We start from the raw sequence: 260,475 nt of genomic DNA on the forward strand, positions 1-260,475 counted from the left end.
CATAGTTGTTTTGTGTTGGTTGTGATTTTAAATTTCATTTTATTTTTATGTGTAAGGACGATATATAACTCTTGCATTCGTCTTTCTAATTTTTTTTTTCTTTTCTATGCATGTCGTTAGGTATCGCTTAAGTACGATACGGTTTTAGGCAAAATCAACTAAGGATGAGATGACAAAGTGGATCTCAATTGCATAATGATTCACTTTGTAAAGATCGCACCGTAGTGAGGACAAGCTTCGTAGCTACATGTAAAACCTCATCGATGAAGTGCTGAGAAGATGATCGTTGTAGAGCCATACTCGAAGACTTCAATTCAGCTCCATGGACCGGCCTTACTCTCTCTAATGGATCACTTGCCATTCCTCAACGATGGGCTTTGACACCAGCCAACAACCAATTACTTTTCAATTTTGATACAATTGAACAATGTTGAATTCTAGTTGGAGGAATACACTTGTAATATCCCGACATGGATGAGATTAAAATTAACTTATAAAAATCTGATAAATATGATATTATTAATTTAAATTGATGGATTAATTAGTCTATTAGGTTAGAGTCGTGACAACACTAGCATAGGATGAGAGGGAAACTATCCTATTGATCTCGAATCCTAAATTTTCCTTAAAATTAAAGATTCAAAATTAAAAACAGGCCTACGTTATGCAATTTTGCTTTGTTAAAAGAAATGTGTCAACTATAACGCATAATCTTGCTAACATAGGTTGAACAAAAAGATTAACTCTTTAGCGAAGAGTCCAAAATGCTAACTTTTTTTTTTTTTAGTAAGCAAACACACTTTAAGCTTAATACAGGTTAAGTTTGAATAATTAATTTTTTTTAAATAATAAACCCATGATATTCTTTTCTAAAATAATATATATATTTTTTGTTTCAAGGCTTTTGATAAAAAGACTGTTTCTTGATAAAATCCCAAAACTTAAGGATTTTTTAGGATAAATCATCATAATATAAAATAAAGTCGGTTGAATGTGGTATTGCAATGCCCTAAGATTAGATTGATCCCCTCCGAAGATTAACTATCTGTCAAAGATTTAACATCTCAATCTTGTTTCTATGGAATTGCAAGGAATCGAAAGAGAGGACTTGTATTTCTCGCTTTTCATAAGAGGGTAGAATTCGGATTTATAAAAACCTTAAATAAATTCTTAATACATAGACGTTATTTAGTAAAAATTTTTATGGGTAAATTATCCTGCATATATTAGCGATTAAATTTAACTTTTTATATTTATTGATGTGTTGTTAACTTTTTATTTATACATATAGGGGTGTTCAAATCTAATAAAAAAATTAAGTCGACTTGATTTGATTTTGAAGACTATAAGTGATTTTGATTTGGGATACTTTTTCTTGATTTGATTAATTAACTTGAACCATATCAAATTAATGTTAATTTAAAAAATCTCAATCTAGTTAAGTTCATTGTCCTAAGGCTTATCTGGTTTAAATCGATTAATTAAATTAATCCAAAAATATAATTTTATGGTTTTAATTATAAATTTTATCATATCGATCCATTCAATTATACAAAAGTGATTTATTTTAAAAATATAAAAAATTAATTTATTTTTAAATTATAAATTGATTAATAAATACTAATTTTAAATTAATTTGATTAAGTAAATTCAAATAAGTTTTAATTCGAGCAAGAGACCTTTGGTTGGTCGATCATTAGTGTGACCCGTTGGCTCGTTTCGAGGGCGTATGATTTTATCCTTTTTAAATATATAAATTTAAAAAAGTATATTTTAAGAGTAAGAGAGATCCGAAGGAGTTATGAATCCTTGGTTTTCATATTTCTCAATCAATATGAGACTAAATGATATCTTATATTTAATTAAAAAAAATCGATTGATCGAAAAATTCTTTAAAAATTATATAATTAGATATTATAAAATAATAAATGCAACGGAAGCACCGACTATAACGGGATCCGAACCGTAGCTAAGTCAGTCGGAACAACACGAGAAAAACCAACAAGAACGAGAAACAAGAAGACATATAGGAAATTGCAGCGCCGTCCGAACCCAATGCCTCTCTCCGGCTTCGCATTAAAAAAGCGTCGACCTTTCGCGCGTGTCATCCCCCCATGGCTTCCTCCCTTCTACGCCGCGACGTGTCACTCCTCCTCCTCCTCTCCACCTTCATTCCCACGACTTCGTCCTCATCCCCATCGTCCATCCTTCCATCCGCCGCGGACTCGGTTGGAAAAGAGAGGAGGAAACGGGACGTTCCTCGTCGTCGGCCTCGCAGGTAGCTGCTCCCGCTTTATCTCTTCTTCTATTCCCATATGACACCGTTGTGGTTTTCTTGCACACGAAATCCGTTGTTTTTTTGTTGGTATATTGTTTCAAGCTTTCCCTGTTCCCAGGTTTTCTTTTGCAACTTCTTCTCTATCTCCTCCGCCTCAGGTGCAGCATTCCTTCGATTGCGACGCAGATCGTGAATGGTGTTCTTCCCATGGTGCGGTCGGTAGGTTTTTTCTTCCCCTACAAATGTGTTGTTTGTGTTCTCAGATATTTAATTCACTCGCGCAATCGTACCAGTGCAGACAAGTATGTGTCGTCCAGATGTGCCGATAATGTGTTCGTGTAAATGACGAATATGGTATACTTGATTGTGAAACCCTTCGGTTTGGTCCAAATCTTCTTCCTGCTGGGAGTGAGGACGGTTGCTCTTCCCACGCTGGTATTCTGGCAACTATTGAAATTGATCATCAACTTTCACGTGGACCTCTGTTGGCACTTTCTCATTTTGGGGATTACTTTCATGACTCTACCAATGCGAATGCTGACTGCCTTGAAGAACGAAGTAAAGGTCAGTCTCTCCTGCAGAAACCTATACAAGCCTTTTTATTTTCTTTTCTTTGGAGGCTATACATTTTGCATTATGCTACTCAATAACTAGCCATTTCTATCTTGCTGTATTGTTTTAACTTATGTCGACGCTTATAAAGCTGTAGGCCTTAAGAATTCACTTTATGTCGCTTGGTTTTACTATATTCACTATTGAAGGTTGTCATTTTCCCAAAGATTGTTGAGCTTGTCTGCTTGATTATGTGTTTGCAGTTAGTTGTATAACTAAGTGAGCTGGTACCATCTCATTTTGAAGTTCTAGCTTGGCTGCTTGCATAGTGTAACATAAAATTGTTGAGAAGCATACTAAGCATATTGTGTGCCACCAAATTTCTTTGGTAAAACTTCCTCAATGACCGAATCATACACCAAGGACAGAAACAAACTGCAGTTTTGAAGACTTTGTATGTCAAGAAAATGTGAAAGATATTAAACCATGTATGTTATGCTAACTAATAATTTTGACATTTGCATTTCTCAAGAAAAAAGAGAAGGGAATATATATATGGGGTTACTGGAAAGCTGGAAATTTAAAAAAGCGAAATCAAGTGTATTTCACTCTATGTAGATCTATCAGGTATTATAAAAGTGAAATATTACGTTGTCATTAGAGCATCTAACTTGCTACCAAGCAAAAAGTACCATAGGAGTTTTTGAAATAAAATAGATTATATATAATTAACTGGAAGATACAAACTTCTTTGCTGAATGATTATCAGCAAGCCAAGAAAAAAATGGAGAACATACTGTTTTCCCAAAACCCGCAAGCATATGTGCCATGGTATTTGAGTATCTAGGAATATGTTCTAATTTTACAACATCCAATCAGTTAGCTAATGCCATATGATTTAATTGGACAATTTCTAATATGATTTAATTGCTGACAATAAGAGTAAATTTTGTGTCGACAATTGATACAAAAAAAGACAACAGCAAGATGCATTTCTCTCAACTATTCAAGGTCGGCCATGTTATGGGCACAGTAAATAATCCGAATGCTATCATTATATAATTTTGAGCTTTATCGCTTAAACTATTTTCCTTAAGACTAAATGAAACTGGGGTCACTTATATGTTCGTTTTGCATTTTGTTAAAATAGACCTTGCTTGAAGAGAAAAGAACTTGCTAGGAGCAAGGGGATTGATACCTTTCAGATTACAATGGAGCAGAAAAGAGGTGTGTGTGAGAGAGCTAGCAGGAAATAAGCTAAATTGTAGGGACTGAGGAGTTCTAGTTGTCAAAGGGTTGTTCTAAGAAAGAGAGCATAAACGATATGGGGACAGCACATGGCCAGGATTGGCCCGAGCCTGACCCACAAATTTAAAATGATATTTGACGTAACCTGGCCCACCAAATAGACTAGGTCTAGCATACGATGGAAACTGAGTATCTTGGGCCAGATAGAACTGATCTGCCATTTTTTTACTTGCATAACAGGAATGTCCCTGAGTCTCATTCTTATATGAAGTTTTTTTTTCCTGGAAGCTTGTCACTTTAAAAGGAATATTAATCCATAAAATGCAAACTTTAAGATGGTTTATGAAGAGTCACACTGTTGAGGTTAGTTTGCGAGGGAGTAGTCCCATGTCAGAATGTCATGAGAAGGTGGATCAAACTGATATTTTAGATCTTGATGAGAACCTTGAATATTACAGTAGAAGCTTTTGGATTGTGATCTTTTTGAAAGCGAGCAGTCTCCCCAGTGGGTTGTGCTTGGGCAGCAATTACTGTATATCTACTGAGTGGGAGCTTTGATGGGTTCGTAGAATATCATTATTGAGAGGAAAGATTATGTGGGTGGGACTTCAACACATGCATGCATGATTTGTTGGTCCCATGTCAAAAATGTATTAGGAAGATTGATTTGTATATGCATACTGGATCTTCGGATTCACTATGTGCTTCTCATGCTTCTTAAGGCTTGGTATTCTCTGTAGCAATGATTATTTTTTGTCACATATAATCGAACAACTGAAATGAAAATAAAATATTCTAATAACACACTCTTATGTTTGCACATATTAGACAGAGAGAAGTGCAAGGTCCTTACCTTTCTTTTATTATCATTGTTTGATTTTGATATGGTTAGCAATTCGACATAATAGGATAGTATATATTCTTTGATACAATTGAGATAAAATTAAAAAAAAAAAAACTATCTAATAGTATTTTTACTCAATAGCTTATGTCTGTGCCAAACAAATGCTGAAATGAACTAAAAGAAAATTTATTGAATCTGAAACTTTCTCCTAAATTTTCTCAGTGCTTATATTTTCTTTAGGTTAGCTTGCTCTTCAATTCATTGGCTTCCTTCTTTGCTTTCTTGTTTGTCCTGTTTGTGTCTCTAGGTTCTCGAGAAATTAAATTCTGAGCCAACTACCATTGGTTGCTGGTGTTGTGTAAACGGTAGGGTGCACGGCCAATGCTGTATAAATTGGGAAGTATGGTGTAATACCCCCAATTAGTCCCACATCGGAAGTGGGCAAAGACTAAGATTGACTTATAAGGGTCTGATGAGTGTACTACATTAACTCTAGCTTAAGCATTTTGGTCAGTGGTTTGGATCAAAATAAAATTATAGGCCAATTAGCCCATCAGACTCGGGTCATGACATTTGGTATCAGAGCCAACCTAGTATTTGAGCATGGTGAGAGAGCTCGAGTAAGACCCAATATTTGAGCATGGTGAGAGGGCTCGAGTAGGAAGGGTTACCCATGGTTGGAGTCAAAGTACTCAACACGGCGTGGAGCCACCATTGGGCTACGCTTGACATACATCGTGTTATTGTTCGATCATATCAGGAGAAGAAAGAAGTAAGATGGAGAAAAGAAAAGGTTGGAGAGGAAGAGTTGATAATATGGTTTGTATAATTCCTTTCTCCAGCTTAAGCATTTTGGTCAATGGTTTGGATCAAAATAAAGTTATAGGCCAATTAGCCTATCAGACTCCGGTCACGGCGTGGAGCCACCGGGCTACGCTTGACATACACCGTGCTATGGTTCGATCATGTCAGGAGAAGAAAGGAGAAAGATGGAGAAAAGGAAAGGTTGGAGAGGAAGAGTTGATAATATGGTTTGTATAATTCCTTTCTCCTAGCGATTTGGATTAAAAATCTACGGCTCTGAAGTTCTAATTTTTTAGCTGGTTTTGACTATGACTAGACTAGCAGTTATTTGGACTTGGCTTGCTCCTGCAAATTGTGGTTAATTTGGAGACCACAGAAATTGATGTATGTGTATCATCTATAATGTTTACCAACTACTTTTACTTCTCTATTGCACATCTTTACCAATTGCATAGTGCTGAATTATACAATTCTCTAAGAGGATATATTAATTCATTGATTATTCACTGTTTGTTGCTAGTGGTTTATGACCTGTCAATTGCATCTCATTAACTAGTGATCATGTCAGTCATTATTATATATGTCTATTTCCTGTAAAAAAGTTCAATTAACAAATGACTGACGCTGTTGATGTATAGCTAGAGAGGCTTCTCAATGAGATGCAAATTCAGTTAGAGAATCTCGTATGGGAAAATAAGGAACTTGAAGAACGGCTGCTGATAGCAACGGACGATCGAAAGGTCATAGAAATGATACTTAAGGAGATTGAAGAGGAACACGAGAAAGCTGTAACTAGGATTGACCTACTTGAGAATGAGGTGACTTTCTTTCCTTAAACAAACTTTTGAGATATAATTCAGAGCTACTTTAAAATTTAGCTTCGTCTATGTTGTAGCTAGTCAAATAGAGTGAAAGCTCAATAGTATGACTTGTGTGCCACATTGTGAAAGGTGGATCATAAAGGAGTTATGAACAGGCTTGTGATCAGTACGTAATCATAGCAAGTTTCATAGGAGCTGGTAATTCTCATAGATGATCATGTGTTGACATGTCCTAATTCATCTTTTAGTTCATTTAGAATTTACTCCTGATTATCATCCTTATTTCATGTGATTGACAACTGACTTTTTCTTTTCTGGGTAAGGTTTAGCTCAGATAAAAATCTTAGTATCATGAATTAACACGTGCTGGAATTTTCCACTGGTAAGTGACATTTTATGGAATTTTCAACAGGAAACATAAGTAGAGATACATGCTTATTATGGTTTGGTTCATGGAAATATGGCTAAGATCTTATACTTGAAGCAACATATGATAGCTATGACAAACAAGTTGTTCGTGTGGGCTTGGTGAATGAGCTGGTCTAGATTTGGGATTTTTTATGCATAATTATCAGAGTGGTCAATTAACATGATCTCTTTTTCCTTTTACCAGTTGTGGAGGAATGGATATGTTAATTGATAAAAATAAGATGTCCTTGCTTGAATTTAGTTATCAGTGAGTTACGCTAGAAAATTCTTGGTATCGTTTCCCATGGTAATGGTCTTGTCATTGTGATGAAAGAAATGAATAATTTGTTCTTCAATTAAGATATGGAGCATGGGAGAAGAGGAGGGGATGCATCATAATAAAGATATAGAAGCTGAAAAAGGAAAACTTGTGTGTTTTCCACTATGCTTGTACATGTATGGTTATGAAGTTTGATAACTAAAAGTGAATTTGAACATGTGGTATTTAAGACTTTTGTATAGGATCAGACATGTTATTTAATATGAGAAAATATTGGTTGTCATGGCATAAGAATAACTTTGCTTTTATGTATCTCTATCAACTAGGGTATGCAGGAAACTGGATGTGACTTTAATAGTCTGCAATACCGGACTGTACCGCCCGGTACGGGCGGTACGTACCGGTTCGAGAGGTTATCAGTACGCGGACCGCCCGTTACCGGGCGGATCGAATAATAATAATAAAATTATATATATATATATATATATATATATATACATACATATATATATATATACATACATATATATATACATATATATACATACATATATATACATATATATACATACATATATATATATATACATATATACATATATACATATATACATATACATATACATATATACATATATACATATACATATATACATATATACATATACATATATACATATATACATATATACATATATACATATATATATATATTAAATAATCGAGGCGACGTCGCGTCGCCTCGGCGATGTCACCGAGGCGACACGACGTCGGCTTTCTCGACGACGCAGCGCCTTTTACGGCGACGTTGCCGAGGCGACACGACGTCGCCGAGGTAGGTATATATATATATATATATATATATAATTATATATATACATATATTATTTAAATAAACGTCGCCCCGTGTGGGGAAGGAAAAGGCGACATCGCCGAGGCGATGCGACATCAGCCAATAAATAAATAAAAATAAAAATTTTGTACCGTACTGAGCGATCGTCGAAACTCCGGTACGGTACAAAATTTCAGACCTTGTAATATTGCCATTTAATTTGTTGGATGGTCATGTTAATCTTTAAACACTGGCTAGCATAATAGATGTTTTCTGATCTCTTAGCCTACATTTTCTGATCATAGTTCTTTTAAAAGAACTTGATATTTGTTATTGAACTCATTTATCCATTTTGTAGTGGTTAGATGAGATTTTCTCCAACCTTGACATTGAAATTTAATAGCACAGCTCCATGGGCAAAAATTCTGTCATGGTTATTGTCATATTTGATGTTGTTATTATTGGGGGAAAATATATGAAATATAAGTGCTCTCTAGGGGTTGGGATGGTAAAATTTTCAGTATGCAGTATTCAGCCTTAAGGTTCAGTGTAGGAAGATTAAATATAAATACTTCAATATTGATGTCTCACTTTCCTTCATGAGTTTGTGTATTGGGATCTAGAGAGGGGTGAACTCCTTTTTGATGTAATAAATTGAATACTTAAATATGGCTTTCTCAATCTCTAGCCAAGGAATTGAATGTCACATTCTGGACCCATACCAGTCCATAACCGGACTGCTACCGATTCATTTTTTACTGCAATACACATGGTTTGCCAATACATACTGCAGTACTGAGAAAAGCCTTGAAAATATCTAAAAAAGTTAAAACCCTCATTTAGGATTCCTTAAAACCTATTTTTGGTAACACAATTAGCATCGACAACAATAAAGTGATTTTGTCCAGAAAACAAAAAAATATCAAATTGAAACCCAGATAAGGATAAAAAACAGTACATGTTCATAGAAAGGAGTTTTAGCTTACATGTAAGTCGAATAAATAATATGTAAAGCCAAGATACATACTCCTATCACCATGATGATCATCATGAGTGGATCGGATCTCTAGATCCATGAGCATCAAGCCTTGATCCTCATGGGTCATTACTGAACTTGCTGATTTTAGATCCTCCCATATGTACTAAGTAGGTCATTGTTTGTCAACCTCTTGCGAATCAAAGTGATGGTTTGCAGAACATGTGTTATGCCATACGAATTTTGATACAATTGTTTAATCTCTATTAACATTCAGCAGTAATAACCATCTTCCAATCATTTGCTGCTGATATTTTCATATCATGGCAGTTGCAGGAACTTAAAGAAGAAAACATGCGATCGAATGAAGTTCAGGGAAAAACCCTCTGGAACAGCAAATCTCATTATGAAAAAGATGTGAGATCCCGAGAGAGTATCTTAATTGGCACTGATTATGGTAGCACTTCAATGCATCCAAGTTACAACCGGAGGGGCTTAAGCCTTTCGGACCCAGAGGAACCTCATGAAAAAGGTAATGCCTTGGCAACATAACCTTTTTAAGCTGCTTGTGAGCTCATCTCTGTTCGTAGTGTTCTCAAGAAATTTTACCATAGGTGAGGCTTTGAGGCAACAGAGAGTTGTGGTACTTTCTCGGAGTTTGTTCAGTTCATTCCTGTCTCTTCTGGTAGGCATGATCATCTGGGAAGCTGAAGACCCATGTGTTCCTCTGGTAGTAGCCCTATTTACTGTTGTAGGCATATCTCTTGGCAGCGTGCTCGAGTTTTTCTCAACCATCAGGAACAGGCCGGCTTCCGATGCTGTTGCTCTACTTAGTATCAACTGGTTCATTCTGGGTACTCTCTCTTCTCGGACACTGCCTGTCATTGCTCATATGCTTGCACCGTCAGCCATCAGGATTGCTGTTCAGCTGGTTGGCTGGCTTGGTTTCTCTGTGTAGCCTAACGGCCATTAAGCGAAGCAGCTCTTGTAGTCAGTTGTGGGTGTTTGCTTTTTGATGTAATGGTTCACATCAGTTTGTTCTTTGTTGCAATGTCGGTCTTGTAGCTTATGTGATACTGTATCTTCACTTGTACTGTCATTGTGGCTTACGTGGTGCTTGGTTTGCTTTCTTTCAGTTAACCTGTTTGAAATCTTTTACCACTTCATTCATCCAGGAGTTGTCCATATATCATAAATTGCATGGTAGCGAACAGCTCTGTTCTCCGCTGGATGATGACACCGATGCTGGACTCTTATACTTCGTATAACCATATGGACTAATAAGTGGGAATGATGTTGTTCTACGTGTTGACAGAATGTGCGTCCATATTGTTAATAAAAATTACTTCATGTAGTTAGTTATCTCAAATTTTATATTTTAAAAAATTATATAAATATTTTTATAATTATAAAATTAAATATATAATTTTATTATTCTAAAAGGATAATTTTAATGTTTTAATCGGTAGTGGTGAATAACGACATTGTTGAGAGCTGCGAATGACTGTTATGGATGAGAAGAACGATAGTGAGAGGTGAGGGTTATTTTGCATCTACGTAATTGATGTTGATGTAGATATAGAGCAACACAACTCGACAATTACATCAGCATCGATGTAGATACAAAGTAGTGTTACTTGACAATTATATCGGTGTCGACGCGATGTAGATACAAAGTAGTGTTACTTGACAACTATATCGGTGTCGACGCAGATGTACAGCAATTCTCATCTTTTATCGTCGTTTTCTTTATCCACAATAATCATTCGTGGCCTCTAACGATATCATCGTTTGTTACTATCAATATCGTATAACATCACAAACTGAAATATTAAAATTATTTTTTTAATTTTTTTTTAATTTTAATATTTTTATTGATAAAATCAATAACATTATGGTAAAATAATGTTGTTTTACTATGGAGGCCTGAAACAATAACAACGTACGCTACTTGATCTTTACAACGGACACTAGTGCAAGTAGTGTACGTTGCAAGGAGCACCTTCCCACGGATCTTTTTTATTTATTTATTTTTCTGCCAAATGAAACACGCGGCTGTTTCCCCTGATTTGAACGGGGAGCACAACCCTGGTTCGGGATCCTCGCAGTCGTTGGATCTGTAGCCACCCCGAATTCCCAGCATCCGACGGTTGTGCGTGGGCCGGAGAGCCATAAAGTTACAAGATCACCAGAACGACATTACAACTTCCTCCGATCGACGCTACCATCCAACCGGGCGCCGTCCTCAGGTATTTTCTCCCTCTTTTCCTATCCCACTGTCGACGCTCGCCGCTGTCGTCTGTTCCGCCTGTCCGCTCCCTGTACCCATCCCTCTTTCTCTCTTCCTCTCTCGATGCGTCTTTGTTGGTGTATCTGTGGTCGTTGGCTTTAAGCTGTATTGAATTGCAGGAATATATCGTCAAACTTGTTTCTTGATCTCTTTTCTTTAATTTTTTGCGTAATGGTGACTTTTATGCTTCTATTTGATGGGGTTCCCGGAGTTAGCCTCAATTTTATTGGAAACTTGTATGCTTATTCAAGTTCGTCATCTGATTATTATATTTGTTCTCCCGAATGACGTTTCTCTATTTTGCTACCCTATTTGAATCTTTTGAAGTTCTTGTATGTAAAGATGAATTGAAATCGTTGGATATCGGATGCCCTAAAATAAGACTGCCTAAGCTTATATTATAAATATAATCACGAGGTATTAGTTAGCATTGTGGAAAATATAAACAATACTGGTAGTTTTGGATGGCTTAATTCCTATGTTAAACCAAGTTAGCATTTTCAAGGAAGCCAAGTAGAAAAGTACGAGAAAAATGAAAGTCACAGGCACGAGAGTTCTACATGGACTGATAAAATTAAGTAGAAGCAAAGGTACTATTGTAAAATAAAAAATTTGTGGGAGTTTCTAAAAGAACCAGGGTTCCACCTGGATTGATGATCTCCTCTCTCTCTCTCTCTCTCTCTCTCTCTCTCTCTTCCCCGATTTCTATTACGAAGCTCTTTAATTTTTATTACGTATTAGTATTTTATATCCATAGTGCAAATGCTGAACGAGCACTAAAAAGGTCCAATCTTATATTTTGTGTCTATCTTTATATTTTAATTATTTTTTTAGTAATTTAATCTATCACTTGTTACTAAATTTCTTTTAATTGTTTTTCTCATCTCAGCATTAGTTCCTGCTTATGATCGCAAAATTTTAAAATTACTATGTCTATGCATTTGTAAACAAAAAAAGAAGAATCTTCATCTTTCGAATAAGTGTTAGGGGAATTGTGCACGATCAAGATAATATGATAATTAATAATCTTGCTAATTATTCTTAGTTGTCTGCTAAAACTTCAAAGTCAAGACAAGCTTTATCTATAACATCTACAGGAGCTTCTTAGCCAACTAGGGGTCTTGTTGTGCCCAAATTTGCAAAACAATGAAGGAAGAGACTGTGCTTCCATGGGGATATGAAGTGGACTTTACTAGGATACAAATGTGATGAACCTTCCAATTTATTGTATATATGTAAGGAAGAAGAGGAGATTTGATTATTGGGAAAAAATGTTTGGGAAGTTACTGAGCCTCAAGAAAACGAACTGCATATTGCTAATTTAATTTAATTTATTTTTTTTGAAAAACTGTAATTTTCTCTAGTTCTCAAGGTGACTTGAATCGAGACATTGAAGCATGGTAGTTCCAAAAGGTTCTATATTTATGGTACTTAATATGATTGTCAATTGTTTTTAAGTTTGAACTCTTGTATATGATTCTATTGAATGTTATGGGCTTAATTTTCTTAATTTATTTCTTCTTTTTGGAATAAAAGAAATAGCTGAGTTATCTCTTGATCTTTTTGCTTATGCTTCCTAGGGCGAGAAAGTGCCGGTTGTTTATGCTTAACAATGAACATGATGAACTCAAGATTCACCAGATTTAAAGGATTAGAGAATGAGCCAACTCCTAACTTGTTTGTTGCCAATTGTGGACCAGCTGTGGGCATGTCTTTTGATAATATTGAATCTGCTTTTGGCATTTTTGGCAAGGTTGTTGGAGTCCATGCTGCTGATGAAACTGGTACACGTGTAATTGTTTGCTTTTCTGAAGTCAATGCTGCTCAAGCAGCCTTTAAAGCACTAAATGACCTCCCTTGTGCTGAACTTGGAGGGAGAATAATGCATATAAGCTACTCAGTAGTACGGCCACTTCAGAAGGTTTTAGTTGTAGACTGAATTTTAGCAGAAAGTTTATTTACTAGGTTAAAGTATTCTCATGACATGTATTCCTTCCTTTAAACATGCCTAAGTTTATGTTCATCTTTTTTTATAATGACTAGGAGGCATCACATTTATCCTAAACAATGTGGAATATGCTGTTGACATGTCGCTTTCTGGCCTGCAGATCACATCTTCCATCTAATTTCTGGTGGACGTGCTTAAAGTATTGAATTTGTTCTAATTAACTGACTGTGATGCTCTATCTACTCTTTTTTTAAAAATCATGAAGTTATCACAATGTGTTTAATCCTCTAAATCAAGTGCTAAGGAAACTCATTTTAAGCTATTTTTCTCTTGCCGTTTTGTTCACAATTCCATCAGTACATTTATGTAGTTACTGTCAGTGATTTCCTAGCACAATGTGCACTGCACTTTCCTTCCAGGAATGATGACCATTAAAGTATTAATAACTATAGATTATCTACATTTCTATTTCTCCATTTATAACATTGTACATATGGTGTTGAACTCTATTATGTGCACTTCATTGGCTATTTTACTTACAGCATGCTGCAGTAACATAAGCTTCATTCTATAATCTGATCATCAGATTTTGATATCTGCAAGATGTTTGGTTTGTCATCAGACACCAGGTTGAAATTCATTGCAATAAGAAATTGAATTGGCAAATTGCTTGACACATTTGATTTATGAACTTGTATTTAAAAATGAAATTTGAGTAGAAGCATCGATAGTTACATTTACTTTAGTTAATAAATATATTTTTTAATTTTTAATTATAATTTTTAAAATATATTATTGGATATTGTTTATTTATTATAATGACATTAATAATAAATTATATTAGATACTTATATAATGTATCTATATGGACATGAAAGGAATATACATTATAAAACTCTATTATATGAAGAAGGAAAATTTTTTAATTCAAAAAGTTTTTGTGGTCTTTGGAAATGGAATCGAAAGCCCATTTTACTAATAGAAACTTCAAATTCTCTCAAAGAGGAATGGATTGCCTCCAAGAATGATAAGTGGAATTTGAATTGCCTCCACCATACATTTGGAATAAGAATTGTTCATTCTATTTTCACTCTGATTAAATTCATAGAACCAATTACAACCTAAATGTTATTTCCATTTCTTGTAAATTTCTTCCATATTAAAGTAATTTGCTCAAAGCAGAACTCAGTTTGAAGGATGTAAACTTGGAAACTTGGTCTTATCTTGAAGTTATCATATTCCATTGTGGTTCAAGTTTTTTCACTCCAAAATATACTTGGTAGGATTTGGTCAACATGGACAAAACTTATCAAGATAATCATGTTCTACCACCATAGTTGACCGAAGGATGATATTGATTTTGATTCTATTTTTATTAGTTCATGTCCTGCTTTAAGTCTTGGAAACCCCTTGTTATTACCTTCTTGCAAGAATAAGGTCTATTGTAGTAGTGTTTTTTCTTTTTTGATCAAATTCAATGTCTTCTATTTGGTTCAGCATGCAGTGAATTATCTCATCAAAGCCTTATGTTGTGAGTGCACAATTGATCTGGTTATGAGGACAAGCCTTGGTACAATATTAAGGTTGTTCCTTTGTTAGTTTCGAGTTTCAGTAAGGTTGTTCCTTGGTACAATAGTAAGGTTGTTCCTTTGTTATGATGCCACCTGAAGCCTTTGTTAGTTTCAAGTTTCAGTTTTCTTGGTTTCATTTTCAAATCTAGAATGAAAGACTACAAAATTAGGCAGTTAAGCATCAAATTTTAGCAGAATATTGAATCTGCAAAATTTGATAATGGTGTTCAGGAATTAAAGTGCTTATATGCATAGATGCAATTTTGAAGATTCTGTTGTTTTTTCTTCCCTTAAAGCACTGGAAAAAGATGTGTGTTATCAGCTGTATTTATATTGTAGCCTGATCTATATCTGATAGTATAAATGGTTAATGGAAACAAGGATATCATTATCTGTCATAAAATTTATGCATGAAATTTTACTGAGAAATATATGTTGTGGGCAGTATCATGGAGATTAAATGATGACAATAGTGTTTTTCTAACAACTTATTAAGGTATTTCTTAGGTTTATGTTTCTGAAGGCTATTATATGAATTCAAATTGCTGCCCACTGAATATGTATGTTTTAGTATGTAAATAAGGAACCCTTGAACTTATTTGTAACATATACTACTTTCTTTTCATAGGATTTGTAAATGTCTAAAAGATTCTATGTCGCTGCAGTAACACAGATTTTGTGTTGGCCTAAGCATTCAAGGATTCGAGATTTTGTCTCATGCCTAGGGCTTGTGTGACTGACATGTATCTCATGTATTCTGTAGAATTCATCATTGTAATCCATTTAGATTATGCATGTCCATGACTAAAATTTATATCTCTTTCTAGGTACATAAAGAAATATTTTTTCCAGTATATTTTTCGGCATCAGACTTGGGGATTCCAGGAATTTATCTCGTGCATGATTTTATCACTGTGGAGGAAGAAAAGGTTAGAACTCAAGTAAATTTATACATGTTCTTTCTGTATTTATAGAATATGTTCCTGGAATATGTTTAGAAAGTCCATCTCTCTGTTTTATTTTCAGAGACTCCTTGCAGAAGTTGACAATAGGCAGTGGAGAAGTCTGTCGAAAAGAAGAGTTCAGCATTATGGTTATGAATTTTTGTATGAGGTAAGCTGCTTTTTGTACCTACCTACTACGACCGAATATATGACATTCTGCAAACTTCTGCGCGATTATGAAATTTGGATTCACAATAAAATTTGCCGGTTGAGATTGCTACAATTTTACATAACTATTGTTATCATGGTTCATTATTTTGCCGGGACTGGTACATGCTGTGCGGTACATACCAATCCGATGGAGAACTGAGTAGCGGACGACCTGGAATCAGGAAATGGGTATATAACAATTTGTTGTATCCAAGAGTTTGCTTGTTTATCAGACTGGCTTCTCTCAGAATCATTTATAGGCTCCAAATTTCCTCTAGCTTTCTTTTTGGTCTGACTGGTTGTTTGACTGAAGTTTTGCCTGATACTGCCTATCATTGATGACTCTTGTGCCCTGACATCCTTTTGTGCAGACAAGAAACATTGATTCTAAGCATTTTTTGGGTGAGCTTCCATCCTTTGTTTCGAACATACTGCAGAAAATCTTATCATTTCCTGGTCTTGGTCGTGATCAAAACAAAGAAATGGATCAGTTGACGGTATGTACCAGACATTTGTTTCTCACTGTTCTCGATGTGTTCATTAAATTCTTTCTACACGAGTAAGCTAGAAATAGTTGGCTGCAACTTTATCTATAAAGAGAATATATTATAACACTTAAATTTCTTGTTGTGCCATCTCAGTCTCTTTAATTTGTTTTAAGATTTTTGGAGTCATTTTGACAATTAAGTCACAATGTGATTGATGGAATTGTGTTACATAAGCTGTCCGTTTTATGCCTTTAGTTTGATTATTATTCCTTATGGCAGAACTTGTTATTTCCCTCTTTTCAGTACTACATGAGCTTTGTAGTTGCTTTACTTTTTTTATTGCTAAGTGAACTTTGTTGTTGCATGAGCCTACTAGGCTACCAGCGAACTGGACTTGTTGGTTTCCGAGGCAATAATTCTCCTTTCTTAAGGGGGAAATCTGTACCAACCTGAAAGGTTGATGTCCAATCAGTTCCTTAGTTTAGGGTATTTGCACTATAGCCATCCATATACCACTACGAAAATGCCTCAATAAATAGATTTAGTGTTGGTGTCGTCGTGTCGATAGAGCCTGGTTATATCATTTTACTATAGTGGCCCAACATTTATTCCACGGATGATAATTTTTGTTACTTTGGGGTTTTTATCGTGGGCTATGATTAACTATGTATTTAGATGAATATGAAATCACTAATGTTGTAAAAGTCTATCAACCAAGAGATTTTTGTCAAACAAAAGTTTATATAAACAAATTGTGATTTAGTCAATATCAGTGTCAAAAAGTCCGGTGCTTAATTTACCTATTCAAGAAAATATCCAGGAAGATTCTAATTATTCTATAATTATTCACATTTTAACTACTAAAACTCATTACCATCCAAGGAGATAGATATGAAGGATACAAAAGAAACATGCATCTTCTTTAATATGGCAGTACCAATACTATTTTTTTTGCTCCATGTTTAAGAATGTTAGCAAAAACTAGAGAGTAGTGTTTGGCAAAGTTCTAGATTTGGTCCAGTATCAATACCAATCTATTGATGGATTTGTTTGGTATTGTATGCAAGGTTGTTTAGGGATGTCAACAGGGTAGAGTGGGGGTGGGGGCGGGGGCGAGGGCGAGGAATGCTTCCCCCATCACCATCCCCGTTTCATCCCCCATTCCCTATCCACACCTCATTTCCCATTTAGACAAGGAATCCCTACCGGGGGCAAGGAACTTGCACGTTCTTTATATTCTCCTAATCAATCCATTTCATTTTAGAAAAAAATAAAATTATTATCAAAACTAATTAACAATATCAAAATTTTTAAATAATAACAATAATATTTGTAAAGTTTGCATGTCATAACTCGTAATTTTATTGATGTTTTGATATTGTTTCATTTGGTTCAATTGAACTAAATGACTCGCAATTATCTCACAATTGACTCAACGAAGGCTCAACTTAGCTTAATTTGAATCAGGTCAGTGCCTAGTCTACCCAGCATTTGGGCTCACTTATTGATAGGGTGGGGATGGGTATGTGGACGTGTGGGAGTGCTCTACCCATCTGGCCCCATAACCGCATAGGTAATAGAAAATACCCTTCATCCCTAACCTCATCCCCACTTATTCCCCCCATCCCTGCCCTTAGGGGATGGGTCCCTGTGGGTACCTGTATTCGTGGGTATAATTGATGCCTCTAAGGTTGTACATATGTTGCTATAACCCTTTAAAATTGACATGGATTGGCCAAACCCAATAGAAAAAAGTATTTGATTTAGTTTTTGACTCATTAGGGTTAATAGCAAGTAAGAAACAAAATTTTGGGTAAATAATGACTGAATATTAATTCAAAACACGTGTGTTGCTATGCCCTTGTGCAAATTGACATGGATTGGCCAAACCCAATATAAATAAGTATTTGAATTAGTTTTCAACTAATTAGGGTTAATAGCAAGTATAAAAACAAAATTTTGGCTAAATAATGACTGAATAGCAATTCAAAATATGTTTTAAACATAGATTACAAACAGTATATGAAGAAAACATTTATGGAAGTATTTAAATGTCCTAAACATGACATATGTTGTATGTACTGGAAACACATAATTGAAAATTTGATGTTATACCTTAATATATGCTTATCACCAACAAAATGATTGCCTTGAGTCAATGGGAGATGATTCCATGCTTTCAATGTAACTTGGTTATAAATCAAGATCATAATTTTGAATGACCCATTCATAAAACTGCTTCCATGGTACTAGATATTGGTATATGGTGTGCCACTAATAATTTTCTTATGAAATGATTAGTTCAAATGTTTTTCTCTTTAAATTTCTTATCATATGGATTCTTATTATATGTTTTGGGAAGTCTAAACTACCTTTGATTTTGATTACAGGTTAATGAATATCCATGTGGGGTAGGCTTATCCCCACACATAGACACTCATTCGGCATTTGATGAACTCATCTTCAGCCTTTCAACAGCTGGTCCATGCATTATGGAATTTAGGAGATATCCTGAAGGGACTTGGTGCCATCCAACTGCATCTGTTAATGAAATACATGAAGACACCCCTCTTTTACCCTCGTATATTGCTAGAAAAGCTATTTTTCTTCCTCCTCGTTCTATGCTCTTGATGTCTGGGGAAGGGCGTTATGCTTGGCATCATTATATTCCACATCGCAAGGTATGCCTTTTATAGTAGCTCTTGACAAATCCAAACATGCTAGCATATTATTGACTTTGTCGAAGAAGGTACTCTATTTGAATCATGATAGAGATCTCATTTTGAGACATTTTCTCATCATATTCGAAGTATTTAGTGTAATTAAAAAAGGAACCTCGTTTTAAGAATCTCATATTTCATTCATTGAATGTTTGTTGTCCCTTTTTCATTGACATTATTTGCCCTACAACAAGAAGATAATAATAAAATATTAGGTCTCAACTACTTGGGCATTTCTGTTGTTTTTCAAAAAAAAATCTTTGGTCTTCAACTATGTTTCCTTGCACCAAATGCTTTAATTTGGATCTATGGATCACTACAGTCTGATAGTGATAGAGCATTATGTTGGCCAGACACCGATATGGTTCAAGATAGAAATTACCACTCATTAAGCTCACTATGTCAGGCTTACCGGGCGATAAGTGATTGGTACCAGTTTTACCATTTGGTATGCCTATTGCCTGTTACTGGTATTGTATCTTTCTCTATTTTTAAATTTTATTTCAAGTTGACAGTTGTCAGTAGTTGCTTTTTCTTATATTTCTTTCTATTTCTCCTCCATTGCCTCCGTTTCCTCCACCTCATCTTCTCCTCCTCTTACTTTGCCTCCTGTTCTCCTCCTCCTCATCCACATTGCCATCACTGCCTCTTCTCCATATCACCGTTATTGCCTTCTCATACCGGTATGTGTCGCCTCCTCTTTTCTTCTCTGTCTAATTTGGTTGTATGCCAATTTATGCTAGTATTGTATTGATCCGGCCACAGATTGGCATCAGTTTGGAACCTATATTCTAAACCATGTGTTGCATCATTTGTTATAATTGATTCACCTTATTTAATCGGTACATGTAGATCTAGAATAACCGTGAATATTGTGCCTAAATCTGTTATAAGTTAGGCTTGTTAAATCATTTTTTGCAGGTAAATAATTTTTTGCAGGTTGATAGAGTAGGGGAAAAGGCAATCGGAAGAAGTTCACGTAGGGTTTCTTTCACTTTCCGCAAGGTTTGCTTATACTTACAATTTTTTGTTCATCTTCAGTATCTATTTATTGAGCTGGATAGAAAGAAGTATCGGGGGTGAACTATTCTTAAGCATTTACAATGTTGCTTTGTTGGAAAACACATTTCCCATACAATAGATAAAGTATAAGGTTGCTTTGTGTAGTTTTTGTTTTCCTTAATACCTCTATTTATGATTGTAATATTCTGGTGAATAGCACCAATTCTTATTAAATAATCTGTGTAATTTTTTTTAGTAGATCTTTTATTTGTTCTAAGTAAAATATTTTTTTTAAGGGTAACCAGTGATTCAAAGAATTTGTAAGACAAATTTTGGATCCTCAACAAGTCGGGTACACCATCACCATACCAATACTTTGAGTATAGAATATTTAGATGAGATTTCGAACCCTTAATCCAAGTTTAATAAATTGAGTACCCCTCAGTGGACTAGCTTATTGGGGGTAGAATTTAGAGAATGAGGAATCAAACCATCAACCTAAGATAAGTACCATTACCCAACTAATATTCAGGTTTAGAATAAACTTCTTAATCATGTATGATGTTTTATTTTAATATTATAGTACAATCGAGGTTCGTAATTTCATACCGTGTCGGTGTATCGAGCTTTGCTCGGTATGGTACGTTATGGGCGTATCGAGCAGTATGCTAAGGCGTATCGCTCGGTACGTATATATATAATATAAAAATATAATAATTATAAAAAATAATATATAAAAATAAAAATAATAAAAAAAGGAGACATACGCTGCCTTTGTGGTGTTGCCTCCTTTTCTTCTCCTCGTCGCGTCAGATGAGGAGAAGAACGTGGTCTTCTCCTCATTTGCGACGTTCGACGAAGACGTCGAAGGTCGCAAATGTGTCCTACTTTTGGCGAAGAACGCGGTGAAGGCCGTAGGCATCTCTGGCCTTCAGTGAAGAACGCGATGAAGAAGTCGAGCCGCCACCTCTCTGTTACCTCCTGGGTCGGGATTGTCGAGGGAGGGCGACGTCGGATTGGGAAGCATCGAGGTTCTCCCGATTCTCCCTTTTCTTCGAGTGCCTTCTCCCTTTTCTTTGAGCGCCTTCTCCCTCTTCTCCCTTGATGCTTCTTCTTCCCTCGTTGCAGCTAGGCTGATACCGCATGGTAGCGGGCGACAATGGTCAATTACCGACTTGTTTCGAGCGGTAACGGTTGAAATATCGATCGTTACCACTCGATACAACCCTGTATCGTCCGATACAAGGCTAGATCAACGGTACCACTTGGTACAGGCGGAATCATTTAGTGTTGTAATCCTGAGTACAACTATAATTTAGTACAAGATTTATCATACCACAATATACTGCTCAGTACGGGCGATATGTACCAATCTGACAAGGGACTGGTATGGGTGGTATATTGGTATGTTCCATGTATCGTGTGTTGGTACACTTGGTATGGCTTAGTACAGCTCGGTATGCATCGTACCAATAGTTTGTCGGTACATCGGCATGGACCGGTAAGACGAACTATGATTTATTATAGTGTAGTTTCAGTGTGTGGTATGAAGTTTATAAATAGTATGCTTCTTGTAGCATATAGTAAATATCTGCTATTACATTTCGTAGCCTTCTGAATATAATGAACCACATTAACAATACCATGAGCAATCACCTGTATTGCCATTCTAGTTGTGGCACTGTAACTTTTTTGTCCTCTATATAAATCTTATAAACTTCTAGTTTCTGCACGCTCTATTAACTAATGTGCTATATGGTATGGGTTGACATGAACGCTTGTTCCAACTTGTTGGTATTGCCTATGCACCTTGTTGGTATTTCATATGCACCTTGCACTTTTTCTACAAACTTCTCTGGTCAGGTAGTAGTTGGAATTCGATCGTGATCATTATGCCTCATTTCTCTATTGCAAGCTTTTCAAATAGTGTTAGTTAGATCTAGTTTATTAATTCAAAAAAAGATACACGTCATTGTAGGTTAGGAAAGGATCATGCTGCTGTCCATACAAGCAGTATTGTGACTCTCAACTGGAATGTAGAAATCAACAGGTAAAACAAGACATAGTCCAATCATCTCTACCATTGAAACGAGAAGCATTTTGTCCAACAGACACTGACCGAATATAAAGGTAAATTTCAGTTTTTCACTTAGTCATTTGTTAAATTAAATTAAGATGCAAAGAATAATGAGGAAAAAGTTAACCTTTTGAATGTTGTGCAGGTTTCTAACCACGATTATCCTGTGACAACCTGTGTTGATTGGACTCTAAATCAGGTGCACTATGATGAAAGCCGACTTTTATAATCACCTCTCATAACAATCATTCAGTTGTAACATCTTCATGTTGATTCTTTTTTCTGGAGCTGAGATGGCTGATAATGAATATTCGGAGATTTTGTTTTCAATTTTTCCTTTAGCTGCTTTTGTGATTCCCGGAGAAACTCTTGCAGACTTATTTTGGCACAATATGATTGTTGTGTCATGTGTTTTGGTTTCTTTCTTCTCCTATCTTTGAAACATTTTAGTTCAAGGAGAGACACATTTTACTGGATTTTCTTGATTTTGTTGTATTAAGTGTTGTGCTTATAGCTTTGGATCCAATGCCCATACTAAATAGGGAAAAGGGGGCACCAGTAAATTCTGCATGAGATGTTCGAATATCTTACTGGGCATTGGATGATGTACTTATGGGCTAATTATCTTGTGGCCAACTTAAAGCTGCAACCATTTCGAGGAAGTGATCAATTTGATGATGTACTTATGGGCTAATTATCTTGAGGACTTTATTACAAGACCATCTTATGGGCATGATCATCTTGAGGACATGAATGATCTTGAGGACTTGATTACAAGACCATCTTATGGGTATGATCATCTTGAGGATTTGATTACAAGACCATCTTATGGGCATGATCGATCTTGAGGACTTGATTACAAGACCATCTTATGGGCATGATCGATCTTGAGGACACGACAGACTTCATGATGCAATCGGACTCGATGGCATTCTCAATATTTTGTGGGCATGACCATCTTGAAGGCGTGACTAAGTAATTGTTTTAATAATATAATAGACTTCAATGTATGATCATCTCGAGGGTGCAATCGTGTGACCATCTTGACGATATGATCAGCTTGAAGGTGTGCTCATCTTGATGACGCTTCTGAATTGAGGGTGCAATTGTCTAAAGCTTGTGATCGTTGTAATGACGTGTTTACCGTGAGAAAGCAATCAATCCAAAGAGGTGAGGTCAGGTGGAGGGGCAATTGTTGTTGGCTCGAAGGTGCGTCTATCTTGACTTGACAATGCATTTGATTTGAGCACTGCCTAGAGGTTGCGATCGTTTTCACGACATAGCTGTCTTGAGAAAGGAATCAATTCGGAGAAGTCAATCAAGGGGGTGCAATTGTCTTCGAGGTGTAGTTGACTTGACGATATGATCGGCTTCAAGGTGTGACCATCTCGACAATGCGTCCGACTTGAGGGTTCATAACAATGTGGCTCATCTTGAGAAAGCAATTGATACGAAGAGGTCAAGTTGAGGGGTGCAATTGTGTCGAAGGTGTAGTCGACTTGACGTTATGATCGTGTTGTTGAAGGTGCAGACTATCTTGACAATTCATCCATTTTGAGGGTGCAATTATCCGGATGCATCCATGACTATTTTAACAATGTGGCTCTTTTGAGCAAGCAATTAATTCGGATAAGTTGGGTCGAGGGGCAATCATCTCGAATGTGCAGTCGATTTGAAGGTGCGACCATCTTGACGATATATCCGACTTCAGGATGTCCGTCCGGAGGCTGCAACATAGCTGTCTTGACAAAGCAATCAATCCACAAAGGTCCAGTCGTGGGATGCAATCATATTGAACTTGACAATATATATATATATATATATATATATATATATATAATCGACTTTAAGTTGTGACCATCTTGACAATGTGTTTGACTTGTGGGTGCAACCGTCGTAGACATCATAATTGTACCTTATTTTTTTAATATAAAATTAGATTTAATTGTTCGATGGATTATAAAAATTAGATTTTGATAATAAAATTAATTAATAAATTAATTTATTATTGAGATAAATAATACTTTGACTAAAGATTAAGACTACCGATGGATCAAATGTTGAGTGGAATAGTCGAATATTGTGTTTAAAGATTATCGTGCTAAAACATTAAAAGGATCGAACTTATTGCTAGAAGTTCTGTAGTCAGAGGATCGAATATCGTAATGCGGTTAATATGCTAGAGGATAAAGTGATGTGTCAAAGATACGAACGAATTATCGAAAGATCAGATTATAGAAAAGTAAACAATGGGCCAAAAGCCTTAAGAATGTGTCGGATGAGTCGTTTACGAATCAAGGTTTTGATCCATGTCATTTCGAACTAATTCGAGTTCGATAATGAGCTAAAATAGAACTCACTTATTATATCTAACGCATCGAGAAACATTTATGTGATTAAGAAATATGACAAGAAAGCTAATCTTCCATGGAACCGGCGGCAACTTTACGACACGAAGAATTGCATGGATACGGGCAGTCGATCTTCCTTACAGCAGAACTCCGACCGAAGTACCAGTCTCCCACAGCCTTCCCAATTGGCTGCAAGAAAGAACAGATATGATCATCACCATGGAATTCCCATTTCTGACACGAGTGATGAAGTTTTCACAGAGCTGCTAGAGCTTACAGTGTTATCGATCTTTGGAGAATCATCTGAATACCAGATATCCGCATCTCCAGATAGGCAATGAGTGTGGCATGAGAGGATGAACAATCCCGTAGACGAGCTGCCTGCTCCCGGCAGTGCGTTCAGGAACGTTGTCCTGAAACCTGATATCGACGTATTAGCTCACTCTTTACACACGAAGAATAAATTGGCAGTTGACATAAATCTAGAATTACTCGCCAGCTGATCTACAAGTTCTTCAAAGATCAGTATTTGAATCGCCTAACGTAGACAGCCACTACTGACACATCACACCCATTCGGTCGACAAGTGAAGCCTGGTCTCACGGGTCGATGGCATGGCACAAGATGACCCCATGAGTTCAGTCACACAACATTGACGGAAAGGTTGACCCGATAAAATTAGTACTTTATAATCCATTATCATCGACATTTACCTCTACCAAACAGTTGACTATCACGTTATAAAACGGTTCTCTTTAACTTAGGTATTTAACTGAATCCTCCGAACTCTTACTAGCCTAAGTATGAAAAGAACATTTAGCTCTTTGTAGGGTCTATGCCTAAGTTCCCGGCACCTTAGGTTAAGACAAACTCGAAAATAGATATCGATTAATTTCGAACCCGAACTCACACTTGTTGGACAAGGAAAACAAATATGGTAACACCAACCTTGCAGTTTCTGAAGTTGATCCGAGGAACATTTCTTGATATCGAGCTTGCAGTCTCCCCAAGTGTTCTTCGGATCAGCAGAGGATGGCACTAAAATGTGATCGATCTGCGATTAGGTAACATACGTCACATCGTAGAAACCTTCACGAGAGTAGTTTATAAGATAATATAGCTCATTAAAGTTACAACCTGCCATTGATCATATGCTGCATTGAGGATAAAAAGGGGTGTCTTCATTGTGGCCACCACGTTCTGTGGGAAAAAGCACTGCATGTATTCACGTAACCAAAGAGTAAGTTAGATGACTTGATGACTTCTGTATTCGTTCCAGAGTGAAAGTACACTTCCCACCTTGTTTGCTGGTAACCTCGACGTGCATGAAGATGGCAAATTATTTGCTGATCCCTTCAAAACCAGAAAGTACCACAGAATTATCATCACAAAAAGTTAGAGGGAGTCATCAATCAGGAGCATGGAAGGTCAGAGCATACATGAAGTTTAACAACATCACCATAAAAGGATTGGATCGAGTCTGCTCCAGAAATATCCTTCCTGTTCATAGAAACCTAGTACTGGTTAACGTCAGAGCCAGAAGGAGATTCAGAGATCACAATCAAATTAACATATATTAGGTTAGACATCGATTCGATCCAAAAGTTTAAGCCAATTGAGTACAGACAAAACCTAGTATATGTAAACTTAGCGATAAACGACTATCCACTCAATCCATCTTTATTATCTTACACACATGAATATTTTTGGTTTAACTCTCTTTATCTCGTATGTATATATGTGAATATTTGCAACAGTAGCCCGATGATGAGATTCGTGACGCGGACTAAAGATGTAGAACTTACGCATCAATGAAATAACCAGCATCGGAGAAGCATTTCACTGTTGCACTAGCTGGGAGAAGACTGCGGAAGTTGTCACAATGTAGTATGGTTGTCAATCCACCTGCCGAGCAGCCACCGAGAAGTGCCTGCGAGCATTCACCAATGCTAGAACAGAAACTTTGAGAGTGATAAGACTTGACCACTTGACATCTACATACCTTTTGTGCTTTGTTCATCCCCTTCGCCAATAGATCTTTCATTATAGCTCTCCAAACTCTGGCTCCTCTGAAGTGGAGACCTGTAGCCTAATCAAACGAAGATGTGAAAGACATGTTATCGATACAACGTTGCTTAGCAAGGAAATGAAACATATATCAGAAGAAGCATCGGATTAGGAGCTCACAGGATCTACTTTTTCTGTGTCCCCTGTAAATGAGGCACCATCACAGTACCGAATCTTGACCCGGTTCCAGTTATAGAAGTCTGCAAGCATTGCAAGAATCAAAGCAAAGAATAAGACAGCAAAAGCTCCATATTATTATTGTTGTTGTTGTATTCGATGGCATCATTAGAATGATACAATGAAAGTTAAATCTGACATGCATCAAGAAATTGTGTTAATAGTACATTGGTAGAGAAGGAAGATTAATCATACCAGGATTGCTTTGCTGAACGCCTCCTAACATGCCAGAGAAGGATTGAGGCGGCATATGATCAGAGGAACCTCTAAAAGTGTTTTTACGTGCTAAGCATTCTTCAACAGTGCTGCACCAACCTCCTCCCTGCAAAATGAGGAGGGAGGGATTTATTCGGACCAAGGATAGATTATTTCGAAACATGGATGTTCCAATGGATTTATAATATCCTTCGATATAGTATGGTATTGTAATACTCCCGTTACTCACACATGAAAGATGAACAAAATTAAGATTAATTTATAAGAGTCTGATGAGTATATTATTATTAACTTTTATTTAAATATTTTAATTAATAATTTAAGATAAAAAAATTGATAAACCAATTAACACACTAAGTCAACCGTTTATCGGTTCAACAGTTTGTCTTCACTGATTAGGGTAAATTGACTTTGCTCATCAATGTAAGGCCTGTATTGTCTTGTACTAATTTTTTTTTATTTTTTACATATATTTTTAAAATTTAATATATTCCGATAATATCTATCAATATACTGATACAAACCGATATGATACATTAAGGATATATGAAATTGTGAATCTTGGTGTGCATTTCTCTTTTTTAGCAAATAGAAACATAATTAAAAAAGAATACAAATCTTGTTACTTCATTTTCAGCAGTGAATGTGCAAAATCTACTTTCACTTTACATTTTTTTGTCTATCAAAGAAAAATTTTGCATCTACCGTGTAGTAAAACAATCTATCTATCTGTTGTTGCATGTAATATAGAAGACTAAGACTGGGAAACCTACAAGGAATTGAAGTTCTACAAGTTCTAAAGATAAATCATGATCTAAAAGGCATTCCAATCACCATTTCTACTGCCAAAGCTCACGCTTCAGTTCTAGATGTTGAAATCAGGTTTGACAGGCATCCTATGTTGACACAAATCATATATGCATACAACATATAACCAACAATTAATCGAAAACGTACCAATCATAATGTTTACGTACTACATCAAGAAAATAAACTGACCTCGACGAAAACCAACCAGTTATTTGCACCAGAGCCAGAACCAGGGGCGAGATTATATGCTGGAGCACTTCCATCCAAGCAAACTGGAAAATAAGAAGATGAGTTCACTTGGAAGCTGCCGTGGGTAGATGTCCAAGAATGAACTTGTTCGGATAACTATCATAGCAATGAAGAAGATAAGATCCAAAAGAGAGTCCATGGGTACACAGACCTGCTCCTTCAGCTACTGCACCTTTCAACACAGTCATGGGCACATTGTCACCTTCAACTTGTAGAAAGGCCAGTAGATAGAGTAAGCAGATGAGAGGGCACACCCATGTTCCTGATTTAACACCAACCATTCTGCAACATCGATTCGAATCTGTTAGCACAGAGGACAGAAAAGCCTACAGGAGGAGTCGAAAGGCCATTCTGTACTTCATTAGAAATAGAAATCTATAAGAATCCACGGGATAATGCAAGACAGGGCCTCAGTGAAACATGCAAGCTGAGAACGAGGAACTTAGAAGAACTAAAAAGACCTGAAATTTAGCGGCGAAGCACTGCGCACAAACCGCTTCGCGATGAGCTGAGAACACTTGTAAGATGGAGAGGAACTCGAGATCTCGGCCGTGCTCATTATTAGCTGTGCAGGAAGGGAGACTCTTTAAAAGATTTTGCTGTGCACTGAGCTTTTGGCATAATGATTCCTGGAATCGTAGGTGTTAAAAGACGGAGGGCAGAATTTGGAAGGTACCGATCAAAGAAAGAAAAACATTCAAATATTCATTCATTAAATAGCAAAGATGGAGGAAAGAATGAATAAGATGGAAAGATGACGCAAGAAGAATATTTCGTGAGCAATTATATTATCATTTTGAAGGTTCATGTATCGGTAATGCACGAACTCTCAGGACTAATTATAGATTATTCTCTATAATTAATTATTTTTATAAAAAAATAAGGATTAAAATAATAGCAAGAAAAGGAGATTTTACGATGAGGTTACTCCTTTATCATAATTATAGTCTCTATATTTAGATATACATTTAACTCCTGGGAGTCTTGCACAGATTAATTACATATTTTTCTATATAATTAGTTATCTTTAGTATTCTAATCATTATACTTTCAAAAATTACACTAGGATCGTTATATTAATGAAAGTGAAATATTTAACTTTGTTTCTCCTTACACCGTCGATTTTGTTGATGGAAATATCACATACATTCAGTGGTAAATTGAAGTCAGGCAGAATTAATACATGCTTAGTGATAAATCATATATTATTTTCATGAGTAAATCGATGATGTGAGAAAAAAATAAAATTAAATGTTTCAATTTTATAAGTATAAGAATCGTAATATAACTTTTAAAATTATAAAGATCGGGATGCTAAATATAATTAATTATAAGAGATAATATATAATTAATCCGTAAGACTCTCCGGGAGGTAATGTGTTTCTAAATTTAGAGGTTATAATTATGGTAAAGGAATAACCTGATCGTAAGACTTACCTTTTTTGTTATTATTTTAATCATCGCACCTTTGTTATTATAATTATAATTAAAACTCACGATGAATATGAGTTGTATGAAAGTTATTACGTGAGGAACAAATGGTGATATGGATTCAGAAATTTTAATATTTGTAAAGTGATACTATCATTCAGATTCTTTTTGGATTTTGATATGAGATTAATGTACCCCAAATAAAACAATTCATTGCACACATTCCGACGATTCATTATGGATTGAAATCTAAATAGAAAACCTAAATAGATGATTTCTTGAAAAAGTTTCTCATTTTAAACTTTGAACTCTAATTTTTACCTTATCCATTTGGTATCTTTATTTTCTATGATATATGAAATGTCTCTTACCATCGTTTTTATCATGTTATCTTCCGTCATATTGATCATGGAGCCTTTCCTATGCATCATCCTTTTACGAACTTATTTGTATTTGTTTAAGTTGTACGATACTCTTGCATGTCTATCCATCATTAAGGATAAGTCTCACTGTAATTTCTCAAAAAGAGAAGATGAGTTAGAAGAAACATTATACTCGAAATCTCACATGTAGATATTTTAGTAAACACTTGATAGACAACATAAATATAGATAAACTTTGTAAGCTCTGAATGATTATACAACAAAAGGTCTAACGCAATCTACCATGACCAGAAGTCACCATAAGTGCCCACAAAATACTACTGCAATATAATACCCAGCCTAAGATAATATCCTAAGACCTATCCATCAGTGTGCTATTTAGATAGCTCTAAGGTCCTGAAATAATTGACATTCTGCAGTGTACTACACAACCAAAAACTCCAAAAATGACTACCTAGGTAACTTGTTTTTGAGTAGTATTAGCATTGTGCACCACACACAACCTACGTATATAGATCTAAAATAACAACAAAAGTCAATCAAGATAGTAGTGTCAACTCAACTATAAGCTCTTTATGCAAAGCACGAATAAAACTAAAAGATACATGCATATAGAAATATTATATCAAACACCTTATATACAAATTTATCTATGATATTATACTCTACTTATTCTTTCAACATCTTCGTTAAAGACTTTGTGGATGCTACATGCCCTTAACTTCATTAAATCTTTAATATTTTGCTTCGGTTATAATGCACCTCTCAGCTTTCAATTATTATCCATTGCTGTTATTGAATAGTTAAACTTTGATTCACTAATGTTATTTCAAATTATTATTAACTGTGACTCTAGTATGAGGCCAATCAAGTTGTGTTGATCTTCGCTAGTCCTCGCGGATCCTTTGGATGAAAGAAAGAACCTATTAGTCTTCTAACATCTAATGTCACTTAAACTATATGAATGCCTATTTGAGTTTTAATTAGTATTGCCTCATAGACTTTGAAGTTTTTGAGGTATTTTCTTCATAAAATTTGCTCATTGATTTCTCTATTACTTAGTCGTTACCTCCAAGTAAGTATACTCTTAACACAACCAATCACTATTAGTGACGATTTGATAATTATTTTTTATCGTTAGGTCTCTTCAGATGGTCTTTGAACAAGTGCAAAGCTTGCTAATTAAGCAAACTATGATATTTGATTTTGCTCATTCTCTCAATAGTTGAGAAGGCTAAGGGTGATTGACTTCGCTCGCCTTTTCAAGGGTTATATTTCATGCATCAAAATGATTACTAGTCTTCACTTACTCTTTGCTCAGACTTTGAAGCATTTGAAGTATTTACAATCTTTATGTTGAGTTAAATGTTGTGATTGACCTCCTCATTACCATCGAACTTTCAAAATGCAAGAAGGTTTGTTTGAAAAAAATACAATTCTACCTTGGAGCAAGTTACTATTGGTTTTGGTTACCTTCGGGATTGTACTATCATCTCCATCGTTCTTCCCCTACCCTTATAAGCAGAACGGGTATAGCATCTCATACTACCTATTTTATTCTTTGCACTTCTACATCAACCAAATATCCTCACTTTCAAACTACCTTGATGAGAAGCCATTCGACACCAATATTATGAATTTTCTTAGCTTTTTCCCTATTTTGTCTTGGTGCAAAGTGTTTGCCTCTTCATTCCCCATATCCTCGGCCCCTTTTATGATTATACACTCTCCTCCATGAGAGTAAAGAATCAATGACTTCATAGAAGCCTTACCTTTGTAGTAGCTGTTAGGAAATCTATGATAACATCACATGTGTAGTGGAAGAATAGAAAAAAAAATCACAGATTTCTTACATAAAATGTTTCATTGTCAAACAAAGATTGGTGCACAAAGATCGTAAAACTAAAATACTATGCGTATTTAAAAGATGTGTTACCCAGAAAGATCGTATGTCCTTGAAATCCTACAGATATATGAGTGATGATGAATGCGATCAATTGTCCTCATCTCTAATGATGATCCACATAACATAAGATACAAAGATATTCCTCAAATTGCTGCACAATCCTCCTTCTATGCGCACCACACAATCAAGAAGGGGTCGACGCTTCTTACTGTCCACATGCCCCAAATAGGAGCTATCGGCAGAGAAGGAAAGAGAGAGAGAGAGAGAGAGAGAGGAGTATAGGAGGTGGCAATAAAAAAAAGGGTCTAACCTATGACCATTTGGTTCTATCTTATTTATAGAGGCCCTATATCAACTTAACTCTAATAGATCATGCCCTATTGGATACTAGATCTTCATCCAACTTCTAAAGCCTCTTGGCTTAGTGGATCTCTACTCAATAATCTCTCGTTGTCTCTTATTGGATCTTATCCATAAGATTTAATAATTCAATGACTTATTAGATATCCAATAAAACAATGGCCTCTAGCCGATATTTCATATTCGAACATCTACTTGTCGCAATGCCTATCATATGTGTGTGACCCTCTAGGCCACTACGTTATAGTCTCTAAATGATACAGGAGAATCCAATTCACTAGATATATTTGTCATCAGTTACCATATATTTATAGTCTATCATCCATCTAATATCTTAGAGGCCATATACCGGATATGGTGTTGTTAGACCTATATGAAATCTACTTGAGTCTTGCTTTAATCGGATTCTCCCGGAGAACTTTTTCTCCCTCAATCCGAATGACCATAGCTAGAGATTTGCTTAAGTAATAATACATAGGATATTCCTCTCATGATACCAAGAGCAGATTATCCTCTATCGATACTCAATAGCCCTTGTAAGGTTGATTGTTACCCTCGATGACTGGTTGTACTAAATCTTGAACTTTCAGACCTATAAGTATAGTATCAAAGAGAAGAGTACTCATATAGTATATCCTTAATATCTCAAATATAAGAATCAGATGCATCATTGAGATGACAGAATCGCTATCTGATAATGAGGTATCATCAATCATCCAACATTAGATAAGCGTATCAATCAGTGAACTCATTCTCTAATGAGCACCTACATTATATCCCCATTATTCTCACACGAGCAATATAAGACCAGCCACCTCCATTATATGGACGAATGTATATCGCACCAATATATACAGTTATCTTGATGTCCTTTTTCGAGTAATCTTTGATCGAGATTATTTAGTGTGTTTGTTTAAAGACGAATCGATCTCATTATCGTGATCTCATCATGATCCGATTCTCATTACACAGATCCATGAACATCATACTATATGTAATAGATAATATAAATTTTAAAATATTAAATGAATAATAAACAAAACGAGTGTCTCAACGGAAAAGAGTATTATATATCTGACACATACTTGTAACCAAAGATATTTCCCATACATCGAAAAACATTTATGTGATTAAGAAATATGACAAGAATGCTAATCTTCCATGGAATTGCTGTCAACTTTACGACACGAAGAATTGCATGGATATGGGCAGTCGATCTTCCTTACAGCAGAACTCCGACCGAAGTACCAGTCTCCCACAGCCTTCCCAATTGGCTGCAAGAAAGAACAAATATGATCATCACTATGGAATTCCCATCTTCTGATATGAGCGATGAAGTTTTCACAGAGCTGCTAGAGCTTACAGTGTTATCGATCCTTGGAGAATCAGCTGCAAACCACGTATCCGCATCACCAGATTGGCAATGAGTGTGGCAGGAGAGGATGAACATTCCCGTAGACGAGCTGCCTGCCCCCGGCAGTGCGTTCAGGAACGTTGTCCTGAAACCTGATATCGACGTATTAGCTCACTCTTTGCACACGAAGAATAAATTAGCAGTTGACGTAAATCCAGAATTACAACTATTAATAGTCGCCAGCTGATCTACAAGTTCTTCAAAGATCAGTATTTGAATCGCCTAACGTAGACAGCCATTGACACATCACACCCGACAAGTGAGACCTCGTACCACGTGTCGCTGACATGGCATAAGACGATCCCATGAGTTCGGTCACACAACATCGACTTAAAGGTTGAACCGATAAAATTATTACTTTATAATTGTGTACGATCTCATGACTCATTGATGGTCAAACGATGTGCGTAACCATTATGATCTCATGACTCATTGATGGTCGATTATCACGTCATATAAAGGCTCTCTAGACGTGTTCTCTTGAACTTAGGTAATTAACCGAATCTTCCTAACTCTTACTAGCTCAAGTATCAAAAGAACATTTTCGGATATACCTCCGATGTAGCTCTTTGTAGGGTCTATGCCTAAGTTCCCGGTACCTCAGCTTAAGATAAACTCGAAAATGGATATCGATTGATTTCGAACCCGAACACACACATGTTGGACAACGAAAACATATATGGTAACACCAACCTTGCAGTGTCTGAAGTTGATCCGAGGAACATTTCTTGATATCGAGCTTGCAGTCTCCCCAAGTCTTATTAGTATCAGCAGAGTTTGGCACTAAAATATTTCTGATCTGCGAATAGATAACACACGTCACACAGTAGAAACCTTCACGAGAGTGGTTAATAAAATAATATAGCTCATTAAAGTTATAACCTGCCATTGATCGTATGCTGCATTGAGTATAAAAAGGGGTGTCTTCATTGTGGCCACCACGTTCTGCGGGAAAAAGCACTGCATGTATTCACGTAACCAAAGAGTAAGTCAGATGACTTGAGGTCTTCTGTATTCGTTCCAGAATGAAAGTATACTTCCCACCTTGTTTGCTGGTAAGCTCGACGTGCATGAAGATGGCAAATTATTTGCTGATGCCTTCAAAACCAAAAAGCACCACAGAATTATCATCACAAAAAAGTTGGAGGGAGTCATCAATCAAGAGCATGGAAGGTCAGAGCGTACATGAAGATTAATAACATCACTATAAAAGGATTGGATCGAGTCTGCTCCAGAAATATCCTTCCTGTTCATAAAAACCATAGTGCTGGTTAACGTCAGAGCCAGAAAGAGATTCAGAGATCACAATCAAATTAACATATATTAGGTTAGACATCGATTCAATCCAAATGTTTAAGCCATTTGAGTACAGACAAAACCTAGTATATGTAAACTTAGCGATAAACGACTATCCTCTCAATCCAGCTTTTTTATCTTATAATATTTTTGGTTTAGCTCTCTTTATCTCGTATGTATATATGTGAATATTTGCAACAGTAGCCCGACGATGAGATTCGTGACGCGGAATAAAGATGTAGAACTTACGCATCAATGAAATAACCAGCATCGGAGAAGCATTTCACTGTTGCATTCGCTGGGAGAAGACTACGGAAGCTGTCACAATGTAGTATGGTTGTCAATCCACCTGCTGAGCAACCACCGAGAATTGCCTGCGAGCATTCGCCAATGTTAGAACAGAAACTTTGAGAGTGATAAGACTTGACCACTTGACATCCACATACGTTTTGTGCTTTGTTCATCCCCCTCGCCAATAGATCTTTCATAATAGCTCGCCAAACTCTGGCTCCTCTGAAGTAGAGACCTGTAGCCTAGTCAAACGAAGATGTGAAAGACATGTTATCGATACAGCGTTGCTTAGCAAGGAAATGAAACATATATCAGAAGAAGCATCGGATTAGGAGCTCACAGGATCTACTTTTTCTATGTCCCCTGTAAATGAGGCACCATCACAGTACCGAATCTTGACCCGGTTCCAGTTATAGAAGTCTGCAAGCATTGCAAGAATCAAAGCAAAGAATAAGACCGCAAAAGCTCCGTATTATTGTTGTTGTTGTTCTTGTATTCGATGGCATCATTCGAATGATACAATGAAAGTTAAATCTGACATGCATTAAGAAATTGTGTTAATAGTACATTGGTAGAGAAGGAAGACTAATCATACCAGGATTGCTTTCCTGAACGCCTCCTAACATGCCAGAGAAGGAGACAGGCGGCATATGATTGGAGGAACCTCTAAAATTGCCTTTACGTTCTACGCAATCATTAACAGTGCTGCACCAACCACCTCCCTGCAAAATGAGGAGGGAGGGATTTATTCCGTGACCAAGAAGAGATTCTTTCGAAACTTGGATGTTCCTCAATTTGAGATTTATAATATCGTTCGATATAATATGATATTGTAATACTCTCATTAATCACACATCAAAGATGGAAAAAATTAAGATTAATTTATAAAAATCTCATGAGTAAATTATTATTAATTTTTTTATTTAAGTATTTTAATTAATGATTTAAGTTAAATAAAATTGATAAACCAATTAGCTCACCAAGTCAACAGTTTGTCATCACTGATTAGGGTAAATTAACTTTGCTCAATATAATGCCTGTATTGTCTTGTACTGATTTTTTTTACATATATTTTCAAAATTTAGTATATTCCGATAATACCGTAAGTACACTGATACAAACCGGTATGATATATAACAATACATTAGGGATATAAGAAATTATGAATCTTGGTGTACATTTCTCTTTTGTAGCAAATAGAAATATAATTAAAAAAGAATACAAATCTTGTTACTTCATTTTCAGCAGTGAATGTGCAAAATCTACTTTCACTTTACATTTTTTGTCTATCAAAGAAAATTTTTGCATCTACCGTGTAGTAAAACAATCTATCTATCTGTTGTTGCATGTAATATAGAAGACTAAGACTGGGAAACCTACAAGGAATTGAAGTTCTACAAGTTCTAAAGATAAATCATGATCTAAGAGGAATTCCAATCACCATTTCTACTGCCAAAGCTCACGCTTCAGTTCTAGATGTTGAAATCAGGTTTGACGGGCATCCTATGTTGACACAAATCATATATGCATACAACATATAACCAACAATTAATCGAAAACGTACCGATCATAATGTTTGCGAACTACATCAAGAAAATAAACTGACCTCGACGAAAAGCAACCAGTTATTTGCACCAGAGCCAGAACCAGGGGCGAGATTATATGCTGCAGGACTTCCATCCAAGCAAACTGGAAAATAAGAAGATGAGCTCATTTGGAAGCTGCCGTGGGTAGATGTCCAAGAATGAACTTGTTCGGATAACTATCATAGCAATGAAGAAGATAAGATCCAAAAGAGAATCCATGGGTACACAGACCTGCTCCTTCAGCTACTGCACTTTTCAACAGAGTCATGGGCACATTGTCACCTTCAACTTGTAGAAAGGCCAGTAGATAGAGTAAGCAGATGAGAGGGCACACCCATGTTCCTGATTTAACACCAACCATTCTGCAACAACGATTCGAATCTGTTAACACAGAAGACAGAAAAGCCTACAGGAGGAGTCGAAAGGCCATTCTGTACTTCATTAGAAATAGAAATCTACGAGAATCCACGGGATAATCCAAGACAAGGCCTCAGAGAAACATGCAAGCTGAGAACGAGGAACTTAGAAGAACTAAAAAGACCTGAAATTTAATGGCGAAGCACTGCGCACAAACCGCTTCGCGATGAGCTGAGAACACTTGTACGATGGAGAGGAACTCGAGCTCTCGGCCGTGCTCATTGTTGGCTGTGGAGGAAGGGACTCTTTAAAAGATTTTGCTGTGCACGGAGTTTTTGGCATAATGATTCCTGGAATCGTAGGTGTTAAAAGACGGACAGCAGAATTTGGAAGGTACCGATCAAAGAAAGAAAAACATTCAAACGTTCCTTCGTTAAATACCAAACATGGAGGAAAGAATGAATATGATCGAAAGATGACGCAAGAAGAATATTTCGTGAGCAATTATATTATCATTTTGAAGGTTGATGTATCGGTAATGCACGAGACTCTCGGGACTAATTATAGATTATGCTCTATAATTAACTATCGTTACAATGAAAGAATAAGGATTAAAATAATAAAAAGAAAAAGAGGTTTTACGGTGAGGTTATTCTTTTACCATAATTACAGTCTCTATATTTAGATATAGATATAACTCCCGAGAGTCTTATATAGATTAATTAGATACGTAATTAGTTATCTTTAGCATTCTAATCCTTATACGTTCAAAAATTATATTAAGATCCCTATATTAATAAAAGTGAAATATTTAAATCCGTTTCTCCTTACGCCATCGATTTTGCTGATAGAAATACCACATACTCTCAGTGATAAACCGAAGTGAAATAGAATCAATACGTTCTTAGTGATAAATCATACAATATTTTCATCAGTAAAATTGATGATGTTAAAAAAAAATAGAATTAAATGTTTCAATCTTATAAGTATAGGAATCATAATGTAACTTTTAAAATTATAATGATTGGGATACTAAATATAATTAATTATAGAAGATAATATGTAATTAATCTGTAAGACTCCTCGGGAGTTAATGTGTTTCTAAATTTAGAGACTATCATTATGGTAAAGAAATAACCTCACCATAAGACTTACCTTTTTTTGTTATTATTTTAATCATCGTTCCTTTGTTGTTATAATTCTAATTAAAACTCATGAGTTGGATGAAAGTTATTACGTGAAGAACAAATGGTGATATGGAATCAGAAATTTTAATATTTGTAAAGTGATACTATCATTCTGGTTCTTTCCGATTTTGATACAAATATAATAATTCATTGCACACACTATCATGATTAATAATGGATTGAAACCTAAATAAAAAAACCTAAATGGATGATTTCCTGAAAAAGTTTCTCATTTTAAACTTTTCTTAGAAATATGCCTCTAATTTTTACCATTTCCATTTGGTACCTTTATTTTCTATGATATATGAAATGGCTCTCATCATCATTTTTATCCTGTTATCTTCCATCATGTTAATCGTCTAGCCTTTCCTACACATTATCTTTTTATGGACTTAATTGTATTTGTTTAAGTTGTATGATACTCTTATATGTCTATCCATTGTTAAGGATGAGTCTCACCGTAATCTTTCAAAAAGAGCTATTTAGTGTTGTAGGCATATCTCTTGGCAGCGTGCTGGAGTTTTTCTCAACCATGAGGAACAGGCCGGCTTCCGATGCTGTTGCTCTACTTAGTATCAACTGGTTCATTCTGGGTACTCTCTCTTCTCGGACACTGCCTGTCATTGCTCATATGCTTGCACCGTCAGCCATCAGGATTGCTGTTCAGCTGGTTAATTTTAATGTTTCAGTTGGTAACGAAGAATGATGTCATCGTTACTGAGAGCTACAAATGATTGTTGTGAATGAGAACAGCTATGCTGAGAGGTGAGGATCACTCTCACCTTTTGTTATCGTTTTTTTTATCCAGAATAACTATCCATGGCCTCTAGTGGTATCATCATTTTTCTTATAACAATAACCATCCTTGGCCCCTAATGGCAACACCATTTGTTACTATCGACATTGTCTCTCATCTAAAATTGAAATGTTAAAATTATTTTTTTATTTTTTTATTTTTATATTTTCGTCAGTAAAAACAAAACCAATAATATTATTGTAAATGGATCCAGATGTTTAATGGTAAGAATGTCAATATAATTTTTTAAAATGTAGAGACTAGGATACCAAAATAATTAACTAGGTAATATACAATTAGCCCTCAAACTTTATATCAACAATATCAAATTTAGGTGATCTCATGTTAACACAATTGTTAGGAGGGCAATGAGTAGAGCAGAGATATGGACCCTTCCCTTCTCCCTAACCCTAAAGAATCATCAAAGTTTTGTAGGCAACGGACAAGGGAAATGAATATGGATCAGAGATATTATTACGTAGGCCTGAAACAATAAGAAAAAACCCTAGTGCAGGTAGTGTACGTTGTAAGGAGCACCTTCCAACGGAGCTTTTTGATCTTGTAGGCCTTTGGATTAGCAATATATAATTGCTTTTAAAGGTGAAAAAGGACTTTTTCATTTTTATTTATTTATTTTTCTGCCAAATGAAAGAAACCCGCGGCTGTTTCCCCTGATTTGAACGGGGAGCACAACCCTGGTTCGGGTTCCTCGCAGTCGTTGGATCTGTAGCCACCCCGAATTCCCAGCATCCGACGGTTGTGCGTGGGCCGGAGGGCCATAAAGTTACAAGATCACCAGAACGACATTACAACTTCCTCCGATCGACGCCACCATCCAACCGGGCGCCGTCCGCAGGTATTTTCTCCCTCTTTTCCTATCCCACTGTCGCCGCTCGCCGCTCGCCGCTGTCGTCTGTTCCGCCTGTCCGCTCCTGTAGTAGTGTTTTTTCTTTTTTGATCAAATTCAATGTCTTCTATTAGGTTCAGCATGCAGTGAATTATCTCATCAAAGCCTTATTTTGTGAGTGCACCAGTGATCTGGTTATGAGGACAGGCCTTGGTACAGTAGTAAGGTTGTTCCTTTGCGACCTAGGAAATCAAGGTTCGAGTCACGGAAAAGGCTTTGTACATTGACCCTCCCCAGACCCCGCATTGGCGGGAGCCTCGGGCACTGGGTACACCCTTTATAGTTGATTTTGTTATGATGCCACCTGGAGCCTTTGTTAGTTTCGAGTTTCAGTTTTCTTGGTTTCATTTTCAAATCTAGAATGAAGGACTACAAAATTAGGCAGTTAAGCATCAAATTTTAGCAGAATATTGAATCTGCAAAATTTGATAATGGTGTTCAGGAATTAAAGTGCTTATGCATAGATGCAATTTCGAAGATTCTGTTGCTTTTTCTTCCCTTAAAACACTGAAAAAAGATGTGTGTTATCAGCTGTATTTATATTGTGGCCTGATCTATATCTGATAGTATAAATGGTTAATGGAAACATGGGTATCATTATCTGTCGTAAAATTTATGCATGAAATTTTACTGAGAAATATATGTTGTGGGCAGTATCATAGAGATTAAATGATGACAATAGTGTTTTTCTAACAACTTATTAAGATATTTCTTAGGTTTATGTTTCTGTAGGTTTATGTTTCTGAAGGCTATTATTTGAATTCAAGTTGCTGCCCACTGAATATGTATGTTTTAGTGTGTAAATAAGGAACCCTTGAACTTATTTGAAACATATACTACTTTCTTTTCATAGGATTTGTAAATGTCTAAAAGATTCTATGTCGCTGCAGTAACAGATTTTCTGTTGGCCTAAGCATTCAAGGATTCGAGATTTTGTCTCATGCCTAGGGCTTGTGTGAATGACATGTATCTCATGTATTCTGTAGAATTCATCATTGTAATCCATTTAGATTATGCATGTCCATGACTAAAAGTTATATCTCTTTCTAGGTATTTAAAGATATATTTTTTCCAGTATCTTTGTTGGCATCAGACTTGGGGATTCCAGGAATTTATCTTGTGCATGATTTTATCACTGTGGAGGAAGAAAAGGTTAGAACTCAAGTAAATTTATACATGTTCTTTCTGTATTTATAGAATATGTTCCTGGAATATGTTTAGAAAGTCCATCTCTCTGTTTTATTTTCAGAGACTCCTTGCAGAAGTTGACAATAGGCAGTGGAGAAGTCTGTCGAAAAGAAGAGTTCAGCATTACGGTTATGAATTTTTGTATGAGGTAAGCTGCTTTTTGTACCTACCTACTACGACCGAATATATGACACTCTGCAAACTTCCGCGCGATTATGAAATTTGGATTTACAATGAAATTTGCTGGTTGAGATTGCTACAATTTTACATACCTATTGTTATCATGGTTCATTATTTTGCCGGGACTGGTACATGCTGTGCGGTACATACCAATCCGATGGAGAACTGAGTAGTGGACCACCTGGAATCAGGAAATCGGAATATAACAATTTGTTGTATCCAAGAGTTTGCTTGTTTATCAGACTGGCTTCTCTCAGAATCATTTATAGGCTCCAAATTTTCTCTCGCTTTCTTTTTTGGTCTGACTGGTTGTTTGACTGAAGTTTTGCCTGATACTGCCTATCATTGATGACTCTTGTGCCCTTACATCTTTTTGTGCAGACAAGAAATGTTGATTCTAAGCATTTTTTGGGCGAGCTTCCATCCTTTGTTTCTAACATACTTCAGAAAATCTTATCATTTCCTGGTCTTGGTCGTGATCAAAACAAAGAAATGGATCAGTTGACGGTATGTACCAGACATTTGTTTCTCACTGTTCTCAATGTGTTCATTAAACTCTTTCTACACGAGTAAGCTAGAAATAGTTGGCTGCAACTTTATCTATAAAGAGAATATATTATAACACTTAAATTTCTTGTTGTGCCATCTCAGTCTCTTTAATTTGTTTTAAGATTTTTGGAGTCATTTTGACAATTTAGTCACAATGTGATCGATGGAGTTGTGTTACATAAGCTGTCCGTTTTATACCTTTAGTTTGATTATTATTCCTTATGGCAGAACTTGTTATTTCCCTCTTTTCAGTACTACGTGAGCTTTGTAGTTGCTTAACTTTTTTTATTGCTAAGTGAACTCTGTTGTTGCATGAGCCTACCAGGCTACCAGCGAACTGGACTTGTTGGTTTCCAAGGCAATAATTCTCCTTTCTTCCTTAAGGGGGAAATCTGTACCAACCTGAAAGGTTGATGTCCGATCAGTTCCTTAGTTTAGGGTATTTGCACTATAGCCATCCATATACCACTACGAAAATGCGTCAATAAATAGATTTAGTGTTGCTGTCAATAGAGACTGATTATATCATATTACTATAGTGGCCCAACATTTATTCCATGGATGATAATTTTTGTTACTTTGGGGTTTTTACTGTGGGCTATTATTAGCTATGTATTTAGATGAAATATGAAATAACTAATATTGTAAAAGTCTATCAACCAAGAGATTTTTGTCAAACTAAAGTCTATATAAACAAATTGTGATTTAGTCAATATCAGTGTCAAAAAGTCCAGTGCTTAATTTACCTATTCAAGAAAATATCCAGGGAGATTCTAATTATTCTACAATTATGCACATTTTAACTACTAAAACTCATTACCATCCAAGGAGATAGATATGAAGGATACAGAAGAAACATGCATCTTCTTTAATATGGCAGTACCAATACTAGTTTTTTGCTCTATGTTTAAGAATGTTGGCAAAAACTAGAGAGTAGTGTTTGGCAAAGTTCTAGATTTGGTCCAGTATCAATACCAATCTATTGGTGGATTGGTTTGGTATTGTATGCATGGTTGTGTAGGGATGTCAACAGGGTAGGATGGGGGAGGGGTGGGGGTGGTGGGGGCGAGGAATGCTTCCCCGATCACCATCCCCGTTTCATCCCCCATTCCCTATCCACACCTCATTTCCCATTTTGATATTGTTTTATTTGGTTTAATTGAACTAAATGGCTCACAATTATCTCACAATTGACTCAATGAATGCTCAACCTAGCTTGATTTGAATTAGGTCGGTGCCTAGTCCACCCAGCATTTCGGCTCACATATTGATCGGGTGGGGATGGGTACGTGGATGTGTGGGAGTGCTTTACCCATCCCACGCCATAACCGCATAGGTAATAGAAAATACCCTTCATCCCTAACCCCATCCCCATTTATTCTTCCCATCCCTGCCCCAGTAGGGGATGGGTCCCTACGGGTACCTATATTTGTGGGTATAATTGATGCCTCTAAGGTTGTACATATATTGCTATACCCCTTTACAAATTGACATGGATGCCAAACCCAATAGAAAAAAGTATTTGAATTAGTTTTTGACTTATTAGGGTTAATAACAAGTAAGAAACAAATTTTTGGCTAAATAATGACTGAATATTAATTTAAAATACGTGTGTTGCTATGCCCTTGTACAAATTGACATGGATTGGCCAAACCTAATATAAATAAGTATTTGAATTAGTTTTCAACTAATTTGGGTTAATAGCAAGTATAAAAACAAAATTTTGGCTAAATAATGACTGAATAGTAATTCAAAATATGTTTTAAACATAGATTACAAACGGTATATGAAGAAAACATTTATGGAAGTATTTAAATGTCCTAAACATGACATATTGTGTATGTACTGGAAACACATAATTGAAAATTTGATGTTATACCTTAATATATGCTTATCACCAACAAATGGTTGCCTTGAGTCAATGGGAGATGATTCCATGCTTTCAATGTAACTTGGTTATAAATCAAGATCATAATTTTGAATGACCCATTCATAAAACTGCTTCTATGGTACTAGATATTGGTATATGGTATCCCACTAATAATTTTCTTATCAAATGATTAGTTCAAATGTTTTTCTCTTTAAATTTCTTATCATATAGGTTCTTATTATATGTTTCGGGAAGTCTAAACTACCTTTGATTTTGATTACAGGTTAATGAATATCCATGTGGGGTAGGCTTATCCCCACACATAGACACTCATTCGGCATTTGATGAACTCATCTTCAGCCTTTCAACAGCTGGCCGGAACTCTATTTGAATCATGATAGAGATCTCATAGTCCAATCATCTCTACCATTGAAACGAGAAGCATTTTGTCCAACAGACACTGACCAGATATAAAGGTAAATTTCAGTTTTTCACTTAGTCATTTGTTAAATTAAATTAAGATGCAAAGAATAATGAGGAAAAAGTTAACCTTTTGAATGTTGTGCAGGTTTCTAACCATGAAGCATTTAGCTGCTTTTGTGTATCCATGAGAAACTCTTGCAGAGTTATTTTGGCACAATATGATTGTTGTGTCATGTGTTTTGGTTTCTTTCTTCTCTTATCTTTGAAACATTTTAGTTCAAGGAGACACATTTTACTGGATTTTCTTGATTTTGTTGTATTAAGTGTTGCAGTAGGTGGAATTTTGGTTGCTCTGTGGACTTCTTGGAGCTTTTTATAGGATCGGATAGATTTTATATGCCACTGTGATCATTTTATCAAGCCTTGTTCTTATAGCTTTGGATCCAATGCCCATACTAAATAGGGAAAAGGGAGCACCAGTAAATTCTGCATGAGATGTTCGAATATCTTAGTTTGCAGTCTCAAGATTTGGCCAACTTGAAAACGAGATTCTCATGGGCATGATCATTCATGACCATCTTTGTGGACTTGATTACTAGACCATCTTATGGGCATGATCATCTTGAGGATTTGATTACAAGACCATCTTATGGGCATGAATGATCTTGAGGACTTGATTACAAGACCATCTTATGGGCACGATCTATCTCGAGGACACGACAGATTTCATGATGCAGTCGGACTCGATGACATTCTCAATATTTTGTGGGCATGACCATCTCGAAGGCGTGACTAAGTAATTGTTTTAATAATATAATAGACTTCAATGTATGATCATCTCGAGGGTGCAATCGTGTGACCATCTTGACGATATGATCAGCTTGAAGGTGTGCTCATCTTGATGACGCTTCTGAATTGAGGGTCCAATTGTCTAAAGGTTGTGATCGTTGTAATGACGTGTCTACCGTGAGAAAGCAATTAATCCAAAGAGGTGCAATTGTTGTTGGCTCGAAGGTGCGTCTATCTTGACTTGACAATGCATTTGATTTGAGCACTGCCTAGAGGTTGCGATCGTTTTCACGACATAGCTGTCTTGAGAAAGGAATCAATTCGGAGAAGTCAATCAAGGGGGTGCAATTGTCTTCGAGGTGTAGTTGACTTGACGATATGATCGTGTTGTTGAAGGTGCAGACTATCTTGACAATTCATCCAATTTGAGGGTGCAATTATCCGGATGCATCCATGACTATTTTAACAATGTGGCTCTTTTGAGCAAGCAATTAATTCGGATAAGTTGGGTCGAGGGGCAATCATCTTGAATGTGTAGTCGATTTGAAGGTGCGACCATCTTGACGATATATCCGACTTCAGGATGTCCGTCCGGAGGTTGCAACATAGCTGTCTTGACAAAGCAATCAATCCACAAAGGTCAGTCGTAGGATGCAATCATATTGAACTTGACAATATAATCGACACCATCTTGATAATGTGTTTGACTTGAGGGTGCAACCGTCTAGAGGTCATAATTGTATTTTATTTTTTAATATAAAATTAGATTTAGTTGTTCAATGGGTTATCTACTATTCAATCCTAGATTTTGATAATAAAATTAATTAATAATTTTGATAAACTAATGTATTTTTAAGATTAATATTAAAAAAAATATACTTTCACTAAAGATTTGGACTATCAAATGATCAAATGTTAGGTGGAAGAGTTGAATGTTGTGTTTGAAGATTGTTGTGCTAAAAAATTGGACGTATAGTCGGAAGATCGGATATCGTAATGAAGTTAACATGCCGGAAGATAAAACGATGTGTTAAAGGCTGGAACGAAATACCGAAAGATCAGACGATATGTTAGAAAAGTAAACAATGTACCAAAAGCCTTAAGAATGTATCGGATGAGTCGTTTACGAGTCAAGGTTGTGATCAATTTCATTTTAAACTAATTCGAGTTTGATATTGATTTAAAAAAGAGCTCACTTATTATAAAAATCTACAATAACTATGGGGCCTGAATTATAATACTATTTCATGCCCTCTGAGCGCGATTAAAATCCTAACATGTATCACTATATCTTTAATGTATTTCATGTCCCATGCATGTGAGAACGTAAAAATCAATCAATAAAAATAGCTACCAATTTTTGTTTAAAATGTTAATAAAGCGGATCTCCAGACAAGGAAAATAGAAAAAAAAGGAAAAATTTCAACCTTCTCTCTTCAAATCCCACCACAAACATATATCCATGTGCATTAGAATAACCAAAGACGCATATAATATATGCTAATTCATCACCGTGATGTCTCCACATAAAAGAGTATCATATATCTGACACATACATTTAACCATAGATATAACAGACGCTTCGAGAAATATTTTTGTGATTACTAATCTTCCATGGAATTCTTGGCAACTTTACGACACGAAGAATTGCATGGATATGGGCAGTCGATCTTCCTCACAGCAGAACTCCGACCGAAGTACCAGTCTCCCACAGCCTTCCCAATTGGCTGCAAGAAAGAACAGATATGATCATCACTATGGAATTCCCATCTTCTGATATGAGTGATGAAGTTTTCACAGAGCTGCTACAGCTTACAGTGTTATCGATCCTTGGAGAATCAGCTGCAAACCACGTATTCGCATCACCAGATTGGCAATGAGTGTGGCATGAGAGGATGAACAGTCCCGTAGACGAGCTGCCTGCCGCCGGCAGTGCGTTCAGGAACGTTGTCCTGAAACCTGATATCGACGTATTAGCTCTCACTCTTTGCACACGAAGAATAAATTGGCAGTTGACATAAATCTAGAATTACAACTACTAATAATCGCCAGCTGATCTACAACAAGTTCTTCAAAGATCAGTCTTTCAATCGCCTAACGTAGACAGCCACTGACACATCACACCCAATCGATGACATGAAACAAGACGACCACATGAGTTCGGTCACACAACATTGACGGAAAGGTTGAACCGATAAAATTATCACTTTATAATTGTGTACGATCTCATGACTCATTGATGGTTTAACGATGTGCGTAACCATTATCATCGACATTAACCTCTACCAAAACAATCGACTATCGCATTATAAAAGGGTCCTATATGCATTCTCTTTTTAACTTCGGTATTTAACTGAATCCTCCCAACTCTTACTAGCTTAAGTATCAAAAGAACATTTTTGGATACACCTCCAATGTAGCTCTTTGTAGGGTCTATGCCTAAGTTCCCGGTACCTCAGCTTAAGATAAACTCGAAAATGGATATCGATTAATTTCGAACCCGAACTCAGACATGTTGGACAACGAAAACATATATGGTAACACCAACCTTGCAGTGTCTGAAGTTGATCCGAGGAACATTTCTTGATATCGAGCTTGCAGTCTCCCCAAGTATTATTGGGATCAGCAGAGGGTGGCACTAAAATATTTTTGATCTGCGATTACGTAACATACGTCACACAGTAGAAACCTTCACGAGAGTAGTTTATAAGATAATATAGCTCAATAAAGTTATAACCTGCCATTGATCGTACGCTGCATTGAGTATAAAAAGGGGTGTCTTCATTGTGGCCACCACGTTCTGTGGGAAAAAGCACTGCATGTATTCACGTAACCAAAGAGTTAAGTCAGATGAATTGATGTCTTCTGTAATCGTTCCAGAAAGAAAGTATACTTCCCACCTTGTTTGCTGGTAACCTCGACGTGCATGAAGATGGCAAATTATTTGCTGATCCCTTCAAAACCAGAAAGCACCACAGAATTATCATCACAAAAAGTTAGAGGGAGTCATCAATCAGGAGCATGGAAGGTCAGAGCATACATGAAGTTTAACAACATCACCATAAAAGGATTGGATCGAGTCTGCTCCAGAAATATCCTTCCTGTTCATAGAAACCTAGTACTGGTTAACGTCAGAGCCAGAAGGAGATTCAGAGATCACAATCAAATTAACATATATTAGGTTAGACATCGATTCGATCCAAAAGTTTAAGCCAATTGAGTACAGACAAAACCTAGTATAAACGACTATCCTCTCAATCCATCTTTTTTATCTTATACACATGAATATTTTTGGTTTAACTCTCTTTATCTCGTATGTATATAATGTGAATATTTGCAACAGTAGCCCGACGATGAGATTCGTGACGCGGACTAAAGATGTAGAACTTACGCATCAATGAAATAACCAGCATCGGAGAAGCATTTCACTGTTGCACTAGCTGGGAGAAGACTGCGGAAGCTGTCACAGTGTAGTATGGTTGTCAATCCACCTGCTGAGCAACCACCGAGAAGTGCCTGCGAGCATTCGCCAAAGTTAGAACAGAAACTTTGAGAGTGATAAGACTTGACCACTTTACATCCACATACGTTTTGTGCTTTGTTCATCCCCCTCGCCAATAGATCTTTCATAATAGCTCGCCAAACTCTGGCTCCTCTGAAGTGGAGACCTGTAGCCTAATCAAACGAAGATGTGAAAGACATGTTATCGATACAACGTTGCTTAGCAAGGAAATGAAACATATATCAGAAGAAGCATCGGATTAGGAGCTCACAGGATCTACTTTTTCTATGTCCCCTGTAAATGAGGCACCATCACAGTACCGAATCTTGACCCGGTTCCAGTTATAGAAGTCTGCAAGCATTGCAAGAATCAAAGCAAAGAATAAGACAGCAAAAGCTCCGTATTATTATTATTGTTGTTGTTGTTGTATTTGATGGCATCATTCGAATGATACAATCAAAGTTAAATCTGACATGCATCAAAAAATTGTGTTAATAGTACATTGGTAGAGAAGGAAGATTAATCATACCAGGATTCCTTTGCTGAACGCCTCCTAACATGCCAGAGAAGGAGACAGGCGGCATATGATTGGAGGAACCTCTAAAATTGCCTTTACGTTCTACGCAATCATTAACAGTGCTGCACCAACCTCCTCCCTGCAAAATGACGAGTGAGGGATTTACTCCGCGACCAACAATAGATTCTTTCGAAACTTGGATATTCAAATGGATAAAGACATGTTATACATTTCGAGATTTATAATATAGTTCGATATGATATGATGATATTGTAACACCACGATAAGTTCCACATCAAAGATGGACAAAATTAAGAATAACTTATAATGATCTAATGAGTATATTATTATTAACTTTAACTTAAATACTTTAATTACTAATTTAGATTAAATAAAATTAATAAATAAAATTGATAATCATGTGACTGGTATGGTATGAAAGAATTTATCAGTTAACATAGGGTAAATTGACTATGCTCAAAATAAGGCATGTATTGCCTTGTACTATGATACATAACAAAATTTGACCAATACATTAAGGATATAAGAAATTGTGAATCTTGGTGTACATTTATCCTTTTTAGCAAATAGAAACATAATTAAAAAAGAATACAAATCTGGTTACTTCATTTTCAGCAGTGAATGTGCAAGATCTACTTTCACTTTACATTTTTTGTCTATCAAAGAAAATTTTTGCATCTACAGTATGGTAAAACAGTCTATCTGTTGTTGCATGTAATATAGAAGTCTCAGACTGGGAAACCTACAAGGAATTGAAGTTCTACAAGTTCTAAAGATAAATCATGATCTAAGAGGCAATCCAATCACCATTTCTATTGTCAAAGCTCATGCTTCAGTTCTAGATGTTGAAATCAGGCTTGACAGGCATCCTATGTTGACACAAATCATACATGCATACAACATATAACCAACAATTAATCAAAAACGTACCAATCATAATATTTGAGGACTACGTCAAGAAAATAAACTGACCTCGACGAAAACCAACCAGTTATTTGCACCAGAGCCAGAACCAGGGGCGAGATTATATGCTGCAGGACTTCCATCCAAGCAAACTGGAAAATAAGAAGATGAGTTCATTTGGAAGTTGCCGTGGGTAGATGTCCGAGAATGAACTTGTTCGGATAACTATCATTGCAATGAAGAAGATAAGATCCAAAAGAGAATCCATGGGTACACAGACCTGCTCCTTCAGCTACTGCACTTTTCAACAGAGTCATGGGCACATTGTCACCTTCAACTTGCAGAAAGGCCAGCAGATAGAGTAAGCAGACGAGAGGGCACACCCATGTTCCTGATTTAACACCAACCATTCTGCAACATCGATTCGAATCTGTTAGCACAGAAGACAGAAAAGCCTACAGGAGGAGTCGAAAGATCATTCTGCGCTTCATTATAAATAGCAATCTACGAGAATCCACGGGATATTCCAAGACAAGGCCTCAGAGAAGCATGCAAGCTGAGAACGAGGAACTTAGAAGAACTAAAAAGACCTGAAATTTAACGGCAAAGCACTGCGCACAAACCGCTTCGCGATGAGCTGAGAACACTTGTAAGATGGAGAGGAACTCGAGACCTCGGCCGTTCTCATTATTGGCTGTGGAGGAAGGGAGGCTCTTTAAAAGATTTTGCTGTGCACGGAATTTTTGGCGTAATGATTCCTGGAATCGTAGGTGTTAAAGAATTTGGAAGGTAACGATGAAAGAAAGAAAAAAATTCAAACAATCGTTCATTAAATAGCAAAGATGGAGGAAAGAATGAATATGATGGAAAGATGACGCAAAAAGAATATTTCGTGAGCAATTATATTACCATTTTGAAGGTTGTATCGGTAATGCACGAGACTCTCGGGACTAATTATAGATTATTCTCTATAATTAACTATTCTTATAACAAAAGAATAAGGATTAAAATAATAGTAAGAAAAAGAGGTTTTCGGTAAGGTTATTCCTTTACCATAATTACAGTCTCTATATTTAGATATATACTTAACTCTCAGGATTTTTATACAGATTAATTATATATTTTTTTATATAATTAATTATTTTAGTATTCTAATCCTTATACTTTTAAAAGTTATATTGGGATCCCTATATTAACGAAAGTGAAATATTTAACTATGTTTCGCCTTACGTCATCTATTCTATTGATGAAAATACCACATGTACTTAGTGGTAAACCAAAGTGAGAGAATCAGCACGTGCTGTGAGAAAATTATAAGAATCGATGATGTGAGAAAATTATATTGATGAAAATATAATATTTTTATTTTTATCAGTAAAACCGATGATGTGAGAAAAAATGGAGTTAAAATTTTCACTTTTATAAGTATAAGATTCATAATGTAACTTTTAAAATTATAAGAATCGAGGTGCTAAATATAATTAATTATAGGAGATAATATGTAATTAATCCATAAGGCTCCTTGGGAGTTAATGTGTTTTTAAATATAGAGACTATAATTATGATAAAGAAATAATCTAATCGTAACAATTGTCTCTTTTGCTATTATTTTAATCATCGCTCCTTTGTTGTTATAATTTCAATTAAAACTCCTTTTCTTGCCCGTTTCAATAACTTGCTTCGATACCTTTATATTTTCTAAGTTGTTCACATTGGTCGATGAAAACACAAATTGTAACTCTCATACATGGCCTCTATTATTATGTTGTAAGGCTTGAATTTATAGTCTTTGTCATCATGTTGCTCACTGAAGCATAGCTCTCAATAGCTCCTAATTATACCTTTGTATGATTAAGTCACTCGTAAGACTTTTCGTATGTGCATCGCATTGCCTCGAATTATTTTAGGATAATCTATTACTCTGCATCACCTCTTGGTGATGTCTTCATTATACTTTGATCTTTGTGTAATGAACTCGGACTATAATATCACATTGTACTACCTCTATTGACACATCCCATGACCTTTGCCACCTCTTATTATACTCACTCATTATCAACTTTTATCCACTGGACTCGGGTCACACACAGATGATGTACAACTCTAGAATAGCATATCATCCAACAACTCTCGAAGTTCATTGATTTCGTTGAAAATTGGTGTGCTATTGTCTGGATCCTTAACCTTTGCTTCTAGCATAATCTCTATTGTGCATAGATTCATTTGCAACAACTTGAATGATAGCACTATGATATATTCTTCAAAAGTCTCCACCTCCATGTTCTCTTGTCTCGTTCTAAGGCATTCTATCTCCCACTTCGCCTCTGTAAGTGGAGTTGTCTTAGTCCCTTCGTCAATTATTTCACTGAGATAAGGTGTATATACCTTAAAACTCCCTTCGATTTTAGCACAATACAAGATGAGTCAACTCTATCACAATGAGAAAACTATGGAACTATAGGGTCTCGCTCTTGCCTTTTAAAGAGTTTATATTCTTGACCTCCATTTAAGAAAAGCTTAGCGCCTTCGCTCCATGTTTTGTCTTATATATCGACTTAGTGCATGTGTCTTAATTATTTCACTAAGTTCCACCCAAGTTGCTCCACTCGGTTTGTATTGATATGATGGTTTGCTAATTTGGTACTTATATAAGGACTTGTATACAAATGATAGACTATTCATCATCGTCCCAAGGCGATCAAAATTTAGCATTATGGAGCATGAAAACTTTCTTTTCGGTATAGAAAGGGTATATTTGTAAGAGGGTGAATTGTGTAATAGGTTTAACATATTACCAGGGCTTATGAGGCATAACGGGGGCTATATTAATGAAGGATCACAATTTAGCAAGTGCATTAATGATGGCAAAGTACTTTAAGAAGATGATGACCTCCAAAACTTATCAAGGGAAAGATCAATGTACATTAATGAAGGACAAGTCTTGATTCTCCAATATAAGATCCATGTACAAAGAACTACACGTGTCGAGGGAGGTACCTCAAGTTGAAAGTTTTTCAAAATGAAAATAGTTACGAGCCAAAAGACGTTGTGACATAAAAAAATAATCATTAAAATCTACTAGCAAGTGTCGATAATAACATCAACTTAAATAGAGGAGAATATGATCATGGCATGCACACAACACCTTTGTCAATAAACCGTTCATTAATTTTATTTACTTGTACATTTATTTGACGATATATATTTTTATTTTTATATATTTTTGTTTGAAAATGGTAATCAAGAAAGAGATAGGCAAAACTATCCTCAAATAACTCAATTTTCTACGTATTATAATTTATTTTCTACTGATTACGATGTGAAATAAAACATTCACCATCTCAATACCAATTTACACGTAAAACCTATAAAAACTTATCAACATACCCAACACTCAGTAAAGCTATAACCTTTTGCAAGACATTAAAACTTATCTGCGACATATTTTCTGAATTAGTTGATTCTCTGTTACAAGTTCTTTTAAGGCCTAAGCAAAATTACATCTAATATAACCTTTTACGAATGGAAAATATAAAAATGTCTCACGACTCTACAAGTCTGGTTAAGTCCATGCAACCCTTCCCTCCTCTCTGCCTAACCCTCGACTTCTTCGTCGCCACTCACCATGAGGAGGCTGGGAGGACGATGGTAAGCAGGCAGGCAGGAGGGCTTTGGTGCATGGCCGGCAGGAGGCACGTGGTATTTCACTCGTTGTGGCATTTATAACTCGAGCACAAACTTCTCTGTCACGAGAAGATGGTCGTAGTGGACAAACAGGATTCCCTTTTCTTACAATATAAAGCAGCATTGTTTCCAAGGCATCATAATAAAAGAGATTTAAGATGCACAATTCCCTTCGTCGGTGATGGAAGATCCCACACATAGTAGCTGTAAACCATATGTCGCTGCAGGAAACTCGGCGAGTAAGTGATGATGGATCCGCTAGCAAATAACATTCCTCATTGATGATTTAGCTGAGATGATAGAACTGATCAAAGTAGTAACATTTGTTGGTTCACCAAAAAACGTCTTGACAAAAACCTCTTGCACCAAGAAAGTTGTAAGCTTCAATTCACATCAACACACGTTCACGTTCACAGAATTGAGAGTTTTCCAGCCTTGAGACAGGTCAGGGAATCATAGCACGAGGGCCTCAAGCACAAAATAAGATGAGCTTCCAGCATTGGCCTCTAGCTTGCATCCGCTGTTCTATGATGTAAATATACTTCCACGGAAGGACATCCCAAAAGAATATTAAGGAATGCATTAAATGTTTACACAGCCTACTCTTCTTTCTTGACAGGCCTGCTGCCATCTGGGATCCACGATGCCCAACAGAGAGGCAGCACTGTGCAAGCTGCCTGTATCAAGATGCCTACTGAAAACCCCGAGAAGTCAGCACCAGATACACCTACAGATATGGCAAGTGCCACTCCAAGATAACCACTGATAATAGTTGCAAGCGCCACCGCTGACATTGAAAATGCCATGACTGACCCCTCACACCCAGATGGACAGATCTGTGCCATGAGAACACTAAAAGGGAGAATCTTGAACTGGAACAGAGATTCTTGCAGTCCTGAGATGATTACCACGTACATGGAGTCCGCAATCCTGATATCTCGGTAAATTCCTTTTACAAACAAGACATCAGATACCATAAACAGGGCGATTGCAACCTGCAATGCCCATAAAATTCTTTTTGCAGGAAACTTCCTGAACTGCTTGTTGTAGGCTACACTCCAAACAAGTAATGCTGCTTGGCCAAAGACTTTGGAGAAGCCGATGATTGAAGAGTCAAGATTTAGGTGCTGGGTTTGGTAGAAGAACATGGTGCCATTCAGCAGTGGAATCATAGCATAAGATGTTGAGAACCACGCAATCAAACGGCTGATCTCAGAATTGCAAAGAGCAACATGTAACTCAGATATCTGTTTTGAGATGCTAGAGAATCTTGATGAATGGTTCATCTTTTTGGGAAGGTTAAGGGAGCTCTCAGAAACAGTGATGGTCATGAAGAATTGGAGAACCAGGAGGACTACAAAGATCAGGAACATAGTTTTGGGAGAGAGCTCCTTGATGGCTATGCCACCAAGGATGTTTCCAAGGATGCCCCCAAGAGAAGCCAACATCCATGCAAAGGACTGAAGTTGGCCTGATTGTGATGGAGAATGTAATTGCTTCCCAGCCTCCACAACAATGGCATCATTGGCAACCTCTGCTATAGAGGCACCAAGGTTTCCAAGGAGGAGAAAGAGAGTGAGCATGGCAATAGAAAGCGATGTCCCAGGTAATGTAGCAATTGCCAGCCATGAGATTGCTTGCAAAATAGCTGCAGACGAAAGTGTAACTTCAAAATTCATCATCAGAACAGACAGAAAAATATTCAAGAATATATATATATATATATGTATACACACACACACACACAGCAGAATCTTAACCATAACTTAGCTGAAATAAACACAAATGATGACAACAAAACTTTAGCATGGCACAAATAGCTGTTATGTTCCTAAAAGAATTCTGGCACTTTGAACCATTCATGCGATATTAAGAATCCCTCTTTGGAAAAGTATCATAAATTAGTTGGAAAAAACTGACTTTATCACCTTGAAACAAGTAATAGTAATTGACAATGCAACACATCTTCGAAATCTGGAATAAAACAGAAAAAATAAATAAATTAAATTCAAGGTATACATCAGGAAGAAACATGGCATCTGATGAAAATTCTCTTCTCCTAGTGAAAAGAAGGTGGCTTAGTCTTGAATTAAGAAAGTTCAATTAATAGGACTTTACAATTATTTGTAATGCTAGCTTATTTCTTGTTCACCAGTATTCTAAGTTCCTAAAAAGTTTTAAAGGCTGAAGTTGAATGAAAGATTAGAAATGATTCCCAAGGAAACAAAAAGAACCAGGTATTTAGTTAATTTTTCTCATCTAATAAAGTCAATAAGCTGGCCTAATGGCAAATAGGAAAAAAAAAAATCAACTAATTACCATCATGTGATACATTTTAACCTATTGATGACAATCACTAATTACCAACTAATGAATGTGTTCTAATGCTGTTGTTTGATTAAACCACAGGAGAGGTTGATATACGACAACATCATTGATGACTAGTTCTTTCTAGTTTCTACTACTATGTCACTTAAGTCAAGCATGGAGGAAGAACTAAAATACATACATCTAGTCCTAAGGATATGGTACATTTCCAGATCTTAAACATATAACACATGCATATTATTAAGGATGACTGTCTTTTCCATACAAAGAATGAAAATGATTATGCTCTGTTTGATCGAACACTACTTGGTTCTTTTACTCTGACAAAAAAAAAAAAAAAAAGAGATGCTAGAGATGGGATTAACGGGGACCTCCTTTGATGCATTAGTCCCGCTAAGCATGTAATGAATGAGTAGAAGGTTCATGATTAGTATTAATAAAAAGTAAATACAGTACTTAGAAGGCCCTTTCTGTATATATGATCGAACAAGAAATTCCAATGAAGACTCTTAATTTCTATGTGGTTGGCTTAAAATGATTAGTGGAGTACCATTAATGGATGATCCTGCTAGTGATGTCTGCTAGGTAGGTGGAGGGACGTCAATAGGAAACAATTACATAATTAAAAATATCAAAACTCTTAAAATGATGAAACATCAGTTAAATAATATTGATCTTGAATTAAGTTTTTATGCTTGATGTGCACAACTAAACTACAAAAAAAAATTACATTTATGAAACATTAAAATCGTTTACAAATGTTGTGCTAAATCAAGTTGCCATGAGCCCTGCTGGCTAGCAGAATTCACTCCCAACCCCTCCACAAATTCCTTGCACCTCCTGTTGTTACTTTAAATAAGATTATCAAAGATAATAATAGTTCAAACAATTCTATCCCTTTTTGGGTTTACACATATCCTAACACTGAACCATGTTAAATTTCCCTAAGATGTCTACTAAAATGGCAACTATCAGGTGAGGAGTAATGATGTAGGACAAGTAACAGAGAACTTCTTTTTGATGAAAGAGAGATAGAAAGAGAAAACAGATATAATAATTGAAAGATAATAGAAAAAACTTGGATAATTACCAGACTTGCTCTGGCTCAAGGTCTCAGGATGAAGATCTCACATCTCCGCACATCTCGCATGTGGATGATGGAATCATTCCATCGAAAAAGCAACTTGTGGTATCGCACCACTCACACACAACGTGGGAAAAGAACTTAATTCATTGATTCATTTCTGATTGATGCATTGCAATTTTCTAACCCCTTTTTACAGGCTGAAGTACAAAAATAAAAAACAAATAAAACATTTTCAATTGTATTAAATCAAATATGTGATATCCTCTTTTTCTTTAAAGAAGATAATATTTTTGATTTTATTTGAGACATAATCTTCATCTCATGATGATATTCTTGATCATTAGGTTTTCATTTTTTTAACGACAAATCTTCGTTCAAGATTGATAATCTTCAATCAAAAACAAATATGATTTCTTTCATCTTTTATGAATTTGTTTTCTTTTTCTCCTTAATGAATAGATTTTGGCATATGACCTAAACTAATTAATTTTATTTAACAAAAATATCTGCTAGGTAGGAACTCACCCTAAGTTCATATAATTGAGATATGGATTAGCCTTGATGAAGGAAAATCTTAGTTAGACCAAAAGCTCTAAAACCAATATGATATAGGACGAGTAACAATGAATTTCTTTCGATGATAGAGAGATAAAAAGAGAAAAAAAAAGATAATAATTATAGAAACTTGGATAATCCGGACTCAATCTGGCTCAAGGAGAAAGTTCTCACGATAAAAGCTTTGCCCCTCTGCATGTCTCGCATGTGGATAATGGAATCATTCCACATGAAAAACAATTGTGGCATCACACCACTCACTTATAATGTGGTAAAAGAACTCAATTCGTTGATTAATTTCTAATTGATGCATTAAAATGCTCTAACCCCTTTTTATAGTCTCAAATACAAGAATAAACAAGAAATTAGAGAAATTTAAAAATTACATTCGCATCAAATCAAACTTTTTTTTTTTTTGAAGAAGAAGAAGGTAATATTTGATTTGAGAAGTAATCTTATCTATTGATGATAGTCTCCATTAATAGATTTTCATCTTTTTAAATATGAATCTTCAGTCAAAATTGGTAATCTTCAATTAAAAATAAATCTCATTTCTTGCATATTTTTTACATTTACTTCCTTTTTCACTTTGATAGGTATATATTAACATAGACAACTTATTATATATAAAAAATATTCCTAAACTAATTAACTTAAGATACAGAAGGCGCACAGTCTAGCTTCGACACAACTCACCCAGCAAGATCTAGAAACAACTGAAAGCGTCGTGAGAGGGCACCAACTCTATTGGAGCGGATGTGTTCTACAGAAACAACAGAATTCGATGGGTTCTCCGTCCCAATTGTGATAAGAATCCAACAGGGAGCAAGAATCGCCGTTTCACAGAGAAAGGGTAAAAGGAAAAAAGGAAAAATAAAAGGCAGAGAGAGAGAGAGAGAGAGAGAGAGAGCACCTCCGATAGCGACGTAGGGGATGCGGTGCTGGCCGGCGAGGTAGAGGGCGTCGGAGAGGATGCCGTAGAGGGGCTTGGCGACCATGGGAAGATTGGAGGAGTTTTGGAGGATCTGCAACGAAGAGGGGGCGACGCCGAGGCCGTCCTTGAGGAAAAAGTTGACGCCCATCCATGGGAAGCACCGGAACCCCTGCACCCAGAACCCCAAACCCACCACCCTCCGCAACGCCTTGTGCCGCCCATCTTTCACCATCTCCGACTTCCTTTCGTGCGTGCTCTGAGCAAAAGTATTTATGGAAGTCGATGGAAGAACCGAAAGTGAGGAGAGCGTAAGTCGATGTGAGGAAACGTGGAATCAAAAAGCACAATGACGGTTTAGACAGATGACACGTGGAATAAAAAAATAACATCAATTTCAATGCTCAATCACGCTTCTGAAATTAAAAAGTATAACACGCGACTTGATTGTAATCTCAAAAAAAATTATTTATGGTGTTGTGGTGTGAATCAACAAAATTAAATTTGAAAGTTTGTAAACCTTCCATCAAATTTATAATACTATATATAAATATAGTATTATAAATAATATTATATATAAATATAATATTATATATAAATTATTTCTGAGAGTGATATTTTAGATATTTGAAAACGGATATATGAGAAAAAGCCCAAACTGGAAAAATTATTGTAGAATAAAATGTATTATTTGGCAGAATTTATTATTACGTAAAAAAATAGTCTATTTTAATGGAAATGCATTCACTCTTCATTCCCTCCAACGAGGGTCTTTCGATAACCTTTACAGATGATGGACAACCTCAAAACTTCAATGACAGGAACAGTGCAAGCAGAAACAAGACATGGGACCAACATAACCAGATCTGAGAAATCAACAAAGTGAAGACAACAAAAAGTATGTTACAATTTTAATTTACTTAACTCGATCTTCTTCACAGGGTAAGTGTATGCTTCATAATCAATTTTCTGGCCAAGAGAACTCAGTTTTGTGAGCGTTGTTATCAGATCAACCTGCAGTCAACAGTACAAAATCAGAGATGACAAGAAGCATTTGAACATTGGACACAGATCCATAACTGTGACAAGTAGACAGACTATCGAAGTGTTTCTTTCTTTTTTCAGGTTTAATGAACATATGAAGTTCCAAGATAAAATAGTGTGCAACCAGCTTAGCAAATTACAGCGTCAACGCATTTGGATGCTGAAAACCAGCATAAAGAATTAAGAATAGTTTCTAACATGCAATTTTTCCAATTATATTTTTGATATTTTCTTTGAATTTTTATGTTCAAGACATTTGGATACTGAAAACCAGCATAAAGACTTCAGAATAGTTTCTAACATGCAATTTTTCTAATTATATTTTCAATGTTACAAGTCCCCACCATCTATTGTATATATCTATAAAAACAGAATGATGTCAAGTAATTTTATAGCATATAAAAAAATAAAACAGATTTTTAAAAAGTGGAAAATATAATACACTAATTTTTAAAATATGCCAATTAAACATAAAGCTTTTGATTTTTATTGCATGAGAAGTTCGAAGCTTAACTTGATTTCTTATAGAGGCATGAAATATTTAATTGGTGAATGCTAAGAAAAGAAGCAGTCCAGATATTATTTTCTGAATGATCATCACCTCATAATCTGTCTGGGATATAGTTTCTCGGCTACGTTGATACTTCTCAACCCAAGGACGGACTTCAGGATCAGATGACAAAAGGTTCTCTGTTGCCAACTGATCAGGACCAAGAAACGCAGACATCACTGCCAGCTGAAAAAAGTAACCAATCCATAAGAACATGACAGCGTACTAGATCCAACTAAATCATAATTTATATAATAGTAGTTGGATTAAAGTAATAATGTAAACATTATGTGAAATAAGAGCTTCATAATTTATGCATTTCAAAGCTTTGATTGAAGCATTGTAAAGCTAGTTTCTGGATGAAAGAAAACATTAAAGGAACCCCAGAAGAGTTTTGCATAATTTGACTTCAGTATATTCAATTTTCAAAAGAATTCTCCTATTAAAAGAAAGAAAAATGTTGTAGCCATTTGAACAGTATATATTATGAATCAAAGATGAATTTATATGTTTGTTGTCTTAGTAGATTGGAGCACTAAAATACTGCTCGTTGGATAATTAAATAAATAATACGCAGACAAAAGTAAGTTCTAACTTGACAAAGCTTCCTGGTTCTGAAGGACATGGCATAAACACAAACTATATGAAAAAATCTGGCACACGTTACTACACTGTAGCAGTAATAAGACATCAATTACTTGTATATTATAAAAAAAGGTTTCCACAGGTGCACTCAGTTTTGAAATATTTCTGACATGCATGTGATGCTAGTAAATACTAAATACCATCTCAATTTACTTATTTTTGAGATTTGACAATTATCTGAGAGAAAACCATGATCCATAGTTAATAATAGCAATCGGAAAGATGAAATGGTTGGGAGGTACCTGGCGAGGACCGAGGCCAATAGCAGTGAACTTTGCTTTCATTTCCTGGACAGAAGCCTTGTTCCACTGAGGGATCCTTCCTTCTGGATCAGGAGCTTCAGCATCCTGACGCCCAAATTGTTTGTCAAACAAGCCCCACTGTTTCCATGGGAGAGAACAAGAAAAGAAAAAGTTAATAACATTACTAGTCCAGGAAGGTTACCAAGAGAGATACCTAGAAACTCAATATAAGAGAAGAAAATAATCATAAAAAGTTATACTAGTTGATGATGAAAACAAAATTATAACCAAGATTCAAATATTAGCAGTGCCCACATGCCCACTGCATGTTGGAACGGCAGATGCTGGTAAGTCATTTGTGGAAATCTTCATCATGAATGATGTGTCACCAGAACAAAAAAAAGATTAAAAGAAAAATTTTATCAGTTCTCATGCTTATCGCCTCTAGAATTATGTTACTATAATTGTGCTACCATATAGATGGTCAAGCAAGGAAAATATCTCTAGGAGTTCCACACGTGGACCCTAGCCCCCATTCCCAATAAAGAAGAATGCATTGTTCCTGAATTAAAAACTTGAGATATGGTTTAATGTATGAGCCGGTTCTATAAATCATACCTTCTAAGATAATGGAAATATATCCAAAACGGAATGTTAAAATCCCTAAATAAGTGACATCTAGAACATGCAACCTGTGCTATCTAAATCAGCTAGCACTCAACCAATTGCCAGATGTTACTCTATATGAGAAAGAGAAATTGATATTTGTTACAATGATTATGAAAATTCATATTCAATTGTCTCAGACTAATGTCTAGAAATATATTTTGATCCAAATGATCTGCTCACTGAAGATTTTACTATAATCCTAGAACTAGTATAGAGTACAAGACAGTGGTCCCTAACATTAGTCCTTGACGACAAACAAGTTTTCAGATTTCTACAGGAGCATCAACTCTACAAGTTACATATATGTTGTAAACCAATAACAGGCAAAAAAACATAGTAGACTTACACCTACAACATATCAAGATTGTGCATCACAATGTGATACCGTAGGTAAGGGAGGAAAAAAATTATAGCAGAAATATTAGGATATTTTATTCTGAGAAAGTTAATTTATTTAAGAAATGAGGTTTGCAAATTGTTTGGATATCAGATTGGAAATGAAAATTAGTTTCATTTTTTTCATGACCATTGGATTGAATTTGGCCCACTCATTAACAGGATTAGCAGGGAGGTTGTGTATCAAACTAGAATGAGTTTGAAGGCGATAGTATTGGACCTGATAGTTAATGTAAGGCAGTTCTTACCAACATTTAAAACAAGTCAAATCCATAAGACCGATGGCAAAAGTGCAGTTACTATTGTTATGATTTAGCATCAATAAGACATGGAACCATTATTGAAAGAAAAACCTTGTAAATTGGCTTAATATGATTTGGATTTAAGCACAGAGTGCTCAGGCATGCATCTATGTTGTGGTCAGCAGTGTTGGACAAGTTATTGTTTCAAGATAAGCCATTTTAGTATCGTATTCTGCAATCTTTAGAGAATTTATTTATCAGATGATCTGTTACTCCAAAAATTTGGAAATGAATTTTGTAGCTTGGTAAGATGGGACAACAATTTATGGACATGAACAACAAACCGAGTGGTTTGCAGATCACAGTAAAGATAAAGCATTGCAGGTTCAACTGAAGAAAGATGTCGATCATTTGTGGATTGAAAGGAACAGGATATTCCAGAAGTAGATTTCTGATGTCAAGAAGATTGTAGAAATGTCACAGAGAATATCGGAATAGCATTCTTTTATAAAGAGGATAATCAGAAGATCTTTCATGCAGACAGTAATGGGGTAGGTCTATAAAATTTGCCTATGGAATATGGATATAACTTCCAATAAATGACTGTATAGGAGTTAAGAGATAGAAAGTAGCTAATTTCTTGTTGTTTTGGTCAGAATGGATTGACTGTTTGTTAATTGTCTACAACTCTGGTATACTGTCCTATTGACATTGAATAGAATGGCTTACACTTTGCAAAAGAAACATTAGAATTTTTTTTCAATAGATGACAAAAGATAAGTCAACAATATCTTAATCAACTTTGGACACTAGGGGCATTGATCACAGCTTTAGGATTTGAACTTTTTGTTATTAGCTTCACTTCAGGTAAGAATAATCAAATACGCTTAAGAATTCAAATACAAGTTGCATTGGCATGTACCAACAATTTTTAGTTCGACCAAGGACCAGCACTAAACCATATAGGTCAATAATTATCAATAATTTACACTTTATTATTATTTTCTGGTGATACCTGATGGTAAGTTGGTACATAGTTCAGTGTCTTGGCATAGCAGTATTTTACAAGACTGATCGATTAGCAAAACCAGTATTGGATCAGAATTTAAATCCTTGCTCATCCACAAAATTGAACTTTGATTAATGAATTAACCTGACCATTTGAACCATATACTGTACATAGCAGTATCACCTAGACGGCCTGATCTAAATCACAAAATTAAACTTTAGTTGTGGAACCAACCTGACCGTTTGAGCCATATGCTGTGTATAGTAGTTTTCCTTTGTCTTCCTTTCCACCACATTTCTGGATTGCAGAATCAAGGAATGTTTTCTTGATTGATGCTTGGGCTATATTCATAAAGTTGAACAGAGTTAAATTAATGTCCATTCTAAATAAATAGCAAACTAAATGCCAACTCTTAAACTATGAAATATGAAGAAAAGTCAACAAAAATAACAGTTCATTTCATTTTTCACCAATCCAAATTGAAAGCTAAAAGACAAGCTTATGTAACACCATCAGCGCTGGATGCTAGAACAATCTATAACTCCACATATGAGACTAGGTAATATATCAGAAGCATGTATCACTGTTCCAATTTTTACTAAGAGAAATTACTACCAAGAGAGTATACATTGACCAGAAACTTAATTTGTTTTAAGACCTACTAAGACAATCACTGTTCCATTTTGATAATATTAGATGAAATGATGTAATGTCTAGAAATACCACCAAGAGAGTATACATTGACCAGAAACTTAATTTGTTTTAAGACCTAGTAATATTTATTGCTTGGAAAACTTAAAAATTGCATTCAAAATTTCATATTGAGTTGTCATTTAAAAATTGATTTCATTTAGGTCCCAATGATATTAGGACCAGGAGTTGGTGATTCTTAATTTGGTTAGCAGTTTGGATGGTTGTGTCCCATTCTACATCAGAGAAGGGTTTGAAGTTGTACGCAAATCAAATTACAACATGCAGACAATTCCTATTATTAGATAGATTTAAGATCAAGAAGCCAACATTGGACAGTTTAACTTACCGGCATACTGGATGAGGTCAGCAAATGAAATTGGCCCTCCTTTGGAATATGTGTCAATCCCCTTTTTTGCTTCCATTATGAGATCCAAAGCAGCAGAAAGTCCACTATTTTCAGGTCTTCCTAGTTCCGCACTTCAAGAGATTTAAAAAAAAGAGCAAAGAGATAGAGATGGTTAGGATATCTGATGTAAGAATAACATATGGCTACTAAATAGATATATAATTGAGATAATTTCAACATCACCAAAAGAGATCTACCTCAAACGGATTGATCCATTTGGGCCCCCAGATTTTGTAGCCTATATACATTTACTTTCAAAAGTCAGTTGCCTCCACAGCCAAATTGATGTGTAAAGTAAGCAAAAACATTCTGATGCAGTTGACCAGTAACACAAAGTCAGCTAACCTTGTCATATGTCATTGCATCATTTAGTGCTAGCGTAAGTATGGATGGAACAAGATCTGGTTGTCCCTTTAGAAAATGTGAGAGATATTAAACATTTCAGAATATAAAGAATCAGAATTGGTATTTGTCCAGCAATTTTAGACCGTCAATGGCAAGAATCATAACAAAACCTATGCTATGGTTACCTTTATCATTGTTGAGAGAGTTCCTTTGATACTTGCTGATATATATAAAAAATGGGAATTTGGTTACTGAAACAATTTCAATACTTCAACCAAGAAGTCAACAATGTAATTGCCTTTTGGTACTTACACTGAAACTCAGAACGTTGTCTACGCTGTATCAGATCAGCAGCATTGGACACTCCTGTTAGTGATCCTGAGCTTGAAATCAGTTCCTAATGACCACAACTAGCAGAAATCAACATTATATAATTAATCAATCAATTCAAACCGCAGAGGACTATTTCAAAGTTAAATTAGGGGATATACAAGCTTAAGTTTGCCCAAGTATAGCTCATATTCTGGACATTCTGTCATTTTGTAAAAAGCTTGAACATTTTTGCACTCCTAAACATCACAACAGATGTTCCATTTTGCTTTATTACATCACAACAGATGTTCCATTTTGCTTTATTATCTGCATCATCTTCACATTTTTAATTTTGTACACTAAGAGATGTTGGCTTTGTTATAATCTCTTTAATTTTTAGCTACGCATAGAGATAAATTGCATGTGGATTTTTTCTTGTCATGGATTCTATATTGTTTTTGGTGTTTGTTCATCTTCGCCCTGATCTTAGACCCTCTTAAATTTCGTATGTTGAGAGATGGAAAATCAACCAGTTAGAAATATATTCCTATCAAGGATTAAAAACAAACAATCAAATCAATGATTTAACAAACACGGTTTTAACAAATTCCTATAATAGCATTACATGCTCAAACTTCTTTTCTGCCCATTTCTACCAATAAAAACGTAGGCGGGCAACAGAGAACTCCACATTACGAACCAAACGTTAAAAACTTAAGGTGATGAAAGAGAAGTAAAATAGATCGATGAATAGCGAAAACATTGTCATCAGACATCGTTGAAACTGGTAATACCATGCCAACGACAGCGCCGACGCATCTAAGAACATCCCTCCTATGATACACGCATCTTTCATCGGCTTCACCAGCGTCTTCGGCTCTGCGGTAGCAGCAGACGACGCCCTGCTTATGCACAAATAAACATCTGCATAATTATCTACCATTAAGCGGTAAACCGAAAAAATGCAAACAGATCGAATGCAGTCGACGAACTAACTTCAAATGATGATTATAACAGAAAGCAAAATAACAGGTCAAGATGTGGTAACAGGGAATCGAAGTGAGGCGTACACTGGAGATCTCGGGGGCGGCAAAGGCCAGAGAGGGCCGAGGCGAGTGAGGACGGAGACGGAGCGATGTAAGCGTGGAGAGGAACGAAACTCCCGCCATCGTTCTTACTGATGTGATCTCGGGAACCGATGGATCGGTGCGAGCGCGAGCGCGAGGTATTGTATTATGTGGACAGGTTGCAAAGCGTTATCTCTAAGTCGGCAATATCTGCTATCTTCTCTCCTTCGGACAAAATAGGTAACTGTTTCCATCTCGGGCTTCATAATTGGGCCTTAAAAAAAATCAAAAACTTAAGCTACTAAATTGGTGGGTCAATCAAGATTAATATAAATCAAATCAAATATCAATTCAAACTCAATATATCACTAAGATCTTTCAATATTTACCAATATCGATCTATAAAATAATTTAGTTTTAATCTTATCACACATGAACTGAGTATTTCCTAACATTTTATTCATGTACAGTTCAATCATTATCAGTTCAATCGCAAACTCAAAATATATCATCGACTCTCTCAATATTTACTAATGTAGAATTATTCTTTTAGTTCTTTTTTTAATCTCTCGTCACCTATAAATATTTTCTAATAAATAAGTTTGGTGACCGAAAAAGAAGCAATAGTTCTGTTGATGTATATTTTGCATTTCAAGCATGGCAGAAAAACTTTTAGGAACCAAACATTGATGAAAGTTGTGTGTTAATGTATATAAACTCAGACTCATTCTCAAATGATTTGAAGAACTACAGGACTAAAGGTCTTCTTGTTCCCTTTTCTTGCATAGAAGCTATCTGGATAGATAACATCATTTCCCCTCGTAAATAACCACCTTCAATGTTTTTTTGGGCTAATTACATAATATTATCTTATATAGTTAGTTATTTTTAGTATCTTGATTCATATATTTTAAAAAATTATATTATTATTTTTATAATTATAAAAGTAAAATATCTAAGCTTATTTATTCTAATATCGCTAGTCTTATCAACGAAAATATGAAAACAAATGATAAAAAAATAATTTTAATATTTCAATTAATAATGATGAACGATGTCAATGGTGACGGACAACGGTGTTATTGGGGGGTCACGAGTAACTATTGTGGATGAAAAAAACGATAACAAAAGATGAAAGTCACTTTGCATATACGATAACAACAGCACAATTGTCAATTAGCTTTTTTGTCGCTTTGTATCTATGTCGACATTGATACAGTTGCTGAGTGGCATCACTCTGCATTTGTGTTACGTATATGCAGAACAACCTTTATCTCTCATTGTCGTTTTCCTCATTCACAACAGCCACCCACAGCCCTCAACAATGTCGTCATTCATCACCACCAAAACTATCTGCAATCTGGAATGTTAAAATTATCTTTTTACATTTTGTTTTCATGTTTTATTAGTAAAACCGATGATGATAAGATAAATGAATCTATTTATTTTACTTTTATAATTAGAGGGATATCAATATAACTTTTAAAAATGTAAAGATCAAGATACTAAACATAACTATAATTTATTCAACTTCTTTACTTCGAAACACTTTCACAAAGATCCAAGATGAACCCAGCACAACTAGATTCGCTCAACACACCAAGTCCCACCTCAACCACTCAAGTAGATCACAAACCCCAAAGTTTTGGAAATGGAGAACTAGTAAACCATTTCTTCAAATATAACACAACATTTTAGTGGAGCAACTTTGATCAGCCTCGATCATATAATTCTCTCCCTAATCATACATATATAGAGAGAGAGCCAAGCAAAATATAAGGTGAATCTGTTGGAGTGAGACAAAGAAGGACCAAAGCATTAATTTATCATACATATAAATCTTCTAAAAGACAAGATAAATTCACCCCAACCCTACTCCTGGCTAAAAAAAGATACCAGTCCTCTGAGGTGCAAATCCCAGAAAAACTCGAGTAGATTTCCCCCATCAGGTTAAAATACACACCAAATCACACTACTGATAGCTTATGTCGCTGACCATGACTATAATGAGCTATAAATTTCTACGTGCATGTTCTTGATCTTGTGCTAAATGGAGCTGTGTTCGACTGCACTAAGCAAGCTTGTCGTCCGCTGCCGTTTTGTTCCACCGGATGAGGATAGATCGTGCTCTGCTGTCTGCTCCACGACTGCCTTTAAGGCATCCTCGATGGCTGCTACCAATTCCTGCTGGTCGTCGTAACCATTGGCGTTGTGCTCCTCGGTGATGACGAGGACGTTCTTCACGCGGCCACCGACGGTGGTGATCTCCGCCTTGAGGATGCGAAGCTTTAGTCTTTTCAGGGCGCTGGTGAGATCCGGAAGTAGGTCAGGGCGGTCGTCGCAACACAAAGACGCCCTGACGATGAACTTGCCGTCATCGTCGCATATGGAGTCGACGGTGAGCTCGTCGTCTTCAGAAGGCAGCGGGCTCTCTTCTGCGATCTCTGACGTCTGCCGTTTCAGTTCCTTCACGTGCTGGATGACCTCGGCTAGCAATGATGCTTTATCCGTCTGAAAATATGAGAGGAGTTAGAAGTAGACCACAAGCGATTGAAGTCGGAAGAGGAAAAATATCGATGAGATGGAGCACGAGTTAATAGCTTGACTACGAAGCAACAAATGGAAGAAGAAAGAGATCATAAGGGAACATCAAAAACCCTAAGTGCGATTGCAGCAAAAGTGCAGCAATTGCTGTTTCTGGTCTACTGGTTCTTCTTGTATTACTTGTGTGAGTGCTAAGTTTTGACCTAGGACGCTCGCGTGCATGTTTGTTTCCACTTTCCATTTGAAAGTATGAAAGGAAAACTGTAGGCAAGAAGATAAAGCTGCTGCTGCTGCATGTTAGGGCTGCTTTTACTTAAACTTTCTACTGGCTTCTGACAGGAGTGCGCATGTTTGTCTTTCTTAGTAGTATACTGTGCATTCTCTGCAACATCATTCCCACAGAAGCTTTTTATACAACTTTGTCCCTTTGTTTTTCTCGCTTACCCTAGTGTTTACTTGACTCTCACCTCCTTCCTTCCACAACTAACCAGTAGTAGCTTTGTAAATGAGAAAAATAAGGTGTTGATTGCACTCCTTGTCTCATTATACTACCAATGATCTTTTGCGCTATGGTTTATGGATGGTATGTGGATATGAGACATTGAATGTGCTTGACTTGTTACCTTGGTGGTGTTTGGGAGCATGCTGCGCAGCTTAGCAAGATGACCATTGATGCGCTCCCGACGCCTGCGCTCGGCCTCGCTATGGCTCTTGGATGCAGCAAAAGCCTTGGCTTCCATGATTTCCTGGGCAGTCAGCTTCTCCAATTCTTCATGAATGGTCCCAAAGAGAGACGAAGAAGCCGACCCTTCTGCTCGTAGAAATCTATGTAAGCCCACAGTAGCACCAGCCATTAATCCGGGCGAATCCGAAGGGAATTGCAAGCCACTCAAGGTCCTCCTGCTATTGTACATATCCGCATACAAAGGAGGGGCAAAGGGAGGCAGATCGGGGCATATGAGTTGTTGATCCAGTCCAGGATTGCTATGTGAGAACTGATGATGGGTTTCGCCGAAAGAGTGAATCGAAGGAAGACACCATGGCAAGGTAGGATTAATAGCAGCAGAAACAACGCTTCCATCTCCTCCTGGAAAGAAGTGTTCTTCACCTCCTCCGCAGCCATGAACCATATGGTAAGGGATTTCTATTTGATTCTCCATTCCTGGATCTTCAGCAAATCGAGTGCCGGCACTTCTTCCTTCCCTCTCTCTATTCTTTGACCTCTTGCGTCCACAAAGATAGCTTTCTGGATCGATCGATCACGGCCACGACCTTGCCATCTCCTCCCCTCCCCTTAAAATCTTTCTCCTCCACGCTTTACCTTGGACGACTCCTCCCTGTGGGAAGATAGTGCGGAAGCCTCAGCCAGGAGCATACAGTTCATTTACGGCACTATCTCCTACACTACTTTTCTCACCTATATAATAAGAGCTTTCATCTTTCTAGAGCAAACCTGCAACCTTCCTGTTGGATAAATAATTACGCTGCCCGGCAACTGTGCTACGGAGACAAGAGAGAAAAGCGGAGGTGCGGCGATGGAATTAGAACCGACCAGGCCTGAGGAGTTCAAAAAGATGGTAGCTATAAAGAATTGGAACAGCCATTGAAGGTAGTATAATGACAGTCCTTCTGACTCAGTCAAGGCCCACGTTCTGTCTGCCTGCGCCTGCTTTACTTTCCCAGTTCCACGCCCTCCCCTCCCACAAAACAACGCAATGATTGTGTTTTGGAGCGCACTTCCTCTCTCTCTCTCTCTCTCTCCCTCTCCCTCTCTGACTTAGCTGATCACGCCGTGGTTGCGTCCATCATCTGTTTACAGTACCGAGTAGAGGAACTACGCCGTTGGAAGCATCAAGACGGCAAGCCATGAACTGTTGGACTGCAAGCACGGTGTTCATACGCCGCTGTAGACTGGGGAGGTATTCACCTCTTAGAAGATCGAGCACATGCCCTCGATTTGGTCCCCCGTCCTTTAGCTTTTATTCTTGTATACCTTTTGCTGCTTCTCTTGCTTCCATCTTTTCTTAGAGAAGGAGAATGATGCGTCCACCGCGGCACGGGCAACACCACCACCACCCACCGATGCGAAGAAGGAAAAGGACAAATGATGATGTCAGTGCCACGCGCATGTGACATCAATTGCGCTCCCAACTTGGTCGAGTCTGGCCAAGTTCATGTTTCGCATGTGAGGTTCAATTCGTACTCACGCGATACAATATACTTATTAATATGTCCTTTTTTTTCGCAAATATTACAGAGAAAACTCAAAGCATGTCTTCATGGAAAACCCAATCATAAAATTTTTAATGAAATTAAATTCAAGAATTGTCCAAAGTGAATTTCCTTCACCTTAATTTTTAATAATCTAACAAAACATAATAAGTCAACAAAACTAATAATATCAATTTAATGAATACTCCATCTTATTCGAAATATTTAATATATTATCTTATCATTTGAATTTTGCAAAGCCAGGTCGATTGACCCCCTCATTGATCTCACATCAGCCATCAATAGTCAAGTAATCTTCTGACGCACTATAAACATCTTTATTTATCCTTTATATTTACCCTTTATATCAAATCTGTTGTGCTGACTTAATGTAAAATATAAAGATGCAAAGGGCCTTAATGTAAAAAGAACACATTCTGCGTCTTCCGACTCACGACCTAACCCTCGCCGAGTAGTCGAGGGAAGAATGGCCGGGAAGGAGAAGACGAAGGAGAGTAAGAGGAAGAGGTATGTCCTTCTTATTTTCTGTTTTCATCCATTTTTTGGTCATGATACATGACACATTACCTGTTTTGGATTCCCATTTTAATTCTTGGTGAGGAGACCCATACCTGCATGTACCTATGTGCAATCTTGACAGATGACAATGAAGTTGACTTTGTTTTGCTTTAGTGGAGACTAAGTGCCATCGAAGAAGTCGTGAAAGAAATTCCTGTTCTAGATGTACTTATTGGAGAAAGATCAAGCACATGTTCATAGAGGGTTCGATAGGTTATTTGTTATTTGTCTTCTTGCCTGTCGAGGTTAAATGCACCCTTTTCAAGCTAATTACGATGGTATGACTTTGATCGTAACAAAGTTGCCAGCAAACAGCATGACACTAAGACACTTTACTTCTCATAGAATAGATACTACAGGAGGACCAGCATGTTGAAAGTTAAGCCTCTAATGGAACTTTTAGTAGTGTCGTTGTTGGATGAGGAAGTGGTTAGATTAATCTATTATGATGTGAGAAGACATGGTGTATGTGTTTTGCTTGCAGGTTGTTGCTTTTTGATGTAGGATACACTCTAGTGGTAAAAGCAGACAACTTTTGGAGGACTCACTTGCGTTTGCTAAAAGTCCTGCTATTCTCAGTGTCTCAATTTTGGACACATTGCAGGTGTAAACTAAGAGAGAGTGAAAGAAGAGAAGCTTGTACCATGAGGCCTTTGTATAGGCTCTAGGGTGGTACAAAAAGGGCAACTATATTACAATTGATGGAGAAAAATCAGCCATGACTGAGCGAAAAATCATCTCTTGACTCTCTGGATTGAGAGAATTATTCACATTAATATCCCCCCTCAAACTTGAGCTGGTATTGTAAAGCAACCATCGGAGCCAAAAGTTGTGGTATCAGCTATGGCACAATATGCAGCCTCAGTGCTAAATTGAGTACCAGATTTGCCTTTTGCGACACCAACAAATGAGATTCTCCAAGAAAAAAAGAAATCAATACCTATTAGTAGACATATTATGTGTTTGATCACCTATTCAACCAGCAATAGGATATGCTTGCAGCTCTGAATGAGAATTGAATGAACAATGTTAGTCACAAAAGAAAGTGCCTTTGATATATCTCAAAATATGGAGGACTGCAGCAATATGTATAGAACGATATATAACATATATTGGCTGACAAGATGAACTGCATATCAGATCTCTGGAAGATAAACATGATTGCCAACTAACTAACAATGAAGTGTATGTAGGAACATGAAGCGGCTGTCCACCAGTAGCATGAAGTTTGGAATAACATTAAGAAGAAAATCAACAGTCTATCAACCAGTCAATCCAACCTTGGATAAGAGATTTGATGCATAATTTGTTTGAGAAAGATAACATTCAGCAGAACCTATTGAACTACGTAGGGAGAAGATATAGAGCTATCACACGAAGGAAGAGTAGGACAAGGCAAAACAATCTATGTTTCACTCAAAAACTTTTATATGTTTTATGACTCGGTTTATATAGTCCCCATAGATATATGACATTCATTACATTTAATATGAATCACTCTTTTCCAAGAGACTCTTTCAGGAACCAATAATCAATTTGGTTTATCCTTTTATAGGTCTTTAATGTATTTCACTTCTTGATACAATGAACATCTTTATGATACATTGACAAGTTTAATTCTAATATTCTCCCCTCCTTAAACTTGTTTCATCTCCAAGTTTAAAGGGAGAGAATGTTGAAACTAAACTTATCAAGGTATGTTCATTGTATCAAGAGATGAAATACATTAAAGACCTATAGAAAGATAAATCAAATTGACTATTGGTTCTTGAAAGAATTTTTGAAAAATAGTGATTCATATTAAATATAATGAATGTAATATATCTTTGGGCACTGTATAAACCTCATGTGTTGGGTCATGAAACAAATAAGAGAGTTTTGGCCAGCATAACATTGTATTTCATATTAGAATTTCTTCCACGGCTTCGGCCACATCCTCAACCATAACCTCGGTCTCTTTGGCTAGAATTTTTTCCGTCACCTTTATTGTTTTGAGATTCTTGATTGGTTTAATTTCTGCCACCTTTTCCTTCTTGTCCATGACCTCTTCCTCTTTGAGATTTTGATTCACTTTTATTTTCAAGAGGAAGCTTGGTTTGTAATGCATGCTTTATAGATTTTCTTCTCCTCTTTTTGTAAGCCTTTGTCATAAACTTGAAAAGAACCCTTGTTTTAATGATATTTGTTCTAAATTTTTTGAATCTTCAATCGCTATAACAATAAAATCAAACTTTGGATCTAGATATCTTAGTATTTTTTCTACTACTCTTTGATCACTTATTTGTTTATCATTTTATCTCATTTAATAAACAATAGAAGTGATTTTTGAGAAGTAATCAAAAATAGATTCAGAAGTACCTTACTGTAATTTTTTTAACTTAGCTCATAAAAATTGTAGATGAAGCTTTTACCTTATTCACACCACTGAATGTTTTCTTAAACATTTCCTAAGCCTCTTTTGAATTATTTGTTGGAGAGATGATCTCAAACATTATAGCATCAAGCCTTTGGTAAATTGTGAACAAAGCTTTTTTTCCCTTCTTCCTTGGGTTATTTTCTTGTTTTTGCATTCGTTGGTCCTTCTTTTACTGCACTTGGTTCAACAAATTCATCTTGTACAAACTCTTATACATCTTGGGAGCCTAGAGGAACCTTCATTTGGATGCATCATATATCATAATTTTCTTTTGTCACTCTAGGGATTTGGAGTTGGATGGTGCTTGAGAAAGAGGCTATAGCTTAACCTGAGCTCTAATACTAAATGTTGAACTATGTAGGGAGAAGAGATAGAATTATCATACAAAGAAAGAGTAGAACAAGACAAAATAATCTATGTTTCACTCAAAAACTCTCTATATGTTTCATGACCTAACACATTGAGTTTATATAGTTCATATAGATACATTACATTCATTATATTTAACATGAATTACTTTTTTCCAAGAGACTCTTTCAAAAATCAATGGTAAATTTGGTTTATCCTTCTATAAGCCTTTAATGTATTCCACTTCTTGATACAATGAACATCTTTATGATACCTTGACAAGTTTAATTCCAACAGAATCAGATAAAACTTCAAACTGAAGAAAGTGACCAAAGGGACCAAGGGTCTTTGGATTAGTGCCTTCTGAAAGATCACTCTGGATGAAGATCTTATCATGAACATAAAGTAACAAAAGAATGGTGCATGTGGAAGTTTGGTCAATGAACAATGCAGGGTCATTTGCATTAGAGAGGAAGCCAACTAATTTATAGTGGAGCTAAAGTTTGAAAACTAAGCATTAGAAGCTTGTCTGAGTCCACAAAGAGCACAACAAATTCTTCAAAATTTATATGGTGTACGGGTGGATGCAAGAGGAGAATGCTTATAGACTTCTTCAAAAAGATCACCATGCACAAAGGCATTTCTAAAATCAATATGGAGTGGTGGTCAGTGGCACAATATAGCGACAGTTGTGAAAGCTCTTAACTAGGTTTATCATGCTACTAGGAAAATCTTTCCTCATAGTCAATTCCATAACCATGTGTAAATTCTTTAGCAACCATAGTGGACTTATGTCGCTCAATTGACCCTAGTCTTCATTTTGTAGACCCACTTACACATTATTAGGAGAATTATCTTCAGTAAATCAACTGGTTCCCTAGTCTGAGTTTTGATAAGAGCCTCTAGTTCTTTTATCGTAGTTAACTGCCAAAGAGAGCTTAAAAAAAGAATCACAGAAAATGTGAGGTTCATGAAAGGATGCAATGGTGGAATAGCAGCGATAGTCACATAGGTAAACAAGAAGATGTGTTACTTGAGTGGGACACTAGGTCAAGATGTCTGGATTGTAGTTTAGTTTGAGTGTATGCTTCTAAAGAGATCATGGTGGAGAAGAAACCATCAATGGACAAGAGTGATGGGGAGACTATTGTAATCACCAGTTCTTGATTTATAGGACAATTCATTAGAAGAATACTAAAGGATGACAAGGCATTGTTAAAGACTAGTGAAGATTGGTTTGTGCCCCGAAAATGTGGTATCCTAGAGATGCATAGTCTTTTACAAATGGGGTCATAGCATCCTTAACCGTTATGCTCAAGTTCGCGAAACAAGAAACAACAAAGTCAAATTTTAGGTTCATGTTTGATATGCTCATTGGATTGATGATGAAGAAAAGGGCACAACCAAACATACGAAAAAGATTATAATTGGGAGGATTATCATAAACATATGAGAATTTAGTTGTGATAGATGTGACTTCATAGTGGTGAGATGAATGAGTTGCAAGTACAACATCCGAGATACTGAAATTCATTGTCAGTTTGCGAGTTTCTTTAGATATAAGTTCAACTATAGCAGAATCCATAGTAGGAGTATGACCCAAGAAACCAATCCAGATTGATGCAAAGTCGTCGTTAGCATAAACCCATTAAGAATTGCTAAGCCACATGCTATGACGATGTTTCAGATATAATAGAGCATCATCAGCATAAATCCATTTGGTTTCAGGCATGACCAATTGATTCCAAAATACAAGAATTTTTTGGTAATTCATGTTTTTTTAAAAATAAATCATGTTTTTTTTTTCAAAATAAATCATGTATCTTACTTACTCAAAATTGATGGCAATAGATATGATCATTGAAGTTTTCTTTTGAGAAAAAGAAAACTTTCATTAGATATTCAGACATTCAGAAAACATAGAAAAAGGCAGGACATGCCAATCAAAAGTGTCCCTCCAGAAACCTGTTCCTGCCAATTCTAGTTTGATTCCAAATCGGCTAAAAAGGAAAAAAATATAAACACAAATGAGTTCTAGCACTTCAAACTTGAAGTATAATGCCCTGGGTTTGAATCTTGGTGTAACCTTTTTTTTTTTTTGTATTAATAAGAATTGGTGGTTCGGAACCAGAACAAAAACCAAAACTGCTTGGAACCCGGTCCAGTCTGGTTCCGGTTTCAGTTTTATTTTCCACAGAATCGGAACTGATAGGGGTAAAAATGGCAATCAGTCTCAGGACAATGTCAGTTGCTCCAGATGACATCACGCACCTCGGAATTGATCAGAACACTGACCGAGGCACATTAATATCCTGCAAAAGCCCAGCCCCTCATGCCATGCCAACACTAGTGTCAAACGCTACCAGGAGTGCGATCCTGCTCCCTGCTAGTAGTCCTACACGCCACCTTCACTATAAAAACCCTTGCATGCCAAGGGAGAAAGGGGACGCTTCTACACAGAAAAAACTCCCTTCCACATCATCTAACTTGATCGTCGGAGGGGTCGGGTCGAGCACCCCGACCCGACCTTTGTGCAGGTGCGAAGCCTTCGGAGATCCCCGTCTTCGGAGATTCAGCGGGCTCGAGGAGCGCCCCCACGGAGATCCCCGCCTTCCGGACCCGAACCGAGCCGCGACGGCCCCGAGGCCACGGCTTAAACAGGTGCAGACCGCATCAGGAACCGCCAATTCTGGAACCATGATCAGGTCTAGCTCTAAGAAGACAATGATGGAGGTGATGGATATTGGAGATTCATTAGATATTTTTGTAATAATAACTGGTATCCCATACATTAAGATGGTAACATTAAAATCCTGAAGGTGTTTGTTGTCCTTTATGTTTAGTTTTACCTTTTCCCCAGTGACAATGCCATGTTTTTCGCTCCTTGAGAAAATTTTTCATAGATTGAGGCCAACAATGATGGTTGTTTCTTTGAAGGTTGATAGGAACAGGATGAGAAGCATCTGCCTGGGCCATTGGTTGGAATGACATCAAGTCATAGGATGTCAACTGGCAGTGGTGAAGAAAAGAAGATTTCACTGGAAAACTTCACCATGGACATTGCTGAGAAAAATAGAAATTCTAGGCCTTAGAAGGTGGCTTTGATACCAAGTAAGAGAAAGAGGAAAAAGAGGAGGATCTGTATGTTCATTTTCTCCCACACTTTACTGTACAATGCAAGATATTTATATAGGCTTTAGGGAGGCAAAATCTGTAATCATTTATACATATGATGGAGAAAAATCAGCTCTTTATTGAGGAAAAATCATCTTGATTCTCTGGATTGAGAATCTGCACATCAGTATCAGATACTATTTGATCACTATAACTTTGTTGGCTTTACAGGAAAATATAAAGATGGCATTAAGTCCAATTAAAGATCAATTCCTTGGATCCTTCGAACTTTTGGGTGCAATCAAAATAGAAGAATCGAAGAGATGAGAATTTAAAAATGGATGTTTGATTATTATTCTAGACTTGTTAGAGAATTTGTAATACCTAACTGTTACATATTTTATCATTTTCTTATTTTTTACTTGATTTTATATTTTTAAATATTCATTGTTAGTCAAAACACCTTACTGTTAAATGGTTGATCTTGATTATCTCAATTTGTTGTTGAACAATTGACCCTATCAATCTCCATCCTGACTCTCTATATCTTATGCCACAGTGTTTACACGTTCTAAATTCTGTTCCATTTTAAGTATCTTTTGTGCCTTAACGTAGTGAAATAATTTGATGATGCATCATATTATTACAGATGACTCAGCTTCTTATATTGCAAAGATAAAGGGGAGAATACCAAAATTTTGGAGTTTCTGCTCAAATTTAATTTTCATGCAAATATATGTAAATAATTCACAAAATTTTACAAAATGCAGGTACACTGCTTAAGTTATTGGCGGAAATCTGATGACCATAAAAACATGTTTTGACCTGATTTCCATGTTTATTTATTTATTTTTTAATATACAGGTGATATGCCCACCAGTTTGCATGTTATATCAGGTTTCTTTTACACTTGAATTTCCATGCAAATTTTTGAGAATATTTCATTCTATTATTTTCATGCTTAGCTTTGGTTATTTTATGGTCAACCATTTATCTTTCTAAAGGATTATAAATGGTCTGTGTAGCTTATTGTGGAAGGCTGTTAATTTATGCCATGTTTGTATGACATACTTATCCTAGACGAATCTTCTGATACCTTCGTGATAACTTGCCATACTGTCTCAATTCTCCATTTAACCACTATCAATTTTGGGAGTTGCATGTCACAACCAATTTTCTCAACCAATTCATTCATTAAGATAGTATTTGATTCTGAAGGACACCATTGCTGGATGGCAAGCAAAATAATGAACGTTTAAACTATTGGCATCACTTGTACAGGAAATCCAACATTTCATGCTATCAATATATAATGCAGAATATTGAGTAAATTTTGATAGGTGAAGAAGACTTCTATCTCCTTTTCTATGTTTAATGTAATCACTTTGCAAGGTGAGCCAAAGATAAAAAATCTTGTCCTCAATCTCTTATTAATTTGGTTTTATTCTTCGAGTTGCAGAGAGCAAAGGCTCTGGCACAGAAATTATTGCAAACCATTGTTCAGCAAAAATATCTTTGCCGAATTGCTGTCACTTTTTTCTCTAGGTATGAACATTGTCAAGCCTTATTATCATTTCTTCTGACCGTGGCATTTGGATCAGCTCTGTATCCAGTAAGTAGTTCAACCAATAATTAGATGGTTGGACAGTCACCTTCATCTCTTATATACTTTTGGTCCATATTTATGTGGCCTTCTTTATGCACTTATGTTAAGTCATATCTAGCTAGCAGTGGATTGGGTGTAAGGAGAACTTTGATACTTTATTCCACATCTTGAAAGGCAAACTACAGCTGCAGAGATCAATTGACAAGTCCATGGAACAATGATAAAGACATTTGATCAAGGAAAGTCGTGGCACATAGAAAAGTTTTATATTTGTTTTAGACTTATTTTTCCCTTCAATTCATGAAGTTTATTTATTTTGTAATTTGTAAACAAAAGGTTAGCAACCATCAGTTTGCTTTAAAATGATGGCATGCCTAAATTGCAGCCAATGAATTTTTTATATTTGTTGAGGCAACTTTATTTGTAACTACTGTGACATCTTTTCTGCTGAAAGTGACCTTTAAGCAAGAAAAACATTTTCATATTTTATAAAACGATTATTCATAGAAAATAAATGCTTCAAGACAGGTGTTTCATTGAGCTTGTCTAGTTATGGGATGATCCAGTCAACTCTCCCGGTAAGCAGGAAGACTGTGTATGGCATGATCTATGTAAACTTAATAAGTGATGCTTCTTGGTACTGCTAAAAATTGTATTCCTGTGATTCAGATGCTCATTGCTGAAAATTTAACCTCTCTGTTGTGTGCACATGAACACAGGTGGTTGAGAAGCACCATTAGGAGTTTGAATCTTTATATGGTAATGGCATCTCTTTATCTGAACAATTGTTGAAAATTACTTGGGGAAAATAGGTCATCATCCTAATATTTCTGGAGATTATAAATGCAACTGTGTGCTCTTTGAAGTGGTATGTACAGTAATTGTTGATGACTGACAGCTTTGTATTCTAAGAATTCTGCAGCAACAAAAATTCTATCCAGATTACTGCCAACCAGTCTTGTACAGCTTATTATTGACAGGAGCACTGGTGGATCTGACATGGGCCCATGACCTCTATCCAATCGGCAAACAGGTAGGTGAGGAGAGGTGAGGTGAGGTAAGGAAACTAATAAAGTACTGTTTGATGTGCTATAGGCATTGGGGTAGGTGCTATTCTTCCGTAATGTACCCAGTGACCAAGTTTGGTGGGGAGTCCATCCGGATATTGGAGGATTATGCTCTCTCAGAATCCCTCATTTCATGGATGCACATTGGTTATAAAATTATCATCAGGCATTGGAAAGACCACATCCTTAAAATAATTATGAATATATGGTACAGTAGCATGTAATTGTAAACCTCGTAAACAATGTCACTATCCATTGTAGCAGTTTTTATTCCTATTGACTTGATCTTGACTAAGCTAGCAGGAGGGTTCACAAAAAAGAAGTGTAATTGTTCTTTGCTAGTTGGGAGCCCAATATGTTGTGACTGGAGATTCATTATGACATAACAGCCGGTATTCTTTATCTTTTGTAGTCCTCTCACATCCTTAGTTTAGCTGTAAATGCTTCTCAACAGCAAGGAGCAGCAGCTTTTGGAGACAGAAAATTAAGGGGGGAGGAGGAAGAAAAAGGCAAAAGGGGGAAGGAGCAGCTTGTGACGCCTTTTCTTTTAGGAAGGATAAATACTTATTAGGAACCTTATCAAAAGGCTAAAAGGCTGCTTGTCGATGCCCACAAGCATGACTACATGCTTATTGGGAAGTGTTAAACTCATGATGGTCATTGTCTTTATTACCCCACCCACAAGCATTCAACTAGGGTTACCAGAAAAATTGTAGCTAAGATTTTCCTATGATGGCTCTCACAAAATTGTAATGATCCATAACCCACACCAATCATTTATTTGTTGGTATGCGGTGCTTAAATCCTTTATGATGCTGCGTAAATAAAAAAGCATAGACAGCAATTTCAATGTGTAAAAAGTCATAGGAGGCGATGCATATTAGTTAAAAGGAGGGGGCAACGCTCTTAAAAGAATGGAATGTATGTAATAGGGAGGTTTTAGCAGATGTTGATGATGGCGGTAGCGCACGCGCCGGGAACATTGATTCCCTTTCGGTGAAGCTACGTACTGCCCCGAGAAAGAAATCTATCATCCCACATCGTGACACCTTTCTTTCCCCCTGTCTGCTACCACATTTTCCTTTTACTGCCCTCCCTAATCTATTAGTCCACTACTAATCTCCAGTGGACGAGAGAGCTACGGATTTGCCAACACTTGCCGTGTCCTCTTCCTCGTAAATGTTTGTGCGGGGAGAGAGAGGTCGCAAACGCCAGCAGCAAATCAGATGAACGCCCCCATCAATTGTTAGATTCTAGTGTGTGTCCATTTACAATAATAAAAAGCAAGAATGGGGACTACATAAGCCCACCCCCCCTCCCCCCACGAGCTTTGTGATCGCCCTCAATCTTCCTGTATCATTCCTGCTCTTTTCCTTGCTCTCTCCTTTAAAAGCTAAGCTTGGAGTGAGTATAAAGCAAGAAGGCGGAAGAAGCTAATAGACGACGAGTGCTACTATTACTTGTCGACGTAGTTGTAAGGAGGAAGAGGACGAAGAAGTAGAAGAAGATGATCACGTTGGGAGACTTCTACAATGTGATGACGGCGGTGGTGCCGCTGTACGTGGCGATGATCCTGGCTTACGGGTCGGTGAAGTGGTGGAAGATCTTCACGCCGTTGCAGTGCTCCGGCATCAACCGCTTCGTGGCGCTGTTCGCGGTGCCGCTGCTCTCCTTCCACTTCATCTCCGGGAACAACCCCTACACCATGAACCTCCGATTCATCGCCGCCGACACGCTGCAGAAGCTGATGGTGCTGGCGGCGCTCACCGCCTGGGGCTGCCTCAGCCGCCGTGGCCGCCTCGACTGGACCATCACTACCTTCTCCCTCTCCACCCTCCCCAACACCCTGGTGATGGGCATCCCCCTCCTCCGGGGCATGTACGGCGAAGTCTCCCACAGCCTCATGGTCCAGATCGTCGTCCTCCAGTGTATCATCTGGTACACCCTCATGCTCTTCCTCTTCGAGTACCGCGCCGCCAAGCTTCTCATCGCCGAGCAGTTCCCCGACACCGCCGGGGCCATCGCCTCCATCAGCGTCGACTCCGACGTCGTCTCGCTCGACGGGCGCGAGATGCTGGAGACGGAGACGCAGATCAAGGAGGACGGCAAGCTGCATGTGACCGTCCGGCGATCGAACGCTTCGCGGTCGGACATCCACTCCAGGCGGTCGCTCGGCTTCTCGGCCACCACCCCTCGCCCCTCCAACCTCACCAACGCCGAGATCTATTCGCTGCAGTCGTCGCGGAACCCCACGCCGAGAGGCTCCAGCTTCAACCACAACGACTTCTACAACATGGTGGGCAGGAGCTCCAATTTCGGCGCTGCCGACGTCTACGGCATCCGAGGGGCGGCGGCGACGACGCCCAGACCATCCAACTTCGAGGAGGAGCACGGCGCCGGCAATACTGCGTCCGCCAAGCCCCGGTTCCAGTACCAATTGCCAGTGACCACGACCGCAGCAGCTCCGCACTACCCGGCTCCAAACCCAGCCGTGTTCGCTCCGACAGCGACGGCGGCTCCGAAGACGATGGGACCTAAAAGGGCCAACGGACAAGCTCATCTGCTGAAATCGGAGGACGGTGGGGCGAAGGATCTGCACATGTTCGTGTGGAGCTCCAGCGCGTCTCCGGTCTCCGAAGCGTTCGGTAACAGCAAGGAGTACGGTTTGCCGGCGACCGAAGCTTCCGGCTTAAAAGAAGTCAGAATGGAAGTTTCTCCGGGCAAAGGTAGGCACTCTCTGTTCTGTGCTATTTGCTGTTTGGCGTCGAGCTTCGTTCGATGAATTTGATTTGGTTCACAGTGGACGGATGGAAGGACGGCAGGGACGACTATTTAGAGCGGGAGGAGTTCAGCTTTGCGAACAAGGCAACCATGGACAAAGAGGGTGCTCAGCAGGAGGGAGACGAGAAAGCCAACAATGAGGCCAACAAGGGAGGGCTCAGAGAAGTGAAAGCCATGCCGCCGACGAGCGTGATGACCAGGCTGATCCTGATCATGGTGTGGAGGAAGCTGATCCGCAACCCCAACACCTACTCCAGCTTGATCGGCCTCATCTGGTCCCTCGTCTGCTTCAGGTAAAAAAAACCTTCGTCGATCGACAGGAAGGACTCGGCATCCAATCTTATCATCGTCTTTTGCTTGTGGACGTGCTACTGCAGATGGAACTTTCAGATGCCCGCGATCGTACTGCGTTCCATCTCCATACTGTCGGACGCCGGCCTAGGCATGGCCATGTTCAGCCTCGGTAAGAAGACATGCGTCTTTTGCTTGTGCGTATATGCGCTTCACATTTACTGATGTGTTTTGACTTGTCGGGGTGGGGGGGATGGATCAGGTCTGTTCATGGCCTTGCAGCCAAGGATCATAGCATGTGGGAACAAGGCAGCAGCTTTTGCTATGGCGGTGAGGTTCCTAACAGGCCCCGCTGTCATGGCTGCCGCTTCTCTTGTCGTCGGTCTTCGTGGTGTCCTCTTGCACATCGCCATTGTACAGGTACGTGCAAGAATCTTCTCCATCCCATCCAATCCTTTCCTTTTGCCTTGCACTCTCTGTATCTATTTCTTACCTCGGTGATGGTGTCATGGACATGGGCAGGCAGCACTGCCCCAAGGCATCGTTCCCTTCGTATTCGCAAAGGAGTACAATGTACATCCGGACATTCTCAGCACAGCGTGAGTACAGCTGCTGATCTGCGTTGGTTCCTTTTTCTTCTGCCGCTGACTCGATGCACGTACGTTTCCAGGGTGATATTTGGGATGCTAATCGCCTTGCCTATAACCCTGGTGTACTACATCCTAATGGGCATCTGAAGCAGACAGGAGTGGCCTAAGCTTGACCTCACCCCGCAGCAGTGGAAGAAGGCAGTGCGACGGGCAAACCGGCGAGGATCAAAAGGAGGGGGGAGAAGCAACCAAAACCTGCAAAAAGGGAACTCCACTAAACGCATCAACTTTTGCTGTAAAATGGTGTGCCAGAAGCCTTTTTCTTTTTACCCTTCTCCTTCCTTCCTTCCTTCCTTCTTCTCTTCTTTTCAGTAAGCCCTTCTTTGTTTCTTGGTAAGTACATCCCTGTAAACAGTATGGGAAGAATTGGAACACAATGGATGTCCTAATCACTCTTCTATCTCAGCTCAGTGTGTGTGGTGTGGGGCTTTTGATGCGATGTGTGGGAAGATGGTGGCGTAAAGCTGAATTGTTTACCATCCATTAGTCCCCCATTGCCGGTGTTGACGTCGACCTCTTTGGCATATGCGATGACAGCCTTCCGCTGGAACGCAAGCGTATCATGAGCCTGTTGGCACATCCTACTTGTTTTTGCCCGCTTTTGCGGGCACTAAAAGCTTCAGTAGTAGCATCTGCACCATACGTGGGATATTATTCAGGTGGAATCCCTAAGTTGCTGGTTTGATATGGGAAACACCACTATTTCCTATACTTGTATTCTTCTTTGAACAGATTGGATGATATATATATATATATATATATATATATATCCCACTAAAGGAAACCCTATTTGCATTCTTAATTGATTCAGAATACTATTAATAGTGTCATGGAAGGAAGGCCAAATCAAGGAAAGATTAATTTCTATGAACTAGTTTTTTAGAAATTGTATATATAAAAAAAAAAATATATATATATATATAAACAAAGAAAATTAGATTCTCCAATAAATGTAATCGTGAAACAGTTTGCTAAATCAGAAGAAAATTCAGTCAAAAAAACAATTATGCAATGGCTCAAGAAAAAGGGATAAGCAAATGTTCTAATAATATTCTATAAAGCATAGAGAAGTGTTTTAAAGGTTGGGGAGGACAAGAAAATTCAATTTTTTTATTTAATTTAGATTAAATTAAGTAAAGGCATCATTAGTTTAATTACTCAAATAAATTGATCAAACATGTTATAGAATCATTATTTGTTTGGATTTAATGTTGTTATTATCATAGTGATTCTACAATTTCACTTGGATTATTTATCAAATGTTATGGATTCTTAATAAAATTTAGAGCAGAAAATGTTTAAATGCTTTTATCTGAGAATTTTGTTGCAGTTTTGAAGGAAACACTTGTAAAGGTTTAATTTGTAATACAAAACTCTATATATATAATAATCACCTCCCATAGAATGTTCTTTTTAAGGGAAAAAAATGTATCATTTAATAGAAATAATATATCATAGAGAACCCTTAATCTATATTGTAAGCTAACCTACTTTTGAGATTCTAATCAACCAAAAGAAAGGAGAGGTGTAAGTTAGGCTTTTATTATTATTATTATTATTATTATTATTATTATTATTATTATTATTATTGAAAATGTACATCATAAATTGATGCTGGTTTTAAGATTTAAAATATGTTGATCTTCATATCCTCCTGAATTGCTATGATAATGCACAATGAATGTTTACAGGTCACAATAATAGACCATCATAAATAATATGTCAATATTTATATGATAAACTTGTAGCATGTGTATCATGTGACATGGAAAGATGTCATCTTACCTACCTTAGGATGACATGGCGTCACATACTTAGTTCCAATTTAGATTCCGGTGGCATGGAAAAGTTGTGCTTTGATTGACCTCTTGCCGGTGAGTGTTCTTTGGGTGCCACAGCAACTCTAATTAAATCGAGAGGTGAAGACTGAGAATTAAAGTCAGCATTTGAAGCATGTAAATCTCATGATAAAATGACCAAAGTCGTAATCAAAATTAAGGTGATGGATTGTGGAGTGATGTTTGGGCATAAGAAATGAGCTCCTGCCGGCACTGAGACCAGCAGACGAAAACATGGAATGGCAAATGGAGCTGGAGACGCATTTCCAAGATCCTCAAGTGGCTGCTAAAGATCTATCTCACACTTTTCACCGTTTACTTTTCTGAGCGACGATTCTTCCTTTGATTGGAAAGTAGCCAAGTCAAGCAACCATTGAAGCAGAGAAAGCTCGCCGCCACCAGCCTAAATCATCTCGACAGGAAACTAACACTAGGGATCCATTTGGATTAGTATATGACCGTCACCTGTTCCTCGCTTTACATATTTCATTTGGTTAATGGGAAACGTCCAAACCCCCGTGACGATCTTTCCTAGGTCAGATCGATCATGGATCGACAACTGATGATGGCGCCAAAAGTAAGATGGATGTCAGATGGGTCTGAACTGTTGTTTTCGATCTGCAATGGATTAGCATTATGTAAATATATGTAGTTCGTGTTGATCTTTGGTAGAATTTGTAGGCGGGAGACCAAAGAGAAGGACTAAAGAACGGGTGTCGAGCAAGCCGGCAAGTCGGACTCTGTACTGGGTGTCCGTGCAAGCTGGAGTTGATTAGCAGACGACCACTCGCACTTGCTGCAGCGCCAACCTTAGACAAGGCCGGTGATGACCTAACTTTACAGAAGGATGATGTGCTGCAGCTACCGGGATGTGTATCTCCATCCTCCGCCCGCCCACTGCTGCTTTGATGATGGCATCGTGGAACCGCCACTGGAAAAGGAAGGGCCAAGGGGAATAAGAACAACGAGGAGAGGCGCTTTTGTCCCCGCCCCGGCGGACCGGACAACCGCTGGTGGCGGACATGGCTCGCACCTTGGCGGAGCAGATCAGGCGCCTTATACAATAATACATCAAATCGTCTGGCAGTCCAGTCCGTGGCAGCCCCCACCACCACCACCGTCGCTCGCTGCCCGCCACCGCCGTCGCAGGGTGGTTGTCGTTTCGATGCCCACCGAGCCCGCTCAGTACCTCTGTCTGGGACAACATTTTCCATCAAATCGTCTCAGATCTCAATGCATAAATCCAGAGAAGAAGAAGAAGAAGAAGAACACAAGTCCCACTACTACTCATCTTCAGACGTAAGATTCAAGCAGGTTCCCATCAGTCTAAACTGTATCAGTCTCATTTACACGTCCCTCATGCTTCCTTCTACTTTAGATAGTGTCACAAAGTCCAACTCACAAGAAATCATCTCTTTCTTCTGCGTCACACTACGTATCAAAATCCCATTTTTGATCACCTACAATGTGTATATACGTGGACAAGACCTGATTCTAAGTTGGAGAGAGAGAGAGAGAGAGAGAGCCCATCTTTTCCTTTGCCTTTAACGAGTTGTAAATATATACGATAGTATTATCATATTAGGAATAAAGTGAGAGTCGATGGTCGTCCCGACTGCTTTCATGACCCCACGCATGGCCTTACACTGTTGCCTGCACATGTAAGACTGCCCATCCATGGCCTTACGTCGTTACAAACATGCGCACGCAACGTAGTCATTAGATTCCGCAGTTAAGATGGATTTGTTTGGTCGGTTGCGTGACATCGATGTCAGTCTCGCATACCACCAACATCGATGTCGGATATACTTCGGTGTCCAACAACGGATCGAGGGAGGGATCATTGTACCTGTCCAAGATAAGGAATCTTCCAAGTGTCTTGCTCCATCGTAGAGAAGACGATCTATGTTTTCGGAAGGCATTCTCTCGTGCATGCACCGCATCACATCGTGTCAAAGATGCTTCTTTTATTACTTGCAAAGGATATAGAATTAGATCAGCATCTCATCAAAATCTTCAACTCTGATGCTTCTTGTTGATGGTTTCTGCATTCTTGTATGTGATGATACGGCGAGGGACCCGATCTCGGCCAAGTTTAGCCTCTCGTTTCTTCCCTGGGATTCATGATGCGGTGGCAGACTACGGCCACCAGGAGATAGCTCTTCAACTGTACCAGGAGATAGCTCGGTGGACTCGGGAAGTGATGCTCATCATGCGTTGCCGAGCTGTTCTCTACATGTTGGAGACTGAGTGGGCTGAGCTGTTGAGCAATACTTCTCCCCCCGCCCTTCTCTGGTTGGCTTGGGAGACGCTGCATGGTTCTCGTCGCAATTGTCTTGTCACGTCGTGGTCGATTGCGGTCTGAGGATTTAGTTGAAGATGATTTCAAGTTTCTTTACGGACTCAAATTTCAGAAGATAAAGAAGGATGGTCGAGCTCAAGTCGTCGTTTGTTGTGTAGAAAATGATGCTGGAAATCATAATTTCAAACTAAGGGATCAAACCGACATAGATTTGATGCAGGAGAGGGGGCTATACAAGAACGCATCGAAGATGAATAATATAGATTCATTGCATCCTATCGAAGTATTTTGTTTTTTTGTTTTTTGTTTTTTGAAAGAGATAAGAGACAAGAGAAAGAGGTAAAAGTAACATTAAATCCATGGAAAATTACTTTTGGTAAATGTGGGCGGCATAAAATAAACACATCACTTGCAATCCTTCATGAAAAGAAAGTATGAAAAGGATCTATGGCGACAATACATGTTATCCCCCTCCTCTGTTTCTTAGAAATATACGCATCTTGCTCATGTCAACCGAGTTGCAGAAAAACAATCACACGGCTTCAATCACACTAATCCATCGAGAACAAACATTTTACTCCGATACATTGTATTCATCCAACTCACTTCTTGGAATTCTTGATTTGGACACGAGCATGTAATCTTCTCATGCACCAAAAAGACAAAACGGAGGAGGTTCTCCCAAACACAACATGTGCACCCACCAGACGTATTCGCATTTATCCAATCTAAGAAGTCAGAATTATATTCTCTTGACAGCAAGACATCTCTGACAGCATTAAGGAACCTTGGGACCAATTTAGGGAGGGCAATAAGAACATGCGGCTTAGCATGTGCGGATGCCATGCCGCTGATGTGTGCATGCTAATAATTCCTTCGTGTTTCGTGCCATGAATTCCATTCCTCTGGATAGGTTATAGGCAGGCAGCACAATAGAAAACAGTTGATATATTACATTTCTCAAACTTACTCGAGGAAACCAAGTGATCAAACAGGTGGTAATGAGTTCTAATCCAGGCAACATAAATGACAAGTAAAACTCGACTGCAATAGAAAATGAAACAAGAATGAACATGCTTTTCGTATCTGTTCATTGCCCAACAATAATATGCCTTCGCCATGTTGATTTAAACAAAATCCATTAAGCAAACAACATATATAAAGATGCTGCATAAGCAATGAAGGCAGTCACATCCATGATAATACACTTGTGACATCACATCAATTGAAAGGAAAACATCGGTAGTTACAAGGACGAGCAATCTCAGCACAATGGAGTCATGATTTTAAAAGAATAATCAGCATGAGAATACACTGAACTTGACCCAAGGGGTTATGTTTGGGACAGGAATAGAACACCCAAGAAACAAGGCCTCCTATTGGGTAAAAGAGGCATTTGCTATCGTTTATGTTGAGGAGACGAACCAATTTAAGATTACAAATAGATACTCCGAATAAAGAAATGCTGCTATCCTAAAATTAGTATGATTGAACCAAAAAGGAACTAGCATGCCTATAAAAGATGCGTAGTATACTTTGATGGTCGATTACATGGATTTGAAAATGTGAAGAGAGGTGTCTCATTTAGAAATACAAGATACTTCATCGTTGGTGACTAGCATTCCCAAATCCGAATGTTGATCTTGTTCGGCTCCCACCCTCCCCATATTGATCATTCCATTGTCTTAGTTCATTCATGCTGGTGGCATCATAAGCTACGGAAGCACCCACCTAATTGTAGAAGGAAATTTAGATATTGGAAAATATGCTACCAAACTGAATAAAGAACTAAAGTTATTAAACCATCATATTCGGTTATTTGCTGTGTTTTAATACCTTGGATTTTGCTTGAATAAAATCATCCAACTTCAGTGGTCTTAGCGAAGGCATTGTGTCACTTCTACCTCTCTGATCACAGAAAAGGTTATAAGCGTCAGGATGTACTGGATCGCCAAGGAACAAATACAGAAAAACACAAACAGAAGGAATATAAAAAGATGAATGGAATGCCTGAGCAAGTAGTTTAGAGTGGACTCAGAAATGGTTCATTGTTTTCAAAAGGGAGGTCAAAAAACAAATTGAATCAGAAAACAAAAGATATGTGAAGAAAAAACTGGGGAGAAGATCACCACCTCCCTTTCTTCGTCTAGAAATTCTTCAACCGGCCTATAAGCAGCTGCAATGCACAAATTCTGCATTTGAAGAGTGTGAGAAATGCAATCATAGTTCCACAAAGGTGAAACAATATCAAATAACTTACCTTCAAATCACTTCCTGAATATCCTTCAGTTGCAATGGCAAGATCATTGAATCTAAAGTCAGGTTCAAGATTCTCTTGAGAAAGAAGTACTCTCAGAATCTTCATTCGATTCTCTGCATCAGGAAGGCCCACATAGATCCTGCAAGTAACCATCCACCAACCTGTTCTTAACATGAAATAAAAAAAAAACAATTATAAACAGAATTTGCATATGTTGAGAGTCTCTCTCTCATAACCTTCTTGGCAACCGCCGTATTACAGCATCATCCAAGTCAAATGGACGATTTGTAGCAGCAAGGACAAGGATCCTCTGGCTATCCTTCGTCTTCATTCCATCCCAAGCTGCCATAAACTCATTGCGTATTCTCCTTGTTGCTTCATGTTCAAAAGCACCACCTCGAGCTCCAAGCAGACTATCAACCTATTTAGTGACAACATAAATGAAAAACCTTCCAAGTAGAGTGAACATGCAGGAAAAGAAACAGGCACCATAAAGAATTTGGGAAGGAATATGAACAAATTAAGCAGATAAACAGGTCTGTAGTCAAAAAATGCCTACCTCATCAATAAATATAATCACAGGGGCAAGCCGGCTGGCAAATGAGAAAAGAGCCTTAGTGAGCTTCTCAGCATCTCCAAACCACTGTATTCAAGGAAGAGGAATATCAAATAAAGTGACTTAAGGAAGAAAACAACTGACAATTATGTAATTTTATAACTTCCCCGACAATTCATAAAGATAAAATTGATAAAGAGAGCAAGACACCTCCTGACAAAGTAAACTTTATGCTTAATGAATTATAAGATAGTCAGACAAGCAGAATACAAAAGTACACCATAATAACCCTAAAGCTCATCTCATCAGAGGCTACATGTGATGGCAAAAATCTTCAGTTCTGGTTGGCCTGATAGTGATTTGGTTACTAAAGAGAAGTATGATAGCAGATAGAACAGGAATATATATAGAAAAGGTTGAAGCAAATGTTAGAAGACAAGAAACTCCACAAAAGCCAATGGTCAGTTTAAATTTCATTCCCAAAACGGTAAAACCATCATAAAATACTCTCTCCAGCTAAAGAACTGTAATATACTGGCACCTAAAACACAATTTTTAAAACCCACACATGCACACATATATAAAGGATTCTTTCTACAATAGATGTTTCGTGCAGCCAAACAGAACAATAAATTGATACATGCAGCCAAGTCAAACCAAACTACACAACTCCTTGTTTGGATAGACATTAAACTGCATAACTTCTTAAGGTGCATTTGACAACACATTTGAAATGTGCATTGAGAGCCCAATGCACATTTCAAATGTGAATTGTTTGATGTGAATTGTCAAACACCAATTTTTCTTCAAATCACATTTGGCCTAGATATTACATTGCAAATGTTCAAATGCTAATATTACCTCAGGGTAAGGCTTACCATTTCAGCATTTGCGGGATGCTAATCTAACTTTTCAAATTCTCAAAATACCATATAGGACTATAACATTATCTAAAATCACAATATTATCAACATTATTTAGTGAGAAACCAACACAATTTATGTTTTCTATAAGATGAAATTTTATTTATTTGTTTTCAAATATTATTTTGCATTCATTTATATGATTATTTTTTATTTATTATAAATCAGGGCCATACATGATTTTGTAAGATTACATGTATTCATTTATTTTATTTATTTACTTATTAATTTAAATAAAAAATCTGTATTCACTTTTGAATAAATATTAAAATATTAAAATGATAAATTTGTCATATAATATTCTATGAACTTTTGAAAAACAATTTTACCAAATAACACTTACATTAATGCATTTTTAAAAGGCATCTTTTATCATCGTTTACCAAACACTCAAAACATTCCACAACTACACATTCTATTAAGGCTCTTTCTGCAAATGCACAGTAAAAATATAAAATGTGTTCCCAAACGTAGTCTTTTTAGCCCCAAAATCAATCTACCACTAAACAACTGAAGTCAACCCCACTAAACCTTAGCTACACACAACCCACTATAAATTCATCTCAAAAGACTAGGATAAAAACCTAAAATCTTGGCCTTCATAGACTGTCAAATAAATTTTCTGGCATTGCAGGTGAAAATATATTTAATTATACATATAATCATGGACACCCCAGGAAGAGCTGATCAGAAAACAAAGGCACACATTGCATTGTCCCTGATCTTGGTTATCTTTCCCCAAGCAAAACTGAACAAGACTGCATACAGAGTTTCCTCAATTGTTCTTGCAACAGCAATCTGAACATTTTAATTTCCTAAAGATCGATGCCAACTAATAACCCAGTATACTTCAAGATTTATTAATCATGGAAATCCTGCTCTTCTAATTTAAGTTTAGGAATGCAGTTTCCCAAAGTTTTCTTCTGATTGCTATCATATATGAGCAAATCTCATATTACAAAATCCTCTCAGGTTCTAATTAAAATTTGACTATTGTCTTGATCAAGGACAGCAAGTTGCCTCCAAATCACTTGTTATGCTGAATAAGATATGATCACCTCACAAATGTCCTGATTGATTCCTGAGATCATTTTATGCATACAAACAGGAGTTTCTTGAGCTGTAAAAAAGAAGATGCCAAAGTTCCTTCGGTGACGTATGGTGTGGAAACTTTTGACTCATCAAATCATTGATCCAGATCAGAGGATCAAGATCAATCAAATAATCCAGATTTTACAACTGCTTTGTTGCAGTAGGAAATAATCCTATTCTGGCAATTGGGTGACATCTGAGGCCACACAATCCTTTTGGCTCATCATTTTTGGTATCGTCTTGCCAGCTCCATGAGTTGTATTTGCTTCATGGATCTATCAAGGTTTAGATCTCTTTTTCCAATTTCTTTGGAGTTGTCAGATTAGTAAAATTTGTTGCTCGCAAATGCCTGCTTAAATACTTTATTAGCTCAATTACAGCAAAATCAAGAGAAGCTTCGTTGAACAAAGGCTTTCACAGGAGACTTTTGTAGCCCCTAGTATTCAGAGATCAATATGAGGAAACAGATGAATCTAGCTGATATCAGTACGATTTCAACAAGCAAATAGTAACTATTTCTATAGTTCTTAGACACAGATTACAAGAGGAAAAAAGATTACAGTAGGAAAAGAAAGAACAAGAAGAGACTAACTGTGACAAGAAAGATAAGAGAAGAACAGATGAACAAGGATTAGTAGAAAAGGCTACAGGTTTTATTAAGTTCAATTTTCTGAAAAACTTTCCATACAGTGCCTGTCTCCTCAAAGCCAGATAGTTTCTCTGATATGACCCTGAAACTATTCTACAATTTTAGTCAATCTAGGACTGCAAGGAGAGGGAGAGAGGGAGAGAGAGAGAGAGAGAGAGATCAACTTATCTCTCTCTTAACATGTGCCAGTTAACTGAGGGAATTTGGGTCTTTCAAGGACTCTATCAGACATTTGGTGTAAAAAATACAGGATTGGCACTTGACCAAACAGCAGAACATAATACTTCAGACAGAGCCACAACTCAGTGACCACTAATATGTTGAACAAGAACAGGGGATAGGGTAAGAGGGGGAGAGGGAATTTAGCCACAAGGTAAGAAAGAACAACTTAAGATAACCAGTAACTAGAACTCAATAGCATTTGTAGATTCACGTGAGTTAATACCATATCATCTTTACTAGTTCTTTCTCTTCTTCTATAGATGTTTGACACAATCAAGACCTAATCTGCCAACAATCTCATTAGTTAATTCAAGTTACTATACACAAGTTACAAAGAATATAATAATTACTCAAAGTGGTTTAGAACTTGATCTTTTCTTCTTTAACATTGGCATTGAACTATTCATGCAAATTCAGCTTCTTTGAGAGGCAACATAAGTGTCAAGTTCCAACACATCAACAGTATGCACTCTGGGCTCTTCTAAGCGAAGTTATGACCCAATCATCCAAGATACATCAACGAAGTCTACCCTTGCACTGCACCAATCAAGGACCCAAAACTACTATTTGTAATTAAAATAACACTGGCCTGATATAACTAGCTATAACTAGTAAAAGTGTAAAACTAACTTCGACAAACACAAATAGAAGCAAATCAGGTATTTTTAAATGAAGATACTGCTATTTGCTCTTAAAATCACAATTGAATGGAAGCTCAAAACCAATAATGAATTTGCAACACTTAATTGCAAGCCCATAAAATTCTATGCATGCATTGAACTAGAACGTAACTTTCAAAATGATATCTAAAGTCTAAACAACATATAGACATTTCTCAGATGATGATCATAATGAGATTAAACTTGGGAAAACTATGGATGAGAGAAATCATGCCTATTTGTAGATTCTCAATGCATATTCAAGTCCAATACATCCTGATCAGTTCACACACCTTTAATTTGTGAGAAATCATGCCTATTTGTATATTCTTAATGCAGATTCAAGTCCAATACATCCTGATCAGTTTGCACACCTTTAATTTGAAACATTGGTTACCCAATCCATAGGCAACAATTGAATCTGTTTAATCGATTAACTTATCCTTAAAAGGACTTGGTAATTGAAACTTAGTAAAATGACAATACCTTAGATGTAAGTGAGGAACTTGTAATGTTGATAAAATTTGTTCCAGCTTCTGTTGCAAGTGCTTTTGCAAGAAGTGTCTTTCCTGTACCTGGAGGACCAAACAGCAACACCCCTTTGCAAGGCTGACAATAAGTTTGCAAACCATTGTAAGTCAGCTAAATGTGATATTCCAATACAATGCACATCCGTCAGAAATGTTAAACAAACAAACAAACATCAAGATGATGTCCAGACTACTTGGAAAAATGAAGAGAGGCATGATTACTATGGGAAAATGAAAAATACAAAAGCAAAGGAGATCTGCAGAATGATAAAGGTCCATATTTTGCTAATGAGAGGATTTACCCGCAATAGATTGCCACGTGAAAAGAGTTCTGGCCTCCTCATAGGAAGTGACACGAGCTCATTCAATGTCCTCTTCACATCTTCAAGAGCACCAATATCATCAAATTTGACACCTATTTCATCTGGAGGAATTAACGCTGAGACAAAGTTTTTCTCAAATTCGTCCTTGGTAATAGTCTGCAGGCAGATATATTCATTGTGAAATCAAATGTCACCACCATCTAATGTTACTAAAAATAACATATTACATATATATTCACTGAGAAAAAGAACCAAGGCCACAAAGAATGGATGGGCAACATGAATACCGCTAGAATTTGTGAGGATTTTTTGAAGATTGCTTCCTCATCCTTTAATCTTGCAATTGCAATATCCAAACTGCAACTCAAAAAAAAAAGAAGTCAAATCTCCAAAACTTATAAAAAAAATTATGATAATCAACATATGTTAGTAGCTACCTTTCAGAGGGTATCATCAACCTATCACCCTTAATGGAGGGAAGAATACTAGAGGATAGGTAGTGATTTTTAGCCCAGCCCACAACTTTCTCGGCTTCTGTGAACATCAGAGAAAAGCAAAAAATGTATCTGTTCATACCAATTAGTACAGGAAACATAAAGTGTCTAATGCAACTGAAGTTTACGATAACTATGAGCCAACACTTCTATATGAACCTGAACAAATACAAGTTCCAGATACTTAAACTAAGCAAAACTAAGTAAGCAGCAAGATGTTATAATCCCAATGTAAAGAATGTATACTTCGCCAAAAAATTAATTCGGGGGGAAGGGCTAAAGAAAGAAGAACAAGAAAACATAACCAAATATTGAAGCATTGATACACTGTCAAATCTATAAGATCAAAAAGGGAATTAACCATCAAGCACAAAAAAAACATTCAATGAATAAGCCTCCCACTTGCATGGGTTTAGAGAGGATCAATGTACACAATCTTACTCATGGAAGTAGATATGTTATTTTCATGAACCTTGTAACCTATAAATAGACTTTCATAAACTGAAGTTCATCTTAAGATTGTAGTGGAGATTGCAGATTAAAGGTGCTTCATCAATAACAAAAGCATTTTACTTTCATGATAAACTTCAAATCCCCTCCAACCATCCAGCAAGAAATTCTTCAGTGTCAGATGAAAGTACTCATATGAGTTGGGCTAGAACTATATCCTTGCTTTCTAAATTGCCTCAATCAACTTATGCAAAGTAAGGAGCACTTATCCATACAACATATGCAACCCTTATAGTCAATTTCTTCTAGAGGAAGATATAGTCCCATCACTTCAGTACCCATAAACATCATAATATTGACCTTAACATCTTTACTCATCCATTAGCGATTTCAGTTTTTGTATAAGAAAATATGCAGTAACCTAAGCAGTCACTATTCCTCATAGTTAAGGTTGCAACTGAGTCAAATTGTTCACAAGTATGTCAGCATTCAACTCATTAATGGCTTACTCCAGCCCATTCAATAAGGTTAATGAATCAAAATTTAATCCTACATCCAAAGACTGAATTTTAAATGAGCCAAGGTTGAATGTGGAAAAGCTCAACTCTTTTAGACTCATGACCTAACCTATTAATAAGAAAGTGAACAAGCTTTTTTATAGACACATGAATAAGCTCATTTATAAACTCATTAACAAGATCACTTATAGGCTCATGACTAGAAACTTGTTTACAAGTCACAAATAGTTGTTCATGGTGTGGCCTTAAATTATTATTAAATCAATAAGCATATAATGTGTTTTGACATATCTGGTTAATGATAATTAAAATATTACAAAAGCAAAAAAACTTCTTATTTTTTTCTTATATGATCATATTGTTGCCTCAATCTTCAAATACTGAGAAATCAGCTAACATTGTGCATTTTACATTCGAATTGAGAAGAAATTATCAATAGTTGATGGCGTTGAGAAGAAATGATCATCGAGAATGCATGGTAGATCATGGCTTCATATTATGATGGATTATGAAACATATACATGAAGTTTTAATGTTGCTGTTTTTGTTGTAGTTATTCTTTGTTGGTGTAGTTATTCTTTTTCATTTTGTTGGTTTTTGTCATTGTGTTTATCTGACCTTATCTACTGTATTAGTCATATTTTCAAGTTTACTAAAGAATAGCTTGCTTTTAGAACAGTTTGAGATCAGGCTCAAGCTTGGCTCATCACATTTACAAGTCCAAGCTCATTTGACAAGTCAAACAAACTTCTAATGAGTCGAGCTTGAGTTGGCTCAAGCTCTCCTAAAATACTAAAGCTCGAGCTCAAGCCAAGCACTCAGTTTCACCACAGCTATCAAAATGAAACATCAATGATTAACCAGATATGAACTATAAGGCAACACAACCCTCATCTAGAAAAGAGCAACAGATGGATTGCATGGATACAAAAGTTAAATGACTTCAAACGCAATTGAAGATATGTCAAGAACTCATCAAAATGAATTGATCTAATGTCATTCTCCCATACAAGATACTTTAAAATCCTTAAAATGTCAAACCTGTTGATACAGGGATCACGAGATGATTGTGGTTGCTTGTTAATGCAATAAAATTCAGCGTATCACGCTAAAAGAAACTCTGTTTACATGCTTCTAACTTTAAGTTGTCTTATTGGTGTTCTTATTCAAAAATAGTACACATTCACACACAAGAGAACACAAATAAACATAGCCCGGATATTCTGACACCACAGAAAATGAGAGGCTGAAATTTTAATTTTAGTACATGATAAGAAAAATGAGTTATAATATTTCAGTAACTTTCTTACTCTGCTTCGTCAAGATTACACCATCAGTTTTCACATGCAAAAGATCCATACACAACATCTCATTCTCCCCAAGAACCTGCAAAACGATAAGTTAGATATCTGAACAAGATTCAAATCAGAAACGTCAATGTTGACAAATTTTTTTTAGAATTTAAGAAATTCCAACTGTTTAGCTAATAGATTAACTCAAAATTATGCACACCTTATGGAGTTCAATGAGATTGTTCCTTGATATGATAATTCTTCGGTCCTCTTCAATCTGTTTATTAAATATTCTGATTTGTTCCTCTTCCTGCAAGTAAAAATGCCAATATACAAAGACAATAAAGAAGTTGAGACTTGTCCTTTATCTCTATGGTTAGACTAATGCAAATCTTCTCTCAATTTTGGTGACCACTGTTAAATCGTATCTGATGTTCTATAAAAAAAAGAATGAATAAGCAACATCCTTTACTTTTAGACCATTGCCCAACAAAAGTAATTCAATTAAATGAAGAAAATAGCATTAACTTCTATTGAATTTCTCCCTATATTGTCAAACTTTTAAGCACTGAGGTGCAAATGACCAACTAATTGAACTTCAAGGACATCCTCCACTATAAGGCATCAAATGTTAAGTACCAAACTACAAGACCTGATGGTTCAAGTCCAATGACTAACATGGTCAGCTGGACTTTCTTTTGACTTCTTTTGATTTTATCATAGTGTTACTTGTCTAACTATTTTCTAGAAACTAAAAGCTCAGAAAATTGTGGTAGTTACTTTTTTAAAATGTGATTTGATTCTCAAGTGTTGGTACGTGAGACAAACTAACAAAAAAAGAATATATTGCTACATACCTCAGGTGGGTGAATAAATATAACATTACTGAAAAGTTTGCATATATCTTTTTCTTTTGATGATTTACTTGCTCCCAAACCCTCAGTTATTCGCTTCAATGGCAGGGGCTGGAAAAAATAAAATAAAATCCATGATCATCGTTAGCATAACCAAACCAATTACGATTATCAGATGCAACAACCATCATTTAATCAACTCAAACAATGAACTAAACTAACTGGTTACATCATAAGTTGCTAGATTATAGAAGTTTTGTCCACTGCAACAAGTGAAAACAAAGAATGATATCATGAATTTTTACCCGAAAACTAAACAATGAAAACAAGGGAGCATTGATGTCAAGCTACATTCATTTGAAAATTTGACTTGAGCTGGTGAATACAGATTTTGCATGTCTCATGCAAGTTGGCCAGATCAAGTCACAACACAGCCACAGTGTAGCCATAACCTCGACGCACCCCACACCGTTTCCAATTGACAATGGCATGACTCGTATCAAAATTTTCAGGCTACTCTAAAAGTCTAAATTGCTTTTGGCTTATGATAATCAAAAGTTCTTTGAAAATTTAACTAAAACTTCTCAATCAAGCCATGTCTCCCTTACATTTCCACAGGAATTAATCATGTCGTTATAGGTGTAGCCAAATCAACGATCTGTTATGTCTTTTCTCCTAGTTTTCTTTTCGATTCTGACTGACTTTCCTATTCAATAGAGTGATTCTGTTAATTTCTCAAGTAAAAATGTAATATGAGGTTAACCAATCAAATTTTATATGTTGGTATGATCGAATAGATATTTCAGGTACATAGTCCAAAATTTTACAGGTGTACTCTAGAAAACAAAAGCAGAATTGGTTTACTATATTATTCTGAAAACAACATTCCGATGCGCCATGAAAGTAGAAAGGTTATTTTGGGATTTGTTTCACAATATGTATTTCAGGAGCCAAGACATACTTTGGCAGTTCACTTTAGCATAAGGGATAATAAACAGAAAGAACAGAAAATTTTTAAAAAATGGCACACAGGCAAAATATTAGAAATAAAGCAACCCAATTCACCAGGCTCCTTAGAAACCCAGGGGTTGGGTGTCTGTGTCATGAAACAGCCTCTTCATTCACAGGTAAGGTTGCATTACAAAAATGAAATATTTCTGCTTTCAATATAGTTGATTTAACTGCCATAAATTTACGAAATATTCAGTTATGAGGCCTCATAACAGTAATATATATCACACATAGTAAAATAAGGTCATAGTCTCGATCATGTATTATCAAATCTTTAGAGGGCCAACAAACTTATGGTATCAGAATGACATCTTTGTTATAGGGCTAAAGGTTATAAATCTGTCCCAAATTTCTACACAACAATGACCATAAAGACATTATGTATCAATGATTTGGGCTCAACACATGGATCTTCTACCACCAATAAATCATATCTTAAAGGTCATATCCTAAGAGTATTTAAATCTTTATTTATAGTTTCTAGAGAAATATTTTTATGACATTCTTTACCTCTCCTAGTATCACTAGTAGTAATTATATCATATCTTCTAAGTACAGAACATATATATAGGCATCTTAAACATTTTTTTCTCATTTTATCATCAATCAGAACTATATTTGATTGTTCACAAAGGAAAATGTTTCCTTTCTTATCTTTCCTAGTAACTCTATATATCCACCTCACCTCAGCACTTGAATTTTATAGTCACCAAATATTGTAGCAAGCTAATTTACATTGGGCATTGAGCAAGCGCCTCTTTCATATTTGAAAACTAAAATTCTAAACTTGACAACAGAAGTGGCCCAACTTGCTTACAGGTAAAAATAAGTTCGATTTTATAGGTTAACTGAAAAACTGATCAATGTCTTGGTTTTGCTCACAGCAAAGCAATTTATTTTCTATTCTGATTTCTAAGTTTCAACTTCAAACATAATATGCTATTCCTGTCTACAAATATATCTTCTAGAAATGCTGAAATAAAACAAATTAAAAAAGCAAACAAAAACAATGAGACAAAGAAAAGGGAAGAATACCAGACGAGCAACACGGCCAAGGCCAGGAAGCATCATTGTCTGCATAAGTCACAAAAAAAAAATTCAGGGAAGAAAGTTCTTTTAAAACAGGACAAGTGCCTATTCAATAGTCATAAATAAAGAAGGATAATCGTCAAAATATCTAACAGAAAAGAAGGATATCTCAATGTATTTCCCTAGTAGTCGGATCTTACCAATCTTTCTTTCTCCTTGGACCCTGACTCTACTATGCTTTGTCCACAGATCAAAACAACAGGTCCTGAAATCTGGTCAAACATTTCCATCACTTCATTGATAAACTCTTTTCGGTTGGACTTGGGAACTGCCCGTGACAACCACTGAGAACAGTCTGGAAAATAAATGATAACTGGTTGTAGTGATGGTAAAATCTGCAGATGAATATAAACAATAACAATAAGTACCAAAAAGAAACTAAGGGAACCAACTGTAGTCATCATGGTGCATTAAAAAGATAAATACGAAAGTTGAACGGTTAATCACAAAGATATCAGGATAGACAAAAATGATATGTATATATTGGTATATAAGTAACCAATGAGGAGTCGAATGGAAGGCAATAAACATATCACCTCATAAAGTGCCTCCATCGCTATGTACCAGTCTTCTGCCTGAGTATCAAGATCATGCACAATATCCTGAACTAGAAAAGAACAGAAAAAAATGTTTCACTTGGTTGTGAATGCGATGATTTCATTACACTTATGCGCTTGATTGAAAGTCATGCAACCTAACCAGCATATCTAGTTCATGGTAATGGTAAAATTGAAGCACAAGAAGTTTAGCAGGCAATGCATTAATAGTCACACAAAAAAGTACCAATATTTTCAATTTGTGAATACAAGTTCAAGTGTTGAGACAACAGCAAAAATCATACATATGAAAAAGGTCACAAGAAGTTTAGCCTGTGCATTAAATTGTCACACAAAAAAGTACCAATATTTTCAATTTCTGTGAATACAAGTTCAAGTGTTGAGACAACAGCAAAAATCATACATATGAAAAGGTCACAAGAAGTTTAGCAGGCAATGCATTAAATAGTCACACAAAAAAGTATCAATATTTTCAATTTCGGTGAATACAAGTTCAAGTGTTGAGACAACAGCAAAAATCATACATATGAAAAAGGAACTTCAAGTATAATGCATGTTAATACTTAATGAACATTTCTATTATGCAGTTGTTTTGCACATTATATCATAATAATGAAGAAACACCTCACATTGTTTCCCAATATTCTGTCATTATAGAATTTATCCACATCTCTTTGGATTCCTTATCACACAGACAACTTAATAGCTTCTCCAGTGCATGCTTACATATATGGAAACATGTATTACAGTTCATCCAGGCAGTCAGCTGAGAGATGCCACGTTTAGGACTTCAATTCTAAAATTCTTCAATGGTTTTTTCAAGTAATAATGAAATAATCCTTCACCAAAAGGATGTCAAGATGCATGGAAGCCCAGGAGGATATATGTAAAATTTCATATTTTGGAAGGCCAGAAAGGCATCTTCAAACTTCTTAAGGGTCTTTAGTGATTTCTTCAGTTTTAGGAGTTTAAGAAATCAGCACCTTGTAAACTTCTGCTGGTGAGAACCCAATTACAGTGTCACAATGTCTTCCACTAGAAGAACTTCCTGAGTATTCTTCTCTATTACTTTTGAATTTCACAAGATCCATAAGTTTTTAAACATTACAACCTATGATCAAATAAACAAAATCCAGAGTTTATCATGAGATCAAATAAATATTGAGCGTCAATATCGACATCCTGTTTGTTTGGTTGACCTTATACTAGAAGCTGCTGCCACAGCAAATATCGTAAACCACAGGAAGAACATGTTACAAAATGAACCATGTCAAAGTTAGAGATAGGCCAAGTCTATGAAGTATGAACTAATCTTTCGAGTACCTTGGACCAGTTAAAGAACAAATAACTAATTGAAAAAATAATAAAGCTTAGCTGGATTCTACAGGTTTTATGCAATTATATGCGTTTGGATTGAAAGAGATAAAAAACAGATCTATAAATGCAGCAAATATTAACACTTATTAATGAGAAGATTTCATATTAGAGTGGAAAAGAATCATACTGTCAATCCAATAAATAGATGGTTTTGCATCTTGTTCCTTGGTAGTTTCACTATTTCCCTCCTCCACTTTATTCCCAGTATTGTCAAGAATTACAGCTACTTGGTCACCATTGACCTCGTATACTTCTCCACGCTGTCCAGTAGACAGAGACCTGGAAAATAGCAAGATTAGATGACACGTTAAGAATCCAAATTAAAAGACTATATTAGAGGATGGGGACAAAGCATAGTAAATGTGCATCTAACATCAGATAATATTAGTAGTAAGCAAGTAAGCAACAGTATATAGTAGTAAACACAAGCTTAACCCTCATAATATTACTTGCAATCAATCATGGGAAGTTAAGAAGAGCATTGATATTTGCTAGGTGAGTAACATCATCTCGGACTTCAAAAGAGAAGACCTCCTATACAAAAATCCTGGTCAACTATCCTGGCTTCTAGTTTTTGTGGCAAAGAAAGAACTAAAGCCATCAATATAAGATGGTTCCATGAAGCATAAGGGTAAAGATGATAAGGGAAACTTCAGCATTCTGCCTCAAACTAAAATGATACATAATTATTAGAAATATGACAACAATGGTACAGTTCCAAAGCACATGACTTTTGCACAAGGCTGATCGACATGTGATCCAATAGTTATCCTATCCTACATAGGAAAACTTACCCACCCACCTGCCACTAACAAATGTAAAGGCATTTGTTGAGCCATCAGAAGTTGGTATCTTCCCCAATATGATCCTGTGATATATATGCTAAGAATTAGAATCTAATAAAGATGAAGCTCAATGAGGTGGGATGAAGCTTAAAAAGGTTGGAACAAACAACAATCTTTAGGAAATAAAGGAGGTGAAACGATCCTAGCTTTCACCAGTATAAGAGATTTATTCCTGAATCTTTTCCGTTACATAATCTAATCCAAGCTAACCGTCTTAAAATCCCAATATTATATATTCTGTTCTCTAAGTTACCTACACTAAGAAGCACATTGAAAATTAAAAATAGATATTCACATTGTTGGGCTATTACAAAAGCATAAAACTTAAAAACTAACTTGAACTTTTTCCATAGGTAATTAAATATCTATAAGCACTCAAACTGCCCCACTCTGAAATGTTATAGAACAGAATACTTGATTAAATAAACAAAGAACCATGAAAAACAAATTCAGATATTTTGTAAGCAATCAATTGTCTTTTTTATGGAAGATATTCACACTTTTATTTTTCCATCTTAATTTTGATCAACTATTTAGATATTTGTATTCTAAAGGTATAAGTATAACCACATTCTGTTGTAGATACAAAGGCTGTAATAGACTTCCAGGGTCTTGAATGAAAGTGTCAAGAAAAATGATGAAAGATTTGCTACTGGATCTGTCAATAATCGAGAACAATGGAATCAACAATCTCACAATGAAAAAGGAAGAAGAAGAATGGAATTATCAATCTCATGCATCACATGTTGAATATATACCCTGCATATGCCTGTTCCTACTCTATCAATGAAAACTCCATTTGATCATCTTTATAATGGTTATGATAATTACCATAATCATTTTAGAAAAGCTCAGAAGGCTTGAAGAACTAAGTAGACAATGTGAATCAGCATTATAAAAATTACTGTGAAATCTATAGTCAAAAGTAACTTTAGGCAAGAGGTGCCAATCTTGAACATAGTAGCCTACATACAGGTGGAAGAAAAGCTAAAAATTGATATTTAAGATCACAAGAGAACCATAATTTCCTCACAAAAAACAAGTATATATTAAGTGATAACTATACATATTTCCAAGAAACAAAATTGAAAACCAGAAGGGCAGCAGAATACAACATGAAGTATCAGTCTCATTAACAAAAGCTGGTCACATGCCAACACAAAAAAATTCCAAAACTATATATCAATAGAACCAGGTTATGTCACAAGCAAAATTTGAACAGAGACTTTCCAACCATGGCTTTAAATACAGGTCCACAGATTTCTGCAACAGGTTGGACAAGATATAGTATTACTGTATTAGTATTATTGGGCTACATACCAGCTTGTATAGTCTGGTATCACCAAATATAATAAAAATATTAAACATCGATCAGAACCAACCTATATGTTCAGAATCAATAGGCCAAACTGTAAACCGGTCCATACCTACCAATCCACAGGGTATTTAAAACCATGTGCCCAACTATTATACACAGTATTACAGGATGTTCAATCCTAGTTTCAACCAGCTTCCCATGATCCAAGTCACATACTTCACTACACAGACCAACAATATTAAACATTTCTTTGACCAACAAAGCAAACCAATATGGTAATGTATACCATTAAACTGATCTTTTACTTGTCATAAACTCTTTGTCTATAAAACTATGTAGATGCTGATAAAAAAAGTGATGTGCTACTTACAGAAAGACAATTTGTCTTGAGAAGATAACATGAACAAAATCTGGAGACAAAGCATTCACAAAAATCACAATCATCATGAAGACACACAATAAACAATCAGCTATATATTTCAAAGTTCAATTAGTATTTAGGTTTTCACAAAATATTCGAATCAACTAATAATATGATCTTCCATCCATAACTTAAGGCATCACCAGCACTTAAGTCGGTAAAGTCTATTGCATTCCAAGTTAAAATATAAAGATAACTACTCATGAGATGTTTAGCAAAAAGTACTAAGCATGCACAATAATCAACTGAAGAGACAAAGGTTGCATTTCTCTCTACTACTAAATGAAATAAAAGAAGGAAAAAAGATTAAAGAAGCACCTATTATCAACTTCAATATGAACTGAAGCACCAAGATACTTCACGCGATCCCCTGAAAGAATATACAAAATGGACTAAGCATGCACGACAATGAAGAAGGTAAGGATACTTCAAACTCACAAAAAGAAATTAAAGAAATTGAATCATCTAGCCAAATATCCCCACAGCCATATCACGAATTAAGCAAACTGCAAATCCTAATCTAGAACAACAATCTAAAATCCATGTAAAGTTAACAAAGATTTCGTTCTGATTTGGGTACAATATAACGGATGTGATAGAAATCTTACCATGCAACAGCATTGTTGTTCCAATTTAGGAAAATGAGGTTATGATACAGTGTCAAAATCAAGATATGGATACAAAGGATATAAGCTCAAACAAATATATCAAAAATATATATCTAGACTAATTACATTTTTTCTAGTTCTTAAATTAGCAACATTTTCAAACTATTATAATTTTTTAAAATAAAGTTAATAATCCTTCTTTTGTAAAGCTAACATTATATTTTTAAGATTTTATTTACCAGCAGAATTAGAGATTATAGCACATTGGATTTAAATCCCATGAGATCCAAGACATCTGATCTATTTGCTCATTTCTTTCTCAAACATTTACAGTCTCCCCACTTTCTCAGAAAATAGACCACCAAGAATGGCATGGTAGCAATATCAACCAATCTATACCTATCACAACAAACTCCCTTTTCGTATATCAGGTAAATCAGTCATCATAGAATTTTGTCTGCAAATATGCAATCTGCAAAGAGTTATAAAATACTATAGACGAGGCATTCACCTTACAGCAAAATGCCTTTTCAGCAGAAATCAAATGTTCAAAGAAGTCCAAATTTCAAAAGACGGTCCAAAAGTGGTAGAGGTCATATATGGAGAAAAAGTGAAACTCTAATAAGCTTTGCATATGAACTAGTAAAATGGAACTCTAAACGCAGACATATAGCTCTTAGCTCCCAAGCTAAAACATGATAAGGAAGAACCCAGTTTGTCTCTTGCAACATTGCTAGGCAAAAAAGTAAGCAAAGGTTTAGATAACAAAAAATCATTCCAACTTTAGTGTGATGAATGTACTCAGTTCTCACAAACCTATGCTTACTCATTGTCTAGCTTCAATTACTCGTTGTAACCCAAAAGTTATCAATTGTTCCAGGCAATGTAGCCAAGATCCTACCAGTAAACATCTTATATTCAACATGAGCTTATTCTCTTTTCTACTTTCTCCATATGCATCATTTTCATCAGTTTAAATTGCTTGCCAACTCATGCTAGCTATGGTACCTAAATTTTGTAATTGGACAGAAACACGAACAAGTAGCAAGAATGGATTTAAGAGGAAAGACTCAGCTGGTCGGTCATCAATTAAACAAGGTTCAGCACAAAGATAAAGGCATCACTTCGTAAATTAATTCTAATAATGAGGATTTTCTGATGATATAAGCAATTTAAGGAATAATATCTGAAGCTGTTATTAAGTAGTAAGTACAATAATTTTTATTTGAATTTTTAAATTTGAAAATGAAGAAAATTGCGAAATGGGAAAGGTTGATAGTATGCCAGTACAACACTTGGAAGAAAATAACAGATTTTGACATTAAGTTTATTACCTTTTTTAAATGGTCTTTTTGACTGCTCAGGTGATGCAGTGACATCTGGCTCATTTGATGTAGAGGAACTTTCAACTTCGCCAGCAACTCTCTGCAGTACAATATGAAACAGATAACGGTCTTAAAGTCATAGTTGGGACATTACAGCTTGCTATTTTTTTGTTATGCAAACCTAAAGCCAATAATCCGACCAAGCTAGAAGACATACACCAACGTGAAATCGCAGAAAACCAAGCCAAGAAAGAAAATCACACTACTCAAATTTTAGAGAGTGCAAATTTGCAGAATTAAAAGTATCTGCTAATGATGACTGACTAATTAAATTCAACCAAGATCTTAAGCATAATCATCAAAACTAACTGTTCCAACATGGATTGACCAATTTGGATAGGAACATATCTCAAGCTAAGATAGAGTGATTTCACAAATAGAACAATTCGACAGCACTCGGAATCAGTGTAAAACCAGTCGGAATCAGTTGAAATTCATCAGCATTGGACATTCCCATAAAGAATCAATTGATTTCTCAACAGATCATCAACAACCAACTGGATTTGCACAAAATTTGCACAGAACTTCCTGTAATATTTTCCAAAAATCATCCTTATGAAGAGGCATAGAAGAATTTCCACCAAGCAATAAAAAACCCATATACTCAGGCCATTTCAAATTACGGGCATTGAAGCAAAAGCAAAACAATTAGTCAAAGTGTTCAATCCAAAATTGTTTTTTATTCTTTATCTACAGCTGTTCTTCATAAGCTCTTTTGTATGGTTGTTTCTGCCAATCAAGGCCTACGAAATGGATTGCATACATGGTTAAATGCATGATGCACAGATCTTCCTGTAGTATTTTCAAAAAACCATCCGTGTGAAGAAGAAAATAGAAGTATTTCCACCAAGCAATAAGAAACCCATATACCCTTTGGCCATTTCAAATCATGGGCACTGAAGCAAAAGCAAAACAATTTAGTCAAAGTGTCAAACTCAATCAAAATTGCTTTTTGTTCTTTTTCCATGACTGTTCTTCGTAAGCTCTTCTGTGCAGTTGTTTCCACCAATCAAGGACTATGAAATGGATCGCATACATGGAATATATACAAGCAAGGTTTGCCGTACCGGACTGTACCGCCCGGTACGGGCGGTACGTAACGGTCCGACAGGCCAGCGGTACGCGGACCAGCCCGTACCGTACCGAGACTGTAGCAGTGTACAGTAAGACTGTAGCAGTGTAAGCTGCCCTTTACATGCATTAGACTCAAAATCACAGTAAGAAAGCCTTACCAACCAACCACTCAAACTAACATTCGCAAATTCTTCCTTCAATTTAGCAATCAATAAGTAGATTGAATAAGAATATAGTAGAAAGCTATAACAGAGGATTCAGGTAGTTCCACAGAGTATAAGCATGAATGAAAATGAAATAGAAGTTCCCCCCATAACAGAACTATTACATCTTCTTTACTCCCCCTGAATTCTCTCGCATCTATATCTCTTATGTTGGCTCCTATTCTTTGTATATGCTAAACTTCTAAGAAATTAAGCAAATATGTGTCATCCAATATACGGTTGACATGAGTATGAGGCAGGTTTAGGTGGAGCTTCAAAGAGTGGGGTTCCAAGAGTTAGATTGTAAGTTGAAGCTATACCAATAAATTTCCAGGCTTTATTAACATTTTTCTTCGTTGAAAGTTGAAACTACAGCATCTTTCTTGATCATAAATTTAGCAAGAGCATTAGCGACGTACCTTTGCAAATTCCTCAAGGCTGCAAGGCACAAGCTTCTTGAGAGCCTCAGCAGAAGCTCGAACATCGACGTCATCATCGCTTTCACCTGATTTGCTTTCATTACTGCTTGTCCATTCTTCATTGCTTAAATCATTTCCATCTTCAGCCTCTGATTCAGATGTGCATTCTTCTCCCGATTCCACATGACCATCATCTGTGTCACTTTCAGAAGCACACTCTTGACCAAAGTCCTGCACAAAGTAACAAGCAAGAGATGTCAGACATCTCATATCAAGCCAGAAATCAACTCAGAGAGATGGTGAGTGACTACTGATGACAGATTCTGCTCTTACATATGGAGCAAGAACATTGCTGTCAAGGACCAGCAAAGGGACCTGCAAATCCCGAGCAACAGCTCTCACTATTCTTTCTCTACAGAGTTCAGTTCCTACAAACAGTATCCAGATTCCGAATATTATTAAATTCACAATTGGTGAGAATAAGAAGTTCAACAGAAAACACACATATAATGGCTTTCCATAAGCAACCTGGGAATCCCTGTAACAATATCCTTCCACTCGAAGAGGTCAGTCGAGCACCATAAGACGATGTAAAATTTTTGTGTTTCAAATGCGAAGCAGCACATTCAACCAATAGGTTCTTTGTGTGTTCACTGGTAGAATAAAATAAAAAAGGTTACAGCATCAAAGATTAAGTATAGAAGGATCTTATAAAAAGACTTACCGAATATGATACGGGAACTTATCCCAGGAAACCTTGATCTTATCCCATGGAACAACCCTCCGCATGAACTCATTCTTGAACCGCTCTCTCTTGGTAAGAAAAGGGCATTCTTTCCTTTTGCTATCAATTGATAACTTCTCACAGTTAAGCCAATCAAGTTGGTCCTGTTCCCCGAGCCAAGCATGTTCATTACAGCGATTTGAATCCGAAAAAGTATCCTCCTTGCTTGTACTCTCCTTATCAAAATTAGTGGCACCTTTGACCGGCACGTGTTTGCCGCCACTGGCACTACTTCCATCACCCTCAGAGCTGTAAAATCTACAGCAATTATATGAGATGCTAGGACTATACCTACTACTAAATATATCTTGTCTCCAAGGAGAAATTGCAGGTGAGCAGAACTTTCTAACAAGAGAGTCTCTTAGTGGTGGATCAGTATCAATTTGAGGGCTGCATCTGCTATAAGAGCTTTGGGAAACACCCCTTCTGCTTAACCTAGATAAATTCCAAAATTCTAGGCGCAAAGAATCCCACTTCTGTATTCTACACTTCAATCTCCTTGCATACATTGCAACTATATTCGATTGGAACTAAGGGGAAAAGCAACCGAGAGGTCTATGATTGATTTATATCAAGCCAGTGGCTTCCACAATCTGTACAGGAAGCATAATATGAAGTCTCAGATTTGATGGAACATTATTAAGTAATAGAACAAAAAATTAATTGGCAGCGTCGAGATTGAGTGCCTCCAAAACTAGAAAAATACCATTCAATTTCCTTGTATAGAGCAACACAAGATCATTTTTTTATGAAAAAAGAAATCAATTTGCCCATAACATGAAGAGAACAACATAAAACGAAAAAATAACGCTTGCATTGAATCAACAGTATATAAATCTGCTCCATATCACGAAAAGCAAGAAAACAAAGCCAGCAAACCCTATGTAATCGATCAAACGAAAGTCAATAAAATCGACGAGAACAAAAAAAAAAAACACCGCCGAGAGAAGAAGCGGGAAGATTCCACAGACATGGACTCAAAATTAATCGTTGAAATTGCTTTCCAAGCCTGAAAATTTGGGGAGAAGCGTTATTCGAGCAAAGACGGAACCTACTTTTAGGGTTTCTCCTGGACTCTTCTCTCTTCTCTTATTCTGGGGAAGGTCAGTGATTACGGCTTTTACCTCTAGTTTTGAGGAGTGCCGCGGCTTCATCCGGTTCTTAGGGATCGCTTTGGCCTATATCGGTCGGAAGCTATCCAACCCGAGCGACCATGCGTCGTATATAGCGTAACGCCGTTACTTTATATCGGGTCTCCATTATAACGCCGATAAACGTTCCCAAGAGTGCAAATCGAAACGGATTCGAACTCGGACCGGACCGGTGCGGTTCGAGTTTGATCATATCGTACATGGAACAATTAGGTTGTGATTTGAACGGCCTAAATTTAAACCCTAAATAATTTAAATTCAATTGGGATTATAAATTCATTATAGGACAATATCCTACATGATGCATTGTAGTGCTGCCACATATGAGTCTGAAGGAGATTCTGAGATGGGTCATCGCACAGACACATCAGGATAAGATAAATCGAATCTCTATAAAGAACTCACAATTATCATGTTAGGAATAGAATTAGGTCGCCAAGATCCATAACAAGGAGATTGAGACTCCATGGAAAGCTGTGAATATGAATAGAAATATGTTCAGAATTGTGACTGCTAAAATTTTACATGTATATAAAAGCTGTGAATATGAATAGAAATATGTTCAGAATTGTGAATGCCAAAATTTTACATGTATATAAAGTAGGAAACAAAGTTGCAGATTGGTTTCTAAATATTATTAGAACTGAAGGTTTTGCAAGGAGAAATAGAACAGTTGGACAAGAAGAGGAAGTGCAAGCAATAAAAGTCATGACAAAAAAAATTTATAAGCATCTGATCAATGATCAACATTATTTAATATGTTAGTTAGCTAGCTAGGTTGATAAAGATCTTGATGATTGATATGATTTTTCCTTACTTTGGCACTGAGACTTGAGCTAAGCCTAGAATTCCCAACATGAAATGTTGAAGGAAAAATAATAATAATCATGGTTGTATTTTCAACTCTCATTTAGTTAAATAAAGTACCTCTAAATTTGTTTAACATCTAAAATTGTCAAGAATATAAAGACATAGATCATGTTTCATAGATAGCTTTCAGTGAAGGGGAAGTTCCTGTATAATGTATATATCTAGGTCAAACTTAGCTTAGATGCAACAACATTCATCAATGGAAGCAGAATGAAAAGTCTTGTATTCAGAACCAACTCTGACTCTAATCACCTGGATCATAAAAGGAGTGATCTAACAAGCTCATCCTCTTACTGAAATCTATAAGCCCAAAGCTAATTTGGAAGAATAGAGAATGGTCTTGAGGGAAACCAAAGAGCTGAAGTCATAATAACACCAAAAGAAAAAACACTGCATCATCTACAAAATGCACTGAGCAAGTACTCAATACTGAAAGGGCTGGTTCATCTAAAAGCCTTCCCTATTCCATGTCATTTCATGCCAGGATTCCAATTTTGAAAGACATATATCACGAGGAGGGAAGAGAAGTGGGAAGCAGTTGTTTTAGCAGTAAAAGCTACATTTTACTGTTCTTTAATATGTGATTGAAGCAAAACACATAGTAAATGGTCATGAAACAGTCCTGCAGATCTCTTCCTTCTGTGAAAGTACTTTGGTTAGAGCTTGTTCTTCCTTGTTCTACTACAAAATTGTTAGAGATTACAAAGAACACATAAAAAACATGAAATTTTGCACTATAAAATCAAGAATTTCACAAGTTGAGGTGTAACAGTGGCATACAGATATTTGAGTATTTAAGAGAGTATAGTCATTAGATTCTGTATACAAGTATATCAGTGGACACAGATATAAACATTTAAGCGGACATCATCTTGATTTATACAAGGGGACATCATCTTTTGGAGTAGACCAAGGATACTCCATTGTCGGATCCCTCGGAAACTTCCTGAAGTTGAGAAATGGTGCCCATAACATCAACCTTGATTCACATTAAAGAGAACTGGTATCAGCATTCATTAGTTGGAATACATGAAATGATTTCTATGATGCCATATGTCTGCTTTGTAGAAAAGTCCCTACCAATTGTGTCATGGTAGAATGTATCAGCTTAAGTATACATTATGGTTTCAAGTATCTAAATTGAGTCAAATGCTTATTTACCATAGAAGAATAATACAAAATTAGACTGAATGCAAACCTTATGATTCTGAACAACCTGAATCTTCAATTTTGATGAAGCTACAGGTAACATATATGATATGTGCTAAAGAGAACTATAGATGCTATAGAAGATTATGAGACAACAAGTATCAGTGGCACGAAGAAAGATAAGAGGAAGACTTACCAAAAAAAAAAGATAAGAGGAAGATCTAAAAAAATTCTGCCAAACACTATAAATTAGTGTTTTCAAGGTTTGTTTCACGATTAATTAGCCACATTTTAGCTCATTTTTCTGTGTCAATTATTTTATTTTTCAAATCTAATTGAAACACCTAAAATAATTTAATTTTTCCTCTGTTGCTGCATTAGCATTTCAGTCGAGTAGATTTCTCATCTTCTATAACTACTACAAAATATTTTCTCTTAATTCATGAACATGACCTTGTGAGTGAGATTGTTGCTGACAAGAAAAGACAACACCACTCCAGCTCAAGTCTTCCTAGGAACTGAGATCAGTCTACTCACCCAGGAAAGAAGATGAACACACACATGAACTGCAGATACGTCTCGAAAAACTTGCGCTTGTACCATCGCAGCCTCAGCCAGTTCATGATGATGGGCTGCAAAACAAAGCAATACACATTTTCACAAACACGAGCGAGTCTGCTCTACATCCGAAAGCAGCAAGTCTTTCTAGACTCACCGGAATCACGAACAGATAAAAGACCGCAACGATTCCTCCCGATATCAATGTCGTCACCAAATCCTCTTCCGTGTTGTTTCCTGTCACTGCCAATGCCGATGGCGCCTCAACCTGAGCCAAAGAAAGCTTCACAGAAGATGGACAGACGGTAGTAAAAGGAGTACCCAAGGGAAGTTGGACTAACTGCTGCCAAAATGGCTCCATACTGGAGAAGCAAAGCGAACTTGTCGAGCTGTGAGCTTTGAGTTTTTGGAGAGACGCATCGAGGAGCCTGTAGCTGGGCAAACACAAAAGAGGTTAATAGCAGCGCTAGATATCGAACCGTGGGAAAGAGGAGGAGGGTGACCTTATTTTTGCGAATGGAGAGTCTGTTCCATTTGAAATTAGGGTGAAAAGATGGTGAGAGTTGCGGCCTGGGAAGGAGGAACGAGGATTGGAGCGTTGGGGGGACGAAGCTCCACGAACTGCTCATCTTCTGAGAGGCTTGAGGTGGGGGAGCCGACCAAATGGATAGCGGTATCCCGAGCATTTTATGGCCATGTGAATTCCACTGATATATCAAGTATTTATGGATGGATATATAACGCCTTCCTCTTCCACATTCAGAAAAATGGAGCATATGTTTTCACTAGTGCTTTAAAAAGAAGGTATATATATATATATATATATATATATATATATATATATATATATATATATATATATATATATATATATATATATACGTAACTTTGAGAATAAAAAAACTATGTGTTCTAATTAATATACGTTATTTGACTATCAATGTGGTTATGTTGATTTCAATTGATATTAATATTTTATTAAAAACTTTTAATTTTTAAAAATTATCATAAAACGCCCCCATCTTCAAAATTTTTCATAGAGAATTTTTTTTCATAAATAATGATTTTACACCTTGTCACCTTTGGTTTTACCACCTTTACATGTTGGTTGCCTCTATATATTGGTTTACGAGTTAGTCTCTTATCAATCAACTCTATTATTATTATTGAACACAGGCACCTCTCGTTATTGTCGATAATCCTCTTTTATCATCATCTATATGCCCCTCTTGGTATCGACTATGGATGAGAAAGTGACTCGTGCACTCTCATCATCGCCCATAGGTAATAAGAAAATATGACAAGGTGTGACCAAAGGTTTGCATTTATTGGTAACCCTCCACCCGATTGTTATCTTTGGTGATGATTAGTCCGAGAAGGATAGAGGTAAAATAAAACTTTCATTCATGAAGTGAATGCTTTGTAAGAATTTTTGTTAACTAAAAATTTTTATTTTAAGAATTCATCCTTATTTTTTATGACTCCTATAAATTTAATTTTACAATATAAAAAAGTCAAATAAGTGATGAGAATAATAAGAGGTATTTGATGTATTTAAAATTTAGTATTTTTTAAAACTTACTAGTGGTCATAGATGATAAAGAATAAAATTTAGTATTTTTGGATTATGACCTTTTTTTCTCGTTTCTCATGTTCCTACGAGGACGGACACATACGAAGAATTTAATAGTTAAAATATATAATATTAAATTTTCAAGGAACAAATATGATATTTCCAAACTTTTTTTCGAAAAGAAAAAGATAATATATTATTTCCAAACTTTTAAGTATAGACATGCGAAACACCAAAAATGTTTATATCATATAGCTAGATTGAATGCATCAACTAAATACGATGTGCAATTAGATAGATTAAATGTTCACGTCAGCAGACTTGAACAATAAAAATGTTTCTATGCTTTATATGATTTTTTTTATCCTAATCTCTTTGGAAATATCAACAGTGTGTTTCTTGCTGGAAATCACAATAACCTAAACAAATAAAAAGCGATACCCTTTTTCCTTGCTAAAGTTACAGTCCTGAAACCGATGATACAGCATCCACCTTGAATGGCTTCAAAAATATTGTTTATATGGCACTTGTGACATAGAATAACAAAAAAAAAAAAAAGAATAAGAGGTCGATATGAACTTTGAACTCTTCCTGTATTACAATTCCTTTAGATATGCCTAAAGTTTAGGCCCATCATATCTGCACGACAAGAAAATTTTAAACACGAGAGACCTGAATCATACAACTGTATGAACAGTTTAATCGATTGCAGAGAGTAAACTAGCACCGTTTTACCACAATAAACATCCATTGCAAGCCTTGTGCACTTATGATGTGTGCATACAAATGGAATTTTCAATATGAGAGACGATGAACACCGTGAATCTTGCTACAATAGGAATCAGTTGCGAGCACAATCTTCTTACGCAGTGGAGAGTGCAGAATTCTCACCAAGTCTTGGGTGTTGAATCAGATGAATTCCATTAGAACACATTTGGACTGATGTTTCTATTTTTACTTCCTGAGATAAAGGCAACCTTGCATGGCATTCAAAAAATGAACAGACCACCATTGCTTACATCTAAAAAACGAGTTATGCACTCAACAAAAATTATGTGAGATATACAAACGCAACTCCTGTTAGAACAAGTAACCAAAAAAATTTGAACTTCAGAAGCAAGAAGTCTAATAATATGTTTAGTTACAGCTTTGAAATCGGAGTGATGCCTTAAGTTAGCATCCCTATATAGAAAGATTTGGAATGGAACAGCATCTACTAAAAACTTGGAAAGTCACCCTTGATCAAGTTTTGCCTTGTCCTAGAAAAGTTATATATATTACGAGAGTAAAAGAAAGGCCAGCCTACTTTGATACAACTAAACTTAATAAAAACCATAAAATGAAAAAAAAAAAAAAAAAAAAAAAAACTTTGACAAACTTCATGATTTTACTAAGACCTGCAAAAATCATGAAATTTTGCAAGTTTCATGCTTTCGTAATACAAGAATCTGTTCTCAAAGCATCAAAATCTAAGAAGATAATAGATGTGTTATCCTTTGTTCTTAAGGTTCTAGCTTCACTCAACACATTGTTTGCTATCATATCTGCCGAGTTTTGATCATCATTATTGCTTTTCTGTTTCATCTGTGAAATACAAGTTAAAAGTGATCAGTAAGGACTAAGAAACCTGAAAAATATACTAATTAAAGAGAAATGTTAAAGATCTACATGCCTGAAGGACAAACTGCACTGCCTTTTTCATGCTGATAACATCCCACAGTCCATCACTATAAAAAAAAATATATATGCATAAAAGTTATATGGAAGTCAACAAAGATCAAGAGAAATATTTATTTTATGTGTTAGTAGAAGTAAGGTAGACTACCTTGCCATCAAAGCAAATGCTGTGCATGAATTCTCAATTGCCACAACCTGGCTTATGTACGGCTCTGAACTGAAGTGGTCATCTTGTTCTTTCAGAAACTTGTCACCAAGCATTCGGCTGATGTTTAATCCTGTAAGAACAGAAAATAGTTAAATATAAAATTCATATATATAAGCTGGCCCTTCAATAGTTTTCTGCCGGATACCATGCTACAAGGAATCTTTGCAACTGGTGCATTACATAAGAGTATCACGGAATTACCACAAAGGCGTGTTTCACTTTCTTTTAATGGTTTTCCTAATTTGGCAAAGCGAGCACGTTCAGTTGTACTAGTTACCCTATGATCCTCTGTCATAGGGATAAGCTTTCCATTAACACTGCAATGAAGACAACATTTAGGCAATCAATGAAAACAAGGTAAAGATACATTGGCAAAATTGCAGATAGAAACTTTGAAAAGTTCCTATGAATTGGTTTGAAATAATCTCCTTAAATTATTTATTGTATATTTTAATTAATAAAAGTAAGATTGGCACAATGGTTTCCGTGATTGTAATTAATAAAAGTAATGGTTCAAGTCATGGAAACGGTCAGTCTATATATTTAGAGGGAAGACTAACATATTGAACCACTTGACATCCTCCATTAAGGTGAGCCTCGTATATATTTTGATTAATAAATACTTTGGAGAGATACCTGAGACGTGGTCTCATGTATACATACAACACAACATATGCAAAAAATTGATATCATGACAATTTCAGCCAAACAGGAAGACAAACAGAAAGATTGTTGTTACCATCCAGAACCAACCCATCCTAGTTCTACGCCAGGTAAAGTTCCCAATCAACAAGGGCCCATGACTACTCATCAAGTTTGTGATTATTTAAACATGAAACTACAACAATAAAAATGAGCTGCAGTACCCCAATTATTTGAGTTGGCTACACATCTCTCACTAAGTTACATACAATGCAATATCATTAGTTAAAGTAAGAGACTTAAATCTTTACTTAAAATTTTAAATAAGATTTTCTTAAGTCTACCTGTACCTCTCTCCATATCACTAATCCTAATTGTATCATCTCTTATAACTATATGTCTATACTGTTTTAAACAAATTTTCTTCATTTTTTTCTTATCAAAGTTACACCTAATTATTTAAAAATGAAAATATTTTTTTAATATTTCCTAATTGCCTCAAAAATCCATCTCAACAGTATGATCTGAATGACATGCTTTTTATACATGTTGCTTCGTAGCCTCCTAATACTCAGATCCAAAAGCATAGCTAGTTCATCTTATAGAATTTTCTTTTGAATCTAATAGGTACTTAGTAATCATACAAAGCTCTTAACATCTCCCTTCACTTTAACCATCCAATTCTTAAAGAACAATACTTTCGTTAAACGCTCCATCATGTTGATTGTAAGATACTTAAAACTTTTAGGACTTTTAGGTACTAGTACTTTTTGTTCATCCAACTTAACAATATCCACAGGACTTCTCTTAAACCAAATCCTTGATTCTTCTCTTAATATTACTAAATTACATTTCATACATACAATATTAATCCTACTTAATCTAAATCCTTTAATTTCCAACATTTATCTAGTTAGTTTTTCTCTTATACTATATCCTCAATTAATCTCTTAATATTACTAATATTACTAAAATTAAATCTCCTAAATACAATCTTAGTCGTACTTAATCTAAAATTTTATTTTCCAACATATATCTCCATGACTCAAGTTTAGTATTTGCTCCATTCAAACTCTCATCAACTAATATCACTTGCATATAAAATATACCGAGGTGTATATTATACATGACTATTAAGTTCTTTCATTACAAAAGTAAAATGCTAAGGATTTATCTTTGATGTCATCTTAATACTAATAGGAACTCACTAGACATCTTTGACGTAACACTAGTGACTACAGTAACATACATAATATATCTCTTACAACATGTAATTAGTGGATATACTCAAGGTTCAACAATTTTGTGTACTGGTACTATACCAATCATGGTTCAGAAGGGTATGATACTGTTGTACTGAGTGTCCGTACACCAATACGCAATGAGTTTTGGATAAAAGAATGAAAAACACTAAACCAATCATGGTTTTGTGTACTGGTACTATACCAATCATGGTTCAGAAGGGTATGATACTGTTGTACTGAGTGTCCGTACACCAATACGCAATGAGTTTTGGATAAAAGAATGAAAAACAAAAAAAATGAAACTTCCCACGGGGGGAAGTACCCAGTATAGGGCCTGTACCATCTTGTACTGTCTGGTACAGGCCCTAAACCAGGCATACTCAGATGACAGTTGTATCTAAGTATATTTTAACCAACTCTTCGAACAAAAATCATGACATTTAGTGTAAAGATTCAGCACTCAGCAGAATGGATTTTAATCATCATAAAACAAGCAATCTATACAAGTCATGTTGCATTGGCACTTTAGCTTAGTGGTGCCCTAGAGACGATGATTTTTCCTAAAGCAAGGATTGTCCTTCCCTGCTCCTAGACTTTTCTCCAGGTCTACTAGAATTTTGGTAAGTTTCTCTCTGTTTAGTTAAGCAAAAACCAGCCGATAAAGTTCCCTCATTTCATGTGGATAAATTTCTAAAGCATGATGGTAATGTATCCTCGAAAGACATGCTGTTAGATGACCCATGTGAATTCATGTGGCAAAATGCATGTAAGCAATAGGTATGTCATGAACAAAGTGATACGTACATAAATGATATATTGTACTTCTTGAACAAATTATCATCTATTAAATTATCACAAAAATAATAGAATCATAGAATTACCAACAATTTACATAGATACATTAAAAGAAGCATACTTCATAACACAAGCTGAATCACCCAAGTTTGCGCACTGTGCGAAGAGTTTTCTATTATTGTCAAACCAAATCAAAAGAAGCGTTGCAGTACAACCCTGAAAAGATTTAAATTATAATGATGAAATGAAACTGGTTTTATTTTCTAAAGTAAACGCCTAGCAAGTATACAAGATAACTTTATCCCAAAGTTGTTTGTATTGACTTTGTATTTACAGAGTGCAAAAAACTGAGAACTACTATCAGAAGTCAACATTGAAAGTAGGTTTCACCATTTCATCCATCCAAGGAAAACAAATTAAAGTATCCATTTGATATCATGTACGTACTTATGTTCATCAACAAATTGACATTGCTATTCCCGGATTGCAAAGAGCTGAAAACTAATTGCAGCACTTGACAGTGTTAATAGGTTTCCACCATCCAAGGAAAGCAAATCAAAGCACCCATTTGTCATAGCTACTTATATCCATTGAAAAACACAGTATAGTAATTATTATTTGTAAATGCTAACTGCTTTACATGTTTCAACATCCAATTTTGAAAAAGTAAAAAAAGTCAAAAGGTTAGCAAATGTGCAAATAAAAAAAAAAGTAGCTAGTAAATTTTCTCTCTGATATATAGGATGATCCCACCCCTTCATTAAATGTTTGGTGCATATACAGACAATGTACTCTGTTCCAATATTATACACTTTGGTTTGCCATTTGCTATAGCATTTCTCGAAAAAGATGAAATAGCAGGATTATCATGCTTGATGCCCTAGTGTCACTATACTATTTTCCATGTCACCCGTTCAACACCAATATCATAGAGAAATTTTACCAGAACACTATATTTCTTTTAAATCTTTCATGGCAATACGAGATGGAAGACAATAAACAAAGCACAAGAGATGAAGTTATGACTAACTTAGACATTTTAATTTTTAAGAGCATTGATTTACTTAAATTAAACCAGTCATGTGAATATTTAAAAATAATTGCATCTTCATATTTACAATAAGTCACATTTACTCATCATTAACAACTCATGAATATGAACTTCATAAGGAAGGAAAGAACCTCGTACTCATGACTCATGTCAGCTTCAGTCCGAGCATAAGCATCTCGCAGAATATCTGAAGCATCACAAAGGGATAAAACATTTGATCTCCTTTCAGGACGAGATAAAATAGAAGCCACATTGTCAGGTAGCATCCTGGAGACAAGAAAATAATCATCTGTCATGCACAAAATGGGAATAAATAACTGCATGTTGCAGAGATGAAAAGACCAGACACTCTATCATCAAGAGTAAATTATCATATTACTTCGACACTCTGCCTTTCAGCAGAAGAAAAAGGTTCGACATCAATGCCGAAATGAAAACTATGCACTGTGTACACATGAGATCAATATACTATCTGCCTAAAATATTAGTATTTGTTAGAGAATTCGAAAGAGAAATGCAGAAATGATAGATACCTTTTATTGGCTGTCATTAATGTATTTACACACAGTTTCTGGCAAAACAATGGTAAAATGTTATTGACATCAGAATCCATGTTGTGCCAAGAGTGTGCTACCACACGCTTATACATATTGCTAACTTAAGCCAGTCAGCACAGGTCCAATCCATGCTATTCTAGTTAACAAGTACTCTTGTTTAGAGACAAGGTTTAGGTCATAGAGGTCTAGCTTCCTTTTCCTATTTTCCAGGCACTTGTACAGTAATTCATAAAAGATTTTAGGGGTTGATTGAGACTAGGATCACCTTGATACAAGTGATATTTCACATACTGGTTCATGGCCAGCCCAATACAAGTAGTGTATCAGTTGGAAACAGCATGCTACATAAAAATGGTATCCACACATGTAGGTCATGCCTTCCCATCCCTCCTTTTATCGATGCCTTCAAGCAAAAACCCTAATCACACTGCCTTTGCCCGATGAAGCTCCAATCACACAAGAAGTAAAAGAATGTAAAGAGTTTCAAATGGTTTTAAACTTTTAATTGAAACTTACATATAGGAGATACCCCATTACTGAAAATAAATTACCATGGTATAAGAGTTAGTATAGATAAAACCAAAATGATGTAAGGTCCCAATTATTTGACGTCAGATAAAAAAATCTACTACCATTGAGCCATGTCACTGGTCATTAGATATTTTTGTATCCTCTAATAAAGTCTTATACATGTTTCTCTACCTATCCTTATGCCACAAATTTGAGAAGGCATTCTATCTAACTAGTTCATCTATTGGTCTTCTTTGGTCTTTTCATCCACCTTATATGATATTAATTCATTTTATTTATAAACGCAACTATCACTAATTTTTCAATAATGAAAATGTTTTTTGTTCTATCTTTTCTATTAACTCAACTCATCCATTATCCTAATCTGCACGATCTTAACATTTTGTATATCGTTTACTATGTCAATGGTGCACAGGCACACAGAACGTACGCCACTCTGAACACCCCTTGTCGATTTTAACAATACTGCTTCAATTCTAAGAGCAATATTATCATGATTTTTCCTCCACTTTCTAAATACCAGACACCTAAAGGTTTTGTTCTCTCACCCATTTATTTTAAATTATACGGCCTTTGACCTTTCTCATGAAGTTGTTAAAAGTTGCACGTCATGTATCCATTCTTAGTCTGTCTTGAAACCTTAGTTTTGCATAATTAGTTGTATTCCAAACATGAACAAGCTGGAGAGTCCAACAAATGTGATTAATCCTCAAGATCCAGAATACCAATGGCGCTACATAAAGCATAAACCACCTTGACAAAAACATGAGACGAAAACAGAGCCCGTTAATATCATTATGTTATTACATTAATGACAGCCAATAAGTATATCTTACACAAAATCTAGAGAAAATGAGAGTCAACCAATGTAATTCTTTTCAAGTTATCAAAAAGGATCAAATGAAAACAAGCAATACAGACTGCAGACAAAAAAATCACAAACAATGCACATGATTGACCAAATATTGACAAACTATCTTGCAAGCGCATGATTGACCATGATAATCTAGCATATAACTACATGTGGCATATCACATGAAACTAGGATATTCAAGTACTCCATGGGTGCACTATACCAACTATGCCAAAAATGAGATAACATACTGGCTTGCAGCTTTGGCAGCTCCAGCTCCACCATGCCCATCACAAATACCAAAAATGCCAAACTGACACAGGAACAACTTATTAGAAGTTTAGAATGATCATGGAATAAATTGCACAATGTTGGGTAAGACAAAACCTGTTCAACACCAGGAAGGGGACACTGGCAGAAACTTATATCTTCCATTGGAAGCACTTTTCCTCCTCGACGTGCAGACATTGGATCACAAACCATACCAACTCCACAAGGTATATGATGTTCAAAATATTGTGAAAGCTTAACCTAAAGCAGATGAAATTAATAGATAAAACAAATTATATTAAGGATTTATAAACAAAGTCAATGACAGAGAATTTCTTATACAAAACTTCAACTCAAATGAAGCAAGGACTCCTATTTCCACCATAAAATTTTCAAATAAATAAGTGATAGAGCAAACAAAAGAATGGTCGCAAATTTCAATAAGTTTCAGTTATGCCATCTTTGGTTAATATGGCGCCACCAAGGTTCCCAGCCATGCTGATGTTGTATCAATACCCTTTTCAATATTCTTACTTTATGGCAGCCAGCAACGGTGCCACCAAGGTTCCCAGCCATGCTGAAGTTGTAACTATACCCTTTTGCATATTCTTACTTTATGGCAGCTGGCAAGAACAAAATATCACAATGTGTCAACACTATACTTAAACAAGGCCAGTAGAATTTTCCTGGATGGAAGCCTAAGTTAATATCCAGTACAATATAGTGATTGTACTATACCCTTACATGCATGCTTCTCTCTCTCCCTCTGTCTTGCATGTGTTCGCGTTGATTGCTGCCTATCACCTGCGTCCACCAGCCACATCCGTTGTTACCCCAACCCTATCCAAATTCTCCTATTCCTCCTCCTCTTCTGCCATTGCAACCTTCTCTTATTCTCTGCCTCCACCTCTCTTCTTCTCTACCATCACCTCATCCTCTTCTTCTATGTCACCTCCTACCTCCCTCTTCTTCTCCATCTCTTCTCTTTCCTTCTTTGTGCCAGGGTGTTCCGGCATACCAACATATGTCGGTATTTCCAGAATGTATTGAACCCTACCAATCTGGCAATGGACCAACACACATCCAATACCCAAAATTGAAAACCATGATTTCAACTAAAATTCAACACAACATGAAAGAGGTGCATGCGTTATAAATTTTCACCATTTTGACTAATACTATGCATAAACCAATTCATAACCATCTAAAAACAAACAAAAGATACAAACTAAAGTAAAAGAGCAAGCCTACCCACACATTCCTCCTAAGCTGCATTTGTCCTACATCATTTTGTGGCATTTCAATCTAACTTCATTTCATATGATCACAACCTTCTATAAATAAATCTTTGAGAAAACGTTACAAGGTTTGTCAATAAGTTCAAGTAAAAAATAAATGTAGACCTATCAAGCTCAAATTTGTAAATATAACAGTTCTTAAATAACCATCAATAATAGAATAAAAAGAAAACAAAGAAAATATCATTCAAACTCACAGAAATTTTAGAAGAAGTGCCAAGGGTGATAATATCTTCATCTGCAAGCTGAACAGGCTCACTCCAATTTCTAGATCCATAATCTGGGTGGTGAATTGCCAAAGAGTTCAAATATGTTCCGTTCAAGCTACCCATGTCCACCAGTTCCCATTTTAGACTCTGTACCAACAATTGCAAAGAATGCTAAACCAGGACCTAGTTGCAACTCAATGACATGATGTGTAAGCCACAAACAATAGGAATAATGTAAAAGAAAAGCTAACCAGAGGAAAAGAAATGTGAAATAAGTTATATACATCAATGAAAGAACTACTTATTGTTATGTTATGTCTCTCCCAATTATAATTACATTTTTATTAGGTCTCCCAAGTATCAGAAAGCAACCTAATAATTTCCGTAAGTTTTACTTATCCTGAATAAAACTAATCCTTAAAGGACTTGAAAGCATTTTCCTACAAAGATCAGCTCAATCACCTACAGCACATGCACAGGGCAAAAAATGAAAGGAAGTCTTAAAGTAGGAAACTTTGTATAAAAGGCTTACGTTCACATTCCAATTTATATTTGCATGTTTCCCTGAAACCTCTGAATCCTTTAACAGTAAATCACTTGGAGAAACCCTTCCAAGTGTTAGGGGAAGCACAGAAGTGCTTGCTGACTCCCTGGAGCAACAAAGCCCACGAGAAGGACCAGCTATGACTTCCAAGGTCAAGCTGCTTCCTGCACTTCTAAAAGAAAGATTGGATTAAGTAAATTCTAGAAACTTATTAAAGAAAGCAAATATATGTAGCTAATAATTCAAACATATGATGGTTAAACAGTACGCAGAATTTTTTTATCAGTGAAAGAAGAAACTGGACTTCTAGGCTTCTCATTAATGATTCTAATATCAAAATTAGAATCCTCTCTGATATGTTTTTTGTCATCAATTGGCCAGCTTGATGTCACCGAACGCTTAAGTGTATGACCAACTTCAATATCTTGAGAAGCATCGTAAGAAACATCCAGTACCAAACTATCGCCTGTAATGACAAAATCTTTTGAGATTTATTGAGAAGAAGACAATTCATAATAGAAAAATAAGCATTATGATATAAAAATAATTTACTTTGTGAAGCACAAAAATCGGCTGATTGGACCTGCTCTTTACTAACAAGTCCCTGCTTTTTTGACCAAGTGGTATTTTCATTAATTTGAATTCGTGAAGCCTCAAGAAAAATTTCAGGCATATCATAGCTTTGACCAGAGTTACCATCCACATTATCAGAAAGAAGAGGTCTCACAAGATTATCAGCCTGAAAAGAAAGAACCAGGAATTAAACAGCATGTTCTAAATTAAAACAAAATTCTAACTCAGCCATTACGTTAAACCTAACATAAAATTATAATATAATGACTCATGGTTTGCAATACCGTACCATACCGTTCGGTACAGGCGGTATGTACCGATCCGATAGAGGACCAATACGGGCAGTATATTGGTACATGTACCATGTGTCGATACGCTTGGTACAGCTCAATATGTACCGTACCAACAGCTGATTGGTACACCAGTACGGTACGGTATTCAGAACCTTGTAATAACTTTCAAACAAGAAAACAACTATTGAGAGAAATGAATCTAATTAGAAAAGTTGATCATGCTTAAAATAATTTGGGAATTTTGGTTTATGACATCATGCAGATTTTTGTTTACCAAGAGAAGGAAGGGTTAATTACAAAATGAACAAGTCAAAGAAAAACAAAAAACAAGTTGTTACCAAAGTTGCACTAGAATCAAAGACAGTGTACTCTTGAAATCCCAGCTCTAAATGAATATTGTTTTGTATTCCACATAGTAATGTAGAAATTCTCATGAAGATAGTATCTATCTTCTTGTTGCTCCTACAATCTCAGACTCAAATGGCTCCAATTAAAAAATACATAACTATTTAACAGACTTAATAGTTCCAAATTTTTATCCACCAGGCAAACAACCAGTGATTTAAGCATATGAAGAAATGATACATAAGTGTTTTACTTGATCAAAAGCTGAATCCATGATATAACCAAAAGCAGAAGCTAATTGTGGTTGGCCAAAGTAACTACTAGAAAGTGGCAGGAAGTGACCAACACCGAGTATTCAGTCCTTTCAATATCTCAATCATCCTTCTACATACCAAGCAACCCTAAATCGCCTGGAACATACCAGTCCACTTTCAAAACAGAACAACCCACCCCGGGTAAGCGCTGTGAACCAAGCTTACCACTGAGTTCATTTTTAAAATTTATTCATTGTATTTTTGAAACCTTAAAACCTAACCCACATCATCCCAATGTAGGTCTCTCTCTATCTTTGTGCGATCTGCCAGCACTTGTTGTTCGTCACACTGCCTCCAACCCCTCTCTACCATCCCCAACCCAATCCGCTGCCTCGAGCCCCCACCCACTACTCCATGCCCCAGTTCAGTACCCCTCTCGTCCCTCCTCCTCTCTGCCTCCTCCACTCCCCTCCTCACCCTCCTCTTCTCCACCTCCTCCTCCTCCTCCTCTTCATCCTAGGTCTAACCCAAGCACGATTTGGACATAACCATTTCCCTTTACAAATTAAGAATTTTAATTCCACATATCAAATTTCAAACTTCAAAATTTAACAGCTGATCATAGTTCCCAAGTAAAATATTTATAAATCTTATAAAAACATAAATAACATCAAACTCATCCATAAATTATTTATTCATGATGTACATTTGCATAATAATTAAGTGGAAAATAGTAAATCAATGATATTACAATTTGAAGCATGGAAACACATACATTATAATAAAATTTATGAATAATCATTGAAAAAATAATCAAAAATATAAATTAATAAAATACTATCAACATCAATTAATAAATTCAACGTGATACCCAAAGTCTAAAGCATAACATCATGTACATAATCTAAATTCACAATTGACAAAATATAATTTCATTATTCAAGATATTACTGTGCAGATGAATTTTAAAATAATACAAACCATATATTAATAATATACTATCAACATCAATTAATAAATTCAAAGTAATGTCCAAATTATTGTAAACTATAACACCATTTGCTTAATTTAGTTTCCTTTTTAAATTAAGATTAGATTCATGATTAGTAAAATATAATATCTAGTCTCAATAAAAATTCATGGTTTTCTTACATGCATAGGAAACACAATTAACATGTTAACATATCAAATAATTATATTTATTTTTATATATAAATATCAAAGAAACCGATTTAATTCTTTAAGATGATCCCACCCTTTCCCTTTTTCCCTTTAATCCAACTCCCTTGATTGATAGGAAAAACGAAAGAATGAGGCAGCATACCAGGTTATCAAGGGATTAAGAGATAACTCTAAAATAATCCATAATTAACCTTTTAGTAGGTTTAATTTCATTCCTGTGGTGTATCTTCCAATAATCCAAAGAAAAGCTTAGGATTTTAAATAAGTAACATATTAAAAACTTGACCTGAGCACCACTAGAGATTCTAAGGATCTCTCCATTGAAGATGATTGTTTATGTCTTATCATCAATCAAGGTTCATCGTACCATGATACATACCGATCCAATAGGGGATCAGTATAGACGATACATACCAATCTGCTAGTACATCGGCATATACCGTACCAATCATGGGTTCGCCTTACCAGTCTGTATTGATATACTGACCAACTGTCAATACGTACCAAGCTATACTAAACATACCATACCGACTCATGATACATGAAGGTGTACTAATGTACTATTGCCCATATCAATCTCTTATCGGACTAATACGTACCACCCATACCAAGCGATGTGATTCAGCACGACGAACCTAAGTACTAACAGTCGGTCGGTATACAGATGGAGACCAATAAGGCGAACCATGCAATCACTTACCAAACATAGAGAAACCCTTCAAATTCAAACATTGAAATAGATGGAAGAACATACCAAACACTGAAAAAGCAAAGCAGCATTGTCGAATCAAAATTATAATAAAATAAACCAGTAAAAAGACTATAGGGGACGGTAGCATACATTACAATGCAAAATGGGTATTAGGGATTATAAGCACATCCGAGAGCTCAGTGTCAAGGTAACCAACAATAACAGATCAGAAATTCAACGACGCTAGCAAAAGGATCAGACTACAACCAATTGCCCCAAAGGGCCCGACCTGAACTCCACAAGATTGAAGAAAAGGAAGGGCAAGCTGATCTAACCTTGACGGCAGACGCAGGGAGACGGGGGGAGGATACCGAGGTGGAGGGAGACAGGAAGAAGCGCCAGGGGCGGCAGACCAAGATGAAAAGGAGGAGGAGGAAGAGGAACATGAGGATGAAGACGCCTGCGAGGCTCGCTGCCATCTCCGACCTCATCGACGACACGGTGGTCGGGTTAGTGGCGTTGGTAGCGGTGGTCATCGTCAGCATTCCCATTGACCACTCATCCCCCGAGAACAAGAGAGGGGGCGAGAAGGGCGCTATGAAACTATGGCATCCCCCATCTCTTCTCGCCGCTCAGCTCGGATCGATCGTTCCCCTCCGCCCACTTCCACCCCTCTCTCTTCCTCTTTTGGCTATTATATCTTCGCACGTGGGTGTACTTTGCGGACGCCCGCAGTAATACTATTATAGGTGGCATGTCACTCGTACGAAGATGGGTAATTGTATGGATGAGCGACTTCCGTGCCTCGTTTGCTTAGTTTGGAAGCCAATAGAACCCCATTAATTCCAAACTTTCTTCGACACCTCTTCTTACCTGTTTCTCACCTAACCGATCTAATCTTTGTTTTCAACTCGGTTTTCAAAACAAAAATTAAACTAAGGGTAGAATAAAAACTGATTTCATATCGATTCTAATAGGGCAAGTTATGTATACCTTGCAGTAGCTATCTTTTAACATCTCAATTTTTATATTTTAAAAGATATAATAATATCTTATAGTTACGAAAATAAAATATCTAAGTCTATTTATCGTCGTCAATTTTACCAATAAAAACTAAAATAAAAGATAAAAAATATTTTTAATGTTCCAATTAGTAGTGATAGAAGACATCGATGATGATAGATGACGGCACCGCTAGAGCCGCGGGTGGTTGTTGATAAGGAGAGCGATGACAAGAGCTGATGGTTGTTATGTATCTACATTGATGGATGATGTCTATGGTGGCGAACAATGGGTGTCGTTAGGACCACGGGTGGTTATTGTGAATGAGGACAGCGACGATGAAAGATGATAGCTGCTCTACATCTATGTCAATGTTGATGTAGTTGTTGAGCAATATCGTTTTGCATCTTTGTCGATGTTGACATAATTCATGAACGACATCACTCGACAATTGCATCGACGACCCTTTTATTACTTAGTAATTATATCGACATCGACACGAATATAAAGTAACAAAATGATTGCTCAACAATTGCATCGGCATCAACGTAAATATAAAGTGGCTCTCACCTTTTGTCACCACTCTCGCCATCCATAATAGCTACCAATAAATCACGATAATTGTCGTCCACCACTACTAATTTGAATGTTAAAATTATCATTTTATTTTTTTATTTTTTCAAATTTTTGTTAGTAAAATTAACTTTGTTAGCTTAAATTGACATATATGTTTCACTTTTATAACGATAAGGATTCCAATATAACTTTTAAAAATATAAAGATTGTGATACTAAAATTAACTAACTATAGTGGCTAATATATAATTAGCCCATTTTAATATCATTAAAATATTGAATTATTGTACCGAGAAATATCGTTTGATGGTGTCATGAGTACCATCAACCGATGAGTCAGCACGGTTGATCTATTATCGAAGGTGTAGGCTCATCCAAGTACCTCTTCTGGCGATATGGGAGACTTGATGAGGTGAGTTCGCATGGGTAACCCAATCCGAAAGTTGTTCTATCGGCAATGACCTGTTTTGGGATGGCCGAGTAAGCTTACTAGGATCTTCTTGGTTGTAAGGTTCCTCCCTGGAGGCTGGGAGTCATTAAGGTGTCTTGGGGTTGAGGGTTACCTTGTGATTACGAGGCTACGCCCTAATAACAAGGTCGTCTCCCATCTGTCAATGGTCGTAAATGAGGTCGACGTTGGGGGTTGCTCGGTGTGGCCCCTCAAATTCTTAAGTCAATGAAATGGAAAAGATAACAGTGTAAGCTATATGACTAAGTCAGTGTGTAGAGAGTCTCCTCTTTCAGCTGATGGGTTTCTTTTTATTTCTAATCCTTGAGCATTCTTACTAGTTGGCTTGGGATAAGATCAGGTTAATCATATGATCATTCCGGTATCTGATCTTGATAAAATAAGATGATTATTATAAATCATTAATATGACGTACATCGGGACATATTGTAGTACCATTTTGAAGTCATTAATATGACTGGAGCTTTGCTTATGTGTCAGCCTTGGTGGTAGATGAGCTGGGGTAAAATTATCCTTATCAACATCTTATGTCCTAAAAAAAAAAAAAGAATATAACAAATGGTACAACTATGAAAACAATGAGTTAAACTAAAATCATGTATTCTTCAAATAAAACAAAATGATCATGCAACCGGCTAAGCTTCCATTAAGTAATGATCTGAATACTTTTGGATGATAAGAAGGTTAAACAACAATTTTATTTTTTATTTAAATGGTAAGGGGTGAAGATAGGATATGATATTAGGATAAATTAATACTAATTAAAAAATTATAATTAATAATTAATAAAAAAATAATGACGAGTTAAGATTTATAAAATAAGGGTGTGTTCGGTAATACATTTTAGATTTTTTTAGGAGTTGATAAAGGTGGCTAATGGCATGGTCGACATCCTCAACATAAAAAAACATCTTTTAGTCATGTTTATGTTATCTCATTATTGTGTGAAATGAACCAAATTTAATCTTTTAGCTTTATATTTCTACAAAATAACATTCCTATCACATTTGTTGTCATGTTATTATGCAAAGACTAATTATTGCATTTCTAATACAGTGACAAAATCATATAAATTCCTTTTCGTGTATTTTATTTTTGTTGTTGGGCTTTTTCATGAAATAATGTTTGTATGACTTTTCTCGTGTCATATAATCTTGCAAAGTAGAAATTTTATATTTTTAGCATATCCAAAAACCATCTGAGCTTTCCTTTTCCATGCATTGTGTTTATTATCACATTTTTATGAAACAATCACAAATGTTGCATTACATGAAGAAATTTCACATTTTTATTTGGTGCAGTGAGTTCACAAGAAATAGGAAATTTCAAGCGATGTTTTTCTACGAGACATCGTTCGCAAAACTTATCTAGTTTCATAAACTTGTGCAAAGAATAAATTTGTAATTTTTATTTGTTAAAGTGAATCTGCATGAATTTTCTTTTTTGATACATTTTTTCTTTGTCATAACGATCATACAACTTATTTGGTGTCATATTGTTGTGCAAAAAAAATTATGTTTCTAATCCAATGGACATAATAGATTTATCTTCTTTTGTATATTTTTTTGTTATAAGTTTTTTTATAGAAAATAATATTCATATGACTTCTTCCATCATATATAATTATTATTATGTAGAGAAGATATTTGTAATGTTTTTGTTTGAAATATGAAAATGATGCTAGTAGTGTTAGATTATGTAATCCTATCTAAATGATAAGATATATTATAAATATGATTGAGTTGTGATGAAAGTTATAACCTAACAAAAAATATGATGACATGACATGATGATAAGTAACTCTCATAATTATATATTCTAGACCATTTACCCTTATTTATATATAGACAATATATAGTAAGGACTAAACATGTATTGACATGACATGATGTGTGATGAGATGAGCAAAAATACGAGACATAGATACGTGACACAATAATTGCACAGGGTTTGAATATGAAGATGGTAACCTTACATATTAGATAATTTTTTTGTCAAACGATATTGAAAGGTATGTATCTTAAATTTGATATATTGTTATTTGTTTTCAATTTTGACATAAATTTTTTTTTATAACATATAACATATTATCATTTTTATGCTTATATATATATATATATATATATATATAAGCGAACCGGTCGGTCCAACCGTCGCCTTTATAAACATGATCCGGTCAAGTGACCCCGCCCCAAAACCCTTCCGCCAAAAACCTAAGCCCTTACGTCCTTCTCTGCCCGCCCCGTCGCCGTTCGACTCATCTCGTCCTTCTCTCGGGTTGTGTGTGCGTGTTTCGCTCTCTTATCTCCCGGAGACGATGGCCGCTGGCAGTGAGCATAAGAAGAAGAGGAAGCCCGAGAAAAGGAGCGCCGACGACGGTTCGAAGCTTCGAAAGCCAGTCAAGAAGGCTAGGAAGGAGGCAACAGACACCCTTACCGCTCCCGCGGAGCTTCCGACCTCCTTACTCGTCGAAGCCGATGATCCCGATTTCCCCAGAGGTTTGGAACTCCGTCCATCCGTCTCAACGTCCATTGCTGATCGTTAGGCTGAAAATTATCGTTTTTTGGGTTTGTTTGGTGGATGTAGGTGGGGGGAGCTTGCTGAGTCGACAGGAGCAGGCGGACGCTCGGGCAGAGGCCGAAGCTCAGTTTGAAAGGGAGGAAAGTTATTCGAGGAAGGGTAAGGGTAAGGCAAGGAAGAAGAAGGGGCTGAAGGGATCGTCGCTCGATTTTGACAATGATTTGGGTTCTCTTTTTGGTGATGGTATCACTGGGAAGCTTCCTAGGTTTGCTAATCGAATCACTTTAAAGGTATGAGTTTGCTTGTACCTGCGCGTTCAGCTTTTATTGGGATCGGTTTTGTGAATATTTTTAAAGATGGTTCTTTTACATTTCTCATTTTGGAAATAAGCTGTGCTTGTAATTGTTTTTGCTATCACATTGGTAAACCAAAATTTGGATACAAAGAGCTTTAGTTTTTGACCCAAGACATGATTTCCCTACAAAATCAATCGCTGAACCAAAGTTCTTCTGCTATCCGAATTAACCTTTTCAGAAATTAATGGTAGTTTTCATTTTAGTTTTACCTTTGCTCGTCTCTTTTCTTGGTTGCAATGAGCTGCATTGCATGTGGACTTCATGACATGTAAATCTATGACCGATAAATCTTTCTCCTTTGTGCCAGTACATTCGATGTTTGTATTAGCATGTGAGAAGTGTGATTTTCTCTTGGTTATTTATTTTTTGGAGAATCTCGTGAGCTCATATCTTCTCTCGCTAATCGTTACTTCTGATGTGGGCCTAGGGATATGATCTCAAAGTGTTTTAGACCATGTGAAGTTAGTTGTTATCTAAATCTGTGGCTAGTTGATAATAGAAAATCTGAAGGATTAAGAATTATCATTAAAATAGTTATTTATTCAGTCAAAACAAGTAAATTGCTAACTTTTCAGAATGAATGATACAGGCACATAGCCTAGGTGTTGGAGCTGTCTATATCATAGGCATTTATTTGTTTAATCTTAGTCTTGTTTAGGAGCAGAAAATTGATGCTAGATTCTTTGACAGGTTGTCTCTTTCGTTAAAGGTCTTGTTTGTCTGATTATCACTTATTTCTATGTCAATCTCCATTTGGCTTATACTATGTTGTTTGAATAGTTTCTTATTATCAGTTCTAGGTGGACTTGATTGCTCCTTATTTTGATACAATAAGTACTGTCTTATCAAGGGTCTGCTTTGTTTGGGGGAGGAATGTGTCGACCAGGAGAGATATTAAAGAGAAGAGAAGAGAGAAGACGCATGGAGGTGAAGAGAGGCAAGAGAGGGAATAGGAGAACCAGAGGAGAGAGAATATTATTGACAATTTTGGATTCTTCTATAGTTTTAAGGCTTGCGAGTAATTTATTTTTAAACTCTTCCTTCACTTGCTTATCCCAAATGAAGTTAGACTTAATTGGGGTCATTTCTGAAGGATGAAAGTTAATTCTGCATGCCGAGGATCCTGTATCAGGATTCTATCTTTTAAAATATGATTCTAATTGGGAAAATAACTTGCCTATTCTATACGACGCCCATATAGTTGACACAAATTATGGCTATTGATGCTTTTGAAAGTTGCCTATGAAAATAACACTGAAAATGCAATTCTATTTCTTTCTAATGAGGATTAGGATTTTCCTTAAGTCTTGAGACTCAGTTAGGTCTTGACTCAGGGCTTGGCTAAGGTCTCGGATCGAATCCAAACCTGGATATGGTGTCTTTTGAATCTTCAAGATAGTTTGCTCTTGTTGGTTTGAGGCCACACTTGTTTAAGTGAAATGCCCGATTGGTCTGGTGTAGATTGGGTTGGATTTGTATCACAACAACTTTTCAACGGGCATCCTCTATTGTTTTTTATGTCTGAGTCAATCTTTATGATCTCTCTTAGAATAGTAGTTAGCCCTATGGTAACAAAGATGATTAACTTTTGTGCCTCTTTGAGTGTAAAAAATCTTGCCTTAACTTTTCTTATCTCTTGATTTTTCCTTCCTGCAAATAATCTTTTTCATGTTTCATTGTCTTCTACCCACTTCATTCTCTTCTTACTGCATACTGATGAAATCTGCTGTCCATTGCTATGAAGATGTGCATATTGGGACCAAGAACTTTGTGTTATAAGTAGGAGTCATTTGGGACTAGGGAGATCCAACATTGTTGTCATAAGCTTGTTTCTAGCCAGGCCCACCATCTGAACTACTTTAATGCCAAAATAGCCCCTCAATCAAGGTCCCTTGCTTTAGAAATTTTAGCCTCAGATGTATTTGCGCTTGACATCTGAGATTGATCTACAACTTTCTTTCCTATCCTTGATGAACTTTATTAGATATTATTTTATTCAAAGATGATTGGTTAATGTTACGTATTGTCACAACCTTAGCTGGTTTTGCCTAAGGCGTGCGACACCCTCGCGCGTCCGTCCGCAAAGGTCAGCCTCCCCGAAGCCTCCCATTGTCCCTTAGGACCAACAAAAGAGAGAACGGGTTAAAAGAACGCCTCAATCGGGATCCACAAGCAAACATGTCCGAAAAACACTTCATAGACAATGCAAATTACAAACAGACTTTACAAGCTCTGAATAGTTGCACAACAAAGGGTAAAATGGTCCATTACAGACCGAAAAGCTCTCGAACGTGTCCACATGACACAACCTTTATTTACAAGCCTAAAGAGGCCACCAACCCAACTAAAATGGGACTTATAAGCCTTCGGCCGCCCCTCTACCTGCTATACAAGGCATGAACATGCCAAAAGACAACGGACAGACATAAGCATTACATCCAACATCTTGTTTAGAAGTTTGTCCGTTACATTCTCCCCCACTTATCCCTTCGACGTCCTCGTCGAAGCCTTTGTGAACACTGCAACTCTTCGCCTTTGCTGAGTCTTCAATCTTCCGCTCCAGCTGCAATGCGCCTCCTGGCTCCCAGCTGCTCTACGCTGCTGTTTTTTTTTGAGTAGTCGACCCTTTAATCCGCCATGCTGCTACAACTCACCAATGACTCTGACTCTGTTGGGGGGGGTTGGCTGAGTTGTGTTGATCCTTGTCGATTCTTGCGGATCCACCAAATGAAGGAAAAGACCATCTTTTCTGCGCCAGTCTCTCAAAATTTCCACATGCTGCTTGAACTGGGTGGATGCTTGTTGGAGCTTTAACGAGCATCGCCTCGCAAACTTCTGAAGTTTTGGGTCCTTCCTCCATAAAATTTGCTCATTGACTCTTCTTTCAGTTAGTTGTCACATCCAAGTAGGTTCGCATCACTTCCGCTTTCGATTGGCATTTCGTTGGGAAATGAAGCGGACGATCTACTCTCAGTAGCACTGATCACCATTGGTGAGGATTTGACAACTATTGTCTTCCATTATCTTCGAAGGGTCTTTGAACTTGTGCAGAGCTCCTCTGCTGGATAGATAAGAGAACTGGGGTACTCGGTTTCGCCTATTCTCTTAAGAGTTGAGAAGGCAAAGGTTACTTTGACTTCGCCCGCCTCCTCGAGGTTGTACTTCATGCATCGAGCTGGTTACTAGTCTTCGCCTGCTCTTTGCTCACACTTCTGAAGCACTTGAAGTGTTTGCACTCCTTGCGTTGAGTTGGCTACTGTGATTCACCTTCTCAATGCCATCGAACTTCTGGAATGCGGGAAGTTTTCACCCCAACGTGGAGTAATTCTCTGATAGATGAGGTCGCCTTTGGGATTGTACCGTCTTCTCCATCAACCCTGCCGCCTACTCCACCGAGTAGCAAAGGTACAGCACCGCGTACTGCCTGCTTCGTTCCTTGGTCGTGCACTCTTGCATGACCCGAAGTCCTTCACTTACGGCTATCTTGATGAGAAACTTGTTGACACCGGTCTTACGAAGTTTCTTGGCCTCTGCCCTTCAGCCTTGTCTCGGTACTTGGAGATTGCCTCTGCATGCTCCACCTCCTCGGCCCTTTTTACGACCAAGCGCTCTCCCTCCATGAGAGCAAGGGATCAATGACTTGCACGGAAGTCCCGCCTCTGCGGTACCATGGCGTTGGCATGCCCATGGCCCTACTATCCGTCGCCTCGCCTCTGTATCCCTTTTCTTCACAATCAGTAGAGATGTCTCCGTGGTACTCCTCTGAGTCCACCTCCATTCTAACTGATGCTTGATTTTGGGTAGCTAAGTCCCTCTGGACTCGTCGTCGCTTCCTCGCCCCTTTCGACCCCCTGCTTCAACACCTCTGTGTTCTCCAAGCAGTCTGTTTGGTCGATGGAAAGACAGACTGCAACTCCCATGCATGGCCTCTGCCATCACGTTGTAGAGTTTGCACCGATTCTGTTCTCCTTAGCTTCCTTGGTAGCAACGTTCGCTTACTCGACCTTGTCCTCTGACTTGTCGGGCTCCCTTAAGCGAATATAAGCTCTGGAGCAGTCCAACTCTCCAGCTGCTTCGATCATACCTTTGTATGATCAAGTCCCTCCCATGGAACTCACTGGTACTTGCATTCGAACTTTTCCCTTGGTGGAACACAGCCCCCATATGCTGATGACCAAGGCTTTCATCCGATGCAAAATTCGATGCACGCCCGGAAGACCCGCCTCTGCGGTACCATGGCCTTCACTCCTTGAATCCATAGCCCTTCTTGCCGTCGTGTTGTTCACCGAAGTGGAGCTTCCAGTAGCTCCCGATCATACCTCCATATGATCTCATCCCTCACGGGACGGATTGTGTGTATCGCATTGCCACGAACTGTTCCACCACGATCCGCTGCACCATGTCGTCTCCTGGTGACATCTCCATTGCATTCTGATCCTCCTTGTGGAATAAACTCGAATTGTGAACCCTTCATGTGTGGCCTCTGCCAATACATCGCAGGGTCCCTTCCACCTTCGATTTTGTTCGCTCCTCTGGCAATCGACCTTCATCCACCCACTCCTGGGTCACACCTAGATGAAGCACCGCTCTAGGACAGTCCGTCGCCTAATAGCTCTCGAAGTCCACCGACTTCACTGTAATCTGTGCACCATTGTCTGGATCCTGGGCCTCTGCCCCTACCAGCACAATCTCCGCTGCGCACTGCTTCCTTCATAGCAACTCAAATGGCAACACTGTGGCATATTCTTCAAGAGTACCCGCCTCTGCGTCCTCTTGCCCCGTGCTAAGGCCTTCTGAACCCAACTTCGCCTCCGCAAGTTGAGTCGCCTTAGTTCCTCCATCAAATGCACTTCCGAGTTAAGGTGCATGTGCCGCGAAGCTCCCTTCGTCTTTGGCACCATGCAAGATGAGTCCGCTCCGTCAGGATGAAGGACCCATGGAACAACATGATCCTACCCTTGCCTCTGCAAGAGTTCATGTCTTTGACCTCTGTCTAAGGAAAGCACTGTGCTTCTGCTCCATGTTTCAACTTCTCTGCTGGCTCCCTTCGGGCGACTTGGGTACTTCGCCAAGTTACACCCAAGTTGCTCCGCTCCTCGTTTTTGCATTGAGTCGATGGTGGCCCTCGCGCCCACCATTTCACGGGTCAGCCCTCCTTTGAGTCCGATCTCCATATCGACTCTAAGTGTGCCTTCATTTAAGTTGCTTCCGGTCGCTCCCCCACTTGATCTCGCAATGCATCCACCAATGCATTCTCTCGAGCGAGATCAAGCGACAACTCCTCGCCGCTTGCTCGGTCCATCGAGCTTCGTGAAGTTGTTGTTTGTGAGTTCCATCTCCTCAACATGTGAAGTCCGTCTCACATGATTCTCCCTCTGGAGTGCCGAGACTTATCCCTCCTAGATAACTGTCCCGTTGGAGCAACATCTCTCTTCGTTTCGGAGACCACCATCCCCTTGGACTACTCAGATCTGCTGAACAAACTGTGCATTGTTCTGCCTCTTGCAAACGCACTTGCTAGATTGCGCCTCCACGTCAATACAGCCACCACTGCACCCCTCAAGGCCTAGCAACATGCTGAACTCGTTGCACACTTCAGCCTTCTACGGACGTATCCTTTGCATGCCGAAGAGAAAGTTTTAATGCTCCATTGGCGCCGAGTCTCGGCCGCCTTGGGATGGCCACGAACATTCCATCGTCCGCATACAAGCCCATGCATGAGTACCAAATTCTTCGAGTTAGCAATTCCCCTCACCTCTGTGAGCTTTGCATAACTCTTTTGGTCGTTGGGCAACTCATTCCACCTTGGATGGTCTCATTCTTGCCATGCGCCTCGCCTGCCTAGAGCACCATCAAGTATGGTTGTCAACGTTGAGCCGTAGCTCAAACTCAGCCATCCCAACCTTTGTGCGCTCCAAATTCTTCCAAGCTTGTCTGTTCTCGTGGTGCCTCTTGCGCGAAGGGTTGGCCATTCCACTGAATGCCAATGTTAGATGCCCGCTCCTCTGAGCGACTCTTTTCCCTACATCTCCATGCCCGTTTTCCCTCAAACGGTCGCGCGTGTGCTGACTGCCCTCGACGCAGCCCCGCTAGGTCCCCCACGTTTGCATGTCAAGTGTTTCTATGAGTGCTTGTCCCGCTCTGATACCATAATGTCACAACCTTAGCTGGTTTTGCCTAAGGCGTGCGGCACCCTCGCGCGTCCGTCCGCAAAGGTCAGCCTCCTCGAAGCCTCCCATTGTCCCTTAGGACCAACAAAAGAGAGAACGGGTTAAAAGAACGCCTCAATCGGGATCCACAAGCAAACATGTCCGAAAAACACTTCATAGACAATGCAAATTACAAACAGACTTTACAAGCTCTGAATAGTTGCACAACAAAGGGTAAAATGGTCCATTACAGACCGAAAAGCTCTCGAACGTGTCCACATGACACAACCTTTATTTACAAGCCTAAAGAGGCCACCAACCCAACTAAAATGGGACTTATAAGCCTTCGGCCGCCCCTCTACCTGCTATACAAGGCATGAACATGCCAAAAGACAACGGACAGACATAAGCATTACATCCAACATCTTGTTTAGAAGTTTGTCCGTTACAGTATGGTGGAGTGTTTCAAGTGCCATGTTCTTTGCAGTTTGGTGGATACATGATGGAGTGTGCATAGGTCCATACAGGAGGCACAAGCCTTCTCTGTATGTCAGGGACCATGCTGATTGTTGTTTGCCGGTGCTTAACCATATTAGACCTGTGGTTTTAACCATCAATTGGATGGGTTATATTGATTTGATCAAGAACTGGTGATGGGCTATGCAATCACTTGGTGTGTTCTGTGTACTGGTTGTTTTACTGTCTTTATTATTTTTCTACTACAATGTGGTACAAGTTGGTATGATGCCTGATATGCCATACTAGTTTGAAAGGTTGGAAAAATTGTTATTAGAGTGATATTCAAACCTTAATTAGTCCATTTCATTTTATTTTGTTGCCATATATGATGGCTGCATAGAATTCATCAATCTTGCAATGGAATAGTAACATTATTAATTATTAGTGAACTAATGTTACAGAATTACCAAGTTAATTTATCTTACCAGGAAAGTTCTAACGAAAAAAAAATAACAACCCATAAGGAAATCATGTGTCATCATTCGTATTTTTAGCTTTTAACCTATTCCAGAAAGTTGTGCGATATAGTTCGTAATTCAATAGGCACTATCCATATTAATATTGTCAGATTGATTTAATTTTGCCAATTTTTTTCTGGTTCATATAACCATAAATTGGTTGAAATTGACCAAACCATCAATCTCAATCAGAGATGAAAGATTGGAAGAAACAAAAAGAGAAGATGGATTTCACTGCATAACAATAAACTTCAGCCTACAACTGTGAATGCAGAACATTGAGGCAAAGCATTAGAAGAATCCATCAAAATGCAAACCGTAGAACATGATTTTGTGGAAGAAATTCTGTCGGGAGACCCAGGAACTGCACCCATGTTAGACAACCACCTTCTCAAGAAGGTGTTGGTAGATTGGTTTCAAAGGGAAGAGGGTAAAGGCCTATCCTCTAGTAAACTTAGGTTTACTAGTAATAACTTCTAAACTATTCAACTCAGAGGAGAACTTGAAACTAAAAAAACCTGCAGCAAGATCTATGACTTGCAATTCACTTGTGACGCCCCAAAGCATATGTAGAGACAGTTTCAACGCAATTAGAAGAGGTGAGTGTCCAAAAAACTCACACAGATGCTAGTTTTCCACTGTTTTGATTTACCTCATCTAGATCCAACTAAAGTGCTAGATGGGGATGATCTTGGATCTTCAAGATATTCACTTCAAATGAGCTGCTGGTTTTCTAGTCTCCAAATTTTTGAGCGTTTCAAAAGAGACCCACCCTAGTGTTGGGGAAGGCGGGAGAAGGGATGCTTAGTCATGTTCTGGCTTGTTGGTTGCTACCTGATGGTACAATAGGGCCTGTATCCCTAGATCCAGGGGCACTATGGTGGAGGTAAGGAGGGGGGTGAAGAAGCGTCACATAAAGATAGATCATGATGGAGGAGAAGCCACCCAACCCTTAGGTCAATTTGATTTTGTAATTCTGTAGAGATGACAAGTAAAACTTGTTTTCGTCCAATTTTTTAGAACTATTGATTTTTTAACTATTAATTGAGTGTATGCTTTGTGTGCGTGGTGATTTAGTGAAGCGTCAAACCTACAAGGATTCCATCAATATTTTCTAAGTTGTATATGATTAATACTTGAGTCATTTGTATGATCTTTATGATGGTCACTATCGTAATTTGTTTGTTAAATATATTACTAATGGATATGTTTAATTTATTTTTATTAAATTAGTCTCTACAAGTACTTGTCTATTTTGTATACAATTTTTAATTTTTAAGTTTTGATCATGGTTCGCTTTACCGGTCTGTACGGTGTATCGATCAGTTATTGGTACGGTACGTACCGAGCTGTATTGAACCATTTTGAGCATACCGACGCATGGTACATGGGAGCGTACCGATGTCCCACCCGTACTCGTCCCTTATCAGATCAGTATATATCGCCCGTGCCGAGCGGTATGCTATGGTTTAGCGAGCCTTGGTTATGATTTCATATGTCTTTTAAGAGAGTTATATTCGTTGAGTAATGTGAGGAAATATAAATCTTTTAGCATATAGTATTTTAATTTACAAAACTTTAATTTTTCATATATTTTCCATTTTGTGGTTTTGTAGTATTTTTAACTTTTTTATGGATTAATGCCTATCTCACTGGTTAAAACCTTCATGCTGATCCCAATCCTATAATACCTGATTTTGTGAACTATGGTTGGGATGATGATTGGATGTGCTATAAATGATGATCAATTCAAACTAATTAGTAAAGTAAGTCCCCACGAAAGAGGACAGAAAATGAGGATTAAGTGTTAACACACGATACTGTATTGTCACTTGTTTGTTGTATACTGTCATATAGATAATGCGACTGATATCATGTTGTTGCACATGCTGTGGGAGTCATGTCAACTTGGTGAAGCTTTGCAGTATCATGTTAATATCGATTTTTTAGCAATTATTACCAGGACACATATTTCAATAAGGATATGAAATTACTATTATTAAAAGGATATAACTCATTTACTATCAATTGCATGCTTATGTGAACTTCAACAATGTTGCATAGCCATATCGTACCTTCTGATTTTGTGTAATATTTTATTTACCTGAAGAATGTCACTTTTGCATTGCCATGGAGATCACAGTATAAATTTCACTCCCTATACAGAATATTTCTCCACGAATGAAGCTTTGGGGCGTAATTGTTGAGGTTAATCGAAAAGACCTCGTGATCAGTCTTCCGGGGGGGCTGAGAGGATTTGTTCATGCAGAGGAAGTTACAGACATACCCATATCTAATGGAGATAAGGTATAAGAAGAGAAATATCTTGCTTGTAAAATAAATTTTCTGTAGGATGCTAAAAAATGCTGCCTGTGGCTGCATTTGTCATTTTATAACTAAATTCTTCGGAACTGTTGATTTTGCTTTCATATTGATGAAGATATATGCTATGGTTATAGCTTTTTGTCTTCTATTTTGCAGGTTTCTGAAGGTTACTTTCTATCCAGCATATTTCATGTTGGACAGCTTGTGTCCTGTGTTGTGTTACGGGTGGATGATGACAAGAAAGATGGAAAAGGAAACAAAAGAATTTGGTTGTCACTACGACTAAGTTTGCTGCACAAGGGCCTGACTCTAGATGCAATTCAAGATGGAATGGTATTTCATAACAATTTTAGAGGATAAATAGTTAGAAAATATCGTGTTCGGTTAAGTAATCTAAAAACAGTTCTGGCTTTCCTGATCCGTCTTTTCTTCAAATTTAATTTTTTAATTTATATATTTAATGAATAATGAACTGGTAGCTGAAAGGCAATAGGTATTTAGGAACAGAACAAGTCTCACTGCTTGAGGGTATATATTGTTGTTCTTGCTTCCAACATACTTGTGACTGACTAATATTTTTCAGAACCTCTTTGATTTTATTTTATTTTCATTTCATTTCCTTGCCCATATTCATGGCATACAGCATCAATCTTCATTGTATATATGGTACTTCTATCCTATGTTTTCATGTTATCTCAGATCATGAATTTTGGTCCATGCAAATTGAAAACAATTTAATTATTTCTTTGCTTTACAGGTTCTGAATGCACAAGTAAAGAGTGTTGAGGACCATGGCTACATTCTTTTTTTTGGAGTATCATCTTTTACTGGCTTTTTGCCGAAGAATGAAAGAGGTAGCTAACCCAGCCACTTGCATACATAGATGTGTATTCTTATGCTCATTACTGTCTCTTTCTGAATGTTTGTTACATAATTTTGTTGATTTAGTTCCACTTATGATATGCGAAATAATATTGAAGTTGCCCATTTTGATGTGCATTCTCAAGTCTTTTATTTTGCAGATGGTGATCAAATTTTCACTGGACAAATTATGCAGTGTGTTGTCAAGGACATTGACAAAGCTCGAGCTGTTGTTCACGTTGATTCAGATTCAGATTTGGTTTCAAAATTTATAGTACGTTTCAAGTTGAAACTTTCACCTCATCTAGTTATTTGCATTCTTAGATTACCATCTGACTTTTTGTTTAAATTCATTATCTCTTGCAATAATCAATTTTTTTTATAGATTAAAGATTTGAAAGGGCTCTCCATTGACCTTTTGGTTCCTGGCATGATGGTCAATGCTCGAGTCCGTTCTACCCTTGAAAATGGGATTATGGTGTCATTTCTTACATACTTTACTGGAACAGTAAGGTTCTCACTTAATGTTATTTTTGTTTGCCTCTGTTGTCTCTGAGCCATACAACCATATTGTCGTAAAAGTTGCATTACCATCTAGATTTAGTCCTTGATCATCTTTTTGACAGGTAGACATTTTCCATTTGGAGAACACATTCCATAGTGGAACGTGGAAAGACAATTACAATCAAAACAAAAAGGTAATTATATTTCCATTTCTGGGCATTGGTCAATCAAAATTATGCTATTGGATAATTTTCATTATCTAATATGCTTTCCAACTATCTGCTCATTCGGTGAATTGTTCTAACAGTTATTGCTTATAAAAAGGTTTACATGCCCGCTTGTAGACACTTGCTTTCCCATCCCCTTGCGAAACAAGCATGTTGTTTGTTCTAACTAGTGATTATGTTGCTCAATACGTCACATTAATGTGGTTGGTTACGGTATGTTCTTTTTCAAATACTAACAATCAAGGTCTCAATTTCGGTCCATACTGGCTTGTTCGGTACGGTCTGTACCAAGGTGTACCGACGGTACGCCCAAAAAGAACTGAAAAACCTCCAAAAATACCTGGAGGTAATACTCAAAAAATATCGTAGTGTACCGATCGGTATGCCTCGGTAATGGTCGAAATTCGAGGTGTATCGACCAGTACACCTCGGTAATGTTCGAAATCCGAGGCGTACCGATCAGTATGCCTCGGTAATGGTCGGATTTCGATCGTTACCACTCGGTACATACCCTGTATCACCTGATACGGGGTCAAAACACTGGTACCGCCCGGTAGAGTGCGGTCCACGTACTAGTATCCTCTCAGACCGGTACATACTACCTGTACTGAGCGGTACACATCGAAATTAAGAACCCTGCTAACAATACACTCTTAACAGGTAGCAACAATTTGTAATGTCCCAAGACTCCCAACTATTTGGGTTGACCACATGGAATTTACTTTTTCACTATCGAGCTTTTTACAGGGCAGTATTTTTAGTTAAACAATGGGCAAACAAGTCATTTTGTGTTAATTCCAAAGTACTGTTAGCACTTCCTTTATGTCTCCTTACATCACGAATACTAAGCTAAGCTACTCAGCTTGCTTTATCAGGGTATCTATATGTTTTCTTTGAATATGTTTATAACATAAGTAACATTTCCTTGTATTATCCTCTATTGGTGTTTATACGTGTTTGTTTGTATTGCATCATTTTGTGTGATTTTGTGCATCCAACTCAATGGTCTCATGTATACTGTGCAAACTTCTTGTACATGTTGCCTATATGCCCAACATTGCAATTGATAAAGAATTACTAGTTTTGAACCCATCTTTTAAAATTTTCCTGTCATCCTTAGGGGCACAGAAATTTAAAATATTTGATGCCTCTCTGCACTTTAACTGCAACTTTTACTCTGTATACAATATCTGTCAATTTTGTTGAGTAATCAAAAGATATCTAAACCATTACTCGCAGGAACTTCTTGTATTTTTTGTTAGATATCGATGCAGGAGCAATTTTGTTTATTTTTATTTTTGGAATAACACTATTTCCTTAGGAAAATTTGTGCAAATGTGATAAGCTGCCATGTGCTGAGATCTTATGTTTCTAAATAAAACTCATCTAGATTGCCTAGGAGAAGAAAAGATGAAGCAAAAAAAAAAGAGAACATTTTTCGCATGAATGGAGACTCCATTCCTACAGAGTCTTCTGACCTTGGATGAATAATCTACAATGAATTCTTAATCATTTGAAATATTTTGTCAAAAGAAAAAGATTAATATCCATTTAGACTTCCATCATTGTTAAAGTAAGAAAGTTTGTTAATAAGCCTTGATTGACGAAAAGTCATAATTCAAGGTATGTAATTTTCTTGACCATTAAATTTTTAACATCATGTTAGTGGTGAAATCATATTATTATCTGTAATGGTGTAATTTCATTGACCATGTGTGAATCGGTAGAGAGGTGTGTGACTTTTATCTGAGTGTGCATTCTTGAGAGTGTGTGTATCTGGTGTATATCTATTTCTTTTCTCTAAATTGACCAATAATTTACATTCTCTTGTTGTCTTCCACCATTCTTAAATCTGAAACAAGGATAAAAACTGTTTTCAAGCCCTTCATCCTCCTGTCCTACATCAACGACACTCTCAATGCTTCTCTTACATTGCTAAAATTGTTAATATATACTTGATCTTTGTCCTAAGTTTAAGACCTTTTCTAATTTTTGTCTCATCCATATTAAGTTAATCCCAATCGAATTTTCATCAAACCAGAATAATTTAATTATCAAACAGCATATACCATTACAACAATATCATTCCAACTCTGCCTATGCATGCTTAATATCTTTTGCTTTGCTTGTCCCAAGCCTTGATAACTAAGAACGGTTTTATCATGTAGTTGATAGCCAGTGCAAAATTTGTTAGAACTCATGAACTTGGGTCTTTACCAACCATATACTTCTCATTAGTAATTGCAGTGTGCAAATCCATTTGGTGGAGAACCATATCTGGCCAAACCATATATTTACATACCCCATTTTCTATCAGTGATCAGACTGTTGTCAATATTGCACATCTGATCAACCTGTAGCACAGCGTCTACCAACATCATATGACATAAGAGCATTATCATTTATACGTTTTCAAGACAAATAGTATTAAGTTTTTCTTTGATTTTTTGTAATATGATTAGTAATACAATAGTAACATGACAATTTTACAGAAACAAAATTGATGTCAAGCATGCATAAAAAGGATGGTATCATTATCATACCGGTATGGTTGCCAACCAGTACAAGTAATGGACTGATATTTGAATTCTTGGTTGAAAATCTCTTCTATTCAAGATGCTCATATCATGTTAAACTTATCACGAGCAATTCTGTAAACAAGGACATGTTTCCATCAATGAACATAGTGAATCGGTTGTAGTTATTGAATGCCTTACCAATGTTACTATATGCCAAGGTTCGTCGTACCACGGTGTACTGCTTGGTATGGGCGGTACATATCAGTCCAATAGCAGATTGTTATGGGCGGTACATCGGTATGCCTCTATGTATCATGTGTTGATACGCTTGGTATGGCTTAGCACAGCTCGGTAGATCCCGTATCGATAGCTGGTTGGTACAGACCAGTAAGGCGAACCATGCTATATGCCCTTAATAAAAAAAGGCATACCGAATGCATAAGACTCTCGTCGATGCAGGGTTTGGAGAGGATCAACGTACACAGGCTTACCTTTCTACATACTGTTAAATATCTAGTTATATACATAGTTTAACAGTTAAAGTCTGCCACTAATGGGGTATAATCCATTTTATGACCATAGCAAGGTTGCATATGATCCACTAGTGGGTTTGGTTCGCTAGATCAAGTGGCCCTGACCAATAGGGTCGATTCAGTAAAATGGCTAGGCATATGTCACTGCACTATTGATATGCAAAAACTACTAAATGGTGACTTTTGTAATTGAAGTTTTGTTATGAAGAGCTCATATTATTAGAATCTTGATGTTCTTGGTGTTTTATCTTTTGCCCACATGCTTTGCAATTTCATCAACTGCATATATATTTAATTTTTTGCGTCTCACCATCTGTTTGCATTTTTCGATGTAGGTGAATGCTCGGATATTGTTTATTGATCCATCAACTAGAGCTGTTGGACTAACCTTGAATAAGTATCTTATAGATAATAAAGCTCCACCTGCTGTAAGTAATCTGTAATTTACTGCAATGCTGTAATTTTTTCTTTTTTTTGAAGAGATTCAAAGGCATTTTTTCAGTAGCACAACCAATAAACTCTAGCATGGAATCAAAGCCTTGCAGCCTGAATAATGTAGAAACTAGTAGGAACAAGTGAAGAGAGAGAGAGAGAGAGAGTAGTGAAAGAAGAGAGATAAGAAGCTAGAAGAGGAGAGGAGGGAAGAAAAAGAAGAGAGACTTAGGACGGCAACGACAATGGCTTCTATTCCAGTACCATTTTTGATGAATTATACTATTTATTGCTCATAATGAGTTCCAACAATTACATTAACTCAAGATATTTAGACGGTAAATCCTTCTAAGATCCTTATTTGGGTCCTAATTACTGAATGATCTTTTTCTGGAAAGTAGACTTCCACAAACCGAGCCGAGCTTTGTACTGAGTTGCTTGATATTAGCCTTTTCTCATTAGGAGAATTTGAAACCCTTGGTTTATCTGGCATGGGAAGTCATCTTTCATGCTGTGCCGAGCTGTGACAATGTTCACCAGCTTAGTCATGACGGAGCTCAGTTCATTTAACTGAAGCTCTTAATTCCTGGTCAAGCTAAGCATCAATGTAATTCGTAATTCAACTCATGAAAACCTTGGTTTAGTTTCAGCTTTTATTAGATTGGTGATGAGGATATCTAGTTCTCTTCAAATAAATTTTTTTATTTTCGTTCATATGTTGGGTCAGTTGTCTTTTTGTTGTATAATTAATTTTTGCTGATGTATTTTATGTATCAGTTGTTTGTGTGGGTGTATCTCTACTTTTGCTAACAATTGTTGGTTCTTTGTAGTATGTTCAAACCGGAGAAATTTATGATAATTCACAAATTTTAAGAGTTGATAGAGGGCTTGGTTTTCTTCTTGAGATACGTTCTTCTCCAGCACCTTCACCAGCATATGTCAGTGTATGTTCAAAATTAGATTTGCATGGTTTAGGCACTGGTATATGATGAAGGGTCTCCCTAGTTGTTGCTGATTCTTATTCCATTTTATTTTGAACAGATACATGATGCTTCTGATGAAGTTCTGAAGCCGGAAAAAAAGTTCAAGGAAGGGGATTATGTTCGTGTTCGCATTCTTGGAATGAGATATTTAGAAGGGCTAGCAACTGGCACAATGAAGGTATATTTTTTGTTAAGCTGATCATCTTTATTTTCATGGGCATTAGTGAAACTTTAAACTTGAATGGACTTTGTAACTCCATGGTACCTGATATATGCATCTTGATTTGGTTTTGGGTATCTTTAAATTGGTGAAGATAGTTGTGTCAGATCTGTCATGAGCAAATTCACCTATATTTGTTTCTTGATTTACAGTAAATAAACTAATTTACAACTTCAAATTTATTATTAGTAGTTTTATTTCTCTCTAAGAGATACATGACAAGTAATAACCATAGTAAAAAGAATTTTGAGCAACTGAATGTACAAAATCGAGCTGGACCTAATTTTGACTTGACACTGGAACTTATTTACCTCTCAAGGAGAACTGGATCTCGTTGCCAGTAGTATATCTAGTGGTTATTTCTTGAAGATGAGCTGAATGAATCTAACATCTAATATTTCTGAGACCATGAGAATTGCAAATTTCCTTTATTTTTCTTCTGAGACAATTTTGGGATTTGATCTTCAATGGAACAAAAGTTTATATGTTAGGATCTTCTCAGATATGTTAGTGCTTGCAGGCGAGTGCTTTTGAAGGGTCTGTTTTTACTCATTCGGATGTCAAGCCTGGAATGTTGGTGAAATCTAAAGTCATTGCTGTTGAGAACTTTGGTGCAATTGTCCAGTTCCCAAGTGGTGTTAAAGCACTATGTCCTCTCCCACACATGTCAGAGCTAGAGATTGTAAAGCCACCTAAAAAATTTATGGTCTGTGTTCTCACTCTATTTTTTTTTGTGCTAAATTTATTAAATGTTTGTTTTTTTTCTCTCACTATAGAATGCACTTTCTGCAGGTTGGAGCTGAATTACTCTTTCGTGTGCTTGGTTGTAAATCCAAGCGAATAACTGTCACATACAAGAAGTCACTAGTATGTTTCATTTAAAAATGATCCCATTTGTTTCTGTTGGTTCTTAATATATATAAATACATATACATATATGCTGATGCAGAAACTTGCCATGTATACTTTTTCTTAAATACTTAATTCTAGATATTTGTCTTTTACTAAATTCTATGTCTGGTGTTCTGATTAGGTCAAATCGAAGCTAGACGTGCTAGCATCATATGGTGATGCAGCTGAAGGATTAGTTACACATGGATGGATCACTAAAATTGAAAAGCATGGTTGTTTTGTGAGGTTTTACAATGGTGTACATGGTTTTGCTCATAGGTTAGACTTTTTTTTATTTCCTTTCCTGAAGAACTAATATATTACAATGTTATGTATCTTTGTTACTTCCATATAATGGTTTGTCATTTAAATTTGATCATTTATGTGTCCGTATTGATCCATGTATCTTTCATTAGACATGAAACATTTGTATTTGCTTTAGAAAAGATTCAAAAAGGTACTGATGTTGTTTTCAGACAAACATTTTTTTGATTTTATTTGCATTCAATGGCATATATATAGATAAGTATGGCATACCTTTTTAACTTACAGGATGTGGAATAGGATAAATAAAATTGTGATTCCACATTTGGAATGGCATTTCCTATGTTTCTAAGCTTTTCGGATGTGGAAGCATGATCTAAAGGGGTCCATTATGGCTTCTGCAAGTACTTGCAAGTTGTAACTAGCTTGAAACTTCTTGCATGACTCATAAACATTATCTGAACCTAACAGTGCAAATCCATTAGTTCTGTATCATGTATGTAGGTTCTTATTAAAATAATACTTCCTCCAGCTACATTTATATCCTTTTTGTGGAAGGCTGTATTCCTTTATTGTTTAAACTTTAAACTAATCTCCTTTTTTTGCTTTTGTAAAGTGATCTCTTTTTCCACTTTGGACTATGTTTCTACATCTAAATTCTGATAGAACTTCCTTGACAGAATATAAATTTGTTCAAGCAACTTGTCAAGTAAATGCCTTTTTATGAGCTTACTTTGAAAATCTAGTGACGTGTGAAGTTCAACTTTCAATTTAATGTTTAGTGTCTAATATTATTTCACATGCTTCTTTGTTTATCTAATCTAGATCTGAGCTTGGATTGGAGCCAGGAGCTGAAGCAGACTCTGTGTATCATGTTGGACAAGTGGTCAAGTGTAGAATAATAAGTTGTGCTACCTCTTCACGAAGAATCAGTGTTAGTTTTGTTATATCTACCAAAAGGTCTGCAATCCTTTACAATTAACTCCCTTTATATGTCTCTACCAAAAGGTTATATCTACCAAAATGTTTTTGGCAAATTATGATCGGGTAGGAAGGTTGAACTTAGTTTCTTAGTATGTAGCTGTACTTTTGTGTACATCATGCTTGCTTCAAAGCTGTATTACATTTATTAAATGATAATTTGGTTGGAGAGCAAACTTGTTTTTCTCCTCCATCTAACCTACTAAACCTTTGCATAGAATTCATTTCATTATCTTTTGAATTCAGGTGGAGATTTGTCATGCTTTTAAAAGTCCTTGGTTGATATCTAAGTATGTTTGAATGTCTGAAACACTGACAGGACTTCCGATGATGGTGCAGTCAAGATGGGTTGTGTTGTCTCTAGTGTTGTTGAGCGTCTGACTCCCACAGCAGTCATTGTCAGTCTTACTAAGAATGGTTACTTGAAGGGAACAATTTTTAATGATCATTTAGCAGATCACCATGGTTTGAATTTGATTTAAAAATTTTCATTGAAGTACTTATTTAATGTATCATTGAATATCTAACTCCCAACTGGTACTTTTGTCAGCGCAAGCCACTTTACTGAGGTCTTTGTTGAGGCCGGGATATGAATTCGATCAACTTGTGGTGCTAGGTATATCCTAATTTTGTTCCTTTGCACTTTTTTCTCATTGCTATTTATTTGTGTCAAGTTTATCCATTCAAGATTTCATTGAAATCTATTTACTACCTGCAAGAATACCAAATAACATGATGTTGAGTCTATAATTTGGTTTTTTTGTATTAAATTAATTACTAGTACTATCAAATAATGTCCTTGCAATTTGATGTTGTTTTTATTAGTTTATTATCTCCTATCATTTTCCGAATGTCAATCCCTAAATAACAATTTCACAAGCTTTTCCAATTTCTTTCTCTACTATCTATCCATGCTTTTAATCAAGTTTCGTAGTTTCATGCTTTGGTACTTGGTAGCGTATTGATCAACATACGGATTGTTACCATACTGGTTTGACTAGACTAGTGTATCATGTGTCCGTATTGCGAGGCATATCGACGACATGAAAAATGGTGAAAAATAGCTTAAATTTTTTTTTGAAAATAGAAAAAAATAGACTAGTGTTTTTAAATTAGAAATAAATATAAATTTAGTATAATTTTAGAAAAAAATAATCTAAATTGGGAAAGAATAGTGGTACATATCTTTTTTGGGCTTTAAAGAGGTAGCTTTATGGCACATTTTGGATTGTCGTTTCGTTGATATTGAATTATTTACAAAGAAATGATTTGAATTATTAGATTATTTGTGAAGCAACTTAAGCTTTAAGATTCAAATGAACCAAGTAATTGATTGATGGATATACTTGATTCTACCACCAAAAAGAACGATGAGACTCCAGGGCAGTGAATCGGGGTCCTAAATCCTATGTATCTGTATATCAATTTGTATGCTTGTCGGACTCAATCCTGAAATTGATCCCATAACGTAATATACTGATACATCGTATGTCATTGGTGTATAAATATGATTGGTCGTACTTGATTATTGTGAACCACGTGTCCGAGGCAACTCCTGAGGTATGTACGATTGTGGCATGTACTAGTGTGGAGTACGGTAAATGTCGGAACTTTTATTTTCGTTATTGATCGGCTGCTCCATATCATAAGATCGATCATCATATTGTTGCTTGAAGAAGAATGACCAACTGTCATCATACCAACGTATACAGTTTCGAATGTACGTACCGGTCCGACAGTAAACTGGTACTATATATATATATATATATATATATATATCGAACATGGTTTGCAGTATCGGTCCGTACCGCCCGGTACGGGCGGTATGTACCGGTCTGACAGACTTTCGGTACGCGGACCATATGTTATCGTTCCGACACTGTAGTATTACTGTAGCTCGGCACGCCTGAATATACCGCTCGGTACACCTGGGTGTACCGAGCGGTATACCGTACCGTACCGGTACCGAGCCCATATCGAAACTCCGGTACGGTACGGTATTGCGAACCTTGATATCGAATGGTATACCGAGCGGTATATTGCTCGGTATACAGTACCGTATTGTATCGAGAGGATGTCGAAACTTCAGTGCGGTACGATATTTCAATCCTTGCATCATACTATTGCTTGGAGAAGAATGACTAATTACCATGTCGAGCTTCATGATCTGAATTTTAGGTGGCATACATAAAATATTGTTTCTCGGTCTATGCACCACTCTCAAACTATGTAGACGGGACCATCGACTTTCTGACATTGTCGGTCAAGGCACTACTGTCCATGTCGCTGCCATGTCTCCGAACTGAGAGGTTTGCTGGATGCGATCGAGAAGCTGTTTGCATACTTTTGAGTAGGGAGTTATTCCTCTAACTTAGGTGTTAGTCCTTCCTAATTAGCCTCCCAAGCTTCATCCAATCAACAAATTGTAGTTTTGCGAAGTTTTAAGTGTGTGCAAATATGAGAATGAGAGAAAGAAGCGAGTAAGAATGAGATTGAGAGTATAAGAGTTTGAGAGGGTGAAAGAGGGTGAGGAAATAGTTTAAAAACCTTTTCAAATGGATCTGACTGTTAGAAAGGGTCAGATCTGAGCCGTCCGTTAGTAACGATCAGAATTTGATCGTTACCGATCGATGTAGGTCGGTAACAGTAGGATTTTGATCGTTACCGAGCGGTACAAGCTCATATCGGGCGATATACAACCTTTTAGTTTATACCACCCGGTACAGGGTGGTTTGCATACTGATTCCCTGTCGGACCAGTATGTACCGCCTGGCGGTATACCGTGGTACGGCAAACCGTGGGAATAATTACATATATAATTCAAATTGGTAACTTGACATGCATAACTGGATAATACTTTTTATTCAATATGGAGTCATTAGTGTCTATATTTCTGTTGGGTGAAACTAAAATGGTCAGATGTTGGAATTACTACTTCTTTTAACTTGTTGAACGTAGCTGAAGTAGGAACATTTTCCTGACTAAATACATTTATCTAACTTGTACCTTTTCTCTAAATGTTTTACAGACTCTGAAGGGACAAGCCTGATTCTTTCTGCTAAACACTCTCTTATTAGTTCTGCAATGAAGATTCCTTCAGATCTTGCTCAGATTCATCCTCTAACTGTTGTATATGTAAGATACATACTTGTATCTAATGCATGTGTTTTCAAGCATCGTTGTTCTTTTCTTATTGTTCTATTTTGTTTCTCTTTAATCTTTTGATTTAATTTGGACAGGGCTATATCTGCAATATCATTGAAAGTGGTTGCTTTGTTCGATTTCTTGGACGTCTGACTGGATTTGCACCGAAAAATATGGTAAATATGTTTGGATTGTATTCCTCAGGTTTTTTTTCTTTGATATCTCATTCTTGTTTTAATGTTGTTCTTGTTTTAATAGGCTACAGATGAAATGATTGATAACATATTGGATGCATTCTACATTGGGCAAACTGTTCGTAGTCACATCGTAAATGTGAGAATATAGTTCATAGCAGGTCCAATTTTTCAAAAAATCTGTGTTACTTGTAGTTAACATGCTTGCTTTTTATAGGTCAATAGTGAAGCTGGTCGGGTAAAGCTCTCCTTAAAACAGTCTTTGTGTTTATCATCAGATGTTTCATTTATTAAAGGATATTTTCTTTTGGAGGAGAAGGTAATGATATTTATCTTATTGCTTCATCGGTTTTAACTTTTAAACGACATATATTTCTTGCTGAAGTTTTACGTCATCACAGTTGCGGCCTTTCTGTTTGTGGGTTTTGTTGAATATTGTACCAAAGTGAAAGCAATTCAAATTTAGTTTAGTTTATTTTTTTGCTAATTTTTTTGTTTATATATACAGTCGCACATCATTTAGAGCAGCTAATTTTCACAGCTTGTAATTTACACTAATTTAGGGGTAACAACACAATCCCATTAAAGAAATGAAAATCCTTAGATGAAAACCATTAGCTATAATGGTTTAGTATCAATATAATACCAAGAAAGTAGGGTGCCTCAATGCATGAGAGTTTTGATAATGCGGCTTCTACTTCTTGGAAAGATCAATGAATGCGGCCATGCCTTTGTAAGCAAAGAGCAACATGACTTGATCATTCATCACTTAGGTTGTAGAGGGTGCAACCTTAATGTGGCACCAAAACTTACATTCCATAATATCGAGAAAGAATGAAGATTACTATTTAATGTGGAGCAAAAAAGATAGCATGTCAAATGGAAAAAGTGGAGGCTTGGAACTTGGACAAGGATATTATGTTAATACCAAGTGGTTGACCAATAGGTTACGAGCTTGATAAAGGATATCCTTGGGGAATCTATAGGTAGAAGTGTAGCCTTGTGAGAGAGTTGGCTGCGGTGTGAGGAAGTGTAAAAAAATATTATGTCTAAAATATCATTTTTTTAAATTGGAAAAATATAAAAAAAAGGAGAACGCTACAAAAATATATAGATACTAAAAAAGAGACAAAATGAGATATCAATATGGCAAGACATATCGCTTATATTAAATTTAATAATAAGTTAGATATTAATGATAATAAAATGTATATATTTTAAAATTTAAATAATAAAAGCTAAGGAAAGAAAGAGTGGGAATTTAGGTAGTATGATTTATTAAGGATGAGAATAAAAAATTCTTGTTAATGATAAGGAGATTAAGGGGAGATGAAAAAATTATTTATATAAGTTATATAATGAACATTGGACAAATAACTTATCTTTAAAGATAGATAGTGGGTTTAGTAATCATAGATTTGTTCATAAAATTAAAGTAATCGTTATAAAAGAAACTTTAGCAAGGATGAAAATAAGGAGTGCGGAAGGTATTCTTGTTGAGTTTCGAAAGAGTTACGAGATTGAAAAGTTGTTTCGATGAATAGTTTATTAACAAAATTTTTGATTTAGAAAGAAACTTGATGAATTGGGAAGGAGTTTTTGGTAAGGTATGCAATACCGTACCATACCGGTGTTTCGAGATTGGCTCGGTATGGTACGGTACCGGCATACCGAGCGGTACAGCAGGGCGTACCGAACAGTTTTATATATTATCTTCCCTACTGTAGCACTACCACAGTGTAATACTGTAGCACGTTCCGTCCGATACTGAGCGGTTCACGTATCGGTATGCCGTCGGACCGGTACGTACTGCTCGTACCGGACGGTACCATTCGGTATTGCATACCATGGTTTTTGGTACCAATTGGTAAGAATAAGGGAGATATCCAAAATTGTTCTAGTTATAGAAGAATTAAGATTAAAAGTCAGAGTATGTTAAAGAGTGATCGAAAGTTGAATAATATGTGGAATAAATATTTGTAGTAATCAATTTGCTTATATTCTTGGAATACCACCAATATAAGATATTTATTTATAAAAACAATTAATCCAAAGTGAGAAGAAGAAAGATTTGCATATGATTTTTTATTTATTATGAAGAAAGCTTATGATAGAACCCATATTAATTTATCATGGTGAGTATAGAAAAAAAAGTGTGTAAACACTAATTATATTATAAAAGATATGTATGATAGTGTAGTGATGATTTACAATCATAGGAAGTGTTTTCCATGAGTTTCCTATTAGTCTAGGACCACTAATTGCTTTGATCATGTAAAAGGTATGTATAAATTATAATCATGTGACATTTCTTTTCCTTTGAAGAATAATATTGGATTTTGGCTCTTCTTTGTACTTCTCCCCTCTGTTATTTCTTTCCTCTCCTTTAAGCTATAGCTCTCTGTTATTTAATCTTTCAGCCATTTTGAACTCATGAAAACAGTACGTGGATTGTCTTATATATTATTTTCAAGAGTTGATTACCAATATTTCTTTTTCATTAACACATCTTTTATCCCATGTGAAACTGCAAATATCATGTTCTAGTGTTCCTTTGAATACTTTTCAAGGATTTGAAAAGCAGCTAATATGTTTCCTAATGTGGTCATATATATGGTTGGACAATAAAATATGTTGCTTAGGCCATACACAATAATTGGTGATCAGTCTGCATATGCAACTTTCAAATTTTAAGTAGAAGATATGTTATTGTTATTTAAGGTTTACTATGAAGATCCTATCAACTAATTGCTACTAAATCACACATTTTGCATATATGAAGAGATTATAGTTGTACTTTTTATTCATCTTATAGTAATTGTTTTATCATATGTTCACATTTGCTTGTTTTAGAAATTACAATTGTTCTTTATTAATATAATTTTATATAGTTACTTGTTAACTTCCCTAGTGTGCCTGAGTGCACTGTTGTGATATTAGTTGTCATCAATCATGAAATTTGATCATATTATTTGAACTCTGTATATTTAGGTAATTATTTTTCTTTGTGATGTCAACTTTTGTTCCTCGATTTGGACTGACTTTCACTTTCTTCATTTCACATTGTCCTTGAAGTTAAATTGAACTTTGCCATGGCTGAAAGTTGCAATGTTAACTGACAACATATTGATATTCCTTTTTTTTTGTAAATTCTCTTTCATTTTTAACCATTCTTGACAATCACTATTTCAGTTCATTCTGTTCTATTTTAATTCTTGACATTATTGTTTCCTCTACTCTTTCATGCTTGATATATCAACATGTTTTCTGTTTGGTTTAATCCAATTTTTTGGATTTTTTTGTTTATTTCATATTATTTTCATTTATTCATTTATTTTTATGTGATACAGATTGCAGCTATACAGATGTCTGATGTCAAAGACTTTGATTTGAGCTGGGTGAAGGAATTTAGCATTGGCAGTTTGGTTGAGGGAGAAATTCAAGAAATAAAAGAATTGGGTGTTGTCCTTGGCTTCAAAAATCATCATGATGTTGTTGGATTTGTGGCACATCATCAATGTAAGTTCTGTATTCTGTGTAAGTCTATCGCTTTAAGAATTCCAAGTTGTTAATTCTTGGTTAAATGCCCTTTTCAGTGGGGTGTGTCAATGTGGAACTGGGTTCTGTTGTTACTGCTTTGGTTCTGGACATAGCAAAGTTGGATGGTCTTGTTGACTTATCCCTTAAACCGGAGCTAGTTGGTAGTGTTTCTGCAAAGGATACTAAAAAGGTTAGATCATGATTAAGTTGTCCTTGATTAATGAACTTTTTCCAAAAGAGGAACTGTCAGATTAATGCTTGTAGCAGTATCTGCACTTCTTATTATGCAATTTGTTGTCATAATTGACATTGACCTTGGATGGTAATTTGTTTCTATTTTATCATCCATGTTTTTTCAGAAGCGGCGTAGAAACATATCTGTGGACTTAAAGCTATACCAAACAGTAAAAGCAGTTGTGGAAATTGTCAAAGAAAATTATTTGGTAAGTAGGTTATCAGAGTCTAGTTGTATAATCTATGACTATTTAGGCAATGGTTGCTTTCATTTGATTTTGCTTATCCTTACCTTCTCAATTTTTTCAAATCCAGGTTTTGTCTGTTCCTGAGTACAAAAATGCTATAGGGTACGCATCAACGACTGATTACAACATACAAAAGCTTCCCTGCAAGCATTTTGTGAATGGCCAGAGGTAATTTTTTATTCCTAAACATCTGTGCAGGCTCTGCTGGACTGTTAATAACTCGTTAAATGTCTAAATAAAGAACTAATTGGCCAAAATGAGAACCATATATGGGTGGCTGTTTTATGATCCAGCTGGTACTGTTTTAAATGGTGGAACCTTGTTTCTTTTCTTCATTAGAAAGTGGTTTGGTGCTGTCTTAAATAATTAAACCTGCCACCTTTTCATTACCCAAAAGGACTCTCACACTTCAGCCCAACCACCATACTGGATGTCACCTCTGGTGTTGGTTCAAAAACAAGTAGATAAGCTGTAGACAAGGGAACTTAGAAAGAGATTGCTTCTTTTGGAGCCTTAATACTTATCCAAAAGAAGCAAGATAGGAGTGTGATTGCGCATGTCATCAGACCTTGAACAAGGTCACAGTGAAGAAAAAATATTCTCTCTCCCTCGCTCTCTCTCTCTCATTGTGGTCATGCCCAATCAGTTGGCAAGGAAAGATACTTCACCAAACTAGACTGATGGTTGGATTTTGGCAAGTGCTGATAGTTGTAGGAGGATGAGATATCCGGTGTGTGACTGAGTATGAGACATTCAAGTTTTTGGTGATGCCCTTCGGAATGACAGATGCTCTGGTTACAGTCTGGGTTATGGAAAACATACTCTTTCTGTAATAATTAAACATGTTTGTGGTGGTGTATGTTCATGATATCATGGTTTAATGGCCAAACCATGGTAATACATCTGGCACCTGACAGTCTGAGACGATGTTCCATATTCTCAGGGTGAAAACTATGTGAATGGTACACCAGTACGTATGACTCAAATAGGAAAAAGAAGGAGAAGAGGACGGGGTGGGGGAGGAAGAGAAGTAGGAAGGAGGAAGGAGGAAGGAAGTAGAGGAGGTGGTGGCTGAAGAGGAGGAAAAAACATGAGGAAGAGAAAGGAGAGAAGGAAGAGGAAGAAGAAGGATGAGAAAGAAGAGAGGGAGGAGAAGAGGAGGAAGCATATCCATCGGTGGCACACGACAAGTGGCTGTCAAGTAACAGACAATGATAGGTGACAACATGAGGCGAGCATGATGAGGGCTTGCATTCAAGCAAAGAGGGCTCATGAACACGAGCACTATGGATTATTAATTAGTTTTTTTAAATGGGCGAAGAGGGGTAACAAGCGCGAAGAGGACTCATAGATACGAAGAGGATAATTCATCGGTGACTATCACAAGATCTAAAAGAGGTCCAAAATTTGGGCAAAAAAGAAATTCTAAAGGTATTTTAATATTTGATCACCTATTCTTGGTAAATACAATCGATTTTGATATCACAAGTGATTTTAATCTTGAGGAAGTCAGAGATCATGTATGTCAAAAAAAAAGTTTTTTGAAAATATATCAGATAAATATCTGAAGCAGTATTGAGAGAGTCCCTGTACATGAGAGTTGTTCTAACTAATATATAAACAGTTATAACAGAGACTAGCAAAAAAGTTGTACCAGTTTGTTTCTGGTAGCAGTGAAATTGAATTTCTTTCTTTTGACATCAGAGCAGCACTTAGATGTTTCTTGATGCCCAGGGTTGAAGAAGCTTTATTGTTTATGTGATATGAATCATGGCTTACCTGTTGGATATTTTCTTTTATTACTCCATATTTCTTTGCTACTTTGGGTACATCTTTTCTTGTCAGATAACTACTGTTAGTTTCCTTTGATTTAAAATTTGGTTGTGTTCTAAATACCATATACGAGGTTGATAATGGGATTTGTGCTGTTTATTTTGATCATTCAAATATTGCATCAATATTTGAAATGATTATTGTGCTTTCTTTTTTCTGTCTTCCTGGCTGCATAATTATCACTGTTGGATATGACACTATTGTTGCTGTTCAGTTGCATAGTTGACTTCCTAGTCTCTTCTTGTTTTATTTGTATAAATAATTAAATGCCGTCTTCATGTTTGTCCCTTGCTAACCTGAAGCATACATATAGGTTGTTTGTTTGTCTGATTGTTGTTTATTGTTTTGGTTATGTATCAGTTATTTCCCGTTGATTGACTGTCACTATATTAGCAATATTTCTCAGTTTCTTAGTTTCACTTTAATGCAATATTTTTGCCTGTCGTTTGTGGTTGCTGGCTTGCTGCTGCTTCTTGCTTTAATGAAGTGGCATTGTTTGATGTTCCGAGAGGTCCTTATAGTATGTGCTTGTACACTGTACCTTATTTTTATGTAACTCTGCAGTGCTGCATGCTATCATGGGTACAAACATAGTTATTTTTTTTAGAGTCCTAATTCTGTACCTTCTCTTTGTTTTTTCTTTCAAACTCATAATTCAGTGTCATTGCCACTGTCGGGGAGATTTCAAGCTCTGGAAGGCTTTTGTTTATTCTTAATTCTCTTACTGATGGCTTAGAGACACCTAACTCTACAAGGGCCAAGAGAAAGTCTACCTACACTGTGGGTTCACTTGTTGAAGCCGAGGTATATGATCCTTTTCTCTGACTTATTTAAATGATGTCTGATGCTACATCAAATTTTATGTCACATGTTTAATCTGAAGAATTTCAATCCAGGTTATTGACATAAAGCCTCTTGAACTTATTTTGAAGTTTGGTTTTGGATTTTATGGGAGAATCCATATAACTGAGGTGCTTTTTGACTTGCTGATGGAGTTAATGTTTCATATTATCTTAACAACTTCTAAGTTCTAGTATAAACTGTGTTTTTGCAAAATAGGTATTTGATGACAGAGATTTAATGGAAAATCCATTTACCAAATTTAGAGTTGGGCAGCTGCTTAATGCCCGAATCGTTGCAAAAGGTGGACACTCAGGAAACGGTGCAAAAAGAAGTCGTTGGGAATTGTCGATTAGACCCTCACTCATGGCTGGTAAACAATATGACTAGTGGATTTGTTGTCGCACTCTCCTATGTGTATATATGCATTTTTTGTTCAATTTCATATATTACTATGCATATGCAACGTGTCTGTATACAAGCACTAATATACAAAGGATACAAAATAGTTCAAGAAATTTATAAACAAACATTTAATTGGCTATGAAGAAAAATAATTCAAGACAATTTATATGCTTAACTTGTAAAGGAAAAGTTATTTGCTTCTCTTGAGCCTTTTACGGGAAGAAAGTTGCGCACAACTCAATTTGCTAATTACCTTTTGGAACAGATCAGTCATTTCATCTATGCAATTGGTATTTTGGAGGCCAACAGAATCATGTCATCTTGGTAAAAAAAATCCAAGTCATTAGTTAATTTGTTGCCACCACTATGTTCATTTTTGCTTCAATTGAAAACAAGTATTGTTATGCTCTTAGGTTATGGTTAAAAATGGATATAGATTCTTGGGAGCTTAATGTTCAAATATAAAGGAAATACTGATTCTCCGTGTTCATAGCACATAAAATATACTGAATGGTCCTCCATGTGTATCGCTTGTAAATTAAGCTAGTCTGTCAAATATAACCATAGAAGCTGATGTTCCACAGAATTGATTGTTTTTAATCTGAAAGGCTAATGTCTATGTTAAACATTCTCCATGTTTTATTCCATGATAACTTTGTTTCCTCTGTATAAATATTTCTCAAGCCTGTGTTATGGCATTTCAACGTTTAATGTTAGGTAGATAAACCTAAGTTGATTTTCTAATATTATATTAAGTTCTGCCCTTGGTTATAACAATAGTATCAATTTCAATTATTGGTTTTTGTAAAATCTGTGTGAATAATCTTACCTTATAGCAACTACATAAATTGTGAAACCATTCTGGTCCTACAGAATGGAAAAAGGTAAGGCTTTTATTACTCACCTTTGACAAGTTAATGTGCATATATCTTTGTCTTTAGCAGGTTTTTGTGGGTTGTATACAGACAACAGTAAAAAAAAAATCATTTAGTGGCCTTTGATGATCAAGCATCATTTTTCTACTATATTTGAACTTTGTGTTTAATACATCATTAGTCATGATGCTTTATATCTACAACTAATGTGATGTTCGCAGATGCATGAATTCTTGAATAAAATGAGACGTAGATTTGACCTCTTTAATTTACTAGGAAATATGGACATGGACCTGACACTATTGGACTATTCGTGCACTAAGAATGGGGTAAATTAGTGCCTACTAGAGTAACTTAAACATAAGGCAGGTTTGAATTCACGAAAGGCAAATAAATGAAATGCATATAAAGGAAGTGAATAATGCACAAGAACCAGCAAAGTTATCAAGGAGAGACACAATAATTATAACATGTCCAAGCTGAAAGGTAAGCTTATCTTCTTTTAGACTTAAGAAACTATCTAGGAAGATCATTTCTTTTAGAGGTTATGAAGAAAATCTTTCCTTTTATAGGCTTAGAGATAACCTATCCCTTCTCCAAGCTTGAATTTTTCATAAGGTTGAGGAACCTTCACAAAATAGACATAACACCGGTCAAACCATCATGTATCAATTTGAATCCATTAGTTTCATAATATTGGAACATATAGCTAGGCCTTGTGTTTGAGTTATCGTTCTGATCGGGGGTGCTGCTCCGTACCAGCATGTCAAGTGTTGGTACTATGGCACAGGCGTGATGGCGGCATGGAAAAACCAAAGGTTTGACGTATCGAAGCGTATCGCTCGGTATAGGCGGTATGTACCAGTTCAACAGAGGACTGGTATGGGCAGTACATCGGTGCATCTCAGTATATCGTGTGTCGGTATGCTCGGTACAACTCGATACGTACCGTACCAGTAGCTGGTCGGTACACCGGTACATATTGGTAATGCAAACCATGGAAAAACCTTAAAAAAACTTGAAAAATGCCTAAAAATAGGAAAAACATAGATTGGGGTTTTTTAATTGGAATTAAATGCAAGTTTAGTTTAAATTATAAAAAATAATCTAAATTAGGAATTGATAGCGTCATATATCTTTTTCGAGCTTTGTGGAACAGCTTTATGACATGTTTTGAATCATTTTTTTGTTGATATTGAATTGTAAGATTATAAGTTAAACTTTAATATTTAAATGAATCAAGTAATAAATGGATGGATCGATGGATATACTTGGTTCTACCACCAAAATAAACGGTGGGACTCCATGGGCGGTGAATCAGGGTCCTCAATCCTATGTATTTGTATATCAATATGATATGTTTGTTAGATCCAATCTTGAAATTGTTTTCACGACATAGTATACTGATACATCATATGCTATTGGTGCATCATTGTGATGGTTGTAGCTTGATCATCATGAACCACAGATGCAGCTCCTGAGGCAAGTATGATTGTGGCATATATTGGTGCGGAGGTTGGAGAATGCCGGAACTTCTACGTTAGCCACTGGCCCATTACTTCGTATTATAAGATCGATTGATCTCAATAAAGAATGACCAACTATCACCTGTTGTTGGTCGTAACTAATAGACATTAAATACATAGATTTTACCAAGGTACGCAATATCGTACCGTACTGGAGTTTCGATGTTCGCTCGGTACGGTACGATATTGTATATCGAGCGGTATATCATTCGATATACCACACGGTATATATATATATATATATATATATATATATATATATATATATATATTTGGCGATGTCGCCTCTCTCTTCTCTCAGGCAGGGCAACGTCGCCTTGTTTATATATATATATATATATGTTGTTCTGTCCGATAACTGGCGATCCGTGTATTGGTCAGCTGACGGACCGTTACGTACCGGATGGTATTATTCGAAATTACAAAATTTGGATTTTACCCAATATGTATCTAATTTTGATGAAATAAACATTAAACCCACTAATCATAGTATTAAAAACCTTAATTACTCCCTAATTGGCTCACTTTTACCACTATAAACATGTAAAACAACCTCATAAACATTACCCACATAGAATAAGGCTAATCATGCTGTAAATCAGCAAAGATCTAGAAAGGGATTGCCTCTTGGTTAGAGTGATCCTCCAATTGAAGTGTTAAACCTTTTAAATGAGCCTCCCAAATTTGATCCAATCCATAAATCACAGTTTGCTTGAGTTGAAGAGGGCGAGAATGTGAGAATGAGAGAGAGAGAGAGATGTGAGTGAGGCTGAGTTAGAGAGAGTTGAAGAGTGAAAGAGAGTGTAAGGTATTGAAAGGGAGGGAGGAAAGGATTTAAAAGCCCTTTTAAATGGTTCCAATTGGAATGGATCAAATTTCAGTCATCCATCGAAAACGGTACAGGTCGGTAACGGTTGAGTTTTGACCGTGCCACCTGGTACAGATCCCGCACCGCTCTATATAGGGTACCTAACTATAAACCGCTTGGTATAGGGCGATCTGCGTGCCGCCCTTCGGACCGGTATGTACCACCTACACTGTATTTTATTATTGCTATTATTATTATTTTATTAAATGTTATTAGTGTACATGTTGGTGCATTTTACCATTATGGTAGGTCACCAAAATCAATATGAGATGTATTTAAATCATTGTTTCACAGTGCGCCCAGCTAAAAGTTTTTGCTCAACTACAATGTAGCTCACTGGTAAGAATGTTGAGCGGGAACCAGCTTAAAACAATTAACTCACTAGAAAGAAACTAGCTATTAGGAGGTGGAGAGATCACTCAATTGATGTAGCAACTAGCTCAATAGCATCTTTTTGCCTCCAAGGGTGCTGCAAGTGGAAGCTCAGGCCTTGCTTTTAAGATTTCTTTTGTTATTTTTATCTTTTTATATTGGATAGGTAGGTTGAAGTTGGTCATTTAGCTCTTGGAGGCTAGACTTGATCTCTATTTATAGATGCAGATAGCCATTAGAAATCTCAATCTATGCTTCAGAGGTGTTCACCCATGGTTGCTGAAATTTAAAACTGTTTTCAAAGAGTGCCTTCTCATGATCGTCATCTTGTTGAAGCATTGAAGCTGCCAGCTCGTCTTTAATAAGACAAGTTTTGCTGGCTACAAAGTCAAAGTATATATAGGAATTGATTAGTGATGATTCTGTCAGAATGCGAAAGGCACCATTGCAGCTGTCAATATCATTGCTAGCAGCTCCATTTAGACCATGTTGTATGTGTTCAATTAAATTCTTCAATTTGAGCACAAGAATAACTCAAGTGGCTCATCTATGCTTTCATCTTATTTCTTGATGTTATTAGCTTATGGTGTGCCAGCTTGAATACTTGATCTAGTATTGATCAGATTAATATTTTCTGTTTCTTCCCTTTCTTTACTTTCTAGTTCTTGGATGTGATCAATAAATTTATAACTTGTCATCCAACTCATTTTGAGTTGAGGTGAGGTGAATTCAAGAAATAATATAGGCCATTGCATTTCATTTCTTGATGAGTGAAGAATTTTGGTTGTGCTTGCATCAAGTTATGAATACGCAGGACATTTGAGCTTTTGCATCCTTGATTGTATAGCTTGAATTCATGTTTGACTATATTAAATTAAAGTCAAGCATACATATAATCTATCATAAATTATTTTGCACTTGAGCGCTAGATCAAGTAACACTCCCGATTAGTCCCGCATCGGATGTGGGCAAGATTAAGATTGGCTTATAAGGGTCTGATGAGTGTACTACTATCAACTTCTGCTTAAGTATTTTGATCAGTGGTTTAAGCCAAACGAAGTTGATAGACCAGTTAGCCGACCGGGGTCGTGACATGCCCTTTTCACCCAAGCACCCCTACGTTTCCTTATAGGGACATAATCTTGAGCAGGGGCTTAGATCCATTGATCGAGCAATGAGAGTTTTTTTTTTGTGGTAGCATGTGATATATGAGAAATAAGAGTTTTTTTTTATCATTTGTAAATTTACTCTTGGTACTCTTAACATTTGTTCATTTCTTATTCCAAATATGTTACCTAATTTGAAATACAAAATCATGTTGTAGTAAACTTAACCCCTCGAACATTTTCTTTTTTGGCTCTTTAAAAACACCAGAACTCCTGATAGATGTGTGGTTGACAACATACCTAACTAAAAGAAAATATGACTAGCTTGCTCTTGCTCTCTTGCTGGCACTCTTATTTAATACTTGTTGCTGGCCAAATGGGCTGTTCTCACATGGCAAGATGCAGCTTAGTGATAGAGGCATTCAAGTATGCTTTTCATCTCTTCTTCCTCCGCTTTTTCTTCTCATTCTACAACCCCTACAAACTTTTAGGGTTGAGTTACTTATTTTCTTTTTCTTATGGATTGAGAAGGTGGTTCAACACTGAGGACACAGACCATGTGTTACACAGTCGTGGCTTAAGATTTTCCACCTCCGTGCTTTCTTGATATTCCATATTTGAAGCCACATTAAGTCTACTGTCATCTTCTATTTGCGTGTTTAACCAATGATGCAAGTCATTTATTATATTGAAACTTTTTGAATTGTCCTAGAACAATAATAGAAGGATTATTTTCTCGTTAGAGTCTGCCGTAGCTATTAAAGTAGTTGGTATATCCTTCGGAGTGGTGATGTGTTCACCCCAAAATGGTGGGATTAGTGCTCTAAGAGAAGGATTCAAGTAATGCATGCCCAGCAGTTACGGTCTTAAGGACATTCCATCCTTTTCTTCATGTTCTGGAAGCATTTAAAGCCGATTGTATGTGTTGAATGTCTGCATATTCATGTTCCTATCTGTGCCAGTAACCAACCCATATCAATGCCATACATGTTTATTTTTGTTCAATGGATTTGGCTATGGTTAGGGAATGGACAAGCCTTAATTTTTTTGTCGTGAGACAAAAGCAAGTGGATTCTATTAATGATAATTTTCTGAGATACAGTTGCAGATCATTCGGATATCTGTTTAATACAAAAAGTATATCTTTTGTAGATACTTCATATGTTGAATAATTTTTTGGTAATAAATAAGCAATTCACAATGTCATACCTACTAATAGTATATATGTGGTCAGAAAGCTGGAACATACTGGAGAATATAAGTATGACAAAAATTGACCATATTGTTCTTGGCAAGGTTTGCAATATGGCCTGAACCGATATGGTTTGGTATGGGTGGTGTTTATCGGCTCAACAATTTACCTGGTGACCAGGGTAAATCGAGTGATACGCTGTACCATCCGGTCCATTTAACGGTACATGGACCTGTACCATCCGATACCTGTTTTGTCCGAAACAGGGCCTATACTACCCTGTACTGGGAAGTTTCTTTTCCAGTTTTTTAGCTTGTTCCAAAACTCAGTACTCATCGACATACCAAGGTACTGACAGGTACACTACCTGTTAGAGCCTAACAAGTAAACAACCGGTGTACAAAATTATGAACCTTGGTTCTTTGAACAAACTTGCTTATATTGCATATCCTTCTCAACTTGGATACTAAAACAAATTTTTTGAGTATCTTTTAATTCACTGCTCTATTTTTGTTGCCTTGACATATTTTTCTTTTATCTGTTTTTTCTCCAATTCCTGGCCTGAGTTTTGAACCATCACATGGTGAATTCTCCTAACCTGTATACTTTTCTGGAAAAATATTATTCTGATTAATAATCTTGCAACTGTTGCTTAATTGTGTACTTGCTTTTATCATTGCCTTTTTCTTTCTCCTCATTTTTCAAAATGTCTCATATATTGTTCCTTTCTTCGTTCCTTTCTTTGTTTAACTTTTTTTCTAATCATTACAGTTTAAAAGAAAATTTTGAGCCAGTTTTTTGTTTTTTATTTTTCCAGGAAGCGAGGAGGCAGTAACCACATGTGTCTCTGAGGAGTTAAACTTTTCAGTTGGAGAAAATGTTAGAGGTTATGTTGTTAAGGTGGACAGTGAGTGGTTGTGGTTGAGTGTGTCACGATCTGTTGTGGCTCACCTTTATATCCTTGATAGTTCTTGTGAACCCCATGAGCTTCAGAAATTTCAGCAATGTTATAGTGTGGGCCAGGCAGTCAAGGGTCGCATCTTAAGTATAAATAAGGAGAAAAAGCTGTTGCGATTAGCATCATGCCCATCTGTTGATGAGACTGGTGATAAAGCCAGCCAAAAAATTGGAGCTTCTACTGTAAATGATGGCCAACAATTTTCCTGTGGTGATATTGTGGGTGGTAGAATTAAAAAGATTCTTCCTAGTGTTGGTGGACTTCTTGTGCAGATTGGGCCTCATCTATTTGGAAGGGTTCATTACACTGAACTTGTAGATGAGTGGGTTCCTCACCCTATATCTAAATATCAAGAAGGCCAGTTTGTTAAGTGCAAGATCCTGGAGATAAGCCGTTCATCCGAGGGAATTTTACATGTTGATTTGTCCCTTCGTGTTTCCGTCATTACTAATGAGTTGTAAGTTCAAGACTTTAGCATTATACGTCAGAATCTTTATTGTAGTAAAAGCCATTGTCGAAGTACCGGTAATATACCATGCTGTCACACACAATATGCATGAACAGAAGCAATGATAAACAAAAAAAATGTTTGAAAAAAGATCTTTAGGCAGATAAATTTATCTCTAATATTTTTAAGACAACAAAAAAATAAAACACTGTGAAAAGAAAAAAGGTGGCAGAAAGGGGCTGGAATAGCAGGATTAGAAAGAAAAGCCACCTGCTACATGCTAGCGTTACCAACCTCTGATGGAGACTGGTGCAGGGATGGTCAGAGCACTATAGATGATGGGAAAACACATCTATTCCATATTTAACATTTCGTGGTTCTATTTAAATATAGAACTAGTAAAAGAAGCAAGTTTTAGAGTCTGCTGTATTATAATTCACCTATCTGATTTTTGTTAATATAGACAACCAAATTGATCTTAGTTAATATAGGCCATCTAATTGATGTTAGTTTAAGGATATATGTAACTGCATTGATAAAGATATCTATTTAGGAAAAGGATTCAATTTGTCTATGTTGCATGATTTGATCTTCCAATTATTCTTTTGTTGAACAGAATGCATCTAAAGAAATCTATGATGAATTTCAGGGTTTCTTGCAGTAAGAGGTTTGAAAAGATTGACGATCTTCATCCTGACATGAATATTCAGGTGCCTGTCTCTATTTTCGGTTACTTTCTTTTAAATTGTTTTCCTGTATTAGTAATATTCATTGGCATATCTTTACCCTGAAAATTGTGTTTGCATATTTATATATGTATTTATTTTATGATATATCATGATTTTAAATCTATGTGCCAACTTTTTCAATATATCTTTATGAAGTTTAGATGATGCAAATTGGTTGGTTCTTAGTGGAAATCTGGACCAAGATTTTCACCTGGAAGCATATTGTTTTTCTTGTCTTTTGTAGTTTATATCCTTGCACATTATATTACCCCAAAGTAATTCCCAGTATAATATCTTCATTGAAAGAAATATTGATTTTTTTTAAAAAATGGGAAGAAATTTCCATTACAAAAAATATGGATTTCAGAGTATGGAAATCTTTAATTGGCCATCTGATGAGATTGTAATTGAGAATGTAACTTGATGGTTGGCACAATTGAGGAATGCGGTAAAAAGAGGAAAATGTCTCTTATTGTCTTTTTCTGTTTATTTTTCTTTCTTGGGTCATGTGTTGGTGATTATGGTTATTTTTAGTAGACACATTTTTTATGGGGGCAAGTCATTGGCTTCCAATTTGTGTTGGCTATGGTAAACTGTTAAGCTTTCATTCAAAGTTATGAGTCAGCCAGTCCAAGTTATATCTAATGACCAATGATCGATGATCCACATTTTAGGATTCTCAATTTCAATGGATATCGCCCGGTACTAGCGGTATGTACCGTTCCGAGAGGATTCCAGTATGCGGACCATCCTCTATTGGGCTGTACCAGTGTTTTGACCCTGTATCGGGTGATATGGGGTTTGTACCGGGTGATAACGGTCGAAATTCGCTTGTTACTGAGGCGTACTAGTCGGTATGCCTTGGATTTTGACCGTTAAAGAAGCGTACCGATAGATTTTACAGAGGTGTACCTGTCGGTACGCCCCGGTATTTTTGGACCGTTAACTTCAGATATTTTTGGAGGTTTTTCAGTTCTTTTTGGACATACCGCCAATATGCCTCAGTACATACTGTACCGAGCAGGGCTCGGTACATCGGTACGGATCGAAATTGAGAACCTTGCCACATTTAATAAATAAAAATTTGGATCCTTACCTAGCAGCACGTTAGTGGTTGAGGTGGATTACATGCATTATTTTTTCCACTTAAAAAGAATTGGGCATTTATTGTTTATTTATGTAGAGGGTTGTACTCTACGGGTGAGCAGGTTGGATCTCAGAATATCCATGGCTATATTATCATCAAGATTTTGCTAGTACATATCCATGCCTATATTATCTATTTGACATGTAGAACTCCAGTGTCAAAGGTGTCTGTTCATAGGTTGTGTTGGGTCCAATTTTGATGAGGTAGTAATAACAAATTGATCTGACCTGAATGGTCCACCAGCATGCAAATATTTCTCTACTTGGGTCTGAATTCTATAGCCATTGGGCTTGGGACATGTTGATTTGACGGGTTGAGATAATTGTTGTTTTGTTTTTTTATGGGGGAAAGGGTGCAGGTCAAATCAAGCATACTTGAAGGTAACATATTTTTTTGACCTGAATTTGACACAACTCATGAATGGACATGGAGCTGTTAACTCAGATCCATTCTAAGATAACCTATTAGGTTTGCTCAACCTAAATTCAATCAACCCATGAAACTACATTGTTTCTGACCCAGACCCACCATTAACCCAAAAGGTAGTTTTAAAATGACAGATTCAGGTCAGACAAGCAACTTTGGCATGTTGCTGGCCCAATACATGCCATAATCTGACAATCCTGCTTAATTTTAATGTATGGGGCAAATATGTTCTTCAAGGTTGCTTGTAACATAATAATCAAAATCATGGTTTTTTAGAGTCATCTGTTGGTATGCATGTGCATCCTAAGACTACATGATCTGCAATGAGATTGAGAGATTGGCTTTGTGCTTGAATTCCACATTTTGCATATATGATGTTGCAATAGTACCATCTTACTTATGTACCGAGCCTAACAGTGTTTTCCAATGCTAATGGAAGTTTACATTCTCTTCTCCCACATATTTTGAGTCATATAAATGTTTCTCCAGTATGAGGTTGATGAGAATAAGCTCAAGGTTATCTTTTGCATTCCTACTTTTTAGCCACACACCCTTCATCTCAGTCATCTTATATATCCTACATGAAACAGCTTCACAACCTCTTAACAGTAGTTTACATTTTAGAGGCCCTTACTCGACTCCAACATCATTTCCCATCTTTATATTCCTTTTTAAGTTTCTATTCTTTGCATGGAGCACTCTCTTTCTGTGCTGAGATACTGAGTTCTAAGATCTTGTTGTTGATGGTAGCTAACACTTGGTTGGATGTCAGTTACAACGATTTCAGGTGTTGACTGGGACTAGGTTACATCTAAATTGCCTTTCTTTCATCTGTGTTACTAGTGGTTCCATGGTTCAGGTGTTGAACCCTGTCTTTTATATTTTTGTTCTTTTGAGTGGATAAGTCATCCTTTCTACAATAAAAGGAAGTTTTTCGCAGAGTAGAACTTTGTTCTCTTTATTTTCATTATTTTTCATTTGCATGCTGCTCTTGTTATAACCTAAGTCTAGAATCTCTGGTGTTTTGTCCTATGGCTCTTTAGGTTATGCTAGATCAGGTACCCTTAGTTTGTAGCATTTAGGCTGAATGTTGTTCCTGGAAAACATGTACTAGATTTGTTCTTTATATTGCTAACAACAGTGACCTTCATTGTTGGGGTAAAGTTAAAATGTATTAAGGACATTATTTATATTAGAGCATGATTGAATTATGAAGTGACAGTTACAAAAGGGATAGATGACTTTCAAAATTGTAATATGATCTCTGGTGGTTGGTAGGCTACTTCACCATAAGATGGTGACAGTAATGGTTCTGAATAGGCCAAAAATATACCATCATGACAGTTCTCATGAAAAAATTATAAAGCTCAACTTTGTTCAGTGTGTTATCCATTTTCTTTATAGCCTTCGATACTATTCAAACCGTAGTTTAGAATAAATGTGACTTCAGTGATTTTGCTTCATGATGCTTTCACTTAATGCCTAAAGCCGTCTTCATCTATTGTTTAAGCTGACTTCATATGATTCTTCTTATAACTTTCATTTTTCTTCTGAGCTTTACTTGTACCAGCAATTGGAAATAGTTTTCTACTAGCTCTATTTGACAGATGCTTATGTAAAGTGGATGGAAATGAGTTTTTTTATTTCACTTTAATTTGCAGGGCTATGTTAAGAATATCACATCAAAAGGCTGTTTCATTTCTCTTTCAAGAATGATGGATGCACGAATACTTGTGTCCAACTTGTCATATGCGTACATTGATAGTCCTGAAAAAGAGTTTCCTGTTGGAAAGCTTGTACATGCGAAGTAAGTTGTTGAACAACAGTATCATTTGGACATGCAATTTCTGTGTTCTGTCTAACGGAAGTTTGTGCAGGGTGCTGTCTGTGGAACCCTTGTCCAATAGAGTCGAAGCGACATTGAAAACTGGGAACAAGGCCGAAACAGTCAAATCCATTGCAGACACTATTGTGAATTTACATGTTGGTGATATAGTTACTGGGCATATTAGACGGATCGAGTCTTATGGATTGTTTATAACACTTGACAAGGCTAACGTGGTAAGATTCTTTTTGTTTATCTCCTATCACTAGTCATCTTGATAGAAGGTATTAATTTAGCTTTATTTATTTGTTTATTTCATTGTTAGGTTGGTTTATGTCACATATCAGAACTGTCAGATGAGCACATTGATAACATTGAAGCTAGTTATGCAACTGGTGAAAAAGTTGTGTCAAAGATTCTGAAGGTAAGTTCCTTTCGTAGAACACTCGGCAAAAGCTTGTACCATAAGTTATTAATTCCAATTTCCAAGAGTATGAATTTTATGATTAATTATTATTGGATTTTTTTATCCGAACTTGTAACTTTGTTAATATGCTAACTTGCTAAGTATTATTTTTTTTCTTTCAAGGATGATCCCCTTTAGTGAATCTGACCTTCAAATCAGAACTCTTGTAGACAATTCTCCCAATTATACTTCTTTGCCAGCTTATTTTTTATTATTCTGTACTCAGATCGATGAAGAAAGACAAAGAATATCCCTTGGAATGAAGAAATCTTATATCGAGAATGCCAGCGGTGTTGACCAGAGCCATGCTATAAATGGCAGTCATGATCACGATGAAAGTGATAGTGCTTCTATGGACAATATGGACAATGAATTGCTTGATTTGCTGCATAATGATGACTTAATTAAACATCAAAAGATGTTGGGGCATGATAATGCAGGCTCTGAGATTCTTACACCAACAGGAAGAAGTGCTTCTGTTCTTCCTCTTCAGGTTTCTCTGGAAGACTCAGATGGCTCCGATTTGGATAATCCTGTAATTGCAGGTCAGGACGGTGCCAATGAGAACAAGCAGGCTGCGAAAAGGGACAGATGCATAAAGAAAAAGGCCAAGGATGAAAAGTGTGTGGTTCATGTGTTAATTATCTTTAGGTTGGGAAGGCTGAGGATTAGTTTCTGGTCTTTAAATTCTACTTATATTGCAGGGAGCTCGAAATTATCGCCGCTGAGGAAAGGCGTTTGCAGAATGACATGCCAAGGACAGAAGATGAGTTTGAGAAGTTGGTTAGGAGCTCTCCCAATAGTAGTTTTGTCTGGATAAAGTACATGGCTTACATGCTCTCTCTAGCAGAGGTTGAGAAAGCACGAAACATTGCTGAGAGGTATGGGATAAATCTCTGATTGTGTTCATGGAATAAGTGTTGACAAGGAGTTGTTAGGGAATGGTTATGGGATAAATCTTTATTTTTAATCTTTTGTAGATTTGTTGTAACTAGCATGATGTGATTCTGCTTCTGCCAAATTCTATGGTTACTCCTGAAAAAGCAAAATAACAGAATATTGCATCTTTGTATCACCGAAGCATTCTAAATGTCAGAATTAGTTTGGTATTTACTTGTTTGTTCAAATGTCTTGCATAAAAAAGGAAATAACATTTGGATTTGATTATTATTGCCTGCTGATGTTAGACTTAGACCTATATGCAATACACTTCCAACTACTTGACGAGTAACTTTAATCTTTGTTCTTAAAAGGGCTCTTAGAACAATAAACATCAACGAGGAGGGTGAGAAACTGAATATTTGGGTGGCCTACTTCAACTTAGAAAATGAACATGGAAGTCCACCAGAGGTAACATAATGTTCTTTTTTTGGCTTTAATTTTTTCTGTCAATATTTCTTTAACTTCTCATATTTCTAATCTGTGGCATCTCCAGGAGGCTGTCAAGAAAATCTTTCAGAGGGCATTGCAATATTCTGATCCAAAAAAGCTGCATCTAGCTCTTTTAGGAGTGTATGAGAGGTCTGAGCAACAAAACCTGGCGGAAGAGCTCCTTGAGAGGATGACAAAAAAGTTCAAACATTCGTGCAAGGTTAGTGATAGAATGGTTATCTTTTGTCAACCTGGGTATGCTGAAGGCTCTAAAGCATTTGGATATGTAGGTCTGGATGCATTGCATTCAAAGTTTTCTGAAGAAGGACGAGGATGGGATTCAATCGATAGTAAATCGTGCTGTCATAAGTCTACCACGTAAAAAGCATATTAAATTCATTTCACAGACTGCTTTACTAGAATTCAAATCTGGTGTACCAGATAGAGGCAGATCAATGTTAGAATCTATATTACGGGAGTATCCCAAGAGAACTGATCTTTGGAGCATTTACCTTGATCAGGTTATCAAGCATAACAAAACTTCTACTTGTTTTCCTTTTTACTTTTCTGAGATAAAGTTATTGATGGACTATCTTTTTTTTTGCAGGAGATTCGTTTGGGTGATGCAGAAGTAATTCGAGCTTTATTTGAGAGGGCAACATGCTTAAGTCTTCCACCCAAAAAAATGAAGGTGCTGAACTCTTCTAATCATTTTCAGGGTTTGCTTAATGCTATTATTTTTACATTGCCATTTACACTTTAAATCTTGAACTTCTGAGATCCTTTGCAATCTTTCAATGGTATTCCAGCTTTTCATTATTTTACATCATTCTACTTTTTTTACAAAAAAAAAAACATCATTCTTGTTATACCACAAAGAAAAAGGATTACATCAACATTTACCGTACCTTGGCTTATGTATTTCTCTTGATTGATACTAGATGGTTGTGATCCTATTAAGCAAGAAATATCTTTTGTTCTATTTTCTAATTTTTTTAGTTTGTATTATTCTACTCTCATGTGCCAATCCATATCTAGGGAGAGAGCAGGGAGGATAACTAAAAGAGCTATCTTGAACTAAAAGAGCAATCCTGTCAGCGGTCCTAATTTCATATATGCCTCCAAATTGCAAATATGATAAATACACCTATGACCTTTCTTAAGTTCTCTCAAGGATCCTTGTGTCTCAGTTTCAATCTAACTGTTATCCTTGCCAAATAATTTTTAACCCTATGTTTCTTCACCCTCTCTAAATGCCATGTTGTATTATTCTACTCTGATCTGCCAATCCATATATAGGGAGAGAAAGTAGGGAATACAACTAAAAGAGCTATAAATAAGCATAATGTCATGTGTAGTCTTGCTAATGGTCCTAACTTCATATATGCCTCCAAAATTGCAAATATGTTATAGACACCTACAAACTCTTTTAAATTCTCTCAAGCATAATTTCGCCCTGACCAGCATGTATGAATCGATATTTATCGGTCTCGGTACGCAGTGATTTAAAAAGGTGCTCGGGCGAGGCAAGGCGAGGCCCGAGCGCCTCGCTTCATTTCCAAGCGGCGCGCTTCAAAGAGGCGCCGCTTGGGCGCTCGCCCGAGCCCAGGCGCCGGGTGCTTCGAGCAAGCGCCTGGGTTAAACCAAGCGACCAAACCAGCGTTTGAGGTCTGGTTCGGTCTCCTGTGCTTTAGTTGGTTCAATCGAACCAACTAAAGCACCGATATCAGCGTGACTTCCCCAACCCTAACCCTGCTCGCCGTTCACGCTACTGTCGTTGTTGCTCGCTGTCGCTGTTGCTGTCGTCGCTCGCCGCTCTCACTGCCGCCGTTGCTGCTACTATTGCCACTGTCTTCGCTCGCGGCTTCCACTCCTGCTCCCGTTGCTCGCCGCTGCCGGTGCCACTGTTGCTGCTTGCCGTTGTCATTGTTGTTGCTCCCGCTGCCACTGTCGTCGCTCGCAGCTATCGCTCTCGCAATTCTCAGTCAACACCCTCGGTCTTCCGACTCTTCCCTTACACTTCTCTTTCGATAGTATATAGTTAACAGTATACATTATACTGTTAACTGTATACTATTAATAGTATTTATATTTATTATATTAATTTAATAGCATATTTTTATTTAAAATATTAAATAATTATATTTATTAATTATATTGTATATTTTTATATTTTAGCGTCTCAGGCGTTTTTGGACCTTGGCACATTTTGGCACCTAGCGCTTTTTAAATCACAGCCGGTATGAACCGGTACATGAACCTGACCCTTTTTGGTGGGACAGTGTGACCATATAAAAAAAAATTGCATGCCACTTTGCAGTCTTGGCTTAATCATGAGACTGCAAATCGTCCTTGTGGTCAGCCGCTGCCTACCGTTCCGTCACTGTTTTCTGGGTATGCTCCTCTTCCTCTACTGCCACATCGTCCTTCTTCTTCCTCTTAGAGTCTTCAGTACATGTACCAGTTTGTCGTGTTTCGCCAGTACCAGTTAGTACCATATCGATCTGGCCAGGGATCTGTTTAGTATCCCAGTATGAGATTGCAAAATTTCCGAGTCTCAGTTTCCATCTTACTGTTGCTTTGCCAAATAATTTTTTGCTCCCCATCCTCATATGGGCAAGGATGAGAGTGTTCTGATACCTGGTAAGTGTAGGATAAGGAAGTTCTGATGCCTAGTCAATGTGCGATGAGGGTGTTTTGATACCTAGGAAATGTTAATTGTGGATCTAATCATGATTTATCAGAATTAATGACATGTGAGTTGACAGAAGTTATCAGCTTGGTCTTTTGAACTTTCAGTATATACATGTATTATGTTTATCAGAGTAAAAGCCATCTTTTTACTTTTGTAAGGGAAACCTGCAATTGTTGCATTTGAAAAAACAAGTGCTGGACTGTTTTTGTACGAGTTGTATTTCTATAGTTTGCAAGCATCAAAGAAGTTCAAAAATTTCTTAGTATATTCGATTTTTTAAATCTAGCCACATGCATCAAGAATGCTAGTTTGATGATTTTTTATACCACAGTTGGACTTTCCTTATTGAAGTACTTGTGATGTTCACACGTGTTTTGACCCTATTGACAGTTCCTGTTCAAGAAGTATCTTGACTATGAAAAAGCGCATGGTGATGAAGACACAGTCGAACATGTTAAGCGAAAGGCACTGGAATATGTCGAGAGCTCCCTTGCTTGATGTGTGTATGGAAGCTATATGATCAAGCGTTCCTACAATATTATGTTTATCTTTTCCATTAGACAGGAAACAAGCTGTGGGCATGTATCAGCTGACCTGCCAAATGGAAGGGTCATCAAAGTTGACCTTAAGGAGACTCATACCGACGGGGCGTTCATCAGAAATTTTTTTGTTATAGTTGTCCCACCTGGCTATTCTTCTTTGATATCCTTGTACTGGCTGTTTGTATAACACAAAGCATTGTTCTTTGGAGGGAAATTGAGCGCCATTTTTTGGATTAATTTTGGGCATAATCATGTTCAATCACATGTACTTGTGGAACCTTGCGATGTAATACTAACAGATTTTTCATTAACCCAATGCGATATAAGTTATTTGATCATATATAGTCTCTGGTATTAGTACATGGTGTACAAGATTTTTGAATTGTTGTTGAATTGCATTCTGTCAGAAGGCATATTTGGTCATTCCAAATATCTGCGAGAAACCTTTATTTTTTTTTTTTCCATTTCTATGTTCGTATCAGAGATGAGATTCTTTTTGCTTGTCGTGGCAAGTCATGCGTGGTTGTCATTGGTGGAGAAAGGAGACGGTCGTGACATAGTAATTGCAATGCTGCAAAGGTAAATAGTGATATAGTAGTTGCAATCCTGACGTAGTTGCAAAGAGGAATGCAAGATAAAGACTGCATGCCTATTTATACCTGCAGGGAGCCGAGAGGAGTCTTTGATCGTGATAATAACACTGGTCGAAGAATGATGTGGTGGTTATACATTTGCTAGTGTTGAATACGTAACTTCGACTCCTTTGGATTCGCTCTGATGTTCTCGAGATCATCAACTGTCTCAATGGCAACTGCCCATTCAATGAAAGATTAAAAAGTTCCGTTTAATATAACCAAATAATCGATATAACTACCCATATAATTTCTTTTAAAAATAAAAAAATAAAAAATAGTCATATATTAATTTTAAAAGAAAATTAAACCATTTTGATGAAGTATGATCCGATTAAATTCCTGTTACAATATATTAGTTTTTAGGCCCTTTTTGTGTGCAACAATGATCGCAATAAGCGATGCAGTTGCTTCATGCTTACTCGTCCGTTGTTTGTTACTCTTAAGTGTAAAGTAAAAAATGTCTTGCTTTGGATAGTTTTTGGGTCATTTTTGTGTGTGCAGGTGGTAATGTGGGCTAATTATAGTTTACCCTCGATAATTAGTTATCATTAGTATTTCGATCTTTATATCTTAAAAAATTATATTGTCATCCATATAGTTACTAGAGTAAAAAATATAGGATTATTTATCCTAATGTCATTAATTTTACTAATGAAAATATGAAAATAAAAGATAAAAAAATAATTTTAATATTTCAGTTTGTGGTGACAAACAACGGCAACGAGAGGTGAGGGTCGCTTTGCATCTCTGTCGACGTTGACGTAGTTGCTAAGCGACACTTTCGTCGCTCTGCATCTACGTCGACGTTGACATAGTTGTCGAGCGATGAAAGGGCCACTGACACAGATGCAAAGCAACACCGCTCATCATTCACACTAGCGGCCATTTCGTTATTTAACAATTGCGTTAACATCGATGCAGGTGCAATGCGACGAAAGAGTTGCTTAGTAATTATATCGACACTGACATAGATGTAAAGTGACAAAAGGGATGCTTGGTAGCTATGTCAGTGTCAACGCAGATGAAAAGTGACTCTCACCTCTCGTCGTCACTCTCTTTATCCATAATAGTCACTCATGGTCCTCAATGGCACCGTCGTCTGCTACTGTCGATGTCGTTCGTCACCACCAACTTTGATGTTAAATTTATCCTTCTACTATTTTTTTATATATTTTTGTTGTTAAAAACCGATAGCATTAGAATAAATAGATATAGAGATTTTATTTTCGTAACTATAAAAATACAAATGTAACTTTTTAAAGTGTAGAAATCGAAATACCAAAGATAACTAACTAAAAAGATTAATTTATAATTAATCTTAATAATAATATAAAATGTCAATCATCTCAATAACCTAGAATCCCGGGGTATGATGGTGATCCACCACTCTTTCTCGCTTGGCCAAAAATGGCCTTGGATAGTTTCTGGTCTGTTTTCGCGTCCTGTGGCAATCACAGTAAGTGGTACAAAACATTAACATCTCATAACCTAAAAACCCGAATGGTATAGGATTGGATTGACCTCCCCGGTAGTAAATGCTGCACCATGCTTCGCTCGTTGCACATTTGCACGAACAAAAATGACCTATTTTACTTTTATGTTACATTTTTATAAGAAATGATTTTATAAGAACTCAAATATGTTACATTTTAATGCAATTACATTTTATTTGTGCAGCACAAAAAATTAATATAACCATGTTCAGAAAAAACACAATTCAATTCCTACCAAACCATAGGTCATCAAAATCACTTCAAATTCATTTCAATTGTTCCGGATGTATTTTTAGATCATCCAACTCCTCCAACTCCATTTAAAATGGCTAATCTTCTGTTATTTACAGATTCCACAAGAAAAATAAAGCAAGATAATGGATAGAAATCCTCAGCATGGGATTGTATCGATTGAGCACCACTTAAAAAGTCACTAACAAGGACCAAAATCTGTGGGCATCATATATCCATCGATTGAGAGCCTGATGATGGCTTTTTCATTCTTTTCTTGTTCCTTTTGGCTTTCCCAGAAATTATTTCTTTGTCACAAGCTGGAGGAGGCTGCGTTCTCTGTAGGTGTTGATGAATGGCGGCGAGTGGATCAAGTTGGAATGAAGGATCGTTCAAAACTTGCCTCAACTGTGCACCTTCCCTTTGCCTATAAAATGCACCACATCAACAAGTGAAAGTTGAAAGAAAAAGGAGAAGAGCACAAAACTGCAATTAATTACACCAGCTTCTGCCTAGTCTTGCAGTTCAGCTTCAAGTTGTTTGTGCTAGAAGACTGCTCGGTAGTATTCGTATCTGGAAGAAGTTCAGAAAGGGCGGATAAATCATACACCTTCATCTTCTTTTGTCGGCTTCTGAGTCTCTTTTTCTGTATAAACAAGGATTCTATATCTGAATATATATTTTGATAGTTTTAGAACTAAGAATAGAGTGTTTTTCATCAAATAATTTTATGAAGCAAGAGATGAACTCAAACTTCTGTGTTCGACGAATAATAAAAAATGAAACCCTGCCTACTCAAAGGTTCAGAAAATAGAATAGCAGGAAAGGTAAAAAATCTGGTGCATAATAGTGGAGACATGACGTTCAACTGAAGCTAGCAGAATGATCACGAAAATCCCAACTTTGTATGAGTACATAGGTAATCTCAACGACAAGTTTCTTTAGCTTAAAGCATTGTCATTCCACAGACATCCAAGCAATATATTATAATCAATGTGGATCTCCAAAATCACAAACAATCATGTAATTATAAGAACATAAAATCTACAGAAAGAATCCAAGGTTCAGTAACCTGTTTATACTCACCACAGAACCCTAATTGGCTTTGTTCAAACACAAGAAAGACCTTTTTTTTAAGAAGGATTTAGATTGCATATCTGACATAAGAAGCCATAGCATCTTACTAGCTAACAACTCCAAAACAATCATTGTAACTTTGTGAATGAAGAAAATTTGCTAAAGAAGAATTAAGGAAAATAATTAGTCAGCTGTTTAAATGGTGAAACAAAACTCAAAATGACATTACAACTTCAAAAGCCAAAGTCTCTCTAGCAAAGAAATCCAAATGATATAAATATTAGTTTTAATAAGTGGTGATAGGGTTAAAAAGAAAACAAAAATCAGCTCCAATTTATTAATCAGTGTGATGAGAAAATCTTGGGAGACACCAAAATTCAAGATAAAAGGAAGTATCATCACCTTGCTGATCGCTTTTTTCGCACTCAAAGACACAGCAACATCTTTAACTTCTGTAAGAAATCATAAACAAGCTAAATGAGGATTTCCAAGTTCAAATTCACTTAACTTGGAAACCAAATAAAAATTGCAATATCACATACAACAAAACTGTGATGTCTCAGTAATGGAAGCATAATAAATCTATGGAACTTCCTAACCATAATCATCTGGACATGATATAAAATCATGGTCCAATATCGATTTCATCACCTTGTCGAACAGGCGGTACACTGACCTGTACCAGATGATATCACTGGAAAATAATTTAAAAAATAATACCAACAGGTACCAAGCTACAATGTCCGCTACCAGTCATTGTGAGTGAGGGTAGGTAACAGCATCTAAGTTGATTGATGATACATAGAACTGATGATTGCAACAATAATAAGAGGCTACTAACTTTGGAATGTTCCACCTGCACAACTTCAAGGCCAAAGGTGGGTTCAAAAGGCAACTAGGTGAGTAATAAGCAAATTGTGGCAAAAGAAATCAAAGAGAGTAATTTCTGATTTGAGAAAAAGGAAAGTCCAAACATCCAGTAAAACTTCAAAATAAAAAAAGCCATTTACAAGGAGAAATAGAATGATAAATAGAATTAGATCAGAACACTATAAAATTGAGAACAAAACTCTGTTTTACTTTTAAAACACTTTGACGTAACAACTTAATGTAGCTACATTTCAAAGAATGTGATACAGGTTATGTGAATAAAAACATAGTATGATTTTTGGAACAAACTAAGAAGCATGGATTAAAATCTCGATCCAGCAGAATGTAATTGGAGAAAAATGTAAAACATGTGAGACAACTATCACATATAAAGTAGCAATGCCAGTAATGTAAGACAGTTGTCACCTCTCAGATTTAAAGAACGAAAAAAAAAAAAAAACCGATATCGATACCAAGCAATAGGACTGCTTTGTGCAAGAAGATACCAATTTGCTTACCATCTAGTAAGCCCTATATGGTGAGCTTGTGGATACTAGGGCTTGGTTTTGTACATCTGGGAGAATTTCCTACTCCACATACTGATCAGCTATCAGATCAGTAAATACCAGACTGTATCGACCAATACCACTGAGATTTAACAATTTTAATTCTATGTTCAGGAGTATATGAAATCAACAGAAAGGCATATTCCATACATCTTAACATTTAAAAGCTTAGTGTTGCAAGTAGACATGTCATGCATGACTAAAATTGTTTTACAATTAACTAAATGCCTAATTCCTAAAAGTAAAAAAAGAAAAAAATGAAAGCACTGCTGACTAAGCAGCTACAGACACCACATGAAAAGATGACTTACTTGCATAAAACTTTTGCTTCTTTTCAAGTTTGCGCTTGAAACTTTTGTTTTCCTTCATCAAAGAACTAGTGCTGCAAAAGAAATTCACTATAAACTAACCAACCATGTAAATACAATAACACGAATAAACAGTGATGTAAATAGAAAGAAACAAGAAAGACCAAAATAGCATCTGGGAAAGTCTTTTTCTTCCAAGCAGCTTGAGTATTGAACACATTTTAGGGCTCATATAAAAATACTTTGGGATCTATTTAAGAAAAAAACCTTCCTAAAATATTGAAGGCATGCAAAAAAAAAAAATAGAAGATCGGTTAGCTAATTAGGGGAAAGAATTATAGTGCAGTAAAAGATAGATGTAACATTGTGCATTCAAATATATTGTATACTCGGCAACTAGCTATATTAAACAAGTCAATTGGCTCAAAGGATCCCAATATATTTGAGTCTAGTGCTTTGCTTTGGATGCAACAAAGGGTTATTCAGTTTCGTTTTTAATCAAAGTATCATTTTGATTAAATTACTAAATTTTGTTCTAGCAAGCAGCTATACTTGATGTTTATCCAGCAAAAAGGGAAAAGAGGAGAGATGGGAGGAGAAGACAAGGGAGGAGAGGAAAGGAAAGGGGAGCATAGAAGAATAGACAGGAGGAGAAAAGATGGGAGAAGAGGATAGGAGAATAAGAAGAAGAGGAGACGGGAAGAGAGGTTAGGAGAGGAGATGAAACGGGAAGAGAGGGTAGGAGAGGGCAAGAGAGGAGAATAGATGGGAGACGAGAGGAGGAGAAGAAATGCGATGCGACGGGAAGAGGGGGAAGAGAGGACAAGATGGGAGAGACGGGAGGCGAGGAGAGCCGGAACAGTGCCTGCGGGTGGAGAGCAAGCGACGATGGGCCATGTTGGCTCGTCGCGAGCGGCAGCGGTGGTCTAGGGCTCCGTCTTCTCACGCAACGCCGATTCGAGGTTTTTTGTTTGTCTCCTTTTATATAAATCCAACTGAGTTGACTCGGTAAACTCGAGTCGACTCTTCCGAGTCAACCGATTTTACCATTTTTTAACGTTTCAGCGACCGGTCCGACTCACCAGGCCTGATCTGGACCGTGAGATCGCTCGATCCTACGGCCCAGATTGCGAGTTCAACAACCTTGTATATGCTTTACTAAGATGCAGGTGCAAGCTTTGTATGCATAGTGTTTTATTGAATGTTATAAAAGTGGCCACATCAACAACTTTCTTTTACTATTGGTAAGTCATCGATGAGAAACACTTGATGTCAATCTATTCGAAAGGCTCTATATGGGAAAGCTATTTGTTGATGGGCTAATCAACTGTCATAATCGATGGGAATTCCACTCTTCCTTCAATCCCAGAAGAAATATGATCAATATAGATCAGCTGGAGGTAAATGGCAAGTAATGAGTAATAATACATGGAAATGAATATATTATATATATATAAATATAAATATAAGGTTCCAATGTTGTTTAGCATTGTGGCCACCACAAGAAACCAATAAAAGAAAAAGATGGTGCATAAAATAAGATACCGCATCTCTCTTTGAAATGCCCAAAAAGAAGGGGAAAACAAGGAAGAAATTTCTTGAACAACATTAGCGATCTGAGGCATATCCACAGATGATACATTTTACTGTACCGACAGAAGATATTAGAAGAAACCAGGAGTTTGGCTAGTTGGCCACAACCATGTCTTCTCCTGCAGCCTTGGCTTCCACAATTGCTTCCAGTCTTCTCCATGCGGACTCCCTTTTTTCTTCCAAGGATTTTGCATTTTCTTCTTTCTCTATGTACTGTAGCTGGCAAGCCTCGAACAGCTCACTGTCCATGTCGAGGAACATCTTGCGGACGTTTGCTGTTAGGCCATGGACTGCTTGATTCCAGTGACCCTGCATGTTCTTCTCTAGTGCTTCAAATATGATGGGAAATATTACACTTCGATTTTGGGCTATTAAGCTCACTATGTGATCATTGTTCCAGAGAAATAAAGCCCGTTCAGCTACCTGTAATCCATACTCATCATCGTTATATGTGAGAAATGCAGAAAGAAACAGCCGACGAGCTGCCAACCAATTTTGTAAAGGTAGTCATTGTTGGCTATAAGCAATGAAAACTTTGCAGACAATGCTAGAGTGGTAGTATGGGCAAAAAAAAAAAAAGAGAACTGCAGTTAGGAGAAATAAGCAATACAATGAGAGATGGAAAAAGAAGAAAAAGAGAATCTAGATTAATATATAAGGTTAGTAAATACTGTTGCATGTCTACTGGGACATGATAGCGCATATATTAGAGTGAAGTTTGAAATAGCAGCTAATATCTCAAGTAACAGCAAAAAGATTGGTTTTATGAATGACAGCAAAAACATTCAAGTAACTGTCTATATCTAAAGGTAAAGGACCATTTTTTAAGATACCATTCATTATTTCCCCCCCCCAACGTTGGATATTAAAGCCATTAATAGCATTTGACAGTTGATGCTTACAAAGAAAGCAATTCTTTTGAAGTCTTTGATAGGTCATGAGTCTGGCTCTACATAAGTCCAGTTCGTTTCAACTAAAGAAAAACATAGGGATTATAGGATCCTCCAGAACAACAAATAACAAAGCCAAGTTGCTTCCAAAGAGAAAAGAGGATATCACTGATGATTCATGAAATATAATGAATACCTCAATTTCTAACAAGAGCAGATCAAATAACAGAGTCTAATCAAAATAATAACAAGTTGCTGCCTTGTTGTAAAGGAAACTGAGAATATTTGACATTAGGAACTGAAAGGGAAGAGGTTAAAGGAGATCCGCATCCATGAGAATGACTAATTAGAAGAAGGAAAAAAAATTGGGATTGGGGCAAGGGGATGGGATATATAGAGAGCGAAAGAGAGACTACCAATCAATTGCCTTATGCAAATAGAAATGGATATACTTATATATATATCTTCCATTTTCTAAAACATGTGTAATGCTTTAAATAGACCAATTTCTCCACTATTGAGTTTCCATGAATTCATAAAACTTTGATATTCATAAATCTTTGGTTTATGAAAGAAAACTTTGTTTTCCTTTTTTTGGTACCACAGCATGGTAAATTAATTCTTTGAATGTCTAAATTCATTGACACTCTTTCCACCAATTTATCAACTTCGATACTACAATGTGATATCACATCAAAAAATCTAAAAAGATTATCATAAAGTAATAAAGTAACAAAGTCGACATATGCAATTAGGAACAAGTGCATAATTGTGATCATATTAGAAGACTTTCTAATGAAAGAAATTTGTAAAGGTCTAAGAAATCCATGAAGTTATTTGACTTGTGCAAAACAAGTGGATGTGCATTTTGTATATCTGATTGCACACTCTGCCCAGAGACTGCATAAGCACCCAAATGACCAGTAACAAAATTGCATATGCTGGTGCAAGACAATCATGCAAACTACATCAGTATATGCAGACTGGGCCCTGGCCAACAACTTCACAAATCACCTTTTTGATAACTTACAACAATAATGCCAACAAGTAGCAGTTTTCAAGTAGGAACCCTATTTAGTAAAAAAAGGAAAAAGAAGTGTCTCCACATGTAATTTAGGGAAAGAGCATGTATACTGGCAGACTAGCATGTCCAGTCAAATCCTTGTCACCTAAGTACTATTTACCATCTTCCACTACTTCTGTGGGTGCATATGAATGCAACCCTATCAATAAAAAAAGGAAAACATTCTATCTGGTAACACACATCAAATTGCACGCAAAACATACAAACTCATAATCCTAAAAAGACCCACAAGCTAGAATATAGGTTAGTTCTTGCATTTGCACACCAAGCAAGTTACAATTATCCACCATGAAATTCAATGCAATTTAGAGCATTCTACCTGAATTAGATATTCTCCTAGAATCATCTACTTTCAAGATAAAGCAAAATTTCCTGCTTGAAAACATTCCGTTCAGAAAACGAAAAGTTTGCTACAAATTGAAAACAGCACTAGTACCCAGTCTCAGAAAAGCTATCTACAGGTTCTAAACCACACACTTTTTATCAGAATATAGAATCAAGAAAATCTGCATCCAAGAGAATTCACCATGTAATAGATGCAGAAGAGAGGAGAAAAGGGGGATGGAGCAAGCCTACTTGACAACTGCATTGTGAACTAGGAGCATATACATGTCATTTATTCAATCAAAAAAGTTTATTTGATTAGCACACATATTTACTATTGAGTTTCTGACTGTGCTTTGACGTTAAAGTTTTTTCCTTTACAAATCAATACTGCTCGTTTCTTCTTTTGATATCATATCATGGTTCCTTGATTCTTCGCATGACTGAATTTTCTTTCCACCACATTATTCGGTTCACATAAAAAAACTTGAAACAGTCATTTTTGTTGAGTAAAATATGCACAAAATTACACATATACAAACAGGTTTAAATAATTGTTACTTAACAAATGGCCACATTCAAATTTAATAAATAAACAACAACATATAAGCCCATTCAAAAACCTAATTAGATGATAAAAAATTATATTAAAATTTTGATAGATTAATGCAATAATGCATGACATCTAACTAATAAGAGGGATGTAACAGGCAAGTTCCATATGAAACTACATAGGCTTCATACAGTGTGATCCCCTGATCACAACCATATTTGAGGTTGTATTGTCCAATCACATTAAATGCAGTGTGGAGAAAACTTTTGCTATAACAACCCCGAACCGATAAGAAATGCATCAGAAACCTTGCACCAAGAGAACAGTGCATGCATGTCCTCAATAGGATGTCCCCAGACCTTTGTTATATAATTCCTACAGTTGTTCATTTCTATAGGTGAATCACAATTCGAACCAAGTAACCTTCCACTTGGCAGAAGCTACAGCATTAAGAGTCAAATATCTCATAATCCTACCAAGATCCTCAATCTGGATAAGAAAAGTATCTCAGATAAGTTGGGCATGTTAACCTAAACCCTATATCCGACATTTCCACATCAAAAATATTCATGTTACCAATCATGAAACTGATAGAAATTAATGTTCAGATCTTCCAATAACAACAATATTCAAGTTACCAATCATGAAAATGAAAAAAGAAAAAAATTATGTTTCTTCCAGGTATCAATATATTCTTCCAGAATTATAAGCTTTCTGAATTTGAGGGTGGCATCTCATTCAACTGCAATTATGCTTCAAATTATTCGAAGTAACCAATTCAAAAGAATATCCCTGGATTATTAACCAGTTAAGATTTATCAGTCAACAAGAATATGTAAAAATAAGAGATATTTGTCCTCCCCTTCCATCTCCTAATATGATGAATATAGCAACAACGGTGAAGTTTGTTAAATATGATGATTGCAGCCAATTACAAAAACTATAGTAAGAGTGTCTCCTTTGTTTCATAGTCAAAAGTTATCTTCTATGCATTTCTTCTACCCCTACTTACCTCTTCTTTCTTTTCCTTCCACATATTTCCTTCCCTTTTCTCTCTTTGTTTTGAGGTAGTAAAATTACCAACAAATCTTCAAACCATCTAATTTTGATTGAAATTTATTGGTTCTAGCTGTTTCCAACCTTCTAGCAATAAGGGCAATATTTGGCCAAACCCAATTATTTTTTAATAATACCAATACGAAATGGTGTATCATACAAAATCGATCAATACCATGAATTATGATTAAATTTAAGCATTCCACTCATCTGAAATTTAGTAAGTTTAACCAAGAGATAATATCATATGTGATTTACTAGAATCAAGTCTAAATTTGCACATAGTTATGCAACAAAGCCCAATTAAGCATTTTAATTGGGGATTGGACCACTAGTCAATGTAAGCCCAATTAAGCATTCCACTCACCTTGCATTACCAAGTGTCAATCACAAGCTTGGATCAAAGTAATGGAGCATTGCATTGGGCCACTAGTCAATGTAAATCTATGTCAAATCCACATATCTTAATCATTTTCAATGTAGGACTAGTCACCCAAAGTGACACGAGACACCTTCACCATCCAAGTGCCTCAAAGTGTGAAGGGTGGCCTAGTAGGTCATCCAAAAGCAGTTCATCACATTGAAGTCTAGACGTGATGCAAAGTTAGCAGAAGGTTCTCACATTGCTTTGAACCGATGCAAGTAAAAAAGTTAGTTCAAGACCAAAGGATTATGTTGTACACTTTCAAGAAAAATGTTAAAGATGATGTACACAATGATTAAATATTATTTGTTTACAGGGAAATAAATGGGTAGGAAAAAAATAAAAAAGATTGATAATAATGGACTTCAAATTTGGTAATATTAAAAAAAATAATTATAGAATTAGTATGAGTATTGTTGTGGATAAGGATCTTAACAACAATGTACAACAATGTTATCGAAGTGGAGATTTGGGAACATAATTATAGTTCTAAATATGCAATTTTGGGAAAATAATGATTGAAGATTGAACAAGATATGAAACAAATATTTTTAAAAATTAATTGCTTTCATGCCTCGTAGATCACCAATAAAAACCATTTATTCGTTATTATTAATGAAAAATTATAGAAAAAAATGATTTGCATATGCTTTTTAAGTAATAAAAAATCTAAAGATTTGTTATGATGAATTTTAGAAAAAAAGTTTATATTCGGAACATATTGATGTTATATAAGATATGTATAACGTTATAGTCCGTGTGGATCTTAATAGTATAAAACAACACCAAGTATCCACATCAAGTCTCTAGCTTCAATATTAATAAATGATGATCTTACCAATCATATGCAAGATAGACATCTTTGGTGTATTTTATATTTCTATTTATTGATGATATTATTCTAGTTTATAAGAATTTAAATGAAATTAATTCTATACTTAAAGTAATAAACACAAACATTGGAAACTAAATGCTTTAAATTAAAAGGCTATTGGAAGTAGAACTGAGGACATAATTAAGTTAGATGGATAAGAAGTTCTAATAAGTAAAAGTTTTATATACCATGGATTGATTATTGAACAAGATGAAGAGATTGATAAATATCTTGTTCATAGAGTAAAGACTAGGTGGTTAAGGTGGAGAGACGCTTTCTGAATTTTGTGTTCATCAAGTCAATTTTATATTGAGGCAAAAAATTTATACGACAAATCAATGACAAAAAATTTTGTGTGGATGAGATAAGAATGTTGAGGTGAATATTTGGAGTTATAAAATGATAGGAAACAAAATACTTATCATTTATGAATAATTTGATGTAGGTTCAATAAAGTATAAAATGATGGAGAATAATTAAGATGGTATGGACATATGCTAGGGATTAGGGACCCCTATAAAAGATGTGAGACAAATAGTATTAATGGTATGAGGGGAAGTAGAAGGAAACGAAAGAAGACTTTACTAGAAACTGTAAATAATAATCTAAATTCTCTTAATTTAAGTAAGGATATTTTTTGCAAAGTCTAACAGCGACAAAAAATCCAAATTGTCTATCTAAAAAGTTGAAGACATTACAGCTTCTTGTTGTTGTTTTCTTGAGCGTACTCACCTTGTTCTTGAAAAAAACAATCATTAAATGTATTGAGTTATAATTCAACCATGCTAACAAACAATAGAATGGCCACTTAAGCAACTCAAACTATGGGAAGGATTTCAGTGTCTATCAGCATCATTTGACATGTCAAATCATGCCAAGCCCTACCAATCATGCACATGGGCAAACCAAAATTTTGGCCTCTTTTGGTCGGTGAGCAGCATCCAATTGGTGTGGTACAATATTCGTCATGCCCGATTTCATCTTCCTCAAAACTCTATATGCACAAGTAGGCAAGTTATATATCCTACACCGATGGTATGACAAACTGGCCTTCTCAACCACATAATTCTGAAAATAATCATAGTTGTCAACTAGATGTTTTAATGTTCCAAGAATGTAGTCAGCATGTCAACAAAAGTTAGAAATGTAATATTCATAGTTGGTAATGCAATGTCAACAAAATAATCATAGTCAGCAATGTCAACACCATAATAAAAATGTTTTAATGTCAACCACCATATATCAACATTACCATATATCTTTCCACCATAATATAAAGTCTCCTTCACTTGAGACTGCAATGATCCACATAGCAGATCGCAATGGCTAGGACTTGTATTTAAGGCTTAAAAAACGGAACAAAAGAATTATAGTCAATGAAAAAAAAAATAACCTTGCCATCAACAAGATGCAAGGAGAACAAAAAAGTGTAAGGAAAACATCTTCAAAGCATTTTACGATAATGAATTTTGAGAATATGCCTAAATTTCTAACTTCTTGAGGAAGCTTCAGTGAGCCATACATGGACCAGCAGTTCTATACCTAGATAAGCTTCACGACGTGATACACCTTTTGAACATGTCAAGATGGGTACTTATTCCACAAAATTCAAATCATATATTAATATAATTCAAATCATATATTAATATTCCAACATATTTGAAAACTAAAAATAATATATTCAAGTGAAACAAGTGACCGCCCAAATCAAGATCCATTCCATGAATATATTAATATGTAATTCCTAGAACCCAAAAAAGGAATGGACAAAGACAAAGTTACAACACATGTTAGCTAAACTTTTTGGTAAATTAACTCCTGAAATAGTAAACTTTTTCCGTGAGAAAAAACTAACTTGCCAATATGTCAAAAAAGTCTATTGGAGTAACAAATACAGGTAAATATATCACTGGGGATAAAAATAAAGTTGCATATTTTCAGTCCTGAAGACCATAACTTATTTAGATAATTTTCCTGTCAACTTGGCTAAAAAGAAAACATATAATGATCTGAATATCTGGCAGCATTTTCAGTGCATTAGGCAAGAAATCAAAATGACAGAAGATGAGATGAACTCCAAACCTGGAAATGAGAGCTGCTGAGACAATGAGAGATCTGCTTAAACAAGGGAACCATGCACCGCTGGAACTCTGCTGGTTGTGTCGCCTCCAGCACCTCCTCCAACTCCCCAAGGAATAGCACTTCCTTCTGACAATTAGTGACAGGCCAGTACTTCAACAGCCCCCTGATGATCGTATCGGCAAGCTTATAATCCTTCTCGACGAACTGCACAATACAGTAGGATAGCTGCTGGTGGTACATACCCACCGGCTTTGGCCTATGAAGCGGGATGAGGACCCGCACGAGGAACAACTTGTGCTCCTCCTTCATCGGCAGGGCAAACCCATTAATGATACTCCCAAGGATCTCCAGCAGCTCACCGATGCCGCTATGCCTCTCTGTCTCGAAGATGAATCTGTAGAAGATGTTGTTGATGGCCTTGCGAATGAAAGGACGGTGGACCATGAACTTGCCGTAGATTCGGTGGAGGATTGTTTTGAGATACTCGCGCTCGCGGGGGTCCTCGGATTCGAAGAGATCAAGGATGCGGAGCACGAAGGAGTGGTCGATGTAGCGCTTGGCGACCTTGGTGTCAGTGTCGGAGGAGATGACGTAGCGGAGAAGGAGCTCGTAGACGAGCTGAAGGTGGGGCCAGGCGGGGTCCAGGTAGGGATCCTCCTCCTCGGGGTCGGTCACCTCCGAGCCGGTGTTCTCGTGGGAGGCCGGCGGGAGGCCGCGGAAGATGTTAACGGCGACAGCGCGGACGAGCTCCTCCTGGACGGACTCCCCGAGGCGGATGGAACTCGACTGAACCACGTCGACGAGTTCCGAGAGAGTCTGCCGCTTCATCTCCTTCTCACGGGCCGACTTAAGGGTGTCGGAGAAGTCAAAGATCACCGCACAGATCTGAAGCTTGCGAACGAAGAGCGCCTGCCGCTCCGCGACGGGCACGTCGCGAAAGAGTGGGAGGGACTCGATCTGTGGTGCGGCGCCGGCAGGCGAGGTGGGGAGGTGGTGCGCACCGGCAGCGGCGCCCGAGGAGGGCACCGCGGTACGTGAGGCGTGGTTGACGGTGACGTTGGAGCCGGGAACAGCCGCAGCGGCGGCGGGATCGGCCGCCTCCGACTTGGGGCCCTTGCGGTTGCCCCGCTTCATGATCTTGGTGAACATCTCTCTCTCTCTCTCTCTCTCTCTCTGCGACCCGCCCTGACGAAATCCTGACTCTAGGCCCTAGATCGATCCCACTTCCCAATACAGAGAGCGGACTACAAACCCTAGAATCATGAACAGTAATGGAGAAGGGGATATCATATTACAAGAGGAAGGTGATAGCAACGGAACAAAAGAGGATAAGAAGGAATTGAAGGTAATTCCAATCCATCCACGGACTTCTGACAACGAGATGAAATGCAATCAAGTTATTCGAGAGGAAGCGAAGAAAAAGGATGAGGAATACACAGAGGGAAGAGGTGGGTTACATGGAGATCAAAATGTTCTCTCTTTCTTCTCTCCTTTTCCTTGTAGTTTTCTTTTGCGTAGAGATAAAAAGGGGAGGAGGACATGTGGGGGAGAGGAGGGGGCGTAGTTGATATTTGTGGCATTTCTGCTAAAAGTAGCCGAATACAAAGTTGGATTACATGGTAATTGTAATCGATGTTGATGGCAAAAAGCAACACTGGCCCAAATAGGATTAGATCAGGGTTATCAAATTGAGATTGGAGGTGGTTGTGTTGATGTTTGATCATGTTTGATCAAATTGAGATTGGAGGATTATTGCAAGGATGTTTCGTTGGTGCGTAAAATGTTACTATACTCATATATTGAACTTGAATTCACTTCAAATTCAACTTATTATCGATATTTCAATTCTTAAATTTATTTGATATAATATTTTTTAAATAGGTTGGTAAAACAAAGTAACAAAAATGACAACGGTAAGTTAGCGCTACAAATTTCACCAACCCAATTCTAATCAACTAATTAACTAAAATTCAAATCTGTTCCAAATTTGACCTAACTATCTAATTATATATATATCTCCCCAACTCAATTAATTAGTGCATTAATTTGATCCAAACAAACTGATCAGAGTATCCAAGAAAAATTAACCCACTGTCATTACTATCATGACAAAGGCATCAATTAATTAAAATAGGAATGGCATTTGCCAATTCAAACTAAATTTCTTGATTTAAGCTGCTCCATATGTCTCAATAATTTAGCATTGAATATATATCGACTCCACAATCTCGGGATAATCATTTAAAAGAAATCAAAATTCTCAATTCAAGTTTCTTCTAGATACATCACAACCAAAATTGTAGCCAAAAGTACAATGACTCCACAGATATGCAAATCATGCAAGAGTAATAGAATTCATTCATTCCACCCCATATATGTCTTTCTATTATGGAAAATGTTATAACATCATTAATTTTTTTCATATCATTAAGCTTTGTTGAGGGCGATTATAGCTGGTGGAACTTCCATATATTCACTTATATCACATCCAAAGATTCAAAGAACATATAAGTTCCTCCTATCTCAGTTCTAAAACCAGTTCCAACCTGCACAAATATGCACTTCAATAAAATAGAGGAATGGTCTCAAGATGGTAGGTTAAAAGTGTGTTATAACAAAAACACAAGAGGAGGCATACCACTCGCTGTAAGTGACTCCCTGCAAACGATTTGAGATTGGTGATAGATATGCATGGGGCACATCTGCTCAACATGAGCTATCGGCATCCAGTTTGCAGTCCTCTCGGGCTACATCACCAGGTATCAAACACATTATAACTTCAAATGGGAGCAAGCACCAAACATTCAGGATACCTTAGTTCATGTCAAGATGGTCAAATACTTGTCAAAGTCACTTTTCATCAACTACAATTTTTTCAATTATAACATGGATTGTTCTTTCCAGATGGAGGATTATGGCAAGGCATAATATCATTTCTTTTGGTGCATGCAGATGATAATTTAAGTAGAATTGAAAACAAAATTCACAAGACAGTTGTCCAAACAACATCTGGTATGTTTTGTTTTTTGTACCTGAAACAATTTCAAAGAGGTAGAAATTTGAAGGGGCATTACATAAATAAATGAAAGTTTCATTATGAGATAAATCTCATGGAGCTGCTAGAATGTGAACAACCTAAGTACAGACAAGTCAACTTGTTGGTTGTCATCTTTAATATCATTCATAAATGGGGAGATCGAAAGGTCTCTTTCCTAGAGAATCTTCTAAGTCTGTTCCTGATGTGGGAACGCGTTGCAAGCACCTATCACTGCTGTCTTTCTTCATTTTCAAGAATAAACTGTGCCTGATGAAGAAAATACCAGGCCTATCAACATACCAATTAACAATAAATAGCACAAGTTTAATAACAAGTCTTTACCATCGCAGGTCAGTAGTCAGTTCAGGGTGAAAAGCAGTCCCCAGTAAGTTCCCTTGCCTTACTGCAACAATTACTCTCTCACGAGAAACTATTTCCTGCACAAACATATAACAGTTACGTACATTATTGCAAAAGTCCTTTTCTACACAAATGTGCTTAGATAGTTTGATCTCAGGGGAAAAAAGAAGAATGTGGTCAGTATCCTAATCTTGTACAGTTAGTAATCATTAAGGATTACAAAATCACTAGTTTAATATAGAGGAAGTGCAAGGGAAACACAGAGAATAAGTACCATATTTACTAATTAACTGATGATTTCCATCAACTACCAACTGCTGAACATAAAACTTCTATTACAGCACTCATTGGCATTTACGAGTGTCTCATTGCCAAAATGGTTAGATGCATCACTTAAGTTTGAAATATGAATTCTGATTCAGCACTTCATGCAGGGAATTCCATTGAAGATATAGTGTTTATATAGCATCATATAGTAGTGATTATAGACAGCAATTAGATACATATGATCCATAATTCCAACAATCATCCAGAAAAAAGAATTAGACAGTAAGATGGAACTAAAAACAATAGAGTCCATAACATAAAATTTCAGAACAGCAAATATACACTAAGAGACTTGCAAAACTAAGTTAACAGAGACGAACCTCCTCCTGGCCATTGTCAACAGACATTATACTCTTTTTCGTTTCCAAAGGAACAGGGCAATCTGCTAATATCTCGACATCAGGTCCTACTTCTAAGATGGCTGGTGCACGTATAAAAACTCCACGGAAACCATTAGGCCCCCCTTCCTCCTCTGCAAGCTTAGGGACTGACAGTTCTGTTTCAAAGCTCTGAAGCTGCAAAATCAAATTTGAGTAGTCAAAATATATTCTAAAACAAAAGAACATAACAACTTTGACAAGTTAAAAGTCCCAGGTCAAAACCTGACTACCAAAAAAATTTCGATTGACAATGCAGTCTAGTCCCCCAATAAGCTCTTGGCCTCCTGACTTTTGACCTGATTAGGGAAAGTTCAACTTATTACCTTGAAATTGCTGTCTTTGATGATTAATTTTTTTTAAACTGAAAATGTGTTTTTGCCGGCTCACCAATTGCTTTGTTTGCCAAGAAAATAAGTCCTGCACAGGTTCCCCAGACAGGCTTCCCAGTACTTACAAATTCTCGTAAAGCAGGAAACTGTTAATTGAAAAAAAATGTCACAAAATATTTTATTTTCTTTTTTAAATCAAAGCTACACCACATCAACAGAAAAATTGGAGATTTCTTATTTTGATGAGTCAACTCGACAAATTCTGTCCCCTTGAAAAGGAGAAGCAAAAGGATAAGCCTATCAATACTTTAATTTTAGAATATGTAGTCTCCAAAGAAAGTAATTTTTTTGGGTGTGACCCAAACTGGTACAATGTTGTCATAGAGACTCTTACGCAGCAGAAACAAACTTTTGAATGCCAATGAGGCGGCGATCTACTTGAAAATATGCAAGCATCAATTTCTTTTATAAAAGGAACTTATGCATCTAATTGCAAAAGAAAAAGACAGGAACAAGAATGGTGATTACTGAATATTCTGATTACTTAACATGTCTCTGAATGTCCAACTTGCAGAAGAAAGGGATGTAAATATTAAGGATCAAAGAAAATTTGGCAAGATGTAGAAGACAATTTCATGGGAAAAAAAAGCTGCATATACCTAATTTCAAAAGAAATTGATGTCTCCAATACTTTGGCATTATCAAGTGGTACCAGAACTAACAGTTCAGTTTTGTGATATCTAAGATTGTGTAAAGAACGATTTGATCTAATGTTACCAAACACTACCTGGATAATTGACAACATGCACATGCTTAGTTTGTCTACCTGCAAAGTGTATGACTGAATTTATTCATGTATTGAAATAGCAGTTGTCCTTACCACTCCCAAGCTTATATAGATTCTGAAACGAGCGAGATAGCTAACTTCATGATAGAGCATATATTATAGTGACACATATGTTTAATTAACTAAGGAACCCTCAAAGCCTGAGTGTGTTTCGTAGAACTTTGGTTAATACTGCAATGATGATAACAATTTTACAATAAAAAAAAGCAGCAGGACAGAGTAGAACAAAAAAGAATAGAACATCACTTTCTGTCATTCAATCAAAGCCAAGGCTAAAGGAAATTTATTTGCTTTCTTATACAGTGCATCAGTAAGCTATGTAGTTAGTTCATCAAATGGAGAAATGTATGTTTAAAGGGAGACGCTGTGCCACCAGTTTGGAAGTCTTTTTTGGAAGCCCCATCACTTTAGGAAGTTCTACATGCTCCTAATCCATTGGAGAACTCGAAGCCATCACTTTCACCTAGTCCAATCTCCAACACGATCTCCACCATGATGCAGAATCTTTCGCAGTGACCATTCCATTGTTAAAAGGTTCATGACTTAGGACGAAAGTAATAGAAGGATTATACCAACAAGCAGGGTATCACATCAATTATTCTAAATTTTTGCAACTAAAAAAGTGCAATATGTGGAACATTATAAATCCAGTAATCTCAGTTTGCCTTAAGAAGCACTCTACTGTCCTCGTAGGGTTCAGTTTCCTGTCAATACGAAAGAATACGAAACAAAATAAAGATTCGTTTCTATCTTTTCCTCTTTTCCTTAGCCTTTTTTTCTTTCTGACGTGGTCAATTTGAGAATCTACAGAAGAACCTAACAAGTAATTCCAAACAAGAAAGAACAAGACAAGAAATGCACAAGGGGTAATCGACAGATAGAAGAGGGCGGACGAGGTTGTGGTAGTGCGCGAGCTTGGCCATGGTGGTGCTCTCGCCGCCCGGGATGATGAGGGCGTCGACGGCCTGCAGTTGCTCCGCCTTCCTTATCTCCACCCCTTTCACCCCTATCCTCCGCAACGCTGTGCGCACCAGAGATCCTCACTTTTAAGGGCAAGATCACCAAAAAGCAGAGAAAGGACTGGACGAACAAAAAGAATGTGAAAAGGGAATACCCGCCATGTGCTCGTTAAAAGAACCCTGCAGCGCCAGGACGCCCACCGTCGTCATAACAGTCTAAGAAGACGAAGAAGAAGAGAGAAAGGGAGACGGAAGGAAGAGAAGGCAGCCAGTAGTAGCGTATCCTGCTCTCTGATACCGAGGATTCGAAAGCCTTTCATCTTTATTTTGCTCCGCACACCACACAAGGTAGGCGAGTCAGTGCAAATTTTAAGGATTAAAAACCTTTGTACCTATACGCCACGTACCCAACGTTCACTCGCCTAAGGGGCCCGCCAACAAACAAAAATTGTACAATAGGATAAAGACGGTGGTATAAGAAGAGGAGGTGTCGCTCAGCGGGATGTCGATTAAATGCACACGCAAGTTCAGTCACGAGCCGTCCACGTGCGCTCCTAATTAAAATTAATTATTTGCGCAGACAGCAAATTATATAACCTGGTCTAACCTAAATGTTGATATCTGAGCCTGTAATATAACATTTAATTGTCGGAATTAAAACTAAAGCTAAGATTTACTGAAATATTGAAACATGACCAAATCCATTAACATGTTTGGTTTATGTACTCTTCAAATTGGAATGACATATTTGATTCCTGAATTTTGAAATAAAAATCAATATTATAGCTGAACAGAATAGCAAATATGATTTATTAATTCAATTCGTTAAATATTAATTAGTGTCTATATATCGCTTCCCTTAACAAAACTCTAATTAAGTAGTAGAGTTATTAATCGCTAGTTTAATTATAATATCTTCAAAATTATTATCAACACAATAGTAAAACAAAAATTAAAAAAGAATATTAACATGGATTAGATTTGCTAAGTACTAAACTGAAAGGAATTAATACCCAAATCATAACGGGAGACTTTAAAGAAATGACGATTAGTGAAGTCAAAGAGGTGTTATTGTATCCCATCACGCGCATCTTTTCCAGAATATTCCCATCAAACGGCCTTGCTGTCATCGCTCGGTCATCTCAAAGCACATCTATAAAAGGAAAAGCCCTGTCTTCAACGCAACGAGAGCAGGAGACGACGAAAGAGGAGGCGGACGAAGTAATGGAGGGCGAGGGCGAGGGGGAGGCGGGGCCGGTGACGTGCGCGTCGTGGATCCGGCGGTCAGAGAAGCAGCTTCTCGTGGTCATGGGAAGGGCGAGGAACCGCTCCTGCCCGCCTTTGCTCGACATCTTCGAGTTTAATCCCAAGACCGCTTCCCTCTCCCCCGATCCCCTGGTTCTCTTTGCTTCCTCTTCTTCCCGTCTTGAGTTGTCCGTCCATCCCTCCTCCATTCCCAGGTGAATTATGTTGATGGAGAGCCAAACTTGATTTGTAGGTGAGGATTGTGATGAGAGATGAGGATGGCGATCCGCTGGGTTTCGCGGTGCACCCGAGCGGCGATGAGTTTGTCTGCTCCGTTGCAACTGGCTGCAGGTGAGCCTTCTATTATTTTTTTATTATGGGGTAAAAAAGATTCCGGTAATTTAATTGTTAGTACATTTTCTTTATTGTTAATGTAGATAATTGAAAATAAATTCAAGTATTTTAGGTTAGTGAAGATTACGTTCTGTCAGCTAATAAGTTTGTTTGATCTTTCTCCTATAAAACTAATTAGGAAAAATACTAACTAAACATGATATATTTATCTTTCGTTGTCAATGGGGAGAATCAGATGGTGTGAGGAGTATCGATACAACCCAAAAGCTTAAGAGAATGCCCATGTATTATCTATTCCCAATATGATTGGGATTTTACTCATAGAGGTCCTTTATCCATTAATAAATTTTATTTTCTTTTTGCCTAGGAAGTTATCTGTTTTGATGCTCTATATTCTGTCGTCTTTGGGAGGATTTTCTTACTCGAAACTTGAGTTGGCATGCACATCTCCTCATTTTCAGCCATTAAGAGTCAATTCAGCACAAAATTAAATATGATTTATTCCCCCTAATCATCTATCTGGTGGAATCTTTCTTGTTTTTGCTGTTAATTGATGAGAAGTTGAGTCCTAACGGGATCTAACAGTCTACTAAGAAGTATAAGATTTCTATCCAACTTCCAATGGCAGTGCTGAAATCAGCTGCTAGTTTCTTCCCACATTTGGACTCTATGACAGAAATATTTGTTCATGACATCATGCTGTAGTATTATGTATGATATCTCCTTGATTCATCAAGTAGTTGTACATTTATTATCCTTAATCCAAATAGGTCTTAAGTCCAATTTAAATTAAACCCAAACAGACCTAGAGTTTGACAATGAATGATAAATGAAGGTTGGACTTATATTATACCCAAATACAAATCTAACAAAACTCAAAACCCAGGGATTGTCTAAACCAAAACCAATTCATGTGACAAATCTGAAGACACTAAATAACAACGTAATGATACCCAAAAATAGTAGAAAATGTAAAATTGAAACAAAGGCAGAATTATGAATAAAGTTTAAGGAAAAACATGTGGCCTGTTTTGCCAATTATCATTAAGGACAAGGATGACAAGACTGAAAATTTTGGGTCTTTTCATCAATAATAAAGAAGATATCCAAGGAAGCATGCAAGTGCATTGGTTAAAAATTCTAAGTGCATACTTTCTGTCTCATGTAGCCTTCAATGTGTTGATACTCATAAGAACTTGTTTCTCTCTCTCATAGGTTAAGTTTATTATATACGATGGCAAGTTTTAGGATTTACTTTTGCTTTGTGGATTGATTCTTAAGGTTTGCACCTATTGCCAACATTTATTGTTAGAAAATGAAGAATTATTTAGTTGAGTTTTATTTATAACAAGGGATTAAAAAGGTGGTTAGGCGCTCACCTAGGTGCTCGAGTGAGGCAAGGCGATTAACCAAGTAGCACGCTTTGGTGAAGCATCGCCTGGGCACTCGCTTGAACCCAGGCGCCATGTGACTCGGGCGAGCACTCGATTGAAATAATGTAGTCGAACTAGATTATCAAGTTTGTTTTAGTTAAACATTAGCTAGTTGGTTCGATTGAACCAAACAAGCTACATAATATTACTATACTTAGTAAAACCCACACCCCTGCCCCCTCATGGGACCTCGAGCCATAAACCCTAGCACAATCGCTACCTCTCTCGCCGACGCACAAGAGCGATGTTTCCTCTATCATCGACGGACGGGTTTGAAGGTTTAGCTTTCGTGCGCAATTCCTTTCGCTGTTGCTGCTTACGTGTTCAACTCCTTCCACTGTCAAGAGAGAGGACCGCAGCTTCCTCTGCCATCGATGAACACATTTGAAGCTTCCTCGGCCCACGACTTTGCCGTTCTGTAACGGACAAACTTCTAAACAAGATGTTGGATGTAATGCTTATGTCTGTCCGTTGTCTTTTGGCATGTTCATGCCTTGTACAGCAGGTAGAGGGGCGGCCGAAGGCTTATAAGTCCCATTTTAGTTGGGTTGGTGGCCTCTTTAGGCTTGTAAATAAAGGTTGTGTCATGTGGACACGTGCGAAAGCTTTTCGGTCTGTAATGGACCATTTTACCCTTTGTTGTGCAACTATTCAGAGCTTGTAAAGTCTGTTTGTAACTTGCATTGTCTATGAAGTGTTTTTCGAACATGTTTGCTTGTGGATCCCGATTGAGGCGTTCTCTTTAACCCGTTCTCTCTTTTGTTGGTCCTAAGGGACAATGGGAGGCTTCGGGGAGGCTGACCTTTGCGGACGGACGCGCGAGGGTGCCGCACGTCTTAGGCAAAACCAGCTAAGGTCGTGACATTATGGTATCAGAGCGGGACAAGCACTCATAGAAACACTTGACATGCAAACGTGGGGGACCTAGTGGGGCTGCGTTGAGGGCAGTCAGCACACGCGCGACCGTTTGAGGGAAAACGGGCATGGAGATGTAGGGAAAAAAGTCGCTCAGAGGAGCGGGCATCTAACATTGGTATTTTGAGGAATGGCCAACCCTTCGCGCAAGAGGCACCACGAGAACAGGCAAGCTTGGAAGAATGCAGAGCGCACAAAGGTTGGGATGGCTGAGTTTGAGCTACGGCTCAACGTTGACAACTATACTTGATGGTGCTCTAGGCAAGCGAGGCGCTTGGCAAGAATGAGACCATCCAAGGTGGAATGAGTTGTTCAACGACCAAAAGAGTTATGCAAAGCTCACAGAGGTGAGGGGAATTACTAACTCGAAGAATTTGGTACTCATGCATGGGCTTGTATGCGGACGATGGAATGTTCGTGGCCATCCCAAGGCGACCCAGACTCGGCGCCATGGAGCATTGAAACTTTCTCTTCGGCATGCAAAGGATACGTCCGGAGGAGGCTGAAGTGTGCAACGAGTTTAGCATGTTGCTAGGCCTTGAGGGGTGCGGCGGTGGCTGTATTGACGTGGAGGCGCAATCTAGCAAGTGCGTTTGCAGGAGGCAAGACATTGCACAGTTTGTTCAGCAGATCGGAGTAGTCCAAGGGGATGGTGGTCTCCGAAACGAAGAGAGATGTTGCTCCAACGGGACAGTTATCTAGGAGGGATAAGTCTCGGCAGTCCAGAGGGAGAATCATGTGAGACAGACTTCACATGTTGAGGAGGAGTACCTCACAAACAACAACTTCATGAAGCTCGATGGACTGAGCAAGCGGCGAGGAATTGCCGCATGATCTCGCTCGAGAGAATGCATTGGTGGATGCATTGCGAGATCAAGTGGGGGAGCGACCTAAAGCAACTTATGAAGGTACACTTGGAGTCGATGTGGAGATCGGACTCAAGGGAGGGCTGACCCGTGGAATGGTGGGCGCGAGGGCCACCATCGACTCAATGCAAAAACGAGGAGCGGAGTAACTTGGGTGTAACTTGGCGAAGTACCCAAGCCGCATGAAGGGAGCCAGCATAGAAGTTGGAACATGGAGCAGAGGCATAGTGCTTTCCTTAGACAGAGGTCAAGGACATGAACCCTTGCAGAGGCAAGAGTAGGATCATGTCGTTCCATGGGTCCTTCTTTCTGACGGAGCGGACTCATCTTGCATGGTGCCAAAGACGAAGGGAGCTTCGCGGCACATGCACCTTAACTCGGAGAAGCATTTAATGGAGGAACTAAGGCGACTCAATTTGCGGAGGCAAAGTTGGGTTCAGAAGGGCCTTAGCACGGGGCAAGGGGACGCAGAGGCGGGTACTCTTGAAGAATATGCCACAGTGTTGCCATTTGAGTTGCTATGAAGGAAGCAGTGCGCAGCGGAGATTGTGCTGGTAGGGGCAGAGGCCCAGGATCCAGACAATGGTGCACAGATTACAGTGAAGTCGGTGGACTTCGAGAGCTACTAGGCGACGGACTGTCCTAGAGCGGTGCTTCATCTAGGTGTGACCCAGGAGTGGGTGGATGAAGGTCGATTGCCAGAGGAGCGAACAAAATCGAAGGTGGAGGAGACCCTGCGATGTATTGGCAGAGGCCACACATGGAGGGTTCACAATTCGAGTTTATTTCACAAAGATCAGTATGCAAAGGAGATGTCACCAGGAGGCGACATGGTGCAGCGGATCGTGGTGGAACAGTTCGTGGCAATGCGACACACACGACATTGTCCCGTGAGGGATGAGATCATATGGAGGTATGATCGGGAGCTACTGGGAGCTCCGCTTTGGTGAACAACACGACGGCAAGAAGGGCTATGGATTCAAGGAGTGAAGGCCATGGTACCGCGGAGGCGGGTCTTCCGGGCGTGCACCGAATTTTGCATCGGATGAAAACCTTGGTCATCAGCATATGGGGGCTGGGTTCCACCAAGGGAAAAGTTCGAATGCAAGTACCAGTGAGTTCCGTGGGAGGGACTTGATCATGTAGAGGTATGATCGAAGCAGCTGGAGAGTTGGACTTCTCCAGAGCTCATATTCGCTTAAGGGAGCCCGACAAGTCAGAGGACAAGGTCGAGTAAGCGAACGTTGCTATCAAGGAAGCTAAGGAGAACAGAATCGGTGCAAACTCTACAACGTGATGGCAGAGGCCATACATGGGAGTTGCAGTCTGTCTTTCTATCGACCAAACAGACTGCTTAGAGAACACAGAGGTGTTGAAGCAGGGGGGTCGAAAGGGGCGAGGAAGCGACGACGAGTCCAGAGGGACTTAGCTACCCGAAATCAAGCATCAGTCAGAATGGAGGTGAACTCAGAGGAGTGCCACAGAGACATTTCTACTGATCATGCAGAAAAGGGATACAGAGGCGAGGCGACGGATAGTAGGGCCATGGGCATGGCAGCGCCATGGTACCGCAGAGGCGGGACTTCCGTGCAAGTCATTGATCCCTTGCTCTCATGGAGGGAGAGCGCTTGGTCGTGAAAGGGGCCGAGGAGGTGGAGCATGCAGAGGCAATCTCCAAGTACCGAGACAAGGCTGAAGGGTAGAGGCCAAGAAACTTCGTAAGACCGGTGTCAACAAGTTTCTCATCAAGATAGCCGTAAGTGAAGGACTTCGGGTCATGCAAGAGTGCACGACCAAGGAACGAAGCAGGCAGTACGCGGTGCTGTACCTTTGCTACTCAGTGGAGTAGGCGGCAGGGTTGATGGAGAAGACGGTACAATCCCAGAGGCGACCTCATCTATCAGAGAATTACTCCAAGTTGGGGTGAAAACTTCCTGCATTCCAGAAGTTCAATGGCATTGAGAAGGTGAATCACAGTAGCTAACTCAACGCAAGGAGTGCAAACACTTCAAGTGCTTCAGAAGTGTGAGCAAAGAGCAGGCGAAGACTAGTAACCAGCTCGATGCATGAAGTACAACCTCGAGGAGGTGGGCGAAGTCAAAGTAACCATTGCCTTCTCAACTCTTAAGAGAATGGGCGAAACCGAATACCCCAGTTCTCTTATCTATCCTGCAGAGGAGCTCTGCACAAGTTCAAAGACCCTTCGAAGATAATGGAAGACAATAGTTGTCAAATCCTCACCAACGGTGATCAGTGCTACTGAGAGTAGATTGTCCGCTTCATTTCCCAACGAAATGCCAATCGAAAGCGGAAGTGATGCGAACCTACTTGGATGTGACAACTAACTGAAAGAAGAGTCAATGAGCAGATTTTGTGGAGGAAGGACCCAAAACTTCAGAAGTTTGCGAGACGATGCTCGTTAAAGCTCCAACAAGCATCCATCCAGTTCAAGCAGCATGTGAAATTTTTAAGAGACTGGCGCAGTAAGGATGGTCTTTTCCTTCATCTGGCGGATCCGCAGGAATCAACAAGGATCAACACAACTCAGCCAACCCCCCCCAACAGAGTCAGAGTCATTGGTGAGTTGTAGCAGCATGGCGGATTAAAGGGTCGACTACTAAAAAACAGCAGCGTAGAGCAGCTGGGAGCCAGGAGGCGCATTGCAGCCGGAGCGGAAGATTGAAGACTCAGCAAAGGCGAAGAGTTGCAATGTTCACAAAGGCTTCGACGAGGACGTCGAAGGGATAAGTGGGGGAGAATGTAACGGACAAACTTCTAAACAAGATGTTGGATGTAATGCTTATGTCTGTCCGTTGTCTTTTGGCATGTTCATGCCTTGTACAGCAGGTAGAGGGGCGGCCGAAGGCTTATAAGTCCCATTTTAGTTGGGTTGGTGGCCTCTTTAGGCTTGTAAATAAAGGTTGTGTCATGTGGACACGTGCGAAAGCTTTTCGGTCTGTAATGGACCATTTTACCCTTTGTTGTGCAACTATTCAGAGCTTGTAAAGTCTGTTTGTAACTTGCATTGTCTATGAAGTGTTTTTCGGACATGTTTGCTTGTGGATCCCGATTGAGGCGTTCTCTTTAACCCGTTCTCTCTTTTGTTGGTCCTAAGGGACAATGGGAGGCTTCGGGGAGGCTGACCTTTGCGGACGGACGCGCGAGGGTGCCGCACGTCTTAGGCAAAACCAGTTAAGGTCGTGACAGTTCGTAGCTTTTGTCGTTGTCGTTGTTATCGTCCGAAGCTTTCTCCTTCGTTGCTGATGTCGTCTGCAGCTTCCTCCATCATCACTGTTGTTATTCATACCTTCCTTCGTCACTTCTGTTGTCGTTCGTAAATTCCTTCGACGTCGTCGTCGTCGTCTGAAAGTTCCTTTATTACCGTCGTCCTCTCCTTCCCCACTTTCCATCGTCTGTGACTCTTTTCTCCCCTCTAACTATTGTTATCATAGGATAGTCCTTATTTATATTTTAACACTGTTAATGTCTATTTATTTAGAATTGTTATTAGGATTTTAAGATTAATGACAAGTGTATAAAGCAATTCAGAAGATTCATCAAAAAATTCAAGAAAGGATCTTGTTTGGAAATACAATTGTCTAAATGATCCTAATGATCCTAATGATCCTAATGCATTTTCTTGCATCTTCTATGATAAGACTACTAGAGGTGGTATTTTTTGTATAAAGTAATATCAAGTAGGGAACTTCAAAAATGCATCGACATACAAGAAGTGTCCACCTGATATAAAAGAAGAATTATTGGCTTATATGATAGGAAAAAGATACAAAGGAATGAATCTTATGGGATTTATTTGAGGATAATGTTAAACATATTAAAAATAAAAAAGAAGATTATTTAAAAAGTGTCAATCCAAGTGGGAAAAGAGTATATGATAGAAAAGGAAAAGAAGCCATGATTGTTAAGAAGGGTAAAAAGGAATCGATAGACTTATATATGTATAAATGATCACAAAAACAACAAGAGCAAATAGGAGCAAAATTAGGACAAACAAATATAAGTGATGCTTGTAATAAGAAAATAAGGGGAAGAACAATTCAACACATTGCTCGTTTCTTCTATTAGGCTAGCCTTCCTATTAGTACTTATCGTTTAGACGGTTTTAAAGAGATGATTGAAGCTATTGGAAGATATGGTGGGGGAATTAAAACCTCTAAGTTATTATGAGTTGCGAGTTTCGTTCCTGAAAAAGGAGTTGGATTATACAAATGACTTATTAAAGGAACAAAAAAAATCATGGGTAAAGTATGGTTGCTCTATCATATGAGATGCCTAGATCAATATGAGACATAGGAGTATAATTAATTTTATAGCTAACTGTTCTTTAGGAACCATATTTATGAAGTCAATAAATGCATCATCTTTTATGATATCTGAAGAAAAAATATACGAGTTACTTGACAAGCTCGTGGAAGAAATTAGTGAACAAAATATCATCCAAGTTATAATCGATAATGGAAGAACTATGTGTTAGCCGGTAAGATTTATCTTTTGAATTTTTTAATCTTTTAATTACTCTATCTTTAATTTGAATAAAAGAACTATGTGACTCCTAAATTTTATTAATTTTGTTATTCTTTATCTTAGGTAAATTACTTGAAGAAAAAAAAAAACTTATATTGGACTCCATGTGCGGCACATTGTATTAATTTAATGTTGGAAGATATTGGAAAAATTCTTAACATTAAGAAGACTTTAGAAAGGGTAATTTTTATCGTTGGATTTCTCTATAATCATACGAGGGCTTCGAATTTGATGAGAGAATTCACAGGTAACAAGAAATTTATGAGATATGGTGTCACCTGATTTGTTATTTCGTTCTTGACATTACAGAGTGTGTATTGTCAAAATATAACCTGAGAAACATGTTTACCTCGAAGAAATGAGTGACAGGCAAATGAGCAGAAGAAGTAAAAGGCAAGAGGGCTAGTGATATCATCTTAATGTCATCCTTTTGGAATATTATAGTTTATATATTAAAAGTAATGGACCCTCTTTTTCGAGTCCTTAGGTTGACAAATAATAAAGAGAAGGTTACAATGAGATATATTTATGGGGTTATGATTGGAGTAAAGGAGATGATTCAAAAGTCTTACAATGGAAATGAAGAAAAATATAATAAAATATTTACAATCATTAACAAAAGATGAAATTATCAACTTTTATCATGCATTACATGTAGCGGGATATTATTTAAACCCAGAATTCTTTTATAAGAATACATCCATTGAGTTTAATGCAAAAGTTGTAAATGAGTTATATAAGTGCATTGCAAAATTGGTTCTTAGTCTTTAGGTACAAGATAAGTTCATTCGTGAATTATCTTTATATAAGAATGTCAATGATTTTTTTTAAATTTCAATGACAGCTCGATTTAGGACAACTACATCCCTAGGTATTTATAAATTTATATAATTAATTTCATGTATAATACTTTATTATTAATAATAAAGTAAATTTTACAATTGAATGGTGGAGTTTATTTTAAAATTTCACCCTAAACATATAGTAATTGACTATCAAAATTCTTACTTTGACTTATATCTATATATTTTTAAATTATATAATATGACATATTCATATAAAGAGAAAAAAACTGTTTGAGTATCAACGATTAAATGATCTAGTTTATGTAAAGTATAATTAAGCATTGAAGGCTCGTTATGATTTGCAAAATAATATTAATCCAATTTCATTACAAGACATTGATGATTCAAATGAATGGTTGGTGGAGGAAAGCAAACTTACAAAATGTCAAAGATGGGCTTGTATTTGAAGATAACAATTTGATATAAGGAGATGTGACAAGAGTCTTAGGTGTTGGAGAATTACACACATATACAAAATAGATGACGAAGACAAAATAAATGCAAAAGCCTCAAATTCATCTCTTGTCATTGTTAAAGAAGAGGAAACCTATTTTGGTGAAGATGGATAAGAGGAAAAGAAAGATGATATATTTGAGAATGACTAGGTTGATTATGATCATGATTGAATTCGGTGTAAAACTTTATTGTTTTAAGTCTTTTGATATTTTTGTTCTTAGAAGATGGATAATACGACTTAATACTTTTGATCCTTTTAATTTAATGTTGTATTTTTATTTATATAATCATATTTATCAATTATATTATATATTTTTTATATTTTAATATTTCAGAGTGCCTCGCTTCGCTTGGACGTGTGCCTAGCACCTCGGGCATTTTGAGACCTTGGCACCTAATTTTTTAAATCACTGATCTATAACAAATTTTTTTTATGCTTATGTTTAATGCTAGAATTTATTCTACTGCATAACAATCCAGTTATCAGTATGGTCATCTTAGATATCACTCTAACTTTGCTTGCTGTCACTAAGGTGCCTTGAAATGTTACTGGTGGTTCTAATGTCGTGACATCCTTTGATTTTGTTTAGCTGTGAGGTCCTTGGCTGAAATATTCTCCAAAAAATTTCTCGAACTATCTAGATGTCAATGAATTATTGAAATGCTGGTATTGGAGATATCTTCAATCTTGCATCCAAATTTTTCATGATAAATTTTATTCTGTGCTTACTCTCTGTCAAAATGATCGAGCATATCCTTCAATTCTCTAAAATGATACAATTTACTTTTTGTATCTTTTGTTGTACTTTAGCATTTGGTATAGTATTTTACATTACAATCCTCTTCTTTATGCAGATTATATGAGTTTGTTAGTCAAGATTTGGGTATAAAGCTTCTGTCTAAAGATCTGGAACCTCTTCACTCCATTGGTCCGCAGAAATGTTTGTCATTTAGTACAGATGGTCTAAAATTTGCTGTCGGTGGAGAAGTATGTATTTTCTTTCCTTGTATACTGTTTATTCTATTTATGGGTCTAAAAAGGATGATTGGTTTAGTGCATTGGAAACCAAAATTTGCTTCAATGTTTCTGTTATCAAGGTTGCAAATACTTTGATTCTTTTTTTCCATTTGAAAACAGGGATTTTCTATCAAACTTTTCAAAATATATGAACTATGGCCTCACAAACACATTTAGACACATTGTTTCTACATTCCATACCTATTATATGTATACACGTGCCACATATATATACAAACATAGATACTGTATACATCTATATAATCATAATAAACAATCAAGGTTGCAATGTAACATTACTGAACTCATTGGTCCTTGACAAAATTTTGTTGTCTTTAGGATGGACACCTCAGAATATTTCATTGGCCAACCCTGAACATTCTCTTAGATGAACCAAAAGCTCATAAATCTTTTCGAGATATGGATATCAGGTAAGGCACATCTGGTGGATAATCCTAATATCTGCTTTTTTTTTATACATTTCATTTGGTTGTTGAAACGATCCTGCATAAAATATTGAGATATTTCTCAAGTCCATGTTTACTGTCTTTTTGTTTTATAAACATGATTCGGAAACAATTATGTCTAATTGTTTGCAGATTTATTCGATAGTTCAAAATTTAAGAACATCTTTTGGGCTGACAAGTGCTCTAGACCTGTATGGTCTACTAAGGATAGTTACACAACTGTGCGATTGGAGTTTTAGAACTCTGGAACAGTTTGATGAGACAAGTTTGGTCACTAATACTATAATGAGATATTTTTTAACTTCCAAAAACTTTTGAAGAGGTACATAGATAATACTGATCCAAAAATCAGGTTTAAGACGACTGCTATGTATCTGTTGAAACATCAATTAAATTGGCTTCATATTAAACTAATTTCCCCTAGATGACCATTGGAAGTGTTAAAGTAAATAATATGGTAGATCTCGATGTAAATCTTGAGAAACATTTTTACTTTTGAAGGAGCACTATTTAGATAATAGTTACAAACAATTATATAAAATTTGGAACTTCAAATTAAAAAAAAAAACAAATCATTTCATTGGGGGTGCACAAATCTGATTACAAGTTATGTCCACAGGTGATTGTTTTATCATGAGTTTAAGGAAGTTTCTATTTTCCGTATATAATTATCACCTCTCAAATGCTGCATAGGAAATTGATCTTTATATTTCATGATTGAGATGAAACATGCATAATACTAATATTCCTACAAAATTTATCCATCAGCTTGGACTCAGAATTCTTAGTATCAACATTTACTGATGGTTCTGCAAGAATATGGAAGATAAATGATGGTGTTCCACTAGTCTCTTTGACTCGCACTGCAGTAAGTTTTTGCTTCAGCTTCATAAATTCTTCATAGGAAATGCTTATTTTTTAATGCAATATGCCTTTTGTACCCCTGACTGACTGAAGGATGAGAAGATAGAGTGTTGTCGTTTTTCTAGAGATGGAACCAAACCTTTCTTGTTTTGCACTGTCCAAAAAGGTACTACACTATCAACTTGAAGGAATTTCTTCTAATTATTATATTTCTTCTGAATATTCATGAATTTAACTCAAAGCAGGTCGTAAAGTGGTAACTGCTGTTTGGGACATCAGTACATGGAACAGAATTGGGTACAAGAGGCTACAAGGAAAGCCTGTTTCTGTGCTTTCAATTAGCTTGGATGGAAAGTACCTTGGACTGTAAGTACAGAATTTTTGCTCTTTAATCTAACTTTCATTTTTATGTTAGTAAAAAAACGAGAGTATTATACCACCCAGTACAATTTATGAATTGCTTATACTGATCATTCATAAAGAGAATTGACAACCATGCAAATTTTTTTTAAAGCCTATCATGATCCTTTTCAGTTGGATTTACCTTCTTTTTTTTTTTGCAGTACCTGATGTATTTTAGACTCTTTTCAGTTGTCATGTTGGATTTAATAGTTAATAGTATACTTCTCAGGTACATTTTGGGTACTTCCTCGAAGTATCTAATTTTTGTAATTACTGAAATGATTTGATTTTTTTATGATCTTGGGTCTTTGGAAAACTTTGATTTTCTTGAATTTTAAACTTTTAATTATAAATGAGATGCATATAATACCAACTTTGTTGTTTCATGTCTTTGTATTAAGCATTATCAATGATTAATGAAACAGTAACAGTCTGCATTTATTATGAGTTCTTGATATATCGAATACTACTCGAATACTATATGATTAACAATAGTTACTATTTATGTGGAATAGGTTGTTGCTTCTAGTCAAATACTTAGTTTATGTACAGTCACCTGTAACTGCTTATTCTAACATTGTTAATAAATATTAAGCTTGTATGGAACTCATACCAGCCCATGAGTACCATACCGACATACTAACACATGACATGTTGATACATACCTTGGTACAACAAAGAGGGGTGGGGCGTGGGAGGTAGAAGAGGAGGAGGTGAGGAGGTGGTGGAGAAGAAGAGGAAGCGAGAGGAGTACTAATTTCACTGTTTAGCCAACAGGCTATGGCTGGAGGCATGAGAATCATACTTAGATAAGTTATGTTTCCCTTCTAAAGTGCGGTTACAGAGAGCATTCCCTTTGCCAATCCTTAGATAAGTTGCGTGACTGGGCCTATCATGATCCATTTCATACTAACTAATGCAGTAACAAATGCATCTTCTGTTTTGGTATATGATTTGAGATCTGTCACCCTTTTTGTCTTGCAGCAGGATTGATTTCTTTACCTAATCTTGCCACTTTGGTATCAGAGAGTGAGATTTCTGTTACTTCTGGGAACAAGCTCCTCATTCAGCAACTAAGACATTCCCATCAGATAGAGGTTTCCTTTGGAGATCAATTCCCTTTTTGTATATAGAAGAGTGGCCTCTAATATTTGCTATAGCCTTAGATGAATATGTACAAGTAGATCCTTTTATCCCAATATCAGATTTGACATATTTGTCTTCTTAGACATAAGATTGCTATGAAAAGATCAAACTCCAAAGTTAATATCTTTTTTCAGAAGCAAAGAGGTGAATATCTTTACTTATCTAATTGTTGGGTTCTCTTCTCAGAGAACCACTCCCATCTCTTTGAGCTTACACTTTCATCTTTGTTTGTTGCTTGTCTAACAAGAACAAGGGTAAAGTCCATATTGACGGGACCAAATGTTAGAACAAGTAAAGTCCACATTAACAAGAACAGAGTTATAGTAAATATTTGTGTTTGTGAACAATCAAATACAGCCCTAATAGAGGATAAAATAAGAAAAATTCAAGTAATATTATGAAGATATTCAAAGGAGACCTATGGATACTGTGGTAAAAAATATATCAACTAGTATTAGTGGTGTGAGGAAAGATAGAGGAAGAGAATTAAGAAGACTTTGATAGAAACAATGAAAGGAGATTTGAGTGCTTTTGATTTAACTCTAGATATTACCTAGTATGTAGCTTGATGGTAGAAAAAGATCCATTAGCTAACCCCAAATAGTTGGACATTCTAATTTGTTTTTAACTTGCCTCCACCTGCATTGTCTCTTATTTCCTAGGATCCATTTCCCAGTTCTAGTCCTTTTATTAGGAGTGGACCTATTGTGCCTTTTACATATGATATGATGAAGATTTTGCTATCATAGATATAACATATCATTCATTTTGGATATGCAACTCTTAATGATATTGTTTGTGATCCTTTCTTAAAATCTAGTGGCTGTGAAGATGGTGATATGTGTGTAGTTGAAGTGAAGACAATGACAATCTCTCAATGGAGCAAGAAGCTTCATCTTGGCACACGCATTAAGTTGCTGGAATTTTGCCCTAAAGAAAGGTATAGTGCTTATGTGAACATGTATAAAGCAAGCTAGGCAAAATATTTTAAATTGGTATTTGTTGCTTCATTATTAAGTACCTTGGAATCCAGAGCAGAAAGAAGTATGGATGCTTTGGAAATCAAGATAATCCTACCTTAGTCTTAAAGAACAACCACTTCTTAGAAATATTTGTGCAATTTGCATAATGTCAAGTTTTCTAAAGACAAATCTGCTCAATCTTGAAATTACCATATTGCATGTATTAGTAGCTTTCTGTCTCTCACCTCATGTTTGCTAATGATGTACTCATTTCTATCAGGGGAAACAAGAAACAAGAAATCCTGTTAAAATCTTCTCAAATCTCTTGATCACTTCTCCTCTTTTTCTAATCTAAAGGTTAACAAAGCCAAGTCGAAGATCCTTTTCCCTAAATCGTGCCCGTTTACCATTAAGCACCTTATATGTAGCACCCTAGGATTCAAGGAGGGGAGTACGTTTCATTTGGTCGACTACCAAAAATATTTCAATGTGAGCTGGCCGACAAAATCCTCATTAGAATTTAGGGTTGGCAAAAGGGTTACATCTCCCATGCTGGCAAAATTGTCCATGTTAATTCTGTTATCAATTTTATCCCCAACCATCTTCTCAACTCTTGTATTTCAGAAAAATTACTTCAGAAAAATTAATAGTGATTTCCCTATTAATTTTTGTAATGAGTGTGATACACTCTCTGCTTTGATGGTTATGGATTAATTTAAAATATATATTAAAAAAATAATAACAATGTGGAGATTCAGTTAGTGGTGGTTTTTTCTCTCATAAAGCACTTTATCACATGTGATGTGTCATTGAAGATGATTGTCTTAATAATTTGAATCCTGTCTGCGGTGCATGCAGGGTTGTTCTTTCTACTTCAAATCAATGGGGGGCGGTGGTCACAAAACTCAATGTACCAGCAGAATGGAAGGGTATATCATTCTATTGCATGTTTTAATTTCTGTCTAACGTCTCTATAGCAAGCAATACATGACCTTTTGGTTTGTCTTGTCTCCATTTTATTCTCTCAGAGTGGCAGATCTACTTGCTACTCTTGGGCTTCTTCATGGCTTCCCTGTTGGTGTTTTACATACTCTACGAGAACTCTGATTCATTCTGGAATTTTCCTCAAGGGAGAAACCAACCTGCAAGACCATCAGCAATGGCTTTCACTGACCCTCAGTCTTCAGATGACAGTCCTTGGTGATGAGATCATACTTTGTAGGTATCGGCCTACCTTTGTGCATTAAGTTATTCTGGATGCAGCATTTGGCAACAACCTGTTTTGCTACTCCACAAATGTTTTACTGATTGCTCTGTTCATGTTCTTGGTCTAAAAAGTTTGGCTTCTGATACCTGTGGTGAAATTTTCTCCTAAATCTTGATGGCTGTTCTAGATGCAATTTGTGAAAGTTCACTGTATACTTATTTAAGAGTTGCAAATGATTAACTTTCAGTTTTATTTTGCTTGGTGAAGAATTATAAAAGCATTTAATCTCCTGGATTGGTGTAAAGTTGTTTTATTTTTTCTGAAGAGAAAATGTTGGTGAAGGATGGAGCCATGTTGACATATATCTTCTTCTAACATTACTCGGTTGTCTGAATCATGCAGAACTGCCAAATTAATTTAGCATCAAGATCTTCGAATCACCAGGAAACCAATTTCTCATGCAGCAAGGAAGTATTGTTTACAGCGTGACAAACTTCATTCTGGCGGCATTTTCCTGGGTAAACTTTCTCTTTTGTCTCTTTCAATCGATATCATTATTGTAACCTCAAGGCCTTCAAACCGAACTAACCAAAGAATAACATATGGACATGGAAGGAAGTTACTTGTCTTGTTAGAATCATAAAGGTGCTGAACAACTAGCCTGGTCGCCTAAGCGAAGGGCGACCATCTCTTGCAATGGGATTCCTATCCTTGCAAGTGCGGTTGACTAAGCAATGTATGGTCCTCATGTTAAATAGAATCGCAAGGGAGGTGATCGTCTATAGGTACGTACACAACTAGTATGAAATTATCATCTCCTTCGGAGTCCTCAAATGCAATAGATATAAGAATTTGGGAGGACATCACTAAGGACTCAATAGGAGAGTTATCCAAAACTAAAGGATGCCACGCTCATGGTTAAATTGTTGATAATATGTCCCTAGTGAACTACATGTGAAATGTTGGAGCATAGATTGCATCTTTGGCACTACACGAGAGAAAAATATATTTGCTTCAGAAATGCTTACCAAGAATGAAGAATCAAGTAAAATCGTCCCATGTTCGTATGGCCACCAATCCACCCTTATTACCACTACTAAATACAGCATGCCATGCTCACAATGAATGGACTCTTCGCTTCACTCTATTAGTGGAGAAAAGGTGGAGAAGCAAGTATCAATATATATCAATTTGGAAAAAACAATAACAAGATTTTGCACAGTCGAAAACATAGATACAAGCCATACACTTGTTTTTGCAAGAAATCTGCCCTTTAGTTACATCTGCTACCGATTGAAGGAGGCTCACATTTTGGACACATCATGTCATAAAGATATAGTTCTTGCTTCCAAGAGGCCATTTGGAGTTTTTCATCATCTGCATTTTTAATACTATTTCTCTGCTGATAACTTGTGGTCACTTGATGTATAATTGAATATATGATGCTTCACAGCAAAGTTCGGGTACGATACATATCGAGGTGTACCTAAGATACACTTAAAATAATCAAAATTAATTTTAAAAATATTTAAAAATAAAATATTAGATTAAAATTTTAAAGTTAAAAATAAATATAAATTTAGTATAATTTTAGTACAAATATCTAAATTAAGAAAGAATAATGATATATATCTTTTTAGTATTTTAAGAAGTAGCTTTATGGTATATTTTGGATCGTCCCTCTATTAATATTAAATTATTTAAATTATTAATTTTTAAATAATTTAAACTTTATAATTCAAATGAATTAAGTAATAAGGATATATTTTATTCTATCACAAAAAAGAATGACGAGACTCCATTAGCGATGAATCGAAGTCGTCGATCATATGTATCTTTATATCAATATGACATGTTTGTCGAACCAAATTCTAAGATTGATCCGATAATATAATATACTGATACACTATATGTCATTGGTGCATTAATATAGTGATAGTTGTAGTCTGATCGTCATAAATTATACGTGTACAAGGAAATTACAATTAAGGCATGTATTGGTGTAGATCATTAAGAATAATATCGAAACTTCTACTTTTGCCACTGATCTACTACTTCGTATCGTAAGATCGATCATCGTACCACTATTCGAAGAAGTATGATCAAGTATCATCATATGACTATTGACCGTAAGATTCTACATAATATAATGATTATGAATACAATAAGCTTCGCTCTAAGTCTACGTTGTGTAGGCAATCACATTTGCTCAAAACCATCCATTACCTTCCCCTCACTCTTCCATGTATAAACTTGACCAGTATCTCGTCAAGTTCTATGATCTGAATCTTGGGTGATATGTATAAAATACTACTCCTCGATCAAAACACTACCCTCAATTTCTGTAGATAGGACTATCAACTCCTCGACGTCGCGGCTATCACTAATCATACTATTGTCCACGTTGTCACCATGTCTATAGACTGAGTGAGTTGTTGAATGTGATTGAAAATGTGTTTTGTTGCTCGACCCGATTCTTTTCAATAATGCAACTAATGCTACTGCATTTACCTTTGCATGTTGGGTAAACGATTGTGACACTTGGGTGTCTCTAGTTCCTTAAATAGTTTGACTCGATGTTATCCGACTCCTTCTACTACATTCTAACCGAGGGGGATCTTCCTCTTACTAGATATGTGCTTCCTCTTCTTCTATTGTCTCAGTAATAAAACACAAAAGACATCGAGGATCTCCCACCTTATCAAGTAAGGATCCTCTTGGTTCTTCACTACTTTGACCCACTCTAACATCGACTTTGAATTTTCATTGTAGAATTGGAGGTCGATGAAATCAATCTTTATTTCGTTTGGCTCATTGTCTAGCTCAGCACACTACAATCTTAGCTACATGTTATAGTGGACATATATTAGTTTATCCAACTATCTATACAATAGTCTATTGTAGATCTTCATGTGAATCAATACGAACGTTGACCAATTATATTCGCAACCACTATATGTTATCGTCTAGGAGAAAGTACACGAATGATAACTTTCCTTAAATTTATTACGTCCCCTCCAAATTGTAACCATCACTCGACTACAAAAAGATATAAACAGAACTTTATTAACTTAATAAATAATTAATATCAAATATAGTTTATAATCAACATGTGTTACTTTTTCTCACTATGATTCATATTGTAATGACACTATAATGTCGAAGAATGAACCAATTATTTCTCGGAGTAATTGGCCCTCTATATGGCAAGAGTCAATATATAGCATTTCTTAGTGCTGATAATAAATCTAATAGTATTCTAAGACTATACCGAAATTGAATGATCGAATTTTTGTTAGTAAGATTATTTAAATATGAATTTATTTACATATGGTTATCTTGGTTTATATAAACTTCAGTCCTATGATCAATGATATGTAAATATTGTTTAACTTTAAAATCATCTATGAATGCTTTCTTAACCTCATCTCTTGCTATAATTAGTATATGTCTAAGATAAAACATTTGGAGACATTTGCTCATATCAACTTTTTGGAGGATAATGTAAAATGGTTCTACTCCTATTATGATTTTTTTCATAATATCCCAAAATCTAAAAGAAAGAATAGTCCTTTTCATTGCCATGCCATAAGACGATTGCTGATTGATCTCTAGATTCCTTCTGCCATAAGGCCACTATCACTTTCACTGCCATGCTCCCATCATAAGTTAGGTTATCGATATCTCATTGCTTTCTCATACATGTACTAATACTCTAGTGATGCATGAATACCAACTCTAACACCTTAATCGATTTCATCATCGCGACCTTCATATTCGTCATAAAGTGGTTCTTGCATAGCCTTATGATATTTTTATTCAGCTTTTATCTTTTTTTTTTTATTGTATCTTCTTTTACCTATTATAACTTGTCTTAAAAAGATTTACAGACCTCCATTAGAACGTTCTTGCAATTTGTAATATCGAGATACATAAAGATACATATTGACCAAATGCATATTCACACGAATGATTCCTCTATCCTGGTCGATGTAGTCACAATAAATGTATTGTCAATTATAACGACTCTCATTTATTTTTTTAGCATAATCTCATGTGTCATCATGTATCTGTTCCGTTTAAACATACTAATCGCACTAATTATAATATTAAATACCTTAATTACACCTTAATTAATACTATTTTATCATCAAAAATATATCAAACAACATATTAAATATTAAGTTATTAACCATATAGAATAGACTTAATCATGTCATAAATCAATAAAAATTTAGAAAGAGAATATATCCCGAGTATTCTTCCTCTTAATCCTCCCAAATTTGATTCAATTCATAAATCATAATTTTGTTAAGTGAAAATACGAAAATGAGAGAGAAATATAAGTGAAAAAACTTTTCAAAGAATTGAAGTGATTGAAAGAGTAAAATGAGTTGAATGATGAGAGGAAAAAGGATTTAAAAACCCTATCCAATGGTTCAAACGATCAATTTAACCATTTAAAATAGGATAATCTTAGTCCTTAATCAGTAATAATTGAAATATAATTATTACCGATATATACCATTCGATAAAGATCAAATTTTGATCGTTACCAATCGGTACATTTCCGGTATCATCTAATACAAGATCATATAACGGTACCAGTATAGAATGATCTCCCTTATCAAACTGGTACACGTACGAGCGATAACCATTGCTGCAACAAACACTGCTTTATTGCTCAAAATGGATGTTGCATCACATGACAAGCACAAGATACCCATGCCGAAAGATAGATATATGCATCAAATTTCACTCTCTGGAAAGGCGGATTAAGAAGCCATCTGTGCCATTTAGCTGGTACAGAAATGATCCTCGTGGCATATTAGCCAACAGCTACAGCAGTACAGATCAAAATAAATCTGAACATAATATAGAAATATTATGTGCAAAAACAAACAACATTCTGATTCTCACAGCGTATACCTATTAATTTGTTGAATCCTATTTTGCATGAATGTCCAATGCAATTGTAAATGAACAAAATCCTTCAGATAAATGTATTATATTTAGTAGCAAACCCAACTGAAAACTAAATATCACTATCATCGAGTTAGAGCATAGACATCTGACAAGGATATGTTACACTGAGTAATCTTTTCCTTTTGATTTCTTTCTGAAAACAAGTTTGATCATGTCACTATATCTCCAACGTTTCTTCTCCTTTTCCTTAGGGTGAAGAGAAGAGTAGTGCTTTTCACAGAGCTTCAAGAATAACCCTTTTCCAAAAGCAGCCACCACCAGTTGATCAGCTTTTAGTCCAACTGCTTCTTCAAGAGAACCATTCTTTATCCATTGTTCTAATATCCAGGTTCCATCATAACCAATCTTGCATGCATCAAAAAAGACTCCAAATGTCATAACATCAGGTTTAACTTTATTTGCTTTCGCTTGAAGGAATACAATATCCAAAGATCTAAAATCCTTCATCTTTAAATAAAAATGTGCAAGAATATTTGTGATAGTTATATTGACTGTTACTTTGGCTAATTTCATTTCCTGAACAAGAGATTCCACACCCTTTTTGCTGAGAAGACAAGCGCTCGAAAGGAGCATGATATACCAAACAAGGTCAGTTCTGCCAGATTTAGCACTAATATCATTTCCCAAGTCTTCTAGCTGTGCAAACCTATAGTTCTCGATATAAACTGTAGCAAGTTTTCTGATCAGATTCTCTTTTATGAAGCCATTAGATCTCAGAACTCTATGGTAAGCCTTCTCCATCTTTTCCAACATCCCCAAGTCAGCATAAGCCTCAAGCATTGCAACTAGAGTAGAAATTTGCAATTTCATATGCTTAGAATTGAGAACTCTACATACTCCTTCCATTTTTTCAGTAAGTCCACTTCTGGCAAACTCAGTAATCAATGTGTTATAAGTGACCTCATCTGGAAAACAACCACTGGATTCCATCCTCTTCATGCATTTGCTCATCTCATCATAGAGTCCAAAACTTCCATAAGCTCGAATGAGCCCATTATACGTGTCCGGTGTGGGCAACAAACCAGCTTCCAACATCATTCTAAAAGTGACATTTGAATTATCGAAATCATTTTTTCTAGCAAAACCATGTATTATAGCATTGTAGATGGCCAAAGATGGGACAAGACCACATTCCTCCATGGCTTGAATTGCTGACATTGCTTCACTCATCAAATTCCCTCTACAAAACAACTTTATGATTCTTGAATAGTTAGCAACACTGGTTCTAGTCATCTCAATCTTCTTCCAAGAATCAAATACCTGGTTATCATGCAATGAAAGACATCAGTTTTAATTTGCATGAAGATCAACAGATTATACAACTTAACTTATACTACATCAGTAGAGTTCCAGAAATACCAACAGTTACATATTCAAAGTCACACATCAACTGTAGTTCATTTCCTTGCCTTCTAAGCATCCAAAGAGTTGTGATCATGAATGCATAGAGATTCAGGTGGTATTGCATGTAGCCATGCATATTATAATATTATTGATGCTGAATAATGTCCTAATTCACATTTGGCAAAAGTACTACATGAGGTGCATATCAAACTTCCAGTGACTACAAATTGATGAAGCTTTATACAAAATTTCAGTTTCAGCTTCCGTTTCATACTGTTTCAGAATAAAGCGTACCTGCTTTGCTTCTGTTCATCCAACGTTAGCAGCAAATTAACTCCTAGCATGTCTAGTAACACCCCCATTTGCCTTTCTTGACAAGCATACATGTTAGCATAAATTTTAAAAAGACGTTTTGTCATCTTTGGCCAAAATGGTTTGCATCGAAAAGGGTAATTTGAGCGTAGAACATAAACTTGAATAATTCACAAAGGTTCCATCAGCAAACAGATATAAACTTATTCTAACCATTAGAAACAAAAATGGGCAACTCCTTAGATTACAGATGCACTTGATCCAAGTCTCAGAATTACAGTTTGCTGATCATAATATCTCAAGTGAAGAGGTTGTCTGCAATAATATTTTAAATTAGACGAAGAGAGCTAAGATGTCTATCGATCAAAATGGAAAGATCACGAGCGATTACTTCTGTAAGCCGCCAATTATAGGCTTTTGGGACAATCAGGCCAATGAAACAAGATTACAAAAACAGTGATCAATATGAGCCTCAGATGGACAGTTTTAAGTATGCTCTAACATATGGTTCGCATTGACGAATTAGGGCAAGACATGCAAAGTGCTCATTACACACAGACGACTTAAATGTAAGAAGAGAACGGAAGAGAAAAGCAGTTTCAATCAATCAATTCCAGGCAATGTTGAATAAAAGAAATCACGCGAGACGCCAACAACAGGAGGCGAACGGCAAACCTTAAGGGCGTCGTCGGCCCTGCCAGTTTCGACGAGTAAGGCGACGACGGCCCAGAAGTGATCGTCAGGCCAATCCCCATCTCTGGCGAGGAGCCGGAGAGGGCCGGAGCCCTTGCTGCCGGAGACCTCGCCAAGTAAGGCCCGGAGGTCGTTGTTCCGGTGGAAGGAGTCGACGAGGAGGGTCCGGTGGCGCAGCTCCCAATCATTGGGCAGCAGTCGTTGATCGTAGGGCGGACGGGCCGAAGAGCGGAGCCTGGTGGGAGAGGAAGGCAGTGAGCTCGAGATAGAAAGGAGAACCGAGGAAGAGGGGGCAGCGTTGCGAGTGGAGGGAGCGCCAAAGAAGAGGAGGCGGCCCTTCGCGGGCGAAGACGAAGCGAGCGCAGAGTGAGTCGCCGTTGCCATGGGCTCAGTTGTGGATTGCTGCTCGTGTCGTGTACTCGTTCCGATAAATGCCCGCAAGATACGACACGGTCCCCGACGGAAGGTACGAATCCCAACTTATTTCAAGTTATTAGAATAATTAAACATGATTTAAGCATATTAAGCTAAATTATAAACATATAATAACGGATAGGACATTTATGAATTTAAACCTAACTGATAATTTTTGTTCTTTTGTTTTCTTGGGGAAAAAAAAAGAATATTTCCCCTTTTTATTGACAATATGTTTTCATCGCCTTCAACGACAGCAATTAATGTGACAGTAATAATGCAACAGATCCACTGTTGTCTTATCATATTGATGGACTCCTAAAGATGATTTATAGATGTATTATCATCCCTAAGTCATGCATTCCTATATATACCGATAGATTCTTCACACAAAAAGCTTAGTTTTATTGAACATACTCATGCTCCACTTTTTTTAATGTAGAATATAATTCGAGATCATAGAGAGATTTTGTGGGGAGGTAAAAATTAGATCTTCTTCATATAAATTTTGATGCTTAAAGGGTCAACAAATCCCTTTCTATTCAGTAATATTCTCTACACTAAAAGGAATCTCATTTCTATCATATTTATATCCGTTTTCTTGGAGGATGCCTCCATCCTTCCTTCAAAGAAAGAATAAACTTGAAATAAGAAAGATGGCATATCAATTTAGTATCATAGCTTACGATGAGAACAAACACAGTCACAATTGGGAATAAACATTTCCATGCAATTCTTAACAACTCAAAGATATGCACGGAGAATGGTGGAAATCAGATGGTGATTTCTATATTTCCACAGAAATCAATATTGACAGGCTCAAACCATAAACAAACCACTCTATAGCTTTAGGTAGGCCAGTCCAACCTATCCCTTTTACACGTACAAAGTCAACCCTACAAGTAGGAAAACATTCAAGTGGATTAATTATCTATAAACTAAGAAATTACTGCATGAAAATATCAAACCTATCTTCAACTCAAGGGGACAATATGGGAGGATATGGTGATAAGCATGATGGCTCTCAACTGCAGCTACAACTGAAATCAATTTAAGAAAGCATGATTTAGCAATGTCAAGCTATAGAAGGAGTACTCTAAAACTCCAGGAAGACCTTAGGCAACCCCTCCCTTCTACATTCACAAAACAAGGTAAGATTCAAAGGCTTGGATTTGAAAGGTCTTCAAAGTGTGTTCACACAAAATTTAAGCTTGGCCAAAACCCATTTTGGCCTCGAAATCAACTCAGCAAGTATCAAACATTTGAGCCGATTATCTTCAAGGAAGGCTCAAGCTCAAGGGGACAACATAAAAGATTTATTGGTGAGCACGATGGCTCCAACTAAACTATGATTCATTTAATTTAACCAATTTGAACAACAATAAGAACACTGATATCAATTTAGCATAGTTGGAAGAAAGGGAGAAAAGTGCTGACTCATGTTCAGTCCCTTCAAGCTAATCCTTCAATCCAAAACATCCTAACAGGTATTACAATAACTTCAAGCTCCATCGATCTACACAACAATTTAATAGCAACAATTAACAAAACAAATCTTGAAAAAAACATGTTCTATGCCCCAATTGCTGCTTTCAACCCATGATCAGCAATGATAAAGTTTTAATTTAACTTTTGCCTTTAGCTAAACCAAGCCCAAGGATACTAGTATACAAGTCCAAAGGGTAACAGTAAATGAAATCGATTTTTACCCCAAAGATGATATGACAGATGAATACTTTCATTCGACTTGCCCTTTGAACATCAGCATTTTCAGGAAAACCCTATCAGCCCCTGTTTGCAGCAAAAAGAGAACAATCTGTGGCTCCTTTAGATCATGCTCAAGTCAAATATCAACTCAATTGGCCAGTAGCACCTAATTGCTGGCATGTTCTACAAAACCTGAAATAACAATTTAGTGCTAGAGTATCATCTTCAATGAAATATCTAGAATTTACATTCATCCTAAAAGTCCTGACACACAACAACTTCTTTATATCTCCCCACATATGAAGCAAGGAGGTACAAGGATTCCAAAAATTACAACCACCACATAATCTTAGATACAACTAAGACGATAGTGGATTTGAGAAGTGAGGATTTGTAAAGATATGCACTAGATATAATCTAGCTTTATACACTCTTCGTCAAATAATATTGGATTCCTCCAGATAGACCAACTTAGGCAATTATAAGTTCAGGACATACAATTTTCCTTGTAACAACTTATTTTTCATATCCGATCTGAATGGATCCTGATGGTGGACTTAATCTAAGTCCTAGCCAAATGAGCGCATATCAGCTTTTCCTATAGGGTATTTGTCTCTGGATACAAACATAACACTGGACTAGTCACATGCTGGTCATTTTTGGCTTATTCGAGATGTCTTGGTGCCACATTAAAAGCTGAATCAAACAAACATCTTCTTTTGTGCGTGTGCTAACTTTTAAAGTGATTCAATAGCACATGAAGGTATTTTCTTATGTGAAACAATTACAATCATAACTTGTGGAAATTTATAGCACCAAGCATAGTTGAAGTCATACTGCATATAGAATGCTCAGTCAATCAAAGATCACAGGAAACTAAACCAAAGAACACTCGAGACACCAAGATAACTGGTGCAAACAAATATCATTGAAGGAGCAAGATAAATGAATGGAGTCCCAAGGAAAGCTAACCAATGGTCAAACTGCCTTTTGATTGAGTAGGCTATAGTCTACGATGCTTAAAAAAATTGGAAGACCAAAGAAAGGAAGGGGTCAACATGCCACATCAACATTTCTGACCATGTAAAGGACTTAATTAATACCTTGTCCAGCTAATCTTCAAAATTGTAATAGTCTATGGGATCAAATTCTATCGAGACCAGCTGAAAGAAGTTAAAGTTGGCTAAACAATATTGATGGCTAACCTTATGATGCAGCCTAACGGATAGGGAGGACCACCTCAATCCTAGCACACCAAGGACCCAAAAAAAGGGATCAACCAAGCTCTTATTAGTCCAACATGAGATCCTACAAATAAAAGTATAGTTTTAATTTATAACCCATATGTAATAGCCCAATGTAATGCATATTCCTTGTCAGTTATGGACATTGTAGTACTGTCTGGCCAAATTGTCTAAGATACTTCACTACCAGCAAATGCAACAGAGTCTATTTAACTCTTCATATTAGTCATTGCATTATTACTAATATCATTTTTAAATTATGTTGTGACCAACATATATTTACTATCATTTTATAAATAATGCATTAGTATGAGAATTGGACTATAATCACTATCACAGGCCTCAGTTGTTCATGTGATTTCAATGGTGGAAGTCTTTCCTTTAATCTTTAGAACTCATAATGTGCTCCAACTTCTTATAACCATTGGCAAGCTTTTCAAGTGTTCCTTCAGGAGATCCAGTTTTGTGAAAAAATCACTGCATACTATGTGAAGATTGTTCTACGCCAAAATGGTGCAAGCTGCCAGACCACAGTTTGGATATGTTGTAGTCCCCATAGATCCTAATTTGCAACCGCCCAAAAACTCTTGATCAGAAAAGTCACAGAGTTTCTTAAACAATCATCAATATGTTTGAATTCTTGCTATGATGGCAACACTTCCAATAAGCAGCGCTGCTCGGTTCGCATTCACTGTTAGAAGATAGAAAACACATGTACCTTACATCCGCAGGTGTAGATTCACAACAGTTGGTTGCATGTATGTCTGTTGGATGGAAAGTGCCATAGGTAAGTATGGATGGAAAAGGAACGAGCATATTTTTTTTGTCCTTGCTTCGGCACCACTAGTCTCGAGTCCTACATCAAACAAATCAGTGTCCAGTAAAACCATGTTAAAAAAATCTCCTTGATTCAGCTGTGCCCAAACAGTAGATCAAAATATATGGAATGATTCACCATTTTATTCCACAAAAGATCATACAGCTTCTCTAATTGAGTAATTAGTGGAATCAGACAGACTAAAGCATCAAAGTGAACAACTATGATCTATGGCATAAATAGACTGAAGTACCATAATGCAATATGAGCTGTCATGAAACCAAAGCAGTAATATATTTGTGAAAAAGAATCAAATAGTGATCAAGAAATTGAGTTGCAGCAGAAGTGGAAGCCAAACAAGAATAGCATATTTATGATCAGACCACAGCTTTCATGTAGCGACATGTGCAAGAGTCACTAAAAGCTGGAATCAAATATGAGCACGAGATTTACCTGGTTTTATCTTAAATTTCAAAACGTTTGGTTGCCTTCTCGAAATAAACTTTATTGGATGATCAGTGGAGTGCCTATGCCGGTCTGTTGATGAAATCAACTACAAATTGAATTTATAATTGCCATCAGAGGCCAACAATATATCAAAACGACAAAGAACTGAACTACAAATTGATAGCCCAAGCATACAAATTGTGCAAAAGAAAATCACGAAACTAATCAGATTCTGAAGGCTACCAAAATTAATTGTTTACTGTCACACCACTCAACAAGTATCAAATAAACACAGATGCATTAGCACAGGATTTCAGATCAAATACCCAGAGGGAAAGAAGTTCAGATTGGAAAAAGGAAAGGTATTACTAGCAACTAATCACTCGCTTGGTCATGGTCAGGAACAAGGTTCAAAAAACCAGACCAGACCAATAGCCCAGGAACCATCTCATCTGCCAATTTAGCCCATGCTCAAAGACTTGAATATGGTCAAACCAGCAGAAAGTACATGAACCACAGGTTGAACCAATGGACCACCAACATAATTCAAAGTTACTCAAAATTAATTTTTCTGAGTGTAAAGTTATGTTCCTCTTCATCTGTAATTAGATAAGTCAAAAGTTCTTGCTCCCAGATTGGAACAATACCTTCAACCTCAAGTGTGTACTAAGACCAACACACTGAGAAGTGAGAAGTGCGAGTCTTTACATTTGAATTGAACGTAATTGTTCCCCAATGCAGCATTGCTTGAAATCATTTCACAACATTGCCTAAACACTGGCAGTGATCTAATTTCTCACAAAGCTCTCTGCTCACCAGCGATCACTTTCAACCAAAACCTTTTCACTATCCTCCATCTTCCTGAATTGGACTCTGGGTGAGCTCCTTTCTCTCTATTTCTCTCTCACAAACATGATGATCAGATTCCCAATGGTTGCCATGGCAATCCCTCTCCTCAGACTAAGTCCACGATGTGCCTCTCCCCTTGGCCCCTCCATTCGCACTAGTGGTCCCTTACAGGATGGTCGCAAGAGTAAGCATGGAACCACACCACTTCTGCAATCATTAGCTTTTTCTGAAATGATGATAGAATTGGTTTGTTGGTTTGGTGATCGTGACAAGGATCCTATTGTTAGACATGGTAACAATCAGCAGTCATGGAAAACTGAATTGCCAACCTCTTTTTCTCGATTTACAAGTTAATCACAACTGGAAATTTAACATATTTTAAAATTGTTGAATTATTTTTAATCACTAGGTCCATGTCATTAGGAATATTTAATAAAAATTAACTTTATAAGAGTAATCTTTGTGAAGAAAAATATTTTGTTAAATTTACTTTCTGTTTTTCTGTAAACACAAAAAAATTACTGTTGATATTCAACAGATCCTACGTCGAGACATGAATCAGAATTACCATTGTAAAAATAAATCTAGCATATCTGATCTCTTCCTGATCTAATTTTTTGCCTGACTTCAGATATAGTCTCTTCTTTGTATTGCACTTTCTTAAACTATATATTTATATATTTATTACGAACCTTTAAAGCTTGAACATTTCCTTCTTTTCTGCTGATGTCTGTCTGGTATTTTAAACACTGGTCAGTGTAGACTTACAGTGTGCTAGTCATCCTACTAGAGGGCAAGACTGAGCTCAATGACACTGCATTCATATAAGTAATCCAAACCTAGGTAGCAAGAAGGCAGAGGAAAAGAATGTGGTCAATGGTATCCAAGAAAATGCTATCAAGTTGCAGCAGAAGTGCAAGCCACGCCAAGCAAGGCCCCCTTGAAAGAGAAAAATGCTTCATTTGAATTCTGATACACTAATAGAGATCACCGGGTTAATAAATTATTGTTCTTACTTGCAGAGTAGTTATTAAGTTCTACAAGTAAATCCTTACAAACAACTCAAACAGTATATATATGCCATTATGTGTAACTCCAATACTAAGTGTCCTTAGCCTTTACAGCTATATTCTTTAATTATTGTCTATCTTGTAGATGCACAAGAAGCTAAGTAAAAATTAAAGGAAACCTATTGTATGAGACTCCCATCAATACAAGGTCTAGGGAAAAATCAAAACACAAAGGTTTTTGTTAGTCGAAACCCTGTCACCTAGATCGCAAAGGAGAATTTGTACCAAGACCAACCCTCGAGAGCTAAGTAAAAAATTGAAAAAGGTAAACATAGATGAACTAATCAATGGCCAATTAGAAAGAAAATAAACCCGAAACGCATGCAATGTGATGTATATAAAGCTTTATGTAAGAGATACCAATAGATATTCTAAACAAAAACCTGATTAATAGACAAAGACCTTTTCATCATATCGAAAGAGTGACACATCAAAATACGGGGAAGGGCTTTGTGACTGACAAGTGTATGGTACTGAAGTCATCATCTTCTTCACAAACTGCCAAAAAAGAAGTAAATCAGATTACAGAGCTGGACTAGAAACAATAAAGTCCTGGATCATGTTGGATACCAATAACACGCTTTGACTACTACAAATTACAAATAAATATTAGGTAATAATGCTTTTGTTTAGTTAACATTTAGAAAAAAACTGTAACACTAATGGTACTTAGAGAATAAAAACAATATATTTAGCATCTGTATGTTCAACACAATATGAGCCCATTGGCATTAGTGGTGCAAGGAGGGATAGAGGAAGATCAGAAGACTTTGATAGAAACCAACAGAAAGAGACTTAAATGGTCTATCCAATAATTAGATATGCTGTCTAGTGCCTCAATAGCAGTAAAAGGTTCAAGTAGCCTACTCAAATAATTAAGAAATTATGGCTAGTTATTCATGTTGTAGATTAAAGACAAAAAAAGGCTCTCTCATGAATGTCATGACTAACAATGTGCTATGAGGTGACTTCAAGTTAACGAGGAAGTGGCAAAAAGTTGTGCTCTATTGAAACCAAATATTTCCATTTTGTTGAGATGTGACATGCCAGTCAGTGGTAATGTTGTTGTTGCTCCATGTTAAGCCAACTCATTTGAGATCAAATCCATTAATCCTATGTCTTCTCATTGTATAACTTGGGAATAACAATATATCAGATTCACACAGCAAAGAATACCTATTTATGAAGAGAACTTATGTCAAACACTTCAAGAAATGAGGTTTACCTGTGAGAAACTGCTTTGTTTGTTTTTCATGCTCCAAAGTTGTTCAAGAGCATGGATATTATTGGAGTGGGATGAAATAAAATTAGCATGCACCGACTCTCTTGAGTTTGCATGAAAATGGTCATAGAATTGTTCAAACAAGGAATACAATTCTTCCGATGAATTCTGCAGACGAGATTGTGGACAAAATTATGGCAATGAGAATGTTCTCTACCAATGATACAATGAAAGAAGCCATTACCTGATAAAATGCAATGACCTCTGTTGTTTCCATGTTATACACAGCAAAAAAAGCTGGATGTTGATCAGTACTCCGAGAAACCTAAATTATTAAATTCATCAAGAGGATAGTAATTCACAAAAAAAAAGTACATATATGATTGAAAATGAACAATATATCAAAAAAATATCATTTTTGGCAATGTCCAAAAGTACAACAAGATGCAAAAACTTACTCCTCCATCAACACTACCAAATTTGATTAGAAGATGATGACGATCCAAAAACTGAGCCTGTTCAGAGTACCCCTAAAAGTTACTGACTGCACTTATATAGACTAAGGAAATTAGAAAAAGAGAGAGAAGAATAGAGGAGAGGAGAGAATCCAAAAATCAGGAATAAGAAAGAAAAACACATAAAGCTCCACATAACTAAAATTACAAAAATTCTTAAGAAGACATAAAAGAGTTTGGGTTGAGTTATCACTTAAGTATGCATATGCTAATATGAACTTGAAACAAAGCTGTAACTGCTTACCTTCCACATGATGAGATCAACATAATCTTGGAAGTGAAAATAGAACTTCTTCTTAAGATGTTGAACCCTCTGGAACAAAAAGATATTTTAGATATATTTGATCAAGTATTTCATTATCAACCAAAATATGTTGTAGCAGAGAATTGAGATGAAAAACAAGAATTCAAAACTATTGTGCACATTGATGTTTCCAATATCTAGAGATTTAAAATGTTTTTTTGACCTCAATGCTGCACAATTTGTTGATCTATCATCTATTTCTACAATGTTCTCCAATATCTACCTAAGGTTTTAAAAGTTGATCGAACAGGTTGTGTCATCCAATATTTATTGATCCGATCAGAAATCAGCATCTGGATCAGGCAATTTCGTTCGGTTTGATCTGAAACCCTGCATACTGCATGGTGATACTACTGTACCAAGCAAACCATCTGACTTTATAACCAAGGATACCGAGCAGTCAGCTTCTCGCCAGATACCCCTACCATTTATTTTTTTATTTTTTTGACAATATCTTTTTCTACTTCTATATTCCTCCCTGCTCCTCTCCCTCCTGATCCCCTTTCCATGTTGCTCATTACCTCACTGGCACCATCAATTCTTCCTGTCTCCAGTGCTCCTCCTCCTCCTTTGCTTTTCCTCCTCTTCCTTTGTTTCTTCCTCTTCTACCTCCTCTACCCCACTCCTCCTCCCCCTTCTTCTCTCCCTCTTTATCTTTGATTTGTCCCGACTAGTAACGTCAATATATTGTGTGTCAGTGATCAGTACATACCACACTGAGTGAAACTTGAATCCTTGGTCACACTTTGTTCTTATACTAATCAAGGTTGTTAATCTCACTTTGATGTAGAATTGATAGAGGATCCATAAATTTGAACCATAAGACTGGATCAAAGAATCAGAATATGCTAACCTACTCAAATGCATGGTATGCATTTTTGAATAGTACCGCCCGATATAGGCGGTACGTACCGGTCTGATGGCATACCGGTATGCGGACCGCCCGCTACCGGACGGAACGTGCTATAGTGCTACAGTGCTATGCGGACTGCCCGCTATGGCACTTCAGCACGTTCCGTCCGGTAGCGGGCGGTCCGCATACTGGTATGCCGTCGGACCAGTACATACTGCTTGGTACGGACAGTATTATTCGAAATTGCATACAATGGTTTAAAGGAAATAATTTAGGAAATACCTTTAACTAAAAAACTTATTACTGCAGGGTATTTGAATGACCATATAGGGAGAATTTATGGTGAATTTAAAGGAGTGTGTGTGAGGGCTTTAGATATAGGGAGTAGAACAAATTGTGGTATGATTTTAGATTTTTTTGCATCTTATGATCTCATTACTCACTTCAAGAAAAGATATGAACATTTGATTACTTGTAGAACAACTACTAGTTTGACAATCTTTCAAAGGTAAAGTTTTTTTGACAAACTTATATTCAAACCAAGGATTGAAATTTCGTACCGTACCAGTGTACCGAGTTTTGCTCGATATGATACGGTACGGGAGTACCAAGAGGTACGTCAGGGCATACCGAGCAGTGTGTGTGTATATATATATATATATATATATATATATATAATCTAAAAAGGAAGCATACGCTGCCTCGACGACATCGCCTCCTCTTCTCCTCATCGCCTTAATGTGATCTCCTTCATCTCCTCATCTGCGACGTTCAGCGAAGAAGACGACAAAGACATCAAAGGCCGTAAACATCTCCGGCCTTCGGCGAAGAACGTGGCGAAGGCCGCATACATCTCCGGGCTTCAGCGAAGAACACGACGAAGAAGAAGCCACAGAATCACAAACGAGGCGATGAAGGAGATCACCTCTTCTACTACTCTAGCTGCCACCTGGCTGTTACCTCCTGGATTGGGATTGTCGAGTGAGGGCGGCGCCAAATCGGGACGCATCGTGGTTCTCCCGATTCTCCATCTTCTTCGAACGCTCTCTCTTTCTTCTTCCTTCTCCCTCGACGCTTCTTCTTCCCTCGCCATAGCCAAGCTGATACCGCCTGGTAGCGGGCAATCACAATTGAAAGTTACCGCCCGAAATAGGGCAATCACAGTCAAAAGTTACTGCCCGAAACAAGGCGATAACGGTCGAAATTTCGACCGTTACTACCTGATACAGTCCTGTATCATCCGATATAGGGCTATATCAAGCGTTCTACCCAGTAGCAGGCGGTCCGCGTATCGGTCTACTGGCAGACCGGTACGTACCACCCGGTAAGGGTGGTACCATTCAAAATTTAGAACCTTGGTTCAAATTTCAATCTCCAATTGCCCATGTAAAATTGCTGCCTGGCAACACTTACTAAAAATTAACTTCAAACCCAACATAGCTAGTTGTGATACCAAGAAAGTTGGTTGATTCAGAAATATGCAAGAGAATTTGAAGAGAGGTTTGCTAGCATACCAAAATTGGATCTGCTTCTTCACTCCATGCTTTGCGAAAAATAAAAGAAAGCAAACGTTGCTTGATACCAGTAAGGCAAGAGCTTGCTTGTGCAACCGGCTGGTGATGAATGCCATTAGCCGATTCATGAACACTTCCGACTGGTTTGCTTTTATTTGGAACTGTCATGCACTGAAGAAAATGAATATTGACATCATTTGTCACCATGTTATCATCAAAGAAATCAGAAGCACAACAAAACTTGAATTTAAGAAATTGCAGTTACAACTGCAAAACCAAACCATTCTAATAAATGTACAACAGCAATGAAATTAACTGGAACAAAGTAGCTGAAGAAAAATGTAAATTTAGTACTTTCAGGAAAACAGTAGCAACCAAACCAAAAATTTGCCTATGGAGCATCAAAACAAGGTTCTCAATTTTGAATACCTAATCCATGCCAGTCCATGGTGTACAAAAACATGGTACGCATGTGCCATGCATAGGTTTTCGCAGGTTTCGACTGATCAAGACGCTAAAAAGTCCCTGTTTTAGGGTTTTCCCTACTTCTCATGGTCAATACAAACAAGATTCATAAAATTAAACTGTTTTTAGTCTACAAAACAACAAATATTGCAATGAAGCATATCAAAGAAGGAATATAGGCTATATCTAAAAAAGTACATTGTAATATTGTATACACAAACAAATTATCTTTTCTAAGCAATTAAGCATAAAAAATTTAAATATAATGATAGTCATGAGTCCATGGAGGGTGGGTTTGATCCTTTGTGTGATGAAACTGTAGATCGATGTGACCCATAGATTGCAATACCACCCAGTGTGGTACGATACAAGTGGTACTGACAATGGAATATCAAAACAAGGATCTCAATTTTGAATATCGGACTCATGCCTCCATAGTCTGACCAAGTCTGGCACATGCTGGCATACAAAGACAAGGTAGGCCCAGCATGTGCCATGCATACGTTTTTGCCAGTTTTGACTGATCAAGAGTCTAAAAAATCTCTATTTAAGTTTTCTTTCCCTACTTTTCATGGTAAAGACAAACAAGGTTCAAAAAATTAAAGGGATTTTAGTCTGCAAAACAACATGTATTGCAATGAAACATATATCACAAAAGTAATATAGGCTATATCTAAAAGAATACACTGTATACACGAACAAATTATCTCTTCAAAAGGCATTAAACATAATAAACTTCAAATATAATGATTGTCATGATTCCATCGAAGGTGGGTTGAATCCTTTATGTGATGAAACTGTAGGTCGATATGATCCAACAGATTGCAAGACCACCAACTGTGCTAGTATTGACCACTCAGACAGGGGACTGGTATACGAAGAAGCTAAAACCAACTGGTCCCAGTATACATGGTACCACCCAATATAAGCCTTGTGCAAGTATGTACCGGCAGCAACCTTACCTAGGAGGGTGAGGTTACCAACTAATTGTTAATTATATGTTGGCACCTTCATATGCACCTAAACAAAGCCCCCACACACCCCATTCACCCCCTCTTTAACTCTCTTTCATGAAGATCATTAGGGGAGGTTGATTTCCACAAGAAAAGTATAAATCAAGATCTTATTCATTTCCTCTTCAAATTAAGGTAATTCCAAATCGAATCTCTAGGAAGTTAGATGCATGCAATTAGGTTACAGTTTATGTTTATTCTTGCATGCTTAGACTAAGTTTCAAAATTTAGACCTAATGTAGGGCTTAATGCAATCTCTAGACTCAGTGGATCCAGCAAAATAGGTTAGAGTTTATGTTTATTCTTGCATGTTTAGGTTAAATTTCAAATTTCAGACCTAATTTAGGGCCTACTGTAATCTCAAGATTTTGGTTGATCTAACCTAGATCCATGAAGATCAAGCCTAGATCTGAATGAAATTAGCCCAGATCTATATTAGTTTAGGCTTGATCCATGCAGATCTAGCTTAGATGAACCAAAATCTAGGCTACATCCATTTGGATGTATCCTTAATCTGCATGGATCTAGCCTTGATCCACATGGACCTAGCCTTGACCACATGGATCAAGCCATATCTATAGCTAGGCCAACCATGTGTAGGGCCCTAGATCATATGGGCACACCTTGGTCACTGTGGAATATCCCTAGATTTGATTAAGGCATCTGAGGTCTGATCTTAAGGGGTTTGGAGCAAGTTTCCTGGTTTAAAGGAGCTTCATACTTGAATTTTAACAAAGATACAGCAGTTTTTCGAATTTGAAGGATTCCAGCTTGAAAAAAAGTATAAACCATCTACATAAATCTCAAAGCGTGTCGAAGGAAGATATCTAGAGTTTCCAGGACTTCTCCAAGGCCAAAGCCAATAAAAGAACAACGCCACAAAAGAAACCTTTTATCTCTTAGTTGACCTATGTATGCATCTTTTGATGTTTGTAGGCTATTTCATGATCTGGTTCGTATCCGTATGCTGGTTTCTCACAGACTACGTATTTAAATAGAGGAAGCTCTTAGGAACACGTGGTCTTCTGTTACTCCTTCACATAAGCATCTGCATGTTGGGCATACTTTATAATTAACTATCATTAGAAAAAGATAAGGAATATCCAAAGACTAAAAAGACCTGAAAGCTATGTTTTTGCAGCAAATGTATGTACCTCTTTAAAGTATTTAATATTGGACAAACAAGTAATAATCAGCAATGTTTATCAGATTCTGCCAAGCCATGACGGAATCAATGCATTCACAAAGAAACACTAAATGCTTGCAGTTAAAGAAAGATGCAAATGCTACATATTATTCCTCACAGCAAGGTGAAAAAAATATGGTCATAGCTCGACATGTAATTCTTACAATATCACTGGCAAGCCATCAGCCACAGTTATGAAACAAAAGCAGATCTAATCATCTAAAAAAGATAATGAACCTTTTTTTTTCTGCAAAGTGGCAAAGGGGATTGATCTTGCTATCAACAACAAGATTTTTGCTGGTTAAACTAGCTAACATATTCAAAAAAACATTATTGAATGAGATTTTGAGCTATCAATCTTTGGTCGGTAGATCTGGTGGAAAATTCTTCTTTGATTTTTACTCAAATGGCACATAGGCAAATATGAGGGAGCATCTAGCTGCAGCAATAAAACTAAAAGAGCAATATAATAAAAATAAGGCAAGTGCATTTGAGTATTTGATGAGTACAATTTGATTACTCGCATAGAGACAGGATACTGATCTTGATGAATGAAAAAAACTCACCTGAGCATGAGAGCTGAGAAATAACTCATCATCCTCTAGGCAGAATGAACCAATATTCCGCACATCAACTAGGTTTCCAGAATCCCTAACTTGAAGAATATGTATTGTCTGATATCTTAGGGACATTATACACAATAAATCTTCATACAAGAAAACCCCCATGCTATGAGCTAGGTTGACAAAATCATTGCAAAACGACTTCTCATCCATTACCACTCCGTCTTTAAGTCTGACAAGAATATATCAAATTAACAAATTATTAGAAAAATTGTGAAACTTTAGAAGCTTCATGATCTAACAAAGAAAAAAATATTGTGAATAGAACTTGATTCCCTTAAGTAACTTAAGTCAAAGTACCTTACAAGGTGAAATGTTATTTTTTCTATTGAAGGGACTCCATGAATTGCACCCTCAATAGCAGGAACTTCATGACTTTGTGCGGTGGATGTTGCAAACAAGCCAAATTGAGGATCCTCCAAATAAAGAAAAAAGTCTTTGCAAATAAATTCACTGCTAGATCCTAGTGATACAGTGTATAGCTGGGTAAAGAAGCTGTCAAACTTCTTTGCTTTCTGGGTCAAACTCTGGTAATCACAATTTTCTCCTTTGAATGAAAATGACAACCATGTGGGTCTGTAAACTATGATATCTTGGAGGTTCCTGCTAAAACTTACAAGGTACCGACCATCATCCGTGATCTTACGCAATGAGTGATCTGGACAATCAATATCACATATAGTACAGCTAGGAACCAGATTCTCATAAAAATGTCTAACCAAATTAATCTGCAGAAAGTAATCAACAAGTTAAATTTTGTCCAGATATTGTCAATTAAAATAAACTCAGACACCCAGCAGATAATGGTATTATGAATCAGAGATAGTAAAGACAATGCAGGAGGAGCATTAGATAATTCTAACAGAAGTGAAAATGTTATTAGTAAATGTCAACATCATTAAAAGATCTTTATCATATCATTCCCCAAATCAAGGTTTAAGAAACTATCCACCGACCTATCAGAATTTACTTATCCACCAGCCAACGGATTGTGAACCAGGCAATTTCGCCAAGTTCAATCCAATATGAGTTGTACTGTGCAAAAAGCTTACCATACTGGGCTTACTGGTAAGGAGATCAGCACCAGATGCTACCTGGTAGTAAGCTTAGTATCTGATACAGGTACCTTTTTTTTAGTTTTGCCAGTTGCAATAGCTATCCCTTTTTGCTTTTTCTTTTTCTTTCTTTCTCTTTCTATCAAGCACTCTCTCTTCTTTTTTCTCTCTTTCTCTCAAAGTGGTCTCTTTCCCCCAATGTGCTCTTTATCCTCCCCTCCACCTCCTACTCATCTGGGTTACCACCTCCTACTCCTCAACGTCCTCTTCCACTTCTACCTCCTTTGACTTCTCCGCCTCTGCCACCAGTCCTCTTCTCTTTCTCCTCCTCCCCACTTTTCTCCCTGGTCAAAACCTGTACTGAGTGCCGGAACACTGAACTGTACAGAGACGATACTTATTTGACTGCCGACTGGTATCAGCACAAGATCAAGAGCAGAAAATTGAAGAACTAGATCCAATGTGACAGTTAACTTGCAGCTAAGATATCATGATAGTAACCCATCCAAAGATAGGATAGATGTGCGACTGACAAATTTGTGTTGGTCAGCAGATGGCACTGTATATTATGTCATTGTGCGTCAACATAGACATACTTGTGGCATAAGATGGGGGGAAGAACTTGATTTTAGAATCCATCCATAAAAGAAAGAAGAGAGCAGCAACTAAACTGGTACCAACACAATTTGCCGACATGGTAAGATTCAGTGCATAAGGCAATCCCTAAAATAGTACAACTCCTTTTTAGGAAACTAAACAAAGATCAGGAGCAGCAAAAATTATCAGATGATGCAAAAACAAAAAGCAAATATCTGATAGGAATCAACAAAATATGATGGTTTATTCTACCTGTATGGGAGAGTCAACCTATAACATGAATTCTCTATAAAAGAATCTGTGTTTCATTAGGCTGGTTTGCCTTTTGGCTCACATAAGTATTTCTTCTAAGTTTCTAACCACTAATCTAGTTCTTCCCATCAACAGTTCCTAGTAAGCCTTTCCACTCTAATTTCATAATCTATTATAGGTTTAAACCACCAAGCCTCTCCATTTTGCACTAAACTATAATATATAAGTCGAAATGAGATGTACTCATTTTTCAACACTTCTACAATAACAGTTACAGAAGTAGAAATCTTACCCATATGCACCATACAACCTGATTTAGAAATATGCCATTACACTATATCAGGCTCACTCATAATTTCCTCTCTAGAATTAAGTACCAACTGCAATAATGGCGATACAGACTTCCCATACATATGCAATGTCAAAACTTTCAAAGTTTCACTTCCAGCCTCACCATAACAAAAACCAAAGTAAGATAAAGCACCATCCTTAAGATTTGAATGTTCCCTACAAAGATCTTGTTGCTTCAGTTTGAATCATTTACCTTTGAACTCATGGTTTTAGGCTTCCATTCTTGCATAAATTCAGCTTAATCCTACAAAATTCCTTTTATGACCAAGGCATTTGCAGAAAGAACATAATCAGGCAACCGTTCATAGATCACCTGTTGCTCATAAACCAGGCTAGAAGGATCTTCAACCATTATGAATTTTTAACAATCTTTCTTTTTCAAAGCCCATTACACTTTCGACTGCATTTCCATTTTATTTGTTTTATCTGTTATTTACCAGAGTAATATAAGACCACAGATATCTTTTGCACTGGGTACTATAAAGACCTGTATATATGAACCCAGCCTTCCCTTTAAGTTCTTTAATATGGTTAAAATAATAAAGACTTATGAGACTTTTGTTTATAATTTCTTCTAACATGTGCACAGCCCTGATGAAGTCTAGCAAGATGTAGAAACTAGAAAGGCCATTGAGACACAATCCTATCCTCCAACAAGTCAGTCATCTACTAACTGTGTCACAAGAATTTAAGTCATAGCCATCCAAGAAGCACAGTGAGAACAAAGGTCATTGCCAACTCAATTCATTGTTGTTTCAGTTTGACAAGAGGAAACCATCGCAATAGCAAGGATCATATTATCCGAAATAAAATTAATATCACAAACTTTCCATGTAACGAATAAATGGTTTGACTAGGAATGTTACTCTTACAGTAAAAATCATAATAGAATGGTGCATAGTTTGGGCAGGAATATTGCACTTAGTCATGCTCAATCTGGAAAAGATCCATGTAGCTTACCCCATGCAGCTGAGACCCTATCGCTTGTTTTATCTTGTTTTTCCAAACAAGAAGCAAGCAACTCTTTTGTATTGTGGCCCCAAATCAACAAAAATAGGATATCTATTGAACTCCATGATCTTAATTACAGAAAAGCCAAGAAGAAAAGCACATGCTTACATGTGCGTGTATGTATCTTCTTTTTTTGAAGGGTTGCTAAGGATGGGGAAGGGAGAGTGGGATGGTGCTTTAACTCGTCCAGTTACATATAATGATGCATTCAAGATCCAAACAGTTAATACAAGCCCATGGTCCAAACTTCATATAACTCACACAAGCAAGTGGGAGGTGACTCAGGAACAAATTTTTAAAGCTTGTCTTATAGCCAATATCAATAACTAATATCAATCAAATGAATTGCAAGCTAAGTTTTGCCATGTTCTTTTCAAATAGAGAACTTGAGACCAATAAGAATCTCTTGAGAGGAAAGTGGATATCAATTGAATAAATATGAACTACCAAGTTCAGAATGTGCTAATCCTAGACTACCAAAACTTCTTATATCAATGAGTTCTCTTTTCCAACGAAAGTATAACAAGCCCATTAAAACTAGAATAAGCACCAACAACCCTAAATTTAAGCAAGGAACAATCTAGTGAGAGTGATGTCACCACTGTGTTCATATTATTCCACAATAAGGCTTACATGGTTAGCAGTTACAGCAACTCTGCTCCTCTAGTATTATGTGTTAAGTCATCCGCTGATCTTCGAAGGGCTAATTTGTTTGTAATCATAGCCCAATCCAAGAATGTTTTGTTTCCCTAGCTAGACATATATGAAGGTTTGATGTGGGAAAATATTTTATATCAGTCAAACGCCGACGTCTGGTAACACCAACTCTCTTGATAGATTTATTCAGCATCTCACCAGACTGAAATAACGACAGGTCGATGCAGATGAGCTTGGAACATGCAATTCAGCTCAAACGACCTCGGCATACCTATGTAGGCAGGACCCAGGAAATCTGCAAGACACAAATTGGCACCCAGCATGCAATGAATATGCACTCTAGTTCGGATGGGGCACAGATCGGTAAGTGTTATGGTGCCTTGGTAAAGCCGAGTTTGTACTATCCAACCTGCATTTTTATAATCCAAGCTCAAACCTACAGAGAAACTATGTCGGCCTGGTATATGGCATCAAAAGAGGTTCAGTGTCTTCCTCTAATTGCAGACCGACTCGGTCATCAAGATTTTACCAAATAAAAAAAACATATCAGAGCTACATCTATTCGCTGTCATCGTGTAGATAAGAGGATTTTCTCCAACGCTACATTATCATTCTCCTGCCACTGTAAAGAATTGCCTCCATGAGGTAAAAAAGACACTAACCAACAACAAGCACACAGAGATAACATGAAGTTCCCTCTCTTGTTCTTCCATAGCTGACGCTCTCGAAGCTCTAGCTTCTTAGTAGAGAGTATCTCCTAACTATGCTTCTTTTTGTTTTGCAGGTTCCTCAATGCTATGAGGTGGATGTGCTCTCAGACTTGAACCTACAACACTCTGGAGCCTTGCCCTCCAGCCCATTCTGTGGTGCTACATGAGTTTGGGACGTTGCCGATTCAAATAAAAGGATCTGGTCGAATCCATCCTCTCCCTTTCGGATGGATGACCAAAACCTGACCCCATCAAGGTCAAAAGTTCAAAAGCGAAGTAAAATACAAATTGCTAAAGGTGAGAAGAACTTTCCACATGTATGATTTATCGTACGTTAGTATGTCCAGCGTTTCACAATTCTAACGTCACAAGGATTTAACATGAAAATCTGCCAATCCAGGTAATAAAGTCATTTATTTGGGATTTTGGCAATCTTTGCTGTTGAGATGTGGGAAAAAGAATGATGACATGGAGAGATTCTGGTCCTAATCGGAAACTGACGCAAACGATAGCAGTAGAATCACAAGGAGGAGGAGGAGCAAGAGAGCGTACGCTTGCACCAGGGCGAGGGGTGAGGATTTGGCGCTCGAAGACCCTGGCAGCGACGTTGGTGCCCCTGAACATCGATGCTACCGCAGGCCACCGGGGAAGGAAGAGAAGCCGCGCGCCGGAATCGAGATGGGGAAGGCGCGGCTGTGGCCGAGACGCGCATTCCTCTCTAAGGCCGCACCTGTGCGCAGAAATTGGAATCGTGGTGGTGGTGGTGGAGTTGTGGCGGTGGTGTTAGGGTAACAGCAGGAGGAGCTTTTCGTGTGGCACTTGCTTCCACTCGAGTGAGGCCCCCGTGGGCGTCGTGCCTCCGCCAACAGCGTCGCTTCTCGCCAGGCAAAGTTTGTGAGGACGAAAGAGTGACACGGAGGGAGAACGAGAGAGACGCCCGAGGTAGGGAACACCACGACTCGATCGACACAGAGATGCAACCCGAGTCCGCAGACCTCCCGCACCACGTTCGAGATCAGATCACAAGTCGAAAAGGTTTGATTTATCCGAAATTACGTATATACCCACTCAAACGGCCTCTTTGCTTTTAAGCCAACAATGCAAGTTGACAAGCACTTTTAGTAAAAGTTATCATCGACAACACCTAACCTTATTTGGTTTGGTATTCTCGTCTAGAGTGAAGAGGTTATATGATTGCTTACCACCTGCATGATTCCTCCCTTTTATAGTGATTTATGTTGTGATACAATCATTCTAAGCCATTAGATCACCGTTGTTCTTGTAGGATAACTCACCGGTCTAACTTTTCACTTTTGGTTTGTTGTAATTATATTTGAATTATAATCTTAATATTGTGATAAAAATCATAGTTAATACCTCAACATCATATGATCGAAATTATTGTACCACGAGTTAACCTTAGCATCCTACGAACTAATTGATAGAGATAAGATTTTAATCTCTATATTTTGTTGAGAAAAATTTTCTATTCTGTTGAGAAAAATTCTTACTCCGAATATGTATAAATAGAAGAGTGAACATGTTGATGTATTTAAGCTAAAACTTTTTCAATAAAATTTTTTCAATAATTGTTCTTATCTTCTATTCTTTCTATCATGGTAATCATAGCAGTGAGAAAAGCGAAGTTTCGCTTTTGCCTTTGGCCAGCGACCAACATCGTTGCATCCACATTCCTAAGACGCTCCACGGTAAATCCTCATCTTCCTCACCGCGGTAGTCTTCGCTGATCTGCCAATAGTCGACAGACTTAAGGAGAACGAAGGGAATGCTTGTGCCCTCACAGTAACAACAATTGCATCGATCCAAGATTGGTATCCTTTCAAGAGCACCATCTTGCAATCTCTCTATTTTGTTGAGAAAAATCTTTCCTCCTAATCTGTATAAATAGGAGAGGGAACATGTATTTAAGCAAAAATTATTTCAATAAAGCTTCTTCAACAAAGTTTCTTTAATAATTATTCTTATCTTCTATTTTTTCTATCATATAGAAAGAATAGAAGATAAGAACAATTATTGAAGAAGCTTTGTTGAAGAAGGGCTTTATTGAAGAAATGAAAACATTAACATGTCTCTCTCCTATTTATACAGATTAGGAGGAAGGATTTCCCTCAACAAAATAGAAGATTTTGCTCAATAGAATAGAAAGATTTTCACATATAATTTAAAAAATCTTATTTTTTATCATGCCCCCATAAGATGGTGCTCCAATCAAGGATATCAATCTTGGATCGATGCAAAAAATGGTTTACGAGCGAAAGTCGTGAGTAGAGCAAGAGCAAATTGCTACTGCTATTACGATTGCTGTTGGCGTGAGGGCATAGGCGTTCCTTTCATTCCCCTTAAGTTCACCCTTCGTTCTCCTTAAGTTCGTCGACTATTGGCAGATCAACGAAGACCATCACGGTGAGGAAGATGAGGATTGGTCGCGGAGCCTCTTAGGAATTTGGTTGCAGCGACGTTGGTCGCTGACCGAAGGCAAGGGCGAAGCTTTGCTTTTCTCGTCGCTGGCCAAAAACAAGAGCAAATGTTTGCTTTTCTCACTACTCTGATACTATGATGAAAAAAAATAGAAGATAAGAAAAATTATTGAAAAAGCTTTATTGAAGAAGTGAAAAAGCTTAAATACAGATGTAATAGGAATGATTTCCCTCGATAGAATGGAAGATTTTTCTCAACAGAATAGAAAGATTTCTTTATATAGTTGGGAAAATCACGAGTTTGACAAATAGATCACGATAATAATACGAAACGAATCAATAAAGTATTATGATATTATTGACTTGATATTACATAAACATGATTAAATCTATGATAGATGTACAATCATCTCCTATAATTGATGTCGATTATAAAAATAACGATACTGAAAACCCACTACAAAAGGGTTTTTACGTGCATTTCTCAAATACTGCTCTCAAGTTTTATTCAAATTCTTCAAACCTTAAATTAACTTAAATATCATATAAATATTTGTTGAGAACACCTCGACGTAGCTTTGTGAGGTTCAACACCTTCCAAGTTAGGTGAACAAATCATCGATCAAGATTGAACTGAGACAGAGATAACTCAAATAGTTATATAAGTTTCATGTAATAAAAAAACAAGGGACATAAAAACAGAAAGTTTCTAAATTATTTTTCTTAAAGAAAAATCTAATGGACCGTGGAGTTTTTTGTTTGAGACTAATAAATTTATTTTATTATCATTATTGTTTTCTTATTCAATCACTAATGAAACCTACAAATGCGTGTTATCCACACATGGGTATGTACTTATCCTCAAGTCAGTGTCACCACAACTTTGACGAGAGGCACCGTCCATTCTTTGCTACCTTAATCATGAAAGAAACTTATATTTAAGTCTGGTTTTGGGTAGATGTGATGGTAAGGTGGGTAATCATGTTGGAGATAAGAATCCATATAGTTACTTAGAGTTAATTTTTCTAATATGAAATGAATTATCTGTAAATACCCAATTAAATTGATTCAAGATATTTTTTATAATCGGATTTGAGGTGTAAGTACGTATTCTATTTTTTCCCCCAAAAGTATAAAAACCTGTGCATTACTTCTGTAAATCTTTATAAGTCAAAGTTTCTTCCCCACACAGAACTTGATTTATACTTAAATCAAAGGAGCAACGAATATTCTCAATAATATTTATGATTTGTAATGTAATCAAATATAAATATTAATTAAAATTATTATATCTGATTAATAAAATTATTTAATCTTTGGGTATGGAACCAAATGTTCGTCAGTCCGTAAAATCTTCCTTACTTTCATATATATTTTTTAGAGTTTATATACTTTGAAAGAATAAAATGATACACTCATCGTTCAAAAATAGATAATTTCTTATAAATCAATTGCACTAATTACCGATATCCCTTATCATGATTCAAAATACATTTGCCGCACATTTTCCGGTTTCGATCCGCCTGCATTGCCAACGCTTCTCAATTCCCGACTCGAAATCCATGCGTGGTCAGATACCTGACGTGAAAGCAAGACGTTGCGTCCCGCGGTCACAAGTGGGCCCGCCGGGCGACGGAGTTAACGTACCCGCAGGTGGGTCCCGCAGACAAAATGACCTACTCGACCTCAAATTTTCTTTCCCCTAGAAATCCAGACAAAGCTGATCCAACCGAAAGAGAGAGAGAGAGAGAGAGAGAGAGAGGGGAATGGAGAGCGGGGCGGTGAGGTACGGGATCATAGGGGTGGGGATGATGGGGAGGGAGCACATGGTCAACCTCGCCCACCTCCGCAGCGAGGGTGCCACTGTCACCTGCGTCGCCGACCCCCACCCTTCCTCGCTGGAGCACGCCCTCGACCTCGCCCGCTCCCTCCACGCGCCACCTCCCGCGGTAATACTTGGACTTCTCTCTTGCCGACCACTCTATACTTGCCTAAAACCGGGTCCGACACTCTTGTCGCTCCTCCACCTCCCGCAAAACAGAATCTTGGATTATCTGAATGGTCGGTCTCAGAAAGAAAATTTGTCCTTGATGGGACGATATTGATCCAATTCTTGAGGATGCTCGCCAGGCCTCCGGACCGAGCAAGCCCTGTTTAGCTTAACCTGAGTACCTACGTTTCGACGAGGATTTTTGTACTGGTCCAGTTGAACTGCCACAGTAGACTTTATAGGAATCTCTTTTGGACGAAGTTACTGCGGAGCTTGATTCATTTATGACTTTGTTTGGTTGCCTGGAGTTGCTGTCAAGTTATACCGAAGGACCCGACCTATGAGGGCGTATCAGAGTTATTGATGGAGGTTTAGATGGAGTAGTTTTTGTTTCCAGTTATTTAGTTTTTGTTTCCAGTTATTTATAGTGCGCTCTGATTAGCCTTGGAGTTATCTGCTGAGTGTTTCATAGATGAAACTTAACTCCAGTGAACTTAGTCATATATTGATCTTCGTTCGATGGTGCTTGTTAGAAGATGGATATTGGCCTCTGTTATTACTTCTTTTCTACTTTCCTTCTTTTACTGTTCTGCTTCTTTCTCAAATTGTCATCTTTATTGTGGGATTATCTCTTTACATAGTTTTAGCTTGGTCATGAAATCAGTTAATGTTAAGCAATATGTTAAATGTACGATGTGATGAGATTAAGTCATCTTTATGTCATTCATTCAGCTAGTATATGCACCAATAAAGTCAAGGCCACAACTTTCTCATTTTCAATGGTTTATGCTAGATATCCTCCTCTATGACTTTTGCTTTATCCTTTTATAGAGTTCAGGCACCCAACAACTGCTTGGGTGGTCATCTGTTTCTAGGAACTACACTAGCAATGTGTCATTTGCTGTCAAGAGAAAGCATGTGACACTTGAAATTTTGGCTTTTCAATTTCACCTACCAGGCATGTAAACTTGTGACTGATGCTATTATGATATATGGTCTAAGTAACATAATAGCTGAAGCTAAGATAGAACCAATGACTTGCTTTTTTACATTCCAATAGCCGATACATGCACAGGAAATTATTAAGTAATGTTTTCAACTTGATTAAGGTAAATTGAATTTTCAAGTGGGGTCTTTGAATTGTTTTTTTCCTATTTTTCTTAAGACTGTTAGCCAACACTTGCTTTCTGAATCACATCAGTTAGTTCTGGAGGTGTTAGGACTTAGGATAATCTGTTTCAGTTAAGGTGATAATTTAAAAAAAAATCTTTTTTTGGAAAATTATTAGTCATAAGTTATATAAGATTGGTGTTAAACAATGTGTAAAAGCCTTAGATAAGTTGTGGATTGAAATACATTTTTTATACTTGATTGATCAAGGATATCCTTTTTAGTACCAGGTACTGGTTGCTAGTCAGACTAATTCAATGTGTTGGTAGTTAAAGAAAAGAAAATTAGTATAGAAGTAACAACTGATCTTCCTTCTTCTTCTCCTTGTTCTTCTAGACCTCACTTGTTTCTTCAAATATCGTGGGAGTTCTATATATCTTGCAAGTTCAAAATATCTCTTTAATTGTGTTTTACCATGGCATGCTGGGGTTTAATACACTATTTTTTGTATTTTTAGCTTGTGTTGGAGGGCATATATCTCAAGTCAAATAGGGTTGCCCATGCCATATTGTGTGGGCAAACCAGGCATGTTATTTCTAGTTTACTTTGGTTCTATGTGCAGCATCCATAGTCTCCTTAGAATTCTTGTCTGTGACATCACATTTAATATACGGTTACAAAGTTTAAAATTGTATGCATGGTAATAGCAAGAATCGGTCGACTAATCTTTGTTACCTTCAATTGTGTTCCCCCAAATAAGTCTGAGATATCTTCAATTGACTAATACACCAGGCATATCATCAAAAGAATTCCTAAAGCTTGCTAAATATTCTATGATGATAGAAAGGCTTCGGTTGGGAGGGCTTGTGAAACTTTAATGGATTTTTTTCCATTTCTAGGTTTTATCTGCAGATAATTATAAGATATTTGTATTATTTTGGTGGACTGATATGTTAAGCTCAGGATAGTAATTTTAATATGTTGCAATGTAAGAACTAAGAACTACCAATCATATATGTCACTATTCCCTTGATATCCACTAAATTAAGTTACAGAGATCACTACAGGTATTGGAGAGAATGACTGCTAAAACATGTAGTTGGACTTGTAAGTTCTCTTTTATGTAAGGATAGTGTAACTGGTGCAGTCTATACTACTATTTGATAGCAAATCTTCTGGGCCAGTGTACTTGTTCAACCAAAGATATAGCAAAATAGAGGTAAATGAGATATATAAGAAGTTCTTACAGGCTGGTTTGGCTTGAGGAAGAAATCTGGGGCTTTTATATGTATCACAACACTAGAAAGGTAACTTGTTTCATACCTTTCATAATGGGTGGGCCAATGGAATATTTTAATCTCTTAAAATTACTTTTGTGATTGTTGGTATTATTCTTACAACCTTTCCTCCCTTCCAATCTGCAGCCTGCTGATAAACTTTGAAACCTTCAGGTATTTCCAGGACATCGTCAGCTATTAGACAGTGGGCTTTGTGATGTTGTGGTTGTGTCATCTCCAAACATGACGCACTTTGAAATTCTCATGGATATAATTAACCATCATAAGCCCCACCATGTTCTCGTGGAAAAGCCATTATGCACTACTGTTGAGGACTGCAGAAAGGTAAGATATTATGTTTCTTGATGAATTGTTTGGATGTAAATATTACATACTTTCTTGCTTGCACTCACTATGCATCTTTAAAAATTGAGTGATCTACAATCCTGATTAAAATATACTTATAGATGGCTTAATACAGGCTCATGTTAATCTATTAGATAGACATTGCTTCAAATCAAATTTCTTAGGGAGTTGATGCAATGAATCTATGCATGCATACCTTCTGCTACATTTAGTTGCTTAATTAGTGATTCTCCTTTCATGGTTTACAAGTTGGGACGAATTCTTTGTCATTTGCGAAAAAATTAGAACCAAGTCAATAAAAGCTTTGAAAGATCTTGCATGCGTTCTGTTGAGATTCTTTTATATGCAGGTCAATAAATCAGAAAGTCAAGAAGGCCATACTCGAGAACGATTTCCCTAAACATTTGATTTCAGAATTAAGCAACATATTTGTATAATACTGAACAAGTTAAGGTGATTTTTTTGGTATATTTTATTTTGTGCAAACAGTAAGTGATGAAGTCAGAATTTGATTCCCAGACATTTCAATGATCTAATAAAATTTTTTGGTTTTACTAGCTAAACGACTCAGCACCTTCAAAATTTGTTGTAAGGTAAGATTCAAACTCTCAACATAAGTGAGTCAGGAAAACTACCACCAGATTATTATTTTTTAATTTCTGTCTATCCCTATATTTTTTCTAGAAGGCTTCCGATTAGGTACAAGATGAAATCAGTAAAAAACTTTTGACCAAGATTTACGTGTGGAATGACCTATTTTTTAAATTGATTTGTGGCTTTAGCTGAAATCGAAATTTGGTTGTCTCTGCTTGGTCCTCTGCTAGATGAAAACACTTTTAGTTACCATCTTTTTATTATCCTCAATGAGGACAATTTGGTATGGACCCATTCTCCTGAGTTTTACCCTTACAGTGCTTGAAACTGGTGAAATTCATATATAACAAAGTGACTTAGATCGGCTAGACTAGAAGGTGAACTAGAACCTTCATGTTTTCCCTTTATGAAATTTTATGCTTGGAAATCGCTTTGGGGGCATTTTCTAATTTCAGATTGCACAAATGATACTGGCTATTCACTGTTGTATTGCACAGTGATTTTTACAAATTGATGTGGTGTACGGATAGATTTAGAGATAAATAGCAGCATTCAAACAGAATAATCCTCAATATTAAATCACCACGTTTCAACACATCCTAATTGTCAAAGTTATCAATTTCCAAGCTAAGCTACTACTATACAGGGCAAGTCACCAAGTGGAAGCCAAATTTATCAAGTTCCATGCTACTTAGTTCCAATGCACCATGCATTAGTAATATTTTATAAAGTAGTTGCTGGTTGAGATATTTAATGTGCAAATCATTCATAAAGGAGGGGAGGGGAGCTTGTTAGGAACCTTGAATTAGCCCACATGGATCCTTCTTATTGAGCTCTTAGTTACTAATTTTTCCAAGAAAAGAGAAGAGAAATGACTTTCTTATATCCTAAATTCTACCCTCTTCTCTTGTTCAACATCAGTTGTTGTCAACCCTTCCTATGCTCTTGGTCTATTATCCTTATGACAATTAGAATAGGTAGAGCCATAGAGATCAACATAGTAGAGCAATGATAGGGCATGACACAGATGAAAGGATGAAGAAATTGAAGCTCTATGAAGGCAAGTTGAAGAGCCATGTGTCTTGAACGTCAAGAAGCTTACAACTCTAGACATTAAAACCATGGTTACACAAGTGATGCATCCAAAGACGTGAATTTGATTATGCTCTGACTTTATTTTCACAATCCAATAATCTCTAATAAGGAAACAGAATCTTCATTGACTAAATAGAGGGACTCTATAGGTTGATGGTTCAGAATAACTCTAGAGAGATGGAGAAATAACTTGTTGCAAGATATGTTGGAGGTCCAAGAGTGATGATTCGTGATGAAGTGGAGATAAATGACCACAATAGTTGTCCAATGCTTGACAATTAGCACTGAAAGTCAAAGCAAAACTAGTCAGCAGTTGAGTAAAGAGTGTGCTAATATTTAGTTGCATTTCTCTTGTAAAGGATATTTTACTCATAATAATGTTAGGGTCAAAAGCAATTGAAATTGTGAGAAGTGCAATCAATTCAACTCTTACTACTCATGGTGAAGGGTAATTTAGTCATACCAACCATTATTCACTTGTTTCAAATGCAAATAAGTAGAAAATTATATGAATGAGTGCCCATAAGGACAAACGGATACATGAGTAAATTTTGTGGAAGAAGATGACAAAGAATTAAAGATCTTGGGGAACCAAATATGATGAATAAGCTCAAAAGGCTTATGAAGTGATTGCTTCCAAAGAAGGTGAGTGCTTGGTGATCCATACCAATCTTCCAAACAACAGCATTGTAGTATTCATTTTTTCCAGAATTTTTTGTAATATGTTTGATTTCATTTCTTGCTCGTATTCCCTGTGTTACCTTGTGTTTTATCCTTCATAAATATCTTGTCATAGATTGTGAATGCAGCCAAGCAGCGGCCAGATATTCTAGTCCAAGTTGGACTAGAATACAGGTATATGCCTCCTGTATCTAAACTAATTGACATAGTGAAGAGTGGAATACTCGGGCATGTCAAAATGGTGGCAATCCGCGAACATCGATTTCCTTTCCTGGTTAAGGTACATGAGTTTGTAACTATAGTACAATTGTGACTTTCCTACTCATAAGTAAACCAATGTTTTTTCTTTGGATATATCTTTTGTAATATTGCATGATTTTTGTAGGTCAACAATTGGAACCGTTTTAATGTTAACACTGGGGGAACTCTGGTTGAGAAGTGTTGCCACTTTTTTGATTTGATGAGGCTGTTCGCAGCCGCAAATCCTGTTCGTGTGATGGCTTCTGGATCTATTGATGTTAACCACAAGGATGAGACTTACGATGGAAAGGTCATTTTTTTCTACACTTCCAATGAAGATATCTCAAGCACTTGGATTCTTCTGGTTGATTGTATGCCAATCATTCTTGTAATCTTCTTTTCTATATTCATAGATTTGATCCAGATGCCTGAGGTGTTTTGAAATGAGGTGCTGATATTGGTTTGTTTTACTAGGTGACCATCATCTACAAGTAAACATGGGAACTATTTAGGAGGAAACATAATATTAAAAGCAGGGTTTCATCTCCTCTATCACTCAATTCATATCCTTCAATCTCCTTTTCTGATTCGTCAGAATTAACTTTCTCTTCAATATTTATCACCCTTGATGATTTTTCACGTCTTTGCTTTACGTGTTGTCCAACATATGTCCTTGTTTCTCCAAGCTCAGATGCTCTTGCTATGTCATCCAATATAAAATTTTCATCATAAATAATCAACTCATCTTTTGTGTCTGATGTGTTAGCGCCTATCTTCCTAACTAGCCATTCATTTGAATTATCAATATCACTTAGAGAAATACAGTCAATGTTATTCCGTAAAATTATGACTAGGAAGTGTTTGATTATACTTGGTATATACTAAATCATGCAATCTTTGATGCTCCAACATGGTTTTCTTCTTTGTACAATTATTGTGGGAGTTTAAGACCTACTTACTATTTATGGATGACATTAGACTATCATGTTTGGTACAGAAATCTACTAGATTAGTTGCAAGTTCTTAATGTGCTTGTCTATTCAATCACAACCCAATTACGTTCACAACCTGTAGCATTGCGAGCTAAACTTAAAATTATAACTAACCATTGTAACATGTAAGTTTGTCGCTGAATTGCAATTAAGCTCCAACAATCAACTGCAAAGTTATATTTTAAATATCAATAGATAAGTACATTAAACTCATACTATCTTTAAGTACATAGTTCTCCTTGTTCGAATTGGCATTGTGAATCCACAAAGGTCTCTTGGGCTTTTTATATGATGACAATTCAATCATTATTTTATCTCCATTACTAGTGCTGTGAACCAAACTACCTGTGTTAATATAACCCATTAACAAATTCATCAAATTCTATAAAAAATTTTAGATTTAGAAAGTGCATGCAATGGATGATGAATCATTTCAGGTCATGACATTGAGTTATTTATTAAATATTCCTATGATTTGCTTTTTTTTTTTTTTGTACTACCAGATTCTATTTTTGTTGGTAATGATGTGTGTTTTGTTTAGAATACCATTGGTTCTCATACTTAAACGCTGGATATAGGTGCCAGACATCATTGATAATGCATTCGTGATAGTAGAATTTGATAATGGTACTCGTGGCATGCTTGACTTGTGCATGTTTGCTGAAGGCAGCAAGAATGAGCAAGAAATATCTGTCGTAGGTGACATTGGGAAGGTATTTTTCTCAAGTTCTTTGAGATATTGTTGAAAAACTTTCTTATGTCTTCTTTACTACATCCTCGTCTTGACTTCTAATTTGTTTCTATAATGAATGGCTACATTGATGATAATCTGCTGTCTGTTTTACAAATTAATTGTGTCTAATAATATGAGTTTATTGTTTCCTCAAAAATAAAAAAGAACATGAGTTCGTTGTTATATTATCTAATATTACTTTTGAGTTTTGACAACTCAGAACTTGTTAACAGGGTGAGGCCTTTGTTCCTGAGAGCATTGTACATGTTGGCCTTAGAGCTGAAGGAAGAGCTGGAGTGAAGATAGAAAAAGCCGAGGATGCACGAATCAAGTATGCACAATCAACTATTTAAATTTAACTCTCCTTTTTGTGTCATGTAATTTTATCTTGTAACCATATGCTTACAAATAATATGCTAGTTGAAAACTCGAAAATTTATATAAAACATTTACAAGTTGTCAAAGTCATCAGTTACATTGACATTAATAGTCCCCTTAAACTAGATGAAAAACTTTCCTCCTGCTGAACCAAGTATCTTAACTTTCTTCAGTAAGTATTGTGGTTCTCAATTTGTGTTGAGAAAAGCACAGTTTGTTATTCAATTCAAAGTGGAAATCTTTATTTGATTGATATGATGATTAGTTCCTAGTCTCAGTACTCAACTTCTAATGCAATAAACCTAGCTTGCTTTATAGAAGGTTTTATTCCTTCAAACAAGGATTGAAATATCATACCGTACTGAAGTTTCGACATTCTCTCGGTATGATACGGTACTGTATATCGAGCAGTATACCGCTCGGTATCCCGTTCGGTATATATATATATATATATATATATATATATATATATATATATATATATATATATATATACACCTTTCGGTAGTGAGCAGTCTACGTACCGGTTTACTATCGGATCGGTATGTACCGCCCGTAACGGGCGGTATCATTCGAAACTGTATACCTTGCCTTCAAGTTAATGAATTGTAGTTTGCTTGTTAAGGTCTTTTTTAATTTTTGAAAAAACTTGTGTCATTTCTTTTGCCCCCTTGTATCCTTTGGGATGGCTATTGGCACTTGGTGAGTTTTCCTCTTGTTGGTTACTATCTCTGCTAGTCTTTTTTATCAAGGGTTTCCCTTTTAGTGTTGTAAACGAGTGTAATTGTGGTCAAACTGACAAAATCTTGGTGTCGTCAGTATGAAGGGTAGTATCAATTGTCTACTGCTAGAAAAAAGAAAAAAATTGTATAGAGGGATTATGTTCTTGTTCTATGTCTTAGGCTTATTGGTTGGCATTACTTGTAGAACTCAAGATGAGGAAAAAATAAAAGAAATTGCTTAAAGATGATGCCATAGGTATGGATCAGTTTAAATTGATTTGTAGAAGAACTAGTCAAAAATGGTTTCGTTTTGTATAATAATATTTGATGCTAGGATTTTGAATTTCAGTGTTGGTACTTCTACTGGTCCCCGATCGGATCAGTACAGTACTATTGATATACCACCAACATGTTGAATCTCGTATTTTGATGATGAAACCACTTGATATGTGTTTATGATTTAAACTGCATTTTGAGTGATGTAGGTCTACTCGATCAGGATTAGACAGTTGACGCAGGAGGAATTGACGTTGCGCCGGAGGAGATCACGTCAGGATATTGGACGGCAGAAGGCTTCGGACGTCGGGCATCGGGCCAAGGAGAGCGGAATTGCGCCAAGGATATCGGGGTTGCGGAGGTCAACCACCGATTGGGCAACAAGCCGCAAGAGAGGATGATGCGCTGAAGAATCGGACGAAGTGCCAACCAATGACGTGCCGGGCAACGGAATGTTGATTCGCGTTGTAATAATTGTCTAGATCGGAGTAGAGTTTTAGTTTGTGTGTGTAGGAATAACTATGATAATGAGAAAGACATAAAGCGAAACAAAGTGCGGAGTCAAGCGCGAAGGATTCATTGGGAGTTCGAGAGTTCGACGGAAGTCCGAAGGTTCGTCGGGAATGCTGCCGGAACTAGCCGAGAATGAGTAGGGAGCTTGCCGAAGGGTTTTTTGGAAGCTCACCGAAAGGTTCATGGGAAGTTCGCGGAGCTCGCCGAGAAAGATCGGAGCTTGCCGAAGAAGCTCGTTGGAACTCGCCAAGATCAAATCGTGAAGTCTAGGAGCTTGTCGGGAGTCCGCAGAATGGTTTCCGAGAGTTTATCGGAAGACCGTCGGAAGTTCGTCGGAAGCTCGCCGGAAGAAGTCTTGACTTACGAACCTTGTAATAGCTTAGAAAATGTCTTTAAATTCGTAGTTAGCACGTTAATTAGGGTTATGATTAGGTGTTAATCCTATAACCCAAGTAGGGGCCAATTGGGCCCAAGTTCGGACTAGTTTGGGGCAAGATTGAAGCCCAACTAGTGGGTTGAAAACACTGTAGGTGGGCTGAAAACACTGTAGGCGGTGGCACCGCCTGGGCTGGGCGGTGGCACCGCCTAGCACTGTCAACGTTTGACAGTTACAAGCGGTGGCACCGCCACTAACAAGCGGTGGCACCGCCACTGACAAGCGGTGGCACCGCCAGCATCGGGAACTCCACGAGAATTCAAATTTGGAGCCCAAATTTGAATCCTCTTGAGGCCTATAAATACCTCTCAAATCTCAGCTGAGATTACAACTTTTTGAGCTGCAAGTGTTTAAGAGAAAGGCCCTAGAAAAGTCTTAGATAGTCTTGTTTTCAATTTGCTAGTGTTCACCTCCTTCTTTCTTGCTGAAAATCTGTAAGAGAGTGAACCGCTTGTAAAAGTTGTAAGAGGGGTATTCACCCTTTCCTTTCAAGAGATTTGCTAGTGGAAGGTGGGAGCCTCATCGAAGAGGGGCCTCGCAAGTGGATGTAGGTCACTTGACCGAACCACTTTAAAAACGGCGTAATCTCTTGTTTGCATTTCTTATTGTCATTTACATTACTGCAAACCTTCTTACTTGCTTTGTTTCATCATTATCTTTGCTGCTCAACTTTGCGAATACGCTTTCAAGTTAATTACTTCCGATTCCGATTTTTATCGTACGAAGATTTTTCTAAAACCAAAGTTTTAATCCGCTGCACTAATTCACCCCCCCCCCCTCTTAGTGCCGCTCTGATCCTAACACAACAAATATATCAGCCAATACAGGTGGAGCGAAAAGGAAAACAGAACTATTGGGAAGGTTCACAAAACATAGTTGTACTTCTTCCTATTCATTTTCGTCCTCTCTCCATTTTTTTCATTGTCACAATGACTTCTTGTATGTTTTCATGGAAGCTTAATTGCTTAAAGCTGAAGTAGCTCCCAATTCCCTAAGCCCTCAACCCCATAATCAAAAGCTCTTTGATCTAGTTTGGCCATCTGTTGATGAAATAATTGCAATGCTCTAATCTATTTGAGAAAAAAGAGTTATGAAAAGCCTGATTGGGGTGGTTCCTACATGCTGGCCAAGTGGCCAGTACTGATGTTCCGTGTTCCAGTTGGTGGTTGGACCAGTCTATAGACTCTATACTGCCTGGTAGAGTTGGTTATACCATGTTAACCAATCTTTTCTCAGTCGGAATCATCAGTTAAAAAGGACAAGGACAATGCCCCTTTTAACAACTTTAAATTAGGATGTCTGCATCTTAGTCCTGAGTCGATGTGTTTTCACTGGCTGGTACAAACATTATACTTTCACAGTCCTCTGTTCAAATTAAAAAAAAAGGTTCAATTTTTAATTTTTTTTCATTATTTGTTTTAGCTCTAGAACTATTTTAGTTTCCCATCTTATATTTTACTTTTTAAACTTTTAGAGCATAAATAAAATTCTAACTTTTCTATCTTTTTTCTGAGTTAATATGTGGGTTCAAAAAAGTATTTTTTTGGAGAACTAAAAGGAAGTTTCGTTGGATTCATCGAGCAAAGAAGACCAGTGGCTGGTTAGATTTGAGGACTTGTTGATGGTGGGTTGGGTGTACAAAAGAGTGAAATATATCAAGAGAGGTTTATGATTGTGAGGACTTGGAATTAATTCAGTGAGGTCCAGACTTTAGGCCGGTGTGCCTTACTACTGATTTTGGCTTGGTTTGGACTCTATCTGAGATAAGGTCTGTGATATGTTTAGCTTATTGCTCGGGAGGTTAGAATTTCAAGCAATATTCATCATAGGAGGCAATAAGCATAGATTCCAGCCTTATGCTACCAGGATTTTGTATATGTGAGAATGATTTCATACCTACTAGATTCTGCTAAACAGAATATTTTGATAACAATTAAGTCTATTTCCCACTCCATCCCCAGTCTTAATGCATCCAGGAGAAATTCTTCTTATTCTGTCTCTGCATCAAAATTACCACCATATTTCTTTGTCATGATACAATACTTTGGTTTCTCTATGCATCATGGAAAGTAAGTTTCTATTGTTTATGGGTAAGTTTTTGCTGGAATTCAAGAACTGATCAATAGGTCATCTACATCTTACAGAATTTTTTAGTCCATTTGTGTTCAACTTAGAGACAAACAGGTCGCCTACCTCCTACATAACTTTTTCATACAGTATTGTAATCCTTTAAATTGTTTGTGATATTCAAACTGAGAGAATGATGTCATGCAAGTGGTGTTGTGTCATGTGACATACTAGTAGTATCACTGGTATATAAGGGATAGTCCGAGATATAGGACTCAGTGGCCTCATTACTTATTGTTAATCTTATACATATTGGGTCATGTCAGCATGCCATGCTGTATAAATTTTGAGTTAGTAGGTTGTACCTAGACTTCTACATGGTACCAAAATGGGTTTCCCAAGGTTTGTCATGCACTGAAACTTAAAGGGGCTTTCTAGGTTCTGTACTGCCTTAAATAGAACCTTAGTATTGGTCGGTGCAATTCATATAAGTTATTGGAATAGTTGTTACTCAGAATCTCAGATCACGATTGGCGATGTTTATCGTTCAAAATTATGAATCCAAATGAGAATTTTAACTTAGGGAGCAGTGAACATCTGTAATTTAATCTCAGAATTGGTGGGTCTGTGCTGTATTTTGTTCTTAATTCTTATACATAAGGTGGAATTTTCAATGTTCCAGAAGTCCAAAGACAAGAATATCAAATCAGTGGTCACTTTCAAAGTTTTCTAATTCGACAGGATGAATGTTTCATGATACTTCAAGGTGACTGTCACTTAGCAGATAAGAAATTCCAGAATTTTTTCTGGAGAAGATATTGGTACACAGCATAAACAAATTAGGACTCTGTTCATGCAATCGAACATGGATTACAATTTTGATCATATCTTGCTGCTTGCCTTAAGCTCACATTTTTTTAGTCTTTGTAAAAATCAAGTCAACCAACCTGCCATTGATAGATCATCATCCCATGTTCTTCGCTGCAATTTTCGTCTTACGTTTTACTCTACTGAGCTTATGACACTTTATTGGCTTCTGATTATTTTTGGAGAATCCAAACTTTTCATACTTTATTTTTGTTCTTTACTTTCATGTGTCTGTTTTAACAAGTCTAGGTATGATGGACTACATCATGGATCAAGCTACCTGGAACACCTGCATTTTTTATCTGTGATCAAAGGTGAAAGTATCGATGCCCCTGCCGTCAGCTTGATGGATGGTCTGTTATCTGTTGCAATCGGCGTTGCTGCTCAACTTTCAATCGAGAAAGGACGCTTTATTACCATTCAAGAGATCTTGCGATGCTAGGACTTATGATCATTCATTTCAAGGTATTCGATGACTATTAAGGCTTATATTTTATTTTTTTGTTCATATATTAACATTGATCCTTTTGAGATCCAGCATTAGTTACCTCCTTGTATTGTTCCTATACAAACTTAAACATGAGCTTTATCAATTGTGCTGTGCCCTATGTTAGTCACCGAGAACATCTCTAAAGATGCTTTAGAAGGAAGCTTTCATCTTGTTCATTAATCCGTCATTCAGATTGGAGTAACGATGAAGTTATCTTCGTTGATGGATCATCATCCGACATCTAACCAATGTGTTTATGGTATCGTAATTATTGTTGCAACATTAATATTAGATTAAATAGATTTATTTAATCAGTATAATAGATTATGTGTGTTGTTTCTTAATCGTTCAACATTTGGATCCATAAAATATTATACTAAATATTGATTTCATTAATTTAATCTAAAAGGTATTCAATGATCATATGATTTTCATAAATATTTTATCATGTTGATCGTAAAATGAGAAAGTTATGATTTGGAGCAGACATTTGGTGGGTAGCTTATGATTATTTTGTTTCGTTTTTGTTGGAAGAAATTACAAGGTATGGAGTTTGATTGAAGACAGTAAGGAGTATCATGTCATCACCATTAGGAGCCACCAGTCAATGACCCAATGATAATGGTGATGCGTTCCCGAGGCGACGGAGATCTCAGTGGTGCAACAGACACCACACTGACCGATTTGCCACCTACCATCTTGCATGGCCTTTCTCGAGGAAACATGGAGATTGCAGCCTGTGTCTCATCTTCCAATCTTCCATCTACATCTCATCATGCTAAAAAATATTAGGGTTTTCACCTCATCTCTCTCTATTTCTCTCCCTGCATCCATCAGCCGCAAGTAAGCAAGCATTCATTCATCGTGCATGTGTGTTTGCCTTCTCCACCAAGCAATGGCGCCTGCAACTGCAGCCTAGCTTTCTCCACCCTCTCCTTTGTTCTCTTCCCATTTTGAGTTCCCATCTGTCAACTTACTGTCTCTCTAAAAGATATCCATCTGACACTCAAACTGCCACACCTCTCTCTCTCTCCATACTTCACCACCTTCTTTACTCTTTTAGTCCAACTGGTTTTCGTAGAATTCTAGCGATGGCAGCGGCAAGGTGATAGCAACATTGGCAGCTGTGAGTATGATCAGACCAGTTTTCTCTGCTGGAAGAATAGCCCGAGGGTCGATGATGTATGCACAAACACGCACAGATTCGCCATACATCGCTTGCATTATAGACCCCAAAAAACCCTCTCGCTTGCCGACAGATATCTTTCACATTTAATGTTGGATTCTATTACCAAAATAAGATCTTATATTGACAAGTTGTCTCTATGCTTCTATTAAGTTTTTAGTCCATTAAAGAACAATTTAGCTCAGCGGTCTCAATCGGATTCAGTGATGATAGCCTTGAGATTAATTAGAGTTGGGATTAGTTCTAATGTTGCCGGAGGTACTACGTCTCGTCTGTCCAGGACAAGGATGAACTATGATCGTGGCATGAGAAGGACTGCCTGCTGAAGACATTCTCTTTTAGGTCTAAAAGCAATGATGATGTTGTCTCACATAAGCGACCGACTCAACTGGGAATGAGTCAGACGACACATAGAAGCCGAGAGATCTGGTGGTCCATCCTGTTTCTGTCTCCAATATAACTACAGATGCTGCAAGAAACAACACAATGCAAGCTAAAACTTGTGGAGATCTAAGCATGATGAATTTGCACGACAGAAGAAGAGGACGTAGGATTTCTTCTCTCTGTTGCAACTGAAGTAGAGTACTGCTCAGTGCGCAGTGCAGTCAAAACCGGA

The 260,475-nt window shown here is 36.8% G+C and overlaps 21 protein-coding genes across 41 annotated transcripts; 7 read left to right on the forward strand and 14 right to left on the reverse strand.

Annotated features, from left to right (window-relative positions):
• The first annotated feature begins 2,018 nt into the window (after positions 1–2,018).
• On the forward strand, positions 2,019–10,158 carry LOC135679875 (uncharacterized). Its single transcript, XM_065193858.1, has 6 exons — positions 2,019–2,278; positions 2,397–2,497; positions 2,577–2,842; positions 6,365–6,544; positions 9,374–9,575; positions 9,658–10,158. Exons 3-6 carry the CDS (start codon positions 2,621–2,623, stop codon positions 9,999–10,001), a joined length of 948 nt encoding a protein of 315 aa, XP_065049930.1. The 5' UTR covers positions 2,019–2,278; positions 2,397–2,497; positions 2,577–2,620; the 3' UTR covers positions 10,002–10,158.
• Positions 10,159–11,153: 995 nt separating this feature from the next.
• Positions 11,154–22,759, forward strand: LOC135586601 (alkylated DNA repair protein ALKBH8 homolog). The gene is made up of 9 exons (XM_065191229.1): positions 11,154–11,292; positions 12,914–13,254; positions 15,680–15,781; positions 15,879–15,965; positions 16,378–16,503; positions 18,885–19,175; positions 20,154–20,219; positions 22,195–22,346; positions 22,439–22,759. Exons 2-8 carry the CDS (start codon positions 12,946–12,948, stop codon positions 22,342–22,344), a joined length of 1,131 nt encoding a protein of 376 aa, XP_065047301.1. The 5' UTR covers positions 11,154–11,292; positions 12,914–12,945; the 3' UTR covers positions 22,345–22,346; positions 22,439–22,759.
• A 1,777-nt stretch (positions 22,760–24,536) lies between these two features.
• Positions 24,537–28,833, reverse strand: LOC135679876 (pectin acetylesterase 7-like). The gene is made up of 13 exons (XM_065193859.1): positions 28,625–28,833; positions 28,315–28,445; positions 28,104–28,186; positions 27,084–27,210; positions 26,832–26,911; positions 26,647–26,733; positions 26,450–26,574; positions 26,084–26,144; positions 25,944–25,997; positions 25,782–25,859; positions 25,593–25,698; positions 24,922–25,064; positions 24,537–24,833 (listed from the first exon to the last, which is right to left on the reverse strand). Exons 1-13 carry the CDS (start codon positions 28,720–28,722, stop codon positions 24,711–24,713), a joined length of 1,296 nt encoding a protein of 431 aa, XP_065049931.1. The 5' UTR covers positions 28,723–28,833; the 3' UTR covers positions 24,537–24,710.
• Positions 28,834–33,394: 4,561 nt separating this feature from the next.
• LOC135679877 (pectin acetylesterase 7-like) lies at positions 33,395–37,191 on the reverse strand. Its single transcript, XM_065193860.1, has 12 exons — positions 37,062–37,191; positions 36,851–36,933; positions 35,840–35,966; positions 35,585–35,664; positions 35,400–35,486; positions 35,203–35,327; positions 34,843–34,903; positions 34,702–34,755; positions 34,540–34,617; positions 34,351–34,456; positions 33,607–33,749; positions 33,395–33,517 (listed from the first exon to the last, which is right to left on the reverse strand). The coding sequence occupies exons 1-12, from the start codon at positions 37,189–37,191 to the stop codon at positions 33,395–33,397; spliced, it is 1,197 nt and encodes a 398-aa protein (XP_065049932.1).
• A 1,631-nt stretch (positions 37,192–38,822) lies between these two features.
• Positions 38,823–44,974, forward strand: LOC135680109 (alkylated DNA repair protein ALKBH8 homolog). The gene is made up of 7 exons (XM_065194096.1): positions 38,823–39,044; positions 39,901–40,026; positions 41,128–41,229; positions 41,327–41,413; positions 41,827–41,952; positions 44,148–44,340; positions 44,433–44,974. Exons 1-6 carry the CDS (start codon positions 38,823–38,825, stop codon positions 44,253–44,255), a joined length of 771 nt encoding a protein of 256 aa, XP_065050168.1. The 3' UTR covers positions 44,256–44,340; positions 44,433–44,974.
• A 1,571-nt stretch (positions 44,975–46,545) lies between these two features.
• Positions 46,546–50,829, reverse strand: LOC135679878 (pectin acetylesterase 7-like). 2 transcript variants are annotated; one of them, XM_065193862.1, is made up of 13 exons: positions 50,643–50,829; positions 50,300–50,430; positions 50,089–50,171; positions 49,108–49,234; positions 48,850–48,929; positions 48,665–48,751; positions 48,468–48,592; positions 48,117–48,177; positions 47,977–48,030; positions 47,814–47,891; positions 47,625–47,730; positions 46,893–47,035; positions 46,546–46,803 (listed from the first exon to the last, which is right to left on the reverse strand). In XM_065193862.1, exons 1-13 carry the CDS (start codon positions 50,705–50,707, stop codon positions 46,681–46,683), a joined length of 1,263 nt encoding a protein of 420 aa, XP_065049934.1. In that variant the 5' UTR covers positions 50,708–50,829; the 3' UTR covers positions 46,546–46,680. The 2 variants fall into 2 exon arrangements, with proteins under 2 accessions (XP_065049934.1, XP_065049933.1); XM_065193861.1 differs by having other exon boundaries at positions 50,610–50,829.
• Positions 50,830–53,417: 2,588 nt separating this feature from the next.
• Positions 53,418–59,179, reverse strand: LOC103990394 (probable folate-biopterin transporter 7). The gene is made up of 2 exons (XM_009409512.3): positions 58,587–59,179; positions 53,418–55,351 (listed from the first exon to the last, which is right to left on the reverse strand). Exons 1-2 carry the CDS (start codon positions 58,837–58,839, stop codon positions 54,303–54,305), a joined length of 1,302 nt encoding a protein of 433 aa, XP_009407787.2. The 5' UTR covers positions 58,840–59,179; the 3' UTR covers positions 53,418–54,302.
• A 150-nt stretch (positions 59,180–59,329) lies between these two features.
• On the reverse strand, positions 59,330–66,428 carry LOC135678422 (thylakoid lumenal 29 kDa protein, chloroplastic-like). The gene is made up of 11 exons (XM_065191230.1): positions 66,228–66,428; positions 65,952–66,059; positions 65,158–65,242; positions 65,031–65,065; positions 64,846–64,911; positions 64,698–64,738; positions 64,441–64,571; positions 63,636–63,742; positions 61,086–61,223; positions 60,250–60,384; positions 59,330–59,618 (listed from the first exon to the last, which is right to left on the reverse strand). The coding sequence occupies exons 1-11, from the start codon at positions 66,324–66,326 to the stop codon at positions 59,508–59,510; spliced, it is 1,056 nt and encodes a 351-aa protein (XP_065047302.1). The 5' UTR covers positions 66,327–66,428; the 3' UTR covers positions 59,330–59,507.
• A 1,602-nt stretch (positions 66,429–68,030) lies between these two features.
• Positions 68,031–70,648, reverse strand: LOC135678423 (transcription factor bHLH30-like). Of its 2 annotated transcripts, XM_065191233.1 has the most exons (3): positions 70,186–70,648; positions 69,392–70,105; positions 68,031–68,735 (listed from the first exon to the last, which is right to left on the reverse strand). In XM_065191233.1, exons 2-3 carry the CDS (start codon positions 69,926–69,928, stop codon positions 68,271–68,273), a joined length of 1,002 nt encoding a protein of 333 aa, XP_065047305.1. In that variant the 5' UTR covers positions 69,929–70,105; positions 70,186–70,648; the 3' UTR covers positions 68,031–68,270. The 2 variants fall into 2 exon arrangements, with proteins under 2 accessions (XP_065047305.1, XP_065047304.1); XM_065191232.1 differs by having other exon boundaries at positions 69,392–70,648.
• A 10,798-nt stretch (positions 70,649–81,446) lies between these two features.
• LOC135678424 (probable auxin efflux carrier component 1c) lies at positions 81,447–84,236 on the forward strand. The gene is made up of 6 exons (XM_065191234.1): positions 81,447–82,835; positions 82,910–83,183; positions 83,268–83,353; positions 83,444–83,601; positions 83,704–83,780; positions 83,852–84,236. The coding sequence occupies exons 1-6, from the start codon at positions 81,617–81,619 to the stop codon at positions 83,916–83,918; spliced, it is 1,881 nt and encodes a 626-aa protein (XP_065047306.1). The 5' UTR covers positions 81,447–81,616; the 3' UTR covers positions 83,919–84,236.
• Positions 84,237–89,235: 4,999 nt separating this feature from the next.
• LOC135678425 (uncharacterized) lies at positions 89,236–111,096 on the reverse strand. 4 transcript variants are annotated; one of them, XM_065191235.1, is made up of 25 exons: positions 110,940–111,096; positions 109,825–110,477; positions 109,629–109,753; positions 109,434–109,528; positions 109,101–109,331; positions 107,354–107,444; positions 105,730–105,781; positions 103,630–103,695; positions 102,955–103,106; positions 101,430–101,500; positions 101,034–101,228; positions 100,840–100,878; positions 98,797–98,904; positions 98,160–98,249; positions 97,958–98,033; positions 95,623–95,719; positions 95,473–95,542; positions 95,165–95,341; positions 94,819–94,941; positions 90,791–90,874; positions 90,468–90,652; positions 90,232–90,370; positions 90,104–90,163; positions 89,808–89,879; positions 89,236–89,702 (listed from the first exon to the last, which is right to left on the reverse strand). In XM_065191235.1, the coding sequence occupies exons 2-25, from the start codon at positions 110,391–110,393 to the stop codon at positions 89,574–89,576; spliced, it is 3,096 nt and encodes a 1,031-aa protein (XP_065047307.1). In that variant the 5' UTR covers positions 110,394–110,477; positions 110,940–111,096; the 3' UTR covers positions 89,236–89,573. The 4 variants fall into 4 exon arrangements, with proteins under 4 accessions (XP_065047307.1, XP_065047308.1, XP_065047309.1 ...); XM_065191236.1 differs by having other exon boundaries at positions 111,009–111,085; XM_065191237.1 differs by having other exon boundaries at positions 110,856–110,979.
• Positions 111,097–112,618: 1,522 nt separating this feature from the next.
• On the reverse strand, positions 112,619–114,300 carry LOC135679879 (NAD(P)H-quinone oxidoreductase subunit L, chloroplastic-like). Of its 2 annotated transcripts, none has more exons than XM_065193863.1 (5): positions 114,116–114,300; positions 113,954–114,046; positions 113,770–113,880; positions 113,592–113,686; positions 112,619–112,884 (listed from the first exon to the last, which is right to left on the reverse strand). In XM_065193863.1, exons 1-5 carry the CDS (start codon positions 114,296–114,298, stop codon positions 112,773–112,775), a joined length of 594 nt encoding a protein of 197 aa, XP_065049935.1. In that variant the 5' UTR covers positions 114,299–114,300; the 3' UTR covers positions 112,619–112,772. The 2 variants fall into 2 exon arrangements, with proteins under 2 accessions (XP_065049935.1, XP_065049936.1); XM_065193864.1 differs by having other exon boundaries at positions 113,954–114,040; positions 114,116–114,296.
• Positions 114,301–115,759: 1,459 nt separating this feature from the next.
• On the reverse strand, positions 115,760–129,095 carry LOC135678426 (protein phosphatase 2C 70-like). 3 transcript variants are annotated; one of them, XM_065191241.1, is made up of 13 exons: positions 128,738–129,095; positions 125,617–125,803; positions 125,369–125,545; positions 125,053–125,228; positions 124,509–124,667; positions 123,131–123,274; positions 122,995–123,056; positions 120,934–121,069; positions 119,873–119,967; positions 117,272–117,387; positions 117,011–117,140; positions 116,858–116,912; positions 115,760–116,769 (listed from the first exon to the last, which is right to left on the reverse strand). In XM_065191241.1, the coding sequence occupies exons 1-13, from the start codon at positions 128,951–128,953 to the stop codon at positions 116,611–116,613; spliced, it is 1,812 nt and encodes a 603-aa protein (XP_065047313.1). In that variant the 5' UTR covers positions 128,954–129,095; the 3' UTR covers positions 115,760–116,610. The 3 variants fall into 3 exon arrangements, with proteins under 3 accessions (XP_065047313.1, XP_065047312.1, XP_065047311.1); XM_065191240.1 differs by having other exon boundaries at positions 125,333–125,530; positions 128,738–129,094; XM_065191239.1 differs by having other exon boundaries at positions 125,333–125,545; positions 128,738–129,094.
• A 3,537-nt stretch (positions 129,096–132,632) lies between these two features.
• Positions 132,633–178,511, forward strand: LOC135678428 (rRNA biogenesis protein RRP5-like). The gene is made up of 40 exons (XM_065191242.1): positions 132,633–132,946; positions 133,035–133,258; positions 142,617–142,757; positions 142,932–143,108; positions 143,533–143,629; positions 143,798–143,910; positions 144,022–144,144; positions 144,263–144,334; positions 147,755–147,847; positions 148,682–148,795; positions 148,893–149,012; positions 149,575–149,760; positions 149,847–149,921; positions 150,088–150,224; positions 151,035–151,169; positions 151,510–151,655; positions 151,741–151,806; positions 154,219–154,325; positions 154,430–154,510; positions 154,593–154,667; positions 154,746–154,847; positions 157,879–158,047; positions 158,125–158,258; positions 158,428–158,511; positions 158,618–158,718; positions 161,043–161,187; positions 161,280–161,354; positions 161,443–161,596; positions 168,385–168,982; positions 169,623–169,683; positions 172,936–173,081; positions 173,152–173,335; positions 173,425–173,523; positions 173,792–174,186; positions 174,270–174,446; positions 174,819–174,915; positions 175,001–175,156; positions 175,227–175,457; positions 175,544–175,627; positions 178,022–178,511. Exons 1-40 carry the CDS (start codon positions 132,766–132,768, stop codon positions 178,127–178,129), a joined length of 5,763 nt encoding a protein of 1,920 aa, XP_065047314.1. The 5' UTR covers positions 132,633–132,765; the 3' UTR covers positions 178,130–178,511.
• A 2,036-nt stretch (positions 178,512–180,547) lies between these two features.
• On the reverse strand, positions 180,548–184,312 carry LOC135678430 (uncharacterized). The gene is made up of 5 exons (XM_065191245.1): positions 184,219–184,312; positions 183,357–183,427; positions 182,012–182,061; positions 181,033–181,178; positions 180,548–180,959 (listed from the first exon to the last, which is right to left on the reverse strand). The coding sequence occupies exons 1-5, from the start codon at positions 184,248–184,250 to the stop codon at positions 180,761–180,763; spliced, it is 498 nt and encodes a 165-aa protein (XP_065047317.1). The 5' UTR covers positions 184,251–184,312; the 3' UTR covers positions 180,548–180,760.
• A 472-nt stretch (positions 184,313–184,784) lies between these two features.
• LOC135678429 (serine/threonine protein phosphatase 2A 57 kDa regulatory subunit B' beta isoform-like) lies at positions 184,785–193,525 on the reverse strand. The gene is made up of 2 exons (XM_065191243.1): positions 192,234–193,525; positions 184,785–185,369 (listed from the first exon to the last, which is right to left on the reverse strand). The coding sequence occupies exons 1-2, from the start codon at positions 193,380–193,382 to the stop codon at positions 185,040–185,042; spliced, it is 1,479 nt and encodes a 492-aa protein (XP_065047315.1). The 5' UTR covers positions 193,383–193,525; the 3' UTR covers positions 184,785–185,039.
• Positions 193,526–195,227: 1,702 nt separating this feature from the next.
• Positions 195,228–198,845, reverse strand: LOC103990383 (probable pyridoxal 5'-phosphate synthase subunit PDX2). 2 transcript variants are annotated; one of them, XM_009409497.3, is made up of 7 exons: positions 198,628–198,845; positions 198,407–198,534; positions 196,725–196,812; positions 196,560–196,633; positions 196,278–196,472; positions 195,613–195,707; positions 195,228–195,537 (listed from the first exon to the last, which is right to left on the reverse strand). In XM_009409497.3, the coding sequence occupies exons 1-7, from the start codon at positions 198,680–198,682 to the stop codon at positions 195,411–195,413; spliced, it is 762 nt and encodes a 253-aa protein (XP_009407772.1). In that variant the 5' UTR covers positions 198,683–198,845; the 3' UTR covers positions 195,228–195,410. The 2 variants fall into 2 exon arrangements, with proteins under 2 accessions (XP_009407772.1, XP_018684013.1); XM_018828468.2 differs by having other exon boundaries at positions 198,389–198,534.
• An 805-nt stretch (positions 198,846–199,650) lies between these two features.
• On the forward strand, positions 199,651–215,834 carry LOC103990381 (SEC12-like protein 1). 2 transcript variants are annotated; one of them, XM_065191246.1, is made up of 11 exons: positions 199,651–199,870; positions 199,971–200,068; positions 209,987–210,119; positions 210,489–210,580; positions 211,385–211,484; positions 211,574–211,646; positions 211,726–211,846; positions 213,849–213,968; positions 214,849–214,919; positions 215,019–215,212; positions 215,600–215,834. In XM_065191246.1, the coding sequence occupies exons 1-10, from the start codon at positions 199,697–199,699 to the stop codon at positions 215,192–215,194; spliced, it is 1,158 nt and encodes a 385-aa protein (XP_065047318.1). In that variant the 5' UTR covers positions 199,651–199,696; the 3' UTR covers positions 215,195–215,212; positions 215,600–215,834. The 2 variants fall into 2 exon arrangements, with proteins under 2 accessions (XP_065047318.1, XP_009407770.2); XM_009409495.3 differs by lacking the exon at positions 215,600–215,834 and having other exon boundaries at positions 215,019–215,487.
• Positions 215,835–220,177: 4,343 nt separating this feature from the next.
• LOC135678432 (pentatricopeptide repeat-containing protein At4g14190, chloroplastic-like) lies at positions 220,178–223,438 on the reverse strand. Its single transcript, XM_065191252.1, has 2 exons — positions 222,515–223,438; positions 220,178–221,443 (listed from the first exon to the last, which is right to left on the reverse strand). Exons 1-2 carry the CDS (start codon positions 222,914–222,916, stop codon positions 220,283–220,285), a joined length of 1,563 nt encoding a protein of 520 aa, XP_065047324.1. The 5' UTR covers positions 222,917–223,438; the 3' UTR covers positions 220,178–220,282.
• A 150-nt stretch (positions 223,439–223,588) lies between these two features.
• LOC135582440 (light-mediated development protein DET1-like) lies at positions 223,589–242,395 on the reverse strand. 9 transcript variants are annotated; one of them, XR_010514948.1, is made up of 13 exons: positions 241,961–242,393; positions 237,076–237,503; positions 236,719–236,947; positions 233,489–233,659; positions 231,062–231,130; positions 230,761–230,817; positions 230,547–230,627; positions 230,306–230,470; positions 229,483–229,578; positions 227,168–227,267; positions 226,616–226,753; positions 224,656–224,737; positions 224,369–224,462 (listed from the first exon to the last, which is right to left on the reverse strand). XR_010514948.1 is itself a non-coding variant. In XM_065191251.1 (12 exons), the coding sequence occupies exons 1-11, from the start codon at positions 242,030–242,032 to the stop codon at positions 226,617–226,619; spliced, it is 1,605 nt and encodes a 534-aa protein (XP_065047323.1). In that variant the 5' UTR covers positions 242,033–242,393; the 3' UTR covers positions 223,589–223,842; position 226,616. The 9 variants fall into 9 exon arrangements, 5 of the variants coding, with proteins under 5 accessions (XP_065047323.1, XP_065047320.1, XP_065047319.1 ...); XR_010514946.1 differs by having other exon boundaries at positions 224,656–224,845; XR_010514947.1 differs by adding an exon at positions 225,859–225,961 and having other exon boundaries at positions 224,369–224,845.
• Positions 242,396–245,577: 3,182 nt separating this feature from the next.
• Positions 245,578–258,776, forward strand: LOC103990378 (uncharacterized). 3 transcript variants are annotated; one of them, XM_065191254.1, is made up of 7 exons: positions 245,580–245,795; positions 248,398–248,568; positions 251,075–251,239; positions 251,345–251,509; positions 252,770–252,904; positions 253,158–253,255; positions 258,428–258,627. In XM_065191254.1, the coding sequence occupies exons 1-7, from the start codon at positions 245,613–245,615 to the stop codon at positions 258,489–258,491; spliced, it is 981 nt and encodes a 326-aa protein (XP_065047326.1). In that variant the 5' UTR covers positions 245,580–245,612; the 3' UTR covers positions 258,492–258,627. The 3 variants fall into 3 exon arrangements, with proteins under 3 accessions (XP_065047327.1, XP_065047326.1, XP_009407764.2); XM_009409489.3 differs by having other exon boundaries at positions 245,582–245,795; positions 258,433–258,776; XM_065191255.1 differs by lacking the exon at positions 252,770–252,904 and having other exon boundaries at positions 245,578–245,795; positions 258,433–258,776.
• The last annotated feature ends 1,699 nt before the right edge of the window (positions 258,777–260,475 follow it).

This window comes from Musa acuminata, chromosome BXJ1-7, assembly GCF_036884655.1.
Source record: "Musa acuminata AAA Group cultivar baxijiao chromosome BXJ1-7, Cavendish_Baxijiao_AAA, whole genome shotgun sequence".
NCBI classification, from domain to species: domain Eukaryota; kingdom Viridiplantae; phylum Streptophyta; class Magnoliopsida; order Zingiberales; family Musaceae; genus Musa; species Musa acuminata.

Coding starts and splice junctions, on each gene's coding strand:
- LOC135678425 (XM_065191235.1), bottom strand. CDS start 110,393: ATGTATGCAAGGAGATTGAAGTGTAGAATACAGAAGTGGGATTCTTTG. Junction 98,034..98,159: donor ATCTCATTGAACTCCATAAG/GTGTGCATAATT, acceptor ATCGTTTTGCAG/GTTCTTGGGGAGAATGAGAT. Junction 95,342..95,472: donor AATCCTCACAAATTCTAGCG/GTATTCATGTTG, acceptor ATCTGCCTGCAG/ACTATTACCAAGGACGAATT.
- LOC135679879 (XM_065193863.1), bottom strand. CDS start 114,298: ATGCTCGGGATACCGCTATCCATTTGGTCGGCTCCCCCACCTCAAGCC. Junction 114,047..114,115: donor TCTCCATTCGCAAAAATAAG/GTCACCCTCCTC, acceptor GTGTTTGCCCAG/CTACAGGCTCCTCGATGCGT. Junction 112,885..113,591: donor GTGTTCATCTTCTTTCCTGG/GTGAGTAGACTG, acceptor ATGTGAATCAAG/GTTGATGTTATGGGCACCAT.
- LOC103990394 (XM_009409512.3), bottom strand. CDS start 58,839: ATGGTGAAAGATGGGCGGCACAAGGCGTTGCGGAGGGTGGTGGGTTTG. Junction 55,352..58,586: donor CCCCTACGTCGCTATCGGAG/GTGCTCTCTCTC, acceptor TTTCGTCTGCAG/CTATTTTGCAAGCAATCTCA.
- LOC135679876 (XM_065193859.1), bottom strand. CDS start 28,722: ATGAGCACGGCCGAGATCTCGAGTTCCTCTCCATCTTACAAGTGTTCT. Junction 28,446..28,624: donor GCTTCGCCGCTAAATTTCAG/GTCTTTTTAGTT, acceptor TCGATGTTGCAG/AATGGTTGGTGTTAAATCAG. Junction 25,998..26,083: donor GTGATGTTGTTAAACTTCAT/GTATGCTCTGAC, acceptor CTGGTTTTGAAG/GGATCAGCAAATAATTTGCC.
- LOC135679877 (XM_065193860.1), bottom strand. CDS start 37,191: ATGGTTGGTGTTAAATCAGGAACATGGGTGTGCCCTCTCATCTGCTTA. Junction 35,487..35,584: donor ACATAGAAAAAGTAGATCCT/GTGAGCTCCTAA, acceptor TCGTTTGACTAG/GCTACAGGTCTCTACTTCAG. Junction 34,904..35,202: donor GCTGGTTATTTCATTGATGC/GTAAGTTCTACA, acceptor TTTTATGAACAG/GAAGGATATTTCTGGAGCAG.
- LOC135678426 (XM_065191239.1), bottom strand. CDS start 128,953: ATGGGAATGCTGACGATGACCACCGCTACCAACGCCACTAACCCGACC. Junction 117,141..117,271: donor AAGTGAAACACGCCTTTGTG/GTAATTCCGTGA, acceptor CTGTTCTTACAG/GATTAAACATCAGCCGAATG. Junction 116,770..116,857: donor CAGTGCAGTTTGTCCTTCAG/GCATGTAGATCT, acceptor TGTATTTCACAG/ATGAAACAGAAAAGCAATAA.
- LOC135678422 (XM_065191230.1), bottom strand. CDS start 66,326: ATGGCGGGAGTTTCGTTCCTCTCCACGCTTACATCGCTCCGTCTCCGT. Junction 65,243..65,951: donor TCGGCGCTGTCGTTGGCATG/GTATTACCAGTT, acceptor TGTGGTCATTAG/GAACTGATTTCAAGCTCAGG. Junction 64,912..65,030: donor CTCTCTCAACAATGATAAAG/GTAACCATAGCA, acceptor CATTTTCTAAAG/GGACAACCAGATCTTGTTCC.
- LOC135678429 (XM_065191243.1), bottom strand. CDS start 193,382: ATGTTCACCAAGATCATGAAGCGGGGCAACCGCAAGGGCCCCAAGTCG. Junction 185,370..192,233: donor TCAGCAGCTCTCATTTCCAG/GTTTGGAGTTCA, acceptor TATGGATTACAG/GTAGCTGAACGGGCTTTATT.
- LOC103990378 (XM_009409489.3), top strand. CDS start 245,613: ATGGAGAGCGGGGCGGTGAGGTACGGGATCATAGGGGTGGGGATGATG. Junction 248,569..251,074: donor CTGTTGAGGACTGCAGAAAG/GTAAGATATTAT, acceptor ATCTTGTCATAG/ATTGTGAATGCAGCCAAGCA. Junction 251,240..251,344: donor GATTTCCTTTCCTGGTTAAG/GTACATGAGTTT, acceptor TGATTTTTGTAG/GTCAACAATTGGAACCGTTT.
- LOC135678430 (XM_065191245.1), bottom strand. CDS start 184,250: ATGGCCCATCGTCGCTTGCTCTCCACCCGCAG. Junction 182,062..183,356: donor GAAGCAAAAGTTTTATGCAA/GTAAGTCATCTT, acceptor GATTTCTTACAG/AAGTTAAAGATGTTGCTGTG. Junction 180,960..181,032: donor AAGACTAGGCAGAAGCTGGT/GTAATTAATTGC, acceptor TGCATTTTATAG/GCAAAGGGAAGGTGCACAGT.
- LOC135680109 (XM_065194096.1), top strand. CDS start 38,823: ATGAGTCTCACCGTAATCTTTCAAAAAGAGCTATTTAGTGTTGTAGGC. Junction 41,230..41,326: donor TCACTGTGGAGGAAGAAAAG/GTTAGAACTCAA, acceptor TTTTATTTTCAG/AGACTCCTTGCAGAAGTTGA. Junction 41,414..41,826: donor GTTATGAATTTTTGTATGAG/GTAAGCTGCTTT, acceptor CTTTTTGTGCAG/ACAAGAAATGTTGATTCTAA.
- LOC103990383 (XM_018828468.2), bottom strand. CDS start 198,682: ATGACGACGGTGGGCGTCCTGGCGCTGCAGGGTTCTTTTAACGAGCAC. Junction 196,813..198,388: donor TCGTCCGCCCTCTTCTATCT/GTCGATTACCCC, acceptor TTCAATTAACAG/TTTCCTGCTTTACGAGAATT. Junction 195,708..196,277: donor TTGACAATGGCCAGGAGGAG/GTTCGTCTCTGT, acceptor ATGTTTGTGCAG/GAAATAGTTTCTCGTGAGAG.
- LOC135678432 (XM_065191252.1), bottom strand. CDS start 222,916: ATGGCAACGGCGACTCACTCTGCGCTCGCTTCGTCTTCGCCCGCGAAG. Junction 221,444..222,514: donor GGGCCGACGACGCCCTTAAG/GTTTGCCGTTCG, acceptor CATGATAACCAG/GTATTTGATTCTTGGAAGAA.
- LOC135678423 (XM_065191233.1), bottom strand. CDS start 69,928: ATGGAGAATCAAATAGAAATCCCTTACCATATGGTTCATGGCTGCGGA. Junction 68,736..69,391: donor TGCTCCCAAACACCACCAAG/GTAACAAGTCAA, acceptor TCATATTTTCAG/ACGGATAAAGCATCATTGCT.
- LOC135678424 (XM_065191234.1), top strand. CDS start 81,617: ATGATCACGTTGGGAGACTTCTACAATGTGATGACGGCGGTGGTGCCG. Junction 82,836..82,909: donor GGAAGTTTCTCCGGGCAAAG/GTAGGCACTCTC, acceptor TTTGGTTCACAG/TGGACGGATGGAAGGACGGC. Junction 83,354..83,443: donor CATGGCCATGTTCAGCCTCG/GTAAGAAGACAT, acceptor GGGATGGATCAG/GTCTGTTCATGGCCTTGCAG.
- LOC135678428 (XM_065191242.1), top strand. CDS start 132,766: ATGGCCGCTGGCAGTGAGCATAAGAAGAAGAGGAAGCCCGAGAAAAGG. Junction 151,170..151,509: donor TTTGTTATATCTACCAAAAG/GTCTGCAATCCT, acceptor AAACACTGACAG/GACTTCCGATGATGGTGCAG. Junction 154,668..154,745: donor TTCGTAGTCACATCGTAAAT/GTGAGAATATAG, acceptor TGCTTTTTATAG/GTCAATAGTGAAGCTGGTCG.
- LOC135679878 (XM_065193861.1), bottom strand. CDS start 50,707: ATGAGAACGGCCGAGGTCTCGAGTTCCTCTCCATCTTACAAGTGTTCT. Junction 48,930..49,107: donor CGTTCAGCAAAGGAATCCTG/GTATGATTAATC, acceptor CAATGCTTGCAG/ACTTCTATAACTGGAACCGG. Junction 47,892..47,976: donor CGAGGTTACCAGCAAACAAG/GTGGGAAGTATA, acceptor GAATACATGCAG/TGCTTTTTCCCACAGAACGT.
- LOC135679875 (XM_065193858.1), top strand. CDS start 2,621: ATGACGAATATGGTATACTTGATTGTGAAACCCTTCGGTTTGGTCCAA. Junction 2,843..6,364: donor CCTTGAAGAACGAAGTAAAG/GTCAGTCTCTCC, acceptor GTTGATGTATAG/CTAGAGAGGCTTCTCAATGA. Junction 9,576..9,657: donor AGAGGAACCTCATGAAAAAG/GTAATGCCTTGG, acceptor ATTTTACCATAG/GTGAGGCTTTGAGGCAACAG.
- LOC103990381 (XM_065191246.1), top strand. CDS start 199,697: ATGGAGGGCGAGGGCGAGGGGGAGGCGGGGCCGGTGACGTGCGCGTCG. Junction 199,871..199,970: donor CCCTCTCCCCCGATCCCCTG/GTTCTCTTTGCT, acceptor CTTGATTTGTAG/GTGAGGATTGTGATGAGAGA. Junction 210,120..210,488: donor AATTTGCTGTCGGTGGAGAA/GTATGTATTTTC, acceptor TGTTGTCTTTAG/GATGGACACCTCAGAATATT.
- LOC135586601 (XM_065191229.1), top strand. CDS start 12,946: ATGAACATGATGAACTCAAGATTCACCAGATTTAAAGGATTAGAGAAT. Junction 13,255..15,679: donor TAGTACGGCCACTTCAGAAG/GTTTTAGTTGTA, acceptor ATCTCTTTCTAG/GTACATAAAGAAATATTTTT. Junction 15,966..16,377: donor GTTATGAATTTTTGTATGAG/GTAAGCTGCTTT, acceptor CCTTTTGTGCAG/ACAAGAAACATTGATTCTAA.
- LOC135582440 (XM_065191251.1), bottom strand. CDS start 242,032: ATGTTCAGGGGCACCAACGTCGCTGCCAGGGTCTTCGAGCGCCAAATC. Junction 231,131..233,488: donor AAGAAGCAGATCCAATTTTG/GTATGCTAGCAA, acceptor TTTTTGTTCCAG/AGGGTTCAACATCTTAAGAA. Junction 227,268..229,482: donor TCTTTCGATATGATGAAAAG/GTCTTTGTCTAT, acceptor TTCAATTTGTAG/TTGATTTCATCAACAGACCG.